Here is a 229,712-nt window from a genome sequence, read left to right as displayed (position 1 = left end):
GAATCTAATGAAATATTTAATTAAATATAACGTGTTAAAGTATTTACTTAGTTATGTTTATTCCAAATTGTTTGTTTCGATATAATTTTGCAAAATATTAAAGAACATATACTTCTGTAAATAAGAATATTTCTTTTAAAGTTGAAACAATCATATAAATATTGGTATACACGCATTATAAATTCATAATTTTATTTCTTATATTTTGTTTCAGATAGAGAAGTGAACATTTTTTGCTCATTAGCAGTTGGTAGATAATAGTGTTAAATCATGAGACATAAATTGATATGTTAGTTCCGTTTGCTGTGAACACTATCAATGTAGTGAATACTCTGCATGATTACAACTCTTCCGGTGATGCAAATAAGAAGGAAAACCTTTGTTTGAGTTAATGGATTAAAAACTATTTGAAAGTGGTCTGTAGAACAGTATAAATCACAGAGATGGCAAATGAAGTTACAGAGTCACAACCTTTCAAAAACTTAAAAGAATTATTTGATAACGTGGGTAATTTAAAACCATGGCCAGAAATTAAAGAACTAAGAGATTCAACCGATTATGTGTACAGTGGTTTAGAAATAAGCACAGAAAGAATGCAGTTAGAAAAATTGGATAGAGAAGTACAACCGAGAACATTGCTTTGTCATGATATGAAAGGCGGTTACCTAGAAGACAGGTAATATTTATAGAAACCACTATATTTATTAATTCATATATTATACATAATATACCCGTGATTTTTCAGATTTATAAATGGATCAGAATCTTATGATTCTTACCTATTTTATCATTGGAGTGTTATCGACACATTTGTATATTTTAGTCATCATTTCATAACTGTGCCACCTTTTGGATGGATTAATGTAGCACATAATCATGGTGTGAAAGTTCTTGGTACTGTAATTACGGAAAGAGACGGTATCTGGGATGTCATACTTGAATCTCAGGAAGAAGTAAGACGGTTCGCAGATGCACTAATACTTGTTGCAAAATTTTATAAGTTTGAAGGCTGGTTATTAAATGTTGAAAATACCATTAAAAGTGAGCAAGTTAATAATTTAATTTATTTCGTAAAATATCTGACAGAAAATATTCATGAAGCAATTAGAAATTCTGAAATTATATGGTACGATAGCGTAACCAATGAAGGAAAATTAAATTGGCAAAATGAGCTTAATAGTAAAAACATGTAAGCTTATTACATTCTTATACTTTTACAATTGTTTCTGTTTGTAAATCTTATTTAATGTTATAAATACAATATTTCAGAGATTTCTTTTTAAACTGCGATGGCATTTACTTGAATTATAACTGGACGAAATCAAAATTGGAAAACAGTGTGGCACTCGCAAAAAATCACAACAGAGATCTTCATGATATTTATGTAGGACTTGATGTTTGGGGAAGAGGTTGTCCTGGTGGTGGTGGATTTAATTCAACATATGTAATTACAATATTGCTTATTTTATTGTAGCATATAGTCATTTAATATTTCATTAAACCATTATGATCACAGGCTTTACAAAAAATACGACATGAAGGACTTTCTGTTGCGATTTTTGGTCCAGGTTGGACTCACGAATTTTTCGGATCTAAGACATTCCAAGAAATAGAAGATCTATTTTGGGCACAGTTGTTTCCTTATTTATATGTTCATGTACCTATCTATGAAGAAGAAGTATTCAAAACATCATTTTGCCGTGGCAGTGGCAGCTTGTATTATCGCTGCGGTCAGGTATATTAAATATCTTACATTATTTTTAACAAACTGAATTTATTGCATGAATATATCATAACTGAAATGCACATATTTTACGCAGCCACTATATGGAAAGGAAGAGAGAAAATTTAAATACAAACCATTTTACAATTTATCCCTGCAAAATCCACAAATTTCTGTACCTATACCGCACATGAAATTTACATCCTCTCCTCAACTTCCAGAACCGAAAAGTGAAAACGATCGAAATGAGTGTTCAGAAGAATCGATACAATATGTTTATGAAACGAGGAAGAATGTTATTCGAGTATTAAAAAATGTTGTAAATATTGAAAATAAAATGCCAATGCTACATGTAAATAGTTTCGAATTTTGTAGCCAGTTTTCTTTCAAAGGTGGTGGTTGCATAAAATTAACTACAAATGATCTTACGACTGGGTCATATCACAGGTGAGGGAGTTCTATATTTTATAATTAAATTTATGATAATTCGCACAATTCTATTTTTTATATTAACTATGTGTTTAAATCCATTTACAGGCTATTTCTCGTTCACATCGAATTTCAACAAGACATTGTAGCAATTATTGCTTATAAAGAAATGGAGTCGTCCACAGCAAACGGAAGTCAACACGAACCAATACTAGTTCTGGGCAATAATACCGGCATAAAATCCATCGTTCATTATGAATCAAGGGATTCGGTTTCAAACTGGAAAAAATGGTAAGTTTACAAAATATAAATTGGAATATTTGCAACATAAAAAACAAAAAATAATTAAAACTAAAAAACATTTTATTAGAAGAATAAAATAATTGTAGGGATATGTAATGTCATTGCATTATATTAAATATTTATATAGCATGAGTTATGATTATACTCTGAATAAATGTATCTCACACACATATATTTTTCTTATTTAGAAAGCAGGTATATATATATATATACTTGTAATTGATAATTTTTAAATATTTGTTCATACAATTTTCTAAGAACATAGTGTAATAAATGCAATTGGTTACATGTTACAAACGGATTAATTACAGTTAGCAATAGTTACTACCATTAATTGCTACTGTTCAATATAAGGAACGTGTTAAAATTACATGATTCTCGGGAGTATATAACTTTAAGACTATTTTTCATTGTGCTATGCTCTTGGGATCTGCCATTTCAAAGTACGATAAACTAGGGCTTGAGCTTAAGTTCTTAGAACTACGACGTGAGACACAAAATACAGTTTCTAACTTCTAAGTTAACAAAACGAAATCTTAGAATGAAAGTATATTGCATTACGTAAAATTTTTAAATATTTACAAGACTTTTAATTTTCATATTTTAAGAATTTATATAACAGCAAAATAATCTATTTCAATGTCGAAAATTAAGCAAATTAAATCAAAGAAAATTAAATGGTTCCATTTGGTTCTTTTAACAAGGATAGTTCAGGTATTATCTTAAATTTCAAATCGTAAATGGAGATATATCAAACCTTTAGTTTGAAAATTAATTTGCAGTTTCTAAAAGGTATCTTTAAGTTTATAATCTTTTTTAACTGTTGCATAAATGCAAAAAGATATTCTATTTAAACGACAATTTAAATTGAAAAATTTTCACACAGGAGAATATTAACAATAATTTTACTATTAATTCCATGTAAAAAAAGAAGTAAACAACATTCAAATTATTGATTTATGTAATCTTATTTTTATTCGTTTCCTGAAATTACATAAACTTTTCTAAATTCCATAAAATAAAAGTCTTTTTCAATGGAAAAACATTTTAACAAAAAAAGGAACTTCAACATTATAAAAAATAGGAAAAAAGGAAAAGTCTCTTAGATTTAAGGTATACACAAAAATTTTGTATGTTCCTGCTTTTTTCAACAAAATTACACAATACATAATTTCCTATTCCAGAATGAAAAATCTAGAAATGCCAATATAGTCTGATGTGTGGTCTCGAAATTCTGAAAGCGTCGAAGAAGTCATGTTTGTATTAACGTTCGTAATCCCATATTCTTTCTATTTAACATGAAATTTTCCTTTTTGTTGTCAGCATTTATCTGACGAACATGAGGACTGTGAACGAAATTGGTATATCTTTCGCGAGGAGTAACGTCTGCTATCTGGGAGAGATCATCCTCAAACAAAAGCAGCGACACCTGAACGGTAAGTCTGCTTCTCGTACTTTATACTGTTGCTTGCATTTCGCGTTCCCTCGAGAAATGTACATAGCAGGTGGATTGCGTCACAGTAAAAGTGTATTGCCAGAGGACGAGGGTTTCGACCGTGTAAAAACCGTTCTCCGACGATCAGACCTGGCTACATACACCTTTTCATCTTTGAGAACCACTTTAGTGAAAGGAATACCAACGTTTCACCATAGAATGTCTATCCAACATATCTTATCGCTTGATATTTCATGGGTCGGCTTCGCGATTATACGATAAGCCCATTTCTCATTGGTCGACCCTACGGTATTAGATGGAGATCGCGAAGCTAATCTCTATCATTTTTCCTTTTCTCTCTTCTTCTTTTTTTGCTTATTCATGCACAGGCGCATGAAAGCATTTGAACAATTTTGTACATATTTTTTAATATTATATATTATGTGTGTTGTACGAAACATTTTGAAATTCTGTTAACACTGTTATAAGATTCGACTATTATGATCATATTGGTGAAGTTTGAAACGAATCTGAAAAAATATATATAAATTACAAGATACCTAGTACAAGTATACATATATTTTGTACAGATCACAAGAATGCTTAAGCAAGAAATTATTTATTACTAGATTCTGGATTTTTCTGGATTCTGGAAAAAAGTAGAATTTATATAGAAAATTGTGTAATTATTTAGGAAGCTGCTGCTTTTTTTGATTTCCATAATTTTTTCATATGTTGTAGAAATCAACATTTTTAACAACTTTTTTTGCACGTTACTGCCGCACTTTTGTAGTTTTCAAGATATGTGCAAAAAAGCTGTTGGTACCACTACAGTGAATTCTGCCTATAGTTAGGTGTCCATGATAGCGTATGCGTTACTGTCAGCCTGATAAAATGATACCTAATTCAAACCTATACATATATACTATAAACAAAAGATAAGAATTAGGTTTGGGTTAGCCGTTATTTTATTGGATTAGGCTTCACAGCGATCGACAATCAGCATCAGCGTACAATAGGCAGAATTCACTGTAATGGTACCGACAGATCTTTGCAAATATCTCGGATATTAAGACCGAGCAGCGGTTACACGTACAGGAAAAAGTTGTTTAGAATCATGCGGCCGACAACATATTAAAAAAGCATAAAAATTCAAGACGGCGGCAGCTTTCTAAATAATTACCAAGAATTGTTTTAAGTATCAAGTATCATGGAACACACTATATATCGGATATTTCACGTATTTTTTATACCATGTGAATTGTGTACAATTTCTTACTTTCAAATTTCCTATAAATGCACGAAAATCCGCAGTCTATTCATTACATCAGTAAATCATAATATTCAACGAGATCATAGTTAGCAATATTTATGTGTTAAGACCATTATTCATAATGTATACTAAGTTTTTATTCAAATGTTTGCAATAAGTATCCTGTAATTTGTATCTAGATTTTTAGATTGGTTTTATATTTTACCATTATAATCGTGACAGTCGTATTTTATTAGTGTGCTAACGCAATTTCAAAATATTTTGTATGACACATATGATATGGACTTATGATTTTTCTATTTAAATACTTCCTTCAACCGGTATTGTATCTTTCACACTTTTTCGTGATTTAAATTTCTGCTTAATTTGCAACTTCATGTTTGCTACAGTTTAACTCGTTCGACGGTTATTTTCCCGATGCAAGGGTACCTGCATTCCGCGGCGGTAATTTATTTGACGCAAAGACGAAAAATGTCTGTATGCCTTCTTATATGGAGAACGAACGGGGCCGCATGAACGAGGTCGCGACACCATAACTTCCACTACTTTTTTCATTCATTAGTCGCATTTCATAAATTGTATGCTGGATACGATTGACTTCGATTCATCATTTTCGATTGACACGTTAACGCAGAGATATACTAAGATGCTGGCGGTAAATCGATGATCCGGACTTTCTTTTTTCTTTAATTTCATTCATGGTACTTTATCTTTTTGTAATTTACATAATGTTGCATGATGGTACTGATTTCTATTCCTTCCTGTTTGCGTAATGTGGACCATTGATAACTCACAGTGATACTGTTATTACATTTCCTTAACGTACATAGTGTATAATAATTTGCAAAATGTAAATTCTTTGTGATAATTCGACTTTAAAAGTATTGAATTATTCAGCACGTAGGCATAGAAAGCTCTCAATGAATTGCCAATATATTAAATTTTGTGGAATGTTATGTTCTATGAACTGATGGATAAAGCCATAAAATAAACTAAATGTCCGCATTTATTTCTAACGATGGAAAACTAATAGTTCAGCAAATGTACTATAGTTATATAAACATTAAATCAAAATGCTAATTTATTATTTGTAGGAATTTATCACGTAATATCTCTTTTAATAATTTGCAACAGTAAATCAGTATAATTGCCATTATATATTGCAAATTATACTAGATATTATACAATTATATTAGAAATTATATTAGAAAAAGAACGAAGCCTTGTTTAAACAAAATTTATTCTTTATTTTCAATATATCCGTTTTTGATTTATTATTTATTTGTTTTATGGAGAATTATATTTGTAAAATATCTTGTATTCGTGCGAAATAATTTGCTAATTAATCAAAGTAAAGTTATATTTTATTATTATATCAGTAGCTCACTAAAGTATTTACATGCTTACCATAGAACATTTTCATGAATCTATTATGTACTTCGTGCAAAAATTTGTGGTATTTTATTAGCACTATAATGAAACACGTTGTTAAGATTATAATATTAGAATTTAAAACTAATGTGGAAATGTGTATAAAAGTTACAAGGTATTTATTGCAAATTAGTGCGGAGAATGAATAGTTGCTTTAAACATAATTAGTGCTAAAGATGGTCCCACTAAATATTAATATTTATTGAAATAACAGAAAAGTGACTATCTAAATAATTTTCTGATCTTTGTAGAGTTTAATTCATATTTTAGTTTAAATGATTTTGGTCATGAATAATCATTACAAATGATTAACAAATTTTTGATTATCGGTAACCAAATATTCGTGAGAAAATATTGTTACCGGTAACCAAAAAATATTTTCCATCAAAACGAAAAATAATTTCGGTCATCAACACTGATTATCCGTATAATCAAAAGATTTTTAATTATTTCTAATAGTTATTCGTAAGCAAGACACTAAAAAATTCATATGTCTTATCATTTAATTTTCTAAGAAATTTTATTAAGATTTAGCGATTGCTGTTTTCCATTTAAACAAAAAACTTAAGTGATTATCACTACTAATAAAATTTTTAAAAATATCTATTATTTTTTATTTCTGGTTGAAATACTTTCGCGAGCTATTGTGTAGCTCTAGATATATTTTTAACTAATAAATATGTATATTAATTGTGTCGAATAGAAAGTTCTCGGTGGGCTACTAATGACCCAAGCCTGTTTATATCATATTAGGTAACGTTCGCTTTAACCATACAAAAATTGTGTCAATATAACAATGTATTACCATACTACGTGATCGCATAGTGATCGATAACTTTGCGACTGACAAGTTGCGCGGTTTAAAATTCATGTCACATTGTATTACAAATCTTGACAATGCACAACACCCACTTCGAAACGAACGGTAAGTTGTAAGGAGGACAATCTGGTTGGCATTATTCGCGAGTATAGGTGTCGATGACACGTGAAATATCCGCAATTGTGGGATGTAGCACGTTCCACGTGTCCCATTTCAATTTCAAATTTGTCAGGAATCTTCTTACGACTTGTTGACGTTACGAAACTTAATCCACGTTTATATCAATAATACGTAACTTTTTCAATTTTTCTGGCGACTTTTTTTTATTAAATTTCTTTAAGATTTCCTTATGGTTGATTATATTATTTAGGTCAGGGAGCAACAGCCCGATAAAGCTCTATATTCACAATAAATTAAAATTCCAGATCTGCTGAAGTGGAGGAAGAATTTAAAGCGTGCGCTACTTGAAATATCAGCGAACTGATTTTAGAACCAGACAATTCTTGCAATATTTGTTGTAGATATTTACATTAGAAAATGTTATTAGGATAACACTTTTGATTCAAATTTTTTTTCTGGGGGTTATGAGCCTTATTTTCATAAAAAACGGAAATATTTACGTATATGTGTATACTTGTTTATGTATATATAAATATTATGCATATATTGATAATAACTATAGAATTTTGAACAGTCGTAATCTCGTGAAAAAAGTATCATCGACAATTTGTGCGCGTATATTTCACTTTTTTATTCCTGTTAAATTAAATTACATCTTCGAGTAAATTTCAGGGATAAGAAGCTTTTCCTTTAATCTTTAACTACTAAGATTACAAGCGTTTATGTGTTCCAATGTAAGTATGTGTGTATAAGTGTTTGATTGCACCGAACCGTTCGAGTATAGGTTTAACTCTGATTTCGTTTGAGTTCATCTGAACTTGGTTTGTACAGGACGCACATTGATTGGTTGCCGTGTACACCGCTAATTTTCCAAACAACGGCATTTTGAGTGTCGCGGCGACACTTGCGCTGCAGTTGCACCCTTTCTTGGTGACGATGGACTAATACCTGAACGTATAATAGGTGGAAATATTATCGTAAAATCGGACAGTGGTTAAAATTTGCAACCTTCGATGATAGCATCAAGTAGAGTCACCGATTAGATGAAAACCTGGAATAAAACCTCGAATGCTGTATAGCGCATTTTGATCAAGATTGAATTAGTAGATCATTTCAGTACACACAGATCGCAGATATTTCGTCAGAAACAGTATAACGCAGTAACTTCACCAAAATTCTAAGTAGACCTTTATTCCATTCAATTGATCTAACCATAGCTAAGGTCGTACGCATTCCACACACATACGGGCACTTACGTCAGTTTTTTGAAATCAGTTCCTATCATTGTTACCTGTTCAACAATGAGTCATATGAGTCAATTGGAGTTTTCAGAATATAGATTAGAAGTAAGTTACAACTGTTCCCCTTTACAAGCATACAATCTTTTTAGAAATCTCATTACAAACGAAGAACTGATTCTGGACGACGGTCTAGATATTAATTGTTGCAATCGGAAGTTGTAAACTTTGACCACTGACCGATGTTATGACATCTCCATATCACTTTCGCATATTATACATGAGATATTCGCTTTTTCCGCAAGATCGCGGGATTTCCGCCACGTCATTTGGATAACGAGTTGCTATTGCGAAGTGTTACTTAATTACCTTTCGGAAATATCGAATTTATTATACGTCTACGGCTATTGAGCACGAGGGAAATTAAAAGCCTTTAGAAGGAAAGTTGCTGTTGATATACTAAATTCTTTTTTTTTTTTTTTTTTTTATTTAAGATTAGATATTCAAACTTTTCTTGCAGGTTTATACAGCTCTAAAAAATAGTCTTCCTTTGCTATCAAATTATAAGTTTTGTCCGGAACATAAATAATTATAGCTTTGTTAGTCAAAGTTTGATTTTTCCTTTACACGAAACGACATGAATTTGTGTATATTTAAAATTACGAAAGTAAACTATCTCGTCTAAAACAGTATTTTAGTGGATTAAATATAAATTTTATTAAAAGTTATAGAACAATTTTAATTTCTTATAAAAATGAAATTTAGTATATTCTGCATTGTACTGCTGTATACACCGGTTAATAGCTAAATATTATATGAATATCATTTTCAATTGAGGATTGCATATATGTATCAATATTTTGAACATAAAAATTGTTTTATTTAGGTATAAAGTAAAATAAAATGGTAACTGCAGAAACCTAGAGTTAGTAATTAAAAGAATGAATGCTACTATGAGTAGTAATGATTAATTCTAATGAATTAGAAATGAATTCTGATTCATGGTATGCTCAGTTGTACGCGGTAAAAACGTTACACAATAGTATAATCGACAATTATCACGTAATTAATTGTGTCTTTCAGACTTCACAAATCTTCATTATTTTCAAGCGCTACGCTAACAGATTTCATTTACAGAAAAACTTCCAATTAATAAGGAAATATTTTCCATTATTTATATTTATAAGACAGGAATTTAAAAATTACCTCAGTGGTAGGACATATTCCAGGAAAACAACAAATGGGATATACTGGTCAATGAATGTCATTAAATTTTTACTTTTTAAAAATACCACGTTACTTGTGGAATGATCTATGTACATATGTATATGTCGGGTTTGTCGGGTTGGCGTTAATCTTAGAGGCGCGTAGCGTATCTTCATTAGGACAAGCCATCGTTGTTGTTCAATGGAGATTATATTTACAATTATATGTACAAATGTTGATTTAACAGAGTTTGACAATTAAGCGTGGTAATTAGACACTCTTGATGTTAAAGACAATGTTCTTTGGTTCAATAACGAATCCACGGTCAACGGGAAAACTCTTTGTACAATTGAATATGTTTTGAAACGCAAAGTGACGTTGGCCGTGACGCTCGGTATCTTTCTGACTGACTGACAAGACGATGCGTGTAAACTCTCCAAGGTGATCGCAAGAATAAAAGACTGATACGATCGCATTTGTCAATTGCATATTGACCGGGGATATCAACAAAATTCCAGGGGCCGTTACTAGGCAGATCCGCATAGAGTCGTCATCGCTCCTGCCCGGGTCTTGTTAGTTAATACAGCGTGTGTCCCTGAATATTGGTACTTCTTCTGTTAAGTAAAAACGTTCATCCCGTGACCGTGGCTACGTTCGGCGACCAGTCGTGTCACTTCGAGCCCAAGCCCAGTGTCACAAATCTCGGGCAAACATAATCAGATCGTATCTCAACAACTACTTCTAAGTTCTATTATTTAAGTACAGCTATAATAAATAGTTTAGACCAAAGTATCGGGGATCTTCTGAAAATTCCAAAAGAAAGGCCCGATGTCCCTACATCTCCGACATATATAATACTTACATACATATATTTGCAAGGACTATAATCAATCTAACTAAGGTTAATTCTTTTTGTAAATTTTTAATTCATTAATTTTAGACGTTTCTGGTTAAGAAATCACCTGGTTAACAGGTTAACAATTTTCTATCTGCCTCGGCCAGTATGAAATTATTCGAAATTCGGTGCGTGAAGAAAGCAATCGCGTGAAACTTAGCCGAGCAATCGATGCGTTCCAATGATCTGTTACAGCATGGTCCAATACCGTTTAAACCGTAACCGACAATAATCAACAGTTTCACTGACCACGGTGATAAAGTTAGCGCCAGCAATTTTCGGGCGTGCACCAGACACTAATAGCTACCATCCATTGCGAGCTCTGATGTTCTCGAAGCGAACAGCCACGGACCAGTTGCTCGTTTGTTTTAGCAGTCACATCGCGAACGAGCAACCCAAATTACGTTCTGCCTACCGTGTGTCGCAATAACAACTATTTGTAATCGGAGAATGCGACCGGCTCATTGATATTCCTGCGGTTATCGGGTCGAATTTTTCTGCGGTTCTACCTGCTGTTACACTTTGCATTATAAGACTTCTTTCTTTCTTTTTTCTTTTCTTTTCCTTCTTCTTTCTTTCCTTTGTCCACCATGTATGTTTCACTTGTCAGTTACGTCAAGTACTACTTGTACACAGTGGCTCATGAAAGTTTTCCAACACTTACCATAGAACATTTTTATAGATATGTACGTTATGCATGTTATGACACTGCTGACGTTTATGCAAATGTGCTTTTTTATAGAATGCAAATGGGAGAACGAAATTTATATAAAGATAGAAGTTTGTTAGAATGATTAGGAGACTATAAAAATGTATTGTTTTATTTCACTATTCTTTGTATGATGCATATTTTGCATATTTATGTATCAGGATATATGCAAAACGTATCACGTATTTATGTGACATATTTATCTCGTCAAACATGATATATAATTAAAAAATCTATTGATTCCACAAGAAGATAATACATATGGCTTTTGATTATTAGTTTGTCATTGATCTGTATATTTTAGTAACATTCGTGAATTGTTAAAGTAAATCGACAAAACCGTCCACATACACTTACAGAAATTTTTATCGATATATTCTATTTGCTATACGTAACATTTTGAAGTTTCATCAGTGTTGTAATGAAACACAACTATCATAACTACACTGCTCAAATTTGTAACGAATCTGAAAATATATATAGAGGTTACAAAAATTATTCTATTACATTATATCGCATTATAATAACAAATTGCGTTTTGCGAAAAATCACAAATGATATTTTTTTTATTTATCGAAGCTTTTGATGTTATTATCTACAGCTATCTACTGTATAAATACTTACACCTTCGCGAGACGCACATTGCTTTCGATTTGCATGTAACCTTTCACAGCTATTATTCTTCTACACGGTCTTCTAGTTACCTGTGCGTGACAATTGTGTACGCATTATAAGAAAGTATTTTTTTTAATTGTCTTATAGTTTCTTTGCATTGTTCTGCTCTTAAATATCGCACGATTTATGAATTAACTTTTAGCCTATTAAGCAAGTAGTCGACCTTTAACCAGAGATTTCTATGCTTACGAAATTAAAAATTAATGGCAAATCAATTCCATGTATTATTATCAGTTCACGTGGATTTAGCGTAATCTTTTACATTACTTAGTAATGATATTTATTAAGAGAGTATTTCAGTTTCAAGCACCACTTTCTAGACTTACTTCGGAATTCTTTTATTTAAGATCTGCGAGACTCTTCGGTATCGATCTTTTCACTTTCATTTATTTATGTTTCAAAAATATTCACCATTCTTCGTGTCGTAAGTGGATACAATTGAAATTAATTGAATTATAAAGCGTTTAGTGCGGTTTTTTAAGAAAATATTCTATATTCTATCGGCTAACAGGTTCCTAACCGAAATTGATTTATCTTCGATTAACGCACTGGGACTACCGACGAAGAAGATATAAAATTTACATCACAGAAACGAAAATGAAAAATTACATGAAAAGATACACGGTAGCTGGAGAAAAATAAATCCTCATTCGTATATTTAACAAAAAATTATTCAAATCTCTAATAGTGTGCCATTGTAAATCTATGAAATTTCTATAACAAATTTCGAATTAGTTATTTCGCCTACGCTGTGGTGGTTCTGTCGTTAACTCTGATCGGTTATAGAAGTTTTTGATCAAAGGATGACCCTAGTTGATAGGTTAAAATTCATCGGAGTCTTGATACCGAAAATCGTGCACCGTAAAAGTAAAATTCATTTGACTTGTGGGACGATAAACGGTACCAAAATCGTGTTACATCGCGCGATCGAACCTATTGTGGAAAATGCGATAAAACGGCGTATGATGACGTGCTATAGGAAAATAATGGTTCGTTATCTCGATACTAGATGCTCGTTCGACAGCAACTATAATACTTTTAAGGTCCTTGATACGGTGTTTAAATTACGTCAACGATGGCCAGCTCGTACGATTCACGGAACGTATAATCTTCGACAGCGAGGATCGGCTCTGTTATGGTCGATAAAGCGAAAGAATGTCGTCTCTAGTCCTTAAGGTATTGCATAAACGTTCTTTCGCAACTATTCTAAGTACCAGTATCTTGGACGTTTCTTTTGAACCGTGCCTCCTCGACCGTGTTTACGGCGGAAGATCGATGACTTCTCTCTTCCGTCATCATTACCGTGTTGGCGCATCCTTCAGCTTCCATCCACGTGTAGGAAGCAACACAGTGGGTGTTGAACTCCGCTAGAAGAATTTTACAGGAATTACCAGAGGTTTGAGTACTTCTTGAAAGAATGTGTTTATTTTTGCGTTCATTTCTTCGCGCGGTTTGCTATTTCTGTAGCACATTTATTAATAATTATAAAAATATAAGGAAATGTTACTAGCATTAACATCGAAGTCTTTGTAATAGTTGAGAGGAAGCTCCTTCGTCTGACTTCAGAAACTAAAGAATCTGAATATAAGATTGCCAAGTTAACGAAACACTTGTATTAGGTTTAACGAATCTAAATGTCAGCTTTGTTATTGCATATTGGCTTTTGAAAGTCAATCTAATCGCGTCGTAATATTTTATTACATGTACAGAGATTATAAAGCGAGTATAAGGTGATTATAATTTTATATAGTCAAAATACTTGTTATTATTATTTATTATATCAGTAATGCACAGTATTCGGTAAAACTATCTTTGCCATTAATCATATTAATTTAAGACTATTATTCACGCTGTATTACTCTTTTAATTGATGCATATTTGCGATTATTGTGCCATAAGCTTTACATACACTTATCGATATAATTATGATTGTCGTGTCTCATTGTGGAACTAACGAAATTTCAAAATATTTGACATAACACACATAATATAAAAAATGTCTATATGTGTTCGAAATTGGAATACTTTTATGAGCTGCTATATTTTGTTAAGATGAGTTTTCAACGAAAATTTGATCGGTTAAAGCGTGATCGGATAAGAAGGCGTCTACTGTACTGAAGAATATTTGAGGATAGAAGTTTGCAATATCAAATGCTCGTATCAGGTACCTGAGTTAATTGAGAACAAAATAATGGGAACTGAATTGCCGGTTGTGTCAGTAGCATTCGAAATGTGCACTCTGAAACGATGCTTTGTGTGAATCGCGTTCCTTGTTCCTAACACTGCAAATAAACTTTCTACTGTCATTTAAGCAAGATTTTCAAGGCTTTCACGAACATGATCTTTATAGTTACACTATTGTTCGAAGCTTCTAGTGTTTCTTGCACAATAATTTATTAGCTAATAATATTACTGAATTGACAACTGACAAGTTGTGCGTTGTAAACTTTTACACGAACAGCTCTTACAATTTTAAATCGAATAGGATAACCGATTAACTTATTGCCCTTTCGTAAGAAAATTTACTAGCACTGGTAGTTTGTAACAATATTACCTCAGTTGTGAAATTGTGCTTTCTATAGAATTATTTTCATGCTTCGGCAACACATTTAATATTCTCAAGAATATACGCGTTTAACATTCGCAAGAAATCTCACATCGCCTTGATGTAACATACAATTGAAGATTACAGAAACAGAGGATTACAGGATAATTCTGACTTTTATGTTATTCGGTAAATAAGAGAATGTACTTTAACATAGCATAACTGTAAAGAGGAGTAACTTGACCGATGCAAAAAGATGAGCCTTTTAGCAGTAGATGATAAGTTCATGAAGTTTTATGAAAAAACTAACGACACATTTAATATTATATCTACGATATGATAATCTGAACTTGAGAAATTAATGTGATATAAATAAGTTTCAAGAGAACTCTATAAGCAAATTTGATAATAAAACAGGTTTCATAATGTGTGACTGGTTAATAAGATACTGACTTATAAAAATGTTCTTATATGCAATACAAAAGGTGTATGTATCACGTTTTTCCATTATTCTTGTGATCTTCATTATTATATATCTAACGATAATTCTTTTATTTATCAAACTGATGTTGAAAATTGCGAAATAGTTCATACAAACTATTTCTAATTTTCCTCAAACGTACAAGTTATTTGATACTAAAAAGAATAATGAAGAAGTAATACTCACATGTAGAACACAGATGATGAAACACAGGTATCGTGGACACAAAGGTAACAAGACACACTTTTAGTCACTTCAAAAATCGTTTACATTGCATATATAGATAACAATAAAATTGACCTTTCATTATAAAACTATACTTTGTATTGAGAATACGAAGACGTTAAGGAGATATTAACGTTGACATCAAACATGTGTTAATACCAAAGGCAGAATAAAATCGAAGATATGCAAATACGTAAAAATGTGCCAAAGATGCATTCAGGTTTCAATACGTCCTCTGATCTTTGATATCAACTAGAATGATCGAATCCTAAAGCATTCTTTTAAAAAAAGCATATCCTCTAACGTTATTGATTATACTGTCAACTTTTCTTTTTTATTTATTTGTTAAAATTTACAATCAATTCTCGCGTTGAGAATTTTCAGTAATTTTTTTTGGCGTGGCGCAGTGACATGGCTAATTATTTATAAGTTAATACTTATTATAGATAAGTATAATTTATAAGTAAGTATCATAAATAAGTAAATATTACTTAATTTAGATAACTAATTGAATCTAGCGTTTAGGTCTAGCAGGTAGTGTCTCTTCAGCCTGCGGATCTGGTCCGACGTATCAAGTAGTCCAGTGATTAGGGGGTTTCGATGTTTGTTGACTCTTTTGTTGTATTTGTCGCTATATTTTGCTATTTCCTCTTTGACTGTTGGTATCTTGAGGTCGCGATGTATTAGTTCGTCGGTGACATACCAGGGTGCATTTATAATGAATCTTTGCGTTCTCGATTGGAAGCGTTGAAGTATATACTGTCAACTAGCTATCGTTCTGTTATTTAATTTTATAAGACATTTTGAGCGAGGAAGTGCTTAATCTTAGTATGTATATAAACGTGTATATAACATAATTTAAACATGTATATAAACATAATTTAACTTCCATATTGTGCTGTAAAATTCTGCAACACACAGTACGTGTAGTTAGTAGAATTAAAAAAAGTATACATTTCATAAAAAATTGCACAAAAATTTTGAACTACCATCTAGTTAACAGAACTCTGAGATGTTTGACAAGATTCCTTCGAAATTTCAGGAGTATGATTATAATAAATGATATATTTTATTATATATTATATATATAATAAATAAGTAAATATATATATATGTATATAACTTGTTTTCATTTATGATACTATTTTCATCTTTTCTTCTACACATCTACTTACGCATCTGTTCGTCATATTGCAAGAATCATATGACATTGCTGAAAAACTGCAACATTCATTTTTTATACACTACTTTCAAATCCGGTCAATCATTGACTACAGATACAAATCTGCAATTTGTGCACTAAGATCTGAAGTTGGAAAGAATAAACAGGCAAAATGTATGTATATGTCTAACTTATAACCAATGAATCTGTCTATTGTAATATGATAATAGGAAGACTATAACGAAAATAATGTACACATACAAATGTATTCAGATCCGCAAGAATGATGACTCTAAAATTAACAATTTCCATGATAGGAATAAAAATAATGTCATAATCAATAACGCACAATTTTAAAGACGTAACAATTGAAGAGACGATATACAAATATTTGAAACATTCAAAGTGTAGTATTTTTTATAGTATTTAGCAGGTGTATACGTGTATAAGGGATAACGTAAAGATGTTTATTATAATATACAAAGATAATACGCGGATATTAGATACGTATAAATATTATAATACTACGTACATGTGGAAATTGGGTTTGTGAAAATTTAGAATGAAAAATGATTAGTATCTTGTAAAATTTGACGAACAGAATAAAAACTAAATTAAAAGTAGTGAAGAGGAAAAATAAATTACGTTAGCGGTTTAAAATCTGAGAGGATTACGTACTAGTTTTATAGCAGTATTAATTTTCTCTGGTTCTACGTTGTATTCACGTCTGGACAAAATTTTCTGACGTATGTGTTCACATATTTAACTGAAAAACACATTCTTGTTTGTACAAATAATTATTCTGGTTTCAAATTTGTCTATCTGTTTACTCTTCTCGTCAGAAGATTTATAAAAATTTTCTCAGCGTTAACTAATGCAACTTCAAAATGAAAACATCCATTTACACGAAACATATAAATTTCTCACAACAACATGAGATGAAGAAATAAAATTTGCATAATATGATAATTCGAATCTTTGAAGGAAACGTATTTATAGTTGCGTCGTTAATTTATTCTCTTTGACATGTATATGATTAAAATACCCTTGGCGTAAATTTTGGCTAATTTTATTATAAATCTTTCAAAAGGGACAAAGGGTTATATATATTTATAAATTTATCGGGATATCATCGAATTTATTTCTCCATAGAAAGACATGACATAATTCTTTCATGGAGGTTCAATGACACACACGTATTTCTATTTCACTTCTATTGGGTCAACGACCAAATAATTTCCCGGTGAAATCTTGGAAACATCTCTGTGCAGCATTTCAATTGCTACGTACTATTTTACACAGTCCTTTAATGTATAGTTTATTTTCTAGCTATGAATTCTTTAAGCACTGTCGCAAAATATTAAACGGCAACAGTTTGTGTAACAGGTAATTTAACGAATGTCAAATAGACAGAAATTATAAATGTCTAGAAATATATTAATTTATTATATATCAAAAATATATATATATTGTTATATATCGAATCAAAGAATTAAATACTTTGTTCTAAAGCTTCAATGAAATTGCAGTGAAAAGTAATTTGAATTTTCCTGCTAATATTGTCAATTCTTACACTTTGCATTTAAGAAAGTTTGACAGAATTTGCACGTAATACATGCGTCATTGATGGAAAGAGAACAAAAATTGGTTACTTCTTATAAGGATGAACAACTTTTTAAACGGCTAGGTTAAATGCTAATTTGTTAAAAGTCTTTTTGAAAGTTAAATTTCAGTTTATCGTACAAATAGGCTCATTTGTTTCATTGCACTCACATCCGTAATATTTGTTTATCTATATTCTAAATTTTATTCCATTCGTATTCCTCATTTCTATTTTCCTCTATCTCAAATCTCCTCTATTGTTTTTAATTTGTTAAAAATTCACATATATATGATAAGCATATATTAAAGTATACTATATAACAAAATACGTGCATGTTATTATTAATAACATACATCGTATAAAGTGTAGAATATCAATTAAAATTAAACAATCTAACTCGTGTCTAAACTAAATTGTAATGTTTACGTAGGATTTAACGTACACTGCAGCTCGTATGTATTTGGATACATTAATTGACTTGTTTTGACAATGCACGAATGTTACTAAAACGTATGAATTAATGATCTTTAATGATCTTGTTGTGGAATAATTATTCATTTAAAACTGTATCAATGTCGTATTGAAATTAAATACATGATTCGTCTAAGTGTTAAATAATATTAAATATTATTGCCGGAGTTAATCACAATAATCTATCTATCAATTTATCACATCCATCTTCATCATATCTACTGTACATATAGCTTTATCACCAAGCGAGCTAAAAACAATGGATTCCTTAGGTAACATAACTCCTCCGTAATATTTGATAGCTGCAGGCATAACAGGCAGTTATAATATTCAAGGATGACTGTAACAGAGAATAAAGTCGTCCTGGATCTTTCTATTCTACCATGTGTTTTAGCAACATTTGGGTCTTGTTCATACAAATCGATCAAAGTGTGCATTGCCCTTAAAAAGTATTCAGACACTTGTTTACTTTTGATGTATATTTTACAAAATTAAGAATAAATTATTATAACTACGTTTATAATCACTTTAGTTTCATATAATAGTACACTATGATCGAATTGAATTACTTTTTGAACGCTAATACGCAACGATAAAACTGGTGTTTGTAATGGTAAAATTTTATAAGACTATTGACGAAGTCTTCAGCTACAAATTTTTTAAGTTTTTAATTTTTTGATTATAAATTAGATAAAGAGAGAGCTTCCAGACAGATGTAATTTGACTTCCGATGTTATTAGTAAAATCAGCGATATTTAAGTAGCAAATTATGCACGCTGGATAGGAAAATATAATGTTGCTGCTTTTTAATAGATAATTTATTATTATAGTTTGGTGATTGCATAAAAAGGCACACGTGGCTACAGAAACTATTGGCATACCATTCTATTTATTACAGCATTTACATGCTAATTAATTAGGTCCAAATATACTACATTTCATATCATTTTCATATCAGTAGTACTTTCATATGGTTACAAAAATTACAAAGACTGCTTCATTGGAGAATAACGGTACGTGCCAATAGTTTTTGTAGTCACTATACTAGGCTTCTAATTATAGCTTCTAATTATCAATTTATCATTAATTTGTACACTTGGAATAAATCTAAATAATGTTATCGCAAATCGTTTCAGTTGTCTAGACACATTATCAACTATCAATGATATCATCACAGATTATCAATGTTTATGAACTATACTTATCAACAATGCTTATCAACTATACTTACGAGCAACAGTACACTACAACGGACCATTACGATGTAATACCTCTAACCGACCTGTAGTTACGATCTCCATTTCCCTAAGCTTCAACCTTCCACCTCTGATACTTCCGTCTATCGTTCAACCCCCTCAAATAGGCGATCGACAATATAGAATCGAGTCGTATAATGGAAACCGATAGTGCCTATGCGATCGTTGCTCCCCCTCTAAGGAATAACAGCCGTGCCATTTCCATAAAATCTTCGGCATTTGGTGCTTGTTCTCGAGAGGCAACAAGAGGAGGAACGTTCATATTTACAAGATGAGATCAGGCTGTTTTGCTGTTCGGCCAAGGCGATCTAGTCGTTGGTTTTAGCATGGACGGGGCAGAGAAGAAGCGAGTGAGGTCGAGAGTCGGTTCGTGTGCCTCGACCGCGGAAACATTTTCAACGGGACAGCCTCTCTTCGTTCTCGTATCGTGCTGAAGCTTTTACATTGCACGTAGTACGTTTGCTGCGAATAAACGCAGTCATCGTGTCGCAAAAGTAAAACGTGCCTGGTCACCAAGTCGATCGGTAGATACGATTTGAAATCCGCTCGGCAAGCGAATCAAATCAGCCCAGAAAGATTAGATTGGAGAGTTAACCAGTTGGGGTTGTAGCGTGAGAGACGGAACGTTGAAGCTTGGAAACTGTTCTTCGTGGGATCACGAGATCGTAGATACGTAACGAGTTGAGAAATGTTGTATCTAGTTTACCAAGTTTCAGATTGTTTGTTAAAGCGTGACATTTGAGGATTTCGACGACTTTAGGGAGTCAAGATTTCGATAAAAATTTTAATCTCTCGAATTATATATATATTATATTATATTAAAAACCATAATGCACTAAATACAGATTGCGTTAAAAATTATAGATATGACAATTTGAATCTACTGTCAGAAGAAAAGTTAATATAAATCCTATTTTATATTGAGAAATTTTATTATATGAGGTGGAGCGGTAATCGCAGTACATCCGGCCAGGGGTGATTCTACGTGAAAAAATAAGAAAGCAATTTCGTATGACATTTGTTCATCTGCGGCTTCGTTTTCGAGAAAATCGACTTTGAAGATTTGACAATTATACCTAAATTTGGTTAATTCCGGATAAGAGTAAATAATCGACAGGGATGTAAATTCCATTTGAAAATAAGTAAAAAATATAGAAAAAATATAGGCAAATTTTCAAATTCGATTTTCCCAGAAACGAAGCGTCATATGAAAAAATGTTATTCTAGAGTTTCGACTTATTTTTTCATGTAGAATGAATGCCTCTTCCCGGTTGTACTACGACTATCGTCTCCATTTTGCATATACAGGGTGGTTGGTAACTGGCGGTACAAGCGGAAAGGGCGTGATTCTACGCGAAAAAAGAAGTCGAAAATATAGAATAAAAATTTTTCCTTTGAGGCTTTGTTTTCGAGAAAATCGACTTTGAATTTTCGCTCGGTACGCCTGCACTTTACCACGTCTCGTTATAACGGATCGTTGTCTCGATGGAAAAATTAAAAAAAAAATTTTTGTTCTATATTTTCGACTTCTTTTTTCGCGTAGAATCACCCCCTTTCCGCTTGTACCACGAGTTACTAACCACCCTGTATATAACAAATAAACTGTTCTTAGATGTATATCAGCTTTGCCAACCATTTGGTTACCAATAAGCCAAAAATAATTTTATCGCCGATAATGCCAGTGATTATTCTTAGTCAAGAGCAATTTTCATCGTCGATGATAGTTATTGAAAATTGTAATCATTTATAATGGTTAGATATTTGTAACTAAAGCATTTAAAAATTAATAGCTTTTAACCATTTAATTTGTAGAAAATCCTTTTAAGATGTAGAGTTCAGTGTCTTCCATTTCCATTAAAATGAACTGTTTCTCAAAATCTTTCTTCGTAATAATTTTCAAAATGACTGTTACTTTTCGTCCCCAAAGAGAACACAACGTCGAGTAGGTTTTGAAGCGAATTCTGTCATAGACATACTCGATTAACCGTGACTTTCTACCAAGTGTAATTAGCGCATTCCTTATCCGACGAATTGCAACCGCGAACGTGATTCGCGTTAGTAAAAATATCCGGAGGGAGGATAGTTTTCGCAACGTGGATCGCTTCCGCGATTGCTATTAACCAACGAACAAATTAATTTGCGATCGCGTGCCCGTCGCCGAAAGTAAATCCAACGGTGAAACCTATCGTACCTTAATTAAAATAGATCGTGTCTTAAATCTTTAAAGGAATGAAAGTAACTGTTCGCGTGAAAACAGCCTTTCGAAATCTTTAGAAGATCGTGCTTCTTCGTTAGGGAATGCAGACGAAAGTTAAAGTCTCGATTTATCGGGAAGAATTTAATTAAAATCAATTTAATTAAAGATATCAATTGAAGTGATTAATCGTTTGATTATTGTTAACGATCGTATCTGACACGCGTATATATGCAATAATAATAATAGCAATAAGGTACTTAATAAATATAACAATATATTATAAGCAGGTATATGTAATATTATATATATAGGGTGAGTCTCGTAACACGGTGGCTTCAAATAACTTTGTAATTATTCTGTGAAGAAAATGTTTCGAACAAAAGTTGCATAGACATTGTTGAGATATGACGGTTATAGTTTGTTCTTTAAATGGGATGCCTAACACTTTTTCTCGAATTCAGATAAAACATCATCAAATTGTATGTTAAAATGTATTACGCATGATAAGGTCTAAAATTAATAATTGTTGAAATATTTTGAAGTTAATCACTTATCGAAATATGCACTGAGCAACAGAGAATGCTCATGAGCTTCGTAAAATCGACTACGAATACCACCAAATTTTCTGTGACCTGGATTGATTTTCAATGACCTTGAGTGAATATAGTCGTTGAATTCATTATTATGTGTAGTAAAAAATATGTAATAAAAAATATGTATTTATTTTTACAATATTTACAATACAATATTTATATTACAGTACAATATTTTTAATTTTCTTAACATTTTTTTGTGTCATCAATATTTTCAACAGCAACTAGCTGTCATCTTATAAGCTGACATAAAGAGCTGATAATTCATTATCGCACAAACTATACATACCAGAATAATTGTAGAAGTATTGTTAAATATCGATTATTAAACATTGTATCGTAAATGACATTCGATATATTACCTTACATTGGACATATTGCTGACATATTGTGCATATTTTTTCTGTGTATTTTGTATGCGTATGTGTCACACTAATTTGTGTAAAATTAGTGTGCATAAACGTCCATAATTTAATTATTGCAAACAAGAAATGACTCATCCACCTTACGGTTACAGTGACTATATTATAATACATAATCAAATCACATTGCAAGACAATAAGTATAATACATTATTTAACATAAAAATACAATAATATATTGTCGTAAATTATATTGGAGACATTACGGAAAGATGATATAAAGATAAAACTACAAGCTAGGTGTACAGCGATTATTTATTGATTAATAAATGATTCGAAATTGTAAAATTATTATAATAATTAATAAATTATACATGGAAATATAAGAATAAAATTATGATTTTGAATCAATTACACTAATTTTATTCTCTTTATATATAATCTTATTTTTATAATTCCAATTATTGTGTAGCGATCAATCATGGTACTAGGTTACATCTAATTACAGATTAATTACACGTGAGAAAATATAAGTGGATTTCTGTTGATACTCACATTTTTTATCACTCGTTGATAAAAAAAAGTATTTTAATATGAAATAGTAGATAAGAGGAATAAGCTGACAGATTTAATATGACAGATGATAAATGCACGATATTTTGTAAGAAATGAATAATATTAGTTTAATTAATTAATATTTTTAATACTTTTGTATAGATTATTATAAATACAATATTATTATAAATATTATTGATAAGTAAATGATGTGAATTATAAAAAAATTGTAATAATTAATAAATTACAAATGAAATTATAAAAATAATTAACATACTATAAGAATTCAACGTGAAATCACCTAAAATTATTCAAGATATTTTGATAACTATTACATCAATAAAAGTGTCTCTACAATATATAGAAACTTATTTATCGGACTTGTTTCCGTTAGTTTTATATTTATAGTTAACGCCGTATTAACTGCAAAACGGTTATTGGAAACGAAGGCAACGGTTAAACTAGTACGATAGTAACTAGAGCGTTCAGATCAGATTCTGTTACGTAAATTATATTAATTGTTCAATTAAATTCTTATCTTCTTAAACAGTAGCGTAAGTTCACGGATTCCTGCAACTTCATCAATACATATTATTTTTTAAAATCGCTTTCAGACCGTATCTCTCGCTCGCGGAACGAGATGAGTACAATTAACTGGTTAAAATGGAACTGATAAATATTTGAAACGGTTCAATAAAATCTATTGGCATGCTATTGCGGTATATACAGTCTTTAATATCTAATTCTACTTTCGTCATTTCCTTTTTCAATAATAAAGATCATGAATATTTTTCCACGTGAATAAATATATATCTTTCTACATTCTTTCAATTTAAAGATTCTGTAATAATTAATTCATCAACTGCAAACATATACTTGGGTATTGTTCGTATCAATAGTTACATCAACAAATAATAATGAAATACATATGTACATAATTATGTGTACTAAAACTGAAGGACTAATACTATAATATAATACAGTAATAAATATACGTAATATATGTATAATATACGTACATGTATTATAAATCATTAAATATCTTTGTAAGAATAAAATATCCAATTTTGCAACTCAATACTTCTATGATACACTATCATAAGCTCCTGTTCATAAGTATTAGCACACTTGTGAAAACTTAAGTATCCTTGAAGAATCATTAAGAAATTATTAAAACCTTAAAACATTATTATCTTATTCAAAATAAAGAATAAAATAAAGAATTTCCTATAATGAAATTAATTTATCTTCTTCATTGCCTATACTTGTTATGTTTGTCGTTAATTATTGTATTGTTAATTATTTTGCTACTTACTATGTTATTATCATATAGTAAGCATATTATCACTGCATTACTTCTTATTCAATTTCATGCACCTCATAAACGATTTTGCAGTACAGATTTAGATTTTGTGCAGATTTTTCGAAACTTCTTATTTAATTAATTCCAAATTTTGTCTATCAGATTTAGATTAGAAGACTGTGGGGGGCATAATTATTATACTAATTTACTTATGTTATTGCAGATCTAATAAATTTCTGCCGTGTATTCTAAACCATAATTTTATGTGAATACAAAATCTCGGTCGACTAATCCATTCCTTGGTAATTCATATTTTATATTACATATTCTGGTATATTACTTGGTTATGCATATTAATCATCAAATTTCACACGAATGTCCCAATACTTGTGAATAAATAGTAATAATGATTATAAAGAATAGAATCATTGCAATAGTGTTGTAAGTAAAATATATCTAGCGATATATATTGCGAAGTATATAACGAAGTATATAATTAAATAATGTAACTAAATGCTAAAATGTAGTGTAAAGGATAATTTTTGTGCGGTAGTATACAACCCGACTCGAAGAAAAACTTTCCCCGTTTCAAGCTTTAACGTATAACCTTGTGTTAAATTCCCTGAAATCAGTTTATGAATATCTCACATACCTCATTTTATATGCTACGCGATAATTTACACAGATTTCGAAACTTAAATCGTTCACGAGACAAGCATTCTTTCTCGCAGCATTTAGTTTAAATACCTACTTCCTGGAGAACGTGTAGGAAAACTAGTAATGGCGAGATTGTATATATTATTTGCACGATATTAAATGCAAGTCTAGCAATAATACTTCTTTTTCAAGCGTTATTTTCAAATATATTTACTTGGAGTAGTCAATCTTTTTATTTGCTATTTTTGTTTCAAACAAGAAGTATCTAATCTCGTATCGAAATTATGTAAGGAATTATATATTGGGTAAAACGTTTTATCAAACTTCTACAATCTGAAAGTTAAGTTTATTTGGTTCGTGTTGCAATGGATAGCTCGTGATTATATTGTTAGACGATTTAGGTAATTATTAACGAGATATTTATGTACATTTGTATTTTATCGTAAAAACTTTCCACCATTGTTTCGAAGTGGTTCGATGCATTTATAGAAAAAAACGTGATCTGAAGATTAGATCGAACGCTCGTTAAAATTGGTTTTATCTGTTAAATTATCAGCTAATGTTGAAAATGTGAAATTTGTGATATTTTATGTTCTTATCGAGTATAGGAACTACTGCCTTTTCACAAAGCATAATCGAAATTGAAATTAAGTGGAAGAATATGTACGCTACTACAAAATGCTTTCGAATGTTACTGTATAGAATATTGTATATTATATAAATTTAATTTTTCGTACGTGAAGACCTCAATATATATATAAATATTAAATTTGATATTATACGAAATTATACGAGATATTATACGGAAAATTAAATTTGAAGGACAGATGTGGATAGTTGATACGAGGTATTCTATCTCCGAAAATAAGTAAAAAGCATGCAGTAAAGAATAACATTCTTCCATTTATCTGATTTTCAAGAGAAAACGAACAACCGACAGGAGACTACTCTACTTGCGAAAATGAGTCAAAAATGTAAAACAAGATTCTTCTATGTAAAGTTTCATTTTTAAGAAAATAGAATTTAATGCGTTGAACTAAGAATCGACTTGCTGCACGTCTACTCGATAAATTCTCAAATTTCATTTTCCCAGAAACGCTACGTTCTATGAAATAATTTTATTCTACATTTTCGATTTATTTTGAAATACAGAATAACTTCTTATTGATTCACTTCTGCCTAGTTCAGAATCAGGCAAGTTCAGTTATACTGGACAAATATTTCGACTCGATTTTCTTGAAAACGAAGCGCCGCATGAAAAAATTTTATTTTATAAATTCTTGATTTATTTCGGGATGTAGAACAACCCTTTATCGATTGTTCATTCCCACATCAGAAATCAGACCGAAATAATTCGGAATCAGACAAGTTCGAGTATACATTTGGCAAAGTTTTTAACTCAATTTTAAGCTTTTAAGTAAAGTTCAAGTCAATTTTAACGAAATATCGTATGAACAAACCTTATTCTACATTTTCTGCTTATGTTGCCATGTAGAATGGCTGTCTAGTTAATACATAATTACTGGAATATAATACTGATAGTAAGTACGGTGTTATCAAGGATATACCTTGTCAAACTGTAAACTTGTATCAAGTGATTGCTCCAGTATATATTCATCTGGGTGCAAAAATGCACAGTTGAAAACAGGATTACTGTTATTCGAGCGTAACCATGCTTACTAAAATCAGGTAAAAAGCCTAAAACTTTTTAGTGGTTTTAATCTGTAAAACGTTCGTAATACGTTAATGGTGGGTCGAGATAGATCAGTGACCCGAGAAAAAATGAACACCGATCCGTTGTTATTCTATTTCCACGATTTTTGTCATATACATGTCGGGTTAGCGTTAGGTTTATGGGCGTGTAACGAATCTTCATTCGGACTAGCCATCGTTGTTGTACAACAGAGATTATATTTACTGGTATAAATATTGATTTTTACAAAGTTTGACAAATTACCGTGGTGATTAAACACCCGAGATGTTAGTGACAATGTTCTTAGGTTCAATAACGTATCCACGGTCAACGGGGCAACTCTTTGTTAAACGTAGAATATATTTTGAAGCACAAAGTAACGTTTGCTGTGACGCTCGGTATAATAATACACGTAAAGACGATGCGCAGACTCTCCAAGGTGATCGCAAGAATAAAAGACTGATGGAAATTTTCCTCTCCTTACGATCGCGTTTGTTCGTTGCATATTGGCCGGGGGTACCAACAAAATTCCAGCCGCCGTTGCTAGGCAGACCCGCGTAGAGCTGACATTGCTCCTGCCCGGGGTTTGATTGTTAATACAACGTGTGTCCCACAATATTGGCACTTCTCTGTTAGGTAAAAACGTTCATCCCGTGACCGTGGCTACGTTGGGCGACCAGTTGTGTCACCTCGAGCCCAAGCCCATCGTCGCAAATCTCGGGCAAACACAATAGGATTGAATCATAACAACTATTGCTAAGTTTTATCATTTAAGTACAGCTATAAATAAATAGTCTAGACTAAAGTATTGAGGATCTTCCCAAAAATTCCAAAAGAAAGGCCGCGATGTCCCTTCATCTCCGACATACATACACGGACAGTCTTTATTTTCCAGTGATTGCATCGTAATTGCAATAAGCTAACTTTATCAGCTACGTATTTGTAACAAAGTAGAAGAAACATTGAAATTATTTTAGGAACTTTTAGTTCTAACTAAATAATTAAATAGTTATTTAATACCGATATTCTCGAGGTAACTTTGGAGGATTGCAATCATATAATGAAAAATGTTTAATGTTGAACGGTATCAATAAAGCACGCAAAAGATGCTTATACATTATTTTCCCTTGTCAGTTGTTTTGCAGTTGTTTTAAGCAGCAGTTATCGACAGATACTTTGTATAAACGTTCAAGTCAAGTTGCAAGTAAATTTAAATTTACACTGTCTCACTGTGGATCATCACAGCGGACAATTCATCGGAAAACGTTGCTTTAGGCGAATTTATGTTTCACTTTGGACGAATACGGCGGATAAACGCTGTTTCCATTCGTGTTCCCCCAAAGTGAAACAGCACAAATTCGGCTTTTCATCCTCGTTTCAACCGTAGCGATCCTTCAAAGTGGACAGTGTAAATTCAGCTCTACCTACTACTTGACTAAATTATATTATTATAAAATTATATAATTATAAACATATTCTTAATGCTCATGTCACTGCTCTCTCAAAACGAGTTACGTAAGTACGAAGGCATTTTAAGGCCAAGAACCTTAATATTCTTCTATAAAGAATAAATAAACATATCGATTAGAGAAAATATAAAAGAACATACGATAGAATTCCATTTTCAGAAAATGACGATCTTGAAATCTCGTAAAAAAAAGAAAAAAAAAATGAGAAAAAGTTTTTCTATCATTACGCGATTCTGAGCCTGTATTATGCCGGAGTGTATCCCCACAATTCATCATAATGTCACTGCAATTGATAAACAAATTTACAAATCCGTCACAACTGCCAATCCGTAAAAAAATACGATCTGTTTTGCTATAATACATTTTGCAATCTTTTTGACAATTCCCTTGTTCATAAATAGTAAAAGAAAGTAGCGTAACATTGAACCAACGAATCTACTCCAAGATTCCATTATCAAACTGTCATACTTGGCTATTTATTCGATTATCTTGTGTTTCATCTCCAATTAACTCATTCATATTGACTCGTGTATTCTTATGTGTTGTCTCCAAATAGCTGATAACTATAGATTTTCGTATTCTGTTTGTCTAACTGTGTGTTAAATCTGGATATGTAAGTTGTGTTATATTCTAATTGATTAATCCTTTAAATGCTCGCTGAACTGCTTATAATTGTCGTAAATAATGTGTTGTGAAATATGTTCTATTCTGATTAATTAACCCTTTGTGTGCTCACTGAATTGTTCGTCGGTCAATGTTTGTATGAACTACAAATTAAAAATGGCGAAAAGTGCAATTTTTCACGAAACCTGTTTTCGATCTATAACTGTAACAAATCGATGCCTACCGCTTGCTTCTGCATCAACTGATTTTGATGAAAATTTTAGCATGTATATAACCGACATAAGTCTACAAAACGTATTGTTAGAGGATCGTAATGGTCATTACAGGTTTAGATAAAAATGTCGTGACAAATGACATTTGGTGATCTAATTCTTTTATCTTTTCCAAGAAACTCAAGTCCTCTGGTCCAATTTCTAAAAAGTAATTTTGGTTTAGTCTATCCGGATATTAATGTGACCTACTATATTGTACAATTTAAAATCTCCGAATTTGTATAATATTACGACGACAATTAAAAAAGAAAGACATCATAAAAATATGTGAAATCAAAATATGATATGAAATGTGGTCAATAAAAGGAATTTTTAAAACATATAATAAAACATTTTCTCTACATTTCACTGCATTAATTTTTAATTCGGTTATTTCTGTTGTTTTTGTTCATATTGTGATATAGCTGACTCTACCGCTAGCCAAGAGGAGACTGATGCTACAATATCTGAAAATAACTTTATATGCGACACGCTTGAAGGAGGAAATGAAACAAATAAAGCAACAATAGCTGAAAATAGAATTTCACCGATCTCAAAAAATAGTATTGAATTCCAAACGAATAGAGGTAATGATGTAAAAACTGATGTAAAGCAAGATTCTGAAAATCTGAAGAAAGACTCAACGCCAGAATTTCCAGCGACTAAGACTTCTAGTACAGTATCAGCTCCTCTTTCTGCAACTTCATTCCTTTCCAGTACTTTGGATGCTCTAATATTGTCAGATAATAAATATGCAGAAACTGTACAAACACTGGACCCAGTTTCACGTACATGCCAAGAAGAATGTATCGATGAACAGAATAACCTTGAACTTGCAACTCCCAAATCATCAATTTTAACACCAACTACTTTTACTTTATCTAATAAACAACATGCATTTGGTAACACAAGTACGAGTCAATTTTTTACTTCTCCAACATCAAACAGTAAAGAGTCAGTGTGTGATAACGCAGAGAGTAGATCTACGCCTTTCTGTTGGGAACCAACAACAACAACATTATCGAGTCCAACATTCCAAGCACCTACTGCATCACAAACTTTGTATAATCTTGCAACACCCAAATCATCATTTTTATCACCAACTACTTTTACTTTATCTAATAAACAACATGCATTTGGTGGCACAAGTACGAGTCAATTTTTTACTTTTCCAACATCAAAAAGTAAAGAGTCAGTGTGTGATAACGCAGAGAGTAGATCTACGCCTTTCTGTTGGGAACCAACAACAACAACAACATTATCGAGTCCAACATTCCAAGCACCTACTGCATCACAAACTTTGTATAATCCTGCAACACCCAAATCATCATTTTTATCACCAACTACTTTTACTTTATCTAATAAACAACATGCATTTGGTGCAACAAGTACGAGTCAATTTTTTACTTCTCCAACATCAAAAAGTAAAGAGTCAGTGTGTGATAACGCAGAGAGTAGATCTACGCCTTTCTGTTGGGAACCAACAACAACAACATCGTCGAGTCCAACATTCCAAGCACCTACTGCATCACAAACTTTGTATAATCCTGCAACATCCAAATCATTATTTTTATCACCAACTACTTTTACTTTATCTAATAAACAACATGCATTTGGTGCAACAAGTACGAGTCAATTTTTTACTTCTCCAACATCAAAAAGTAAAGAGTCAGTGTGTGATAACGCAGAGAGTAGATCTACGCCTTTCTGTTGGGAACCAACAACAACAACATCGTCGAGTCCAACATTCCAAGCACCTACTGCATCACAAACTTTGCATGATCCTGCAACATCCATATCATCATTTTTATCACCAACTAATTCTAGTTTATCTAATAAAGGATGTGAATTTTGTGGCGAAATTTCATGTAAATCTTCCACTTCTGCAGTACTAGAAAATGAACCTACAGCTTGCGATTCAGCAATAACAAACCAAGAAGAAACGACATACAATACAAGAATCGGGATACCAATTGCAATATCAACTTCATTTGTTACATTGTCACCGACATCAGTATCTGGTACTACTACTTTTACAATGCCTACCAGCGAGTCAACGCCTGTTATACATGTACATCAAACATTTATATTTAACGGCGTTCCTACTGAACCAGCTGTAATGCCTAGTACTCTATTCAATTTTTCTCCGAATATCATTCCTGCTGTATCGACTCAGAATCAAGCACCAACTGATTTCTCCGGTTATACATTTAACGAACCTAATCCGGAACTAGCAGCATTTCCGCAATATACAACTGCAAGTTCATTTTCTACATCGCAACCTGTTACGCAAAGTCAACAATTGTCTACTTCATCACCAGTACCTTTAAATAGCGCGTTTAATTTTGATTCGCCACCGGGAGATTGTACAGCTGTAAGTAAACTAAAAGTATTAAGTCACTGAAAAAATTCCTAGCATATTTGACAATCGGTTTATTCTATTACATTCTGTACATCCTCGTATACTCTTCTGTACATACTGAACACTCGTAAAATTATTTTAGCAATATATTAGGTTGTTCCAAAAGTAAGATAATAAGTAAATAAGATAATATAAAACAGAAAATGTTGTGCATCTATTATTTCCTTATGAAACGAAAGAAACTTTTGGAGCAACCTAATATTATACAGGGTGGTTGGTAACTGGTGGTACAAGCGGAAAGGGGGCGATTCTACGCGAAAAAAGAAGTCGAAAATATAGAATAAAAATCTAAAAATTTAAAAATTTAAAAAAATAACGTTAATCGAGACAACGATCTATAGTGAGATCCGTTATAACGAGACGTGATAAAGTGCACGCGTGCCGAGCGAAAATTCAAAGTCGATTTTCTCGACAACAAAGCCTCGAACGAAAAATTTTTATTCCGTATTTTCGACTTCTTTTTTCGCGTAGAATCACCCCCTTTCCGCTTGTACCACCAGTTACCAACCACCCTGTATATGTTATACGTAATATTTTCAGATTTCATTGCCACTATAATAAGATACGACTATCATGACTTATTCATAAACACTATTATAAACAAATATACAGAAGAGTAATATCTCGAATACTGCGTACATGACCTGGTACTAGTAAGAGTTACTGTATTTCTATTTTTGAAAGCTCTTTTACAGTGGTATAGAAAGAAATGTACAAAATCGTGTTGTAGTAGTATTAGAGGTTCGCGATACCAACTGTGTTAATGATTGTGTTTTATTAACATTATCATGATTAATATATGATTTCCTTTTTAGGAACCTGCTTCAATCCAATCTGAAGGATTTAATTTTAATCCTCCTAATACTAGACCATCGTACCATTTTAGTGTTCATAAATTCAAGTATGTACAAATTATGAAATTACTCTACACATTAATAGCAGGATCTTTTTTCCATAAGTTACAATGTGTTGTTTTAGTGCGCCTATTCAAGTACAACAAGGTACTGCGTCTACTCAAGTACGACAAAAGTACAGGAAACATTTTAGAAGATTAAAATAGCGGTCAAGTAACAGCGTTCTTTTTATACAGTTGCTCACAAAAGTGTTCATATTCTTGTAGAAGACGCCGTTTATGAATATACTATATGTCTTGTAAGAAACATTTTGAAATGTCGTTAGTATTGTAACAAAATCCGATTGTTATAGTTATATTGGTAAATTTTTTAGCAAATCTGAAAATATACATAGATATTACAAAACACCTAACACAAGTATGTAGATATTTTGTACAAATCATGAAAGTATTTAAACAGTCCATTTTCCATATGTATAAAATAAGCCTAAATATTTACTGGGATCACTTTTGAAACTTATTGTAGCCACATTATTATTAATGCAGAGATTATTAATGCTGTGTGCTAATCTTTATTAAATATATGTTTGTAAATAAGTTCTATGTATATTTTCAGATTGGTTTTAGGCTTTTCTATCATAAGAATAGTAGTTGTAAAATACTTTTATGAGCCATTGTATCTATTTCATACAACCGCGTGCATCAATATATTTTGAATATATTTGGTGTTCGGAAATCAAGCGAAGTCTGATTCACTGATGCTTTCGTTTTCGGAAAAAAAAAAAAAAAAAAAAAAATAGAAACGATTTTGAACATCTGCTCGATGCTGCTATACACACATACTCTTTGTGATATACTAATTCTTCGATTAATAACGAATTTTCTTTACTGATTAGTTGTTAATGGATAACGAAACTTAATAAAATATTGGATGTCTGTAATTGATTGAGAATAACGAGTGGATGTGAATATAGATATATTCTTTGAGTAAGCATGGATCTTATATTTGTCGTTTTATAGCTGAGAAGGAAAATACTAAACAGTACTAATGAAATTCATGAATTAATAACTTTCTTTTTGTAATGAAAGAAGTGTTGCGATGTACAATGTACAATGTATTGAACTTGATTCATACATTTAATTACCGTCTACTTAATTGATTCTGAACAATTATCTTTGGTTCATTAATTTTTAATAAATCCAGTATTCACGACTTAAGGTGATCAGGTTATCTTAAGAATTGTAATAAAATTATATCATTCAGATAATAAGAAAACGGGTAATAATAACTACTACGATCCAAAAAAATAATAAGTATGCTATAATAAGAGAAAATATTAACAAATTTATAAATATAAATATAGCAATACACAAATGATAAGATTTAGGATATAAATAATAAGTTTCTGTATGAAAGTAACTTATTGGCAAATTGACAATGTATTTTTCAACGTAGAAATCTTGCAAGTTGTAAAATGTAAAAGGACGAGTTAAGTGTTTTGAGGCTTTATTATGATGTTAGTTCGTAAGTCTGTTGTAACTGTACATAGCTATTTGCATATTAAGATGCGTAGATGTTCGAGATGTCGATGAACTGTTCGTTATGAATAACATGCAGCGTGGTTGCAACTGTTACATCTCTCTCGAGCACAATTATTATAGTTCGTTTCGTAATCTACCTGAATATACTACCTCACTTCTTGGTAATAATATAGAAATCACAGAGAATATGATAACGCAATACATTGTGTTTTTTAACTAAAGATGAAACAAGCATAATTGTGGATTATGACATTTGTGTCGATTTTCTGATTTTAATGTCACTTGATGATCAAGCAGGAAAATATATTTTTATATATATATATGTATATATATATATATGGGAGAGTATAGTGCTAGTAGGTTTGGTGACTGTATGATTTGTTTCAATATCGCTCACGTCAACACAAAATCAACTATGATGCACTGTCAATCTATATGCACGCAGTCACCATTCGTCACTTACTACTCTCGTTACAACGGTTCCAACGCTCTTTTTCACGCTAACCACCCTCCTTCACAACGCTAACCACACTCCTTGGCAACCTGACAACACTCACTTTTCAATTAACGGCTACCTCTTATACCATGGCTCCGGTATACCCGGCACGCACATGTTTCACAGGCGTGGGTGGCCCATGGTCAAGTAGATCTTAATTTCCCAGGGTTTTTCTCGATACTATATGTATATAACATTTATCGATATTGGATGGCATTAAAATCAGAAAACTCCACAATTTATATGTTTCCAGAATATGAGCAACGAACAAATATTTATATAATTTTATTTTATATATTTTGCATTAATTTATATACGTATATAACAAAATTAGTAACTTAACTTATCCTAAATTAAACTTGCATTCAAATTTAATGTTGCAGTATATAAAGATGATATAATAGGATTGTTAATAAAATTCGTATAAAATAAAATAATGTTTGGTCATATTTAGATTCTATACCTTTTTTGATACACTTCTTAGGATCTTTCAGATTTGATATTTACATATAACAGAAACTTAAAAGGCTTCTATTTATCCCTGTGTTTATTTTACAGCATGTTTACAGCATTTATTATCTAAAACGATCAATGGTATATATCTACTTACATACATATAAACATACATGTACATATAAACTATAAAATTGTATTTTTACATATTATTAAACTGTTTCAATAAGCTGAAATAGTCATATATTTGGATTTCTTATTCTTCAAGCACTATGGTTATATTATCATACTTACAGAATCAAGATTCGATATTGTGATATAGGAATTAGGTTTGAATTATTTCTATGAACTATTTATATGAGATTTTATCAGATAAATTATAAAAAGGAAAAAGAAGCAAAATTATGTCTGCCTCCATCATACACAATATATACAGGAGTTACAAGATTGTTTTATAAAGATATTTAAATTATATATTACATTTTTAGTAGGTTATTAGATTTTCAGTAGGTGGCATTAAGACAAGTCCCAATATATCAGAATGATTGAAAACAAATGACTCGTATACATATTGTAAAAGGTGATATTTGATGCATCTTTAGAAAAGGGTTTGGTTAAAATACATTAATTTTTGTTAGTTTCATATGCTCTTAAATATGGAAGGGAATAAAGTGCATTATAGGCATTTGATGCTTTTCTTTTACCGAAAAGGCAAAAATGCTACGCAAGTAGCAAACAATATATGCGCTGTTTATGGTGACAAACGACCAGACGATAAATTCGGAAAAATATTACTGGCAATTAGACGAATTAAAGACAGTAATTGAACAAAAACATCCAGAACTAGCGAATCGGAAATCCTCCGAGTTTCATTAGGACAATGCGTGGTTTCGCGCGTCTTTGACTACTCGACAAAAGATATTGAAGCTTGTTTGGGATGTGCTAGCACGTCCACCGTATTCACCAGACGTTGCACCCTCAGATTTTCATCTATTTAGGTCATTACAAAATTCCCTCAATGGCGAAAACTGTAACTCTTTGGTCGACACAAAAAATCACATTGAAAAGTTTTTCGCCGAAAAACTGAAAAGTTCTGGCATGATGGGATATTCAAATTGCGTGAAAGATTGAGAAAGGACAACACAACTTTTGACGTAAAGGGAAAATTAAAGATATTAAATAAATAAAATATGAATACTTATTGGTACACGATATTGCAATAAGTAAAAGCTTGTATAAAAACTATATCGACTTATTACCTTTTGTAATATTTATTTAAACATTTATTTACCATCAAATTATACGTGATCGTGTATATCTGCATTTCATGAAAGAGACAAGCATACTTTTTCCTTATATCACGTTGACCGCCACGACACCCGTATTCGGGTGTCAGCAAAGTTTCTGATCAGGCCACGTAACGCATATTCGGTGTCGTTTATTCGACTACTTGCGAAGGATCGTCGTAGGTATTTGAAAAGATATTCCATAATAATAAATTGTTAATTAATAATTAATTGTAATAATAGTTGAATTGTTATAAAATAAAAATACGAAAATGGTTTATTAGAAAAATTATTTAGAATGTAAAACTTTAAAGCATTCTATACATAGCTGAGGTTGGTCGGGACAATTTGGACAATAAGTTGTTGTTTTCTTCGAATTCTTTCGTGCCTTTGTTCGGTCCATTCCACGTCTTTTATTTGCATAACATAGTTCGCACGCGCGTCTAACGCTTCTTCCGGAATCGTTTTTCCGAACGGCGATATTATGCCGACTCCGTGGAAGACAAGGATTTTTTGTATTTTCAGACAACCTTAATAATTTTGCAACTAATAATTGTCTAAATATTCTAATATTTATATTTTTCCTTGTTGCAATTTTGTAAACCGTCAAAGCGTTTACAACAGAAATTGCCAGAAAGAATCGAACGCCAAGTTTTCTGTACCATTTGATTCCTTTTCTAATTGTGGTGGCATAAGAAACCATTTGGTCGGAATAATCTATACCACGCTTTCCTTCGTTATATTCAACAACAGCTAGTGGTTTTAATGTTACGAACAAACGAAACGAAAGATCATTCTTGAGACCACCGCTTGAGCGATTCGCATTACTAAAATATCGATGGGAACACCTAGTAGAGAACGCTTGGTACTGCTGTACGCGTGGCCTGATGGAGATTTCTTTGGAAACACGCGTGGCAGTCAACGTGATATACAAGATAGTTACATATAAGTACATGTCCTTTTGTTTTCGAACATATGAAAATAATTTTAATTCATGAATACTAACTTGACTATAAATGCATGTATACATACATATTCATTTAAACAGAATTTTTCGATTTGTAGGTATTTATCTTTATTCAACGATACAATTCTCACATCAAATTAGTACGAAGGAAGGATTATTACATTCAACCATTTTATCCTTTCATCCATAAAACAAGGAAATAAGTGGAATTTCTCTATTTGTATGTACAAGTTGCTTGTGTATGCTAATCTATAGGACAAATATGCAAATAGTCTCCCAAAAGTTCAATACGACTCGTATTCTTTCGAGTATTTTCTTATTCTAAATACTCGATGCTTCACATTTGCAAATGAAAATTCATTTCTTATATTATTAAAAATGATTTCTGTACAAGGTGTTAATAATAATTAGACAAATACGTTCAAATTCAAAACAAGGACAAAGCAAATTTATCAGAATTTACACCTCCAAGTAAACAGTTTCTGTTATTTTCGTCGTTTCAATATTCCATTTGCTATGTTTATGTTTTCAATCCCTTCGTATTTGAGAACGAAGTATTTTACAACGCAATGTCGTTCGTACAACGCCTTATACGAAATACCTCACGACACAGTATCATTCATGCGATGCTTTGAACGAAAGAAATATCTCGGGTTCAAATGTTGTTAACTGCTTTGGAACCACGAAACAGATACGGATGGCGACACAATATTGTTCGCACGATTTTATCCTGTGAATCTGTTTTTCTGTAATTACAACTTTCGCCCTAATAAACAAACACGCGGGATATCTCCGTAGCGTCGTACGAACTGTATCGCGTCGTGGGGAGACTCGTCAGTCGTTCATCGGCCGTTTTGCACGATAGTATATCGTTTCTACGTTAAATTCGTAGCGATCATGGTGCGACGATATACTAAGAACCGTATTATTAGCGATAGCGAAGACAGTGGTAACGACAATGTGCAAAGTGACAATAACGCTCGGTTATCAGAAAAATTAAATAAATTTAGCGGAGGAAGGCAGTGGAAGATACCAACAGCTACGACAAATTTTCAACCACGCATTATACATTATATGGATAATAATAATGGAGTGCAGCGGACATCTGGTTTGTCAAGAAGTATTTGCCCCACTTCTATCTTCGAATACTTTTTCAATCAAGAGCTTGTTGAAATGATCGTGAAGAAAAGCAGCAAATACAGAAAGAAACAAGGTTTTACCAAGGTTCCTTATAATATTACCGTTGCTGATATGTATTCTGCCATCGCCATTATTATTTACATGAGTATAGTCCATTTACCTACGATCTCTATGTATTGGAATACCGAACCCATGTACAACTTTCAATTCGTAAGCAAAATTATGTCACGAAACAAATTCCTACGAATCCTGCGATTCTTACATTTCAGCGATGAGGATAATGACAAAATAAATGGAAAAGATATTGATGTAACGTATAAGATACAACCTGTTATCGACATGTTACTGTCGCGTTTTCAAAGCGCGTATCGACCAGGAAGAAATATCGTCGTAAATGAAAGCGTGATGCCATGGAAAAATAGGCTGCCATTTGAAGAGTGTACTTCTAACAAACGAGCAATATTTGGACTAAAAACCTTTATTTTGACTGAATGTGAAACTGGTTATGTATACAGTTTGAAACTTTACAGTGGACAATTGCTACATAAACTGAATTCCGAACCACTTGGTGCCGCTGGTTCGATTATATTACATTTAACCAAACATTTGCTTCGACAAGGAAGAACTCTGTTCCTCAATAATTTCCATTCGTTTCCCGCCTTGTATGAAATGTTACATAAAAATGGAACTAACGTTTGCGGTATTATACGTCTAAAACGAAAGGAAATGCCATATTACGGGATGGTTGCAAGAGATATAAATAGATTGGAAAAAGGACAAATGCTAGTCAGATATAACGAAATAGTGGCTTTTTGTGCGTGGAAAGACAAAAAGTTAATATCAACTCTTACCACTGTACATGCTCCCCGCTTTGTGTTGTCTACTAGTATCGATCGCGTTACAGGACAATACCGAAAGAAACCCAATGTCTTTCTAGATTGTAATACACACATGACTGGAGCAAATCAAATCCATCAAATTTTACAGAGGAATTTGACCATAAGTAAATCTATAAAATGGCACAAGCAGTATTTTGTACATTTGCTCGACATAACGATATTTAATTGTCTTGTAATATGGAACTCTTGTCACGGAACTAAAAAAACTTTTTGCGAGATAAAAGAAAACATTATTTCTGGATTGTTAGAGAAGTATTTTAGACCAGTTGAAAATTTCCATCTGCAGGCAAGGAGATCTCCGAAGAAGTTCCCGCTTTGCATTAAATCTCAATGTTTCCCTAAGAAAATACCTTTTACGGTAAAGAATTGCCATTCTACAAAATGCTGCATACTTTGTAAGGAGAATAAGATACGTAAACAAACGAATTATTTCTGTAACGAGTGTAACGTACCATTATGTGTAGCACCGTGTTTCGAATTATTTCATACGACGAAGAGATAAGATCATTTGCTCGTAGAAACAGAACATTTTGTTCGTTTAGCATCTTTAATCTCTTTTATATTCACAAATATGCAGTGTCTTACGAATTGATTTTTATGCGAATCGTTGCGCGAGATCTCTTTTTCTAATGAAAAAAAACATGTAACATACATGTCACGTCCAAAGCGTCACACGAGCGATATTGCTTCGCGAACTATCTCGTACAAAACATCATGCGAACGACATTGTTTCGCAAGATATCTCGTCCAAACTGTATCACGAACAACTGTGTGACAAAATATTTTGTTCTCCTATACGTAGTTGTTAAGCTACCACAAAATGTGTTCTATGATAGTTAACGAATTTAAGACTCAGAAATTTGTTTATATGCTTTTAAATTACAGACTAAACTACAGTGGTTACAGTTGTACATAGTCTTTCATTTTCATAGAATTACATTTCCTAGCCTTATGAAACTATTATTAATATACTTAGCTCTAATCAATTACTGCGCAAATGTTATAACAAATACAATGATGTATCGATATTTCTTGTAGCCACTGTAAATATCTTTTGCTCTTAAGTTCCAGATTTCATTGAAACGCTTATCTTCGTTGAACTATAGAATATGTCAATCTGTGCCGGAGGTGCGATAGATTGCATGTTATATGTGAAAATATAAAAGGTAACTGAAATACCATACTCATAATATTTACGACTGCTGTATGTTAATTATTTAATATAAGTACTATATCGACATTAATGTAGAATATTGACGCATAATTCGTACGGCGAGAAACAGAGGAAACGTATGTGTGTGTGTGTGTATGCATGAACGTATGTGTGTAGTAATCTGCTAAATGCAATAACGCGAAAAGTATTTTACACGAAATTCGGCTAGTATTAAGGGACCAATATCTTGTGAAAATATCTTTCTTCCAAGGTTTTTTTCTTTTTTTTTTTTAGAATTTACAAGGCCATTTTAGCACACGACTACATACATATTTTTTCTATCGCCTCGAGTAATTAATGATAAAATACGGTTATGTGTGTATAGTAACATGACCCTGAAGTGACATTTAGTTTCGAAAATTAAACGTGAAATCTGAAACGACAGGCGAGAGTCGGTAAATGTAAATGAACATGTCTACCATCGCACAGATGATTCGTTAGGATCTGAAGACCTAATCGCTTTCGATTTGTCAGCGTGTCGATGTACCGTTCGTGATGAATTAGTGGAAGCAAGAAAAAATGAAAGACGATAACTTAAGAGAAAGTAAGCGATAAATGCCTTACTTTCGTGATCAGATCTTTTCGATATTACTGCAAGAGAAAATATTTCCTCATATTCTCTGGTTTCGACGTCCACGTTTGCTAAAACCTGCGATCTCAATGGGCATAAATCTCACGAGATGAAGGTCACTTTGAGATCATGTTATTATACATATCACTATATGTAACTAAATTTGATCATCGGCTGTAAGATGCGATAGAAAAAGATATGTGGTTGTGTACGAAAAATAAAAATTAAATGTATCACCCTGTATTAAAGCGACATAATAGGATAAATATGGTAAATAAATATTAATGCTAGTGAAAGTGGACGAAACAAATGTCTGTCGAGGTTTTAATTCTTTAGTCGTGTTCACAGTGCATAATGTTGCATAAAATCCACAGTGTAATGATAATTTTCATATTTAACAATTCTTCAATTTATTTACTCGCTTTCTACATTTGCTCGTCTCGTGGATACACGTATCTCTTTATATCATCATTAACGTCAAAAGTTTCTTCGTTATCAGTAGTTGAAAATAAAGCACAGACTTAATCGCATCGCCAAATCGATGTTTAATTAGACAGTCGTTGATTAATAGTAACGGTTTCATTGCAAACTCCATTGAGAAAGTCATCAGCGGATCGATATAAACAAAAACGATGTTTGGAAAATCGAGTATCTATCGGTTGGTCGTGAACCTTTGCTTAAAAATTTCCAATTAAACAATCTTATTTATATGTACACTGCGATGTATAAATGCGAGGACATTTACTGATACACGGGCTTATGGAAGTATTCGAATAATTGTAAGCATCTTCTATGTATATATTATATTTACTGCACGAAGAATTTTGAAATTTCATTGTCGCTGTGATGAATAAACTGCGTATCTTTTTGTATTTATGGGACATTCGAAAGTACAAAAATGCATGAGAAGCACATAATATGCAAAGATATATAAAATATATGATGCATAGTAGACTTTATAATATTTAGTAGATACAACATTTCTTAAATTCCATTCTGTAAATTACAAAAATTTAATATAGAAATTTAGACAAATTTGCATAAATATCTACGATCTAGTTTTAACCGACGTAGATGACTATTATGGTCATCAGTAAAGTTTGCAACCAATCTAATAATGTATATAGAATTTACAAATATTTAACACAAATACATATAAACATATATATAATATATTTCGCACAAAAATATTTAAACAGTTATCGAACGATATTATGACCTCGCTCTGTCGCTTTAACCACCCATACATTTACATTTTTATATTTTTTATATAAAAGTAGCGAAACTGCTGAAAACGTGAGCATTTAATTACACTAGCTCGTGAAACTATTTGAACACTTATTATAGTAAACTTTGTGTATCTGCCGTATAAAACATTTTGAAATTTCATTAATATTGTAATGAAAGACGACTGTTACGATTATATTGCCAAAGTCTGAAATGAATCTGAAAATATGTATTAGAAATTACAATATATTTAATGTATACATATATCTTGTAAAAACTTATTATACGACATGAATTGAATAAATCGTATCTTATGCATATAATAAGTGGTAAATATGGTTTCATTGAAATTGAGCTTGTTGGGGCCAGAAGAGTGCTCTGCTCGACAGTTTCTTAGGAGATGTTCCCGAAGGAATTATGATGGGCGTTCGAGGAAACGGTGGAACTTTGTCAGGAAAAATCTGTAGATCCGTTTAGAGGTTCCAATTTTTTTTTTCTTTTATTTAGTTGTTTACATTCACAATTTGTCCAGTTGGGACATTTGGTAGAATTTTTTAGCTGTTAGATCATCACGTGGGTGGCTACCCCCAGTGGGATACCATCTTCGTGTTTGTTAGGTTGTGTCCTTTGTGAGGTCTTCTGGTTGTTTCCTTTTCAGTCTTCTATCCATGTTTGAGGTTTTTTTTAATATTTATTTATTTAAATTTTTACAATTTGTCCAGTAGGACATTTGGTAAAATGTTATAGCTTAGTGGTGTAATAATATAACATGTGGGTGGCTACCCCCATCGAGGTACCATCTTCGTGTTTGTTAGGTTGTGTCCTTTGTGAGGTCTGCTGGTTGTTTCCTTTTCAGTCTTCTATCCATGTTTGAGATTTTTTTTATATTTATTTATTTAAATTTTTACAATTTGTCCAGTAGGACATTTGGTAAAATGTTATAGCTTAGTGGAGTAATAATATAACATGTGGGTGGCTACCCCCATCGGGATACCATCTTCGTGTTTGTTAGGTTGTGTCCTTTGTGAGGTCTGCTGGGTGTTTCCTTTTTAATCTTCTTTCTATGCTTGATGTGTTGATCGTTTCCGCTGCCAGCCGGTTCGGGTGCGTTGCTATTCTTTCTCTGTACCTTCTTGCGCATCTGCTAATCTCCTCCTTGATCGTTGGTATTCCAAGGTCTTTCCGTATATCCTCGTTTCTAACGTACTACGGGGCGTTTACTATTGTTCTGAGAATTTTAGCTTGGATTGTCTCTATTTTGCTTATATGGCTCATTGCTGTTGTTCCCCATAGTGGTATTCCAGATTGGTTTTATGATCGTTTTGTAAATTTTTAATTTGTTTTCTATGCTTAGTTTGGATTTTCGACTTGTTAACCAAATGTTTGAGGTGTTGATTGTTTCCACAGCTAGCCGGTTTGGGTGTGTTCCTATTCTTTCTTTATATTTTCCTGCGTGTCTTCTAATTTCCTCTTTGATCGTTGGAGGTTCCAATTTGAACATTTTTTGAATGCCTGTCCCAAGAGTTTGAAAGTGGGTCTAAATACGGTTCTGTCAATAGTCAGCGGTTGGCAATCTCTCTTTTAATATTAAGATCAGGAGTGCGGCAGGATGACAAAACAAGGAAATTTGTTAAAGGAGTAGCCAAGATAAGACCACGTAACGCAAAATATAACTACTAGACATGGAATCTTAAAGCAATCTTTGGCGTCTTAGCTCAAGAAGGTTCCAATGATTCTTTATTCTTAGAAAAATTATGATTAACTCGCCGAATGCCATGCCAGTTTTACAAGGTTTGGCCGTGACGCTACGGTGAATTTTTTATTATTCGATACATATAATGTTGAAATATTACCTACGACAGATATGTTACGGTGTATAATCATCATTAATGAATTTATCTCATTGAGGTTACGTCCCGGGTCCTACCATAAACCATAATCCATCCCCAGGTCATACGTATTCGGACCCGCAATAATCCTAAAGAACCGTCACAAGATTTAGCATTTTTGACTTTACCGTCAAGGCCCTTAATTGCCATCGAACATCTTTCAAGTCGAAACGTTCCATAGGGTTATTGTTCGTTACGATAAAACCCGGAATTTAAGGTAAAAGCGGGTCTTTTTCCATGTTCGACAGCCAGTGGTGTGGGTGCACATAATAGATCTATATTTCATGTATAAATAGAACTATTTTTATATGTTTTATACTGCATTATTTTCCTCACACCATTGTAGTAACGATGGTAATAATAAAAAATGTATAACTATTGAAATTTGTTCAAATTATGTATTTCTACTAATCTTGGTGCGGCGGTCATCGGTGACTCCCACGGCGCCACGGCCAAGTTGAGTGTCGGTCACCGGTCACCCCCATGGCATTCGTTAAATTAAAGACAATTACTGTACTTGCTTTGATCACTGGTCACCGTCTCCGTCGGAATGGTTAGGTATCGTTACATATGTCCTTCAGGATTTATCGCTTATAAAACTCGAGAATATGAGAAAAACATCTGAAATAAGAATATCTGATAGGATAAAGACCTCTGCATTAAATAGCAAATAATCTTTACTTGTTATTCCTCAGTACTAGAAAAAGATAAATATTTGTCCTCTGTAAACCTTGGGTAATTATTTAGTTCGAGCGCGAAAGCTCAGAAATGCAATGAAGAACCTTTTTATTTTTCTTAAAAAATCACATAAAGCAGCAACAACTAGTACACTAAGTCGGTGGGTTAAAAGTTCCTTAAACAGTAATGATGTTGATGCAAAGAGGTTCTCTGCGTAAAAGAGACGAATTCAACACGCTACTTTCAAATGATCTTGAATCAATGCATATGCATCGTAATAGGAAAAGTATCGTTGAAAAGGACAAGTTTTTCAACCATTTGTTCTACTACACTTGCACATGTATCAGTAATTCGATTCTTCCTATCATCAAGAGTTGTTGGTTCCGTTTGGTAAACAATGCTTTCGCGTATCCTCACGAAAAGCAGGCCACAGATGTTAGGTCCGATGATCTCGCTAGCAAATGGTTCCACACGCGTTGCAATAAGTGTATCCAAACAAATGGTTGCTCTTCGTTTCCAAACAGAATACTGCAGCGTTTTAACTGATGTGCAAATTTCGAACATATGCTGTAAACTGAGAGAATAGAGAAACAGAAAGCTCTGTTCTTGTCTGTTTCGACATCTTCTCTCTTGCGACGTTGTATTAATTCAAGATCACTTGAAAATAGGGCATCGAATTCGTCCTTTTTGGCTCTTTCGTTATACGGGAACAAAAATATAGTGTTCCATCTAAAAAATGCAACGTGAAAATTTTTAACAGGAATTTTTGTATTTATCATAATCCACGTAAAAAAAAGCTTAAAAAACACTTCTTCGTGTCATTTACCGTTTGGTAGTTATTCCAAATGATAGAAATTTGTAGACACTCTGTATATTTAAAAAATAATTAATGTACAGCATGAATCCTAAACATGTAATAAATATGTATAATGTTTCCACTGAGTAGACATGTATTTTATTGTCTTTAAATACTTTTATGATCTTGGACGAAATAGCTTGCAGCTTCTGTGTACATTTTCCGATTTGTTTCAAACCTTACCAATGGCATCATGATAGTCTCATCATAGTACTAATAAAATTTCAAGATGTTCACGTGTCTACAAGTGTTCGAATATTTTTCGATCACTTTTATATAATATTATTATTATTTTATATGTCGGGTTTGTCGGGTTGGCGTTAGATTTTGGGGCGTGTAACGTATCTTCATTAGGACAAGCTATCGTTGTTGTTCAATGGAGACTATATTTACAGTTTTATGTACAAATGTTGATTTAACAGAGTTTCGCAATTAAACGTGGTAATTAGACACTCTTGATGTCAAAGACAATGTTCTTAGGTTCAATAACGAATCCACGGTCAACGGGAAAACTCTTTGTACAATTGAATATATTTTGAAACGCAAAGTGACGTTAGCTGTGACGCTCGGTATCTTTCTGACTGACTGACAAGACGATGTGTGCAAACTCTCCAAGGTGATTCCAAGAATAAAAGACTGATACGATCACATTTGTCAATTGCATATTGACCGGGGATATCAACAAAATTCCAGGCGCCGTTACTAGGCAGACCCGCGTAGAGACGTCATTGCTCCAACCCGGGGCTTGTTTGTTAACACAGCGTGTGTCCTTCGATATTGGTACTTCTTCTGTTAGGTAAAAACGTTCATCCCGTGACCGTGGCTACGTTCGGCGACCAGTCGTGTCACCTCGAGCCCAAGCCCACTGTCGCAAATCTCGGGCAAACATAATCAGATCGTGTCACAACAACTACTTCTAAGTTCTATTATTTAAGTACAGCTATAATAAATAGTTTAGACCAATGTATCGGGGATCTTCTCAAAATTCCAGAAGAAAGGCCCGATGTCCCTACATCTCCGACATATATATATATTTTATTTTTTATTATAAATTTCATATAAAATTGGGATACATGGAGAAATTAGAAGAAGCACAATAATAATTTTCTAATGTTCCTATCGCGTATGTGAAAATTAACGAAGTAAAATCTCAGCCACAAAATGTTTATTCGAAAACAGTTTTTACATTTCCTAGTAATAAGATTTCCTGCATCGTGAAACGTTTGTTAATTGTTAACCTATTATGCTTATCTAGAAAGTAGATAATCCCTTCCGCACTTTCTTCCTTTACTTCAACTAACATCTACTGTTTTGCTAATTATTTGAGAATATAATTTTAGACAAGCTGTGATGCACTGTGTACAGATTATACGAGTATGTACTCTTTCAACAATCATCTATTTAATAAGTAGATTGCACGATATTCAGCCATCAAGGTATGTAGTTCAAACTTTACATACAATCTATACAGATCTTGATGTTAACAATATACCAAGTATAGAATACATAATGCTCTGAATTTTACGAGAAACATCGTGCAATAATGAATATAAGAGAAAACTAATAATTTACGTAAAAGCTACAAAACATTTAGTACAAGTATATGTTTCGTACAGGTCATCAAAAAAATATTTAAAATTGATCATCTCTCACAGATCATCAAAAAATAAAAATATATAAAAAATGCTAAAAATATAAAAATATTTAAAATGAATTACATGTTGTATTACTAAACTAACTTCGTTAGCGATCTGTTCGCTGTGGTGTTTAGTTTAAAGTCTCTCGGCGATTATATTGTTACGTTTTTGTTTGATTGTTTTGGTTGTGTTGCCGTTAATTTTTGAATTTAGATTAAATGTAGCGTTGTTTGATGTTTAATGCGATTGGCAATTAAACTCCACGTTTCGGCTAACCTGCTACGCGCAGGAGTACTGGCACGGGAGAGGATCAAGGTTGGTGAAAATAAATGTTCGCTTAATCCTATTATATTATTAGACAAATATCTTCCACAACAAATGTTTATTCTAATTCTAATTGGGTATTGACAGAATTGTCGTTGAGATTTCGAATGCTCGAAGTTACAATCGTTCGCGATACGTCTTCGCTCTTATTAATTACAAGATTTTAATTCAATTGATTTTCAATAATTTACAAATTGACAAATACAAACACGTCGATTAACAAACTGACAAGAACTGGGAACTAATGAAACAAAGAACTAAAAGCTAAAAACTAAAGGACTAAAGACCTTAAGAACTAAGAGCAAAAACTAAGAGCTAAAGGAACTAAGAGTTGAAAAACTAAGAAACTAAAGAATTGAAAGGCAAAGGAACTGAGAAATTAAGAGCTAAAGGAATTGAGAACTAATCGCTATGAACAAAGAAATTACTTGCCAAGAATTATGGAACTGATGGCTAAGAACCAAGGAATTAATCACCAAGGACTGAGGAACTAATCACACAGAACCGAGGAATTAACTACTCTGAACTAAGGAATTATCTCTCTCTGTGTCTTCTATGTCGCTACGCTTATTTATAATTAGGTCTACCGTGGAGGGGTCGTCATGTGGCGGGTTATTCCGTGGGGATTGTGAGGCTCGAATTTGGTTTCTATACAAATTGTTAAATTTTATTTGAATCTCAAATTGAAACGCTCACTCACGCTATTGGTAGTTTTAGTCTACGTTACGGCGCGTGCGCAGCGCGGGACGTGACAATATAAAGAGACACTTCACGCATAGAAAGATCGATTCGTTTCTTGCCACACGCATTCGCACCATAAATTAAGAATCCCGAAGGGTCTCGGCTGATGTCAAGTACCAGCGTCAATTATCGAGACTCGGAGGAATTATTTCACAGTAACTGGAGAGGCCACCTTCGATGATTCCTGGAATCACTTCACTCGCGCTCCAGAAAGGGCGGATTCCTGATTGATCCTTGTTTTTAGGCGAGCAAGCCAATTAGTAATCTCGAAGACTCTCGGTCTTCAAGGATGGGTTCTTCTCGGCTGAGAGCAGAAAGACAGTTTTAATTTTCTCGAGTTAAGGTCGGAAATTAAAAAATCACTAGTTTCTTTCTTTTTATTTTTTAATTTGCACTTTACAATTTGTCCAGCTGGACATTTGGTAAATTTTTCTAACATAATTGCTAAATAACGTGTGGATGGCTACCCCCAGCGGGATACCATCTTCGAGCTTGACTATTTTATTTCTTTAGCGAGGTCAGTTCTTTTTAGTCTTCTTTCTATGAGAGTTTTGCTCGCTTCAGCAGCCAGCTGGTTTGGATGGTTTGGTCTTTGCGTATATCCTCCTTTCTGACACACCATGGGACGTTGACTATTGTTCTCAATATCTTCGATTGTAGCGACTCTAGTTTATTTATGTGGCTCATTGCTGCTGTCCCCCATAGTGGTTTTATTATCGTTTTGTAGATTTTTAATTTATTTTCCATGCTTAGTTTAGAACTTCGACTAGTTAACCAGTACATTTGTCTTCTTTTTATCCGTATTTCGTCTATAATTGACTTAGTACGTTGCTTCCATGTAAGTTGTGTGTCTAAGTGGAGTCCTAGGTATTTAACTTGCCTTGTCTATATTTTGTGAATGCCATCCAATTGGATATTTGGTAGTTCCGTTTTCTTAGTGTAAATGTAATATGGTTGCATTTACTGGGGTTTGCTTTTATTTGTTTATCTTGTAGCCATTTTTCTATTTTTGTGATGTGCTCTTGTACTAATGTGGCTGCTGTTTCTGGATTAGTGTACCTGACTAGTACAGCTGTGTCGTCCGCGAATGTCAGTATTTTGCTGTTGGTAGATGTTGGTATGTCGACCGTGTATAATGTGTATAATATTGGGCCTAAGACGTTTGCTTACGGTACCTCTGTCTTGATGTTTTTTACTTCAGAATATACATCCTTTATTTTTACTATAAAGGTTCTGTTGCTTAGGTATGATTTGAGTAACTGGTGGATTTGTTCCGGGAAGAGTTTTTTGATTGTTTGTAAGACGCTTTCATGGAAATCACTGGTAATCTCATCATCAATCATGGTAATCTCACCGAGATTAGAAGTTAAAAGCGCGTCACCAAGTTCGCTCAGTTCAGTAAATTTCACCACATAGTAAAGTTTAGTCAGTTCAATTTTCACTACATTTTATGTTCAATCAGTTTCGTTCGGGAGACTCGACGTTGCCAATAGGTCGAAATTGGGTGATCCTTTGAACATAAATGCAATGGATTGCACGGTACTCAAGGTTGAAAAAAACTGTTTAAGGGTACGCGGTACCCTTCCAGACCACCAAATGAATTTTATGAAAAGGAACCTTAGAGAGATAACAGTCTGCATTAATTAAATCATCAACATAATACATGGCCACTGTTGGCGATTCCAACGATCGAATCGGTTGATAATCGGAAGTCCCGCTATTCGTTATTATTCATTAATGTTGTTTAAAAAATAAATTAATTATAAAACTAATTATAAAATTTAATAAAACGTACCTCAAACATATCATCAGTTTCTCTTCGAAACTGATGCTTGTTCTCATAGTTGTGTTCTCTTCTGCTAAATCTTTTCCCACTCTTTTTAACAGATTATCAAAACTGTTTTAAAGTAATTAAAAAATCTTATTTCATCTCTTCTTGGTTGAGACATGAGAATTCGATACGAACTCAATTGATGTTTTCCTTATCTTTTACGATAAGATATAACCAATATCCTCTGTTGATTCTTTTCCTACGACGGCGATAATAAAACATAATAAAAAGAAATGTTTACATCCATTTTTCCTAACTACAAATAGCAGAACGAACGAACAAACAAAGGAAGTAAACATACGCGTGACAGTTGGATTTCCAGCGAAGATACGGCACTGTGCGAACGCTATATTCGGTTATTATCAATTCGACAAAGATTCTGAACCGATCGAAAAACCGAAACACGGAAATTCATCGAATTTCCATTCCTTTCCTGAATTAAATGGGATATTGAAGGACAATCATTTGAAGTCCGACGATGGGGACAAAGCAGCTGTGAAATCTTTTATCAAAAATAGGTCGGCAGAATTCTTGGTTGACGGAATGAAAAAACTTTGTTACGCGTCAAAAATGTATCAATGTTAACGACGATTATATTGAAAACTAGATACGTTAAGTTCGTAGCCGATAAATTATACTTTTATTTGTTTTCTTCTCTTGCTTCATTTTGGTATCTGTATTCGTTTTCATGGTGCAGTGTAATTGTATTATTTATTATATTATACTTTATCTTTTCTTTTTGTTTCATTTCGATAATTGTTTTCGTTCTCGAGATACAAGCGATCGTGCATTAATTAACTTGTACATAGAACTTGTACATGAAACTTGTACATAGTTTTCTATAGCAACTGTTCACGTATTTTCGTCAGTCGTTGCAGGTATATTTAATGAACAGTCAATTAAATTTGAATGAAATGTATCAAAATGTTGAAAGTAGGTATTAAATAGATCTTCACGCTAAAATTATTATAGCAAAGGATTCACTGATGTTGCTAAGAAAAATTACATTTTTATTATCTAAAAGTATGTGCCTGTATAAATTGTAATAAAGCGGTTATTGTATTATATTTCCATAATTATCTCGTAAAAAAATCTATTTTACGCTAGTTCGCAAAATGCCAAGAACATAAACTGTTTGAGAAAGCGAGGAGAATATACGCGATTATGTGATTTAACGAATCGTGTTATTTAAATTGTAGGAATAAACGTTAAGTGTGCAATAGAACAAAGAAGATCACTTTCAATTCTACTCTTCGTTTTATTTCAAAAATCTGTATTGCAAGGTATAATTTGCACTTTCTATTATACTTCATTTTGTTATAGTTAAATAACAGAAAATAGCTTTGAAATTATTTGAATATATTATACTATAAATTTGCTTACATAAACCTACATACTTATACAGGGTGGTTGGTAACTGGTGGTACAAGCGGAAAGGGGGTGATTCTACGCGAAAGAAGAAGTCGAAAATATAGAATAAAAATTTAAAAATTTAAAAAAATAACGCCAACCGAGACAACGATCTATAGTGAGATCCGTTATAACGAGACGTGATAAAGTGCAGGCGTACCGAGCGAAAATTCAAAGTCGATTTTCTCGAAAACAAAGCCTCGAACGAAAAATTTTTACTCTATATTTTCGACTTCTTTTTTCGCGTAGAATCACCCCCTTTCCGCTTGTACCACCAGTTACCAACCACCCTGTATAAGTATGTAGGTTTATGTAAGCCAACCACCCTGTATACTTAGGTAAATATATTCATCTACATTTCGAAATATATTTCGGATTGTTCGAAAACATCGTAGCGTCTTTGTTATGAACTTCTATTAAATAATAAAATGTTCGAACAAATGTTACATCGAATTGAGTACTAAAGATAATTAAGGAGAAATATTTGAAATTCGTTAATAAAACTAGTTTCTTTCTTTTAGTGACAAACGATGTTGAACTTTAGGAAGAAATTCTTACTTCTTAGCTGTTCATCTCTGTTTCATTCGTTGAATATAGCATAATCTTATTATTATTTATTGTGACATTTACAAAGCTTAGTAAAAAAACGACGGCGAGAAACAGGATACTTTAAAAGTCTATAAAAATTATTATTTATTCCCCAAAAAGGCGAACAATTTTTCAAGCAAAGCTTATGAAATTATAAATATTAAAAATCATCTATAATATATTACTCAATCAGTGCATATATTATGCGTTTAAATAGTAATTGTATGAAAATATATTGTCTATAAATCTTTCTTAACTTCCTCTGCAAATTTTCTGAACAACTCATAATTATAATTTTCATAACATTTTTTATTTATAATTTATTTATAATTTATTCGCAGAATTTTAAGATCAAAGTAACCGATTTATCAGTTAGATTTACAGCAAAAGAAAAGAGCTAGAGATAAAATTCCACGGAGATATTAATAGAGAAGTTTAGCTTTTAAGCACATTTGGATTAAATCAGAGGATTTAATCGTGTGATTAATAGCATAGATAAACCGACAATGGGGCAAATTCCTTTCGTTTCTCGTATTGTAAAAGAAATTACGGAAGCCAACGTTGAGAATATGCTGTAGCACCGTCTGTCATGTTGTGTGACAGTGGAACCTGAAATAACAGGAAGTACAAGATAATTTATCTAAATATCGCTAATGTGCCACTTGCTTTACTTAACAGTACAATGCAAATTTAACGGATCGGAATTTAAATAAACTCCTGGAATATTTGTGTACACTAGAAGATCAGGATGACCCCATAAACGTAACTCACGACGAATATTCTGTTGCACCGAATATTGTTTCATTACTTTTTTAAATATTAGCCTGTTCCAAAAGTTGGTTGCGTTTTCGCGATAGAAAAATAATTGTCTTATTATAAATTTTTGTAAAATTACGAAATACTAAACTCGACATTTAAAGAAATTGTTCACCTTTTTAAAAGATAATATTAGATCTTATACATACACGAAAAACACATGAAAAGTATTGCATTTCAGTTGAAATACATCGAAGTGATTATACAATTTTTGTTATTCTAATTTTTATATCATGAGACTAAATTGGTTTTAAAAATGAGTTTGAAAATTAAAATGATACTTTACCTGATACATCGTCTAATATATCAGGATATATGCGTACAAATTACGGTACAGAATCACGTAGTGTTTGAAGTTAGGGTTTAATTAAACATCCTGTTTTACATATGGCACAATTCAAGCATAATTTCGTGAAAGCAACTTTGTGAATGATCCTACGAGACGTTTGTTGATTAGAGTTGCACAAGATTTTACGAGATCATACAAGCTACACCGGATATGCTACAGATTAGAAATTTGAATTTAGTTGCCTGTATCGTGTATTGTTTCAATAAGTTATTGAATACTTGGAAAAATGAAAAGAAATTTTATTATTGCGCAAGGACTTAGTGTTTCTTTATTGTTATACTATTTTTATTCAGAAAAACATCTAGGTAATCAAATATTTGCCATAATCGCGTGGGAGGAAGAAAAGAGATATTTTCTCTTTAATAGAAAGTTACATCAAAATTAGATAATTCAAAAATCCATGAAACGGAAGTATACTTACATCCTGTTTATGATTTAATTAATTGCGTTAAAATCGTGTTCTCTTTTCTAAAATCTAAAATTCTCTTTAATGAAAGGTTATATTCAAATTGGAAAATTGTGAAGATTTATCAAAGCAAGTAAACAGTTTCTATTATCAGTTATATGATATTACATGAATAGAACTATACTCTGTACTCGTTTCGAAATTTCGTCTATATTCATTTTTATGCTATTTAACAGGAGCTCAACCTTTTTATAAATACGTACCATGAAAAAGAAATATAAAATATAATATATACAATACATATCAATTTAAGACCAATACGTTCAATCTTCAACCTCACCACATTGCTCCTAGCATAATCACTTAAAATTAAACTGACCACATACAAAATAAATTTCAAAATAAATTTTCGATAATACAATTTTTGTTCGTTTTAATATCTTAAAATAAATGATTTGTATAGTCTATCGCACGAATTATTTAGCCCATTGTCTTTCACATATCACCAATTTAGAACTGCTGATATATGTGTACATCGATACGTATTATTTCTTCAATTATCATAAAGTTTCCTACGAAAACTTTCTTAAAGTTATCCTTGCATGCTGCAGCGAGGCTTAATGTCTTAATAATTACTTTCGAAAGAAACTGTGCGTGCTAACCGCAGACTTGCAGCGCAAGAACAATCTAAAATTCGCGATCGATAACGCGTCACGCGAGAAATGAATGCTGTCACTGGCAGTGACGAGTGAATGGCTCGTACAGTCGGTCGACGAACCTCTTGATTGAAATTTAAAAAGATCAGCCGACAGAATCCGCGCAATGGAAGCCCGTATCAGGTGGAGGAACGGTCATTAACTTCTCTCGATACAAATTCATGACACTTTTCTCGTTTGTCTCCATCAGGTGTAGTGAAAGTATTTGAATGCTCATAGACACCTGTAAAGTGTGTATTAGGTACGTGTGTCGTATGAAACATTTTGAAATTTCATGTACGCTGTAACGAGATAGGATCATCATGACTGTATTAGTAAAATTGGTAAGCAATAGCAGCTATTGTTAAATGGCAAATTGGCAATATATCTGGCTTTCAGACCAGGAAGTAATTTGGTAAGAATCGTCTTTTGTTTAGTTTGCAGTTCCTTATTGCTCTCAGACGTAATGTATCAGTACCTTGGCTAAGTCTCTTCCGTTTTTTCCTTTTTTTTATTTAGTTGTTTACATTCACAATTTGTCCGATTTGGACATTTGGTAGAATTTTTTGGCTGTTTGATTATCATGTGGGTGGCTACCCCCAGCGGGGTACTATCTTCGTGTTTGTTAGGTTATATCCTTTGTGATGGTCTCTTCCGTTGAACCGAATTTCACTGATGCAGTTAGAGTCTGTTTCACTTCTTTATGAAACACTATTTTATATCCTCTAACGCAACTCCATATAAATTTATCTCGCGTAATTTGCTTCCAATTATTTAAAAAATATTTCAACCTACCAGCGGTGGAACCTACATTCATTTGAACCAAATTTGGCCTGTCGCTTTGTTTTATACCTGATATCGTGTGCTGTTATCGAATGACTGCTTCGTCCGGAAGAGCAATCGTTTGACCTGCTCTGCTGGATATTGGTATCCCTACTATGAACCTGACTGGTTGCGAAATGGCCTTTTTCCCAGTAGGCTATTCGAGTTTAAAGATTGTCCGGATATCGAAACTGATCCTTGAGTTTTATAAGAAGATTGCTTTTTAATAGAGTTGGCTACTGTATCCATTACTTTGGCTTCCTCGACTTTTTCAGATAAACTTTTTCCAAATAAAAAAATCCTCTGCTTTTGTATTCTCGAGAATAACAAGCTTCTCGTTTCTTTATTTATTCTTGCCACGATGAAAGCATTTCTTCGTTTAGTCTGACTATGCATAATTTTTCCAACGAGCCTCCTTGCATCGTGTAATTTTTCCATGAATTGAACTTTATCGATACTATCTGCTTCTTCGACCAATGCTGTCATAGGCGAACCAGGAGCTGCTAACGCTGCATTTGCTAATTCTTGTCCCTTGATTTTGTATGCTTTGACGATCTTAAACGAATTGAAAATATTGACGATTACGCAAAAACACGCGTCATCTCCGACGCACTACGAAAGAATATGAAGTTGGAATGAATCGAGAAGCGAAGACATTGTTCCTGCTTGTGTTCAGCTTTTCCTTTACTTTAGACGTAGTGACCTGTGACGGATATCAAAGGCAATACTACACTTGTAATCGAACGTACGAAGCGAATGGAATACAGTCAATGTAAAAAGTATTTGTACAGTAATTGATTCGAACAAACATGTCGTAGAACATCGCTCATTAAGGAAATTTTAATAACCAAAAAAAGTATGTATATACTTTTAGGAGCGTGCAGAATAATTTCCATAAAACAAAAGATAAGATATCTATGTTGTTTGTGAAAATATTAGCAGATATCTAAAAACTGGCATTGAATTTATCAAATTGATGAGTAGATACACGAACTATTTTTCCATTCTTCTAAAATGAACTCTCTCTAAATCATTTCTTGGTGAAATATGGGCACCTGGAAATATGGGTATTTTTCCTTTCAGGTGGTCTCATATACAGGGTGGTTGGTAACTGGTGGTACAAGCGGAAAGGGGGTGATTCTACGCGAAAAAAGAAGTCGAAAATATAGAATAACAATTTTTCGTTTGAGGCTTTGTTTTCGAGAAAATCGACTTTGAATTTTCGCTCGGTACGCGTGCGGTACGTTATAACGGCTCTCACTGTAGATCGTGGTCTCGATGGAAAAATTTAAAAAAAAAAGAAAAGAAAAAATTAAAAAAAAAAATTTATTCTATATTTTCGACGTCTTTTTTCGCGTAGAATCACCCCCTTTCCGCTTGAACCACCAGTTACCAACCACCCTGTATAATAAGCTTCACTGTTTAGTGCGACGACACGTAAATATTACGTTTAGACAAGTACTCGTGCTGTGCACAATTTGTTTACCACACGTGTGTTAACAATAAATTTCCTGCAACTCACATACCCACATATTTTTCATTTATAATTGTAGTATCACATCGCGACATTAATTTTCAAAACTTTTGCACAACAATATATGTAGATGTAACGTAGTCAAAATTGTCTATGATAAATATTTCAGTACTTTCGTAAATCACTGTACGAGTACATAGACTTTCACCTGACTGCTCGTTAAATAAATAGATTGTTAAGAAGAAACGTAGAGACCGTGACGTGCCTATCGATTATCCTCGATCGATCTATTCTTCGAGGAAGAATTGGTTGAATTATCCTAACTTGTCTCGTATCTTTATAATCCTCTATTTATTTATTTATTTTTTTTTTCGTCAAATTGTAATAGAATTTTCTATTTAATTGCTTAATTACACTGAATATAGGTAGCTCTTTCAAATCGAAGATTGTTCGATCGAAAGGTTCGATAGGTAGAGTATAAGCACGAAGTAATTGCTCGAACATGATGAATAGTAGGTGATGCATGAACTTTGCAGAATGCAGAAACTATTAAGACGTACAGACGTGCATTTATTGGATGCACTGACTTTTATTACTCTGTTAAGTGAAATTCAGTACGCTTTTTGTTGCTCGATTTAGTGTATTTCAATGTAAAATGATGAAGTTGAAAGGTTGAAAATATTATGTTTAAAATATAATGAGGTATTGAAATATGGAATAACGAAGTACAAGTTATACTTTGAACTCGATGAGAAATGAGAATGTATTTCGATATTGTGCAATTCAGCATTAAAAATCATAATTTTATTGAAACAGTAATAAATATATAATATAATTAAAGACTGAAGTCTATCACATTATTATTAAGAAAAAGAATATTTAAATTATCATAAAGGTTGCGCTGTTTGTACGCGAATTTAAAAATGTTCATGACATGTATAAATAACTGAAATACGGATATGATCAACGCAATTAGTTCCACGTAAAGTTTCACGATTTTATCTACATCATACTATATTTGATCGGGAAATAATGTGGAAGGAGAAACGTGTGAGATTTCAAAACTTTGAAATATTTTCAGTTCATATGAAAGAAACATAAACATAATTTATGAAAATCTTTAAAGACAAATATTTTTTTCTCTTCAAAACGATAATTTAGAAAAGATTAATTTTTTTAATCTTTCAATTTCTAACGAAATTTCAAAAAGTTTCAGTGTATTCATGAATTGTGTTCAAACATTTCTGTAAGCCACTGTATGTTCGACAGCTTAGTTTCTTAGAAGCAGAATTTTATGCGAGAAGATTTCCATCCTACGCTTTTAGTCTCTCGAGAGCATTCACCCTCTTCTGTAATTACGTTACGTATTTCATCACGCTCAATACGAAAGTAACTGCAAGCTGAACGACATGATGAGTACATCCTGAATTAAAACCAAATAAAGTGTGGCAGCGCACGTCGATAAAGATAAGTAATGGCAGAATTTCAAAGTAATGATTTCCTTTCTCGCAAAGGCACCTTTCCAAAAGGAGGATCAAACGATCCGAACTACACCGATTGCGGGTTAATCTTTCACGTTCGATGTCACGTTCGCGTGTCGATTTTACAACCAAAGATGGTCATTTTGATTCATGTTATTGTGTCATTTATTTATTCAAATTATTGTGTCAGACAAGGCTACCCTGGCTTCCTCTTTCCGCCCCACTGGATGTTGCATTTTATAACGCGTTATCGTGATTCACAGAGAAAAAAGGAAAGGAAACATCGCAGAAACTGGATTTTCCGGTCGGCGGTGTTCCTTTTCTTTCGGCGCGCGCGTTTCAACCAGAATGAGATAACAAAATAATTCACCGGGCAGATAATCGCGAATGTACGAGTGGATTTCAAAGTCCTGCTTTGTAGATTGCGTACACTTTGCGGGTTCGTTCGTTTAGAAACCGTATTAGGAATGTCGGTTAATAGAAGTTAGTAAAACCTGTTAATACGACTACCTGAATTCAAATGTGCGATTTTTAGATTAAGATTAATAAAAATTTTCATGGGCAAATCGTGTTACTTAGAAAATTTAATAGCTTCAACGTACACCTTCACAGTTAAAGATTACAGAGCAAAGATATGATAAGTACAATTTAGTGGTTAACAATGTTTATTTTAATATAACATAATTCGAAATAGAAACAATCTATTCGGCTCAAATATACAAGTTCTTTTATTAAATAACAAATTCATGATGTGTTGCAAAAAAAAATAAGCGGCATTTATAGTATGATAGTCAGCACTATTGAAATCAATATTTTGGATGTAAATGTTTTTCAAATATACTTCATCAACAAATTTAATGAAAAGACGGTTTTGCTGATATTGGATTATAAAATCGACCTCAAACGAAATATAAAAAATGTTACTTATTAATTATCGTGTTGATATACATCCCCATTCGTAAATATTACGACACCTACTGGTTTGATAAGAAACGTGACAACTAATCTGACTTATCAAAGGAACGATAAATCGATCAGAATATCGTATTCGTGCAGGATGGCAATCCGATACCTATAAGTGAAATATGTGATACCTAATTGTAAGAATTACAGTGATTTAATAAATTATTATAATTACACTGCGGATGTTTATACGAAAATGCATTTTTTATAAAACACAAGTCAAAGAAATTTAGATAAAACCTAGATAGAAACTTGTTACATGATTAAAAGTTTGTAAAAATATGTTTCTTATCTTACATTTCTCGCATAATAAATATATTCTTGCATATTTATGTTCAAACACGTACTTCCATATCATCATATAATTACGTGACATATTTATTTCATCAAATTGATTCATTTATATACTTCAAGATATATAAAATGATACAGACCACATGAAATCGTACATTTTTTGCGATTTTTAGTGGTCGGTTAAACGTAACATGTGATGGCTTTGTTTCGAATCAGGACAGTTCTATTTGATTAAATTTATAGCATCATAACTTGCAACGTAAATTGTATGGCGAACAGCAGACATTTATGGGACATTTTTTCTATAAACGAATAAATTAAAAAATAGGCAAACATTAGATATATCTTAATAGATGTAAACGTCATCAATTGATAAATGCAAATCTGAACAAAATGCCTATTTATTATTGTAATTGAAAAGTATCGTTAAGTACCAGTTGTTAAATATTGTAGATAATATTCGATATAGTAAACATATATCAAATATGTTTCCGACATACTTTGCATATTTCATATGCAGAAATATTATACCTATATATACAGGGTGGTTGGTAACTGGTGGTACAAGCGGAAAGGGGGTGATTCTACGCGAAAAAAGAAGTCAAAAATATAGAATAAAAATTTTTCGTTTGAGGCTTTGTTTTCGAGACAATCGACTTTGAATTTTCGCTCGGTACGCGTGCGGTACGTTATAACGGATCTCACTGTAGATCGTTGTCTCCATGGAAAAATTAAAACAAAAAATTAATAAAAATAAAAAAAAATTTTTATTCTATATTTTCAACTTCTTTTTTCGCGTAGAATCACCCCCTTTCCGCTTGTACCACCAGTTACCTATGGCCTATTTAGTTCTTATTTTATAATTACGTGTTACCCTTCGTAGGTTCTTAAACCATGTAAATCTTATTGGAAAGAATACGAGACAAATTGCATAGAAAGATTCAGGAAGTATAGCCAAAAGCTGCATTTGTATAGAGATATTAGAATATAAATTTAAATTTATACATTATTTTTTATTTATTTTATGAATTTAAACAATGGTTATGATAGCAAAGGCAAGATTTCTATAATGCACAGCTACAGGAAGATCGAATGTCTAACTGAATTTTTTTAGATTTCAATACTCGGGAATAGCTGTTAACTGAACTTGTTTCTGCGTACACAACTAAGGGATCACGCAAGATCCTGCACGTTTCCTGCACGATGACTTCATGTAACATGGATTACATTCTTTGCCTTTTCTTGCGACGTTCACCATTGCTGTTCCCCTGTAAATTTCATTCGAAGGAAAAAATGTCAGGTACGCGGTTCGAGGCAATTACGGGATTACGGAATAGCAAATTAGATGTCAACGACGGAGGAAATACTTCGTACTTTAATGTAGTTATAGTTTTCCAGTATATTCAACTCTTTTTTATTGAACTATTCTATGAAATCCTTGGATGAATTTTTGAATATTTTATTTATTACGAATATCTTTTTGTAAATAGGTTTTTCATGTGCAAAATCGTGTACTAAGAATGTAATAGTGTGTATATATCCTATGAAATCCTTAGATGAATTTTTGAATATTTTATTTATTATGAATATCTTTTTGTAAATAGCTTTTGCATTTGCAAAATCGTGTACTAAGAATGTAATAGTGTGTATATATATTCTATGAAATCCTTAGATGAATCTTTGAAGATTTTATTTGTTATGAATATCTTTTTGTAAATAGAATTTTCATTTGCAAAATCGTGTACTAAGAATGCAATAATGTGTGTATACATGTATTCTATGAAATCCTTAAATGAATCTTTGAAGATTTTATTTGTTATGAATATCTTTTTGTAAATAGAATTTTCATTTGCAAAATCGTGTATTAAAAATGTAATAATGTGTACATATATATATGTACTAGTATTACTATAATTACCATATTTATTTAATAATAGTAACTAGTGTTTTTAACGTTACTGTATTTATCAATATCTACGTTTTAAAAACTACTTCCAACAGAATAATAATAGAATGGCCTTTTAATTATATTCCTTATTATATTCTTATATAGCTATATAAGCCCTTCAATAGTATTATCATGATTTGTACAATTAGCAGCTACACACAGCTACACTATTAATTTTAATCTCAGTATAATATCAATGTGCTATCAATACATTCGGTGTTAAGCTAAATATCTACCTCACGACCACTCGAATTTCTTAACATTAAAAAGTATCTGAACTCTAAAACAAACACTGAAGTCTTTTAGAGTTTCATCAAAATCCGCTTTTCGCGAGAGAAAAAGCTAACAGCTTGGGACCTAGACGAGCTTTTCCAATACAAATTGCAATGTCGATTCGCGGAAGCATCCAAAGAGGAAGTGGGCGATTTCGATTCTCAGAAAGTCGAAATGCAGCGATTCGATTCGAGGTAGAACGAAAGTAAGAGCGAACCGAGGCCAATTTACTTTTAACGCGTACCAACGTCGGATCATTGCACTTTCCAGCGGATATTATCTGCCTATAATCGGGGATCGATTTCATTCCATTCGATCGGTTTCGATATCCCGCGATTTCCCTTCCATTTTCAAGCTGCTCCAGCGAATGCAAATGCAGAATGCGTTCGTTCATTTGCATCGAGAATAATACACGCTGGTATTGGAATCTTTATTATTGCGATTTTATCACTGTCAAACCCGTACATGTATATAAAACCCTATATTTAAAATTCTAAATCTATAACTCTTTACTTTACGAAACAAATTACGTAACCAAAATTGCTAGGCAGTTTAGGAACAGTGGGATTCAGCATACGATCTTGTACATGCTGGTGTAACGTAATGCGATTCTACCCCACAACGCAACGTACGAACACGATCTCTTGCTTTACTTTGTGAAACTTACCTGCTAATTACCAACACGCTATAATACGTTTTTGAGAATCGTTGGAAATAACATCGTAGTACTCAAAGACACAGGGAACTTACTCATTAACTGCGATACGTATTAACCAGTTAACTGTTGCAACCTCTTTGAAAGCTTTGAAAAGTATGTGCCTAAAATGTAAAACCCAGAGTATGTGTGGCTGTTATAATATGGAATTAAATTGTAATGAAGTGACTGTTTTATTTTTTAATTTTATTGCTGACAGGGCTCGTCATAACAGAAGATATTGCCATTTCTTCATGACGAGTATACTCGTCACAAGCATCTGACTGATCAATAAATTAGTTATGGAGATAAACTTTTTTTTGATTTATTTACAAGTACTTTACAATCAATTCTCGCATTGAGAATTTTGAGTAAGTTTCTCTGGCGTGGCGCAGTGACATAGCTAATTATTTATAATAAGTTAATACGCTTATTAACTCATTATAAGTAAGTATGATTTGTAAATAAGTATAATTTATAAATAATAGTATTATAAATACGTAAATATTACTTGTTAGAAATATCTAGCTTAATCTAGTGCTTAGGTCTAACGGATAGTGTTTTCTTAGCCTGCGGATCTGGTCCGACGTATCAAGTAATTTAGTAATTAGGGGGATTTGATGTATCTATTACTACATTTTGTTATTTTTTCTTTGATTGTGGGTATCTTGAGGTCGCGATGTATTGCTTCGTTGGTAACATACCAGGGTGCATCTATTAGGGATCTTAGTGTTTTCGATTGGAAGCGTTGAAGTATTTCAATGTTGGAATTACTTGCTGTACCCCATTGTTGGATTCCGTAGGTCCAGACAGGTTTTATTATGGTTTTGTAGAGTGTAATTTTGTTCTGCGTGTTTAGGTTGAAACGTCGACCAATGAGCCAGTAGAATTTTTTTAATTTAGCCTTGAGTTGCTTCGATTTGTCTGTGATGTGTTGTTTACATGTTAATCATGGAGATAAACATGACGCACGATTTTTATACGCCCTGCTATACGGTTTTGTACAGTACAAGTTTTCTCTACGATCCTAACCGATCGTGATGATTTCATTCGTATTCATACCGACTTAATACCTCCGTTATAACGAGATGTGATAAAGTGCACGCGCACCGAGCTTAAATTCAAAGTCGATTTTCTCGAAAACAAAGCCTCGAACGAAAAATTTTTATTTTATATTTTCGACTTCTTTTTTCGCGTAGAATCACCCCCTTTCCGCTTGTACCACCAGTTACCAACCACCCTGTATACGTTACCGTGTAAAGTGTAAATGACGCGTCCTTTTATCGTTGTCTAATCAGACATGCAGACTGACGTTGTTCGTTGATCGATGTAACACTTACATATTTACTATACGTATGAATATACATGTGTGTTAGATGTTGAGGTTATTCGATGTATAATCAGAGAAAACTAGTGGATAAATTGTAAGGCAGAAAATATATTTAAATATAAGTGTAATTATAAGTAAGAATACAATTTGAGCTGGTCCAGATCCGCACGCTAGCTGTGTTACCCAATAACTGAAAACCCCGAAGCCAACGTCGCTTGTCTACTGTTTATGGTCTGACTTCGTCGCAGTCTTTTGTCTACGCGCTGTCGATGGCTTCAGTGCTTGAGAAACTAAAAAGACCAGATGTAGAGTTTTCTTATAAGTGGTGACCACTTCAACATTAGATAAGAACACAGTTCTTTATATCTCTATGTATGTTACACAGAATTGTTATAGTCATTTGTTTATTCAAATAAAAATGCTAATATTTGGTGAAAAAAGCCAGAACTAATTTTGGTCGGTTTCCTGTAGCAGTCGGTACTGCACGACTCTCATCTGCATGATATATTGTAATTGGAGAAATGAAACTTCTGCATGTGATCTTAATTCGATGGCCAAAAACTGCAGTATGATGTTAATGTTTCGCACGTTAGAATATTCTCCCATAATGTTGCTAATTAGAAAATAAACAGAAATATTCTCACGAAGTTTGTCCAAAGTCGGTCCAATTCGCGAACGAAGGACGGTGATGAAACACGCGGCCAACGTCACGGAGATCCTCCTTTGTCTCGAGCAAGGTAATTACTTCATCGCCTCCCGTATTTCGTATGCTAGTCGTTATGTAAATTAAAATTTTGCAAGCGTGCACAATTGCCGGGTCGCGGCTTGCATTACGCGCTTCACGGTTTGTACGACTTTCCACTGCAGAAAAAATGAGAAATTTTTGCCGATTCTGCCGATCTTTTATTACTTCCGTATCGAATTTCATTAACCTGCGCTTCTTCTTGCACCGGTGCATGGCACCGGACCGGACGTATCCGCTTGCATCGATTTGCATAGATGCTTTTTCTTGAAATGATCGTTACTTCACGGCCGGCCGGGATCGACTAAATTAAGTGAAACTCTCATTCACACGAAATTTCTTAGCATTTCATCAGAATAGAAATTTGTTTCACCTACTAAATATCCTAATAAGCACTCTGCTTTGGATATTATATATATTTTTTCATATTATGTGCATTCTGTAGACCTTGAGAATCTTAAAATTGAACGAAAAATTGTCTGAACATAATATGGCTCTAGTAAAGGATAAAATTGTGTTGTAATTTTCTAACCAAATTACGTTCTATCAAAAATAACAAATATCTACTAGGTTGTCCGAAAAGTTTCTTTCGTTTTATAAGACGATAATAAATGAACGACAATTTATGTTTTATATTATTTTATTGAATTAGGTATGATCCATTTCGTTATATTTCTATTATTATGTTGGCGCATAATTCAATAAACTAATATAAAACAAAAAACATTATACGTCTATTATTTCCTTATAAAACGAAAGAAACTTTTCAAACAACCTAATATATATTTTTGAATGTATATTTTTGATATTTTTTAATATATAGTGTATGTTGCTGTGAGTTTTAATGATTTCGTAGATGTTATCTGGAGATATGATATAGCCAAGGAACTATGTTATTTCTGAAAAACTATTGTAGTATCGTGAACGAGGGGCCTGGGCGGGGGTGTCGTGCGAATTATAAACAAGCGGTTGCTGAGCATGTGCATGATGGGGCTTAAACAAAAGATACGAGGCTAAGACAAAAGGCAAAGGGTTGCTAAGGGACATAAACGAATTAACGGCAGTATGAGTTGAGAAGCCAGAGAGTGCGAATTGCGTTGTCGAGATAGTGTCGTTAGCGTTGTTGAGAGGGAGTTGAATCTGTGTTGACGAGAATTGTTAATTAATTATAATACGTTGTTACGATTAGTTCATGTTAAATGACCATTGTTTTCCGTTTAGTCCATTTATTATTAATAAACCAATTATTATTATATTTACGATACTATGCTATTATACGACAAATTTAATCTGTTTAATCCATTTATTATTAATAAACTAATTATTATTATATTTGCGATACTACGCTATTATGCGACAAATATTGTGTGCATTGTGCAACCATAAGGCTCGTCTTAAGTCATGATATTAACCTTCACGCCAGCAACGATATAATATAATTATATATACAGTATATATATAATAAAATATATCGAAAGTAAAATATAAATATATACTGTAGATGAATCTTTTCTTAAATTTTACTTTTTCTAGTTATGCTTATAAAAATATGAATTTGTAAATGATGAACCTAATTAGTTTTACTAATACAATTACGAACGCTATGACACGAATATTACGTGTGACTGGCTCTGACGCGATTCCACAATCGGCCGGCAAAAAAGTAGAATTTTTATGTTAACTGATGGGATAACTGGACGAAGGGTCCACGGGGAAAAATGGGGAATGTAAATTTTAACGAATCTTGAATTTAACATTTTTTCGTGCGCTGCTGTCTGTGCTCTTTATCATTGGTTACGTTGTATTAATTTGAATAGAAATTTTTTCAGTTTTACAATAGTTGTAGGAAATTAAGGTGTGCAATGTACTTTCCATTTTTTACACTTTAATGTATTACATGCATACATATTTAAAATTATAAGCAAAAGTTCAAGATTATGCAAAATAAAATGAAGAATAAAATATATTACTGTGATCTATCTATGAAAAAATACGAAGTTATAACATTATACGGTGTGTCGCAATTTAAGTTAGACAGCGAAATATCTGGAAAGATGAGCTTGGTCGAAAAAAACATTTGATGCTGACCTTGCCATGACATTAAGTCAAGGCCATTCAGCTGAATCACAGTCAGCTTAGTTTTCTTAAATGAGTACTCCCATTTGTACAGCGGATCTCGGTTATGTAGATTTTTCGATTCGGTTGCCTGTTTTCCAAATATTTGATTTAAAGTGAAATTAAGATCATCTTGAATCTTTCCAAACTTTTTTTTATTTTAACCATACGATTGAGACAGTGTCAAAGGAAAATGTCTACCTGAAGATGCGTATTGATTTAAGTACGTCCTCCTGTATGTATTACATATTCACATGTGCATTCGCGTACACAGCATTTTCACATAAATAAAAATCAAGCGAATTGAGATCTGACGACCTCAGAGGCCACGAAACTGCTTCTTCTCGAATTATCCATCGATTTCGTTATTAACTTGCTCTTTGCCTTGGGTAGTCGAATGCCTGTTCTTACACACGCAAACCTCGTTCATTGATTTCGCCAACGTGTCATTTCATTACGTCTCGAAGAACAAACACGACGGAGACTAATCAAATCCGTCGACAGTCTTCTCGAAGTATGTCACTTCTACCATACTAGCATCCTCAACAAAAGACCAGTGGAAGAGGTAAAAGGAAAGCTGACAGAAACACATTTCGGGTTCAGGAAAAACAGGGGAATAATTGACGCAGTCTGTGTCCTAAGCTTTGTAGTGGACAGGTAATTATTTGCACTTAAAATCTTCTTCGTTTAAAATCCGCCTTTGCTCGAATGGATGGGGAAGTCATAAAGAAGATGTTGGTAACATCTGAAATCAGCAACCAATTGCGGCTGAGCATAATGGACATTTATAAATGCTGAAGGTTGCAAATAGCTGTTCGGTGGAGTTCTCGTCGCAGAGGTGGGTCAGAGGTTTGATGAGCACGTTATTTATATGTACAATCAATGTGTACATACATACTCGACGAAGCTAGTGTCACGTAAACTCGAGGGTTGGATAATGAAATAGAACAGCTGAGTCGTAACGCAACTATTAATTTTGTTTTAGTTAAACTTTATTACGAATTCAGCAATCACAACGGAATACACACTGAATTAACATAAGTCACAATTCACTCCAACCACGTTATGTAAGACTTAGTTACAATGATACGTTAAGTACGCGACTGTTATAAGGGTAGAGACCGGTAAAGATATGTTGACTATTCTAAGGATACAGAATAAGTGAAGTTTTACCGACGATACTGTGTCTGAGGAAAGCTAGGGGTGGGTGTGTCTAAGGACACGGGACTATCGGATTTGTTGATGACAATTTTGGTTAAGGAAGTGAGGGCAGTAGACACCGTCTCCGATTGGATAATAAGACGGTTGGTGGACCAGGAAGGGTTTAGCCGCCCTCGCGAGAAAGTTGCTAACGGAACATACCAGACGTGAGGAAAACCAACTTTCCATGTTAACACGTAGTAAACAATAAACGTAAAAGGAAATCTAAGACAAGAGATACTCGCTTGGTCCGAAGGACCTTAACTATGAAAATTCCAAGACCCCTGGTGGGTACTTAAGACCATTGAGGGTACGCGCCAAGGATGTGCAGACATCAGGGTGCCATCCTGTCCGCGGTGTGTGGCCTGGTCTCTGATGTGAATTGACGTTACACTAGAGAGACAAGTGGGGAGAGAGAAGAAGAAATTCTGAATAACTGCATACGCGGACGATATAATTTTGTTAGCAAAAAGGGAGGCTGAATTCAGAGAGGATGAAACGGTTCAGGAAATGTTTAAGAAAGAAAGATATCTCACTCCCAACTCTCCTGCTTCAACTACAGAGCGATAAGACAATGTCTGTGCGTTGGAAAGATGAGATACGGAAGTATGGACTTTTGTCCAGTTTAGCTTACGCTCATATCTCCACCAATTCTTGGAAATAAAGTCTTGGCGTGAGCTTCAAGCGTGTCGTATTAAGTTACATCGTCTCACTGCAGTCCATATGCTACTATGCCTAGTATCGTTATCTCGTTCACACTCGTTCTTTCCCCTTCTCTCAGTCGAATTCTCAGACTTTACCAATACAGATAATCGTTCTTTTTAACCCTGGATCGTGAGCGATCTGTAGATATGTAGATGGACGTTTCTGTAGATATAGCAACTTCTTTGAGCGGTCCAAGTGGACACTGTATCTACCGTACGGCGAACAGGTTCCGCTAAACGATTCGCCGTGCGAAGGTTAATCGTCAAATTAAGTATCTAGAAAACAGAAGGTCAAATCGAAAAATCAACGAGAATGAAAAGTATTGAATTTTTTTTATTTGATTTTTGAGACAAGGTTAACATCGAATGTGTCCCTCAGAACTCTACAGGTTTTGTTTAAAACATTTTTTTCAATAAAGCTCAGTTTTCGAGATATTTCGAAGTTAAATCGGGGCACTCTGTATATTGAAAAATAAATTTTTGTTTCCTGAAAAATCCTAAAACTTGATATTTCCCCTCTTTTTCCCGTGAGCTCTTCACATGTACATGCATATAAAATGTACATCGTTACGTTTGTAATAAAAGAGGCATTCTGTTCTCTTATATCCGCAGTCGCTGTAGTTTTTAAAGTAAATATGGCAGAAGCATCTTTTCTACATGTTTTTGGAAATATTTTATCAATTACGGATTTTTCCTAATATTTATTATAAGCAATCGAATTCTTTTCTATCTGTAACTATCTTTTTGCGTAGGCGTAACTTGAGTTGCCGTAAGTTATTAACCTTTGCTTATAAGTTACAAGATATTTATTGAAGAACTTTTTTAAAGAATTAAGCAGCTGTATATACCTACATATGTTACAGAATTTAGTTTCTGAATTTGAACGAAGTAAATAATTTTGAGCTTTAGCATTTTCTGTATCGATAGAATATTTGATTATTAAAAAGGTGAGTAGAATAAGCAATACCTGAAAAATTGTGATATAATTTCTAATTTGTAAATAATAGTTGTTTTATACATATGTATATTGCAAGAAGGAAACAATTTTTAATTATATATTTATATTGATTACATTCATTGTTTGATAATATACATATATACTTACGTTTTAAGTTTCAATCCAAGCACAGTTGATTAATTTTTTCCTCACAAAACTAACAAATGACAAAGTGAAATATCTGCAGTTACCATGTTATTATGGCGGCTAAAAATTAATCATTTTTTTATCTAAAAATTTGTTAAAATTCTGAAGGTTTTATTCATTTTTGTATAATATACGTATTTTCCATTTATCGTGAATATTACTCACTTTGTAGTACTATTTAAGTATAAAAGTTATACGACATAACGAGAAGATAATAGCAGAGTGAAAAAAGAAATACGCTAATAAGATTATTATAATAATTGTGAATGAGCCATGATATAAAGGATGTTGCAGGAAGTCTCAAAATCCATAAAGCAGTGTAATTATTTCTAAAAGTGGAAAATAATTAATGAAGTTAATGTACTGTAAAATTTATTCGGTGAACTATCCGTGAAAACTCAGTTAATAATTATTTATTGTCTGGTACTACAAGAAATATTGTGATAATAATATCGCTATCTCGAGATTCTATCACCAAGTTCTATCACCAAATAAGAATTTTAATTAATAAGAAATTTAATTAATAAAAAATTTAATTATGTAATTTCAATTATCAATTATATAATAATAATTGATAAAGGCACATCTGCATTTACACATTTAAAAATTTCTATATCTTATTTATCTTAAACGTATAGAACGCAGCGATTTTTTAAATTTTGCTTTTTAAAAATTCTTCGTTATTGTTCAATAATTTTCCGGCAAATTAAAATGTCCCACATAATATCTTCAAAATTAACAAATTCCTTAATCTCGTTCCTTATCATATACATGTTTTTTTTTAACAATTTGCTCTCAGCATCTTCCGATATTATTCAATCGTTTTTCAGAAAATTTGAACTTTTTTAACAATTACAATTGAATTGATAATAATTACAATATTGGTGATTGTAACAATGGTAATGTTTATATTAGGTTATAATAGTAACGATTATAGGAATAACATGTTCTTTATTTATTTTAAATACGTAAGATATAACAACTTTTTAAAATTAATTTTACTTGCTCCTTTGTTATTGTTATTATTTTATTTAAGTTTTCTAACAGGAATTAAAATCATTCTACGCGTATTGATCGTAAGATCAACATATTCTTTAACTTTATTTATTTTAAATACATAAAGTGCAACGTTTAAATTAAAAATTGTTTAAATCAATTTTATTTTCCCCCAATCTTTAATTATTATTTTTATATAATAATTTCCTAACAGGAATTTAAATCATCCTTCCACAGTTTCATTTATCTCAAACATATGAAATAATCTTTTAGAATTATTTAATCTCAGCATACTTTGTTTTTATTCGATCATTTACGAGGAAAGTAGAATCGTTTTTCCACGTGATGATTGCAAGATTATTAACAAACTCTTCAATCTCATGAATCTTAAATACAGAAAATACAACAGTTTTTTGAAATTAATTCTATTTGCTCTCAATCCTTCATAAGCTATTAAAATCATACTTTGCTAACTTTATTTACCTCAAGTACACGAAACACAATGATTTTTTAAAACTAATTGCTCTCAACATCCTCAAGAATAAATCCAATTAACTTACATTTTCTCGTGATTCGAATCATCATCGAGATACCAAGTGTAATTTAAACAGAACGTGGAGGCAGATACTTCAAAGTTGTGCCACATAGACCTCTAAAAGGAACGCACTACCGATGGAAAAGGTCAGGTTATTGCATCCGGGCAGATTGTTTCTCCAACGAATGCACAGGCACCTAAGCACAGTTCTATTGCGATTTCTATACGTTAAACGTCCTCGTGATTTCCCACGAACGGCGTTTTCTAACTTTCATCGGTATTCAGCTAAGATGAATTTGCAAGAAGTGGACAGTCAGACGTGCGGAACTTTCGCTCATGCCCTCGTAATCTGTGCATAAATCAGCCTTTAATGAATAACTTACGGCGACATAGATCCACAATCTCAAGTATAATTTCAAACGTTCCTGGTAGTGCTCGTTAAGAAAAGCGATATCGATTTAATATCGATTTAAATAATAGGGTGCAACGTCATAAACGATATTGTGAAAATGATTTCTGACTGAATTCCTTGAACTTATCTGTGGAGATATTATTAAATTAAATGAAAAATACAATATATTATGTATACAGCGAGTTGCGAAAGTAATTGAATACTTGCCATAGAAGAGTACATATTATACGCGAAAATGTAAAAAATATTTATATAATATTATATACAGGGTGGTTGGTAACTGGTGGTACAAGCGGAAAGGGGGTGATTCTACGCGAAAAAAGAAGTCGAAAATATAGAATAAAAACTTTTTTTTTTTAATTTTTCCATCGAGACAGCGATCTACAGTGAGATCCGTTATAACGTACCGCAGGCGTACCGAGCGAAAATTCAAAGTCGATTTTCTCGGAAACAAAGCTTCGAACGAAAAATTTTTATTCTAAATTTTCGACTCCTTTTTTCGCGTAGAATCGCCCCCTTTCCGCTTGTACCACCAGTTACCAACCACCCTTCATATGAAAGGAGAATATCAATTATAATAATGCGTATTTAGTATTTATGCGAAGAAAATTTCTACTTAAGTTTCATTTCTTCAATTTTGTTCATAAAAATATGAATTTTTATAAATATGCGCAATCTACTTATGAAGCTTTCGCGAACGTAATTTCATCTTTTGATACAATCGGCTGCGGAAGGTGGAAAAAGACGCGTCAAAAGTAAATTTCCGAAGATGCACCAGACAAACAGATAGGAATGATGGATTGGATTGCCTGGCGATTTGAACGACAACAACTTTCTTTGACCTTCGTGAAATAAAAGATTAAATATAGACACGACGTGGAACTTTCGCCAGTGTAGCATCTTCCGATTTCTTCCTCGGTGAACCGAATGTCAGGCAACTTGCGAACCGTGAATAAAAGGACAATTCCTCGTAAAGAGGAACAAAAAGCTGCAATTAAATTTTGAACTAAAGTGATATAAAATTTAATTGTAAAAGTAAAGAATAATTAAAACGTGTAAACTGCTAAATCTACATTTTAGTCTTGCTTATTCTACTTCAGCATAAAGTATTTAAGCGAATTATATAGTAGAGAAAAGTGCTTATTATTGAAAATTGAGTATACCAATTGAATGAGGTGCTTTGCTAACTGATCATTCTCTGAAATATTTGAGATTCGTTTAAAAAATTTGACATTCTTCGGGTCCTGATATGTGACTTCTATATGTCGGTTGTTTATGATATAAAATGATATTATTTGAATTTCACCATTCTATTAAATATTTAAAGCTTCGCCTAATTCTAATCATTATACGTATATATTATTTTGCTCACGCATAACGTTGCTTAAAAGATACTTTCTCTAGGTTAATTTATTTTAGAAGCGTACTCTTAGAGTGATAACCATATAAGTAGAAGACAATAAAATTCGAACGAAGCGATGCTCTTAATGTTTTAATATTGATTATATTATGTTTTTAATTTAAATATTTTTTTTAATTACTCTGGCTACTTAAAAATATACTATTTATTTCGAATTTCTCCGAAAGAAGGTTTAATTACATTAATTTAATTTTTCCACTTCTCTTGAGCATTTCAAAAGGTTTAAAAATAAAGTAGCAAAAATAAGCGATGAATCTGTAAAATAGAATAAAAGGACGTCATCACTAATCATGACAGTTAAGCCTTCTGAAATGCTCAAGAGAAGTGGAAAAATTAAATTAATGTAATTAAAACTTCCTTCGGAGAAATTCGAAATAAATAATATATTTTTATGTAGCAAGAGTAATTTAAAAAAATATTTAAATAAATAAATATTAAATGACAAAAATAAAGTAGCAAAAATAAGTGATGAATCTGTAAAGTATAATAAAAGGACGTCATCACTAATCATGACAGTTGTCATTTATTGCGTACAAATTGCCATACGTACGATATGTTATATCAAAATGCTTTCTTTTAGTTGGTAACACGAAAGAAAAATCACTAAACTGCTTAACGAAATAACCGAATTGTTCGATTCTAGTCAAAATCTGCTGAATCTTCTTTAATTTCTGAGATTCACAAAATTCCATCTGAAATTACAGACTGTCAATTGTGCTGCGTTGCTAATGATCAGCATTATTGAAGCAATGTTAAATATATATAAAAAAAAGTAATATTAAAATCATGCATTATTATGTGTATTAATAGATTATGCTCGTCTACAAAAGACTAAGAAAGATGTTTTTTTTCCTCTCAATCTTTATCTTCCGTCAAGATGAAAATTGTGTCTTCACTATCCACTTACTGTAATTTAATAGTTGGTGTGATCCTATTCTGTGTTTTTATACCACTTTTTTTATATAAACATATTATGTTTTATATTATATTTTCTTAAATATTATAAATTTCCTATGTTACATTTAATAACTAATATTTTACACTTCTAACTGATATTCTAGTAATGCTGTAAGACTTTTACAATTTAATTTTATTTGAACCATTATATTTATTTGAAAAATAAATCTTCGGAAAAACGCAATGAATCTTGCCGCACGCGCCGATCACGTTCTCTCGATCATCGGTACGTTTTATTTGCTCATCAAGGCGACGTAGCGTAACAAACATATCGTACGATATTATATTTTATATCGTTGTCTCTTATATTTTGTATAAAACTGACTGAATTGGAGATGAAAAAATAAACGAATTTTGAAAGTTTATTCTAATTCGGCGTAGTCACTTTCTGTTTCTCATTCCGTATCATATGTATTATAAATATCAACGAATATGAACTTATTTTCTTCAGTTATTACAGTTTTCCAAAAATGAATAGGGTTTGTTGTTACAAATCGCCACTGCAAATTAATCTATTCATGCATAATTCAAGTGGTGTCAATAAAATAAAAAAATTCAAAATATTTATCACGTACGTATATTTGAATATTTGTCTTTCACAAAACTTCATCAACTTGTAAATTATTTTTAAGACTTACATTTCTGGCAAGTTTGTTCGTATTAAAATCCCTTTGTTTAACACGTTGACCACCACGACACTCGTATTCGGGTGTCAGCAAATTTCTGATCAGGCCACGTAACGCATATTCGGTGTCGCTTATTCGACTACTTGCGAAGGATCGTCGTAGGCATTTGAAAAGATATTCCATAATAATAAATTGTTGTAATAATAGTTGAATTGTTATAAAATAAAAATACGAAAATGGTTTATTAGAAAAATTATTTAGAATGTAAAACTTTAAAGCATTCTATACATAGCTGAGGTTGGTCGGGACAATTTGGACAATAAGTTGTTGTTTTCTTCGAATTCTTTCGTGCCTTTGTTCGGTCCATTCCACGTCTTTTATTCGCATAACATAGTATGCATGCGCGTCTAACGCTTCTTCCGGAATCGTTTTTCCGAACGGCGATATTATGCCGACTCCATCGAAGACAAGGATTTTTTGCATTTTCAGACAACCCTAATAATTTTACAACTAATAATTGTCTAAATATTCTAATATTTGTATTTTTTCTTCTTGCAATTTTGTAAACCGTCAAAGCGTTTACAACAGAAATTGCCAGAAAGAATCGAACGCCAAGTTTTCTGTACCATTTGATTCCTTTTCTAATTGTGGTGGCATAAGAAACCATTTGGTCGGAATAATCTATACGACACTTTCCTTCGTTATATTCAACAACAGCTAGTGGTTTTAATGTTGCGAACAAACGAAACGAAAGATCATTCTTGAGACCACCGCTTGAGCTACTCGCATTACTAAAATATCGATGGGAACACCTAGTAGAGAACGCTTGGTACTGCTGTACGCGTGGCTTGACGGAGATTTCTTTGAAAACACGCGTGTCAACGTGTTAATCACAAACATGTTATTTTATCATAAAATCGAAAAGATCAACAAACATGTACTTGTCATGTTTTTCTCCTGTAATCTTCATATGGAGTTCACATTAAAAGCTCATGCAATATAAATCAACTAACGATGGCCTAAAACGTCGAAGGAACAAATCGTGTGTACGTGACAGCCATCGTCAAAGTATTAAAAGATCTGACATGGTCGGATTGAAAGGAGGATTCCGGCTTCTCTTCGGTGGCGCATTTCTCTCGAGGTCGCTTTAGAAAGGCCGGAGAAACGTCTGGAAGGCCGTGTACGAACACTCGGTCTCGCATCGCGATCGCAGACGTACGACGCGACGTACCGTTCGTTGAGGATTTTCCAGAGCTACCGGTGCACGTCGGTTTCGTTCGCGTAACTTTTCAGTATTTCACCTCGAATATTTTCTGACGAATATTTCCAACCGAATGTTCACGATGTTAACTCGTTAAGAACTAAAGTTACGTTAACGCGTCATTTAAAGAATTAAGACATTGGCACTTTGAATTAGAAATGTAATAGACTTTACAATTGCAAGAATAAAACTTCCAAACTTTGGACTTTGGAGTTGAATTGGAACTGTTGGACTTTCCAAACCTTTCTGCAATTCGTATATTTTCGGGCTTTCAATCGGGACTTTCGCGCAAAATTTTCGAAATATTAGCAAATACGTTCCATTTATTTGTTAAATACTCGACTGTAGGAATTGTGCGAATTTGATATTAACTTAAAAACAACATTTAATTCGTAATTTCTTTTTAGTCGATTAATATTATTGAATTTTGTTGAAACAGCGCGCTTATAGAATTGAATTCCAATTTTCTCAATATCTTTTTCCTTACGTACAATAAGTTCATCAGAATCCATAAAAGTAACATTATGGGGGAAAATATTTCTCGATTGAATATAAAATGGTACTAATTAGAGGTTTACCGATTTGTCCGACTAGTTGGCAAAAAAGAACGGTGGATCATATTTAAATTTTTAGGATTACTGGTAACTCATAACACACAGAAATAAAAATACATTTTTCTTTCTTTATTGTCATTAGTATAATTTTAATATTTTTTGATACGTATATACTATTTCTTATAGGTACATATTTGTATGTAATATAATTACTACATAAAAGACTGATAAGATTATTTATTATTTATTGAAATAAACTAAATATAAGCACCGATTAACTACGAACTTTATCCATTATTTCTTAATTTTACCGTAACAAAAAACTTTCCAAAAGAGAAATTTCTTTAGAAGAAATAAGATGCAATAAAATAAACATAGCAAACGATGCTAACAAATTTTCTTTTTGAGTTTGTAATATTAAATAATTTTAAATTTGACACGTTTTGTTCCGGTGTTTGAAAATCTTCGGCGTTGACTGCTTCTTGGGAGCCAATTGATCGGATCATCAGCCGGCCGATCAAAACCCTAACCGGCACATTTCCAATAATAATTATGATTGATGATAAAATATATAATACCATCGCTTCGTCTACAAGAACATGTTATATGCGTGGAGCAACGTCAAGCGAGTCCAACAATTTTACAAAAGTAAAAGTAATGGACATAGATCTAAGTAAGCTCCAATTCGGTGTGTTCTCTAATGAGTTCCACTTGTCTTATAAGATATCTGTTAAAAGGTAGACTGTAAAAAAACAGATGTCAAAGAAAAAGAAACTATTGAGACCCGCAAATTAAGAACCTAAAAAATATTCAAAAACGAACTGAGTTTACTTGTAGATATTCCAAAACTGGTCTTTGAAAACACCAACGACGGAAACACCGGCAAAAGATATTTTGTTAATCCTAATTTGTCTGCTGAAATAATAGGATTGCTGCGGGATCTTATACATGTGAATATTGTACAAGAGTGATTTTAGAAATATCGGGTGGTCATAAAATAAATGTGGTAAAATTCGCAAAATGCACATTGGCCATTGGCAAATTATATTGATAGATTTGTATCAATATAATGATATACCAACCACGTACAAAATTCCACTGCACGGTTCCATCGAAATACAGCACGCTTTATTTCCTATTAGTCAGCTATCGAAAGAAGCGGTTGAAGCCGTATAGTAAGCATTCTTGATCGTACTGGCAAAATTATTGCAGGAACTTTTGCAGAGAAACGTGTGATCTGGACGTCATTGACGGATAATTTTTTACATCAGATCCACTTTTGACTGGCATGAGACAGATGCCGACGAAAGAAAGCAAATCGTTTTTGAAAGAAACCATACAAATATCTGTGCCATCATCAGAAACTCGTTATGATGGAACTGTAAACCATGATGAAGATAAGAAATCATCTGATTCAGAACAGTTTTCGCATGGACGATTGTGACTCGTCAAATTCTATTTCAGATTTTGGTTTCTAAACGTTAAAAATACTCTTAAGTACTTTTTTTGTTAAATTCAACGATTTATTGAGTTTTGTTTAGAAAAGCATTAGAAGGTATTAACAAGGTATTATGAAACATTAAGAAAATATATTTCTCTTAAGAAACTGTCTTGAGTGTCAATTAGAAAAATATCGCAAATAAGTTTGGCTCGACGCGACGTTATCTGCGATTCGTCTCATTTCATCTCCTACTGGCACCCCGAGTGAATCGAGTAATTTTTGATAAGACCGCAAATGACATCGAATAACTAATTACGTGATTTTACGTGTTCCCAAATCGATTGTTATTATGTATTATGTTAAAACTGTACGTTATGAACGTTAAAACTGTTTAAACAATTTTTGCCAAAAATGTTGCAGGCCAATAAGTTTAGAGTTTTAAAAGTTCTATCGAATGATCGTATTCGCTTGATCTTGAGTGGAGGAGCGGTGTTAAAGCTGTCGGCGAGACCTTTCCAAAATATTGATTAATCATCAGTATTATAATTATAATAATGAAATAAAATGTAAAACTAAAAGCACTGCACTCAATAATTAATATTACAATGATAGATAATACGATCAGCTCTATTATCAATTGATTGTTCCGAAAGAATATAATAATAAAGAATGTCGTTGCGTTGTAAAGGCGGAGTAGCCTTCCCAAGGCTTATTGGTAGAAAAAAAGAAAAAGAAAATAGAGTATATACGAGATCGTTTGCCGACTTTCCGCTTCTATTCGATGTGGAAGAAGAAAATTCCCGGAAAACTGTCCCTATCCAACGAGGAACATCGTGCATTTAGGATGCAGCAGGCTCAGGATGTAAGAATTTCGGTGATAGGAAATAATCGTTAAAAAGATCCTAACAGTTTAATTAAATAGTTTAGATATTCATCGTGTGATTCTTAATAATGTGGGAAAATGGTGTTTGAGAGACGATTAACGGAGATTATCGATACTTATTATGTACATGAAAATATGTACTTCCGGTAATATACATATACATATATACAGAGATTATATTTACTGGTATAAATATTGACTTTTACAAAGTTTGACAAATAACCGTGGTGATTAAACACTCGAGATGTTATTACATGTTAGCTAATGTTGAAAATGTGAAATTTGTGATATTTTATGTTCTTATCGAGTATAGGAACTACTGCCTTTTCACAAAGCATAATCGAAATTGAAATTAAGTGGAAGAATATGTACGCTACTACAAAACGCTTTCGAATGTTACTGTATAGAATATTGTATATTATATAAATTTAATTTTTCGTACGTGAAGACCTAAATATATATATAAATATTAAATTTGATATTATACGAAATTATACGAGATATTATACGGAAAATTAAATTTGAAGGACAGATGTGGATAGTTGATACGAGGTATTCTATCTCCGAAAATAAGTAAAAAGCATGCAGTAAAGAATAACATTCTTCCATTTATCTGATTTTCAAGAGAAAACGAACAACCGACAGGAGACTACTCTACTTGCGAAAATGAGTCAAAAATGTAAAACGAGATTCTTCTATGTAAAGTTTCATTTTTAAGAAAATAGAATTTAATGCGTTGAACTAAGAATCGACTTGCTGCACGTCTACTCGATAAATTCTCAAATTTCATTTTCCCAGAAACGCTACGTTCTATGAAATAATTTTATTCTACATTTTCGATTTATTTTGAAATACAGAATAACTTCTTATTGATTCACTTCTGCCTAGTTCAGAATCAGGCAAGTTCAGTTATACTGGACAAATTTTTCGACTCGATTTTCTTGAAAACGAAGCGCCGCATGAAAAAATTTTATTTTATAAATTCTTGATTTATTTCGGGATGTAGAACAACCCTTTATCGATTGTTCATTCCTACATCAGAAATCAGACCGAAATAATTCGGAATCAGACAAGTTCGAGTATACATTTGGCAAAGTTTTTAACTCAATTTTAAGCTTTTAAGTAAAGTTCAAGTCAATTTTAACGAAATATCGTATGAACAAACCTTATTCTACATTTTCTGCTTATGTTGCCATGTAGAATGGCTGCCTAGTTAATACATAATTACTGGAATATAATACTGATAGTAAGTACGGTGTTATCAAGGATATACCTTGTCAAACTGTAAACTTGTATCAAGTGATTGCTCCAGTATATATTCATCTGGGTGCAAAAATGCACAGTTGAAAACAGGATTACTGTTATTCGAGCGTAACCATGCTTACTAAAATCAGGTAAAAAGCCTAAAACTTTTTAGTGGTTTTAATCTGTAAAACGTTCGTAATACGTTAATGGTGGGTCGAGATAGATCAGTGACCCGAGAAAAAATGAACACCGATCCGTTGTTATTCTATTTCCACGATTTTTGTCATATACATGTCGGGTTAGCGTTAGGTTTATGGGCGTGTAACGAATCTTCATTCGAACTAGCCATCGTCGTTGTACAACAGAGATTATATTTACTGGTATAAATATTGATTTTTACAAAGTTTGACAAATAACCGTGGTGATTAAACACTCGAGATGTTAGTGACAATGTTCTTAGGTTAAATAACGAATCCACGGTCAACGGGGTAACTCTTTGTTAAACGTAGAATATATTTTGAAGCACAAAGTAACGTTTGCTGTGACGCTCGGTATAATAATACACGTAAAGACGATGTGCAAATTCTCCAAGGTGATCGCAAGAATAAAAGACTGATGTAAATTTTCCTCTCCTTACGATCGCGTTTGTTCGTTGCATATTGGCCGGGGACACCAACAAAATTCCAGCCGCCGTTGCTAGGCAGACCCGCGTAGAGCTGACATTGCTCCTGTCCGGGGTTTGATTGTTAATGCAACGTGTGTCCAACAATATTGGCACTTCTCTGTTAGGTAAAAACATTCATACCGTGACCGTGGCTACGTTGGGCGACCAGTTGTGTCACCTCGAGCCCAAGCCCATCGTCGCAAATCTCGGGCAAACATAATAGGATTGAATCATAACAACTATTGCTAAGTTTTATCATTTAAGTACAGCTATAATAAATAGTCTAGACTAAAGTATTGGGGATCCTCCCAAAAATTCCAAAAGAAAGGCCCCGATGTCCCCTCATCTCCTACATATTTATATATTGTTGTAAAGTAGAATTTCAGTAGCAAAAAGAAAAAAGAAGATATATTTGCTATGCTCCATCAATAGTGGCAATACATTTTATAAGTTCTTACGATTCGTATCTTGCTTGTCAAGTGTTGTAACTATGGAGTGCCTAGAAGTAAACTAAATTAAAGTCTTGTAGTAAAATATCGTATATAACGAGGTTTTACTTAAGTACTGCATTTATACACCCGGAAGTTAGATTTCTTAATTACGAGTGATACGCGCTTATGATTTTTCCAGACCGCGGAAACATGTTGCTGTTTTATACCATTTCATTGAAGATATACATACCTACATACATATGTATATCGTTCAACTAGATTCCTCCTGTAAGAGCGAACACTTAGTTACTATTTTCCATTACAACGGTCTTTACTGTTATTTCAGCTGATGCTAATCAATCGATGATTAATGCTGTGGAATGTTGTATTGATAATCTAATCCTTGAACTTTGAATAAGATGAATGAAAAAAAAGCAATCTCCATATCGCATGAACGTAATATAATTAAAGTTCAATAGACGTTTTATATCCGTTTCTCTCTCTTTTTCTTTTTAAAGGTGGTTTCATCTATTTTCTAGCCCAACGTTTACATTTCATTGCATTTCACTTATTATGAAAATGTTAAAAAATGTGTTCTTGTACTATAAAAGCAGCATTTTCTAATAGGAGAATACTCGTTTTTTAAATATAATTGGCATAATATAAAAATATCAAAAATATCTGAAATTTTGTTCGTTAGACTGCCGATATCTATGCAAATTCATATTTTTATATCTATAATTAAAAAAATGAAATTTAGGTAAAAAGTTGTTCTATTTACTCGATATTATAAAGAGTACTATACTTTGAATACCTAATATATGTAGCGGTACATGAGTTAGAGGACAATTCAAATCATGTTGTTGTTTTGCCTCGGAGTATCAATATCGCTAGAAAACACGTAATGTAATAATAAATAGACTCTGGGCAAAGCAATGTCACCGCTACGTGTAACCGTCGAACAAAGACGAATTTGAATTTTCCGACTCTCCTCCGACCAGTATAAATAAACGAACGCGATCGCAAGCGAGTTAATTATGTAGTTATCGAGCAGTATTTACGAGTATCTATCGAGCATTTCTCGAGTATTTATCAGCGATCTTATTTTGCGACTTATACACTGTACGAGCGTCTCAACGACATTATTTATATTTATTTATTTAATTACTTTAAATATATTTGACGGGTTGCAACAGCAAGTTCTCGTTATTCTGACTACCAATCCTCTACAATCCTACATTGATAACACCAACGTGAGTTGAACACGACCAACGATCCTCCACAATTGGTGACACCGACGTGATTTGAACACGACTAAACGAACATCTACATATATTTTAAAACTTTATTTGCATCTTCTAATTTCTTACGATGCATAAAAATCTGTAGTTTAGTGGTGGCCTAAAAGTTTATGAATTTGTAATGATGAAAGAATAAAACTACCGCTATGTATAAATAAATCGAAGAAATGTACAATTAAATTCACTAAAGGAATAGAAATTTTCAATTCTTTCAGTTTTGAGGAAACTTTGCTAATAAATATCGATTATTTAGAAAGACGCGATAAGGAAAGCATTGTAACTATTACTTCAGCAATGCAACATGATTTCTTCGAAAGGATGATCGTAAGATATGTAATTTTATATTTATTTCGATTCCTGGGACACTATTGACACAGCTCAACGTCTTCTGAAATGATCCATATATTCTTGTAAACTAAGTAACTCTTGTAAATATACTAAAAAGACTTGAATAATAAATTGAAATCAGATACCAGGTAATAAAATAGTGACATTATTTTCAAAAATATGACAGAAAACTGGGGAATATCCGAATTAAATATAATTAATCAAAAACACATTTATTTTTTCTATATTAAGGATAAAAACGTTTACTTAAGATCGATACGTATAATATGAGAACAAATAATCACATGAAATACTTTAGTATTAATTAATTGGTTTCTTGGTTAAAATATAATAATATAATGATATTAATAAATATTACTATAGTTGATTAGTAAATATATTATTACAATTAATCAATAAATAGAATAAAATTATAATATGCAAGTGAAGTATTATAAAAAGAAATCTGATCGTAAATATCGAAAGTGATAAGAAGTGAAAGAAATTTTCTCGCGCTAGTCACGTTATAATTAATCAAACGATTCGTTCAATACGCAATCATTCGAATAATCGTGTATCCATTAGTCGTAGAGAAATCGTCGATCTCGATTCGATCGTTTGCTTGTGATAATCATTATGTCAATAGCTTATCGTCGCAGAAGAGTCGAACGTTGCAGAGCTTCGAGAAATCATATAGCGCGGCATCATTTTAAATTCCTTATTATTAGTATACGTATTATTAAACGCATTCCTTCTACATGCATACTAGATACCTACATGAAAATAAATTTTGCGGCAATGTCCCAAATTTCATTAATGTTACGTATACATACAGTATAGAGACATAATATTATGCAAATGAGATTGAAACATATTCTTTCATATGAAGAAGAAAAATGAAATTTATAAACAGTAAATGAATTAATTCTTTCTATTTTATTTTAGATCTCGAATGATACTATTAAATGTAAACGTCGACAATATCTATAAATAATCTTAATAACTATACTCAGTAAATAGATTTCGCTGCATAATTAGATATGTTATATTTTATGAACAGATCTTGGTATTTTCTTTGAAAGTGAAATTTTATTTTACTTTCGACGTTTCGCGACTCGAAGAACTTTCTTGATCATAATAAGAGCCATAAATGTTTAACGATCAGTGTATTAAGACAATGAAAATATATTATTACAAATTGTATACTTTCAGTTTCTGATATGAAGTTTAAAACTATAAAAGATTAAACTGTGTGGTCAGACAAAGTGCATTAAAAATTACCTATTAAAATTATAATTATCTAGTTGCATACACCTTTATTATGCCTTTTACTTTAATTGTCATGTTATTTAAACGTACGTATATTGTTATACATTATATTGTTATATATTGTTATAACATACAGTGTATAACTTATAAATTATGGAGATAAAATAACATATTGCTAAATATTGTAATGAAATTGTTATATTCCTCTTTATATGGATATTACATCAATGAATAGTTAATTAATAATATCATCAATTAATATATAGAAGAAGCAACGTTGAATAAAGAATAATCTATTATTTTTTTTAATGTTTACAAAATCAATGAATTTTGTGTATTGGGAATGCCTATTTATTTTCATTAGATAATTCATAAATAAAAAAAGTAAAATATTAAAAATTTCCAAATCTCTAAAAAATTGTTCGATTAGCAGTTTTTAATTGAAACCTATATAATTAAAAAAAAAGCAAAATACTGTACAAGAAATGGAATAATATTTAACATTCCTCCATTAATTAATTTATAAAATTGCTTGTTTTCAATACTTTAAAATCATTATTTGAACGTGCATATTTTTAAAATACAAACAAATATAAGGATGCAATAGCACATGCATCAACATACAATAATTACTATTAACCGTTGCCAGTATTTCTCCATTGCAACGAATTTTTCTGTAGCCATCTCTTTTTACATAATTCATATAAGCTTTTATTTATTTTATTAATTTTTAAAATAGCGCTAAAATTGCTGTTATAAAATTTCGTGTCAATTGCTACGATAGTGTTCTCAGTTTCCCTAATATTTTCTCCATTTACAGTTCCCATAATCAAACAGAACAATGTCATATTATCATTCATTGATATCATCATCGTCCACACTTACACCGTGGATATTTATGTAAATTTATAGTATTCGCTAATTGCATCACTATCCAGTAATTCAAGAAAGGGAAAATAATAAATCTGTCAAACAATATGAGCAGCCTATTGAATTGAAAGGAAAGCTTAATAAATGCCACACAGTTCCTAAGCATATTAAAACTGTACCAAAGATTGTGAATTATCTAATATTTAGTTGATGATTTCGATACGAACGAACAACTATACAGTGCTGCTACCAATGATCTTCGATATTTGAACAACATTAAAGACGATTGAAAATACGATTTGAAATAACAGATAGAATTCAAAATATCGATTTTGATGAATAAAAATATAAATTTGCATAGACATCCACAGTCTAGTCATTATGTATCGATCGATCTGTACCTCGAAATGTCTTCGACGATCGCGTAAAATACGAAAAATTAGTAAACAACTTTATTGCAAATCGTTCGGGCAGGCTTCTCGAGCAAAATTGATTTTTGATTGGCCCATCGCGTTTACGAAGCGATCTTGGCCAACGTTCACGCCCTCGAGATCGTCTCGGAGGAAGGTTTCACAAGAGTACGGCGAACTCCAGGTAACGTATACACATCGAATGAACTATACATTCGTGTGTAGACTGCATACGGATCACGTTGATGCATAAACATAAACGGACGCATAAGCGAGCCGAGAATACCGTAAGACGAGCGTGCAACACGTAACGTAACGATCTCCTGTCAGGAAGAAAGGCTTTTATTGTGAATGAGCGATCTCGATTGCCTGATTCCAAAGATGTTTCGTGCGTGTGAAATATTGAAATGAAATTTTCGTTGCTAGACGTATCGTAAGTGAGAACTGTGTAGCATTGATATATGCCGCGAATAAAACGATAATGTTGGTTTTTATACATTTATGAGAAAGTTAAACACACAAAAGTGTAAAGAAAACACGTATGCAACGTATGCAAAAATAATATAAAAAATGTGAAGTATAATATTTGTTGTAATATTTGTTTTTTTTTTTATTGTGTTAATTGAAATACAGATTTACTTAAATATATGAAATGAAAATTAGGAACAGCATCGTGGCAATTGGGATGTTACAACAGCTGATTGAGTGCTGTTTTGAAGATATTAGCAAGTATACTAATATTCTAAGTATACTAATAATGTACTACATTTCTTATAGATGTTATTCCAAGATATATGTTATTTTGAAAGTAAAATATATTGCGTTAGTCATTATCATAGAGCTGTTAAAAATCAGTTGTTCGCTCTTTAGAGTCGTTGGGAGATTCTCTTTTCTTGTTGAGTTTAAATTTATTTCTCCTCAACGGTTGTTTGTATTAATTATTCGTACAGTGTATTTATAGTAAATTCATTCTTTCAATTTTGGCAAAATGTGATCTATTTTTCATATTGTAATACTTGTATATGCATAAGAGTATCGTGATTTGTGTTATTTTTGTGCCTATAGTATTTAACTCAAGTACAAAATTCATTACTTAACTTAGATTTAACTTCATTTCTTCATTTCGTTTCAGTATATTATAGTGCTTTATATAGGAAGGTTTATATATTTTTTTCAGGCTTTAATCAAACAGCAACTGTAGGAAAAACGTAGAAAAATTATGTAAGCTTTATTGTATAATAGTTGTTCATAATGTTTTAGAAATTATACTTTTAATGTACCGAAAAAAACTTTAATCAAATATCCATTTTAACAATAATTACATAATTTAATTTTGATTGCAAAGAGAAGGTGCATTATAACATCTGAAATATTACTTTTTAATAAATTTATTAATTCATTTTTATCATTCATATACTCCACAATGTTATTAAAATATAAAACAAAAGAATAAAATAAGATATATTTTCAATGTTTAACATCATTACAAAATAAGGTGTAATGATGTTAAAAGTATTACTCTCTAAAATTCAATATATACATAAAGCACGTTCATGTGAGACATTTTAGAGTTTAAAATAAAAACAGACTTCAAAATTTCAAAATATCACATAAGCAGCTAAAAAGAAATTGATATGGCAATATCATATTGGTAGATTTACACCAAGTTGTGTAGGGCTTAAGGATTTGTTCACGTTCCAAATTTTCCAATCAAATGCATTACGAGATCTTCAAGCATCCTCGATTTGCTTTCAACTTCCAGATCATTTAACGTCTCAGCGTCCTCGATTATATGGATTGCACCAGCTTGGTATTAGCAAATAATCATTTTCTAGAGATCCAATACTGTTATGATTAATTAAACATTGATACTATGCACTTTCATATTTCTATAAGCATAGAAACATAGTACTTTTCATTCTTATATTCATATTATATTTTAAACTATATATTGAATGAAAATACAATGCTATAGCAATAAAGGGTTGTCAATCCTTAAATAACAAAGAGTTGAGCTGCACAAAGAACCTTTCTTTGATTGAAACAATCTAAATTTCCACGAAGAAATTATTTCGCAGATTACTTTGAACATTCTTCGTTAGAAAACAAAATACGAATTACAGAAACAATTATTTTCTCAACTTGTAGAGTTATTGTTTTTCAAACATAAATAGATGAAATTACAAATCTGTAGAAATTTGAAATGACACAGGTATATTAGGTAGTTATAGTATAGTGATAACTTATAGTACAGGTAATATTACGATATTAAGAAAAGTTGACATCAACATATGAGGTTTGCATATATTATAGATCAGATTGATGTTCTAAACAGCAGTAGAGAAATATATTTCACACTGATACAATACTGATGTTATAACCCTAGTATTTGTGTTACCTTTTTCATTTTTTTATTATGGAGTCAAAGTTTTCTGTTGTTTACCAAGATAGTAAAATATAACAACAGAGAGGGCAAAGTTGTAAAATAAACTTATGAAGACAAACGTATAGCTCAGCAAAGTCAAAAGTTAACAATAATCTGATCTGTTAGAATAAGGAGGTTAAATCGAAATCTTTTAATACATTATCAATAATACAATACAGGGTGGTTGGTAACTGGTGGTACAAGCGGAAAGGGGGTGATTCTACGCGAAAAAAGAAGTCGAAAATACAGAATAAAAATTTTTCGTTTGAGGCTTTGTTTTCGAGAAAATCGACTTTGAATTTTCGCTCGGTACGCCTGCACTTTATCACGTCTCGTTATAACGGGTCTCACTATAGATCGTTGTCTCGATTGGCGTTATTTTTTTAAATTTTTAAATTTGTAAATTTTTAAATTTTTATTCTATATTTTCGACTTCTTTTTTCGCGTAGAATCAACCCCTTTCCGCTTGTACCACCAATTAACAACCACCCTGTATATGTAGCGGCACATGAGCGTAGAAAAAGTCAAGTTGAACAGGGAGAGACTCATATTATTGTGCCTTTGAATACTAACGTTGCTTTGGTTTAATAAATCTGCAGGCAAATGAACTCTGAACAGATTGTTATTGCTGTTTCTTGTAATTTTCAGCCAGAGTTACATAAGAAGGTTAACTTTTTGTGGTAACGTTACAAATGTAACAACCTGCTCCCTAAGACAGAATATTATTGTCCTTTCTTCAATCGGCATAGTAGCATTGAGCGAGCAACGATTACAACCGGCATACACTATCTCTGTACTTGTATTTATTTATACTGATTTTAATACAACTGACTATTCGAATTTATCTACTCGTTACATTATTAACCCTGTCGCTACGACAGTGTGCTCCGTCGGAGTGACACCGCTGTACGGACCACCGTGCCGCCGGAATAGCGGTACTGAACGGAGCACTGCGACGGAAAGCATTCATATGTTGCGCGGGTTTCATGGTTAAGTGGTATCCCGCGGACGTCGTCTATAGACGACGCTCGTACACACAGGTCATCGCGCGGACGTCGCCCATAGACGACGCTCGTACACATAGGCCGCCTATAGGCGACATACGTAGCGAAAGTGTTAAATACACCCACAAATTTAATCCACCTCATATATGATACTAAGCAGCTAACAAGAAATTGAGATTTTTTTAAAGGATATAAAAGCAAATTGAATTATTTAAAGTTAACGTACAAGCATAATTCTGTTATCTCATTTTAATGCAATGCTTTATTGCAACGAGAATTCTGTTCAAAAGAATTCCCTATCAAATTTGAATATCGCCCAATGTGGCAGATTGTCGTTCGTAGAACAGATCCATAAATCGTGAGAGTTTGCTGAGGCAAATACGGAAGATGCGCATGATACCGTGATACACACGAAAGATCGCGTGTTCCACGCAAGAAGAGCGCACATTCTAGAGGAAGAGCGAATGATTGGAATTTAGGAATAATCCTTATTAAAACGCTCCTAATGGGTCGTGTGAATGAATAATGCATGACTCAAGTTAAACAACATTTCTAAGAAAATATATTTGCGGAAGCGTGGATGATAATGAACCGATAACAGAAAAATATTTACTGTAGCGATCGAGATATAAACGTGTAGACTTCTTGAAGTCCTTAAACTTTTTTCAAAATTAAGGAATACGTATAACGCGTTGCTGGTAAGTTATGATACACTCAACACAATCATAAAGATAAGCACGTGTATTTGCCTGAAGTGTCACATGTACAAATAAAATAACATAGCAACGTAAGATGGTAAGCCGTAGAAACCAATACATACTTATGTATCATGTATACCTTAGGACAATCAGGAAAAAATTACAAATTGTGTGCTAAACAATGGGAATTTGATAACTACACTGTAGACGCTTATATTCATTTATATAAGAAATTTAAAGGTACAAAAATCAATAGAATGCGTATTATCTTTATATGAAAATTAATACTATTAATAAACTGTGGATTTTATACACTTGTGGGAAATTTAAAGATACAAAAATGCATACGACGAACATAATGTGCTATGTAAATATCTAAAGTAAGGTCTCGTTATATACAGGGTGGTTGGTAACTAGTGGTACAAGCGGAAAGGGGGTGATTCTACGCGAAAAAAGAAGTCGAAAATATAGAATAAAAATTTTTCCTTTGAGGCTTTGTTTTCGAGAAAATCGACTTTGAATTTTCGCTCGGTACGCGTCCACTTTATCACGTCTCGTTATAACGGATCTCACTGTAGATCGTTTAGAAAAATTAAAAAAAAAATTTTTATTCTATATTTTCGACTTCTTTTTTCGCATAGAATCACCCCCTTTCCGCTTGTACCACCCTGTATATGCAAATAAATAAATAAATATATATTATTTTTATGAATTTTTCTCTATTCCCTAACATTCATATTCTCGTTCAACCTCGATATACATTAGCTTATTCCATAAAGGATTCGTTATAATATTTAATATTCAGATGATAGAAAATTCTACTTTGGTTTCATTCCTTTAATTGTATCCATAAAAACATGAATTTACATACAAAATCCACGATCTACTGATAACAAATTAGAAATAATATTGTAGCAATTAAAGTGGAATTTTATAACAGCAGTTTTAGCGCTATTTTAGCAATGTTAATAAGTATACTACAGGTCTTATAAATCTTATTTCAAGATATATCTTGTTTTTCAGAGCAAAGGTGTCATATTGCATTATCCATGAAAACTGATAAAAATTATCTAGTTTTTCAATTTTTCTAATTAATGACAGCAATAAATAACGTTATGATCTTAATCAAATTTCTGCTAAATTACATATAATACGTACATACAGCAGCTCATGTTAACACGCCTGGAGAAACGTTTTTCCATTCTTACGAATTATAACATTGCGTTTGTTGTACAAACTGCGTATTTTCAGCCAATATCTTACAATATACAGAATACACAGAAAATACACCTACACACGTAAAAGTTTTCTATGGTATCTTTCATAGGCTACTGTATAATTGCCGTATCAAATTAAAATTTTTACGGCGTAAGGAAATCTTGAAAAAGATTAAAAGACGATAAAATAATGAGTAATGTATATGTAATTGTAGATGTAGATAAGAGTAACAAGAGCAACAATCGTAGGACGATAAAATATCATGCATATAGTGATATTTTATAGCATGAAACATTTGAATGTAATCCAAACTCTAATCTGAGTTGGAAACCACAGGTCGTATCTATTATCAGTTATGCAAACTTCCTTATTCTACCAGAAAAGAAAGGTAAAAACAATCATACTATAAAAGTACGTAGTACATAGCTGTTTACAGAATCAAAATATATTTTATGGTAATGAACATCTTCTCTTCAGACACGCGCATAACAAAGAATAAAAAGGCTTGTCGTGTAATAGACGAAAAAGATTGCGACATAAAAGAAAATCACGTCTATATTTTATAATGTCGTGTACGTTTGAGAATAAAAAATATTCGATTTGCGATATTTGTTTCTACATTTTGAACCGTTTTAATGATACGTTCCTTTTAAATAGCTTAGACAACATTTATTTACAACGTTTAACAAAATATTCTTAACTCCAAATTAAAAAAGGAACAATTCTAATAGAACTGAAATATTACCTATAAATTATAATTTCTGCATTACAGTTCATACTCTTCATACTGTAAAATAAATTTATCTTTGATTTGAAAAATCAATCTAAAAATCATTGCACTCTTTGAACTAGGTTAACAGTGCACTTTGTGTTTACTCGACTATCACATTTATGCAGATTGAATTAATTTTTTAATAATAAAATATAGAAATAAATTAACAACTGTGTTTAGAATTGTGATTAGTATACTTTTATAGCACAGTTTTAATTTGTTTCAGATACAATTATTATACTTTAAGGGATTCTGTACAGTTATATTAATTTACATTGCTATCTGCATTGCTATCTGCATTGCTAATTGCACTGTTAATTGCATCGGTCAAAGAAGTCTTATGAAAGAAGTAGGTATCGTAAATAATTAGATAATTAGATAGGAATTTAAATAATTGGATAGAAAGAGTTTAAAAAGATATAAAACGGTCTGAATGAAACAGTTTTAGAAAAATGATTCTCAATTGAAAAGATTTCATATATCGCAGTTTAAAACGCACATTTAAAGTTTAAAAAATGTATTCTAGAGATAAAAAGTTTTCAAATTTAAGAAAAAGCTTACACAAAAGTTAAGAAACTTTCGATTTTCAAAGCAATAAACTTATTATTAGTATTGAGCCGTACATAAAATTTTTAAGAAATACGCAACAATCTGTAAACAAAACCGACATTCTGTATGTGTCAACTGAATAAAAATAAGCCAAAATTATCACTAATTCTCATTTTAATTATTTATCACATATCATTAAATTTTAACGATAACAATATATCACAAAATTTTTTTCTTTTTTTACAGTATTACCTATATATTGAGTTATTTATTTTCCTACAATCAGTACAGAAAGAAAGTATCAAAGAAAGAAATCGATCGACGTCAATCGATTAATATTAAATCAATTAAAAATTAATTTCGTATAAATCGATCGTTCCATATTTCCATATTTCGTGCAACAATTTCAATGGTTATTCTAAGCCAAATGTTCTTATTTCCGCGTCGTACCATTACCAAATTATCTGTTACGTTTTTGTTTGATTTGTTTTGGATGTGTTGCCGTTAATTTTTGAATTTAGATTAAATGTAGCGTTGTCTGATGTTTAATGCGATTGGCAATTAAACTCCACGTTTCGGCTAACCTGCTACGCGCAGGAGTACTGGCACGGAGGAGGATCAAGGTTGGTGAAAATAAATGTTCGCTTAATCCTATTATATTATTAGACAAATATCTTCCACAACAAATGTTTATTCTAATTCTAATTGGGTATTGACAGAATTGTCGTTGAGATTTCGAATACTCGAAGTTACAATCGTTAGCGATACGTTTTCGCTCTTATTAATTACAAGACTTTAATTTAATTGATCTTCAATAATTTACAAATTGACAAATACAAACACGTCGATTAACAAACTGACAAGAACTGGGAACTAATGAAACAAAGAACTAAAAGCTAAGAACTAAAGGACTAAAGACCTTAAGAACTAAGAGCAAGAAACTAAGAGCTAAAGGAACTAAGAGCTGAAAAACTAAGGAACTAAAGAATTGAAAGGCAAAGGAACTGAGAAATTAAGAGCTAAAGGAATTGAGAACTAATCGCTATGAACAAAGAAATTACTTGCCAAGAATTGGGGAACTGATCGCCAAGAACCAAGGAATTAATCACCAAGAACTGAGGAACTAATCACACAGAACCGAGGAATTAACTACTCTGAACTAAGGAATTATCTCTCTCTGTGTCTTCTATGTCGCTACGCTTATTTATAATTAGGTCTACCGTGGACGGATCGTCATGTGGCGGGTTATTCCGTGGGGGTTGTGAGGCTCGAATTTGGTTTCTATACAAATTGTTAAATTTTATTTGAATCTCAAATTGAAACGCTCACTCGCGCTATTGGTAGTTTTAGTCTACGTTACGGCGCGTGCGTAGCGCGGGACGTGACATATCAACAGTGAATTTTTCTATTAGTTCAACAATGCGAGCAAATTAATTGAAAGTGGTATTTTTAGGATGACGCAAAAAGTTGCAATAGTTTCTAGTACTTTTTGCAAAAGCTGCAATAGTTTCTAGTACTTTTTAACGAGCAGGTGCGAAGTGAAACGTCATAGCGAATTGATTTTCAGCCGCTACAATGATCGATGACTCGATTGAGGCAATGCACCGCCTTGCATTGTCATTCGAACGATCCTTATCCCATGCAATTGACATTTATTAAAAATGTCGCAACCACGTGCATACCAACTCCCATGTAACATAATAGCTGAACTTCCTGTTGCAGAAACGAGCAACAGAAGACAAGCTTAATGTGAATCGTGTGTTTAGAATATTGTACAATTTGTACATTTATTTGTTTCTTTATTCTTTGTTTAATCTTATATATTATACATTACCTTTTTTTTCAATTAATTTATATCATTCGATTCTGTTTCGCAACATTGTGATTACGAAAGGGAATTTGAAGGATTTGCATGGTATTTTTTCCGTCATTATTCCCCATTTCGCTTAAATTTTTACAATTTTATAAAATCGAAAGAAATTGTGCTGTTAGTGCTACTGCGATCAATTGTTTCTTTTTTTTTTAATTTTATTTTTTTAGACCTTGCCTGATGGGTTTTTTGATTTGTATAGTGGATTATTAAGAAGTATATATTTTTTTAATACGTTTTCTATATATCTTTCGATAAAAAAATATGGAAATTAGTTTACGTTGTCCAATAATGTCGCGTTTATGAAATTCTTACGTATTATTTTACAGTTTGGTTTTTAACGGATTAATCTGGGGATTGTAACACGTACGGTATAGAATATTTAAGAAAATATATACCTTTTTATTTTGTTATTCAAAATTGCGTTTCTACGATTAATTACATTATTAAATATATATTCGTTACTTGTTACTATTATTGTTTATTTGAATTTGATACTTGATATTCTCGCTTGAAGCGATACTTAGCAAAAAGGATTCTCCTTTTAAATAAATATTTATACATTTATACAGAATACAATATTTATACATAATATTTATAATACAATGTTGTATTATACTAAATCACACCTCATCAATTTTTTATGGTTGAGTAGAATTAGAGTAGAATTAGATATAAATATTTATTTATAAATAGAAAAATTCGTAACTAAGTTTTGATTAATTTATATAGGTAATAATAATTTTATTTTACAATATATTACACCTATATGCTTTCATGAAATATCATGCATATCATGCATATCATATCCTCTAAACCACCATTTCTTATTTTATTCTATTAACGCTTTTTTATTTTTACTTTATATTTTTGGTTTTATTTTATTTTCTTAACGTAAATAATAAACAAATAATCAAAAATTATTTCGGGGTATTAAAGGAAGTTATTGATGTTAGTACACTAAAAGATATTATTTATTAATTATTAGATTATGGATGTTTATGCATTTGTGGAGAATTTCGTATAGAAAAATATACAAAATACAAATAGTATGCAAGAATATATGAAATATTTACAGTAAAGTACTTATTGTAAAATTTACAGGATTGAAAAGGTCTCTATTTGCTTAAATTCTATTTCTTTAATGAAATCTATAAAAGTCCAAATTTTCATCAATATTAATTACTGCAAATAATTTTCGCATTTTATTAATTACCGTATTAATGTACAATTTTAACAATTTTTTTTCAATTAGTAGAAATTAATCTACGCAATATGAATACTATATTAGTATCTAAAATACGTGTTATGTATATACATCGGAACAAAAAATTTTCATCGTAGTTGCTTTCTGGACTTATTCGAAGTACGTACATACTTAATTTCGAGGTATTAAGATTCCTGGCCGAATAGCTTAACGATAACATGCAATTACTATCATTAAGTTTAATTCGGGACTTGTGATCCTCGATTATTACAACTGCCTTGTAATCATTCCACTCGTATGCGGTCATGGTTATTAAAAAGTTGTTTCATTCTTTGGGATTATAGTAATTAATTTCCGTCTCCTTTTTCATCTTATCTTTTGTTAATAATAGTTTATTTCTTGTTTAACTTCATTTCCAATATCTCAACGTAGAAAAAATATGTATAAACCAGGTAAATCGAAATTTGAATTGATACAAAGAGGCTCGTAAATAGATTCGCATTAAAGAAAATGTAAAAGACAGAGAAAAAAGCGGAGAAGAAACGTTGAAAGTAAATATGCAAAATTAGCAAAATAAAAACAAAATAAAATTATATCGTAACAGTGATTTAATTCTTCGATTTCACTATGAAAAATATAATTTACTTAAACCAGCAAAGCGGAGGAAGGAAGAGATGTTGGTCGTTTCAAAAATCTCTAAATGCTACTTTAATCAATTATTATCATAAACTTTTACAGCAATGATTACTATAAACAATATATACGTAACTGTATACTTGTTATGTACTTCCTCCAAAAATTTCAAACAGAGGAATATTTCATAAAAATAGTAGAGGAAATAGAAAATGATAAAGATGTAAACGATTAAGTCGATAAAAGTTTTAACGATAAAAATATTCTAAGGAAATATAGTCTTCGAAAGTTAATGTTACAATCTATTAACAGATGCCGACAACGATAAACTTTCTCTTATAAATTTCTCTCCTTTAAACGTATAATACCTAATCGTAGATTTCTGATGCATCGACTATTATTAAAAAGTAGGAAGGCATTCCTACACATCGAAGTTTTAATCATGATCCCAAATCTTTCGATCGAGTCGAAATTTACGTGTTTCTAAAAATTTCTAGATATTTAAAAAAATATTTGAATCTAAAGATTTAAAAAATGTATCGGTCATCGGACTTAAATTCCAAAAATAAATCCTACAGAATTTTATTAAGGAAACTCATTCTCGATATTAATTAAAAACAATTTAAGAAGTGTGGATTGTTAGATTCGTAAAATTTATAATAATTTGGAAACGTATATAGTATTTATAAAATTTATAAAAATCCGCGGAGGAAAAAACTTTCAGAAAAATAATATATTTATTCGAAAGAACACCGTGACAAATAACGCGTGGCATTCAGCAACTGAAGGATCTAGAACCATATTACATCACAACATAGAGTTAAGACCTTAACCTTTTCCTTACTACGAGTTACACCCTTCGCATTCAGCTAGCGTTGGATAATGAAAGACTATAGTCACCTTTAGCAGAGTAAATGTTAAAATCAGTAGCAATAAAAATGAAGTTTCTTAGCCCAATGTCTAGTTTCCTTTTCTATGTAGGAATTCTACGTAAGAAATAGTTTCCGATATTACGTAAAGATTCAGGTTACGTGTCCAAACCATAGATCAACATTGAATTCTAGTTTACTTTTCTTGTAGCAGTTCAGATTTCTACATAACTCGATGAAGTTTTCGACAAAGTTCGTCGATCTAAATGGGGAAACATAAATTGAAGATTAAGAATTCAAAATATTAAAAAGCGAGAATTATCGGTAAAAATTTACCAAGATAAACTAAGATCTTTAAACACGATAATTGCGATAGTTTCAATGAAGTGGAGATATAATTTCTTGCACAACTAAGATAAATACAAAATCCGATTAAAACGACTGTGTTTAGAAGATTCTATTATAGATTTTCAATTCTTTATAAATATGTATAATAACGTGTTTTATCCCTACTTCTTTAAATCATTAGCAACTGTGTCGCATTTTGCTATCATTTAAAAAGTTTGTAAGACTGAAGATAGAATGAAAGAATCATTGTTGATTTAAACAAAAGCTGCAAAAATCCAAAGAGCGCAGCAAGTTTAATATTTTAGAACGTACAAATTCTTCTATTACAGTATAGAATTTCCTCAAATTGTAGAATTTATTTGTAGAATTGTAGAATTAATTGTAGAATTGTAGAATTATACTATTATTTGTACGCGTTCTCCTCTGACCTGAGTAAGGAACTTTTAAGATAGGAGACACTAAAACAAGCAACGAAATGTTTACAACATATGAATATCATCGACCATTGATAAGTAACAAACCAGATAAATAGTAGATCAAAAATTACTACTTTTCATTGAATTCTCTTAACTGTAGCCACAGTAGAGCACCGATATTACGGACACAAAACTTACGCCGTATCTCTTCCACTTTCTCTATTTTTACTTGCAGATCACTAAAAACCAAGGAATTGCCGAGAATTTTCAGCACAGAATCAAATCAATCGATTTGTATCGAGCGAACCGAGAAATGTCCGTTTAATCTCGAACTACACGCTTCGCTATACAGGGTGGTTGATAACTGGTGGTACAAGCGGAAAGGGGGTGATTCTACGCGAAAAAAGAAGTCGAAAATATAGAATAAAAATTTTTCCTTTGAGGCTTTGTTTTCGAGAAAATCGACTTTGAATTTTCGCTCGGTACGCCTGCACTTTATCACGTCTCGTTATAACGGATCTCACTGTAGATCGTTGTCTCGATGGAAAAATTAAGAAAAAAAAGTTTTTATTCTATATTTTCGACTTCTTTTTTCGCGTAGAATCACCCCCTTTCCGCTTGTACCACCAGTACAACGTACAGTACACGTACTCGGTTAAAGAAATGGAATGAAAATAGCAATTTGTTTCGTCTAAATATCTTAAGTACTGTACTCTAAATATTTTACATATTTATACATGTTATACGTAGAGCATTTCACTTTTAAATTCCATAAAGAACTCACAGGCATCCTTAGTCTAATTACAAGCGTAATTAGAATGAAAAGCAAGCTTTACAGCCGGAAGCCTTCGATTCCCACGGTAATCCGGCGCGCGCGTTAGCCGCGATTTACCTAGCGCGTAAGGATCGCTGATCGCTCGTTGAGCAATTTTCGGGGTGTTCCACGGTGGAAAGAACGACGGCTATTCCACGGAGAGAGGGTCGGGAAGGTAGAGGGGTGATCATCGGTGTTACACCTTGATGCAAAGGAAGAAAGAGAGACGGAGAAAGGCGCGAGGAGAGTAGTAGTCGCGAACTGTGCCGTGCGAGCCAACACGCTCCAGTCACCGATCGGATGTACGAGAAGCCGGTCGTACAAGAGTATCACAAGTCGAACTCACTTTGCACAAGTGTCTTTTGCCTTTTCGTTCCTAGTGTCTGACCGCGATCTGGACCAGGTGTAACCGTAACATATAAGTGCGTGACGTTCGATCAGTGAAGTGTGTTACGATCCCTTGCGGCGGATCATGTGATGACAAGGAGGAACTGCGACGAGCTACGTCGACCTGGTACGTTCATTCGCGAGCCTTCTGCGACCTCGTCTGCAACCTACGAGCGCACAGTGTTCTGGAACGCGACGTTTCGTCGCTAGAATTCAATTTTCCAATTTTAACATTCGAAAAAAAAAGATGCTTTTCCATTAGCTGACAATCCGAAACTTCCAAATGCAGAGAGAATTTCCATGTTTCTGATGTTGTCGTGTTTTGATGAATCGTTTGACGAGTCGTTCACCAGATAGTGAGAGATTTTTCTGGCGAAGAAATGCTTCGTTTGTGAAGATTGGGCGATTTTATCCGAGGCTGAGTTCGAAGGTGACAGAATCAGAGGTGCGATAGTTAATTTGGTGAAGAAAGAGATTTGATTGGGGGATGATTTGGAGGATTGTTCTGTCAGAGAAAATGGAGTAGAATCGCTCACTTTAAAAGAGGAAATTGTAAAATAGAAGAGATTTCTGATCTCTACGGACGTTTCAAGCCAAAAAATTAGATCATGTCAACTTTTAGTTCTAACTTTTAGACGGTTTAATGGTAAGAGAGATTCTCATTTATAATTTTGATTTCAACAACTATGTAGACTGTTGAATAATAAAGAAAAAGATGTCGTCCTATTGTGATCGAGTGAATTATATTGAAAAGGTTTATCATTAGGAAGGTTTTATTAAGCCAGATAATGGGATCGTGTGAAATGTTAATTTCAACAGGCAGTAAGTTTATGGATTATAAATATGATATTTATTATTTTAGTGAATTGTGAAACGAGATATTTACAGGTTTGAGAAGTTAATGAAGTTATTAATAATTAACAAATTCTTGTCGAAGTAAACTACTATAAGAAGGTTTAGTGTGTTATTGTATGAAGTATAATTTACTGACGAAAATTGTTGTGAGGAAATTTTAATGAGCCACTAATAATTAGATTAGATAGAGTTTTGTGAAATTAAGAAATAATAATACCCTGTGCAATATATTAATTTTGACAGTGTGGTAGATTCACAGTAGAAAACGTTCGTAAGCCGACATAGAAAGTATTCCATGTTTGAAATGATCTGAAGAAGTTATTCGGCTGTAAGATTTGATTTTGTGATATAATAAATTAATATAAATTTTTAATGAACTGTATCAAGAAAGAAAATGTACGATCGAATCTTTAGAAAATTGAACAGGGATATCGTTATGATCAAAAGATTTTATTTGATCGAGAGATCCTATAAGATTTCAATTTCCAGATACGTTGTAACTTTGAAGATAAGAGGCATTTGTTATATTATTTCGAGAAAGTTTGTCATGAATTTTTATGAAAATAATTTACCTTCAAAATCTTCAAGGGAAGAGATAACACAACCGTAGATAATTGATAAATGTTTAAGCTAAGTAACAAGATCGCGTGAGATATTCGAGATATAGCAGGTTTGCTGATCGAAGAAAGTTTCTTAAATCGAGGAAAGATCTTTATCGAGTTTAAAAGACAAGATTTATTGTTGGTGGATCCTCGGTAATGGAAAAGGTAATTTAAGAATAGTGGATTTGGTTCTGGTACAATTTTCCTTATAATTTGGTGAAAGGTCTGTATAAATTATTCTGCCAAAGATACGTATCTATGTATGAATAATTTATTATAGTTCGACAATAAACTACGCGAAATGACTTGAAACATAATTGCTTCGACCATTGGACAATCTTCTTTTTTTTTACGATAATTTAGTGAAAAATATGCGTATGCTATTCTTAATTGCGTATAAATCATTTCCTTCAACTTAACAATGAGATTATATGTAAAAATGGTTTGAAGTATAATTTGAACGACTTTTCGTCTAATTAGATGGAAGATCTGCGTAAAATATTTTAGGCTAGATTTACACTTGTACGTAAATCATTTTCTACGCGTGACAAATACTCCTAATAAATTTGCAAAGTCAGTTTCTTTTTCGTACTTTACTGAAAGAGTTACATGAATATGCGAAGGACGATTATAATGAAAATCTTACTCTTTCAATGGAAATTTCCGTGCAACTTTTTATTAAATTTCATTAAATTTCAAACTTCTATGAAAGTTATGCTTGAATTGATTATCTCCATTACATTTTTCGAAGTTAAATAATAATATGTTGGAAAATATATTTATTTATTTTTTAAGACAATAATATACTAAACTACAAATTTTATCACGCTTCATTTACTTACTTCTTAAAACATTAAAATCGGGAATACAGGTTGTCGAATAAAAAATTGTTCTCCCTTTGAATTAATACAAAAATTCAAAAATTAATACAAAAACGTTCTACTGCTTAAAGGTATCTTACAAACTTTTAATCAAACATTGTAATTGCTAAAATTTTTACAACGGATCGATCATTCCCAAAAATGATAAAACTCAATCTATAATCTCAACTAAGTGGCTAATAAGTTATTATAGTGGTTGATGCGACCGTAAAGAATCAATTTAAAAAGTTGCAACAACCTAATTTAGGAAAAGCGATAAAACGTAACAATTTTCAAATTCATGTAATTCAATGCAAAAATACTAATCAGAGTTATAAAATAATTTATATCAATCTAATGTTATATTACAAACACTCCCGTATACAGGGTGGTTGGTAACTGGTGGTACAAGCGGAAAGGGGGTGATTCTACGCGAAAAAAGAAGTCGAAAATATAGAATAAAAATTTTTTTTTTCCATCGAGACAACGATCTACAGTGAGATCCGTTATAACGAGACGTGATAAGGTGCACGCGTACCGAGCGAAAATTCAAAGTCGATTTTCTCGAAAACAAAGCCTCAAACGAAAAATTGGTATTCTATATTTTCGACTTCTTTTTTCGCGTAGAATCGCCCCCTTTCCGCTTGTACCACCAGTTACCAACCACCCTGTATATTATAAACAATTGCAATCCTCTGTGCAGAAAACATTCGAAACTTGTAGGCACCTGTTATGAGCATAGTATGTATGTTGTACGAAACATTATGAAATTTCATTAGCACTGTTATGAAACTCGACTATCATGACTATATTGGTAGAGTTTGAAACAATTCTGGGAATATACGTATACATGTACATAGAAATGACAAGATATTTAGTACAAGTGCGATATTATATCTCGCAGAGAGCACAAAACTATTTATTCTATTATAATATTTAATTACTTTTTTATTTTTAAGATGGCTAATTGTTGTACTAAATATATGCTTCCAAAATGTGTAAATATCTTGTAACTTGCTTATACGCATTTTCAGACTGCTTTCTTTTAGTCGTATATTATTACAGTCTTAATAAAACTTCAAAGTGTCTTATATAAGACACGCAATATGGACGTAAAAGTTTTCTACGGTAAGTGTTCAAATACCTTCGCGTACCATTGTATATTATTATCACAGATCTTATAGAAGCTTATAAGCTAATTTTAATATACAATGGGAAACTTCCTTTTTTGTTTCGATTTCAATTTCTCTTTGTCAGAGCCTCGATCCAATCTCATCAAATATTCCACTGCATTCCGTGCAAACAATTACACCGCAATTACATACGAGTATTCCGCATTCAAATTAATGCAACGACTCAATCCAATAGTGGATTGTGCCATCCGTCAGCATAAAGCAAAACAAGCGCATAGCTAACAATGTACATAACTGTAAAGCTGTGCGTTTACGTGTGAAAGTTCTTGTTCGCGTCGTCCGATGATATTATGGCCACGAACAGGTGAAAAACCACTATTCTGTTGACCGATTCATATCCCACCGCTTGTAACAATTGCACCATTTAGCAGCGAGGCCTCTGTTGCGTGCTTGCTCGCAACTCATCGTGCTTGCGCCGAGGATCCTTTTCCGGTCAGAAATTTACCGTACACGCCGCCGCGGGTTTCGTCTACCGTGAAATATCCATCGTGGAACAACGTCGTTCAACGACGCAACGTTTTCTAAAATTTGACGAACGAATTTACGCGTGTATTATGCCAAAAGCGTTAAGTAGGTTGGAAATAGTTAATTGGTTAATTAATCACGTGAAATACGGAAGTATGGTTGTGGGCGAACTGTGTGAATAGAGAATATTTAAATGTTACCTGGTTGATAGTAAAATTAGTTTGTAAGAGAGAGAGTTGTTCGACGGGTACGGACCACGTAAATTGTTCGCTTTTATTATTGAATATCAGGCATTTAACAGCAAATGCGTGAAATAAATAAGAGCACGATAATTGAATAGATAAAGGAGTAGTGAACATTGATATAAACACAACAAAAATTGCATCTTGCGTTTCGTACTGTATATATGTTCAAAAGTTCAATATTATTACTAGTCGTATTTTATTGCACTTAAATATCAATTAACAACGAGATTCTCAAAATCATACGCAAACTATTTTATTAAGTACAAAATAAATTTAGAACTCGAAAAACTACAAAGATACAACATATTAAGATAGTATACTATATATTATGTCTATATATATATATATATAAAATTTTTATTTTAATGCAAACTTTAATATATTAACAACAACTGCTATAGTAATACATCTTGTCACGACTGATGAAAATTCTTTCTAAACAAAAATTAAAACTGACATATCATGTACAGTAAAGTGCAATATTGTTAAAATTTTCTAATAATTTTCGTTAATAATCACTAATTAAATTCATCTTCTTTTCCTCCTTCTTCTACGTCTACGTTTTACGTTGCATCGACTGCGAGTTTATTAGTCTAACTAGTGACGATGTTGTATATATTTGTTTCCTCAAAGTAGCGTACTGTATTCGTTATGAAATTTCTTGGATATTTTATCAAATTTCGTTATTCTTTATTACTATGCAGATAAAATAGAGGAAAAAGTGAAAAAATAATATTTCAAATAGACTGGGATTAGTAAAATCGTATTTTCAAGACTCGAATAAATAAGTTGCAAAAATCGTACACGTAATCCATTTACATGGAAACCAATGAATTGAATAAAAAAATATTTCTAATTTCATCTCTTCTTTCGTCTATGGAAGAAGGTCGAATTCATGTTACTTCAAGGTCGCTGCACATGACGAAGTATAGAATTTTTCCGGGTTGATCGTCTTAACTGTACTTGATTTACAGACATTGAGCACTGCGTGGTATTTTTCTTAGCCAGCAAACGTAAGAGGATCGATTTACGATGCGTTTCAGGTAACAGCGACGCCGAGTTTATTGAGCTATCGCCAGAGACGATGTTGAAAAACGAAAGGACGCGTTCCATTGCGTTTTATTAAGTAATATCACGCAATATCGTTGTTTCGCTTGGCGAGAAAGTTTTCCAGCTTGTCTCAATTATTCTTTATCTCTTTTTTATTAAAATACGAGTCATAGTTAGACCTATTATTGCCTTTGAATTTTTATATTTGTTTTCTGTGCCATCTCACGCTTTCGTTTTGACAAAACAAGAAGACGTTTAACACTGACATTATCAGGCCCGGTCAAACCGATTTCAAAATTTAATTTAAAATTGCTAAAATTTTTAATTGTTATTTTTTTTTTGTTCATTTAATTTTATGTGAATTCTTATAATAAGAAAAATTGAGAAACTGATGAATCGGATAACATAAGAATTTATATAAAGTTAGATGGACAAAAGAAATAGCAATGAACGTACAATTTTAGATTAAACATTGAATATTGGTAAGGTTAGTGTTAATGTTGTAAACAAATTTGTAACAAAAATTTGTAATGAAAAATCATGACGATTATTTTATTTTTTCTTTGACCTTGTAAATATCTGAGGAAATACGATTGGTTTAAAAATGATTCGATTACGTTATTTAATTTGTATTGATAGCAATGATCATGGAGTAGCAAAAATAAAATAAGAAAATAATGATAACAGTGACTGCATTGACATTCCATCGACTGCAAGATTATTAGCGGTTTAATTTATTAGAATAACCAGAATATTCGGTTAATTTTCCTATACGAAGAAAAGTAACGTGACAGCTGCTAGAAACGTCCTCTAGTTTATCTAAGCAATTTTTTGATGCACAATTTATTAAAACAACTACAATAATTTCATTCCAAGAATTTGTTAATTCTAGAATCGGTAATTCTCGTAAATCTGGAACAATGGAACTAGTTATATTATATACACACTAATTTAGGTTGAACAACGTACATTTATTAAATGATAATATTATCATATTAATTGTTAATATCATTTATTTTTATTGCAATAAGACTTACTACCTGGTACGATCTTCGATCATTAATTGTACACTCTGTTTTAAATTTAAACGTTATATGCTATGGCATTACATGTGTACATTACTTGCATGTGAACATAATATATCAGTTTTAATAAATTTATATTAATTTGTAGTTATATTAATTAATAATTTATATTATATTCTTATGTATATATCTTATCTTAGTTTTTTAAACTCTTAGACTTTAGTCTTGTACTTTTAAATATATCTAATATGTTTCTTATATTATTTTGTATATCTTATAATGTCTTATCTTACTCTTGTAATTCTTTAAGTTTTCCTTAAGTAGGATAATTATGATTCTAAAAATATTTCTACTTTTTTTAGCAAAAGGCATTGAACTTCACACGTACTTGGCTTTATAATGATAGTGCAAATAACAAAATATGAAAGTAAAAATAATGGAAATAATACATTATCAAAGTAAATAAAACAAATATATTCATTGTTAGAAATGAGATTAGGAGATCGTTTAAAAAAAATTTTGTGTTTGCATAGTAAAATAAAATGATTCGCAATTGTTAATTCATTAGTAGATAAGTTATTTTAATTGACTTAAATGTTGAGAATGTTTGCATGTAAGTTAAAGATGAAATAGAAATATTTGAATAACTTTTTTTTTTACAACTAAATACGAAAATAGCTCTAATTATTACCAGCGAATACAAAGATGGAAAAAAATCTATCTAATGTATCAAAAATAAAATTGAAATATCGGAGAAAAAAATTTTTTTCTCCACTATATATATGATTCTAGAATCATCTACTTTGCAGCAATTATTTCGTTGAAACATGAATTATTAATTTTATAAATAGCGAGTTAATAGCGCAAGAGAAATATCTGAAAGATCTTTGAAGTTCTAATTAAGTTCTATTAAAGTTCGAATAAAAAAGACACAGAAAAATTTATATTTTAAAACTAGATTTCAAAAAAAAAGAGGTAAGACAATTAGATATTTCAAATTAGACTAAAAAGATTAGGCTAGTATGAGTAACTTAATTTATATTATTAATCGAACGATTATCTAATTCGATATGATAAAGCTGTATTCCTGTTTAGATTTTCTTCGTGTGTATATGTATATATAACTAGTTCCATTGTTCAGATTTACGAGAATTACCGATTCTAGAATTAACAAATTCTTGGAATGAAATTATTTTAGTTGTTTTAATAAATTGTGCATCAAAAAATTGCTTAAATAAACTAGCAGCTGCCACGATACTTTTCTTCGTATAGGAAAATCAACCGAATATTCTGGTTATTCTAATAATGAGATTTTATTTCTATAAATCTTCTTAACATTGAATATACGTGGCATATAACAAATTTACTCTTCCGTAATATATTGTTAACTGACAATAGGATAAAATTTAATAAGTGATATTAGTTCGTCAAATCCAAACTTCAGATAAAAGATATTTCATATGCAGCAACTTAATATTTTATATTAAAGTTCCTTTTAAATAGCAACTTAATGAAAATGCATTTATCATGTTTTCTTTAATGTTCTGCATACGTACGTATTTATTTTGTTATACACTCTATGTATTTTGTTTTTATAATTTTCTGTATACGATTTCATTTGTCGTTGCTGATGGAAACTAAGTTGATTTCACTATCTCGTTCTTTACTGTTTTATACTGAAAGTATATTTCAATAAAATACTACGCCATGATATAACTAACCCTCGGTAGAAATCGAACGTTCCTCTTACCGCAACTTCGATACTGTTGAATGATTATCAACACAGTTGTTGCTTGCTTAATTTACAGATCATTGGGATTCAACGGAGTGTGTTAACCGGATCAGCGACCTCGGCGTCTATTGACCTTTACCTGATCGCGCAATACAAAGTGTCGCTTCGAAGCAAAACCAATCAGAAAAAGCGACGATTCCTCCCAAAAATGTTATTTTAATCCTAACTCTTATACAATTTATAATAAATGATTATTAAAATAAAACTAACAAGAGAAATATAGTAGCTGTTCCTAGATTGTTTTAAACAAATATACGAGATATAAAGGATCAAATAAAATACGAATATTTTATACAAGGCACAAAGAAAAATAATAGAAGAAAGAAAAAGAGAAAAAGAGAGAGTTAAATAAAAAAGGAAGCTCATGAGAGACAAGAGCAAATAACTAAACGTTCCTGGAACGCTGCATGGTAAAGAAACAGGAAGGAACAGGTGTGTATAGTGATGCATTAAAACGCCTCTAACGGGAGAAAGAAGAAGAAGCATGGAGAACGCGACGATTGCGCTTGATTCGACGGTCAGAAGTCAGGATTCGAGTAATTCGAAGGACTCGAAGGAGTCGTGCGCATCGGATTTGAAGCCGGAGAGTTGTTTGGAGTCGAAGCACTCGAAGGAGATCCTTATCTCTGAGAAACAGCAACGACAACAACAACCACGAACACAGCAACATCCGGATGATCGACAGAAGCTGAGGAGTACGGAGCCTAAAGATGATTCGAATCTTCTGATGTTCACTTCTTGCGGACAGTTGTTACTTGGTAAGTCTATTTTTGACACATTTATGGATAATTATTTCATATTTCATATATAGTCAGGTTGAAATACACAGGCTCAAAAAAATATTCGCACACCTATAGACACGTTTAAGAATATACGTGTGTTACTATACTTATACGTGCTATACAAAACATTTTGAATTTTTAATTAGTATTGGCTATAAATGGCAAACTCGCTTATCATGGTTATATTCGTAAAATTTGAAACAAATCTGGGAATATACAGGGTGGTTGGCAACTGGTGGTACAAGCGGAAAGGGGGCGATTCTACGCGAAAAAAGAAGTCGAAAATATAGAATACAAATTTTTCGTTTGAGGCTTTGTTTTCGAGAAAATCGACTTTGAATTTTCGCTCGGTACGCCTGCGGTACGTTATAACGGATCTCACTGTAGATCGTTGTCTCGATGGAAAAATTAAAAAAAAATGTTTATTCTATATTTTCGACTTCTTTTTTCGCGTAGAATCACCTCCTTTCCGCTTGCACCACCAGTTACCAACCACCCTGTATATGTGACAATTAAATGATATTTTTTAATATGTTGCCGAGGTCATCACCTTGCGTAGTTTTGTAAAGGTTTCATATAGTTGCGGGTCACCGCTTATTAAAAAGTTATTATCAAAAAACGTTTGTTTTAAACTTATTTTGTATTTTGATATTGTAGTATCTGTAGATGTTTATGTGAAGAGGACGTTGATACGTGAGGTTTTTATTATTTTATTATTTAGAATAGTAAATTAATATACAGCCGTATACGCGAGTCATTGGTAAGAAGTATAAATCGCAAAATAAAATCGCGGAATAAATACTCGTAAATGCTCGTCGCGTAACTCGGTAGACACTCGAAGATATTGTAGGTACTGTTAGATACTCGTGATGCTCGAAGATACTCAGAGATACTGTGTAGATACTGTACGATACTGTGTGATATTATGTGATACTGTGTGTCGTTTTATACTGGTCGGGGAGAAGTCGGAAAATTTGAATTCGTCTTCATTCGACGGTTGCATATAGCGGCGACATTGTTTTGCCCGCAATTTGTTTATCATTACAGTTCTGCGTCAAGGCTGAGTCAATGTCTTGAGGCAAAACAACAGCATGAGTCGCTCTCGACTCGCGTCGTCCTTTGACTCCTGTGGCGCTACATATCAATAAGTAAAAGGATAGACTCAAAAAATGTCTAATCTGACCTGACCCAAATCTAATTTTAAGTTAATTCGAAATGAGTTTAAGTTAGATCTGGGTCAAATCTAGATTACCTGGGTTACCTGGGAAAAAAGGTCTCGGTTATTCACGCTCTATTAAATATAAATGGTATGCGGAAAATTACGTACTTTTGTGTAAACTTTTTTTGATAATAACCTTTTAATGATTATCTTAACAACATATCAAAACGTTATCGACATCGGAAGTAGCTTCCTGTTTGTGAATATCCAAGTTATAGTTCACAGAGACCACAAGAGTATTTAAACGTTCAATAACATTATCCATTATATTAATAAGCGTCAGTATTCAGCATACTAAGTTTTTACTAAATGCATGATCACGATAAATATCTTGTAACTCCTATGTACATTTCTTGATTGGTTTCAAATTTATTCGATATAATACTGTTAGTAGCATCTTATAATGTTAATGACTTTCGATATACAATATGAACATAACAGTTCTTTGCGATAAGTGTTCAAATACTTTCGTGAAAGCGTATAATTATTCTGAATAAAGTACTAATGTATTATAAACGTAGTTTTACTTTTAGACATTTATTAGTATATCAGTGTTTATTTGAAGAGTATGATAAATTTGCAGAAGGCACACTTTTGTCATTGATATCGGAAAGTAACTTCTGGAATTAGTGAATTCTGTGATAAGAAAATAGATTGAAACGCGCTACAGAAAAATATGTTCAATGGTATCAAATATATAATTAGTATCATATCAAATTGATATTATTTATTATTATATTTTCTGATTATTACTCGAAACAATAACCTGGAAGCTGTTCTATAACAATCTATAAAACCTCCAAGGTACAAGAAATGTATCTTTAAATCCTATATTGTAACAAGGCACAGAAATAAAACTCGTTATAGTATATACAACTAATTGAATTACATATAAGCATTTCTATAGGATATATTATACAGGGTGGTTGGTAACTGGTGGTACAAGCGGAGAGGGGGTGATTCTACGCGAAAAAAGAAGTCGAAAATATAGAATAAAAATTTTTTTTTTAATTTTCTTTTTTCTTTTTTTTTTAATTTTTCCATCGAGACAACGATCTACAGTGAGATCCGTTATAACGTACCGCACGCGTACCGAGCGAAAATTCAAAGTCGATTTTCTCGAAAACAAAGCCTCAAACGAAAAATTTTTATTCTATATTTTCGACTTCTTTTTTCGCGTAGAATCACCCCTTTCCACTTGTGCCATCAGTTACCAACCACCCTGTATAATTAGTATCATATCAAATTGATATTATTTATTATTATATTTTCTGATTATTACTCGAAACAATAATCTAAAAGCTGTTCTATAACAATCTATAAAATCTCCAAGGTACAAGAAATGTATCTTTATATCCTATATTGTAACAAGGAACAGAAATAAAACTCGTTATAGTATATACAACTAATTGAATTATATATAAGCATTTCTATGCGGTATATTATATATTTTATACATAATATGTAATATAAAAATTGATATATTATATATATTCTATATTTTATGCGAAGCAATTTTTAAAATGATACCAGTATACGTACAGTAAAAATTTTTTCCAAAGGATTGTGCAACGTAAGTGACATACGAATAAGATATTAGAGACAAATAATTAAATGACGTGTGTATAGCAAGGGAAAGTAAACATACTTGAGAGGCGTATTTGATATCCAATAGAATCTACGTTTGAATATAATTTTTTATACATGTATTACTTCGATAATTATTCCAAGACTTCTTAAATTAATAATAAAATTAAGTAGATTTAATAAATTTAATAAACATGTTATTCAGTACTGTTAGATTATCATTAAAGAGAAGCTTCATACTTTCTACAAAAATGTTAAATTTCCTTCGCTGTATTATATGCAAATTTTACATTAGAAAACCAAATATTTAATTTTATCAGCAATAAAGTGGTAGCTTTTTCTTTTATCAACAGCTCTATCTCAAGTTCTCAAATAAATTCTGCAATTATTAGCCATTTAGACAAGATAATATTGCTTAGAAAGTTAATTAGACGTTTGTAAATAATGTTAACATCAACATTTATTAAGAAACGAATAATTAATTCAATATTACATACAGTATATTATAAAATAAAATACAATCAGTAATTTTTTCTAACAAATCTAATTTTCAACAATGACACATTATTTATGTATTATTTACATACCTGGATAATAACAAGATAACTTTGATAGTCGAAAATCGATTAAAATCTGAATGACTGGAAGAACCTGTTTCATCGGAATTAATCCAATTATGTAATAACATTATAAATTCACAGCAAACGTGTTTGCCAGCCGTTTCAATATCAACAAATAGCGAATTCCAGATTAATTAAACGTGATCCTTAATAGCGATCAGTTATTTAATTTCATGTAAATACACATATAAGTACAGGTTCATTTGTTCCTCATCATCCTTGATGATATAATAATCCATATTGATTGCTACGAAATGAGAAAAAAAGATATCTCGATCGAAATGACTGAAATGCAAATAGAGAAAGAGAGAGAGAAGGGAAGAGAGAAAGAGAATCAAAAACAAAATTATAAAAATACAGTACAAAATACAGTTATAAAATTAGTTTAACACGTACTCTACTTAATTTTTAGTTTCATGATACATATTTATATCACTCAATTAGGGAATTATTTGCTGGAAAATCTAGTTCTCAAAATCGTTCGTATCACAGAAATTACACCAGAAATGCTGAAACGTACTGAATATGCTATTTTTTTACAATTAATACTTTATTTTGCAAATATCAAACACGCTAATTATTTTAAGTAGTTTATCTTTATTAGGAGGAATATTTCAAAATGTCTTTCAATCAGATTAATTAATTTTTGAAGTTTCAAATGTTAATATAATCAGCCTGTGGGAGAAATGAATAAATAATTTATAAAAAGAACAAAGTAATCTTCATACGTGTGGATAATTTTTAACAAGCAATTTTTGCATTAATTTTTATTCGTCAGCAGCATTTATTCTCTCAATAATTATTGTTACAAACAGATATTACAAAATTTATTTCTTCCTTATGTAATTCTGTACTTATTTAAATAATAATGTAATAAAGAAGATAATAACAGTGTAACCTGTAGTTTATTTAAATATGAACAATTTATTACATACAATCGCAAAAGATCCATATTTTTATCAAGTCTAGGACTTTGGTTATCCGAATTGATTACGATATGCTGTCGAATCGAATTTTTCAGAAATATTATCTATCCCATATATTTCTTTATTTTTTCTTATTTTAAATAAGAGGCAGAAGGTCATTTAGTTTGAACTATTTTATAAATATTAGTATTAAAGAGCACCAAAGCTTTTGAATACGAATGCAATCATTTCATGAACATTCTGTTCTTGTTTTTCAATTTTTCTTGCAAGAGCCCATCTTTAAATTTTTGATTACTCGATGTTCTGATCATTGAGTCCGCAATAGCATTAGAAAACATTTACTTAAGATAAGAAAGCAACAATATTTTTGAAATTATCATATAGTACATAAACAAGCAAGTCGAACATGTTATGATGCGGTTTCCACTTTCGCGTAGTATCTTGATTGGTTTGGATTTCTATACATGAAAAATACACGAATTTCCATTGACCGGCCGAGCATACATTTCTCCAAACTGCATAGAAATCGGCGTAAAAGTGAAAACATTTCACTTAGAAAGTCATACTTGTGTAACTCTTTCCGCGGGTTTGCAAACCGTAGAGAATTGCAGCGCTGCAATTCATTGTTATTCGATGTTCTCTGGCGACACTCTAATGAATACAATTATTTCAATGTTCATGTGTACTGTGTTATTTGTATAGAGGACAAAAGTGAATTTCATTGTAGAAAAAGATAGTTCTTAAACCAATTTCATGTATTTTAAGACACTCATTTTATCTTTCACATTGCATGTGAATCATAATTGTTTTAAGAATGTTTCAAAAAGTTGATTACTATGTTTTAGAAGGATCAAGTTCTAAAATGAAAGTAAACGAGCATAACCATGTATATGTATAATTCTTTGCAATAAAAGGTTTCCTAAACTTTTCAAGTATCGTAATGATATAGATTGCTTTCTAATTTTGAAGACTATGTTTCAAATTTTACACATTTAAAAAATTAAAGAAAATTTTTTTCTTTAATTTACCTTTAAAATCAGGGTATCTCATATACTTGTACGTGTTTTTTAATTGGTGTCTTAAACTTATGTAATTGTAATCTTATACTTATATAACCCTGTATATGATTTACATTTATACAGGGTGGTTGGTAACTGGTGGTACAAGCGGAAAGGGGGAGATTCTACGCGAAAAAAGGAGTCGAAAATATAGAATAAAAATTTTTCGTTTGACGCTTTGTTTTCGAGAAAATCGACTTTGAATTTTTGCTCGGTACGCGTGCACTTTATCGCGTCTCGTTATAACGGATCTCACTGTAGATCGTTGTCTCGATGGAAAAAAAATTTTTATTCTATATTTTCGACTTCTTTTTTCGCGTAGAATTACCCCCTTTTTCGCTTGTACCACTAGTTACCAACCACCCTGTATATGATTTACATTTATTTACATTATATTAAAACTTAATTGTTATCATCGTAAAACACATTATAATGTAACTCGATTTTAATGTTTCTCAGGTGTAGTTCTCGTAGTATTCGGTATCCTGGTGCTGGTCCATGGCGCTGCGTTAGGCGGTTCTGGTGCAGGATTGTGGGCAGGTGTGGGTGCCCTTGTCGCAGGAGCGCTGGGTGTTGTCGCGACGCTTGCAACATCGTCGAGCAAGACAAATTCCAGCTTTTCCACGGCTCACCTTGCAGCGAGCCTCGTTGCCCTTGCCCTTTCGAATATGGCTGCAATTACGGCCTTGACTGCTATCGTCAGAGACTCACAGAGGACACCGGAAGTGACCTTGCTCACTGTTCCGGTACGTATTGTCTGTACTTTCACCGGTACCCTCCTTTCCTATTTCTTTTTCTCTGCTGAACATTGCCGTATTATTGTTAATCACTATTTTTCTACCTTACTTTTGTTCTCTTTTCCGTCAGTTAAATTCTTAATTATTTAATAATCCATGCAATTATTTATATAGTAAATAACAAGTATTGAAGTAATGATCAAATAAATGTTGGAGAGGACATACATATTTTTATTGAAAACTTTCAACAATTGTGCTGAACTATAGATGATATAATTATAATAATATTTTGTATTATGATTTGAATTATAAGATAACATTCATTGAAGATATATCATGTAAGCCAAATCTCACATTATTGCCAGGACAATGCAAAATTAAATTTCATCCAGATAAAAGTTGTACATATTTAAAAATATTTTTTCATTAAACTAAAATTTTGTCTATCAAAATAGCTTCACCTTAGATAAAGTATTCGATGCTTTATTATATGAATTAAATGTTCTTTTTAAAAAGTATTGCGAATATTAAAAAATTACTTAAAATTGTTATCGAAAATGTATTATTATTTATTACTTACCAATAATAAGCTATTACTGTCTCCACCAGAAGAATTTTATCGAGCTATAAATTCTGGTTCTTACAAAACAGTATTTTATTCCATCTCTTTCAGTCACTTTATTTATACTATACTACCTACTTTATTTATACTATAATAATTTGGGATTATTTCAAACATAATATATACATACTTTAAAAAAATATCGTTAAGATTAAAAAATTAATTGACATCACATCTCTATTCGTGGAGATGATTCCGATTCGTTATGGAAAATTTATATTTGTATTATATTACTCGTAATCCCTATGCAGAGTCCGGTTTTATGCAAAAGTTGAAAGAAAATGTAGAATAAAATTTTTTCATCCGAGGCTCAGCTTTCGAGAAACTCGAGTCTTAAAAATTGTTTTGTATTCGCTCGTATATGTATATTATTCCAGATCTCTTCCAAACTATACCAACACGACCACGAGAGTCCAGTCTCATAACAGTATTAACAAATTTTCAAAATGTTTCCTATAACACACATACCATGTACATCTTTTCATGAAAGGTATCTACAAGTGATCAGATACTTTTATAATCCTGTGCACATTTTCAAGTACCAATACTGATGTAATGCTTACATTACATACATTTACAAATAGGTAAAGCATTATCTAATTAATAAATTCTCCTTAGTCGTAAATTAGCACAGCTTATCAAATTGGTGATTAACAGTACATGTTATTAATTTCCACATTACTGCGCCAAGAAATTGGAATTTTTCAAGCTAATAAGTAAGCGGAAATGGATAATTACGTTCCCATTTCACTGGTTTACACGCGACCATCTTTCATGTAACATATCGCATCTTCAGTGATAACATTTCAACTCCTCGAGTTGCATTAGCAATCGCCGTAGATATATATTATAACGCGAAGGTATCAATTACGATCAATCATTAGCAAAGCGATAAGTATAATTCAATGCCCGAGGGAGATTGTGTTGGCGCGTGCCTATTGCGCGAAGCTACTAAGAAGTTAACGGTGACTTCATCAGCAAATTATTACCGTGATGTCGTCGTTGAATACTGCTCTATGAACGAGAAGCAGGTTCTGTAAGGATCGATAAAAATTTCTCACGTCGATGGAGAAGCCTGTGTAAAGGTTAACATACGATAGATCATCTTACTTTATACTTTCTTTTCTTCTATTTTCTATTGAAGTATACTACCAGTCGTAATTATTATATTAGAACGACCTGGATAGTTGATGGACATTTTTTAAGAACCTGCTGGAAGAAGGATCCGTAAAACGAAATGGTGAATCGAGTTTTAGTTCTAGTTTAATTTCAATTGATAATTATAACGGCTCTTACAGAACTCTGTTCTCTTTACATTTACAAAAGAGATAAAAATTTATTCTTCTTTTCTTGCAGCAAAGTAGAACTGTATTATGAAATTTGGTAGAATCCGTTTTTAAAATACGCGAATTTTATGTGAAGAATATAGAAAAAAAAAAGAAAATACGGTGTCACATTTTCCATTTGGTACAGGCAGTTCTAAAGTTATAGAGCTCAATATAGTTGTCAATTGATCTCACGTTGCCAAGATTGTTGTTTTACTTAATTTTAAAAGTACATCCATTTCTCTACCCTTTTTATGATTCTAAAAAATATTGCTCATCATAATATTTAAATTACAAGTACCTTAATAATTGTATCTTTAGCTTCTAAAAAAACTCTCATCAATTATATCTTTGAATCTATATAACAGATTCGTCGCACGTTTAGCCGTTTTATTTTAAAACATTCCCCTTTAGTCTTAATATGACATTCAAATTAAAAACAGTCGACAAACATGTACTTATCATGTTTTCTCCTATGATTTTCATACACTGAATCTTATACTGAATTTTATTAACTTTCTTTTACTTAATAAATTTTACATGTACAATAATCCAACTATGTAACTTGAAATTACACTCGATATCTGTATATTTACCATAGAGCTGTAGACACCTTTTCTGATTGATATTCGAATATGAATTTCGATATGAATTTAAGACCCAAACAACTTTTACGTTAAAACATTCATTGTATATGTTAGCAATTGCAAGGAATCTTTACTTAACTTTTATTATAGAAATGAAGGAAAGTATAAAATGTGGTATAAAATAAAGAATTGTTTGAAATAATTATGAACGGTACTGTATATGAGATACATGGTTGTATAAGTTACATATAAGTTGATAAAGTTTATTATAGCAATATAGTATAATGTTTGTATCAGATTTGGACAAATTTTATTTAGGGTAAAAATAGAGAATAACAATTTCAAATAATGAGTTATTTCAGTCATCTAATTTGCTATTTTATATATTTTTATATTAATTTATGATTTTTGTATTATTACAAGAAATTATTTAGTAGAAATAACTTTGTTTTATGTGAAAATTAAATAAAATCATTTTGAAGTATAATATATTTTATTTTGATTCATTTATCTTTCAAATAATATAATATGAAATTTTACACACTATATTCTGGATATTTTTGGGTTATAAATAATAGAACCAAATCATTTTAAAACGTAGCACCATTTATTAAACAACGTAATCATCTGAAAGTTCTATTTTATTTTTTATTTTATTGGAAATCAAAGAATATCTTATTAAAAATAAAACGTTTTAAAAAATTTCATAGAAAATGAAGGGATACAAGATATGGATATGTGTTTTGTTCATTTCAATTACCATGGAATAATGTAAGCTGTGTAAGACTGTATAAGTAAAAGACTGTGAAGAAACTCCACTATAATAGTATTGGAAATCATATAAGAAATTATTTTCAGATAAAAAATAAAACAAAAAATGCATTTCGTTTAATAATCAAATAACGAAATAATTATACAAATAAACTAACGCATCATTTCAAAATAACTTCAAAAAGCAAATGAAAGAATGACCAAAGATCTAATTGAATAAATCAAAGATAAATTAATATTTAACTAATCATCTTTTTAATATTTTATTCAAATAATACGCAACTCTGATAACTCTGGTAACCTAACACAAGAAAATAATAATTATTGATTGATTAAATTAATTGTAAATCTGTCTCACAGGAAAATAGAAAAGTCAGAAAACGTTATATTGTACAAGCCGACATCAAAAAGATATGAAGATCTACTTTTACGTTCTACGAAGAGTCGCGAAAAATATCTTTATAACCATATTTTGACGATCTCAAAACGATACTTTTCTCATTTAAAGCTTACTATCAGTATCGTCTATAGTTTAATAGTTTACTTTGTCGCTGCTCGCTATTTAAAGAAACTTATTAGGAATTTTTTAAAGGTACCATAGAGATATAAAGAATTTCATTTTTTTGATGGGTTTTGAAGGCCTAATGATGTGGAAATTATAAAAATGTCATTAAATGAACAAAACACGTATCCATATCTTGTACCCCTTCATTTTCTATAAAATTTTTTTAAACGTTTTATTTTTAATAAGATATTCTTTCGTTTCTAGTAAAATAGAAAATAAAATAGAACTTTCAGATGATTACGTTGTTTAATAAGTAAATTAGCTTTGTGACTATGTAATTTTCTATACTTCGTATTAAAATACGAACCATGTAAACTATGAATTCTGCGTCTCGCAGATGCATAACATTATGAATGAAAATGAGATGTGGACTTTCTTATTTTACGCTTCGTTTCGTTTTAATAAAGGAGACATATCTTCATGTGCATGTTACATCCGTAAATTCTGCTTTATGATACTCAATTTTATGAATATGAATGTAGTAACAGTTTTACGCGTACGTAACACGTACGAGAAAACATAATTTTCATTATTTAAAATTTGATTACTTCTAATCAGAAAAATCATAATTATTAACAGTTTCGTAGTTATAATTCGGCCCTCTAAATAATAATATTATAGGCGCCTCGTAATTAATATATTATATAACACGATAAAATTAATATAACACAACTTACGCAATTATTTGGAATGATTAATTTTGCCCTTTAAAAATGTTGAAACGTGGAATTCATACAAGTCGTGTATAACCATATTACTTTCTCACTTTCATCATTTCTTCGTTACTTTGTTATTTGTAAAATTTTAAAAACTTGACATTAGTGCTGAATATCTCACAAGATAGTTATCTATCGACCACAACACTAAAGTATCTTTGTACAATGTATAGATAATTATAGATAAAGCATAATTCCAGGAAAATAGATCTGAAAAAATGTCATGTCAGAGCTGTACTCAAAAATTGTTGATCGATGGTATAGAAAAATTCTTAAAGTGAAAATAGAAAGGGACTAACATAGCAAACCTTATATTATATTTAATACTTAAGCTTGTAGTGCAATGACTATCGTTGATCGATTCATATGCTAATTAGTAACCAACGTCGGTGGCCGAAATTCGTGTCCGATCGTTTTCTCATTCATCGGTCGGGTCGACGAGTTTCGGCGTCGCAAACCAACCAGAACAGGGCTTGAAACCGTTGGAACCGTTTGATCGCCGGAGAAAGTTTCCAATGCCAAGGCTAAAACGCGGTCAGGGCACACACCATCGTGAAATTTCACAAAATTGCTTCGCCTCTAGACCCGATGGAACGCGCCTCTTCCGGTCAATGATCTATTGCGAAATACATTTTTCCAGATGCAGCAACCTGGATTTTAAAGGATTGCGCGAGGCAATCGATGGATCAGAACTGTACTGTTTTAAAGATTAACAAATCGTTATAGTGTAATAGGAATCTAAAGAAGCTTCGTGAAAGTTTCGTATTTTAAATAGTTTCGTATTTTCTAATGTGTATATCGGTATATCTTTTCCTGTTTCTTTCAAGAATTTGGTGCAGTTTATATGTGAAAACTACAGGTAAAAAGCATGATATTTTATTGTGAGAAAGAATTGTTTATTATACAAAATATTTGAATTTCATACAATTTTAGAAGATTGAACGATAGAAAGAAATGGTAATGAGAAAAATATCGAGGAAATTCCTGGAACTAAATTGGCTGAAAAGATATATGAAAGCTTGAGATGAAAACTATGATAATCCACATTATCTATCATTTATGGAAGAGTAATTTAAAAATACACTGTCAAGCAATTCTACATGAAAATTATACTTTCATTTTATTTTGGAATTAAATGTGCGTCTTGGCTTCTTGGATAGTTAAAAAATATTAATAATATTATTTTATGTGGGCTAATATTCATTAAGTTAATCTGATAAATATACTAATATTACTCGTTCCTCACAAATTATTGTCAAATTTTTGTCATCTATTTTTGAAAGATTTATATCTTTGAATCTGTTAAGTTATTCCCTTCGTCAACTGTTTCATACTGAAATATTTCTTAAGAAAAAAATTAGAGAATCTTTTCATGTTCTATATGAACTATATAGTTTTATATTATTCTCCTATTCGACATTTATACCTTGAATTTAATATTTTGAAAACGACCACTGTTACTAAATTTGTTAATTTATACATATCAGCAATTATTGACCTATTCAATTACTATTCTTCTATAAATGTCAGTTATTATTTATGAAGCTCTGTGGAAAAGTAAACATTTCTATTGTAAAAATTTGTTCGTAAAAAGTTAAACTTTAATGATATGTATGTGTGTATTCGTAAAGATCAAAGATGTACTATTTTAAGAATTCATAAATTCTTGTAACGTAATAGGAATCTAAACAAGTTTCGCGAAAGAGTGGATTACAGAATTAATGATGGATCGAAGATGTACAATCTCAAAGATTCATAAATTCTTTTACTATAAGTCTTGAGTCTGAGAAACTTTTTAGAAAAGAGAGGATTGCAAAAGTAATGATCGATCGAAGGATTTATAAATCTTTGGATTTAACTTGAGTTTAAACAGCACTGGAAATAATGATGAATTCGAAGTACACCGTTTTAAGGATGCATAAATCCTTATAAGAGGATTTGAATCTAGGAAATTTTTCACGAAAGCAGGATTACAAAACTAACAATGGATTAAAAGATTTATAAATCTTCGTTATTCGAATCTATACAAATGTATACATCGAAAGGTGAAAAGGTGAATTACAGAATTAATCGTGGATCGAAAGTATGTTATGTTAAGAAAGTTAAGAAAGTTTGTGTTGATTTAAAAAATGGTAATTTGAAAGATAAATGCACTTATCCTTTCTAGTGAAATGATCGAAATATGCTAATAAAAGAACAATATTAATATTAAACGATAAGAGTTTTGTGATGATAATTTTGTAAAATAATGTTAAAAATGTTGTAGCTTGTATATAAATTTGTATATGTTTGTTGGGTATGTATTTAACATACTAATGCTAGTATAACAGTACTAATATGAATTTTCAGTAAAACTAATAAATGTTATTTAAAGTGTAAATATTAAATAAAAAGGTAGTACAAACATATTTTAACTCTTTTATAAAATAAACACTTTTGGGAATAGAAAATACTCGAAGATCCACATTGTCTTAAATTTAAAAAATTCTTTGAGTAGAAAATCATTGATTCTAAAAATAATAATGTAAACAAAAATTCTAAAAAGAAAAATAAAATAAATAGAAAAATTTTCTTTAGTTTAGACATTTTAACATCGCATCAACTCTACCACCTGGTTATTAGCGACGACAATATTAGCAGAAAGGAATTTATTATTATTAGGATATTATAGTTAAATATCGCTAAATAATAGCATGCCTTTCAGGAAGGGGAAGACGCTTGAAACTTGAGTTTTACCATAGAGATTTCCACCTAAAGCTCCTTTGATCTGGTATTTGTTACGAGAGTAATTGTATTTAAAACAATTTATAGAACATGTGTTTGTTGGTAATTTGACAATTACAAATACCGTAGGTTGGTTAGTGTTAGGTTTTGACGAATTAGATTTTGAGATTAGATGTGCATGTACAAGTTTAGTCTGACCAATTCTAAGTCTGTTTAATACAACTTCATGTCGATGATCGAGCTTCCTGATAACTAGGTTCTTGTTAAAAAATTCTTCGTTGATTTCGACTGCATACGAGGCTGCAGAGTTTGTCTGTTTCATTCATTTGATGATTCAGATTAAACAGTTCCAGTTGAATTGGAGATTTTTCAAATGTTTTTGTTAAAGACAAGGCAGGCACATCCTTTGTTATCTTGATGCCAACGTGTAATAGAGGAATATTCATCTATGCAAAAATAACTGTTTCACCTTCATTAATTACGGACTGATTTGTTTCCAATATATCAAGTACGATGTCATCAGATCTCTCTACTTGATAAATATGATAGCATCCCTGTTATCGGTGAGGATACTGTAGTTTTTTTTTTTTTTTTTGGTCAATTATAAGAAGTTGAATTGCTATTAATTCTGCTGATTTAATGCTAATATTGTTAGGTAATATAAATTTTAAATATGTCATCTCCATAGACGATAGCACATTCCGATCCTGTTTTAGAAACCGAGCCATCAATATACTTGTATGGATTCTGAATATTTATTTAGCAAGAGTTAATGCCTTGAATGATTCAGCATTTGTATTCGATTTAGAATAAGTTGAGTGACCAAGGAGAAATTTTGGAGAATCTATAATAATAAATTTAAGTAAATTTAACATCCAATAATCGAATTCTATGTTATTTGTATAATATCGCTAAAAAATGTATCAAATATTCTTACCGGACAAATTGTAAAGTTTCTTGGAGATGCAAAAAGGGATATTATTTATACGTATCGTATTTTTTGTGTTTAATTAATTTGTTGTTGTTAATGTTAAACGAGTCTCAAATGCAACGTTGTTGGGTCAAAGTAAATAGACTTTGACGAATATAAATTGCTATAGTTTCGTTCAACCGCTTGACAAGAGAAAGTCTTCCGAAGTAGGTACCCTGTACCTGTATATTTATCTTTACTTTTCAGTCGAAGAAGTACCAGCTTACCATTCTTCTACAGTAACGTACCTCGTTAATTATTCCGAGTATTTCATACGTCTTTATACCTAATTTGTCTTTCATTGGGATAATATTAAACTTTATGACCCACCTTTTTTTTACCATAAGATTTTTAAAAATCAACTAAACCTTACACTTTCATCAGACGACAAAAATTGAAACTTACTGTTTATATTACGATATAACAATATTCAAGTTAATACATTAAGTTACATTATATTTTTGTGTGACATTCAATGCAATGAGGTTGCGGGAACAATAGGAGAAGAAACTAATAGCTCAGCTGAATATCGAGTGTCAAAAGTTTCAAGATAAACATTTCTACGTGTTTTTAAATACTAATACATTAGTTAAATTACATATATGTAATAAAACTATTTATTATTTATTTGTTGAAAAATATATAATAGACGTGCACATATTGAGTTATAAATATATAATTTTATTATACCATATAATAAAAACTATTCTATATTAATTATTACAATAAATTATTCTATATTCTAGTGATAATAAAGATTATATATCTATAAATCTTACATATATATTTTACAATAAATATGCAATAAAATTCCTTGTTGAAGATAATTAGCATATTTAAAGTAGAAAAAAGCTGATAAAATGCAAAAATTTATAGAAAGTCTAAGGCAATTAATAATCCAGTCTAATGTAAATAATCAAATGTAATTAACGCTAATGACCTTGTAATTAAAGTAACATCAATCATTAATAAAATAAAAGTACCATATACCATTACAAATTGCAAAGACCATCATTTATAACATACTTCTAGCATGTTATTATAATTTTTGTTGTCCAGTGAATCTTCTTTTCCTCCTTTTTCAATCTATTTAACAGTAATTGTGATATATCTTTGTTCTCTAACACTAATATTATCTTTCTAATTCTTCTGAGAATTTTACACAGTTTACATGTGATAGGCTAAAACTACACTGTAGCTAAAATATCGATATACTTGTAAACATAATAACGAAAAAAGCACTTTAAAACAGTAAAAAAAGTCTACCTGCAAGAGGAACTCATAAGACAGAGTGATGAATTGAATAAATTTGCAAGTTTTTCAATATTAATTAATTATTAATTATTAATAATTATGTTGTTATTTCTATACTCAGAGGTAGGATCACAATAGTTATTATTATATTGAATGAATAAATCTATCACACCGTTGTGAGCCAAAGAAACCTTTATTGCGCGCGCTTACAAAAACTAGGGATAAAAACAAACTAGGGATAGGCATCTTAAGTCTATCGATTAAATCTATCGATTGTAACTAGGACTATCTTCTAGTTACTATTTCTTATAACTAATGCATCTGAATATAGATGGCGAGCACGAACTCATGTTGTCATTTTCAACAAATTATAATGAATTTTAAAAAGCTTTGTTTCTTTTATATTTACAAAACGAATAATAATTTCATGAGAATTCAGTTATTTGACTAAAAAAAATGCAATCAACATCTATATAGGAGACGTTGCGAGCAAAACTAAACCAACCTCAATATTCAACAAACTGAGTAATGTATGATTTAAAATAGATGTGGGCACACAATATTCAATGCAACAACTAATTTCTTGTTATACTATCTAGTGTTACTAATTAGTTTCTTATGTTGTCTAGGTTTAACTCGAAAAAAAATTAATTCCTTCTCTTTCTTTCATAATTAACACAGCTTATCGAAATAAATTAACACTTAAACTCATATCCAGAAGAAACTGTGGCTCACTTTTCTCAGATAGCCCGTCAATTGTACCATAGCGTACCAGGAAGAGTTAACGCGATAGAATCGAATCACACAGCTAAGATAGTAAAAGAAAAGGATAAAAAGAATACAAATAACTATCGTCTTTTTACAGGATGAAAACAGTGAAGCAGCCGATGTGGAGAATAGCTGGGCCGGCCTATTGGCAAGCATCGGTTTGCTAGTGACCAGCGTAGCCGAACTGTTGGTTTCGGGCTACAGCTGTCTGACCTTGACCCCGAAGCTCTGCGGATGTCTTCGAGCGAGCAACGTCGACGAAGTAACAAACGATGGTCGATTGAAGACCCGTAACATGGTCCATCAGTGGGTCACCGCTCAGAACCACGTGCCGAAAAGTCAGCCGATTTACGTGGTGCAGCCGATGCTACCGATGCATCCGATGATCCAGGTGAGGCCGGATCCTCTCCCACGACCCTTCGTACTCGGCTACTACGGCTCGACCTCCGGCGAACTGGAGGTAGGGATAGGTCAGTGACACGCGAGCTAGAAAGTTCAGACGACAAGCGTCGAGAGAAACTCCGAGCTCCGGGCGATCTCCGTGCCTACATTTCGGAGATGCACGAGCTCGAGGTGCAGGTGTTTCTGTGTCAGCAGGATAAAGCAAGTCAGCTTCTCTCTCGCCTCGCTTTTCGGATTCCCCTTTGAGTTCTCGAGGATGCTCCAGGCGTAATACGTGTTTGCGGTCTGAATGCCTGCGAGATTCTTGCGGTGAATAGTTGCGATTGGTTTCGACCAGGAATGCGTGCTATGTTTATTCTCTCGTTGGTGAAGTTTACTTTTATTTACCGAGACGTGAGATGAGATGGTTTGTTTGGTGATTAAATAAGAGATCGGAAAGGAAGTTAATGTCTGGTTGAATGATAGCGGTAGATGATATGGAACATACAGTAGAACCCCATGTAACGCGGTGCTACCGTAGAACGTGATCAAAACATTGTTACTGCCCTCGTGTAACGCGATTTGGAGAATAACGATGAAAGTAAAATGTTTCTTAAGAAAGTAATTGGGAGAAAATATCTGCGAATAATGAATATACCCAGTTCTGAAGCTGAATAATAGTGGAACCTAATTTTAAGCAATTCGATAATATGTTTTCTATATATATATATATATAAATTTCTTCATTATATATTATATGTATTATATGTGTGTATATATATATATATATATATATTATATTATATTATATAATGATGAAATTTTTATTGTTCAAAACTAGAATGCATATTAGCTTTTGTTACATCAAAAAACTTACTTAATTCTAACGTTCTGTACTGCGAATCCACATATAACATATATGTATAGCGCAGAATGTAGCCGCGTTATAAGGGGCAACTCTACTGTATTTATTTATCAATGTTTATGTGGTGAATGTCACAGTATTTAGTGAGGCTATAATAAGGAAATCTACTGTGTTAAATATAGATAAAGCTTAATAGTATAATCCTATTTTAATGTAAAGATAAAGAATAATAAATTCTATGCCTTTTTATATAATACAGAAGTGATTGACCTACTCGTCAATCGCACAGTCCAAACCGGTGTACCTAGAAACGTAAAATTTGCACAGTATACTTCTTTTATGACGTAGGCATGAGATAAAGAAAGATTTATGGAAACTACAGATCCTAAAGGGGGAAAAATGGGTCAAATTTTTTTACAGGATAACCGTATCTCTATGTCCACTAAAGTCAGAGACGTGAAATTCGGCATGCAAACTTTCCACTAGAAATAAACGAACACGTGTTTGGGCGTTTTTCGAAATTCAACCCCCAGAATCTGTTTAAAAAGAGTTTAAAAAAATAGTAAATTTAAATCCAAATACTGTGCCACCAGTTGGCTATATTATAAAGTAAATTTAATAAGATCCAAAACTCATGTTCGTGAACCGCTGTACATGTCATCTTCTTTTAATTGTAAATGAGTTAATCAAAGAGAGCTTGATGTGTCGTGCGATTTTAATGGTGAATGATTTAGAATGGATGCAGTGAATGTATTTTATTATCTTGATGGTGGTTGAACTTATTTAATAAGATACGGATATCGTCCTATTTAATATACTGAAGTAGATTAGGCAGAGAGAGGTTGATATCTAATGGAATTTTATATTAGTGACGGATGATTTAGAATGGATACAGTGGATTTATTTTATCTATTTTATAGGTGATCTAGTTGTTGAATTCTATTTGATGAGATGTAGGTGTTGTTTTGTCTAACAGTTAAGTGGGTTGGGCAGAGAGAGGTTGATGTTTAATGGAATGTTAGTGACGGGTAATTTATTGCAGATATATATGCGACATTGATTAATGTTCGTTTTTAATTTGAAAGTGCTTTGCGGAATAGGTCATGTAGTGAATAATATGATGTGATCTGTATCAAACTAAATGTTGCGTTATATAAAGCATTAAGTTTGATATAAATGGATCAGTTTAAGTAATTATCTTTGAATCGCTTCTTTGCTTACGTTGTTATTTTTTAAGCGATTTTATAGTTTAGGTGTATCGAATGCTGATACTAGAATCACTCGACTTGCAAAATTGATAATTATGTTTTCCAATTTACAGCAATTCTCTTTCCATTAATATGACATGTATCCTAATGTACGTTTCAACGTAGTGAATACTTTTCTAACATATTGATAAACATTCAATTTTATGACTGAAAGGTAAGATGAATTATTTTTATAAAAAAAAAATGAACAAAAGTTCTTCCTTTTTTCCCTATTCATTTCAACCTATTTTTAGAGATTTTGCAATATGCAAAAATATGTGGTAATGCATAAATATTTCATTACATATGTTTCAATGGCATATTTAATATATTTTAATTAATATGTAGTATAAATAATTATAAAAAATAGTACAGATAATTCTTTGATATACTACACATTTAATATACATTTTTGGGTAAAGAAGAAAATCTTGGTCTTCGATGAATCATGATTTCACTTAAACACATACAAAGTACAAAAGTATATAGCAGTTATCGTAACCGAATATTAAAAATGTTTTCCTTCCTTAAAAGATACAAGTTTTATAACGAAATCTAATCCCTCGTGTTATACACATCTCAACCATCATCTTCACAGTGTATTACTGCAAAGATTTAGACAATCTGTGAATATCACAAGTATTACATCTCATCACACAAATATTACATTTAATGTTATTACATATAACGTACTCATTAAAATGAATTAGCTAGGAAAGCAGAAAATAGAAAATTCTTCTATCGAGAAATCTTAATGATAGAAGTTCCTTGTGGATTGAAACGTGCTACAACTAAAAAGAAAGAAAAAGACAACAAAATAATAAGTTAACAAATTCTACTTTGTGACAGTCGCCTTATGCAATGGCTGGCGCTGCTGCAAAATTTCCTGGAGGATTCGTGCCTGCTGGACCATTGCCCATAGCTGCCCCAGCTTATGGTGCCGTTCCTATGCTACCACACATGCCATACGCAGCTCGTCCTCCATCGCAAATCGTAGGTATCCGACTCAGCATAATATTCCCTTCGTATTTCATTCGCGATCTTTCACGCTAGAAAGTAACGTCGTGTCAAAATAGCCATCAGTATCTTTGACATCGATTTCTGCCGTTTCCCTTTGCATATATAATTATATGCGTAACCACGGGAAAAATTCCTGAACCGTTCTTGTCGCTCCTAATTGCTCTTTCGAAATCTTTCTTCGCAGATTTCAATATTTGTGAAAGCGAAACGTAGCGAATTCTATTTCTTAATGTCTCCTTTTGTACTTGATTTGATATGGAAATTAGATATATCTTTGTATTACGTATAATACGTAAGTGTTCTTAAGATTGTTGAAATTTCATGGAAAATGGTTAATCCCTTACTTACTGTGACTATAAAAAGTATTGCTACACCATTGTATTTCTTATAGCACTTACATATCAATTAATTGGATTGCGGAATATTAAATTTCGTATCGCTTAGTTGGTAGTTTCCTCATACGACTGCAAAAATTTCAAACTGTGAAAATGAAATATAGAACCTGATAAAAAGAAACGTTTCATTTAAAAGTGAGAGTATTTGTCAATATCTTTCGTTGCCATTGTATTTATTTGAATTCATTGAGAAAATAATCGATAATAGAAGACTGTATATAGAATATTGTGCCAAAATGTTTCATCAAAATTCAAACTCTTGATAAATTTATAATATGACTATAATATACACATATACCTGTATATAGCTCTGTAATGTCATATAATTAAATGTCAGATTTAATAGAAGTGAAATTCATTTAAGAGATATGTCACCTTAAAATTTCTCTTGTATTTTCTTCGAAACTACAATGCTTTCTGATCCAACTATCAGAAACTAAGCGAAATCTCTAGAACTATACGTCAAATTTTCATCAAATTTTATTCTGTATAATTTACTATTATTTATTGTAGCAGAATTATAGAATTTTGCAGATATTTTAATTATTTGCAACATTCTTCTCTATTCAAACTATTATAATTTTGTTGCAACAAGGATTTGTTAATAATCTCCACCATCGCAAGATTAATTTTCCAGTTTTGAAGAATGTTATTAGAATACCTCAAACTTTCTAAATTAAAATAAAAGAAAATGAACACGAAGCTCTAAATAATTTCCAAAGCAAAAATTCATAAGTACGATCTGTTTTCACGAAAATAGGCCGAAGTAGTATTTTGCAATTTAAAGTTTCATATCTTCGAAAGAAGTTCAAAACCAATAATGTAATGACATAAACCGTTCCCCTAATTTCATATGCACTATGTCATATTTTATTCTGAAAAAAACAAAATTTTTATTATTTCTTTAAGGCAGGCTAATGAAAGTAAAATGCATAACTCTGTATTTTCATTGTTGTAAGGAATAAGAATAAGTACATAGAATAGTAATTTACAAATCAATTAAATTAATAAATAATCAAACATAAAAATAAAAATATATGTGAAATATATATAAGTTTAAGAAATATATTTATTAGACACATATATCTAAGGAAGAAATTTCCTTAATATAAAATTAATTTAGATACAATATAATTTAGTATACTATCGTTTATATTCTTTAACGATAGTCGAAGGAGTAATGAATAATGATATTTAATTTTAGATTCGACCAAAGCAGAAACGTCACATAACTGTGGAACACGAAGACACCACGGAAAGGAAGAAACAGACTGAAAGAAAAACGGAGTCCCCAAAAAGGATGTCTTCCATAGGAGAAGACCAAGTAGATCTAGCTCAAACATACACAGGATTGGACAAAAAAATTTCAGAAGAATTCATTTCAATCGCTATGGATCCAGAAAGAAAGTCGAAAGCTTCCAGTAGTCACGGTAGTGAAATCGGAACCGCGAAAACCTCTTGAAAACATGATATCCACATTTTCAAGTTGTATCGTGTTACTTTCGTAATTAATGTACAAAATTCTTCTGCATTTACGCGTGTAAATGTGCATAATTTAGTATTAAAAGAAGAAAGTTTTTTATCATTTCAATTATCAACGCTTTGAAAATTTGTTAGACGCAAAATTCATTGTATAATTGTAATTGTATTAAAGAAGCCATTTGAAGACTTCTCTCGAGGCTCTATTTTTTTCTTTTTTTTGTTATATGAGCGTACATCGTTACAAGTATATACATGTACGCGTTGAAATTTTAATTAATTGTTGTTGTAGATATTAACTATTGACCTTTGGTAGCCTAAACTATTCTAATGATATCTGTTTAGAACAGAGAATAGATACATATTGTTGTGTTTCTAATTGTATAAAAATGATTATATTTAATAAGTAAGATTTTAAAAATTAGTAAATTTATTTATTTTTTATGGTATTTTATACCAGCTGTTGTTTATTATATGTACATTATTCATTGCAAAATGCAGCAATATGTACTTGGAGAAATAACTTAGGCTTTAAAGGAATAACATATAGCTTTGTGTATTTGTTATAAAATAATTCCAAAGGTAAACTATAATTATAATATTTCACTTAATATAATGTAAGATAAAAGTATAAATTCATTTTAGATGCACAAAACTATTAAAACGTTACATTGGAAAATGAATAAGAAAAGTTGAAATGTTTTATCCCTTTTTAATGGTTGAAAATTATCTGTACTTAAAAACTAAAGTTTTATACTGCCAAAGTTGTCTACATAATTTTTTAGTATATATTAAAATATTATATATATTGTATACATATATACATACTTAATTCTTCTACTTTATAAATTTGTAAGAATATTTTTACAATTTTTATACTTGTGCTAGGTTTGGAACACATCCTGCAGAAGAATGACAATCATATTTCACTTGACTTTTTATTTTTCTCGCGAGTCACTAGAGGTTCTTACAAGTAGTAGCATGTCTTTGTTTAATTAATGAATATATCATGATTTATTTCTTTGCAATATAATAAACAACATAAGTTAACTTAAGAAAAATATAAAACTGAAACAAGCTGTACAGATATTACATTTACCTTTTAAAACATGTTTTATCATGTTTAATTTAAAATAATGATTATACAATAATATATGAAATCAATTTCAATATAGAATTGCAAAGAGCTAAAATGAAATACATTAAAATGTTTAACACAATCTTTGGAATGTACGATTGCATATAATAAACTAAACCCCTAAGATATCTGATTTTAAAATGGTTTTTAAAAAATATACATAGATATATTATTAATTACATATAAAGAACGTAACACAAAACCTTACTATTTTTATTTGCATAAAATTATTCGAGTCATTTGTAATTATTGCTTTCTATAATTTAGCCTGTAAAAAGTTACACGTGATGCCGATTTAATATCGCCATTCTATTGTATAGTCGTAACGTCACTGCTCGAAATTAATTCGACGCAAAATCCATCGTGTATATATATAACGTGTAACATGTCATGAATAAATAAATTTAAAAAATAAAACTTGTCGAACGTAATTATTATTAACAAATAAAGGATACGAAATACAGCGCACTCGTCTTTAAATACTGAACATTTTATTAATGTATTATAAATAGCCTATATGCAAGTATTATTTACATATTTAATTCGCTACAAACTGCTTACAATTATATGTAATCACATATGGCGTATATCTTTTAAAAAAGATGTGCATATATAACTAACATATACACGAAAATATGTTATACACGAAATATAAAAATATCTCACATTCTTTTAATAAGAATAAATTTCACTGTTCACTGTTATTACCGTTGTAACATCCCCGGACTACCAACTACCAGGATGAAAAAAGATTTTTCTAAGATTATTGTTATTATTTTTATTTGTTTTTAATTATCTCGTAGACTTCCAGTTCCGTTGTCGGTAACAAAATTCCTTCATCTTACGTATATAATTCCTCCTCGTCCAGCTTATTCTTTTTCTGCATCTGGAGCACAAAGATAACGGCCCTGCCACCACTATTCTTCTGTGGCATTTGAGGTACCTGATCTGGACGGAGACACTTTCTCTTATAAGGTGGTGTCTGGTGGGTACAAATATGCATATATACCTTTCAAATAACTATAATGTATTTTCCCTCGATCAACCGTTCAGAATATTCTCGGGGCATTCTTTTTTATCCTGTTGGTCCGGAGACGTTATATTACTACTTACTGTTATCACTATTATCTTTATAACAAAATATATAAAAATACATGTGTAAAACCATCACAATTATTGGAATACTTAATTCATAAATACATAAGAATACATCATACACAATACCATTAAGAACAATACCTTATCGTGAGTAATACATAACATAATGTAACAATTCTTTTAGATTCGCTATTAAGCGAATGAAATTATATTGTCGGCATTCTTTATTTTATTTCTTTTATAAGAGATAAAAAATTTGTTCGAGTAATCTTCGTTTTATGTAAAACATATATAGAAAAGGACGATAGATTACAGTTTGTGTATCCAGTTATATTTTCAACAAGAAGTATAAGGCATAGATTTTTATGCACTGTTACTATAAATAATAGTAAATGTTGTCAATGTTACTATTATTATTACTGTTGTTCGTATTCAAAAACTGAAAAGAATAGTTTCTAACATGTTAAAATACCTTGAACATTTTAGAATATAAATGTAAAAATACTTCTATAAAAATGCTATTGCAATTTTAAGTACTTGGTACTTAATTCAACATTGGGGGCTTACTTATTATCTTCATATATTTTGTTCAAACATCTACCTGTATAAAATCTAATCTCCTTCTGCAGTCACTACATATAAGCTCTTGTGTTTCTTAATGCATATTTTATAATTATCTTTTAGAAATGTATTGTATCGCATAGAATATAAAGGTACATGGGTACCTTATCACAAAAAAAGACAAATAGTTATTAAATGTATTATTTAAATAATGTAAGAGACGCTGTAGTCTAGTAAATTTTATATATAATTAGTTCAAATAAATACAATTGTTTGATGAGATAAGTTAGAAATACCACTTCCCACTGACAATTAATCTAGAATTTATATTTGTCAGCAAAAATTATGAACATTATAATGTAATGAGCGCTTTCCCTTTAATTAGAATTATAATACTACAATAACAGATAGACTGTACTATTGCTCGTTGCGCCAAAGTGAACAAATGCACATATTAAAATATCAACCCTGTTTCTACATACAACTCACTAATATCTATGTACAACTATTATGATACACTTTATACATTTCTCAAGTATGAATCTGTGCATTTATTAATCAAAATTGAAGACTATAGTACCTAATAAATATATATTAACAGATATATCACTAATAAAGTAATCTATCTTTCTTTGTATTTACCAATTGAATACTAATTAGTAGTATACAGTTAATTCAAGACTTGTTTAAACAAAAATGATTTTCATACATTGTTAAAGTAATTAAAAGCATCTAAGTCATTCAAATCAGCTTATTAGCTATAAATCATGTGTTAAGTGTCGAAACAGTTTTATGGAAGACACTGTAGTATAAATATCATAGAACTAAGTTATTAAATTCATAGTTTAATAAACAGGATATATACAAGGCACTTGTTCAGTGCAGCCTCACAATCTTCAATTTTGATACGCAAAGGAAATATTAATTGTTCATAAAGTATGACCTGCACTCTTTCTAACAAACTACTGTCCTATAAAAATTACATTAAATTTGGAATAATATTGCTTTGCATAGGTTCTGATAATAAAACAATTGAACTATTTTCAACTAGCATTTGATATATCTATATCAACTGTTTCTTCTTTGAGCAATGCCCGTTTGTCTTCTTTACTAGTAGCTTGTCGTTTACCACCAACTTTGCGTTTACCTCTATTGAGTACACCATTTTCTTCATCCATCATACGCAAAATTTGTGTTTGATCAGAACTTTCTATCGGTGCAATTGAAATATCACGAACTGCACGAAATTTACCACAATTGTTTAAATGTTCATTTTCTAATCGGAAGAAATTCCAAACGAATCGCCTTAAAATGAATATATTTTTATATACTAATTACTCTAATTTAAATATTCATTGAGGTACATATAAATAATAAAATAACTAAAGACGTACCTAAAGACTTCAAGAGGTGCTACTATCGATGTCATTAAATCACTAGATACATATCCACACTCAATAAGAATGAAACTCGCGATCCATGCAAACCTCAGAATAAAATCCTCGATTATAGCAAAATAATAGAATCCCTAAAAAAGTATCAAGTGCAATAAATAATTGACTGAAAAAGAAAGATTAGAATATACTTTTATTTACATACCGCTGCTGAATATACTACTTCTTCGCGTAAGAATTTATTTTCACCAGCATTGCTATCTAAAAGACCCCAATCCATTTTTAAATCCCACGTTAGTGAATAAATAGAATTGACAATGCAACTAAAGATCCAAAGCCACAACCATGGATTTTCCCAACGATTTGAATATTCCGCTAAAATTAATATTTTTTATATCCCTGATTGAAAATAATATCAATCACATTAGAAAATTGTTTGTAACTTACCAGCATTGTAGGCACACAGCGTATTAGATATGACAACAAGGAATGTAGTTGAATATTTTCCAGCATTAGCCAAATGTGGAAATGCCTCTTTAGAATCACGATATCGTCGTATACATTGTGCAAAACGAAACCATGCAGGTAGACAATTAACAATAGGTCTAACAATTAAGGATCCAGACATACATTGCGTAGTATCTCCTGCTTCTAACCAATTTCCATTGGTAATATAAAAACACGTTAAAAAGTGAAAGTCTAACAGTGCCGTGGCCATACTATTTAATTGATCTGCTAACCAGAAATCAGCGAAATTCACGTACGCAAATGGCGATATTAAAACTCTTCCCTAAAAATAAAAATAAAATTTTATTTCTTATAAATTGAAGCAATTCTTGCAGTGTATGTTATGTTAATAGTACTTACAATGATCTTTAATAACCAAAATCGTGCCTCGTGACGAAACATTTTTAACGGATTTAAGAGGAATGCTAACATAATACAGACTAAAACTAATGGATTCACATATGGAGGAATGCTTAAGCTGACACTGTATAAAAAACTTAATAAACTGAGAGTCCATATAACTCCAAGAACAGCCGCTAATTCCATAAGATGTTGTTCAGATAAATGGTTTCGCGGATCCAATTCAAATATCAACACGTGATTTACACCGGACGATCGCCATCCATAAACATTCACGCCAATAAGAAACAAAAATTGTATAATAAGCAAAGGTCCACGATATAATCTAAATGCAATTTTTAAGTTTTCACCGCCATCGTGAAATATTGCTAGAAATAAAATAAAAGAAAATAGAGTATATAATTATATTTACTTTAGTTATTACATACTTCTTGTTATTACCTGAAAGTACAACTGCCACAAAGAGAACAATGAAACTACCAGAAAATAATCCAACTTTAAAAGTGGTCCATGGACTTTGATGCTCACCTAAAGGTGGTACACGTAAACGTTTCATTGCACGTTGTCTGTCTCCACCTTCTAAATCATTTGTTACTGTAGTTTCTGTATCTTGTATGAGATTGTCTATATCTTTTGATGTATAAAAATGTGCGGTTTCTACACATTCCATCCTCCATTTTGATCCGCTATCTACAGACAATAACTGAAAATAGAAATAAAGATAATATTACACCATGTACATATAAAACACAAATTGCTATGATGTATGAGGTGTGCTGAGTTTTTACTTGTGTTTAATAGGATAAGGGACTTTAAAATAAGTATTAGTTCTTTCCTTATTTTTTCATTATTGTTTAAATGAACCTGTAAACCTAGAGAAATACAACAAAAATAAGTATGAATTAATGCAACAATAAGAAACAAAATCTCTTTTTCTATGTACCTTGTCATGTTTTTTAAGAATCTTTCGAAAACCAGTGTAATTAAGATTTTGATAGTTCTGAAGAAGTATAAGAGACAAATAAAATTCTGAGAATGCAAGTTTCAATTCTCTCAGCTTCCTTGTTGGTAAATGAGGTTTAACATTCATTTTCCCTTTATTTTTCCCTCCACCATGTTGTAATTCTAATGCTGTCTTCAATTCGCTTTGAAGAGCTGCATATTTACGTGTGGCTTCTGCTAACTTTTCTATACATATATAAGGAAGATCAATGTTTATTCAAATGTTTTATTCTTAATAGATATGATTGTAAATTTCCATTTATTTGAATTTATATGTACATAGTCATATAGAACATCCTTACCAGAATAAAAAGTATTAATTTTCTTCAATTCACGGTCACAAAATGTAAAAAATACTTCATCAAAAGAAGCAAAGTGTCGAGATATCACTTCTGGTTCAACACTTTCAGCTGATGGTGCTTCTTCTACAGCAGTATAGAGCATTGCCTTCATTTCCTATTAACCCAAATAGGTCATTTTAATTAGTAGTGTAATGATCTTTTATTGCACAGAGTGCCCCAGAATAAGTAGGAAATATTTTAGGAGTAGCTTTTGCATACCTAAACTATAAAAAGTTCATATGAGGATATATCATATTTGATTTTCTTTTCAAATTATAACAGATTTTGTTTTGCAATTCATATTTCTTTCCATAGACAAACATTGTGTTTCTAAAGTTTCCAGCAAATATAGACTACATCTGGATATTTAAAAATTGGAAGACAGTCATTGGTAAGATATCTGCAAGCTTGCATTGGAATGCAAAGATACCATCTCGAATACCTTTTATGAAAAGTAGTATATAAAGTAGTGTATAAAATAAAAAAATAAAAATTAAATCCACTATAACTCGAAAACAAAGTCAAGTAAGATATATTTATATGAAGTCTTTTTATTGTTTATATATACAGAAGCTACTCCTAAAATATTTCCTACTTATTCTGAGACACCCTGTATATCTTCATTGGCATAGAAATAAATTTTTAACAAAGATAATTAAAATATAAATATTTTAATTTTCAACACTATTTTATTTTACCTCATAGCTTATGTATTGCTTACGCCACTCAGGCGTAATGTGAGCAGACAGATGTTCTGCAAACTTCATCTTGCTTCAATTAACGCAATAATCTGCAATAAACAAATTCATTTAAATTATTGCTAAAGTGATATAAATATATAATATTAAAAATTTCCATAAAATAATTATGTATATAATAAAGCATATATAAAAGAATGAGATATATAAATGAGGTACAAAGTGAGAAAATCATATATTATTATTATTGAAGAAACTTCTTTATTTCTATAGTCTATATATCTTCATAAACAACATTTACTCGATGTATTAATTTATTATTACAAACAGCGTATACCAAAAAAGAAACAAAATAATAAAGTGAGCAAAATGAAATATTATAATAATATAACTACAAAGTAGAAAATGAAAAGATGAACAATTGAATCAAATGTTTCGTTTCACGCTCATCTGTAAGGAATTAAACCACGAAAGAGGTTACATACAACACATATAATGCACTTAAAACCTTTGTCGGCAGTACTAAGTCAATATTTTCTGAATTCGTTTACTTCATGATAAATTATTATTACTTACATATATATGGATGTCTTTATTCTTACTTCTTACGTTTAGCTGTCAAGTTTTACACGACACATAGCACCATTGTTTCTTCATACGTACAGGCGATATTCAATAGACGGCTATAAATCTTTTTATTACTTAATTTAGAACGCTTTTCGCGAAGATAGATAGCTTCTAGTGTCCATTTGCTAGTAAGGATTGACGAGAATTTTCCGATTAAATACCTTTGATAATCTCATCGCTCGAAGATTTATTTCAGTTAGATAAAATGCTTATATGTGATATGTATATAATCTATAATAGTTTTACGTAGTTTATAATGTTAAGCATTCGTATTTCGATTCTTATTTTACAAAAAAAGATTTTGTTTATATATTTACGTACATATGTATATATGTATATTGAATGTAAAAAATATATCCTCATATACATATGTGTATTGTTTTTGTACAAACTTTTTATTTTTATTTTTTTAACCGAATTATATCCATCAAATAGTTGATTATATATATAAAAAAAGTAGAACTATAGCACACAAATAATTACAAACATTTGTATTTGAAGTTGGCTATGTGGGTTTTTGTATTTTTTTATCAGATATTGCATTCTTTGAGACAATCTTTTATTATATTATTACGCTCAGAATATTCTCTCAATTAACATTTACTTTGAATTTAATTTTTAATGTAAATAAAACATTTTTTTCAATTTTGTCAAGGATTTTTAAATGTTATAACAATAATAAAATTTTATTAAATATGTATGTGAATTCAATCTTCTACTTTGTAAAAGTACGTATACATATGTATGCAACATGCACAAATATATATTTAAATATATATAAACAGAACTATTAAATATATAAAAAATAAAATATTATAATATCATAAGATAAATAGTATAATGCGTAAAAAAATGTATAAAACATTAAAAATACAGTTTTAGTAGATTGTATAATAATTATTTTTTAAGGAGTAATTATGCGTATGTATGATCAATAATAGAAGAAGATTCTTAATGTAACTCTTTTCAAATGAAGAAAAATATAGATTTTATCTATTTATATTTATTCTAATTAATATCCAGTATAACAAAAAATAATACAAGACAAATAAGTGTATTTACAAGTTACGTTAACAATTAACATTACACAGTTTACATTGATAATATTTTGACTACATATATCATTTATTTAAAATCTGAAATGTTTTCATATATTTAAAGTCATTGTAAAACATTGTAAAATGATTTATGCGCTTTTATTTGCTAACTTATACTCATATATATGATATATATGTATATATGTATATATGTGTATATATATGAATGCAAATATTTGTATATTTATACTAATAAACCGTTTTATAGGTGGCGCTATAAAAAAAACATACATACTATATCAGCTATACATATAATATATATATATATATATATTTTAGACTGCACGTACTACAAGCTGCTACAAGCCGATAAGTTAACAATACACATATAGTGCCTTTGCAAAGCAGCAAAATTAATCATTACATCAAGTTTATAAATTATAATGTTTTCTCTAAATATTGTATATATTAAAACGAACTAAGTAGGTTATTATAAAGAAAAAGAAGCTTTAAACAGGAAAGAACAACTTATCATTACTATAAAATTTGTAAGTATATTCCTCTGCTTTTTATATTTATATTCTTTTAGTTTTATCATGTTGGAAAGATTGAAATTTAGTTCCAAGTATGGTTTCAAGTTATATATAAAAAACACGTGTAAATTTGTACAAGAATAATATTAGTGCCTATATTATAAGAACTAATTTTTAAAGTATTATTTCTCTAAATAATAAACTTGTATTTTAAATAGTTAGTATTAACTATGTTAATATTATGTTTTAATTTATTAGAGAATAAAATTGATAAAATAATATTTGTAATATATTAAATTAAATTTTTTATGTGTAATATAAATAATAAACTTAGTTTTTATTTTTCCAGAATGCATAATATTTTATAGTTAATCCAAACCTAAGATACTATGAACCGTTTACTACTATTATTATTCTTCGTTAATTTCATAAATAATAGTATATCATGGGAGACTTTTATGAGGGGTCGAAGCAAATATGGTAATCTAGGTGCTCCAATTTTATCTGAAGATCATGAACTTCCAAGTGCTGAATGGTTTACACAGTTTCTAGATCACTTTAATCCAACTGATGCACGTGTTTGGCAACAGGTAATATAAGAATATGTTAAATATTTCTTAATTTTTATTTTATAATATAAATTTTTTTATTATTTTTTTAGAGATATTTTGTAAATGGAGAGTACTATAAGAAAGGTGGTCCAGTATTTTTGATGATAAGTGGTGAAGCTGCAGCAAATGCTAAATGGATGGTAGAAGGTCAATGGATCGAATATGCTAAGCAATTTGGAGCACTGTGCTTTCAAGTGGAACACCGCTTTTATGGGCAAAGTCATCCCACTTCGTATGTAACATTGTTTATAAAATATATAATTGATACATTTTAAGTTATAATGTTATGTTTTCGTTATCTGCAGGGATCTGGGTGTGAAAAATTTAATGTATCTTTCATCGCAACAGGCACTTGCAGATTTGGCTTACTTTATACAACTCATGAATATTAATTACAAGTTACCAGCTGGTACTAAATGGATTGCATTTGGAGGATCATATGCTGGATCATTAGCTGCTTGGTTGCGTTATAAATATCCTCATTTAGTACATGGTGCTGTTTCTGCTAGTGGTCCTTTATTAGCAGAAATTGATTTTCAAGGTAAATATAAAATACACTTAAATACAAAAAATATTTTATTTAAAACAGAAGTGTTTTATATTAATAATTATACTTTATAGAATACTTTGTTGTTGTCGAGAATGCCCTCAAAGAACATTCTGAAGCATGTGTAAATGCAATACTAGAAGCAAACAAACAATTTCACATAATGTTACATCATCCTATCGGTCAACAAGGAATAGCTAAAAAATTTATGTAAGTAAAAGCAAAATTCTTCATTTACAAATCAAATATATCATTATTGGAAAATTATTTTTACTTATAGTTTATGTGATCCAATCAATGAGCATACCAAACGTAATGATATTTCGAATTTGTATGAAACAATAGCAAGCATCTTTGCCGGTATTGTACAGTACAATAAAGACAATCGTAATAATTCCGCAATGGCCAATCTTACTATCGATAGTGCCTGCGACATATTAACGAACGAAACATTGGGTATTGCTATTGACAGACTTGCAATTTTGAGCACTAAAATATTACAGGCATCAGAAAAAAAGTGTTTGGATTATATGTATAATAAAATGATTCATAAACTTCGGAACATAACATGGGCTAGCGAAGAAGCAGAAGGGGGTAATGTATCTTTTTACTTATATTATTGCTGTTTTAATTTTTATTTATTGTATTTTAAAATATATTTTTTGTAGGACGCCAATGGACGTACCAAACGTGTACAGAATTTGGATTCTTTCAAACTTCGACAGCACGCCCAAAATTATTTAGTGAGACTTTCCCAGTAGATTTCTTTGTACAACAATGCGTTGATATATTTGGCCCAAGGTTTATTTAAAATTACGATAAATACATTTCTCAATTATGATAAATCATTAGCTATAAAATTATAACATTTCCGTATTCTAACAGGTACAATATTCATTTGCTGAATTCGGCAGTGAATAGAACAAATATTCTATATGGAGGATTAGATTTAAAAACTACAAATGTAGTATTTGTACATGGATCAATTGATCCTTGGCATGTTTTGGGAATTACAAAATCACCAAATCCGCAAATACCTGCCATTTATATTGATGGTGTGTACATATTGATTGAAATTTTTCATTTTTCATGTAATACAAAAAATTTATTTATTATTATGACCATAGGTACTGCTCATTGTGCCAACATGTATCCTCCTTCCAAAAATGATCCACTTCAGTTAAAAGCTGCCAGAGTTGAGGTTGGACATTTAATAGATGAATGGCTGCATAATTAAATATAATATTTTTAACGCTGTGTGTGCTACATTCAACTACTTTATGATAAGTAGTTTTTTATTTTTGAAACAAAAATGATGTATTAAAAGAATTAAATTTATTTTATTAACTTTTTGAACAATTTGTATTTTCCTTTATGAACTTCTGTGAAACAATTATGATACATAAATATTTTTAGTTCAAATAATTCGTGCATAACTAAGACTAAAACTAACTATGTACGTACATAACAAGTTACTGAAGATACACGAGTGTTCACCATTCTGTGTTTATGTTTAAATCACAAGAATGCATATATAGATACAATTAAACAAGTTTGCCCATAATGGCACTATTACAATTTTTTGTGGATTACTGAAGTATTAAATAAATACATGTACAAACTTACTATGAATATCTTACGTCAGTCAATGAATAAATACATATCTATTAATTATATATGTTTTATTCTTGACAAGCATGGGAAAAAATGTTCAACTGGTTAAAATAATACTAAACATAAATAATTCATTAAGGTGTTTTAAAATCTGCAAAAACAGATTCGACATGAATTTTAATAAGTGTAAAGTGTCTTAAAATGAGCACCATAACTAAATGAATTTTGATTCTGATATGGATAGCGTCGGCCTTTCCTTAACGGTACCATCTTCGAATATCGTTTCGTTATGAGTTTGTTCGATTCCTTTAAGGCGAGGCCAAGGTGCCCATTACAGATATTGATCAACCGAGTATGCGTATGATTTTCGTAAAATATTGTCAATCCTATTATAATCAAACATTCTTATAATAGTTTGTATAGAATTCGTTTAAAAATTATTAGAATTCGTTTGATCAGTAATTATACATATACATATATTACTCTCTCATTTTTTTGGCATATCCTTCGATCAACTCGTGATCCTCCTACATTCACAACTTTCATCTTTGACTTACGCTACTGCAGTATACGGTATTTACATTACGTAACAAGGTAGTCGTAAATAATTTACTGTATAACAGAACAATAAATGTAGGATGAATTAGTTTTTCTATCTATGAATCACGCTCAAAAATTCTCCTACGCAACGTTCGAATTGTTCACCACGTTCTTTTAAATTTCCATTTTAAATGGAGTTACAAATTATTTCATAAATGATATAGCAGAATATATGGATGGATGGTGATTTAATGCTAAAAAGAAGATGAAATATAAGAAAATTTATCCACATGAAACTTTATTTCTAAAAAAAAAAATGATTTTAAATATTTGTCAAATGTTTGTTATGATATATATGCATTTGGTAATATTTTATTTTACTAACTTCTTATTTTAAATTTATAATTTGTGATAAATATACATTCTTCTAAGTAAACTTTGAATTGTAAATGGCAAACAATATGCATTTTTGATATTCTAACTTACAATTAGTTGAATTACCAGAAACAATTAGTTGAATTTTAAACACAAAATTTTATATATGTTTCAAAATGTATATATGTAATTTAGATCTAGAATATTATAGAAAATGTCAACAATCCACCTCAAAAGCTTTTTGAGATAGATGTGCTTCTCTATAAAAAAAATAAAGTTATTTAGAAATTAAAATTGAAATTGAAGCAACGTATGAATTCATCAATTTTTTTCTTAAAGAATCAGATCAATATATAAAATCCACATTGTACTGTATTTAAAAAATAAAAAAAGGATGTTTATATATAAAAATACACATACACAAGAAGAATTTCGCCTATGTAAACAAATTTGAACACTATTGTCTACATGTAAATATTTTTAAATCAAAATATTACCAAATAAACATTCAATTAATTATATCCTTCACATTCAACAAATAATCAAAAATACATTTACTGAAATTAAAACTCTATATTGAGGGCAGTTTACTTTACATTTTGCACGTATTTCTTAACATAAAGTCACCATCTTCCAGTGCGTCACCATTTATAAAATATGCATACAGCATAAAAAAAGACAGCTTGCTCGTGATCCAATCGCGACTCGTCACAATAATCGATTCACCGAAAATCTCAAAAAAATAAGCGGTTCTAAGTAACCGATTTTGTGTTCAGTATCTGTGATGAGACTGAGATTGCCTCCACTCGGGCGTAGAGTTACCGTGGTGATGATGATGATGATGATGATGGCGTTTCTTGTCAGAAATGCTGGCGTGCTTGTTAGACGGATACGTGGCTACATCGCTCACAACTAATTCTGAACCATCTCTCTCGGTGTTGTTGCCACGGTAATTTTCTCGGTATCCTGGTTCATCCAGGGTCTCCTTGCGACGAAGAGGAGGATGATTGGTTTTATGACCGGCTGTCTCATGCAGATTTTCCCAAGCTTGACGGTAATATCGATTCAGTCCTCCTCGACTCTCAGAGGAACTGCTTCCAAAGCTGGCCACGGTATTGCAATCTGGAGATGCACGGTGTCGGTAATGCTTGCTGCTTCTACCGCGATTTCTGTGTGAATAGGTTAAGATATTTATTATTATTCCAACTTCGGCACCTTTCTGCATAATGATTTACTGGTAATATCTGTAGGTTGAAAAAATGATAAATTGTAGGTTACAGATTTAAGTTGTACAACTTTACTATTTTATATAGAACATTTGTCGAATAAGACTATTGAATGGTAATTTGTAAAATTGATATACAGAAGTAGTTTTCTAGAAAACTAATGTATAGAAGGTAACTTATAATTTGTAATATGTAAAATTTCACTAATAACATTAGTTGTATTGTGCAAGAGGGACCAAGTATTATTTTATATTATTGTTTTCTTTTTCTAACCTGAATACAGTACAATATCATTGTTGTGTTTAATGTATACACCTTGAGTATAAATTTATGGCATAAATGAAGTCAGGAGAGATTCTCTAGTTCAAAATAAGGTGAAAATAAAAAAATAAAATTGCGTCGAAGATTTCATTTTATAGAAAATCGTGTTTGGAAACTTATCACATAGGTATTCATATATTTGATTGATTTTCGACTGGGTAAGAGTAAGGAATTGACAGGATGTTATTATACATAGGAAAATAAATTAAATTTTTTCGACCCGAAAATATAGAATAAAATGTATTCGCTTAAAGCCTAATTTTCAAGAAAATAAAATTTGAAAATTTGTCGAATATGCGATTTCTTGACCAAATAGGATCAAACTTTATTTTCTTCAAAAGGAAGCTTCAAACGAAAAATTTTTATTTTACATTTTATTTATTCCTGAATAGCTGAGAATGAAGCAAATATATATGTACTTGGAAAGTTACACATATAAATTTTTTCGAAAATAAATGCTTCGATGTAATTTTGTTATTTTTATTTCGAATTCAGAATCTGCCTGATTTCATTCGTTTTAGACCCACAGTGTATTTATAACTAATAATTTATGATCTTCCTTCTTTCTTCTTAGGAACATATATATATAGTAAGTAAGATATACATGGTAGTTGGTAACTGGTGGTACAAGCGGAAAGGGGGTGATTCTACGCGAAAAAAGAAGACGAAAATATAGAATAAAAATTTTTTTTTTAATTTTTCTTTTTTAATTTTTTCAATCGAGACAACGATCTACAGTGAGATCCGTTATAACGAGACGTGATAAAGTGCAGGCGTACCGAGCGAAAATTCAAAGTCGATTTTCTCGAAAACAAAGCCTCAAACGAAAAACTTTTATTCTATATTTTCGACCTCTTTTTTCGCGTAGAATCACCCTCTTTCCGCTTGTACCACCAGTTACCAACCGCCCTGTATATGCGGTTTGTTATATTGTCGATTTGGCTTTCAGATATTTAGATTGTTCCTTATAAAAATTCTTATTCAAATATTTCTGGTTTTTATTATAATACTTTAGTCCAGAAACTGAAGCCAAATCGATTGTTTCATTTTGTATTATGTATGTCTGTTTGGGAAATATAATTTAGCAAAGTGTAATTGAAGCAATTTGTAGTGAAATCATTAGCAATACCACCACCAATTTAAAGATGAAAGGAGCACCAAATAGTTAGATATAGATATATTAGGAGTTTATTATAATTTAAGTCCCTTGTGATTTTACTAAAATTATTTTAGTATATAGAGTGAGCCATTTTCTAGTAATCATCGCATTTTTCCTTCAGCATAGCTTATTGTACTACCGGAAACTTTATGAAACATTATCAAACTATGCTATTAAATAAATTGTAATATCCACAGATATAATTGTGAATACAGGGATATTAAATTTTAATTTGTTGAGATTATACAAATATGTTTAGTTGTCAATTTAAAGTTCTATATTTACAGTAACTTCCAAAACTGTTGCAACACTCTTTAAAACTGAATAACTGCTCAAAAATTGGACCAAACTGTTTGAACATTTTTGATAAGTTAGGAGGATTAGTTTACTAGATGATGTATAAAAAAAGTTTTAAAAAAATTGCAATTGGTTGGAATCGCCAAGAAAGAAAGTAAAGATCGCATTTCCCAAAATTTTTTCTTGGACTTGTAATGAAACTTTAAAGAACACATTTCGAATATTTCTGTCAGTTATACATATACATATATGCCGAAAATTTTATTGAAATTGGTTGACGCGGAAACAAGAGACAGGCACCGAAAGACCAGGCCATGAAAACTGTGTTTCTCGCCATCTTCAAACGTTTGTAGCTCATAGCAACGTTAACCGATTTCGATGAAATTTTCAGCATGTACATAACTGATATAAATGTCTAAAATATATTGTTTAAATTTTCATTACAAGCCCAGACGAAGAAGTTGCGGAAAATATAATCTTTACTTTCTTTCTTGGCGATTCCGACCAGTTGTAGCTTTTTCAAAAATTTTTTTATACATGATCTAGTAAAATAATCTTCCTAATTTCTAAAAAAATCCAAATCATTTGGTCCAATTTTAAAAAGGTTATTCAGTCTCAATGGGTATGGTAATTTTGAATGTCACTGGAATTTCATATACTCAGTTTTATCGTATTTAGTCATAATTATATCATGCTATTATTTCTTATTATTTAAGATTATAAATATCCATTAATTAAAGTTATCTGACAATTGAATGATGTTCCACGTTTTTAAACCGAAGTAATAGTCGAGTTATATCAAATATAACAATAGGAATTATTTTTACGAGCAATGAAATATCAAAGTACAAATAATCAAATGAAAGTTCGAAAAACAGTTGAATACGTGCGTTAGTACTAAATTGTTAAAAAAATTCACGTGTATTGAATAGAAGGAATATATTGGGAAATAAAATATGGAAGCACAGCGGTATTTTAAGTTGAAAAGTTAAAACTTTAGAATTAGGTATTAATACACTAACAAAATACACAGGGTGGTTGGTAACTGGTGGTACAAGCGGAAAGCGGGTGATTCTACGCGAAAAAAGAAGTCGAAAATATAGAATAACAATTTTTCGTTTGAGGCTTTGTTTTCGAGAAAATCGACTTTGAATTTTCGCTCGGTACGCGTGCGGTACGTTATAACGGTTCTCACTGTAGATCGTTGTCTCGATGGAAAAATTTAAAAATTTTTATTCTATATTTTCGACTTCTTTTTTCGCGTAGAATCATCCCCTTTCCGCTTGTACCACCAATTACCAACCACCCTGTATAAAGTAATTTAAATGTAACGACAAATGTTATTTGAAATTAAATTAAAAAACAAAAAGAAAACAAAAGATATATATCTCTATATTGCATAAATTGACATATAGTGGAAATATCCAGTGTGTGCAAACCTTTTACATAAACCAGCAAGCAAGTAGAAACATCCAGTTTACTCAAGTTCGTATAATTCACGAGCGAAGTCAATAGGCTGATCATGTTCCAGTTTATTTGATTTAAACATTGATATTATCGAATCGAAGCTATCTCTTGAATGATCTTGTTCAAAAGTGTTAGGTCATCTCGTATTTTTAATAAAATGTTGGTATTTGGTATAGATCATAAATTTTCAATTACAAGCGTGTTTCAATAAAATCATTATGTATGTTAGTAGTGTATAATTTCGTCACTGTATAAATACTACTTCTTGATGTCTTTATTATATATTTAATTTTTTCCAATTTTGAGCTAATATAATAACTGTTTTATGGCTTTTGAGCGATGATGTATAACGTCCCTCGGCAACAAGATTTGAACGTTAAAGAGTTAATAAAAAATTAGTGCGAATATCAGTTTAGAACAACTTTTCATGCGAATTGAGTTATGTTTAATAGTCAACAAAATATTATTATATTTCTTCCACTAATTACTTGTTTGTAATTACTTTGTCTTGTTTAAGCTATCTAGCAATTGCTTTTTCTTCATTTATTTAAATCACGAAACATTATTGATCTATGGGCAAGTTATCTTAATTCAGAGACAATTACTTTTCAGAAACCGAGCAAATTTTTTCATAGAACACTTCATCCCATCAAACTCTAAACTTCCCACTATACGTATATTCTTCCCTGTAAATTAAATCTCTTCCATTAACGAAAAGGATAGTGCCCAATGCTATTTAAACGATGTGCTAAGAGAACAGTATACATAGATGAAGCTACTTGGGGGGGAAGAAAGTGCGTGAACGCTGCATTGACGTGTGTGCGTCCGGAAGAAGAGGAGAAGCTTTAAAAATACACTTCGTGGTGAGCTGTGGTGAACGAGCTATCGCTATATATGGGTGCTCATTATAAACGTTGCTCGTTTACCTTGACTAGTAATCACTCGCGAGGGTGGCGCATGGCGGTTGTAGTGGTACGTGGTGATGGTTGATGTAGTGGTGGGCGGTGGTTGCGTGGAGGGTGAGGGCGATAATGGTGGACTATATATGTATGTATATATAGGAAGTAATTGTTTGATAATCTTAAAGAGAAGGGTTGGAAAAGTATCCAGCGCGATGGGCCGCCGAGAGACCGAAGGAATAAGGATGATCGGTGCCGCGGCGAGCCGTCAAGTCGCGGCGCCCCAGGTGCTGGTCGGGGAAGGGCAGCGCCAGTAGCGTATACCAACGCGAGGGCATCCCGGTATCACCCCTTCCAAGGCCACCACTACCGCCACCCCTCAACGCACCAACCCCACCAAGCCCCCTGCGGCGCCTTCCTCTGACGCTGCCACTGCCGCTAGCCACCGCAACGCAAATGGGCTCAGTGTTAATTGTTATTTCTTGATCGTTACCTAGTTTCCTCCGATCAATCTTTTCCTTTTTTTTTTTCTTTTATTTTTTCCACTTCTTAAAATTATTTCTGTTTTGCGGACGTTACTATTTCTTTTTTAACACTTTGCGATCGTATTCAGCTGAGATATGGGCACCGTGCTAGTTGAGATTAATTTTCATCGAACGGATACTAGTAATTAAATTGCGGATTTTTATGCATTTTCATTTTATGCAAATTCGGGGGCGTAAAATGTATAGAATGTGCGAAATAATGTGCGAAAATATATAAAATAATCCGAATACTGTGCTCATTATAACACATATATCTGTCTTCATTTTACTTCTTTTTAATTATATTGATATATGTCAAGAAAATATGCAAAATATGAATTTGCATAAAAATCCGCAGTTTACTAATAATATAACAGCACGAGATATCCGACGAACCAAAATGAAATTATCGCTATTTTCGATTTCACAGTATACAGGGTGGTTTGCAACTGGTGGTACAAGCGGAAAGGGGGTGATTCTACGCGAAAAAAGAAGTCGAAAATATAGAATAAAATTTTTTTTTTAATTTTTTTTTTTTAATTTTTCCATCGAGACAACGAACTACAGTGAGATCCGTTATAACGTACCGCGCGCGTACCGAGCGAAATTTCAAAGTCGATTTTCTCGAAAACAAAGCCTCGAACGAAAAATTGTTATTCTATATTTTCGACTTCTTTTTTCGCGTAGAATCACCCCCTTTCCGCTTGTACCACCAGTTACCAACCACCCTGTATATTATATCATTCACTTTTCTTTTTGCTATTTTGGAGCATCCTTTATCAAATAATTCTAGATAAGAAGATACTTAATTGCATTAATTTGCAGAATCCTATTAAGATGTATCTTCGAAGTGAAATATGTTGTCAATATGAAAAGTTAATATGATTATACAATTAGAACGGTTCTTTTTTTTTTGGTAGCTGAGAATAAACATACGACCACAAAGGGTTAATGCTGATAATTTTTCTCTTCCCGTGAATGATTGTTTTATTGGCTGGATTAACCCTTTCGTTGCTGAGATAATTTCTAAATGTAAATCTTCATCTGTCAATGTATGTAACAATTGAATTTTCATGGCAAATATATTTGTTAAAGAAAAGTGAGTATTTTAGACATTATACACTGCGTCCCATAACTATAAAACCATTCTAAACTCTTCAATTCTTATACAAATAAATTAGAATTATATTCGAAAGTTCAAAATCGAACAATTAAGCTTATTGAAATATGATGTTATGAGGAAATATAAAAATTATAATACAACATATAAAAATTGAAAGTTTTTGAATGGTTTTATAATTATGAGACGCAGTGTATAAATGGATTTGTTAACTTTTTAGATTATACAATGTAAATATTGAGGTAAATGTTTTATACTTTAAACTTTGTAATTTTCGATGTTATAGTTAATTACAATTTTTGTTATATGTATATCCTGTATAAAATAGGTAATTAACAGCAATGAAAGGATTAGTTTGAATATTCTACGTAGACAAGTTTGTCTACTTTTAAATTTCTAAGCCTTTCGTCACGGAAAATAATCTACAATAATTTGTTCTCTCGAGGAAAAAAGAATATTGTACGCAATCTCATTAATAAATTATCTTTGACGTAATGAAAGATGCTGAGAACTTTTTAAAGTATTATGCTTTTTGAAAAAAATAGATCATGTTAGAAATATGAATTTTAAAGAATTGCAATGAATATAATTAGGAACATGTGTGGTTTGATCAACAAACATGGACTTTCAATTTAGAAAGTGTTAATCACCTGCAAAAGGGTCGATCATTTTGCCTTTTTTTATAATTGTATTCTCTTATAACAAAAATTAAGAAAAATCTTGTTCTACATTTTCTAACACAAAAATCATATGTATGTCTTATGTCAATTTTTTAATCAAACAGAATAATTCATATTTTGATAAAAGATGCAATAAAATCTCTCATTTGAATTTCTGTTAAGAATTCGTGTTAAATCATTCTATAAGGTACATAATTTTTTTATAATATATTTTTTGCTCTTCCTCCTTTTTTCAAGGTCAGATTACTTTATATGAATTCAATGTATAATTCATATTCAATAATTCAATAATATTCATAATTCAATAATATAATGTTCTGTATTATAATTTAAAAATTTCAATGATTTCAATGTCTGCAAAAACTAACGTTTGGACTAAAACTCCATTAAAAAAGAAATTGCGATTCCTATGTCTCTAAAACGTATGAAACTAAAAAAAAAAAAAATATATATATGTATTGCGTTTCTAAGAATTCCAAAATTTCCAGTCTTTCGAATAATAAAGATTCTGCAATATTTCTTTTATCGACCAAAAGCTGGAGTGTAGTTCGTTGTAAACTTTTAAGCTGCATCGAAAATAATTCACAATGCACATCATAAAAGCGTATTTTAGATATGGATGGAAATTTTCCAGAAGATATCTTGGTCTAGTAATGTTGTATTTTTTCACTTAAAATGCAATGTTTTACAGTATGCTGCTTAGAAACAACATTTATAATATTACCAGTCGACGATATTAAAAACAAAAATATAATGGAAATTAAGAGGGCTTGGAGGTTATTGATTTTTACACGTTTTCTTCTGCAAAGACTGTTTACGTAACAACTCTTTGTCACACTAATTATAATGCCCGGAATGAATTACAAATTACAATATTTCGAGGGAGCTACGAAACGCGAGTTTAGATAAGAAGAGAATAGGCAAGAAGACAGATGAAAGAATAAAGAAAGTTTAAACAAATGTAGAGTAAGCGATACAATATACACACGTAGGGTCAAAGAGCGAATGTATTGTATGTATATAGAAGCTATAGTTATGCATAGTCTGTCCAAGAAATAATGCCTGTTAGAGAAGTCGAAGGCAATACAATTTTTAAATTGCAGATAGCAAGAGAACGAGATGATTACCAATATAACACGTTTCATGACACAAGAATCTAAAAGTCAAAATGGGAACAATGTAACATGCATCTACGCTACGTATATTTGAATATTTACGGTAATTGATAGTGAATGGTAATGACGAGAAAACCAGTCTTTTAAAAAAGTAGGTTGCCATCGAGCCATTAGAGAATTAGTAAGAAATTTCCTCCTTGTAACAGAGTAATACGATAAAAGGAAGTAATATATGTGTAAGAGTAATTTTATTAGCTTCCACCATTTATATCTTAACATTTCTATTCATTTGAAGTGGTACGTTAGGGATTAAATCTCATTTATGAAATTTGTTTAATTCCCATAACTGATAATATGTGAAAATATCAGGATATTTCTAATTTTAGGAAGTTCAATTGTAGATATTAGAAATTAAACGAAATTAAACAAATCCCAAAGATTAAAAGAAATGTATTTTGCTATGAAATAAACTTTTCCAGTATTTAAAAGTTTCAAGTCAAGTTCTATGCATGCAGATTTTTCCATTTAATTTTCCAATTAACGCAATGCAAAATATTTAAATTTCTTTCCTAATTTTAAAATTCAACGATTAGAAATTGAATGTTAATTTCTATCAAACATTCAAATTTCCATTTAAACACACACAAATTATTTCGTTTCAAAATATAGAATTGAAATTACTAGACGATTAAGTACCATATTAACTCGTCACTTACTTGTCTTCTCCTCTATCCTTACTCATAATAAAACAATCTCTCTAGAAAATAATCCTCAAATTGCTCTCAGCAACGAATGAGAAACGAATAAACAACGCGCTAGAAAACGAGCAAAACGTAACAAACAAATAAAAACAAAGATAAATATAATCTGACATCACAAAACAGGCGTTACTTTTGGTGCAACCAAATCACAGAAATCAAAAGAACCGACAGCAACTCGATAATGCCATCATTCTACACGCGATTCGCGGATTTAGGTGAGTGATTTGCTTTTACCTGCGTATGAGTATTACAACGGTGGTGATTACAGCAGCAAGGAATACGAAACCACCGAAGACACCCAAGGCGATCACCGCGCCTAGATTTAATTTTGCTTGATGAGTGTTACTCGACTGGTCGGCGTTGTCCACCCTGAAAGGTCCAGAAGGTTCAGGAACACCAGTTCCAATACCAGCCTGAGCATTGTCCACTCCACTGCCAGAAATTTCGTTGTCCTGAGGATGATCGTTGGTGTCGTCGTTCAGAGGTGGCGGCGAAGGCGGTGCTGGTCTCTGAAGACCAATATTTGGTTTCCTTGCGATGGTTTCCCGAACCGTCGCGGGTAATTCGGCGGTGCTAGCCACTCTTCGTGGTGGCACAGAGGTGGTTGTGGTTGTGGTCGTCGAGATTGTTGTGGTTCGAACTCGAGGTGGTAAGAACGTGTGTCGGGTTCTGCTGGTCGTTGGTCGCACGGTTGTTCGGGAAGACACAGTCACGGTGGTACGTGGTTCTTCTGTAATAAAGAAATTTTGGAAATTTTTCTGTTAAAGAGAATCTAACCGTTATTATTATTATGTATTAACATAATCCCTTAGGAATATGTAGATTCCCAGTTATATGTAAAATTTCTTTTATCCTAAGTTATCTTAGACCTGCTGTATTGGTTTAAATTAAAAGAGCCTTTTTGTAATTCTAATTGTGATATATTAGCGAACCTATTAACACAGCTTTAAATTGATAATGAAAAAATTGAGTACATTTTTGATTGAATTTTGTGGAGTAAGTCGGTCCTTAAGAAGTTAATACGACAAAAGATTATTGTTTGCGATCTCAACAAAAAATTAAATGTAAATGATAATCTACACATATCGCTATTGAAATTATTGAAATCAATTATTGAAATTATTGCAACTACAGTTATTGCAGATATATTATAATATAGATTTCATACGAATTATATGTAATTTAGTTTGAAACAATATTTTAATAATATACATAAGCATTTATATATGCATCTACATAGATATATGTACTATACTATTTTTATATACACACATATATATAACAGTGAAGTACACACACAATGGTTAGGTAGAGTTTAGTTGAAAACAATACTGTTGGAAATCAAAATTCATTTTGAAATTTATATATGTATATATTAAAACAATTATCAATTATTTATTAATTCTTTGAGTTGCTACGCGCATAAGAGGTATATGCATAAATGAATTTAATTTCCAAGTGTAAAATAAATATCTCATAAATTAGATTGAAAACCAACCTTTGAATATCCTCATATTATATCATTTACGTTAATAAAGATTCAATAATTAATTATGAAATTAAATTATCCTCGTATTTGAAGATTGCAAACACTACCACGATAAATGACTTGCTTTTCTAAAGAAATAATTAAATTTGTATTTATTGCATAAAAATAATTAAATCACATACCCGTACAAGTGGGTGCGACATGATCATATAAGCCAGTGGGCAAGCATAATATTTGTCGGAAGCCAGAAAGTCTGTAACCCTTCTCGCAAGTGTATGTAACGATACTGCCTACGAGAAGACTTCGACTGAAGTTCGTTTTCGATGGTACTGTCTCGGTTTCGTCGATTTCATCGATTTGAATGTAGCTATGTGGAACAGGAGCAGGAGGATCACACAAAATTGGCTCGCAACGTGGTGGCGGTCCATTCCAGCGCTCATCGATATCGCATGTGAGTCTTGCACGACCTGTAATCGGAACAAATTACTAATTCATTATAATTTATTAATAAGCTATAAACAATGTCTATATAGTGCTAAACTAAAAATGTAAGGTCTATTTATATAAGTTATACATATTCTTCTATATTATTTTTTATAAAACCGTTTTATAAAATTTTTTTATAAAATATTTTGGCTCTAGTACTATATATCGGAGTTTTATTAATAAATCTTGTAGCGTTTAATGTCACATAAAAATCGAAAATATTTTGTTTCAATTTCAAATTAGAAATCTTAGAGAGAAAATATAAAAATCTGATTATAATATATTATTATAATGTATCGACGAGTATCTCGGAAAATGTACATGTGCACATATTTATATTTATATCTGCTTAAACTGAATATACTCCATGAATTTCTTTTTACTTTTATTGCTTACGATCGCACGAAACGCTTGTGTAGATTATTCGCAACGCGGAGAGAAAAAATGAAAAGGTTCATTGCATTACATTATTACACTATTTATTCATTTTCATGAATAAACACTACGTAGTGCAACTGACACACAAATTGATCAGTTGTGCAACATAAATATTCTCATGTTAAAATCACGCACACATTCAAAGCTTATCTTCAATCAGATTAATTTCAATCTCTACCATAAATCTCTGAAAATTCAGCCACGCGTGATAAACCAGTTGGAACGGTTCTAGAATCAGGAACAAAATCAAGCCGCAACAAGAGGATCAAGACACAATCAGAAAGATGATGTCATCGCGATCCAACACCAAGTAATATTCTTACCAATTTCCTTGAAAATGCTCGTTGGCGAGGCGTTTCAACACAGGTATCAAAGTATTAGCCATAAACGATAGCCATTTATCAAAGAGAAATAATGGCTAACGCCACGATAAATTCTTACCAGTCATCTCGTATCCTTCATCGCAGGAATAAAGCACCTGACTGAGATAACTAACGGTATTGTTGATAAGTGTGTAACCTCCGTGTTTTATGTTCGCTGGATAACCGCACTCGATGCCTGAAACGAGCAGAATGTTGAATTTAACATCGATAGGACGATCGTATATGGTTCACCGAGTGGCCTCTGTATCTAATTCTTGCTCTCTTACTTTTGCACACCGGTGGAAACTCGTTGTAGAAGCCAGTATCGAGGCATGTACGAGTCGACGGTCCTATAAGAAGGCTGCCAGCGTTACAAGTGTAATCCACCGTCGCGCCAACTTCATATGCGCTTCCGGAATTCCGATCTGTCGTTGTGGTCACCGTCATCGTTGAATTCGGAGGCTGTTCTGGTCGACCACACGCTCGTGGTTCTAAAAGCAAACAAAGAATTGGCTTTACCTGTTGTCTCACATTGTTTGTTAGAAGAAAGTGACCAAGTATGGAATAGTATCTACCTAATATAGAATAGAGACATTTATAAAAATCTGATAAATAAATTATATGAATGAAATCTGACAGATGACTTATCTGTCAAACGTCAATAGGCTCTCTCACTGCCTCATCTTGGCACCGTTTATTTTTCCAATGACTTTTCTCGCGATGCTCTGGTGGAGAAAAATAGCGTGGACATTGTGCGTATGACGAAAGTATTGGTCCAGAGTTTTCAAAAATTTTATAAGCAATAAATTAATAAGGAGAATAATTAATAAAAAGAATACTCCTTGTTCGTTTTCCATGAAAATATTGTACCTGATGTTAGGCTTCCAGTAGTTGAGTACCTATTTCTTATTAGATATAATTTATGCGTTTTTTAATGTTAGTTCAATATTGAAGATTGCTCGTAACGTTAGGAATATGAGACTGCTCTTAAATTGAGTGTAAATATATGATTGAATACCCATAAAAATCTTCTATTTCTTGCGACTGATTTTATATGAGTAACATTTAAGAAACAAGATGATATTCCATACATTTGGTTACTTTTCTCTACTATCATTTTCAGAATGGACAAATAAGATCTTCATTTTTTATACATAAGCCTTTTGACAACCATATTGATCAATTCCATAAGTTCTAAGATACAAAAAGTTGATGATAATATAAACATTATTTTTTAAATCTACCACAGAATTTACTATCATCAGTGTTATCTTTTTGCGATAAATAAACTGATGGAAGGAGATCATTCGTGTCTTGAGAGTTGAACGTTAGTCGTGTACTTGTGTAGTGAAATTGCGAAATGAACAATAAGCCAAGTTGTTCAGTTTAGCTTTTGAGAGGCTCACATAATATTTTTATTCTTGATGCACTGCTAAAAAAAAATTAATGGATCTACTATACCATTGCACCAATCAAGTAAATAAAAGCGGAGAAGTTTTATAAACTTAATATATCAACATGCTATTCGTATGATACCATGATGTATTCTAAAAATTGATCTTGAATGGTAATTAAAAAACAATGTAGAAGCACAGGAAGTGAATATAAAAGACAAAGTGATATGAGAGAAGGTCCTCTAATTGTTTTGTGCAATATGTCATCCTGTACGTATTAAGATGCCTATAAAGAATTAAGTATATATATTTCTATAGTAATGAAGATGGCATTTATACAACCATTGCGTAATTCGATAGTAATGAGAAAATGCTTGGTACTCACGGTGTTGACAGATGAAATTTAATCGAGCTGTGCAAGGGGTATCAGACCAAAGCCATCCTCTACTACCATCATATCGAGCGCAGTCTTCTTCACTGCCTTGAGGTAGACTCCAGAAAGAAACAGAAACTTCGTCGCCGCTTCCTGTCCACCTCCAAACCGTACGATCCTTTTGATCTCTTACTGCACCCATCCAGTATTGACTCGAAGTATCACTCCTGAATAATGATAAGGTATATCTTTTTAGAAATGTTTGTTGAAAACACACTTATTACACAATGAACATTGAAGATTTTTTCGTTTATACTATCTTTGTGGTAATTGTATATTTTATACTAATTGAAATATACACTCACAAACACGTAAATGGAGAGAAGCTTTATACTCAATTTAATTTATTTTGTAATTGTAACTCGAAATAGAAATTTGAAAGGCGTTCTATTTTTATTATGCCTTAAGGTACAAGAGATGTATTTTTGAATTCTATATTAAAAAGGAAGAATAGAAACGAAAGTCTTCACTCTAATATTACTTGTATTTATGAGTAGGAATTATCCTATTTTTATACTCGCCACTGTAAGCAATTTAAGTAAGAAGTTAGGATTAGTTTATTTCATGGCAGTAATAGAAGAAGTAATTTAAAATTACAGGGTACAAATAGCACAGTAAAATTGACTTGTTTCAAAGCTAAAGTGTTTATTTTGAAATTTTATACCTTTTATACCTTTATACCTTTTCTGTAGCATTTTTATCAACTATTAAATATGAAAATAACATTCTGATGAAAGTTGCCATTAGTATTAGATATAATAAATTGTCTTATCTGATTATGATCAAATTGAACTAGTTATATCTTACAGGAACAAGTTGAAAGCAGATAGCAAAACGTAGAGGTGGACAATTAATGAATTCGGTACCTGTGCCTCCTCCATAGTTCCCAGGAAATAAATCCTTGTAACGCAGGATTGCTTTCATCCACTAAAGTACCACCTCGTGCACGACAGAATGCCAATGCGTCTCGGAATATCATCGGTTGGCGATTGTAGAATATGTAACATTTTCCATTGTAGGTTGCTGTCGAACCTGGTGGCTGATCTCTAAATTGTGGACATCTCTCAATGGGAAGAGCCTATGCAAAAAAGTAATCACGTTTCATTAAACTATGAAAAAGAAAAACCCTATATAAAGGAGAATATACACTTAAGAAAAGAATAATCGGTATAAAAGTCAATATAAAAACCCAAAAGCTCAACTTTTTCTAATAACTCTGATTCTTTTTAATTAGTAGAAAGTGTTAAAATACTGATTATATCTACAAAATGAGTTACATTGTCAAAATATCTATAAGAAATGATAAATAAGGTATGTATAAAGTGTCTTTTGAAATGTGATATTCTTTAAAACCTGATGATCCATTTTTAACAATTGAAGGTCATATTAATTAGTCGTTTCTGTAGTAAACATAATTCACATTCATGAGTTCAAAATTTATGAAGGCAACTAAGGGGAAGTTCCACGAAAGTTTATATTTTTATGAACACAATTTAAAAAATTGAACTTACGTGGAGATTCGTTGCTCCTACTAAATATTATAACAAGCATTATACGTAATTTTTATATATCTTTTGCATATTGTATACATTGTATAGAATATGTAACTTACAACGAAGCTATTTATATTTAGACTTAGATAATTTTATTCGTTTGGAACAGGTACAGCAAATTGCTCGTACCTGATCAGTGTACACGAAGGCCTCGCACAATGAAAGTTGCACTGGAACTGGTGCCGGTGTAGTTGCTTCCAAGTGTACGGAAACGAAAGCTCCAGGCATAGGCGGATTACAGGGTAAAAAAAGAGGTTGCCCTTCTTCAAGGGGACCGGTGAAACGATTGCAAATTGGATTCGTTCCCAAGTCCGGCCGATTGTTTCCGACACGAACAACAATTGTTCCGGGTATACCATCACCTGCAATCAGAGAACGTGTGAAAAATTTGAACTTAATATGTCACGAGTGATAGAAAGTGATTCAGAAATTGTATTTCTCGACAATTTAAAAGCAATCGAAGGTGGAAGCGAATACAGCACTGTTATTTGTGTATAACAATATCTTCAGTGAGTTATTGATATTTGATTTAATACATACATACATGTATAAAATGAAATACATATATAGAAGATCGAGTTTTTCATTGAAATATCAGTTTCTTCGAAAATGTAGATCAGGTGAACCTTAATTATTAATTATTAATTATTAATAATTAATTTTATTAATGCACTTTGCGTACTTTTAGATTTATTTTATGTATTACTTTTATTGTTATTTAAATAATTTTTTCACATTATTATAGAAATTGATGTATTTCTTTCAGTCACTTGAATGATAATGTTAATTTATTAATTTATTTGTACGTTCGATTATTGCTTATTAAAAGCATCTAAATTTAGTTTCTGTGAGTGTGGTAATCGTAATTAAATACAAATATTGTAATTGCTAACGATAGAGAAAGTGATTTGAGAAGCAAAAAATATGACGATAGCTATATATTAATATATTAGTATCCTATCGGTATTTTAATTCGATTTAAATAAAATCGCCCGATTTCCTTTTGTTGTAAATATTCCTATATTAGTATTCCATTAAAACACAGTTTTTTATTACAGTGACTCAAAATCATAAATTGGCAAAATCATTAGATAGAATCTAATGTCCTCAAATTAAAACTTCCATAATACAAAGAACAATTGTTTCCACTGGCGAGATAAATTTGCCTTTATCTAAATGTGGAAGAAAATGATCGCATAAAATTTCAAGTTTTGAAAATTATTTCGTAACTGAAGTATCTACATTGTAGTAATGCACAATACGATAAATAAAAGACTAGAATCGACTAGAACGAATAGACAGAAAATAACCCTTTTATTTCTATCGATAAACTCGATTCTACTCGCAAGCTTCCATCGATCAAAGACGGAAGAAGAATACCCTGGTATTAAGATAATAAAATATGTTGTATTATATTACTGAAGAGGATACTTCAGAAACAATCTAGTAGAATGCAGTTCGCATCGATCTAGGCTTTCACTGGCGTCTCAAATTGCTATCCTGTCGCGGCAATTGCATTTGAACGGATAAAATCATCTGCAATAATCCGGTGCTCAGTAAGGACTACATCTTCCGACCTGGAAAACATTTCAGGTGTGACCAGATGGTCAAGTCGCCGCCGAGTTCATAGCCACCAACTCCAATTACATGCTTTCCACGTTTTGTCCCTTGTAATCGTCTTCGAAATGGCGACAATTTCTTGTTTATATAAAAAAGTATCCAGCCGGAGAAACTTCTCGAGTCATTCTGCGATATTAGAAATCGCGTTTCTAACGATGCATCGCTGCAGCGATAGTTTCCGCTTGTTCGAATTTCTTTAATATATATTTATTTACATGTTTATATGCTCATTTATTCGTGTGTCAGTATAATTGTGTATTTATGAAATAATATACTTATTTTTATACAGGGTGGTTGGTAACTGGTGGTACAAGCTGAAAGGGGGTGATTCTACGCGAAAAAAGAAGTCGAAAATATAGAATAAAAATTTGTTTTCATCGAGACAACGATCTACAGTGAGATCCGTTATAACGAGACGTGATAAAGTGCAGGCGTACCGAGCGAAAATTCAAAGTCGATTTTCTCGAAAACAAAGCCTCGAACGAAAAATTGTTATTCTATATTTTCGACTTCTTTTTTCGCGTAGAATCACCCCCTTTCCGCTTGTACCACCAGTTATCAACCACCCTGTATATTTATTTATATGTTTATATGCTCATTTATTTATGTGTCAGTATAATTGTATATTTCTGAAATAATATACTTATTTTTATATATTTATACTTACATACAATATTCTTAATATTAATAATAATTTGAATTAATTCGTATAGTGTATTAAATTGCGTTGAAATTGGGGTCTTTACACGCGTATGTCACTTATTTGAAGACGATTGTTGAATTTAGCGTGGATCAGATAAAATGTAATGTAATAAAAATAAAAAAAATTGTTCTGAAATCTTTCTCTAATTTTATAAATATAAATTTATATTTATATTATTTGATAAATATTTCACTTGTATTTTTATTTTGTTCCTGATTTATTTGTATACAGGTTGAGACTAAAGTATTTTACAGCCGAGCAGTAGACGATTCTTCATACAAAAATAGATAATAAATCTACAACATGTCACATTCGAAAAATACACATCTACATATATGCAAATTTACGCGAGAATGGATTAACATTTAAGAAAATTATCAGAATCATTCAAATTTTTGATATATTACTTATATAAATGATTGCTTGTAGAATTTTGTTTTTAAAATTTTTGGATCCTCATTCTACAATATGAGATTTATTAATATGAGCAAATTTATTCTTGTACCTTCTGGTTTTTAACATGTTCTGCATGTTATTGATGATAAAAATATGTATCAAACATTTTTTCAGGGACGATCTCTCACTTTTATTAAAATAAACGAGTGCGTTAAGGCGCTGAATGTGTAAAACTGATAAAAGTGTATGATAAACAGAAAATTAGAAATTAATAGATAAAATAAAATATCGTTAACAAAATTTCCTATTACGTTTTTCAGAGCTAATAACTTATAGAATTTCTATAAGCATTATATACGCAGATAATAAGCTTTGGATAAGCAGAACTATAATTTAAAACTTCAATTTTAGCCTTTTAATTTATTTTTGCAACTTTCTGTTGTAAACAGTCTGTAGCAGATGTAACAGGAAGTGATTTCTAATGCAAAAGTGTAACTTTGCTTGCAAGAAATCAAATAAATTGAACAATCAAAACAAACAGGAAATTAAAAAAATATGATTGTTATCAAAGTGCTTCATATATTAGAAAAAAATTTCAAATAAACGCAAAAAATTAAAAATGGGATTTAAAAGATAATTAAAAAGAAGACATAACGTTATAAAAACGCGGAATAAACAGGTTTTATAATTAGAAAATTATTATTAGTATGGAGGTTTCGTAAGTGAATTGATCAGTGAGTTGTGATAGATAGATTAATAGGTGATTGATACTTATACGTGATAATTGTAAATTGCATACAAATCTGAATCTACTTAAAAAATTAAAAAAGGGAAAGTCGGTGAAAAGATAATTGATTTTATATATACCTATATACCTAGAAGATCTTTCTCTCAGATCTTTCAATTAATGTTACTCAATATTTCCTTGTTTCTACGAGAAAGTTCTTACGTTCTCCGGTATCGTAACAAAAAATGAATTTAAATCTAATCCAAAAAAAGTTTCAGTCAAAACTCTTAAAAATAATTATAGCTCAAATCTTTCGTACTTTCCCGCGCATGATCTATACGAGTCAAACGGTATTACGTATAAAGCGATCTCTGTTCAAAATATACCACTTTTTTGGAACAGTGAAGAAAAACACCGCACTCCATGCATCTTGCATGCGTTGTATCTATCAGGTTGAGTATTAATTCGATTATAATCCTCTGATTATACGTTCTCGATCAAAAATAAAAATTTCATATTTTATACAGGGTGGTTGGTAACTGGTGGTACAAGCGGAAAGGGAAAGAAAATATAGAACAAAAATTTTTTTTTTCATTTTTCCATCGAGACAACGATCTACAGTGAGATCCGTTATAACGAGACGTGATAAAGTGCAGGCGTACCGAGCGAAAATTCAAAGTCGATTTTTTCGAAAACAAAGCCTCAAACGAAAAATTTTTGTTCTATGTTTTCGACTTCTTTTTTCGCGTAGAATCACCCCCTTTCCGCTTGTACCACCAGTTACCAGCCACCCTGTATATGCAAAAATATTTTAGAGCAGATAGTTCAAGATTTGATAGTGAACTTCAGGTCTATTAGTCTATATAATGTATATATAAATAGGTATATAATTCCATTAATCACAATCTTCAATATAAAACAAATAAAAACAAATTTTCAACAAACTTCTCTTTAACAAACGTAAACTTTTGTTCGAAACGAATTCACTTTTTTCCAAATAATTCGCTCTTGCTATCGATGAAGTAATTGCCTTTGTATTTGTCAATATCAAAATGTGACCTTTTATAAGCTATATTCCATGATTTTATTTTCTTAACATCTTTCACGATGTAGCATAATAAACATTTCAGCAAGCCATAAAGTATATTATAGTATTAAAAATTTCATATTATACATGTCATCATATGTAACGCAAATTAATATCTATGTATCTCGAATAAAACGTTGAAAGCGCATATTTTTCGCATGTGATATAAATAGAAGAAAATTCAAAGTCGTAAAACTAAATTCTTCTAAATTGTTCATCCTAAATTCTTCGTTATTTTATTACTCAATGAAAGGCTTAAATATACATGTCACTTCCACTTAAACATTTTAATACAGTTATTACATTTGCTTCAAAATAGGAAATAGTTAAGTAATCGTTAAAACATATAAAGAAATATTTACCCTGATACTTTATATGATAAAGAAATTAATAAAGCGTAATTGAAGTATATAATTTAAAGTTCATATAATCCATATTAAACTATATTGAAACTTTATTAAGAACAGAATATGTCCTTAATGAGCGTGTACATAGTGCATACCCATACATCACAAATAAGTACTTTGAATCTTCAATTTTCAATCTTCACAGTCTTCACCTCAGAAATTCCTTTTTTGCTCACAACTATCGACAAGGAAGTCGTTCGTTTCGCATTCTCCAACGCAAAAACATGAGCAATCTTTCGCGACTCACCTTTTGCGAGTTCGCTTTTTTCATTTTTTGAAATACCCATGTGTCTCGAACTCAGGTATAGTAGCTCACGAAAGTAAATGAACATTTATGATTATTTTATTTATTTTATGTATACTCGTAATGTACTATGTGTTATGACCATTATACTGATAGAATATGAAATCAATCAAATTTCTCTTTTACTAATTCGCTTAATTTCGAGGCAAAGCACTAACCATATACATTATCAAATAAAATCCAATAACCAATAAATTTATTATAATCGTTCTAAATCGATCATCATTAAAATTTCATACACCATCCAATCTTTTTTAATTAATTTATTTGCTATTAAGGAAAGCAAGGTCTACGGTGGCTCATAAAAGTATTTGAACATTTACTGTAAAAATTTGTATGAACATATTGCAGGTGTGTTGTACAAAATTCTTTGAAGTTTTATACTTCATATAATATACAATATATAATATACAATATATACAATATATAATATACGTTATATAAAATATAATATACAATATTTGGAATCAATTTGAAAATATATATAGAAATCTCAGATTATTTGCTGCAAATATTCACCTAGTAAAAAATTAGATGACCTCACTTAATGCTGTGGCTTATTAATAACGAATAACCGACTTTTCGAATACTTTGGTGATCTTTGCGAAGCGTATGCTTGCTAATTTCTCTGTACATTTTCAGATTCGTTTGAAAATTTACCAATATAAGGAAGCTAGCAATGAAATTTTAGAATGTTTCACATAATATAAAATATATTCAAAAAATATTTTCGTAAGTGTTCAAATATTTTCGTGAACCACTGTATGTGGACACTTTTGTTGACTTGTTTTAATAACGACACGAATGTTACTAAAATGTATGAATTAATGGCAAACTACGGATCAAAAGCAACATTTACCATTGCTTGTGCAATCAATAGATAAATACCATCTAACATACAAATTATTTATTCAAAACCTGGTTAATGGCGTATTAAAACAAAATAGATAATTCGTCAAAGTGCTGACCGACTTCAAATAACATTACTGGGATTAATTATGATAGCTCTTCCACCAATTTAGAAGAAATTTCTCTATTTTATTTATGACTTGACAATTAAACGATTGAAATAAAGGAGTTTGACATACGACCAACAATTATGAGCACATTGATATAGTTTAAAGTAAATCTGAAAATATAGGTATGTATACCTATAGATGAGATATTTATTGCAAACATAAATTTTACTAAGCTTAGAAAATTATTGAAACAATCAAAATTATCCATTACATTTAAGTAAGTTTTGATATTTAATCTTTACCACTAGTTATACGTTTAAAACAGCTATTTGCATAATGCACGCTCATTTTTTACTAATTGTTCGCGATAAAGGTCTTGTAACCTTTATATATATTTCCATGGTATGTCACCAACGAACTAATACATCGCGACCTCAAGATACCAACACTCAAAGAGGAAATAGCAAAATATAGCGACAGATACAGCAAAAGAGTCAACAAACATCGAAACCCCCTAATCACTGGACTACTTGATACGTCGGACCAGATCCGCAGGCTGAAGAGACACTACCCGCTAGACCTAAGCACTAGATTTAATTAGTTATTTATATTAAGCAATATTTACTTATTTACAACATTTACTTAAAAATTGTACTTATCTATAATAAGTATTAACTTATTATAAATATTTAGCCATGTCACTGCGCCATGCCAGAAAAAATTACTGAAAATTCTCAATGCGAGAATTGATTGTAAATATCAATAAATAAAAAAAAAATATTTCCAGATTAGTCTCAAATTCTAACTCTATAATACTATGACAATCATGTCTCGTTACGATACGAATAGAATTTCAAAATGTTCCATATAATACACGTAATAAATTCACATACGGTGTTTGCAAGCGTTAGAATTGTTAGAATATTTTCGTGAGTTACTGTACATTACTCGTGCTTTATATTCCAAAACGAATCTTCTTCGTGTCTATCGTCAAGGAAGTCGTTCGTTCCGTATTCGCCAACGCAAAAACACACACGATTGCCAATGAGTTATGCCAGAGCAATGGCATCGTGTTTCTCTCTGTTCTGGCGGAAACACGAGCGAGTTGGCCAGTGGCAAGCGATAACCGATCTCCAACGTAATTAAAATGCTCTGCTAACAGCTTCTTATCGGTACGTGACCGCGTGAAAGTTGCCGCTTCGTGTAAAATATCAATCAATTTAATTACGCCCCATGCGCGTTTACTGGCGAAACACGAAGATTATCGTCACGTACGAGTGCTAGCTGAATCGTGAAGATCACTTTTAAGAGGAACGCTTTTAGCATCGGGTTCCTATCTGTTAGGCTAACACGCGATTTTTGCATGCATAACGAAAGCAACGAAAGTATAATCGAGGGCATTTTGCTGGATGCTCGTTAGAGATCCAAGACTGGCTCAGACATGGCCAGTAGTTTTAATCAAGTGGCACTGTTTCACTGCGGATAATTCATCAAAAAACGTCGCTTTCGTCTATATTTTATCGGTAGTTCTCCAAAGTCAACAGTCTATATTCTGCTTTGCTTGCTACTGGGATAAAGCCGTGTATGAGCCAGCCTTTAGACTCTAGCAGACGTAAGAAATATATCCATATCCTTTGAATTTGACATATACAGGGTGGTTGGTAACTGGTGGTACTGTGTTTAGAAGATTCTATTATAGATTTTCAATTCTTTATAAATATGTATAATAACGTGTTTTATCCCTACTTCTTTAAATCATTAGCAACTGTGTCGCATTTTGCTATCATTTAAAAAGTTTGTAAGACTGAAGATAGAAAGAATCATTGTTGATTTAAACAAAAGATGCAAAAATCCAAAGAGCGCAGCAGGTTTAATATTTTAGAACGTACAAATTCTTCTATTACAGTATAGAATTTTCTCAAATTGTAAAATTTATTTGTAGAATTGTAGAATTAATTGTAGAATTGTAGAATTATACTATTATTTGTACGCGTTCTCCTCTGACCTGATTAAGGAACTTTTAAGATAGGAGACACTAAAACAAGCAACGAAATGTTTACAACATATGAATATCATCGACCATTGATAAGTAACAAACCAGATAAATAGTAGATCAAAAATTACTACTTTTCATTGAATTCTCTTAACTGTAGCCACAGTAGAGCACCGATATTACGGACACAAAACTTACGCCGTATCTCTTCCACTTTCTCTATTTTTACTTGCAGATCACTAAAAACCAAGGAATTGCCGAGAATTTTCAGCACAGAATCAAATCAATCGATTTGTATCGAGCGAACCGAGAAATGTCCGTTTAATCTCAAACTACACGCTTCGCTATACAGGGTGGTTGGTAACTGGTGGTACAAGCGGAAAGGGGGTGATTCTACGCGAAAAAAGAAGTCGAAAATATAGAATAAAAATTTTTCCTGTGAGGCTTTGTTTTCGAGAAAATCGACTTTGAATTTTCGCTCGGTACGCCTGCACTTTATTACGTCTCGTTATAACGGATCTCACTGTAGATCGTTGTCTCGATGAAAAAATTAAAAAAAAAAAGAAATTGTTATTCTATATTTTCAACTTCTTTTTTCGCGTAGAATCACCCCCTTTCCGCTTGTACCACCAGTTACCAACCACCCTGTATAATCTATTCTATATCTATTTTTTGAATATTTGTTATATTCTACATCTGTCTATCTTTTTATATCCTTTTTGATATTAAACTTTACATTGATTGAGCCCAGACACGTTTATATCGCAATTTATATCGCAAATTAAAAAAGAAAGTAAAAGAATGTCTAATACACATCATATAATATTATATTTTATATACGTTATAAACCTACAATCTTTTTGGCACGCATGAAATCGCCAAAGATAGATGTATGTAGACTTTTGTGATTGGCTGTATGTGAATCTTATTAAGATATAAATACGAATTAACAATTAATAACTTGCAATTATTTTCTGAAAGTAAAAAATTGCAAATTTATGTTATTCGTTAAGGAACTTATGAGACACATCTTACAATTAAGTATATAATTGATCTTGGTGAAATTAATCGCGACAATTACAAAAATTAAGGCTGGTATATTTTTTCTTAAATTTCTAATCTGATAATATCTACGCTTTTAAAATAGAAAAATCTCATAATATGTAGCTTAAAAATTACACAATCAGAAGATAGAAAACTTCCCAGATAATAAAATTGTTTCATAAAGCGAACACCTATGGTCGTCAGTTCTATCATCGCATGTTACTTTCTTTCTTGAAATCAACTATTCTTTGGTTTTGGAAACCAAAATAATTCTAATTACGATAATAATAAAAAAAATGTATTGCAGATTTTATCAATAATCAATAAACAAATGTTTAAATGTTAAATAAACAAGGTATTGGATTGTTTGGACGGTAGCATATTTGCCTGCATGAATGGCATTTTTGTAACTTAATGAAATAATATACTCGATTGCTTTATTGAAGGAAGTAGTGGAACGAACTTATTAAATTCGAAATGGTTTCCTCATTTCACTCGAGTTATAATATTTATTTATTAGACTAATCAGTTAAAATTGTAAGTGTGGTATGAAAGAAAATACGAGATATAATTGTATAAGGATATGTATTACATTACCTTGTATATGTATGTGTTTAAATAAATATATATTGATTATTGATAATAGAACAGAGCTTATACCGAATATAGTGAAATATTTGCATCATGATTATGCTTCCAATATAAATACTGTACTTTTAACTGTATAATTAATTTATGACTTATCATTCTTTAAGAAGCTTTCAATTTCCTTCCAAACTCCTATAGTTTTATATTTTATTATTTACAAGCGATTCACAAGCGGAGGTTATAGTGTAATGATATTTTTTTCTTATTTTAATATATAATTAATATTATTTTATAATGTATATTTTATAACATAATATAATATTAATATTATATAATTAATATTAAATTAATATTTTTATATATAAAATATAAACTGTATAAGATACAAATTTTATATCAAATGTAATTTATAAATCAAAATATAAAATATAAAAATACGTATTACCTACTTCAAGCAAACAGAAAACAGGTAGCAAATCTCAAATAATTCCATAAACTACGTTTAATCGTTGATAATACATCTTTAACTCGTTATTATACAATGCAGTACGTCCAATGCACGTACTGTTACTTCGTGAAAGGATGAAAATTATTTTTTTGAGGAAGAGTGCAGCGAATTCCTTCCAAGAATAATAGAGTGGCTACTCTCACTCTTTATTTCCGTATAAACAGCGCGTCTGACGCTATTATCAAGCATTTTGTTTAACGGTGAAAGTCTCCCTTGTTTGATCGGTTATATAGACTGCCATTACATTTAACCATAAGCAAATCTACTCTTTGCCATGACAGAATTGCGGAACTTGTACAACAAGAAAATAATAAGCGGGATCGTAAAAGTCTAATGACCCGTCGTAAAAGAAATTTCTGGCAATATTCTAACGAAAATCGGCATGTAATGGTCAATAGTCGTCCATTATAAACTCAAGTATAATATAGTTTACGTAATAAAAGACGCTGGAATACTTTATAAAAATTGTAACGACTCCATTTTATAATAAAGTTAATGATAGTTTAATAAAGTCGAAGTTTAGAGGAACCGAAAGTTCGTTGAGCAAAGCGAGGTGTCCCTTCCCTCAGAGCAAAACCGTACATCAAAGATTTTTAAAAGGAAGATAAATAACTTACTGAAAATTAAAAAAGAACTTTAGAAATTTTAATCTAATTTAAGGTGACTAAAATGATTTGAGATAATGTTACGCTTTGCCATTTCGCATTAAATGTTTTACATTACGATAAATATTTAAATAAAGGTATTCGTAATAATAGTTGGACTAAAATTTATTCTAGGGAGTTTAAATTATTTAGTTAGCAGTTAATATTTAATTCATCGGCAATTGACAATTGAACAAACGTATAACAGAGAAATGCCAATATTAAAAAAAATACAGCTCTGAATATAAAGTAAGTAATTTAAATGTTTTAAACATACATTGTTAAAAAGTTAAATACATATACAAGAATTGCAAAAGATAAAATAATTTCCTTGCAATATTTAATAAAGTCGGAATACTACTAAAAGGTATTTTACGGTAATTAATTGGCACTTTCTACTTAAAAAGTGTGTCGATGCGATCAATGGTAGCAATCGAAACGTAAAATCATATCGTATCTTTTAAATGAGGCCGTAAAATCCGCACATCATTTTTCTTTTCTTCCTTCGTTTACTCTATTATTATTGACCGTAAGTATTATTGGTACGTGAAAACTTCTAGAAACTTTCCAGTGTGATAGCGAGAGTGTTTTCACTTTTTATTGCTAGAAAACAATGCATCACTCCTTTGACCGATTATTCTTTATGCATATATGTTAATTCGTTCGGGAGTAATTGTGACTTGAAACGCTGCCTTGCATACTTTATTTCGTTTTATTACCTATCACTGAAATTGGCACATTCGTTTCGCCCTGATTTTACGTGTGGCTTCTAATTTACTTGAATGATGATATGTAAATATTAATAATTAATAAATGATATGTAATTATATGTAAATATTAATCATGAATAATGAAAATAGTAGTCAATAATAATAGTAGTCAATAATTGCGGATACAAAAATTGTAAGGAAATAAAAATATTAAAATTTAAGGCGTTTCGCCCTGATTTTACGTGTGGCTCCTAATTTACTTGAATGATGATATGTAAATATTAATCATGAATGATGGAAATAGTAGTCAATAATATTATATTGCGGGTAGAATAATTATAAGGAAATAAAAATATTAAAATTTAAGGCGTTTCGCCCTGATTTTACGTGTGGCTTCTAATTTACTTGAATGATGATATGTAAATATTAATCATGAATGATGGAAATAGCAGTCAATAATATTATATTGAGGATATAAAAATTGTAAGGAAATTAAAATATTAAAATGAAATAAAAATTTTTACGTTTTACTAAAACGAATTCGCATTTATGATGTACTCACATACGTATTACAGACTTTTTCTCAGAAAATTTTATCTTGTATTGTGTATATTTGGATTCTTTTTCTCCTATGAAAGAGGAAGATTGTTATATACCGTTACAAACAGATTGATAAAATGATATAATCATGATAGAATAACAGAACCAAATATGATAATGCTGGAAAGTATGTGATAATGTTAAAAATATGTAAATCTGTAGTTGAAAGGTATAAATAGCTCGATATATATAACTTTCAAGAAACATAATGATATAGAAAATAAATGAATTCCAAAATATTCACGAAAATATTTATAACTTTGAGGAAGATAATAAGAACTAATATCTATCAATTTTATCAAATTTTTCATCAAATCTTTATATTTACATATCAAATCCACTTTCTCAAAACAAATTCAAAAGCATGTAATGTAATGTAAGCATGTAATGTAAGTACATATTTGGAAAAAAATTAATAAAAGTAAAATTTGAAAATCTAAGGAAACAAAAATAACAAAATAAGAATTCCAAACAATGTAGTCTACATAAAGTATCATCAATTATGACTATATATAAATATGAAACCTAAATAACATAAAAATAAAATAATTATTTCTTCAAATAAAAATAAAATATAGTAGCTAATTCTATAACATCCATAATTTCTTAAAACCAAAAGATATGTTATTGCTTTTACTACAGTACAATTTACAGTTTTGCAACGTAAGAACTAAAAAAAAAAAAAAATGAAAAGAAACCACTATATATTTTTCTTTAATTGAATAACATTTAAATTATATTACTATAATACTACAATACTACGTAGATATATGGTCGTAGTATAATAACTTCTGAATTCGACAAGGATCGATAATCACACCTGTGGCAAGGTACAATGGCCTGGAAATTGTAGCAGAAGATAAAATCTACATCGGCATGAATGAAAGTGTCGATCTGCCGCGGCGTTTACGCTAACGGTGTATTTCATGCTCGCCTTGTTCGTTATTACGCTCGCCTTCAGAGTATTAGATCGCGAAAATTTTCGCTCACAAAGCGCCGTTATTACCCCGTAATTGGCTGGCGATGCCGGTTTATCGATAGAAAGCCGGGAGATCGCGTCATTGAAATGAAAGTGGCGTTCCATCGTATTAGAAGGATTAAACTCTACTGTCCGGTAGATCGCCTAAAGTACCAGCTCTCTGCGTCTTCTGATCCATTTCACTAACGATTCATCAAAGTGATTTATTCTTAATTCTGATATAGTCTTCAAACCTTTACTACATAATCGCGTTCTATTTTTACTTAGAAATTCTCTCATTTTTAGAGAAAACTTTAGAAAACGTTTAACTTAACGGTGAAACGAGGAAACACGCATATTAAATCGTTTATTGCTAATCTAATTTTCGTCCACTACTAATAGGTACGTATTACTTGTTACTGCCTTTCCTCGTCCTTGTTTTGCTTTCAAATTTTTATGTGTTCATAAGTGTCAGTCATTTGTGAATGCTTCATAAATTTCTATGCCTATGTCTGTGTCTTTTATGTATTGTTTTATATATTCATGTCGTTATCGTTGGGTTTATGGGCGTGTAACGAATCTTCATTCGGACTAGCCATCGTTGTCGTACGATAGAGATTATATTTACTGGTATAAATATTGATTTTTACAAAGTTTGACAAATAACCGTGGTGATTAAACACCCGAGATATTAGTGACAATGTTCTTAGGTTCAATAACGAATCCACGGTCAACGGGGTAACTCTTTGTTAAACGTAGAATATATTTTGAAGCGCAAAGTAACGTTTGCTGTGACGCTCGGTGTAATAATGCACGTAAAGACGATGTGCAAACTCTCCAAGGTGATCGCAAGAATAAAAGACTGATGGAAATTTTCCTCTCCTTACGATCGCGTTTGTTCGTTGCATATTGGCCGGGGATACCAACAAAATTCCAGCCGCCGTTGCTAGGCAGACCCGCGTAGAGCTGACATTGCTCCTGCCCGGGGTTTGATTGTTAATACAACGTATGTCCCACAATATTGGCACTTCTCTGTTAGGTAAAAACGTTCACCCCGTGACCGTGGCTACGTTCGGCGACCAGTTGTGTCACCACGAGCCCAAGCCCACCGTCGCAAATCTCGGGCAAACATAATCAGATCGTATCACAACAATTACTTCTAAGTTCTATTATTTAAGTACAGCTATAATAAATAGTGTAGACTAAAGTATTAGGGATCCTCCCAAAAATTCTAACAGGCCCTTCATCTCCGACATATATATAAACATTAATATTTATATAATATGGCACACAAAAAATCTATTTTTATATTGCACAAGTTTATTGTACAAGTTTAAACATATATATCGTATATAAAACTACGTGTGAACTGGAATTTGAAATGTTCGTAGAGCATAATTCATAGAAAAAGATACTTTAATATTTCAATTTGTTGATTAGTAAATTTCAACTAGGTTTATTAGATTTTCGTATAGTGAAATAAATAAATGAAACGACTTTTTTCAGACAAAACAATTATTCATATCAAAATATTAATTCGAAATTTCATTTGTATTAAATTAAAAATGTTGCGATCTTTGAATTTGTACAGAGATTTTTATGGATTTTTATAGTAACAGCAAGAATTTTTATGTTTTATAAAACTCGATTCATGAGATAAAATACAAAACATAACGACTGAAATCTTCCGTTTAAAAACGAGAAACATAACTCACAATGAGTATCAATCAAGGTCAAGAATAGAACTTGGCCTCAACTAGCATCTTGTTTCTATATTAACAATAAGAGATGATCTTGATATAAACAGAAACCAATGAACGTGAATAAATAGTGGAACATTTCTTTGTTTTTACATTGCAAATATTCTAGTAATTATTGTTAATAAAGGCACATATTAGGAACGAAATTAAAAATCTCACTAGATTTATATCTGATTGATATTCTCGAAAACATAGAAATATATTTACGTTTTATGTCACTAACGATATATTACATATATCAATGACGCAGCTAAACAAATAATCAGAAACAAACAAATCTTTCTAAAAATATTAAACATCGACAGAATTTATTATTCTATGAAATAATAAAAAGTAATCGCTCATTGATTACTAGAAGTGCTAATGTTATAAGTAATAGTCGACAACGCACAAATAAATGTTAATATAAAGATGACTTTTATATTACTTACCGCAACACGGTTTGCCAAAATCCAACCGCACGAGTTGCACCATATATGGTTCAAGCAAGTTCACGTACCACCACGGCCTGTGCTCTGGTCTTGTAAGGGTGCAAGTTTGAGGGGTATAAATTTGTCCACTGCTGCCATCAACAGCACGCTGCGGAATTCCACCATCTGAGCTGCTTGATTGCATAGGAGCTTTACCTCCGGCAACATTTAGCACTGTAATCAAAAGAAAAATATGGTAAGTGTTAGGAACGAATTTAAATTCAATTTTTTATTTAGCCGTTGTTCACTTAATTTCACTTTGTATATTAGCAAAAAGTTCGAAAATTTATTTTAAGGTTGAGAATAAATCTCCTGACGAAAGGCGTATAATGTTAATGTGCTCATAAGTGTTCTGTTTCAATACTAATGTAGCGGCACAGGAGTCAAAGGACGACGCGAGTCGAGAGCGACGCGTGCTGTTGTTTTGCCTCAGGACATTGACTTAGCCTTGACGCATGAAACATAACGACAAATAAACTCCGGGCAAAAACAATGTCACCGCTACGTGCAACCGTCGAATCAAGACGAATTTCAATTTTCCGACTCTCCCCCGACCAGTATAAATAAACGAACACGATCGCGAACGACAGTACATATCGAGTATCTAACAGCATCGAGAATATTTCCGAGTATCTTACGAGCGTCTATCAAGTTACGCGACGAGCCTTTACGAGTATTTATTCCGCGATTCTATTCTGCGATTTATACTTCGTACCAACGACTTACGTTTACGGCTGTGTATTAATTTATCGATTTAAATATATTCGACGGTTACAACAACGAGTAATCTCGTCATTAATTCTCACGCACGTACATCCTCTTCACATAACCTCTACACTAAGTATGTACATAAATTGACCTAACTAATACCTGCTTATATAAAGATTTCGTTTTTCATTTTTAATACAATAAGTTTGAGAGTGGAAATTTTGTAAACGTTGAGAGAAATTTGTCTTTACGAATTATTAATAATAGAAACATACCTTCTGTGATGTTTTTGTAAGAGTGATACAATGCACTAGAATAGTGTGGCGATTTTGAAAACACATGTATGTATTATCAAGTTAGTTAATAATTTGTGTAGTACACGCAAGGCTAGTGTGAAAAGATTAAAAATTCCATTGAAGGATTTCGTCGACCGAATGAAATAATAAACCACGAGACACGCGACAGGAAGAGTGGTTTATTCTTTTCTTGCGCATCTCCTATGCGGTTTCTGCGTTCATAGTTACGAACTGCATTCAATGCTATACACTGCACAGTGCCCCGCCCTAGTTGCGGTACTTAAAACACGTGCTCGTGATGTGCGAAATGTTACATTAACCCATACATAATTACTACAGGCTCTAGTATAGCTTAAAACTAGTTATACCTGATTTTAATCGATCTTGACGATTAACGAGTGACTATCAGATCATTTATTCACTGCATTATATCTATTACTTAAAGTAGCAATTGTATAGGCAGCTCAATTAAAATTGAGACCGATCTGTGATACACTAACCAATCTCTTAGAGGAAGATCTGATGATCTTGCTCTTTCTACTTCTAATTACGTTTTATCGTTTACGTTTTTATTTTTTTTTTTTAAATTACGTTTTTTAATTTTTTCTCCAATTATTCAACTTGTGAATGTTGATATAATTTCGATACTGTTTAATTTAGATAATGAATTTAAACAATAACGAATGGTAATATACAGGGTGGTTGGTAACTGGTGGTACAAGCGGAAAGGGACTGATTCTACGCGAAAAAAGAAGTCGAAAATATAGAATAAAAATTTTTTTTTTAATTTTTCCATCGAGACAACGATCTACAGTGAGATCCGTTATAACGAGACGTGATAAAGTGCACGCGTACCGAGCGAAAATTCAAAGTCGATTTTCTCGAAAACAAAGCCTCAAACGAAAAACTTTTATTCTATATTTTCGACTTCTTTTTTCGCGTAGAATCACCCCCTTTCCGCTTGTACCACCAGTTACCAACCACCCTGTATATAATACCTATGTGGTAATGGTAATATATGAGTATCTACCAAATGTAGTTCGATAGTGTACCGAATACAGTTTTTATGCGGTGCCAGATGCAACTGTTTCTATGTGAAATTTAATTTTTCAAATGGAGTCGTATGTTTAAAATATAGTCATTTACTGTAGAAAATATGACTATAAATACAAAATGTTACGAATTAGCAATAACAAGAGAAGTTAAATACAATTTTGACTATAGTGCACGAAAAATTTAATTCATCGATACGAATAAATCATTAATAATATATTTCACTCGTCCTGATATTATTATATTATTACTGATAATTACTGAAATATTGATATTATCAATATTTAATTAAAAATGGATTTTAATCAATTCACTATTTGAAAATCTCTAACAATATGGCACCATTATGAAAACTAAAATTGATATTGAAGTTCACATAAGTAATAATCTAATGATAGATTGAAAACATTTCCAATAGTCCCAAAGAATAATTACGTACACTATATACACATTACCCATGAACAAAAACAAAGTAAAACATCGAAAGTAGAATTAAAAATAGAGAGAATCTTCTTGTTCGCAATCTCATGCTCTGATCTACTTAACATTATTAATTAACGTCCTACATACTAACGAGCGTTCTCAAATACTTATGTCCAACGTCTCATTCTCCGCTATCCCTTAGTATTGAAGACAACTAATCAGCAGTATTACAATAGAACTAATTGCTGGCTGATCCACTGCTGCGTCCACAGCTGGAACTCTGAACAACACGTTATTTCCAATCGTATTAACGCTACGATCTTGTTCAGATTAAGTTACTTGAATTCGAGTGACTCAGTATTTACGTTTGAAGCTTAGATTCCTGTGTTTTAAAAAAATATCTGTCTTTTTCTATATTTCCAAGTAATAAATTTCTCCCTGGTATTGAGAAGAAGACTAGAAAAATTGAATTAAAGAATTCAAATTACATCAAATTCATTTCAAACCATTGAAATTATATAATTGCCACCGTGATTGCCAAAGTGACTTGACTGTTCTGAACGAGATTTAACAAAAATTATGTAGATGCCTAAAATGAAGTATATGTAAAGCTCACTCGCTTTAGAAAACCAAAATTAACAATTACAAAGTTATGTGACTCAAGTAAATTGAAATCACTTTGCTAATGTAAACCTGTCGTTTTAAAGTTTTTTGAATACCATTTTTCCATCTTCTCAAATGGAGTTAAAATCCTTCACTTAAAAAAAACTATGTAACATATTGTTATTTATAATTTCCTATTTGTAGTTATTAGTTATGTAGATGTATGATCTCCATGTACTCCAAGACCTTCCTGATAGGATCAGTCAACAACTTCTACACACTTTTGCAGCAAAGTCTTTTCCAATCAAAAATTCTGTTTCAACAAAAGAGAGATTATAAATATTTTATTTATAACCTTTGCATAATATTCCTCTAGCCTCTTCCATTTTTTGAGTAAAAGAAAACTAAATAATAATAATAAGCAAAGTTTTGCAATGAAGCTTTTTGAAATCAAAGCTTTCATGTCGAGAAGTGACAAATTGAAAGATAAATATTTATGAATTTTGTTGCATACGATAGCCTTCTTCCTTTCGCAATTCTTTATTGATGAAAAAGGAATTAAATAACAATTTACACATTATCGACGTCACTAATGTAATTAACATAAAAACAACAAAATCCATCAAGATGATAGATTTCAACTAGCTACTTTTTACAAGTTAATGTTAACTTTCATTGAGGTGGAAACACGATTATATATTTTGTTCATCGTTCCATTTTAATTATAATGATTTATAAATGATACATTTCGACACATATTATAGGCTGATTAATACTCGCTATAATGTTAACTACTCGCTCATTTTCTATTAGCCACCTACTTCAAATCAGATTATTTGAACTCAAGTAATTTCAAGTTAAATAACTTAACTTGACTTATGGGAACATGAAGTACATGCAAGTCGTCTGAATGCAAGCAACTCAATTAATGCGAGCAAAGTTTAAGATATGATTAACTCGTCACCGTGGCCGAAGGACGAGGGAGCGAGCGACAAGGTTCTGAGAAAATCCCAGCGGCTCATTGCCATTCTCATTAAGTAAAAAGAAGGTCGGGCGTGAGGCAAATTGCACGGGTGAACAGCCAGACGGCACGCAGATGCTGTTCGGAAACTTTTGTGCTCGCCGAGCGGTGCACATTCGCGAAGAAGTTACCGGGCTTGCGGTAGTTTTACTGTACCGTAACGTGAGAATTTTATCGGCGCTAACTGGCATTGCCTCGATCTCGGTAAGTCCTCCACGCACATACGGCGTCGAAACGAGATCGTCCCTTTAGCCGCGTGCCTGATTGCCGTCAAGGTCAATCCTTGTATCGCCAACCAGCCATCCATTTTCATATTTCCAATTCAACTTTTCATTAGTTTCTTAATTTATTATTGACAATTTCGAGATTAATTTAGAGAAACGTACTAATTCCATAAATTCATTTATCACAAAGAAATCATATCAATAATGGTGAATTTTTTCAACTAGATTTGAGAAACGACGATACCATTTGCAACATCATCACTTTCTTGTACATTTCAATTTATGCTGTTAATCAATGTGGTTTCTGAACGGCTCATTTCATTATCAACCACTCCATTCTAATTTATTTTAGAAACTTACATTATCCTACATACCCGTTGTATAGTTTAATGTATCTTAATTAACTTACCTTATGTTACATACTCATTATATATTCGATTGTATGTCAGATATTTATATTCTAATCTACTTTAGAAACTTACATTATGTTTTAATCTTTTACAAAAGTCTTTATAGATCTTATAGAAGGGCCATTCTTACTTAATTCTTGAAATTTGATGTTTTCAAATAGAATAGTATTTTTGAAATTGCTAATTTATATTATAAGGCCATAGAAAACAGTTAAAAGATTATTTTACTTATTTTTACATTATTTTACTTAGAAATAACTATGTATACAATATGTAGAATATATAGCAGACTAATCACTGCGAAAGTGTGGTAAATTGTTTATCTTGTTGATTATATAAAATATTGTATAAATCTTGTTCTTTATATAAATAATATAATAAAATAATATCTACAGAAAACAATCTAAAACAAAAGTAGTTCATTTGTTAATTTGTATATTTATTCGTTTAAGCTGATATTTTATCTTCTAATTTTATATACTTTATTCGAATACATAATGCAATAAGCGTTGTGTCTGTATTAGGAAATATAAATATGCTACCAAATGGTAACAGTATCCATTTAAGGGTTAAATAAAAGCTTATATAACATGTTTATGAAGCGTATTAACGTATTTATTTCTTAACTTATAAAATCATACTAATATAGCCCTTAATCAACTTGGCATAGACTGTACTATGTTTTCAATGAAATTCTTTGGCATTTTATTTCGATAAGAATGGAATGTGCGATGACTTTTGAGTGACTGTAATTAAATACAGTTTACAATATAATACCTCGGAATTTTTATTTACGCATCGCAATAATGTATTAATATACATGAATTTATTTAATAGCTACTAAAATATAGATAAGATATTGATTATTTTTAAAATAACGATTTCCTACCAACAGTACTTTCGCGTTAATTTAGATACAAAAATCACAAATTTGCGAAATGAGTATGTTAGTGTTGAGAACAGTTAAGTTGGCATGATCGCTAGTTACTACAAGCTAAGTTGGTACGACTTCTAACGACGCTCTTTTGTCTTAGACGTCGACCACGTGTTAATAGACTAAGTGTATCCTGTGTGTTAAGATGCGTTGTACGAGGCGGAGAAATATAGAAAGAAAAATCGAATCTGTGTGAATTGATTAATTATCAACCCCAAACCCACATTAATTAACAGTTAGTGCCCAATTATAAATAGAATTATAATTAAAGATCACATTGCAACTTGTCAATCTTCTGATAGACTTTTTTATGTAAATTGATAGTAAATGCTGTTGATAGTGAATGGATGTATTAAGTATATCACGATATTGATTTCACAGGAACAATCGCGTACCTGCTGCACGTGTACCTGAAACTGGGTTTCAGAAATTTCAGATCTAGCCTAAAGAAATAGACTACGATGTTTACGAAACGTTGGTACAAAGTGCAACTACAAGTTACGCGACTATTCCAGCGAAACTAATGTCATATCTCACCATCGTGAGAGCTTGAAACCTAAAAATGTTAAATATAATAAACAAATGTATGTTTTGGAAGTTAATAAATATGTTAAGTAGAGACATTGATGTCATGAAATAATTAATTCATTATTGTAAAATGTAAATAATTTTTACTTTTTATTTACTTTTTCTACCTTTCCATTTATGAAATTTTCTAAAATGAAGTACGACGAAAAAAAGAATAAAAGTTAATTTAAACTCAGAAAGATGGTAGTGTATATTTTGTAGAATATTACTATGATCAGCGTTTATTTAATTTATTTAGTTTATTTTCTTGTAATTATTTAGCAAGTCGGCTTAAATCATGCAAACTAAAATTATTTCAATGGAATGTTACTATATCTACTATATACTATGCAAATAAATTGGTATATTAGTATAATAGTACGATATAAATCATAATTGTAGAAGACGAATAAAAATCCTAAATATTTTGTAGAAGATTTAAGGCCTATTTTGCTTCAGGCGATCAAGGTTAATCCTGGTCGACCCCTATAAATCGGCGTCGCTAATTTATTCAAGCGACAGCAAGAAATTATAGTCGCAGACAGTGTCGCAAAGAGAATCTCTTTAATGGCGTCTGTAGTGAATGTAGAAGTAGAGACGTAAAATTGATGATACTCAACATATTGGAGAAGATTGAGATTTTGATTGTATTATATAAAAATAATAAGTTGCAAATCCTATAAAAAAAATAACTTTCTCGGTATCAATATTTGAAATAAAATGCTTTAATAACTTCAGATCTTACTTTAATAGTTTAATAAGTAAACATGTATAAAATAAATAACTTTGTAGCTTCGTGAGTAATGATATCTAAAATGAATAACGCCATAATTTTATGAGTAACAATATCTAGGATAAATATTATTAAAAATATTCGATTCATGCGATGTATAAATATGTTGAAAAGATTGATTTGCTTAAAATGTAGCTTAAATATTTGATACGATTCTTTCATGCATAGAAAAGATTTAGTAAATGTCTTAACGTTGAATCACAGAGTATTGTTTAGCATTGTCTCAAGACATTTTTACGGATTCGTGAGTATAATCTGTTACCACGACCTTAAAATATATACTTGCAGAACAATTGAAGATGTATGAATGAGACAGCAAATGCATTGTGCAGAAGATATTAGTCAGAAAACAAGTCTGCTATAACGTTACTTGCTACACACTACAAACCATACCATGTTCCTAACTGTTAAAGTTTTAAATATCGTAGATAAAAAGCGATGAGTTACAATCTAATTATAGCTACAGTTATGAGCTGCGGCATGATAACTTAATACATAACTGTTTTAAGATATCATCTACTTCAGCTCCATATACTTTATATCGATTTTTCAGTTTAGACATTTTAAGTAAATCGATTTACCATCGAAGATTTGTAAATTTCTATTCAAGTTTTTAAACGCTTCGTAACAGTAACATTTTTACTAAATGATAAAAATAAATTATAATTACCGATGAAATATATTGACACGTAAATTCTTAAATTTATATGAATTGCTTCTGTGTTGTTAACACACCAAACGTATGATTGGTAGTTTAAAGTAACATCATTATTTTTGCACGTGAAAGAAATCTAAAAAGGAAATGTTATCCGCTAACGCTATATAGGGACAAAGAAGGTTTTCCTTGAACGCTTTTCTAAATTCAGTCATAGTGGCATACTGGTTCTTACATACTAATCACTTTCAAATAAATCAAGATTTATAAATACAATCGTCTATCTCCCTTCCTTAAAACGACACACGTTCGTTATGTAACAGTATACATATCGAAAGTTCAAGAACATAATATCAAAAATATGATTGGGAGCTTTTTATACTTAATATAACAAAAAAATGTTACAAAATACTTTTGTGTAAGTTTTGTAAAATATTCTAACCGCGAAGGAGCAAAATTCTGAACTTGTTAAGTAATAGTTAAATAATAAAATAAAACAATTTAACAAATATGATTGTGGTAATAGAACGTTAAAATAAAATGAAGTTAAGAAAAGGTACTGTACATAAGTAATACAATTTTTTAGTGAACTGTTAATATATCGACATACTGTATTCCTTATAGATATTCTTTCTACAGAGAATTTTTTATATTCATATAAAAAATATTTTTAATTGCTTAATTTAAGCTTAATTCTTGCTTAATTTACATTAATTACTTATGACGACATTTTACGACGATTATTTAAATTTGTCTAATCTTAGAGCAAATATAACAATAAAGAATAAGTGTAATACACAATACAATAATTCATCAAAGGTCTCGATCACTACATAAAACAAGATCTGATAATAAAACATTTTGTAATAAACATAATAACAACCCAGTATAATAATAATCCAACTGCTTATTTCATAAAAATTTCCCAGTTACATTCATAATAGATTATAATTGAAAAACACACAAATAATAAAACGAATTTTATTTCAATTTAAAAATTAAAAGTCATTAAATTCAAGTTATAGTATGTTAACTAACTCAAGTTATGTTTTATGTTTCATATTAATGTCACAGCATTCCATGCAGGAGTGATCTGGCAAGTGTAGCCAACAAATCATAAAAAAACAAATCATAAGGCTAGGAAGTAATTGATATTCATTTTGATTATTATTATTATTATATTAAACAGTATGTATAAAATTCATTTAATAACATTCAAGAGAAATTTATCCCAGTGTCATTGCAGATATAGTCATGGTCAGAAATATTGACACGGACCAGCTTATCCTGCAACATTCTGAGAATTTGTAAAACGACACGATTCTTTATGTAAGTCTCTTTATAGAACATAAAAAACAATGATTGAAAACAATCCCGATATTGATTTCGTTTCGTAAAACAATTACGTAAAAGCTTCATTCTGATTAATTATTACAAGAAGCTGAAACTTTTGTTTCGATGATGATGTTTTCTATCTTATACTACCAGAATCATTATTTTTCGAAAATAGTTCTAAAATCAGTTTTTGCAATGACTAAAATTTTGTTTTCTTAAAAATAAATTATTACGTACTATTTTTTATTGCAAAACTACTTAATGATGATGAATTGTAATATATGTATTTAAACTCCAAACTCGGAAGTTTAAAGAATCCATTTTGTAAATAAATAAATTTGTATACAGTTTTATAGAGCAATTTGTGCCAATATTTTCGTTCATCGCTGTAAATCCGGCAAAAGGAATCATTAAAGAATTCCATTTATTTCCAATGAATCGATGCTACGAACAACACTCGGAGTATAGTAAGCTGGCGTTATTTGAATCGCCTAATTTCAACACTTTTTAAAATTCAATCTTAGAGTCTGCACGAATCTATTATATGTTACAAAATATCACTAGTCTCTGGTATAATAACAAAAGAGTGAGAAAATATTACGTATTTTAAGCCCAGCGAGAAAACATATCAAAAATAAGAAACTGACTCAAATAACTTTTCGTTAGAATTACTCTAATCAGTAAGGAGGTATTGTATAAGAACTAAAAAAATTAATTTCCAGAAATATAACTATTTAATTAGGATAACTACAACCGAAATTATTTACCTAACCCTAACCTAACCCCTCCCCGTGCCATTTAGTTCGACAAAACTCGGGCCCAAGCGGTAGACATCGACGCGCGCTAAACAGACCAGACTGATGCTCGTAAACAGTCGCAATACTTTACAAAACTTGTTATCAAATGTAGTAAAGAATAGGTCTAGTATTCTTGGATTGTCGCTTACATTATTTAAAACAGACGCTTTTGTTCCATGATGTTCAGAATACTTCCAAACTATTGGTGTGTTCTTTACTTTTTGCCAAATCCACAATTGTCGTGTCGTACTTTCCTCTTCACTATTCTCATGTATAATCATACGCCTTACACGCTTTGCGACTGGCATAATCACGTCACTATCAGAGGATTCGTTATCACTATCTTCATTTAACACTTTTGTATCTCCCATTTTGAAGGGGTTTCTTAAATTTTAATAATTGAACTGCTTCGTAGCAGCAACGATAGGAATGGTGACTAACTGTCATGAGGCACTGACAGGAACTAACATTCAGTCACGATCGTAATGGGCAAAAAAACAGTCCGTGAGCTCGGCTTGTTATGTTTACGTTTGGCCCGAGTATCTGGTTACGAGTCAGACTGGCGATATTTATGTTTGAGCCAAAATCTTCATCGCGAGTCTGACTCGATAAAGTACGGAAAGGGAATGAAAACCGTTTATAACCACACTCGATAAATTAGCAGCCGCTTGACGGATATCCTATTTACCGAAAAAAAGGATTGTTTCAGTTTTTATTATCGGAATTCGATGGAAGCTTTCGATAGAGCACATAATCGTGAATATTGAAGGTGGGAAGTCGATCACGAAGCCAAGGAATTCTATTCAAGGAAACTATTGAAGCATTCAAGCAGCCAATTTAAAAAAGTATCTGATTACGAAGTCAATCTACATTCTATCCGGGCGCAGCTGTGAACAGGTAGACTACACACAGAACGTGTAATTGATGCGTTCTCGACCTAAACCTACATACCGATTCCTTTGAGTTAGCGTACACGTCGCACGCGTTCCCACACACATTCTCTCGACACACACGCGGATACGTCATAATTTACAGTTATTTCTTCTACGGATTATTACGAAAGGTTTCGTCTCCACGGCCATGTTATTCAAATACGTTAGATCGAAGAAAACGATCAACAGCTTCAGCACTTGTTGATACATCCTGATCGAGCGTAGAACAAAGGAAAACGATTCCTGTTATTGAACTCCGAGCCTTTTCAAATCTTTGGGATATAACAGTACGTTTATTGTTGAAAATTGATGTTGTATTTACTTCTTTGGACGTGGAACACGTGAGTACAGTGGAGTTTTTGAAACTTCCTGTTTCTTTCTTTCGCGTGATTCATTTACGTAATATAGTAAGTAATGTATGTGTATTGTACTGTACGTGATATATGGTGTAAATTATTGATATGCAAAGACTATACGAAAAGGACGCGATTTGAATATTTTTGTTTCTTCATATTATATTACTGGCCGCGGGATTTTGATTTTTATGTTACTGGCTAATATTCATAATTTTTCATAGAAATTTATATTTAGAAAATATATATTTATAAATATATATTTTTATATTTATAAATATATATTTATATATTTATAAATATATATTTTTAAATATATATTATATTTAGAAAATAAGTTCCTAGACAATGCATTTATGTGAATTTGTATAATTTTTTGTCAAATGTTAATAACAGGTTATTTTTTTAATTTAAATATTTTAGATAAAATCCCAAATAACACCATTGGTCGATCGATACTAAATTTCGTGGATGTCATTGGACGAAATAACGAGCCTCAAATATAAAATCTTAGATTGGGAAAATCATGCATTGCGAAGATACAAGCCTCTATATCGTATCTACAATAGATTTTCATTGTTTCTAGAATTCTGGATCGTGTTGGCGACAGCGTTGATCTGATCCAAACCAATACCAACATTCTTTAAGATCTGTTTAAAAGGAGCTGAATGTCTTCTTTTCGCTCATAGATCATTTCTGATTCTAATATACAGGGTGGTTGGTAACTGGTGGTACAAGCGGAAAGGGGGTGATTCTACGCGAAAAATGAAGTCGAAAATACAGAATATAAATTTTTTCTTTTTTTTAATTTTTCCATCGAGACAACGATCTACAGTGAGATCCGTTATAACGTACCGCACGCGTACCGAGCGAAAATTCAAAGTCGATTTTCTCGAAAACGAAGCCTCAAACGAAAAATTTTTATTCTATATTTTCGACTTCTTTTTTCGCGTAGAATTACTTCCTTTTCGCTTGTACCACCAGTTACCAACCACCCTGTATGCAAACGCACATATATTTATGCCTCAGCTGTACACATCATTTATACTTACATTGTTCTATTAATTGCCGAATATTGTAGCTAATATCAGTAAAGAATTATTATATGTATAGGTATGCGTGTATAAGGAGCAGTAATCTTCAAATGCACGATTTCCTAAAGCTAAGATTCTGTATTTAGGATTTTATATCTTATTCCATGATACATATTTACCAAACTTCATGCGGAATTACAGCCGATATTATTTTTAAATTTGATCAATAGTCATCCTGATTTGAAATCGATTAGATTAATTTTTTCTTTCCCTCTAAAAAGTTCTTTATTTCCATGGACTTTTATTTCTCATTTTCACTTTTATTAATCAATTCCTGTTTTAACTAAGGTCATCAACAAAACTTAGATATGTATTGTATTTTAGTGCTACTTGATTTGATTTGATTATAACTAACTATTCTTTGAATTTATATCATATTATTTTGAAAAAGGAAACACATCAAAATTACAACGAGCGATTTGCAGACAAATAGTTAATATAACTGGAATTAATGTACGTGTGTAATAGTTCACTGGTTCTCTCTACCTATGATTTCTCGACCATAATTGGAATACACGTTCAAATAACTGGATTTAGTCGACGGAAGTGCAGTTAATTCTATTCGCTAAAATATCATCCTAATGAATAAAGTTTAAGAAAATGGAATTATGAGACTCGGAAACTGTATGACATGTATGATGACATAATTAAAAAGCATATGCATTGGCAAACATTTCACGAATGATTAACTATTTACAAGTAATAGATTATTAGATATTAAATACAAATTAATACAATTGAAAACTAATTAAATGCCTAAACAGATAAACATACTTTATATACAATTAACGATATTAAAAATTCATTAATTATAATGCAAATACTTAAATGAGATAAAACAATATTAAGACATATATGCATATATCCAATTAAATATAAAAATAAAGGAGAAATATACATACACACCTTATATTAAAAAATTATATTTTTAAAACGTTGAAATAAAGTATATGTATATATTTTACATGAAGCTTTGAATTCTGAATTTATATGCTCACCCGCAAACCAATAATTATCACTACATCATTTTCTACGCAAATCACGTATCTATACGTGCATTATTTAAATATTTATGTTACGAGTAGCCTATTTGTATTCTATTAACGATTATAATACAGATATAAACGATTTACATGCGAAGAAGCGTTCAAGCGGTTGAACCATGATTGATCGATTGTAATTGTTCAATTTTGATTATCACGTCACAGTTAGTGGTCACGCGTATGCATGATGCGAACATCTTTTCTACTTCTATGCACGAAGTAAGTTTAAGCATAGAGAATGTTAATCGTAAATCTTCTAATATGAAAGTATAATTAATGCGAAGATGATCATGACTGTGTGGTGTTTCATTTCTTTAAGAAAATCTGAATAAATATTCCACTTTATATACAGTTAGGTACAGGCAGGTAGTAGAAATAAGTACCAATTAATTTTCGTTAAATGCAGCTAATACAGCACAAAAATATAAATATTAATTTTAATTATTCACTAAATAATCGATGTATTGCAAAGATATAATAATTACAAATTAAGTATGTAATAGTAATATCACAATTCGATTAAACTTTATTATTACCGACTTCTATTAATTGTCCACCTATCTTTTCCTTCAGCTGTATTATTACGTAACACATAATATCAGTAAATTAAAATTTACAAAGTTCTTCACAAATTTTTGTAGGTTTATTAATGTAATTCTTCACACAAAAAGCAAATTTTTAATGTCTGGTGATACAAGGCGTATCTAATATTCGTCTTATACGAGTATCAAATATGTTGTTATTTAATTAACTTTTAATTATCAAAGTATTTTTTACCCTTCTATATCTTGTTACACTAATTTTAAGTCGAAAAGAGATAAAGTATACAATATAAGAGAAAATATACAAAAAGGAGAAGGAAAAATATATATTCGATACAATATGTATTCTGTCCTTATTATGATCTTCTAAAAATAATAGGGACAATGTGAAATAGGGAAAATGATATTTTCAAAGACAATATACAAAACAAACATTGTTAAAAAATGTAAGGATGGGTTATAACAAAATATGAAATAGGCGGGAAATGATAATTATCTCACTTCTAATATAATATACAGTAAAAGTGTTAAGTGTTAATATAATAATTATGAATTAATGTCTGTTACCAATTAATAATAAAAATTTGAAAATGCATGTATATATACATACAGTTAGGTACTATATTAGGTCTATATATATGTCGGGTTGGCGTTAGGCTTAGGGGCGTGTAACGCATCTTCATCAGGACAAGCCATCGTTGTTGTTCAATGGAGATTATATTTACAATTATATGTACAAATGTTGATTTAACGGAGTTTGACAATTAAACGTGGTGATTAGACACTCTCTATGTTAAAGACAATGTTCTTAGGTTCAATAACGAATCCACGGTCAACGGGAAAACTCTTTGTACAATTGAATATATTGTGAAACACAAAGTAACGTTAGCTGTGACGCACGGTATCTTTTGTCGGAGATGTAGGGACATCGGGCCTTTCTTTTGGAATTTTAGGAAGATCCCCGATACTTTGGTCTAAACTATTTACTATAACTGTACTTAAATAATAGAACTTAGAAGTAGTTGTTGTGACACGATCTGATTATGTTTGCCCGAGATTTGTGACAGTGGCTTGGGCTCGAGGTGACACAACTGGTCGCCGAACGTAGCCACGGTCACGGGATGAACGTTTTTACCTAACAGAAGAAGTACCAATATCGAAGGACACACGCTGTATTAGCGAACAAGCCCCGGGCAGGAGCAATGACGGCTCTACGCGGGTCTGCCTAGTAACGACGCCTGGAATTTTGTCGATATCCCCTGTCAATATGAAATTGACAAATGTGATCGTATCAGTCTTTTATTCTTGCGATCACCTTGGAGAGTTTGCACACATCGTCTTGTCAGTCAGTCAGAAAGATACCGAGCGTCACAGCTAACGTCACTTTGCGTTTCAAAATATATTCAATTGTACAAAGAGTTTTCCCGTTGACCGTGGATTCGTTATTGAACCTAAGAACGTTGTCTTTGACATCAAGAGTGTCTAATCACCACGTTTAATTGTCAAACTCTGTTAAATCAACATTTGTACATATAATTGTAAATATAGTCTCCATTGAACAACAACGATGGCCTGTCCTAATGAAGATACGTCACACGCCCCTAAGTCTAACGTCAACCCGACATATACATATATATAGGAATGTATATAATATTTACATAAGCAGTATGACATCACCATATTAAATTTATTCAACAAACTAATTTTTTACTTAATATATTTAATGCAATAAATCGCTATAAAACACAAACCATATTTATGTATTTTCATCTCGAATGTACTGCATTGAAAAAGATGTATATACCATTTCCTTTACGTTTCATATTTTTATAAGATCTCATTAAAATATTGATATGCACATGCGTATTTACATATTTCCTGGTTTCCACCCGAAGAACAAATTGACAAAATTTTACATTTTCTGATCAACAAGATTTCTATAAGAAATGGATGAAAACCAGCTGCATAATGAATATAATTATAATTAACTTCATAATAAACTTATTCGAATGAATGAGAAAACATCTCATTTAATGAAATACGTAAAAACTTGCAAATACAATATTATTCCTAATGGTATTTTTACATGTTTCTTAAAAAGTATCTTGTAGATAATGACGAAGATTAACATAACAGATCAACGTTTTATATTCATAGAAAATATCGCTGACTGTTTCGTGTCACTCGTAAATACAGTAAATACGATTTTACGCGTTTCCTCGAGGAAAACGGTCTGCAAAAGCACAAATGAAGGATACCAGCATTTAACTGTCATCGTGAAGATCTAAAGACAATGATTAGTACCTTTACGGATGGAAAAATTGAAAGAAAACAAGTGAAAGTCGGCGTAAAAGTTACACACTGCAACTAGAGATGCAAAAACGTGATTTTACTTGATAACTAGTAGAAACGAAACTGCCTCACCAGCGCATTAGTTTCGTTGCAATGCATTTTGCAGAAACGATTACCATGCATTTCGCAAAAGATTTATTTAAAATATTAACAAATCTAAGAAATAGAAATTAAGCGCGAATTAGGAATAGAATATTACATGAAATGAATAAATGATAACTAAAGCTTAATATAAAATATTAAATTTTACTAATACTGCGCTAATACTCTACCAACCAGAACTCAGTACTATAGTATTAGTACTTAGTGCCGTAATTGGTACTATACAAGTATATTAACTTTATATGCAGATATACACTTTTGGGTAAACGTTCTATTTTTGATAAAATTTTTGATAACTTTTGATAAAGAATTTGACATTGGTAACATACCAGTACAGATATCCTTCACATAACACAGTGTTCTTACAATACGGATTCGCATTAACACGGTTTTAAAATTGGGAAAACCCGTGTACAACGGTATTTCTACAAATTTCGCTCTACCACGGTTCAAGAATTGGAGAAATTGGAGAAATCCGTACAAAAAAGAACATAATGAGAACTTTTAAGTGCAGACACTGTCATTCGATGTTATTTAGCTGAGCAAATGCGATGTGTTGTCTTAAATTTGCGTTTGGAATTTTTGAATACTGACATTTTTAATCCATTTTTAGTTCGTAGAATGCTAACCCTTTGCATTTGACAATTTTTCTGCTACAAAGAAGTAGCAACTCCAAGCTTTTTAGATAAAAAAAAACCGGCAAGATTTGTGAATGCTTTAAATTAATTATTTAAAATTATTAATTATTTCTCTCGGTTATGAAGGAGTAGAATATGAACTTTTGTTAACTGTTCACACTGACCATCATTTTTGCATTAATTCCTCATTTCGTATAGTATGGTTCCACACGATGCGGAATTTTTTCGGAACCTAATTACTTTATCCTTCGTAGATATAAATACTTATAGATTTTAACAGATTCTTTTTTCTTTATAATACTTATATCCGCAAAAAATGTTTTTAATTTTCTTATGTCGATTACTTAAATTTTTCTAGTTTTCCAACAGATGTAATGATTATCCTAAGAGTTTCAAACGTGTTTTACATATGTCAAATATCTTGAAGCTAAGCGTACCAGTATCTCAGAAACTATGCAATCGGTTGCATTCTTTCAGTTTTATTATAAAAGGTTCAACGTATTTAAACAAAATTTTTTTACAATGAAAAATCAATTTTGCAATGTTAAAAATTATAAACAAATACCCATCTTATGAAATTATCTTTCAACCATCTAGAAACATAATGTGACTCGAATCTGTTTAGAATGGCATCGATGGAATGGCTGGTATCCTTTTCCTTTTCTCGCATTCAGTTAAAATTACGGTATAAGCGCGATTACGCATCCAGTTGGTGGTGAACGGTGCAGAAGTTTACCTTCGAAAAGTCAAGTTCACGCATAAGCGCGTAAGTGGCAATCCGCCTTTGCGGTTGGCAGAAAATTACGAGAAACTGCAGCTCGAACGCTAACTGACCAATTTCCCGCTGAGATTCTGGATTTGTTTGCTTGTTTATTTGCGATGAAAACGGGGCCGTGTCAAACTAATCATAACCAGCTATTTTCTCAACAAGTACTATACATTTCGTCAAAAAAAGGGGATTACGTACGTGATTCGTCTGTCAGAAATAAGAATGGTAATAATAGTGGCTGTTTGATACTGTTACGAGTCATTCAAAAGTTATGTCATTGTAAAATTAACTAGTTTACTATGTAAAGGAGGTTTATATACAGGGTGGTTGGTAAGTGGTGGTACAAGCGGAAAGGGGGTGATTCTACGCGAAAAAAGAAGTCGAAAATATAGAATAAAAATCTTTTTTTTTTCATTTTTCCATCGAGACAACGATCTACAGTGAGATTCGTTATAACGAGACGTGATAGAGTGCACGCGTACCGAGCGAAAATTCAAAGTGGATTTTCTCGAAAACAAAGCCTCGAACGAAAAATTTTTATTCTATATTTTCGACTTATTTTTTCGCGTAGAATCACCCCCTTTCCGCTTGTAGCACCAGTTACCAACCACCCTGTATATCGTTGGTTACACATATGAAACCACATAATAAATCTACTTTTATTGATTCTCTACCTTTGATGTTGCTTGGTGGCTAAAAATGGCCAGTATTTTAGTGACATACTCGTACATATTAACATACTTGGGAGGGGAATAACATAAATATAAATTGTATAAATAATTAATATGTGCTTCTAATTTCATAAAAATTCAAGAGTATGATTAGTACCGCGATAATAAATCGTTAAAAAATGTTCAAAAGTTGCAACAAAGGTACGCGTTTGACAAAACGAAACTGAATAGAAAGATAATTTTTAAATCATTTCCCTATAATAAAAATCCAAAAATTTAGCTTAGGATGTTTGTGAAATTCATATGTTATATCATTTAGCTTATAGGTAATGAATATCGAGACAAATCGGATTATAAAGTAATTTAGAAAAGTATGCTCCTGTTAATGTCTATGTAACGTATATATTAATACGCGATTATCGATAATATTTTATGTAAAGAAACTGTTAGCGAAGATAAAATTCCGTTTGTTCATTTTAAAAAGAATTTAGGTATGGTAAAATATTAAAATATTATAGGAATAAATCTAGTCATTAAATTGTTACTAAAGTAGTACTTTATAAATTACATGTTTATATTATTTGTTTTTGATCTTCTTGATTATAAATAATTAGACAATTTTCTATAGTCGATGATGCTTTATTATCAATTTAAAGCCAAGCAAAGCTTAACTTTCGGAATAAATGAAGTTGAAAAATCGAAAATCTTTATGCTCCAATTAGTATCTTTCTCCAGTTAAGACAGCGACTAAGCTTTAACTATCGGTTCATTGGCTGTTCAGGTCTGCTGATTGAAATTACCAAAGTGGTACGTTTTCCCTCAGTTGAAATACCATTTGATGAACTTAGAAAACTCGGTACTTAAATATCTAATTATGACACTGATACAATGATGGAAATTAGTGCTTACAATTACAATGCTGATTTTTATGTGTTTTTGAGAAATTTATAGATTAAAAAGATAAATAGGATGGCTGCAATATATAAAAATATATAAAATATGCAATAAAATTTAACAGATGCAACAAATTACTGTTTTTTAGTTGTGATCACAAAAATATCAATTTATATAAATGTTCTCAGTTTTCTCTAAATGTAATTAAGCGTATTTCGTATCATTATGTTAATAGTATCCCAAATGTATTCGAAACTATCGATATTACACTATCAAAACTAAATTTTAACATCGAATCTTCTCCTCTTTCTTTCACATTCTTTAAATCTCTAGTTTATTTTAAATTTAAATTACTTGGCATTAATTAAAAGTGTTCATATATGTGCATGTAGGCATAAAACAAGTAATAGTGAAACACGTATATATGTAATTGGAAATGGAGGCCAGTCTGATCGTGTGAAAGCCTTGAAGCTTTCAGAATCGAGGCCTGTGCAATCAATATTCTTCGACATTTCCGGTTGTAAACTGTGTCCTTTCACGAACGACTTCCAACATTCCGCTGTTATCAATGTTTATTCTAATACAGATACTTATAATCATTAATATCGATATACGTATAAAAATAAAAATCAGACAGCAAACGATGTTTACTTCAGGAAATTTGTACACATTTTCAAACTTATAGGGAAGTTAATTATAATACTAATCAATCAGTTGTTATAATATTAATTACGTTTGAAAATGATCTACGCTTAATCGAATATATTTTACAGAAACCAATGAAATAATCTTATTGACTTATTGTCAACAATTAAAAATGTACATTAAGATGTTTAGAATAATCTTACAATCATTACTCACATTTAACTGCAAATTTGTCACTTCATTATGTTATACGATAGCAAACTTGATGTGTAATCTTAATCTGTAGCCGAGTATAGTGAAACTTCTCGAAAGATGATATTACTTATCTAAGAATTTATAACAATAAATTACATCATGAGATACGTGGTGTCTCTTATAAACATATAATATATAATATATAGGGTGGTTGGTAACTGGTGGTACAAGCGGAAAGGGGGCGATTCTACGCGAAAAAAGAAGTCGAAAATATAGAATAAAAATTGTTCGTTTGAGGCTTTGTTTTCGAGAAGATCGACTTTGAATTTTCGCTCGGTACGCGTGCGGTACGTTTTAACGGATCTCACTGTAGATCGTTGTCTCGATGGAAAAAAAAATTTTTTATTCTATGTTTTCGACTTCTTTTTTCGCGTAGAATCGCCCCCTTTCCGCTTGTACCACCAGTTACCAACCACCCTGTATAATACATATAAGCAAATAAAGTCAAATTTCACAAGTTTATAAAAAATTGCTCTAAAAGTCTGCATTCTTTCTGAAATTATCGCTACATATGTCTAAATGTGAATGCTATAATTAATTCTATAGTAGGATCTTATCCGAACCAATTATGGCACAACATTCTGCGGATAGTAATTTTATTTTCATATAATAGGAGGTCATGTTTCTTGAACTATTTTATAAATATTAATATCAAACAGAAGAAGAAAATTTAAAACATAAATTAATAATTTCCTCCAGTTGTTATTCTTGTTTTCAAATTATCGTTGGGAGCAACCACCTCTAAATTCATCGATCGTCTTAAGCGAAATTTCTAAATAGTTTAAAAGATATTAAGCCTGAAAATAGCAATCAGTTACCGTCTTATTATTTGTAAATTCTTTTCACATACTTAACTATAGATTTTCCAGTTAATAACAAAAACCTGTTCCTTATCAAAGATACTGACATAAAGATTCTTCTCGCTCGTAACCAATGCTTGAAAGCATTAGCCAACACATTCTACTGTTGCTTCTAAGAAATACAATGCTTGCATTATGAACAATTCAAAAGATTGGCACGTTTTTCCAAGGCATAAATTGCGTGATAGAATTTAGCAACGGTAAACGGATTAATGGGGACCTGGATTCGCAATGGAACTACTTTCCAAGAGACACACTTTAGCTATGTGTATCGATGCTTCATCGATTATTTCCACTTTATAGACTTCTAATTTATTTGTGCGGGTCTGATGATAATTTATAGCCGATTAATCCAATAGGTACGATGAAATGCTACTTATTTTTGTTTTCGTTTGGCTCGTTACATCTAACGATAATTAACTACCATTTACGTTTTAAATATTATAAATAGCCTGGTAATTGGAATGTACTTGTGTGCCTTTTTGACTGCAAAAATAAGCTGAATAAGGTGGAGGACAGTCCTTGTGATAGTTGAAGCGTATCGGAATCATGTACTTCTAATTTGTGCCATGACGACCCAGATCTGAATCTTTCACAGTGCTTCTTTGGTCTTCTCAATTAGATATATTGCCGTAAATCGCACGTCGAATAATATGAATGAAAGTTGCGTTATCAGAATATATACACATACATTGTATTTTATTTCCAGTACTTTATATATTTTATTTATTATTATACATATATTATATTCTACAATATTGTATTTGTCGTATATTATAATCCTGTTTATGCTATTATTCTATTCTGCTTTTTTAAATTTCAAACAATTACCCATGTTGAAACTGATGCTTTGATATTGTATAAATATATTAAGGTTATTATCTCTTCATAAATTGAATAAATTATATGTTTTAATATAGTTACACGTTTAAATTAAATATATTAGATATGAAGAAGTAAAAGAATTATTATATGTAATATTGTAATCATAAGGCTCTCAGCCCTCTTATTACGTCATTCAGTGATCAAATTAATTGATAAAAATGAACTATCAGAAGAAAGAAAAACATACTAATTCGTGTATATAATATCTATTTTAAATATTTAATATACTACTCGTAAGCCAAACAACGATTGTGTCACTCAATTGTGTAATCCTTTAGTTTGCTTCTTAACAGTAGGTGTATATTCCAAAATATTATAATGTAGATATTTTCTAAAGATTTCAATACATTAAGTGACACAATATAATTGTATAATTATTATAATTATAACGTTGTATAACATTGAACATATATTTGCCCATCAGCTCAGGCTCATCAGTCTCTTTCTTTTTTAAATCTACAGAACATTTGTAGCAGAAAAGCACGCGATTAGATCTCTACATCTTTGCCACGTGATCCTCGTTATTTGTAATAATTTAGATTAAAGAATTTAAGAAACAGAAGACTTACAGTTAAATTTGGTTTCTGACACAACTCGTCATTTCATAATTTTTAATAGAATGCTTTTAATTAAATTTTCTTTTAATTAATGCCAATCGTTTTTATTATAAAACAGATTGTTGCTACAATCAGACATCTACAAATATGATTTGCCACATGTGATTCTATTCAACAATTATAAATAATAATTATTGATCAGACACATTTTCCACGAAAAAATCGTTCTATCTATTAATCATACCAATTGTTTCCATTATAAATAAATGGAAACGAAATTATTCTAATTAAAAAAAATTCTGGAAATCCTTTGCATACATCCTAAAGAAAATGATCACCTATTCAAATAATTTGGTCATTTATTTACATACCCAATCCTCTACGAGCGTTTTAGCTTCAAAGAAGCTATACATCTTGATATTTTCTATTACATTCTTTACACTCAATTTATGTCGTTCAGGAATGCGATTTTATTCTCCTAGATACTCGTATATCGAAACTTCGAATGTTTAGCACTCAAAGTCGTACATATTTAAGATTCTTCGGCAATTCTTCGGCAATTCTTTAACCTGAAAGGTATTCACGACAGAGTGGAACGTTGGAGGAGGAAGTAAATTCGAGCTGGACCGGGAAGGACGAAATGGTGAACCTATGTCAGCAATGCGCACCAGGTTGAGAAGGCCGCGGGCGTTCTTAGGAGGTAACAGGTTCAGACTTAACGGTGTAATACCCCCACTATCTTTAGCATTTCTTCTACTGTCGTCGGTCTCCTCGGTCAAGGACACGCTGAATCAGGTTAGTCGCCTTCCGAAATTTTAGTTATAAATTTCTTTTTTACATCTTTATACGAATATTTTAGATTTTATATTTTTATACAAGCTATTTTAATACGGAAATAACGTCGATTGCGTTGTTCCTTTGCTTCAAGAGCGTAAAGAAAACATCCACTATCTATATGCTTTAATTTTTATATCAAACACGTCATCTTTGATTTGTTTACGCTGACAATTAATTCACTTTTGTCTAATACTTTATCATTGATTAGATTTATCAATATTGTGGAAATTTAAACAAGTTTGTCAACTTTCAGTGGAGAATAAATGATATAATGTATGCATAAATAAATATTGACAATTTTTCTATTAGATGTGTCAGTCTATTTCATGACGTTTTTACACTAATGCATATTGAGTGTTGTAAACAAACAATTCACAAAAGAAAAAAGCGAAATGCATTTCATAATTATGGCAAATTAACATGATTTGGAATATTTTAATTCTTTTATTCATAATATAAATGAATAAAATAAAAATATTTATTTATTTGTCATCTAAATAATTTAGAAATTAGCTAATTATTAATAATAGTAATTTAGAAATCACAAATTAATTATTAGTAAAATGCAATGTTACATGACAATGATACATCATTAAACGTCATTACATCATTTCACCCAAAGAATGGCTTTGAGTTCGTAAAATATTATATTACAAACAGAATTTAATTTCTACATTATTAAAGACATCATAAATAGAGATGACAAATTTCCATTTATAATATTTGTGAATATTCAAGATTCACTTAAAAACAAAAGTCTCTGATGCTAATATGGTCATTAAGTTTTAATACAATTTTATGTTTCATAAATAACTATTCGTAACGCGGTGAAATACTTCATACAGGCGTGACCGGAAGTACGCATTAGTTTCCTCGGAACGTCAAACTTTCTCTTAAGCCCACATCCGCGAACGTATTTCCCGGTTACACACCTATCTCAACGACTCGTGCGAGAATTTTTCTATCAGCGCAATCCATTCACCGTGTCTTTTTTCATGCGATATTCTCTTCGCATTTTTATTTAAATCATCGAAAACTTTACGATTCCTACGTTTCAACGCAACGCTAACAAGAAAAGAAACTGGGGGAACTAATATTCTTAAACGAACAAAGAATCGAAGAAGTTACTTGTAAAAATGCCAGTTCAAAGAATATGTACGTAAGTTTTATACAAAATTACGTAAAAGCTCCGCTCCCCAGCGGCTTAAATCCAAAGAATAGATTTAAAACAGAAAAAATGTAAAACACCAACACATAATATAGTATGGCTACGTCGTACCGTCGCGTATCGGTACTTTTGCCTAACACATCTTATCGAAATTCATAGTTTATTGTGAATACCCAATATGTATTAAAAATTGTATCTTGGTTTAAATAAACGTTAAAAAAAAAAAGTACGTAAGTTTTATAAAAATTAAGGCACTTTAATGGATAAATAATACAAATAATGCTTGCAATTTACCGCCTAATCCGTTATATTGAAATTTTACAAAACATTGTAATCTATATATTCCTTAATATTGGAAGCGTTTTGATTTTTGAAAAAAATGGGAACCCGAGTAAATCTGAGATTATCTGAGATTCTATCTGGCGGGACAACCAGCTACGCTCGTTAAGGCCCAGAACTGAAAACGACGCGTCACGAGTTCGAATCCTCGGCATGGAGTTACAACCAAAAAGAAAAGGACGGAAAATCAAAATTTCTCTTAAAAGTTAATATACTACAAGCAAGCGGCCAGCCCCCTCCCTTGCATGTGCTGCGGGTGTACTTTCTGGGAGTACTCGATTAAAAAAGGTGCTTGGATGTTAAGCACACAGGGCCCCCCCCCCCCGACGATCAACTCTCGCACTGGTCTACCGTCCCGTCCGTGGAGGTTTTAGCCGGTAAGAATCCGGCACTACCTTCTGCCCGCCTGCACAAGGGTCGTAAGGTGTCTATGAAGATTTCCTCCACGTAAAAAAAAAAAAAAAAAAAAAAGGCTCCCCTAACGCCAAATACTGGCTCGAACAAGAGGACGCGGGAAGAGGATGCAACAGATTATATATCTTCATAAGAAGAGGTTCCTGGAGCATATGCGTAGGATTACGCGATTATTAGAACAGCGAAGTGTCCATGAGGATTTCTCCACGTACAAAAAAAAAAAGTTTCTAATCTATCTAATACCTAAATAAATGTAATGTGTTAAACAAAATAAAAATTTATTTTAAAGAATTGCTAAGTAAAATTAATCATTTTTAATCTTATATGAAAATTTGAATAACTCGTATTGAGATATAACTTATAATTAGAAGTCATAGATGATCAGAAATTACCTATGCCATTTATAGGCTATATTTTAAAAGTTAAATAATAAATTGTTTGGTTGAGTAAAATATAAATAAATTATTCTTATTTTTGCGTTCTAACAAATGAGGTATAAAACCTAAATTTGCTGGAATATTAGAAAGTTTACTGAATATGATTAACTTTACAAATATAAAAACTTTATGAAAATAAAACAAATGGAATTTTGCAAATTTCTAATTATTCGATCTGATTTGGTATAAAATTGCGACATTATGAAAGGGAATTCAATAATTTACAAACTGTTACTCGTTAATTCTCCAATACTATTAGTTGACAAAGTATCGCCTAAAATAACCGAAGAATTGAGTCTATCGCTTGTAGAACTTTTTCATATAATTACTTCTCGCTTGTTCAAAAATGTAAACAGACAAACAGATGCAAGAACATCCGAGCACTTGCAACATTCATTTCTATGCTGGACTAGTATTGTTGTATAACTTTTTATACAACCCACATTTGATAAATTGTATGATATAATGGGAAATAGGTAGAACCTATTTTTCACTCGATCCTCATACAATTTTATGTCTCATAATGGCTACTGAAAAAATAACATTTTCTCGTAACTTTTAAAGAATATATGGACTTACCGCAAAATGGAACCCCTTCCGGTGTCCAAGAGCCATCAACCTGACACTGTCTCCGCGCAGGACCAAGAAGTTCAAACCCACGTTCGCAAGAATACGTAGCCACTGTGCCCTCGGGCAATATCGTGTCCTTTAGAAGGGCATCCTCTTCGTCTATAACGTCTTCGGCACCTGTTCCTGTGAACCGAACGCTACTATGTGCAGGAGCCCCAGGGTAACCGCATCCGGCACCGTTGCAGCCTGTAATCCAATACAAAGACACGATCATTATCAAGTAACTGACAGCGGTTATCAGACTTTAATGTGTTAAACACCAGTGTAAACGCGGATGACCTAATAATAATAACGAGCAGTTTCGCGCCTGTCAGCAATTCGTATTCTTGGGTTATAAATGATCCATAGGAGTTCGAGTTAATTCTGTTGCATCTTTTGCTCCATTTTTAACCAAATCGTATTTTTTTTTTTTTTTCATTAGGAAATTTTTCAAACTGGAGGGAAGTGTGAAAATCTAATTACCAATCTGCAAGATTTTTCGTTTCAACTGTATATCAAAGATTTTCTTAAGATATTAAATCTTTTACTCGTCTGAAACTGGAACGAGATTGAGACAAAAGATTGGAGAACTGCAGTATGTATTAATTTGTTCATTTTTTAATACTTTATTTTCAATCGTATTCTGTGCTTGACGCAATAAAAACTATCAATGGTATTTATATGTAAGACGTAAAATACAAATTAAAATTAAGTAATTTCTAGTTTCACTCGAATTTGAGTAAATTTCATTGGAAATAAAGATATATTAAAAAGTTTTCTAACAATCGAGCGCTGAATATAATTATTTTATAGTAAAGTGGTAATAGCATGGATTCCATTCAAAATGAGAATAATCTTCGAATATTGCAAAATTAATATGATTTAAAGAGGATATCATATAGAGAATTTTGCTGCGTGTGAATTAAAAGAAATACGTCCTCTGATAATTAGTTGAAGTTTCTTCGACATACACTATAAAGTTTACAAATAAAACAACATATCGTTATAATATAATTCTTGATAGTAATTACTTATTATAACATAGCCTCTAGCAGTATTCAAATCACGTAGTGGCCACTACTTTCTTTTAAATTCCTAACAATAAACAACGTGGAATAAATTCATACGTTTTGTACAGTTACATGAGAATCTTAAGGAAAGACCTTTAGAGAACAATTTTTACATATACTTCAATATACAAGAACCATTCTCTTTAACTTTTGAAAGAAATTTATTCCTGGACTCTCTTAACCAATATTATTGACGAAATTTTACAGATTATAAATTACCAGTGTTAATAAATTTTCGTTTATAACAATAACAAGTATAATAAGCAAACTAAATTTAGTGATAAAAGTACAATTCTACACAGGTAAATTTTATAAATGATAGGTAAACTGATTACTCTATGGCACATAATATTTGAAACAAAATTATTCTATTTAAGATAAGATAAAATTAAAAATAAAATTGCACACAATTTTAAAAACTATTTGTGCAACGGGAATTTATAACCCACATCTGACCACTTATTAATTCGTTACTACTATTAATTAGTAAATTAAATACTTGTTGCAATAAGCTACACTTGCTTTCCAAAAATACTGGAAACTACTCGAGAAAGCAACATTCTAACGCCAACAAAAGGTATTAAACTCTTCAAAGAGAATAACAAATATTTTTTGAATCAATTTTTGTCAGATCCGGATACGTCCAATTAATGAAAGATTTTCCACCATCGGACAAAGAATGGAGAAAGCTTTGTTTTGATGACACATTGATAAACGACAAAATAAACAATCGGTCGTTTCAATCGATCGTCGATTCTAATTGCGTAAAGTGAACGGCAGAAAGACAAAAGGCAGGAAAAAAACGGAAAGGTAGAATCGCTGAGCTGAATGTCTATTTGCGTTCACGGAGGTGACGACGCTCTTGCCGGCCATTGAAATCATCGGCTTGAAAACTCCAACGCTCGATGAGGCAACGTCCCGCTTTGCAATGACTTTAATGCAGCTCGTGCGTGATGACGTGAGTTGCATGTCCCATCAGAGGCCAACGGCAACAGTACCGTCAGCCACACTTGCCCGTGGTGCCCACCACGTATTTACACTGATTACCAAGCGAGCAATAAAACGTTGCGTTATTTGTGTAATTAGTCACGAAAGATTGAAGTGCAATCATCATCCCCGTTTCTTTTATAATATATTTTTTTTTCTTTTTGTAATCTAACGTCAAATTCGTGGTACAGTTATCTGTAAACTGTAGATGATTGTTTATATTTTTATGTAGATAAATAAAAAAGTGGAATCTAAACGGAGGTTTGTTTCGCTCTAAATCAGTGTTTTCCAACTTTCTTTAAGTCACGATTCCATTTTATAATGATAAATCAACTTGTGATTCTCTCCGCCGCATATAGATCTAAAGAAACACATTTTGTTAATGTAAAGAAAATACATGAAATATAAATATTTCATAATATGATTATAATTAGTATATGTATATATATTTTTTATATTAATTGAAGTTTTGGAGGGCGCGATGCACAAATTAGCAACTTGCGCTCTGAATATTATATCAATTACTTTAACTCTGAATATTTTTTAATATTATCCACGCATTCTGTACATTTTTTCTCACTTTCCCAGTGATATATAATTATCCTCAATCTACTTATTAGTTACGATCAAAATAGTGATAATTTTTTTGCGATTAAAGTAAAATATAATGTGTAATATAAAATGCTGGTAGTCAGATCAAAATTTTGTTTGCTTACCTTGTATCTGTCGTAAATTTAATATTTGAATATTTTCATATGATTTATAAAAAAGATTTTTGAAATCCAATACACTTAGAAATTTTTATGAATCTATCTACAAATGGTCAAACGATATTAATAATAAAATCATAACGCTTAAGAACTTAATATTATTGTGATTATTATATTTTCTAAATCTAAGGAGCTCATATCTAATTACATATAAATCAATCGTTATATAAAAGATTGAAAATTAACACTAGTTTATAAATTTTATGATTACTTAATACACGCTTCCGCGCTTATAGAATCTCGTGAAAAATTAACTTATTTATAAATTAATACTTTTGGTCGAGACAAAGAGTAATGTTCTACCATTACACTTTCTCCCAAGTAAAGCCAACTTTTATGCGAAATCTTTTCAATATCCACAATAATATCGTTTTACCGATTATATTTTGTTCTCTAAAACCTTCGAGAGAATGTCGTTCAGGTCAGCCAAGCTACGTGAATTCAAATTCCTTAAATTCAATTAACTTGATTTGCATAAAGTTACTTGACTCAAGGTAATTTGAATTCAAATCACCTAATTTTAACTGGACGTCTTAACGGAAATAGCGTTAAAGAAGATGCTGCGTGAAAATAGAAGAACAAACTGGAAATAATATCGTACTACCAAATTGAAATAATCTCAACTTCATCTAAAATCTAACTGGACATTGCAGATAAATCACGAGTTCACACTGGTAAAGTGGTTTCAAGTTCTTTCAGTTCCAGTTCCTTGAATTCAAATATGATATGATGAATTCCAATGAAATCGTAAATTATACCATGATTTTTTAGCTTATTTTAGGGACAGATTTGAATTTGTTTTATTGTTAAAACGAATCTAATCCTACTTTATATAAATATGATTCGTAATGGTTCGATATAGAAGATAAATCACACTTTAGTTTGCGTCGCGAAACAAGTTTCTTTAACACGTTGACTGGCACGCGTGTTTTCAAAGAAATCTCCGTCAGGCCACGCGTACAGCAGTACCAAGCGTTCTCTGCTAGGTGCTCCCATCGATATTTTAGTAATGCGAGTCGCTCAAGCGGTGGTCTCAAGAATGATCTTTCGTTTCGTTTGTTCGTAACATTAAAACCACTAGCTGTTGTTGAATATAACGAAGGAAAGTGTCGTATACATTATTCCGACCAAATGGTTTCTTATGCCACCACAATTAGAAAAGGAATCAAATGGTACAGAAAACTTGGCGTTCGATTCTTTCTGGGAATTTCTGTTGTAAACGCTTTGAAGGTTTACAAAATTGCAACAAGGAAAAATACAAATATTAGAATATTTAGACAATTATTAGTTGCAAAATTATTAGGGTTGTCTGAAAATACAAAAAATCCTTGTCTTCGACGGAGTCGGCATAATATCGCCGTTCGGAAAAACGATTGCGGAAGAAGCGTTAGACGCGCATGCAAACTATGTTATGCGAATAAAAGACGTCGAATGGACCGAACAAAAGCACAAAAGAATTCGAAGAAAACAACAACTTATTGTCCAAATTGTCCCGACCAACCTCACCTATGTATAGAATGCTTTAGAGTTTTACATTCTAAATAATTTTTTTTAATAAACCATTCTCGTATTTTTATTTTATAACAATTCAACTATTATTACAATTAATTATTAATTAACAATTTATTATCATGGAATATCTTTTCAAATATCTACGACGATCCTTCGCAAGTAGTCAAATAAGCGACACAAGAAAATGGGTTACGTGGCCTGACCAGAAACTTTGCTGACACCCGAATACGGGTGTCGTGGCGGTCAACGTGTTAAGAGATAAAAGCAATAAATACGGGTTAACTGGATGCAGAATACTTGCATGATATATTGAATTATAGCGTAATTTAGTTCTTCCGGAGCAATATAGACGTTATTTCATACCTCTGCAGGAATATACCGTTTACATTATTCTTCAACAGATGGAGAAAAGATAATTGAACGTACGTGAACTGACGCGAAGAGGAATGAAATTGAATTGAAGATCTACTCTCTTAACTACGAAGTTATTCGTTCTCTTTGCCATGCCTTTTGAAATTATCATCGTAATCGGGTATTGCATACAGGATGGATGGATTACAGCGATCTGAATGTAATTCGTGTGAAGGATTTCTACGTTTCATCTATTTCTATTTCGTATTGTTCTATTACTTGTTTTCTGTTATTATTTCTATTAACCCTCAACTGGTACCGTTAGATTACGACAGTTCGTCTTAAGATCACACTTTGCCATTATTTAAACAACATATTTGAGAAATGGTTATTCAATATAATAAATAAGATTTAATACAATATTATGTAGTGATATATCATATCGTTTGACTGACAGTTATTACACGTTAATGTGCGATATTATTATGCGACGATAATTATGTGCCACTTTATTGAAATAATAATATAATTTTCTTCTGAATTATTTCATAATCTGTCTACCAAATACGGTCATTTTTTATTTGAAGAAATATTTAGCGAAATAATTCACGATTCTCTTATATCAACTGCATTAAAAGCGCATATTTTTCACAGCCATATACACATGGTTCACACATTTGTAACTCAGAAATAATCGTAATGAAAACAAATACAGTTACGTTGTAAAAAAAAGTGCAACGATATAGTTTATAAATTACTTAAATCGTACTTCAAATACGATATTTAAAACCCTAAATCTTTTGTTATTCCATCTAAAGAGATTAACTAGTATAAAAGATTATATACAGATGCTTGATTTGATCACGAGGTAAGATAAAGTTACTTTTCGTAAATTATCTTGAAAATAAAAATTAAGTTAAAGCGATCCGTTATTTCAAATTTAAAATTGTTATTTTTATTCCAAATAAAACTCATTCGTATCAATATTAAATACTATCATATAATATTTATTATATTATATATTATACAGGGTGGCTGGTAACTGGTGGTACAAGCGGAAAGGGGGTGATTTTACGCGAAAAAAGAAGTCGAAAATATAGAATACAAATTTTTCGTTTGAGGCTTTGTTTTCGAGAAAATCGACTTTGAATTTTCGCTCGGTACGCGCGCGGTACGTTATAACGGATCTTACTGTAGACCGTTGTCTCGATGGAAAAATTAAAAAAAAAAATTAAAAAAAAAATTTTTATTCTATATTTTCGACTTCTTTTTTCGCGTAGAATCACCCCCTTTCTACTTGTACCACCAGTTACCAACCACCCTGTATAATATAATATATTATATAATATTATATAATATTAAAATGACTCGTTACTTCTAGTCGAAACGTTCTTAGAACTTATTCACGTTCCTATATCAGCGATTCACTTGATTCTCCAATTAAAGACAGTATAAGTACTACAATCGTGAATGAATTGTTTCCAAGTCAGCAGATTGTATTGTGAGCATCAAGAGCCGTTAAATCAATAATCTTTGGCAACTACCGGCTGCTCGTGGGCGTAGATAAACAGAAGAAAACACCACGATTACCACGAACCCGTAACGGAAACGATAATGCAAGCAGCTCACATCCTGCGGCTTTCGCGCAATCACCTAGGAAGTCATCGGCTATGCCGACGTACAACGTACGTGCACGCGTGTAAATCCAATGGACAAAGGGGGAACTGCATGAAAATGGAGAGGCCTCGCAAAATTTCACCTCGTCTGCTTGCGTAACGCGATAATTTTTCTTCTTCAACATCGTCGATTCTTTTCCTTTTTTCTTTTTTTTTTTTGTCATCCGCCCGCTGTTGTCATTCTGGCCATTGGACCGAGAGGTTCGAGTTGCTTTCTAACACGATTCGCATTCCACACGCGCGGATCCATTGTTCGCTTTTACACGAAAACCAAATGATTTCTAGCTGTTCTTTCCTTCAGCCTGTTGCAATCTTTTTTGTAAGCATCGAGAATTTATTGTCGGAGAATTTATAGTCGAACGTTTTTCGACTAAGAGCTGAACTTAATTTCATTTATTTTACACGATGCTTGGAATGTCGGAACAGAAGCGTTATATTGTCAAGAAAGCGGAGTCGAAGATTAAAAGTAGAATAAGCATTTGATTTTGTAGTTTGAACATTTCAATGACTTCTTTGAGAGTAGTGGCCCACATATCGTAATGAATACTTCTATGAAACGTATCGAAAATTGTGAAAATTATTTTAAATAATTAAGAAATATTCCAATTTGGCAGAGTTATATTCTTCCAAAACAAACAGCTTAAGAATACGACAACTTTCAACGTGACCTAATATTAGCTCATTGGATTTTCTTGTATGGGAAACTTATATTAACTGAAAGACAAAAGAAAGGTATAAAACTGGTATATGTAAGTCGTACCTTCCCTCGAAGAGAGTAGATTAGGAGATTCGAAAGTGGTTTGCAATAGAAGTCTGGTATTTAGGTTTATTGCAGGATGTCGATTATCGAAGGTACAAAAGAAGAATGAGATGGGCCTGAGATCTATAGATAACGGCTTCTGACATGTCTCAATAACTAGGTGTTAACTGTAAATATATTAACTTGTAGGATTATTTAGGAGACAATAGAAAATGGCACGTGCGCGACTACAATGCCATACAACTCTGAGAAAAGATAACGGAAGTATTGTGACATAAATTTTTCAGGATATGTACGAGTATCGATGCGTGTACATTTGTTAAAAATATCAAAGTTAACTCTTACTGTGAAAACCGATTCATCAACGTTACACTTTTCAATAGGATAACAGTTGTTGAGAAATCTGGAAACATTTATATAATGTCTGCAAACGTCTGAAATTGTAATTGTAATTTGAATTACGGTAAATAAATATTGGGAGTCCGTAGTGTTTCCAAGTTTGGAGAACGATTATATTAAACTTCTGTGAAACAATGAAATAGAAAATTCTGAAAAATGCTATTAATTCGTCATTAAATGTAACGAAACATGTTTGCGGAAAAAGATGCAAGATTAGTGAACAGAAAAAGTGTTTTTCAAACAGACAATATTTAGTTTCAAGTATAAAACAAAAGTTTTTTAATGACAAAAGCCAAATTGCTTCAGAATCACGAAAATTGCTTGAAACAATGGATCGCAAAGAAATACGAACATATTTCGACAAACTTTATGAGGTTATCCAATAAATAGCTAAATGTACCGCAAAAGAGGCAATGCATGAATTATTTAATAAAATTCTAACTTCTACAAAAATATATTACCTTCTGATCTTTTTGAAATATTACTACGAACTTTTCGAGCAACCCAATAGCACAAAGTGAAACACATCAGGTGTAGTGCCATGTTCGAATTATCCCGAACGCGAAAGACCTACATTTACAAAATAGAGGTTAGGAATATCTGTTAGACTTTATTCTCCCAAAAAGTAGCAGATAATTCTAATTGATTACCATGGCTGTCGAAGCGACATTCTTCAAAGGATAACTGACTAAACGGTTCCGAATGTAGACACAGAAATGATGACCACGTAACGGTTCAGGCCATACGATTTACATATTTATCAGTTACTTTGTCTGTTCTTCCTGCCTTATACTGAACGACCGGAGTATCAAAACGTTTAAGCGTACGATACCTACCATCATTTTACCGTATGTATTTCCCGCCGGCCAAACATTTGTCTCGAATGGGCAAACAAAGAAGACAAAAGTGAAACCGTAACTGGAAATGAAGGATGGAGCGTTGATGCAATCGCTATTTGCTAATATGAGTAATATTATAGTCATATAAGCAGTGATGTCAACCTATACAAAATAACTTTTTCAACTTGTAGACAAATATATTCCTATATATGTACATGTTGTTATTTCTATACTCAGAGTTAGGATCACAATAGTTATTATTTTATTGAATGTATAAATCTATCACACGCATTTATTGCACGCGCTTACAAAAACTAGGGATAAAAACAAAAAAGTATCTTAAGCCTATCGATTAAATCTATCGATTGTAACTAGTTTCTTATAACTAACGTATCTACATATGGATGGCGAGCACGAACTCACGTTGTCATTTTCAATAGTACATATGTGTGATTCACAAAAATATTCGAACGCTTGGCATAGAGCATTTTTATGCATGTGTCATGTATGTTATATGAAAGTTTAGGAAATTTCAGTAGGATTGTAATGGGACACAATTAGCGTCATTACAGTAGTAAAATTTGAAACCAATCTCAAAATGTATATAGAAATTATTACAAACATATATCGAGTAAAAGATTAATACACAGCAATTAAATCGTATTATATACATTTAACGTTAACGATGACTTTACTGAATATCGATTTACTGAATATCTTATTATCTTTGTCAAATATACAGTTATACGAAATATCTTGTAGCTTGTACGTTCGATGTGCATTTTCAATTTTGTTTCAAATTGTTCCATCAATCAAGTTTCTTGTGTATAATCAAGATACAATCGATATCTCTTAAATTCTCGATAATTCACTAAATACTCAATGTAAATTGCCAGTACAAATGCCATATTGTACGTATTGTTTCTAATATAATTAACATCAAAAATGTAGAAACCGACAAAATTAATTAATGATTTTCTAAATTATATATATAAATATCTCTTCAATTATCTTTCGTATTTTTCTCTAGTTTTAATATTACTTCAATATCGAAGATCATTGAAAAATTATATTGTTTGATAAAATAAATGTATTGGAATATAAGAAATTTGATTCTAATTTTTTCCCATCTATGTCGACGCATTATTTTTAGTGCGCTCAAGAGTGAACAAGCGACCTCCTTCCACAAAGGTTTGCGTATGCTTGCCGAAGATTATCGAGCACCTTGTTTTCTAAAAAAGTTTCTTCGTAGTTGAGCTGACGGTTCGTTGCATCCGCTTAATGTAGGTTGCTACCTCGTATCATCGTAATTGTTAAACCGCAAACCGGGGCAGAACTTACGCTGAACCTCAAGATATAACGCCACACGATACTTCTTGCTTGTCGTTTACTCTACCAATATTTGTCTTATAATTATACCGTGATTTAACTTCTATGTATGTACAGAAGCGAAAACGGAAGTCATTCGATCCTGACGTGAGTAAAATATTAATTGAGCATACGATTAATGTCATCGAACACGATATAATTTTCATAATAATTGCTTAAACTAAATAAATAATATTTCTGTTGTCTATACATATAATTGTTTTATATTATTAATGCGATTTATTCTATTGTTCTATTTAGTATATTTCTATTTTCCAAAAATATTGAAACATTTTAAGTACCCAGGGTTTCTTACCTTTTAAATAAATTTCTAAAGCTTATTCTACAGCATTGTTGTATAATTCTTACATTTAATACCACACACTCAATATACGTACACATTACTATGCATATATATATGCATTGATGATTAAAATTAAAAATATCTGATTGCACTGAAAGAATTAAATGTTCTTTTAATATCATAAATTCATAGAAATATATACTCGTATGTAGAAAGCAATAAAATGTATGTTGAAAATGACAACATGAGTTCGTGCTTGCCATCCATATGCAGATGCGTTAGTTATAAGAAATAGTAACTAGAGGGTGATCCTAGTTACAATCGATAGATTTAATCGATAGACTTAAGATACCTTTTTGTTTTTATCCCTAGTTTTTTGTAAACGCATGCATAAAGGTTATTTAGCTCGGAACGGTGTGATAGATTTATCCATTCAATAAAATAATAACTATTCTGATCTTACCTCTGAGGATAGAAATAACAACAATGCAGCTCGAATTTTTAATAAGTGGTAGGTACATTTCCAAATTTATAAAAATAAGAGTCAGTAAAAGCTTTAAATCTCATAATGCAAAAGTTTTCGTATAATATTTTTGTACGTAAGATCATTAGGAAATACGTATAGTATTCATTTTTATAAGTGAAATATTTACCATTACGTGTAATACTTTTAAAAATAAACAAATTACTCACATGAATAATTTTATCATTATTTAAAGCATTTAATAAATTATGTGGTTAAGAAACATAGTGTTCTAAAGGAACTTTGATGCATACGATGTACAAGATTTCTTTCATCTCACACTTGAATCTTCTTTTTCATTCCAAAATGAACTGAGCAGTATATCGAAACTCAGATCATAAAAGAACAAAAGCATAAAAGAATGAAGAAACTAAAAGCAATTGATGATAATACGTTTATCAGCCATTTTTATGGAGTACAATCATACTAGAAAGTTACACTTCCTCCTTTGTTCCTGTACATAGCATTTTAGCAATGTAACAGAGTAATGTTAAAATTATATAGAATCATCTGATATATCACAATCAGTCACAAATATATATATACATCAAGTGAACTTCATGCATAATAAGTACAATATTTGAGATACAGCTTTTAATAAGAGGAATTGTATAAAAACGGAAATTATTTCGTGAAAGCAATTTTAATTAAGGACCAAAGATGGTAAAGGTAACTTGGTAAGAATCTCAATTATACTCATCCGCACAGGTTGCAATGGCGCGGCGCGGCGTGCTGCTCGATGAAAGTTGGCACAATTATGCGTGAAGGATATTTCTTGCCGTGCTTCCGAAGATTCACGGTAAGATCAGTATAAAATACGTACATCGATGAACTCATAAGGCGTTTCTGTTTCTTGTTACAACACTGTTTAATGATAGATGTTGCTCTTGTACTTACAATTTAATTAGATTTTGATAATAATCAATTAGAAATCAGGCTACCTTAAACTTACTCAGCCTTGTTCCTTATATATGTATATGATTGCAACATTATTATTAGATCATTCTCGAAGTTCTTAATACTTTGAAGTTACCAATTTTTTAAGAATATAACTATGTTAAAATGAAACATTTTTATCTCAAGTAATTTGTATTATGTTTAGTACGTTTTTTCTTTTTTTTTGTTAATATATTAAGACTTATACAGACAGGGATGAAAATAACAATTCTTTTGCATATGTATTAGGTTGTCCGAAAAGTTTCTTTCGTTGTATGAGGAAATAATAGACGCACAACGTTTTTTGCTATATATTATTTTGTCGAATTACGTACGATCCATTTTGTTTTGTTGAGATAAACACCGTGACATTTCACAGACTTGGTTTCACGTTTGTATGAAGGTGCACTGTTGCAAAAAAACACGTTTACGAAAGAAATACACTTTCCGGACAACCTAATATATGCAAAATTCATATATTTATAATAATTTATGTATGTATAGGAATTTTTGCTTAAATAGAGGACGCGATGAAAATTACCGCAACCAACGATTTTAATCATTTACTGTGGTTATTCCTGAATATGATCGTTTAAAACAAAATATAAATTCTTATTTATTCTTTTATTTTATTATTGCTTAGTCTGTGCCTTTCGACTTTGGACGAACTTTCGGTTTTACATCTCTTATGTCTATTTCTCTTCTTATACGTCTACCTCCCCTCTTTCTCACTCTATTCTTTTGCACTCCCTTAATTACTTTATCTCTAAAAACTAGAACTAAAAACTACAAATTAAGAACTAATGACTAAAAACTATTGCAACTTTGGGCTTTTGCCTCTTTGCTGTGCTTCCTTCCTGTCGTTTGCCCTTCTCTTCTCTATTATTGCTTTTAGTTCTGTTAAACCTTCTCCAGTCTCGTTTAGCGTGTTTCCTATGTCCTTTGGTCCTCCCGTTATTTCACATTCTTCTATTACATGTCTCAGGTCTTCTTCTTTCCTTCTACATAGTCTGCATCTTTTTTCTCCCTCTTCTTTCCAGTATTCCCTCGCTTTGGTCTTGTTTCCACATCTGAATCTTGCCAATATTCCTCTGTCCTTCCACTTCATCTTCCCTTCTAAGTACTTTGGTAATTTTTCTTTGGCGATATTTCTGTAATGTATATTATATTTGGATTCCCTTATCATTTTCCCCTTCTCTTCTGCTTCTCTCTTTCTTCTTTCTTCTATAATTTGGTCTGCTGTCATCCTTTCTTGCTCCTCTCTTGCTTCTATCTGCGTCCCTCCATTTCTCACCTCTTCTAGCCCCTTCTTTCTCTTTCTTGCTCTTTTCCCTTTTTGGCCATTTCCCCAGTTTCTCTCTCTTTCCTTTATACACTCCAATATCAATTATTATACTAAATATATCTGAGTTACTTTTTATATATTTTTTATACATATTTGACTTTTTAATTTGAGTTATAACAATTACGTCTCCTCTATACATATAACAAATTGGAACGCTCTTTGTTTTTTGGATGAAACAAACTTTGCCGCAAATACAAGGATGTGTTATAATTGCAATCTCAATTTTTAAATAGGATTAATTACAGTTTCAATACTATGAGAGGATAATATTGTAAATAAAATATTCATCTACTTAAGGAAGTTATTATCTCTTTTGAAATTTTAACATGCTCCAAACTTTTGAGCTGGACACAATTTTCCAGGCAAATATATATTCAATCATATTTATGTATCTAGTTATATTGTTATTGTCTTCCCTATTTGTTATTAGACATTATACTCCTGAAAATTTTTAACTCTCACATATCATAATAATAAATTTGAAACAATTCGAAATTATTTAAAACAATTTCTCAAATTCAATTTCTCTAATTACATTATTACAAAAATGTTGCAAAAATAACATATGTAATTATAGTAATAATTTTTGTACAAAATGTCTTTTTGATAAATTTTTAATTTCCTCGCGGGCCTTATTGTATCGTAGCCACGATGAAACTTATTTGTTGTTCAAAAAATTATTGCTTGCACAAAGTCTACTTATATTTCGCATACGCGCGGAATATATGTAGGTCAGTAGAGTGGACACAGCGAGTTACAATTGCATGGAAAGGGTAAAAGTTATTCCGGTGCGAATATCAGGTCACCGCTATTTCAACCGTTATCTTTTAGTAGTGATTATCATAGCAATTTTATCGATTATCCAGTCTCTCTATCGAGGCAAACGCATTCCATTGTCAGATACTTAATCTTCCTTTTGCCATTAATTAAAAAATATTCACACAACCTATAAATCTTATCAGTTTTCAATTTGTCTATTCTAAAACAGCGAGATAGGAAAGAAGTTTGCATGACTGCTTAAAAAGGTTAAAGCGCAAGAAAAATAGAATTTTCAAATTTTTCATTTAATGTGAAATATGCATAAATAATACAATACTAATCGTAATTAATATACGAGACACTTCAAAAGGCGATAAAAATAAATATCGATCAAATTGTTTTAACAAATAGAAACGTGATTAAAATAAAAATGACTTTATATTAAAAATTACTTTATATTAAAAATTACTTTATATTAAACAGCTTATCGTATTTAGAATTAAAATGAAATATTTTAAAATTAAGTAACTTAATCGTGTCTCACTTATGATCTAACGGTATTATCAGAATTGAGAATTAGTAAAGTTTCAACAAATATCTAACTCATATTAAAATTATCTGTAACTGAAAATCTAGGAAACTAAATCTGAATAATTTCTTAGATCTAATATCCGTACTATGTAAAAACATTTTAGTACTAGGTTAATCATCGCCTAATGTATAGTTTATAATTAAAATTGTATGTTGAAAATAAGATAGGAATATCTCTAATTATATGTATTTCGACATCAATAAAAATTAACCTTAATTTTAAGAAAAGCATATCCTTAGTTATCACAAAAAACAGGAAACTGAAATCTACCACTTTGACGGTCGTTCCAGTGCTAATAAAACATCTTTGAACTCACACATTTTACTTATTGCTATTCACAAACTGGTTAAACTGGTTAAACTAAATCACTTCATTCTAACATTCACCTAATTCTATGAATTCATAAACCTACTAAACTATACTAAATTAAATTAAATAGAACTAAAATAAAGTTCTACATAAAACTAGATATTCTTGAAAGATGTCTATGTGTTGAAGTTGTAAGAATATTAGTATTATATTAATGTATTACATAGTCACATTATTCATAAACTGACTAATTAAACCAAATCCAAGAGAAAACAGGTTCTGCACCAAATTATTCTAGAAAGATTTCCATATGTCAGAAACATAAAGAATAACATAATGAAGACGAGGGAAAGAACATGATTTACGTATAAATCATTTACAGTAAAAAAAACAATTTCAAAATAAACAAGACATTTTCTATTTGTTTCTTTTTAATCCTCATTTCACATTTCTAAACATTCCAAAAACATCGATTGCCATTTTTAGTAACATATAAGAGATCTATGACTTTTTTACAAAGTTTTATGAATTTATCAACTGTTTCTACATCTTCTAACTTTCTTCAATTCATTCTTTTTTTTTTAGTTTTTTGGATTTAACATATTAGTTCCCTTTTGAAATATCGAATAGCATTATGATTAAAAAGATCTACAAAAATGAACTTTTATTCTCTGTGATTTTCTTTTATTCGTATTTCACACTAGAATGAAAATGAGAATTCTCATAAAAATATTATGTGACGTCTAGACGGTGGATTTTTATGCATTTGAAATGCAACATTTAAAGATGCAAATATACACAGAATCTACAAATATCTAAAATGCAAAACTGTATAAAATATCCAAAGTAGAATATTCGTTGTAATATTTAGTATATGAAACGTATATCTGCTTAAATTTTCATTGATATCTACGGTCTAGTGGTACGGTTTTCATAGAAAGAGAAACACGCGGAGGAACGTCAGCCAATCGTGGACGTTCTAACTGGATATCCGTAACGCAACACGTGGTTTTGACGATTCGCCCACGTCCAAAGAAAAGTGGATAATCAGGGCAAAAGTAGGTGAGAAGAGGAAGGTCGAACTCCACCTTCTTCTTCTTTCTTGTTCAGAGTTTCCCGTTACTTCACGGAATCGTGGGAAATTAGGAACCAAGCCAGACTAATTAAACACGTCGACCTTTTGTTTTCAAGGCAGAAACTGACGCATGTTACATCGTGTGTACGCGCGATGCACATACTTATGTGTAACACGCACGTGTCAGTCGCTTTCGATCATTTCACGGGCCCTACCAGTTTTCCGATCTGTTCCTGATTTCTACATCGCTGGTCAGTAGGTCGATACCAAAATGTGAATGTTCGCTTTGCAAAATTTTTGCCTGCCAATCGCAAACCACATCCTTATCATCGATTAACATTTATGATGATAAATATTGCAATATAATTATTGGGCTGCCACTATTTATATAAATGCATATTTTTTATATGGCAAATGGATATAAAGTAAAAATTTGTTCTATTTGGAAGATTTTGAACATATTCATTTTACATATAAAGGACCTATATAATTGAAATGGAAGGATGTTGTAATAAATACTACTACTACGACTGTACAGGATTTATACAGGGTGGTTGGTAACTGGTGGTACAAGCGGAAAGGGGATGATTCTACGCGAAAATTGAAGTCGAAACTATAGAATAAAAATTTTTTTTTTAATTTTTCCATCGACACAACGATCTACAGTGAGATCCGTTATAACGTACCGCACGCGTACCGAGCGAAAATTCAAGGTCGATTTTCTCGAAAACGAAGCCTCAAACGAAAAATTTTTATTCTATATTTTCGACTTCTTTTTTCGCGTAGAATCACCCCCTTTCCGCTTGTACCACCAGTTACCAACCATCCTGTATATTCAATGTTGATAATAATAATTCCATTAATGTGATATAATAAAGTGAATCTTCTATTTTCTGATTATTTCGTTATTGTTACATGCATAAACGTGCAGTGATCGATCTTATAATCAAAATCAGATTCTTGAACTTTTCATTTAATTAAAAGAAACTATAATGACCAACGTACTGTTATTAATTCATTATGTCTTTGTAATTCTTGCGAACAACTTCAACAAATTTTTATGTTAACGACAAATTTTTCGCTCTAGGTATTGATCGCGATTTTATATTAAATATAAAATTCTAATCCATTAATCGTTTCCTTTACAACTTAGGTTAACTATTATGGTTCTTATAAGACCAGGAGGTTTCTAATGCTTATGAACAGCAATGTGTGTTCCATATTTTGTATACATGTATCATACTTATTTAAAATCGTAATATAAGTAACGTTTATTTATATTAATAATTACATTAATCGAGCTTACGTAATTATTAAATAACATCAGAAAAATAAATGACAAAAATCTAGAAGTGTAAAATCAAAATGTGGGAAATAGAATCATAGCGAAATAAAATATCGTTTCGAAACGAACTACGTTTCTTTCAAAACTATATTAGAAAAGAAATTTTAAACAGTTAGGATAATAACTGAAAATTAAACAGCGCTAATGAAACAAATTTACATATAGCCTCATCACATCATATAATGTTTCAAACTATAAATGTACATGAATTATAAATTAATTTTAACCGATGAAGATCTTGAATAAACTTGCGTTGGTATAGATTTCTCGACTTTACAAGCTGCGAAAATAAAATAATTAAGATACGACTGTATGTGTATTTTAATTCCTAAAATATCAGTGGATTAAACAAACATATTGAATGATTGTTATTATCTTGATATACAATTTTAATGTATCAATTTAGTATTTGCAGTTAATAAATTAAACAGCTAGCGGAGTGTTAGTTTCTTACGATTGAAATAGTAGAACTAAATTAGTTATACAATAGGCATATTATATATACGAAAGTAAGAATATATACATACTCAATAGATTTAACCTGACTATTGTTACATCAAAATATTAATTACTTATTAATAAATTTCTAATATACAGAACGTAATATTCATGATCCGAGAATATTCTAAATTTCTTTTATCGATGATATTATTCATTATCATTTTAAATAAATTTCTATAAATATAGAAATATTTATATAGAAACTTGAAATACCAAACTTCATTTGGATTAAATCATGTACCATATAAAAAATATCGACGCGACTTCTACTCAAGTTTCCAATAGATAGATCAGATAAAGAATTCCAAAGATATTTATTATATTATTATTTGATAAATATGCAGTCGGTTCCAAAAGTATTCAACTGCTTGAAAAGGTACATATTCATCGATATACAGTAATGAACGCATAAATAGGGAAGTACTTAATAATAAATTCAACTAATTATTATATATTGAAATATATTCTCGTATTTTGAAACATTACAAACATAGAAAGACTTTCAAATTTTTACTTCAATTAATAATTATGATCTAAATCTATTGATAAGCATTTTACCTATTTAAATACTCATAGTTGTTTAAACACTATTACATGAAATAACTATCTTTCTAACAAACTATATTATTTAATTATCAACTATCCCATTAATTTGTTGTCACAGTTGCGTTATTCAGTTACGAAAACTGAAATTACTACTTTACTATAGTTTTTCTAGATGTCGGTACATTAATGAATCCTTTCACTAAGATTTAATTACACTTCGCGTCAATCGAAGACATAAGACAATAAAAAAGGAGACAAGGAAAGCTATTGTATTCGCGATAAGAATTTAATTCCTGTGTGAATCAAACACCGAGGGATAATCGTTCGATCGATCCGATCGTTCGAAAGAAAGCTCGTAAGAATGAAAGATAGAAGATAACAGAATGAAAGGGCTGGAAAAGAAACAGGGAGAAGATTGACACGACTGAGTAGCGATCCAGACGGAAGAATGTAATTAGTTGGGAACACAGTATTCAGGAAGTAGTTGAAAACTGCGTAACAGAAAAGTGTGTGGCTCCCGATGAAACGTGGGAAATACGGGCAACCGTCACTTTACTATGAGAAGTGATTGCGATCGTTAAACGTAGAAAAGCCACTTTTATGAATCGCTTTTCACACACAATCTAGGTGGGCTAATCGTGAAATCTACGACGACTTTTCTAATAGTATGTAATGAACACCTTGCAAAACAGTTTGATCACATAACACGAGTCAACTTCGAAGTATCTGCAGTCTTCCTACGATATATATATATATATGTCGGAGATAAGGGGACATCGGGGCCTTTCTTTTGGAATTTTTGGGAAGATCCCCAATACTTTAGTCTAGACTATTTATTATAGCTGTACTTAAATGATAAAATTTAGAAATAGTTGTTATGATTCAATCCTATTATGTTTGCCCGAGATTTGCGACGATGGGCTTGGACTCGAGGTGACAGGACTGGTCGTCGAACGTAGCCACGGTCACGGGATGAACGTTTTTACCTAACAGAGAAGTGCCAATATTGTGGGACTCACGTTGTATTAACAATCAAACCCTGGACAGGAGCAATGTCAGCTCTACGCGGGTCTGCCTAGCAACGGCGGCTGGAATTTTGTTGGTATCCCCGGCCAATATGCAACGAACAAACGCGATCGTAAGGAGAGGAAAATTTCCATCAGTCTTTTATTCTTGCGATCACCTTGGAGAGTTTGCGCATCGTCTCTACGTGCATTATTACACCGAGCGTCACAGCAAACGTTACTTTGTGCTTCAAAATATATTCTACGTTTAACAAAGAGTTGCCCCGTTGACCGTGGATTCGTTATTCAACCTAAGAAAATTGTCACTAACATCTCGAGTGTTTAATCACCACGATTATTTGTCAAACTTTGTAAAAATCAGTATTTATACCAGTAAATATAATCTCTATCGTACAACAACGATGGCTAGTTCGAATGAAGATTCGTTACACGCCCATAAACCCAACGATAACCCGACATATATATATACTGAAATTTTAGTACATTCTTTTTATACATAGTTAACACTGAGATTTCAGTAAATTCTTTTCTAATAATTGAGATTAAATTATGTATAATTAGGTCATATAAAAATAAAATTTAATTAAATTTAAACAAATTTTTAAAAATTTATACATACAGGATTAAGGCTGACATATAGGAAGGATACATTACTCGCAAAATGAAGAGAAATGGTCCTAGTAATCGTGAATTTTAGAAAATTCCAAATACGATCCGCAATTGATCAAACGAAAGCTACGTCTTCAGATTATTCGCATGGGTCATCCTACTTACTTTCCCTTTAGAAGCGACGCTATCATATTTTTATCGAGCATAATATTAAGGAGTTGGAATTTTAAGACCGTACGCAACAAACGTAATATTACGTAGACCGTAAGGGTAGAGAAAATAGATATAGATTTTTAAGGGCAGACAAATCTAGAAAACATGTCTTATAAACATGTCTTATAAAATTAACATTTTCGAAGCTATAAGCAGTTTTTCGTAACGCGAGTAATTTATTTGTTCTGGAACCTATGGTTCTCCATAAAAGCAATGAATACTTTCCGTGGTTACAAAAGACTTTTATAACACCATCATCTAGATCGCATTAGAAAATTCCCAAGAAATTTATGAAAAAGTATAGAGTTCCTTGGTATGAAGATATCAGACGTGTATAAATGGAGGAGGAAGGAGGAGATATAAAGAAAAGTCATAATTATGAAAAGAATAAATATGCTTGTACTATCTATCGATTTTAAATAAATGAATATTACTTAGAATTTGAAAAGTAATAATTTTCGTTTGAACAGTGTTTATTAAAACATATTTCTCTTTTATTCGCCCACCACCTATTCTTTAAAATCTGAATTCCCGTTTTATCGCACTATATATTTTTATACGGTTTACGAAAATGTTCCAACACTCTTTAAAAACAGAAGATCTCTTTAAAAGTTGAACTAAACGACTAGAGTCTCTTTTAAAAGTTAGAAGAATTGATTTACTAGACGACGTAATTTTGTTACTTGAGACATTATATACACGTTGACGTAGATATCTAATTATATTTATATATAATTTAAAAAATATTATTATTTAGTAATTAGCTAACAAATTATATTTTAAAAATATTGATATAGAATAGAAAATGTATGAAGACCACGATGTATTTATTTTACATGAGTATTAACTGATTAGGAGAACTTATTGGCATTTCACGATGTATTAATATTTCAAAATCACATAACAAGTATATTACGAATATCGCAGAATTATAAAATATGTGTAATTTATTATTGGTTGCCTATACATGTAAATAACGATAATTCATGAAACTTCGCTGGAAGAAACTTTTATAGTATTTAATAACATTAATCTACTGATTTATGAATGAAATAGATCAACAAACTGTTCACTTACAACATTTATTTTTGAATTGGATTGTGTTAAAAATTCTTCACTTCTATTATTTATTTAAAGAAAGCGATGTTAAGAATAATCAACATCAATCTATTTTTTACAATTAGAAAAAGAGAAATGCTAATAAGCATATAACAAACAGTACACTGAAAATGAAAAAATAAAGAGCAGAAATTCTCATTAAAGAAAATCCATATCGAATCATCAGCTAGCATAATCTACAGAAACTGACTATAAACAGCACAATAATTAAAATGAAAAATTTATAAAAATTCATTGTTTATAAGGTTTTGAAATAATATTAAAATATCAAAATGTCAAAATGAAATGTTCATCGCGCGTATGAAAACTGTATTTAATAATTTATAGCAGGAAATATAATATAACGAAATATAACGAAAAATAATAATAAAACTAGAAAGTAAATAATGAAAGCTGGTAAAAAATAATGAAAGGAATGAAATACCAACAAATATGTAGCTATGTCATAAACGATAATCTTTCACAGCACTTCCCATTAAATGCAAAAAGCATAGATAGAAAAGTCAATTTGACACCTGTGCGCGTGAAGGCAAGTACATTTGCCGCTTTACACTACAAAAATGGATTTACGCGTTAAGAATAGATGCATCCAATCGAGAAAATGAATTTGCTACTCTCGTAGTCGGTGATCGATGCTGAAGAATTACTCGCGCTTCCGAGATAGATGGAAATACACTTTGAAAGGCTTATATCCGGTTTTAACACATCAAGAAGAGTTCCTCGTTAAAAAAATACGACAAACGGGAACTTTTTTAAATTTCGACGGATCTACGAATATATTTTTGAGTGACATACTATATATAAATTTCATTGAAATAATAATGTTAGTATAATGTGATAGTAATAAATAATTGATTTTTTCATTTCCTTTATAAGCAGATGGTTGTTTGCCAAGATATTCAAAATTAGGATTTCAACTTTTACATTTAAGCAAGCTTAGAAGAAAAGTGTTAGCTTAATTGAAATTATATTATATAGACAAATGCGCTAAAATTATAAAAATTATTAATCAAATAGGTAAAATCGAAGCGATCGTAATGCAATTTTTCTATTTGCTTTTAATTATTTCAAAGACAGCTAAAAAATTCTACCAAATGTCCAAACTGGACAAATTGTGAATATAAAGAATTAAATAAAAAAAAAAATTATTTCAAATTACTTTGCTTTGATCAATTATCAGTAAGAACTATCAGACATATCGTTCTTAAACAATGATTACAAGAGGCAGTAAGAATATCATAACTTTTTATCATGCGTTGTTAAATTTTCGTGTAATTAGGTAACAGTTTAAAAAAATCTGCATTTCGATTTTTAATTGTATTCATCGAAAATACTAATTTCTGAATCTCTATTAGATAATCATATATTACGCATCGTATTTTATCATGATAAAAATTTATATTGTATTCTGCGCAGATTTTTATCTCCTAGAAAGAGTGGCTTTGTTCTTAAAACTCCCGTGAATTTTCCATACTCTTAATTAAAAGAGCAAAAAGATACTCTCTTTAAGATAGGCAGACAAGGGATTTCTAAATGCTCTTTTGTAAGGAGTTTAAACGTGAACTCTAAAGTAAACTTGTCCTTTGCTACAGCGTTGTATAATGTTACGTATAAACAAGGAACAATATACTATTACCTTTCCTGATTTTTCTTTCTTTAATAGTATTTTACAAATATTAACAAGATAAATAATCACTTTATAATATGCAAAACCACATATTACTAATAATTACCGATTACGAGTCGTTTCCATTTCGATAATTTCTAATATTTTTCTAAAAGAATTTACATTATTATCAATTACTTGATCAAAGGTTTTATTGTACCTATCGGAAATACTGATTAAAAGAAGAGAAAAAATTATAATTAGAATTTAATTTTCAAGGTTTCATTTTAATTGTAATAATGTGACAGCAACAGAATTATATCGAATATTATATCAGTATTATACTTCCGATATAATATTTATGTTATCGTTGATTTTTGCAATTAATCTGTTAATCAGGTCATCCTTTATCCAGAAACTTCTATAATCTATGAAACCAGAAGTTAACAAAAATAGATCAACTTCAATTCTGTCAGAGACGTAACAGCTACAACAAAAGTTTCCGGAGAGATAGATTTTTCATTTTATATTCCAAAAGCGAAATTTACAACAACTTATATTATTATGTATGAGGGCACGACAGATAAAAGAAAACACTGAAATCAATACTGTTATATACTTATAGAACATTAGTTAAAATTCTTAGAAATATCATTTTTGGAGTGTAAATTAAAAAATCCAGTTGGCCGCTAACTTTTGCACATCGCCCCAAATAAGATATTATTGATTTTCGACATTTGATATATTTAGAGCTAATTAATTAGAATATCAATTCTACAGGGTGGTTGGTAAATGGTGGTACAAGCGGAAAGGGGGTGATTCTACGCGAAAAAAGAAGTCGAAAATATAGAATAAAAATTTTTTCTTTTTTTAATTTTTCAAGACAACGATCTACAGTGAGATCCGTTATAACGTACCGCACGCGTACCGAGCGAAAATTCAAGGTCGATTTTCTCGAAAACAAAGCCTCAAACGAAAAATTTTTATTCTATATTTTCGACTCCTTTTTTCGCATAGAATCGCCCCCTTTCCGCTTGTACCACCAGTTACCAACCACCCTGTATAATAGATCGAATTGTGTACAAATACTTTTGTCGCCACTGCGTGTCTAATACATTAGAAACTCGAATGACGAGTTAACTTGTTTTTGATCAACAGATTGAATAACAATTTCCCAACACAAAACCCACGAAAATTATTGCATAATGTTGCTACTTTAATAAAGTAAGTATTTTAAAACGAACCTCGCGTAGCCAAGCCAACGACGATCAGAAGAAACACAGCTGTCCTTTCCATGTTTTTCGTAATCCGCTTCTTCCAGTCAACTCTGGCCACGAACGATCAGCTGATAATCGTTTGTTCGCGACAACGATCAGCGAAGAATCTGTTCTGGTATCACACCGACTGGTGATCTTGTTGTTAATCCAGCAAAAAAGGTCACTTTCGAATTCGCAAGTTCACCGAACGTACCGCGAGGCTAACGTCATTTCGCGATCGTTTCCGGTTGAACACCGACTGAGAACCGGAACTGTTCCAAGAGTACGACTGTTCTGGACGAGACGCGAGTTCCTTCCTCCTCTTTTTTCTTTTTCTCCTTTTCTCTTTCTTTCGATGAAGATACGTATTCTCTTTGGTGATAGGTAACTTTCTAGGATATCGTGGACTCGAACGACCGACGTGAAACGATCCTTCCTGAAGACTGAGGTGCTTACTCCCTGGCAGGAAGTCGTCCAGGTGTTCTGCTCCCCACTTGTTACTCTTCTCTACCACCTCTCCAACCAGGTAACGACCGATGTGCTGGTTGCCATCGAGAACGAGGCTGACTTGTGCGACTGACTGACTGTTCGTCCTCTGTACTTACGTACTCCTCCGGTATTCAGGCCAACTTTTGATGGGACTTCGCCGAGCTTCGAGATGACAGGACCCTCCTAGCAAACAGCCGTGACGAAAATTCGATTTGAACATGTTGATTCGCTGAATGCATCGCGTGGACACGTTGATACGTTGAATCTGGGACAGACGAAGCAATGCTTAAGCAAAGTCTGGAATATTGGAAAGTCTAGCAAATTGATAGTACATGAAGCTCCCGCTGCTTCAGAAATGTTTGAACGTTGCATGGAGAATTAGATTCTTCGTTTTGATATCTGATATCATTTGATTTCGAAATTTTAAATAGTAGTTCAGATACACAGTGACTCACAAAAGTATCCGAACGCTTATCTGGGAAAATTTTTATGAATATATTATGCGTGTTATACGAAAGTTTTTGAAATTTCATTAGCACCGTAATGAGATTACCGTGATTACATTAGTAAAATTTGAAATTAATTTGAAAATGTATATAGATATTATAAGATATTTAATCCAAGCACATATTTATTAATATTTATTAGCATACCCTATGAATCATAGTAATTTTGAACATATAAGTAAGATGGTCTCACTGAGTATTGAGATATATTAATTTAGTGGATCATTGATTGTTTAAATATTTCCGTGATCTTTAAAATATATACTTATACGTAATACTTTGTAATTTCTGTACAGGTTTTTAATTTTGTTTCAAAATTTATCAATATAACGGTGTTAATGAAACTTCACAATGTTTTGCATGACACACATAATATGTAAAAGGTGTCTGCCAGAATTTGAATTCTTTTGGTGAGCCAGCGTTTTGTAATAATAAACTATTATTGCTCATATAAACCGTGCTGCGTTCTTTCGGTCTTTTTCCACACAGTCGTGTTTTCCTATTATTGAATATTACAGAATCAATATTAATATGCATGATTCCTTGTTGCAGTTTGTCCAAGTTGCTCTTAAAAGATGGTACTTGCTGAAACAGAAAAATGAAATTTTCACAATATAAAAATTCAAGAGTAAAGTAACAATCTTCATCCGAATACATATGCTTAATTATCAGTACTTGTTTCGCTATTTTGAATCTTGTTTATGTAAAAGATATCGATATCAGAAATACAATACTTTTGATCTGTAAGGAAAGTTTCAAATTTTTAACGTCAGTATCTTGAGGAATATTATACATTTAACGTGACATATGTTATACGTGTATAAACTTCTTATTTAAAACATTGTATAATTAAAAATAGCTACAAAACTATCTGTGAAAAGTATCTAAGATATTATCTACGTGTAATTTAAATTTTGCCTTTCTTGGGACGGCTATAAAAGGAAACAAAGAAAGCTACGTATTAATCAAAATAATTAAACCTATGTGTTCCAAGAAATTGGCAATGTATTCTTGTGTAAATACTCACATCTATGATATCCATTCCATAAGTAGTTGACAACTTATTCGCGAATATCGTTCATTTATCTTAATTCCATTGAAGGAGAACCGAAACAGTTACCTAAAGAAAGAAAGATAACATTATTAAGAAAAAACATGATTGAAAATGTTAATAAGTCATTGTCTACGATCTATATAATACTAACTTATTGATATATGATATGATACATGATATTATACGATGATTGATATATTATGTGATAAAAGATCATTTTGTCTAAATCTCATCTTATCGTCAGGAATAAAATATTTGGAAATAATTTTCCTACATCAATAAGATAATAAACTTTGAAATATTTTAAATGGCAATTATATTCTAATTAATGATTCTACGATTAGTAATCGTAACTATTAAAATTAACGTTACAGAGAATACTCAAACGAAGAGACACGAATTAATTATGCATACATGTTTTATATTATTATACATATATACATTTCACGTTCTACTTTAACTTTAAAAACGTATCAATTTGCATAGAATGTTACTCGAATTTTCCTGTCTGTGATGATAACGGGATGATGTGTACAGTTTAGCTCGGAAATTTATTCGCGTCTAATCATGACATTCACTTTAAAGAAAACTAGCAATTATATTGTTATTAATGTTATGATGAATGGTCACAATGACAGTGTTAATTAAGGCTAATTAGAGATAATTTTATTCTTACGATTTTTACCAAATAATTCACATAATTTATATAATAAAGGGAAACAAGTACCTGGATAAACGAAACTGGCAGTGTATAGTTTATTGATACAACCATATGTACGATTGTGTTATGTTCTCAGCCATGTTACGAATATATTAATTTTTATACTTCGATCATAGCCAAACACTGTTGCACATTTCCTTAATAAGTACAAATAATCAAGAAATGAAATAAATCTAAGTAACAATATTTAATAAATAAAATTTAGTTTCCTCCTCTGCAAGGATCACTAGCGATATATGTTACTAATAAAAAATACAAAAAGGACTCGAAATTAAAAAATTGTTCTTTCTTATACAATTGAAGATTAGAAAAATAGACGTAGAAATTAATTATGCACCTACAACGGTTAATTTAGTAAAGAGAAACTTTAACGTTTCTTTTTCAAACGAGAAAATCAATTCGTGTATATGCATGCATCTGAACCGTAAAGTTTTTAGCATTCGTTGATACTTTTATTAGTATTATAAAATTGTCCATATGTTTCCTGTATTCCCATTGCACATATAAACCTCCAAAACAGTAAGATGTTTAATAGAAGAGCAGTAAAAGTACTTTCTTTTATCAAAAAAACAAGATCAATTCTGGACACGATACGTACCTTTATAAGTAAATTTCATACTGTATTTTAAACTTTGGAAACATTTCTTTTTTATTTATTAATATTTACAATCAATTCTCGCATTGAAAATTTTCAGTAATTTTTTCTGGCGTGGCACAGTGACGTGGCTAATTATTTATAATAAGTCAAAACTTATTATAGATAAGTATAATTTATAAGTGTTATAAATAGGTAAATATTACTTAATACTACTTTGGAAACATACGGATTTTTTCATCGAAGTTTACCTTTACTCGTAGTTTTCTAAATTGACAAATTCCGTCGCTTATACTAATTCTAAAAAAAAAAAACATAATTGGAAGAGGTCCTCATTTATTTCATACTTTTGCAATTAAAACGGGGAATCTTGTTAACATCTTACAGTCATTTCGTCCGATATTTATAGACATTGCGTTTATTTACTTATTTATTGAACGCTAATATATTTCAAGATTTCTAATAACTTGATTGATAAATTACCCTATTCGGTTCACAATAAACATTAATTCATGATATTATCGTATTTGCCTATTAAACATGCAACTGTAAAAGAATCGCTAACAGTGGCGTGGCTCGAGCATGCGAAACACTTTCTCGCGGACTATTAAATTTCACGGCTACGTTAATCAACATGTTCGAGGTGAAGGAATGATCGCATCTCATTGTTAGCGCGAAGCAGAAGCAACAATTAACTTGACTAAGGAAGCTTGGCCATCGAGGGTTAGACGATCCGGTTTAGGGTGACGCGGTTCGTTGATCATCCTACTAGTTCTTTCTGCTTAGACGCGGTTAAAATCTCTTTTTCATTCCAAATAATGACTAAACATGGCACCTATAAATGTAAGAATTGATCTTAGGAAACATAATAGTAATATATTAAAAGTTTTCTTTGTTTTAATTATGCAAATATAATTTTGAAATAGGTGAGCATCTCCGTCAATTTCTTATGCCTTTTCTCTTTTTTAGAATTGATAATAATATTAGAAAATGAAAATTGATAATGATAAACGTCAACAAACAATTTCAGATACTTAGGATCGATAATAGTAAATTTCTATATGAAATATTGATCTTCAGATATGAAAATTTTCACTAAACTTCGAAGGCTTCCCGAAGTTACGAGTTAATTTTTATTTAAATATTTCTCTTTGATAGAAAAATTAGTGACTTCTTTTAGAAACACATTGCGGTTACTTTTACTTTCATTGCGACTACTTGTACTTTTAAGAGAATATTGAAATGTACGGCTGGCCCAACAAATACTCATTTACTTATGTAGTGGCACTCGACAGTAAACTTTCCAACGGATTCTGCCCCGTGCCTCGCTACACAAAGACCCTATTCTTCGGAAAAGATTTTTTTTCTTTTTTTTTTTATTTATAAGTATTTTACACTCAGTTCTCGCATTGAGAATTTTGAGTAAGTTTCTCTGCCGTGGCGCAGTGACATGACTAATTATTTATAATAAGTTTATTTCTAGCTGAATCTAGTGCTTAGGTCTAAAGGATAGCGTTTTTCAAAGCGTCGTTAAATCAATCACTTACTTAACTTATGCATACGCAACGGTGTAACTTTTAAGTGTTGAAAATATATAATTTATAACCCTGTTAATCGCAGCGTTATACCCTCTCAACCACCCCTATTATCTCAACGGAAATCAGGGGATCGATCTATTCGCGGTGTCGATTATTATAATCGTAACGGGAATTTACGACTCCCGTTGACGTGTTTCCTCGCGATTGCGTCTCCTCGCAATTGATCGAAAATACACTACGCATAGTGTACACACAGAGCATATGTTAATAAATATATATTGTTAAATATATTCAAGTGTTTCTTCAGCACCTATCACGACCTATCCACCTCACTTACTTTTAAAAAGATAATGCATATTTATTAGTATATACAGGGTGTTGGTAACTGGTGGTACAAGCGGAAAGGGGGTGATTCTACACGAAAAAAGAAGTCGAAAATATAGAATAAAAATCTAAAAATTTAAAAATTTAAAAATTTAAAAAAATAACGTTAATCGAGACAACGATCTATAGTGAGATCCGTTATAACGAGACGTGATAAAGTGCACGCGTACCGAGCGAAAATTCAAAGTCGATTTTCTGGAAAACGAAGCCTCAAACGAAAAATTTTTATTCTATATTTTCGACTTCTTTTTTCACGTAGAATCACCCCCTTTCCGCTTGTACCACCATTTACCAACCACCCTGTATATTGTTAAATATATTCAAGTGTTTCTTCAGCACCTATCACGAGACCTATTCACCTCATTTACTTTTAAAAATATAATGTATATTATATTATCAGTATATATATATATTAAAACAAAATGATTTTTATATATCTCCTTCTTTATTACACATAAGAAAATCAAATATTGTTTCAAGTAGATTAAAATATTTGTATTTAACGCATAAGACGTTCATATTATATGCTACATCTA

General features: G+C 31.3%; 6 protein-coding genes across 18 annotated transcripts; 4 read left to right on the top strand and 2 right to left on the bottom strand.

The window, feature by feature from the left end:
- Positions 1 to 367: 367 nt before the first annotated feature.
- On the top strand, positions 368 to 61,313 carry ENGase (cytosolic endo-beta-N-acetylglucosaminidase). Of its 5 annotated transcripts, none has more exons than XM_069121573.1 (8): positions 368 to 676; positions 746 to 1,189; positions 1,270 to 1,444; positions 1,517 to 1,735; positions 1,821 to 2,170; positions 2,261 to 2,443; positions 3,779 to 3,891; positions 61,142 to 61,313. In XM_069121573.1, exons 1-8 carry the CDS (start codon positions 444 to 446, stop codon positions 61,159 to 61,161), a joined length of 1,737 nt encoding a protein of 578 aa, XP_068977674.1. In that variant the 5' UTR covers positions 368 to 443; the 3' UTR covers positions 61,162 to 61,313. The 5 variants fall into 5 exon arrangements, with proteins under 5 accessions (XP_068977674.1, XP_068977655.1, XP_068977666.1 ...); XM_069121554.1 differs by lacking the exon at positions 61,142 to 61,313 and adding an exon at positions 16,034 to 16,344; XM_069121565.1 differs by lacking the exon at positions 61,142 to 61,313 and adding an exon at positions 7,785 to 8,140.
- On the top strand, positions 29,610 to 34,821 carry LOC138180958 (uncharacterized). Its single transcript, XM_069115351.1, has 5 exons — positions 29,610 to 29,763; positions 30,130 to 30,256; positions 30,308 to 32,078; positions 32,942 to 33,027; positions 33,105 to 34,821. Exons 1-5 carry the CDS (start codon positions 29,610 to 29,612, stop codon positions 33,184 to 33,186), a joined length of 2,220 nt encoding a protein of 739 aa, XP_068971452.1. The 3' UTR covers positions 33,187 to 34,821.
- A 19,125-nt stretch (positions 61,314 to 80,438) lies between the features above and the next one.
- LOC138184037 (uncharacterized) lies at positions 80,439 to 131,813 on the top strand. 4 transcript variants are annotated; one of them, XM_069121699.1, is made up of 6 exons: positions 80,439 to 80,656; positions 107,093 to 107,834; positions 113,728 to 114,014; positions 124,405 to 124,767; positions 127,650 to 127,793; positions 129,420 to 131,813. In XM_069121699.1, the coding sequence occupies exons 2-6, from the start codon at positions 107,561 to 107,563 to the stop codon at positions 129,675 to 129,677; spliced, it is 1,326 nt and encodes a 441-aa protein (XP_068977800.1). In that variant the 5' UTR covers positions 80,439 to 80,656; positions 107,093 to 107,560; the 3' UTR covers positions 129,678 to 131,813. The 4 variants fall into 4 exon arrangements, with proteins under 4 accessions (XP_068977800.1, XP_068977818.1, XP_068977791.1 ...); XM_069121717.1 differs by lacking the exon at positions 80,439 to 80,656 and adding an exon at positions 98,803 to 99,116 and having other exon boundaries at positions 124,405 to 124,777; positions 129,420 to 129,626; XM_069121690.1 differs by lacking the exon at positions 80,439 to 80,656 and adding an exon at positions 98,805 to 99,116.
- An 8-nt stretch (positions 131,814 to 131,821) lies between these two features.
- LOC138183944 (solute carrier family 53 member 1) lies at positions 131,822 to 137,642 on the bottom strand. 3 transcript variants are annotated; one of them, XM_069121525.1, is made up of 10 exons: positions 137,396 to 137,642; positions 136,794 to 136,885; positions 136,057 to 136,210; positions 135,696 to 135,940; positions 135,194 to 135,455; positions 134,753 to 135,120; positions 134,333 to 134,675; positions 134,091 to 134,260; positions 133,886 to 134,019; positions 131,822 to 133,796 (listed from the first exon to the last, which is right to left on the bottom strand). In XM_069121525.1, the coding sequence occupies exons 2-10, from the start codon at positions 136,860 to 136,862 to the stop codon at positions 133,535 to 133,537; spliced, it is 2,007 nt and encodes a 668-aa protein (XP_068977626.1). In that variant the 5' UTR covers positions 136,863 to 136,885; positions 137,396 to 137,642; the 3' UTR covers positions 131,822 to 133,534. The 3 variants fall into 3 exon arrangements, with proteins under 3 accessions (XP_068977626.1, XP_068977619.1, XP_068977634.1); XM_069121518.1 differs by having other exon boundaries at positions 137,370 to 137,641; XM_069121533.1 differs by lacking the exon at positions 137,396 to 137,642 and adding an exon at positions 137,189 to 137,238.
- A 1,152-nt stretch (positions 137,643 to 138,794) lies between these two features.
- LOC138184022 (putative serine protease K12H4.7) lies at positions 138,795 to 141,507 on the top strand. 2 transcript variants are annotated; one of them, XM_069121653.1, is made up of 9 exons: positions 138,795 to 139,005; positions 139,340 to 139,580; positions 139,652 to 139,833; positions 139,907 to 140,142; positions 140,223 to 140,358; positions 140,429 to 140,742; positions 140,817 to 140,949; positions 141,034 to 141,203; positions 141,276 to 141,507. In XM_069121653.1, the coding sequence occupies exons 2-9, from the start codon at positions 139,380 to 139,382 to the stop codon at positions 141,383 to 141,385; spliced, it is 1,482 nt and encodes a 493-aa protein (XP_068977754.1). In that variant the 5' UTR covers positions 138,795 to 139,005; positions 139,340 to 139,379; the 3' UTR covers positions 141,386 to 141,507. The 2 variants fall into 2 exon arrangements, with proteins under 2 accessions (XP_068977754.1, XP_068977764.1); XM_069121663.1 differs by lacking the exon at positions 138,795 to 139,005 and adding an exon at positions 139,096 to 139,207.
- Positions 141,508 to 142,883: 1,376 nt separating this feature from the next.
- Positions 142,884 to 224,340, bottom strand: LOC138183904 (uncharacterized). Of its 3 annotated transcripts, none has more exons than XM_069121424.1 (11): positions 223,878 to 224,340; positions 200,065 to 200,301; positions 173,841 to 174,053; positions 158,531 to 158,763; positions 157,715 to 157,926; positions 156,801 to 157,015; positions 155,309 to 155,512; positions 155,101 to 155,217; positions 153,918 to 154,202; positions 152,481 to 152,976; positions 142,884 to 143,846 (listed from the first exon to the last, which is right to left on the bottom strand). In XM_069121424.1, the coding sequence occupies exons 1-11, from the start codon at positions 223,927 to 223,929 to the stop codon at positions 143,450 to 143,452; spliced, it is 2,661 nt and encodes an 886-aa protein (XP_068977525.1). In that variant the 5' UTR covers positions 223,930 to 224,340; the 3' UTR covers positions 142,884 to 143,449. The 3 variants fall into 3 exon arrangements, with proteins under 3 accessions (XP_068977525.1, XP_068977536.1, XP_068977546.1); XM_069121435.1 differs by lacking the exon at positions 223,878 to 224,340 and adding an exon at positions 208,456 to 208,569 and having other exon boundaries at positions 142,890 to 143,846; XM_069121445.1 differs by lacking the exons at positions 200,065 to 200,301; positions 223,878 to 224,340 and adding an exon at positions 183,848 to 184,054 and having other exon boundaries at positions 142,890 to 143,846.
- Between the last annotated feature and the right edge of the window lie 5,372 nt (positions 224,341 to 229,712).

Source organism: Bombus flavifrons, chromosome 1 (assembly GCF_040668555.2).
Source record: "Bombus flavifrons isolate JBK064 chromosome 1, iyBomFlav1_principal, whole genome shotgun sequence".
Classification (NCBI taxonomy): domain Eukaryota; kingdom Metazoa; phylum Arthropoda; class Insecta; order Hymenoptera; family Apidae; genus Bombus; species Bombus flavifrons.
The sequence above is the reverse complement of the archived record's forward strand: the minus strand, read 5'-3'. Positions and strand labels throughout refer to the sequence as shown.

What these genes read in the sequence shown, in the direction of transcription:
- LOC138183904 (XM_069121424.1), bottom strand. Translation starts at nt 223,929, where the DNA reads ATGGAAAGGACAGCTGTGTTTCTTCTGATCGTCGTTGGCTTGGCTACG. An exon ending in TTTTGGCAAACCGTGTTGCG is followed by an intron (nt 158,764 to 173,840) that starts GTAAGTAATATA and finishes CTCTGATTGCAG; the next exon opens with GTGATGGTATACCCGGAACA. An exon ending in TGAAGGATACGAGATGACTG is followed by an intron (nt 154,203 to 155,100) that starts GTAAGAATTTAT and finishes TTCCGATTACAG; the next exon opens with GTCGTGCAAGACTCACATGC.
- LOC138184022 (XM_069121653.1), top strand. Translation starts at nt 139,380, where the DNA reads ATGAACCGTTTACTACTATTATTATTCTTCGTTAATTTCATAAATAAT. An exon ending in GGGCAAAGTCATCCCACTTC is followed by an intron (nt 139,834 to 139,906) that starts GTATGTAACATT and finishes CGTTATCTGCAG; the next exon opens with GGATCTGGGTGTGAAAAATT. An exon ending in GGAATAGCTAAAAAATTTAT is followed by an intron (nt 140,359 to 140,428) that starts GTAAGTAAAAGC and finishes TTTTACTTATAG; the next exon opens with TTTATGTGATCCAATCAATG.
- LOC138180958 (XM_069115351.1), top strand. Translation starts at nt 29,610, where the DNA reads ATGGCGAAAAGTGCAATTTTTCACGAAACCTGTTTTCGATCTATAACT. An exon ending in AAACGTATTGTTAGAGGATC is followed by an intron (nt 29,764 to 30,129) that starts GTAATGGTCATT and finishes ATTGTGATATAG; the next exon opens with CTGACTCTACCGCTAGCCAA. An exon ending in TTTAGTGTTCATAAATTCAA is followed by an intron (nt 33,028 to 33,104) that starts GTATGTACAAAT and finishes GTGTTGTTTTAG; the next exon opens with TGCGCCTATTCAAGTACAAC.
- ENGase (XM_069121546.1), top strand. Translation starts at nt 444, where the DNA reads ATGGCAAATGAAGTTACAGAGTCACAACCTTTCAAAAACTTAAAAGAA. An exon ending in TGTATTATCGCTGCGGTCAG is followed by an intron (nt 1,736 to 1,820) that starts GTATATTAAATA and finishes TATTTTACGCAG; the next exon opens with CCACTATATGGAAAGGAAGA. An exon ending in ACGACTGGGTCATATCACAG is followed by an intron (nt 2,171 to 2,260) that starts GTGAGGGAGTTC and finishes ATCCATTTACAG; the next exon opens with GCTATTTCTCGTTCACATCG.
- LOC138183944 (XM_069121525.1), bottom strand. Translation starts at nt 136,862, where the DNA reads ATGAAGTTTGCAGAACATCTGTCTGCTCACATTACGCCTGAGTGGCGT. An exon ending in TGTGGCAGTTGTACTTTCAG is followed by an intron (nt 135,121 to 135,193) that starts GTAATAACAAGA and finishes TTTTATTTCTAG; the next exon opens with CAATATTTCACGATGGCGGT. An exon ending in GCACCTCTTGAAGTCTTTAG is followed by an intron (nt 133,797 to 133,885) that starts GTACGTCTTTAG and finishes ATTCATTTTAAG; the next exon opens with GCGATTCGTTTGGAATTTCT.
- LOC138184037 (XM_069121699.1), top strand. Translation starts at nt 107,561, where the DNA reads ATGGAGAACGCGACGATTGCGCTTGATTCGACGGTCAGAAGTCAGGAT. An exon ending in TTGCGGACAGTTGTTACTTG is followed by an intron (nt 107,835 to 113,727) that starts GTAAGTCTATTT and finishes AATGTTTCTCAG; the next exon opens with GTGTAGTTCTCGTAGTATTC. An exon ending in TGACCTTGCTCACTGTTCCG is followed by an intron (nt 114,015 to 124,404) that starts GTACGTATTGTC and finishes GTCTTTTTACAG; the next exon opens with GATGAAAACAGTGAAGCAGC.